Source organism: Tursiops truncatus, chromosome 2 (genome assembly GCF_011762595.2).
Source record: "Tursiops truncatus isolate mTurTru1 chromosome 2, mTurTru1.mat.Y, whole genome shotgun sequence".
Lineage (NCBI taxonomy): Eukaryota > Metazoa > Chordata > Mammalia > Artiodactyla > Delphinidae > Tursiops > Tursiops truncatus.
Window position 1 is genome coordinate 159,580,991 of NC_047035.1, and position 285,517 is coordinate 159,866,507.

A 285,517-nucleotide genomic window follows, 5' to 3' on the forward strand; every position below is an offset into this window, starting at 1 on the left:
CTACATTTTCTATACATATCTCCAGCCCTATCCTCAGCTTCTCTCTCATCGTTCCTTCAGGCTTCAGGAAGGATCCGTAAGCATAATGTCTGTTCTGTCCCCACTTTTCTCTGCAGGGTTATGGGAAGCGTATTCCTGGGTTTGTTACACAGCTCCCCCTCATCCTCTTGGACCACTCAGATCCAAGCCACTTCTGCTATGGGAATCAGAGTTAGCTCCTGAGATAAACATAGCTCTTGGATTTGCACAGTTTTTCTGAAAGTAGGGGCGGATTGTCAAAGCAGGGGTGGATTGTCTCATCTCCTGGGAAATAAGACTGCTGGTGTACTCTCATTTTCTGAGTAACTAAAAATGCATTTTTGTGATCTATCAGGACATGATTTAACTATAACTGATCTTCAGTTATAGTTTTGATATCTAGAAATTATGCATACTTGGTCATACCTTTTTTGAGATTGAACTGAATTCATAAATTGACTTGGGAAAACATTACATTCTTATGATATTGAATCATACATTCAACAAAGAGAGGATTTAAAAAAATATACCCTTGTACTTTATTTACTTTATACACAGTAGTTTGTACCTCTTAATCCCTTACTCCTCTCTTACCTCTCCCTTCTTTCCTCTCCCTAGTGGTAACCACTTGTTTGTTTCTGTTTTGTTATATTCATTCATTTGTTGTATTTTTTAGATTCCACATATAAGTTACAGCATACAGTATTTGTCTTTCTCTGTCTTATTTCACTAAGTATAATACCCTCCAGGTCTATCCATGTTGTTGCAAAGGGCAGAATTTCATTCTTTTTATGGCTGAGTAATATTCCATTGTATATATACACCACATCTTCTTTATCCATTCATCTGTTGATGGACATCTAGGTTGCTTCCATATCTTGGCTATTGTAAATAGTGGTGCTATGAACACTGGGGCGCATGTATCTTTTCAAATTAGTGTATGGTCATACATTTTCATAATCTTTGCCATGATGTGCACTGTTTAGAATTTGGCAATCCTGAGGAAGGAAGGCTAAATCTCAGAAAGATACTTTTCATTGTTTCTCCTGTCTCTGGTTCCTTCCTCACAGGCCTATCCTTTACTGACTATGAGCCACAGAAGCAAATGCAGCTTTCCCTGCCACGTGAGGTCACAAAGCACCACTTCCACTGGGCCCGGGCTCATATGTGAGTCTGAGAAAATTATTAATGAGAAAATGGTCTCTGAAGACCCGCAGTGTGGGTGTGCAGCTACACAGCCTACCTACAGATATTTCTCACTCCTTCCCAGAGAAGGGCTTCAGAACAAAGCAAAACTCCCTCTTCACTCTGGCGTGCACTCCCATGATTCCACCCCAGGTCAGGTCAGGCGTCTACGACAGACCCTTGCTTCTGTCCATCCAGCTGTGTCCCCTCTAGTAAACGTGATCAAATAACATGCTTTGTCCTTGGTCTACTTATCAGTATGGCTGCCAAGTCAATGCCCATCTCAGCTCCAGAATAAGTCAGAAACTGCCCCGTGGCTAAAGGTTACTTTATACTCTATACGCTCTCAACTCTGGAATCTGAATCATGACTGAAATGTGAGTGAGTCAAGGCCAGTGTTTGAATAATGAAAGTTCCCAGGATGGATGCCCCAGCGTGGACAGTCACTGACTTCTCTTTCCAACCTCGTCCTGATGATGAATCAGCTTTTGTCCGTCTCGTGATTTGCCCTCTTCCTCCTGGTTGACCCTTCACAGATCTGCTCTCTTCACTGTCAGCCAGTTGTTGCCTTCTGAAACTTTAGAGGAATTAACTGAGTAATTCTACCCACGCCAGAAACATCAACTTTTTAAACCAAGCATTTTCCCATCCTTATTATTTCTCCTTCCTTCTTTTTCCTTCAAACAGCAATTTCCCTCATGAGGTCATCTGTACATCTCTTTCCCGGCTTTTACTAGACACCCATTCTGTAGGCATCTGCCATCTTCCAGGACATTCCGTTCAGGCCCTGATCTTCTCCTAGGCTCTCACATCGTCTCCTCCCTCCCCACACCATCACCCTCTGTGGTTGCTGTGGAAGCGGTCCTCCCCTCACCCCACTTTGCATTAAAGTGCCCATCCAGGCTGAGCTCGTGCATCTCTCAGACTTTCAGGAACTTGCACAGAAGTATAAAACCTCAATTTCATGACTGTACTTTGGGGGGAGTGTTTCTCATCCATCCAAAACTATCACTTCCAGAATGGACAGAGAAACTAAATAAATAGTAAATCTGGGTAACAAAAATATTCAGAACAAAACCCCCAAATCTTATAACTATGTTTTAAATGACAGTGAGAGGTAGAGTAGCAGTGAACTGAAGCGAGCAACCCTCTTTCTTCAGGTCAATAGGCCAACAGGCGCTGTGGTCAGCTTCCTCCCTTCACCCTCCCAGATGCTAGAATTTCTGCAGTAAAAAGCCACAGGCTGTTGGAATTCCTGTCCTAACCCCACTTTTTTCCTAACCCATCTTTGCTGCTAATTCTTTAAGTGAAGGTGGATGAGAATTTCTGCCTCTCCAGAGCATCAGGGGACACCCTACAGACATGAGGCGACGGCAGCAAAGGAACAACCAGCTTGGCTTTCTCACTGTGGTGGCTTCTCTTGTTGGGAGCACGGGCTCTAGGCGTGCAGCCTTCAGTAGTTGTGGCTCACGGGCTTAGTAGCTCTGCGGCATGTGGGATCTTCCCGGACCAGGGCTCGAACCCGTGTCCCCTGCATTGGCAGGCGGATTCTTAACCACTGCACCACCAGGGAAGTCCGTCCCACTTATTTTTATATCTCCCTTAGTGTCTGATGTGGTAACACCTACCTACCTAGAAGGTCAACAGATTCTTGTTGCATGAATGCCTCGTTCCCAGACTCCTATATGGTGTATTTGAGGGCTCAAATAGCTCCCCAGAGAAGTCAGTGTAAAATGGGATTGGGGAAAGTCTGGCATCTGTGTAAGGTGATAATTTATTATCAGGTGTTGGACTCTGAGATGTGCTACTTTTGCCAGTTGGATCAGCTGTGTGTCAAACTCCTTTCCAGTGTTAATATTAAATTCTCTATCTGTATGTGCCTCCCTCCCCTGGTCCCCTAGGTCTGAGGGCTTGACAGTTTCGGTTAATGCAAAACAATGGTAGTGCTCGGTTTTTGCCTGATTTGTGATTAGTTTTTCTTGGTTATTTTTGTACTTTAGTATTTCATCTGCCTCCAGAGACTTTGATGCTGGGCACATATTTTATTTATCTGAATTTTAAAATGCTGTCATCCTTTGTGAGAAAAGATAAGTCAGAGTGCTTTTCGTTTGGTCCCCTGTGGAGCTGTTCTTTGTTTTATCAGCAATGCATGTGCTAGAGAACAACTTTAAAGGGATCTGTCCTGAGTGTCTGTAGGATGTATACGAATTGGAATTCATTCCTTCAGAGAAGATTTCACCATCTTCACTGTGTCCATGTGTTAGCCTGTTCGGGCTGCAATAGGCTGGATAATAGCCTCCCAGAGATGTTCGTGTCCTAATTCCCACAACCCGTGAATGTTAGTTACCTTATGTGACAAAGGGGCACTTACTTGCAGATGTGATCAAGTGAAGGATCTTGAGATGGGAAGATTATTCTGAATTAACCGGGTGGGCCCAATGAAATCACAAGAGTCCTTATAAGAGGAAAGCAGAGGGAAATGTGACTACAGAAGAGGAAGAGGGGTTGTGAGGATGCAAGGAGAGATTAGAGTGATACCCTTTGCAGATGGAAGAAGAAACCACAAGCCAAGGAATACTGGCGGCCACTAGAAGTGGATAAAGGCAAGGAGACAGAGCTCAGAGTTGCCAGAAGGAGCCAGTCCCACCAACACCTTGACTTTAGCCCAGTGAAGGTGGGCTCTGAGTTCCAGAACTGTAAGAGGAAAAACATTTGCTGTTTTAAGCCACTGATTTTATGGCAATTTGCTACAGCAGCAACAGGAAACTAATACCCATGTCATATAGTGTAAGTATCCAACTTGCTTACAAAATGGCACAGAATCCTAGAAGCTCTCATTTAAACAGGGCTTTAAAGCCCACATAGTCCAACAGCCCAAGGGATGTTTGAATCCCCATTACAATATCCATGGCAGTGATCACTGGGTGGATTGGAAACTATCTACCTGGCACGTGGTCCATTTCACCTCAGATAGCTCCACTCAGGGGGGAATAACACATTACAGATTAGCTCTTCCTAAGAGAATCTTGAAGTATCAGAAAAAGAGAGTCAGACAGATAGGTTTGCGTCTCGAATTCACCTGAGGCCCCTCAGCTGCACAAGGAGGAAGAAAACATTTATCTTACAAGGTCGTTGAAAGGATTGGAGATCCTAGCATAATATCTGGTGTGTATTAGTCACTCACCAAATGATAAGCATCATAATTTTTATTGTGCACTAAATCATGTTTTCCTTTAGCTTCATCCAATTGTACAACCTACAGCTGTACAGCAAAAGTCAAATCCCTCCTCCTACATGGAAAACACTTTTAGTACTTAAAAATAGCAATGTCTCCTGTGAGACTTCATCTATCCCAATAAAACCTTCCCGTATACTTCAGCTGTGGCTCCTATGTCATGATTTAAATCTCCTTCATAATTTTCCAATCTCAAACTCTATCCCACCCCTAGTGGAGAAATAACACACATCGATGAGGACAGGATTCATCTGAGGGGTTCCCAGCACCTGTGAATGGGGAGGACAAGATATCAGCACCCATCATCTCCATCAGCTTCCCCACCCAGTTGTGATGAGTCAGTGTTCAGACCTATGTACAGACCCTGCCAGGTGATAATCTCTGTCCACTGACATTTAAAGGATAGTCTCTTTGTAGCCCAGTGTCCAGAGAATAGGCTGGGCTCTGGAGGAGCAATTTGATGGTAAAATATATATATTAACACTCTGAACCACAAGGTATTGGCTTCCTGATTTCACTTTCTCTGGGCAGCTAGCAAATGCTCTGAGCATGCAGCAAAACTATCCCCTAGTTATGCATTCTCTTCGTGTCATTGGCCTACATCAAACCCTTCAATAACTGTCTGTCCTTGGCTTTTTCCCACCTTTGCAGCCCTCATCCCTTCCCCCTTCCAGACACCCCACCATAGCAAACTACCAGCAGTTGGGCAGAGAGTCTCTTGTTCTCCCCCCACACTTCCATCTGCCTGGCACAATCTTCTCTCCCCACTATGTCTGCTGAGCACATTCTTATTTCACCCTCAAGACTAATCTCAGTGCTCAACTCCTCCAGGACATCGTCCCTTACCCATCCTACCCCATCACCACCACAGGGATGAATCAGAGCTCCTCTGTCTGTCACTAATACCACGTGCTTGCTGCCATCCTAACACTTATTATATCCCTTTCTATTAGATGATCATTCGCCTCTCTCCCATGTGAGTTTCTGAACTTTTTGAGAGCTGGGATTTTTTTATTTGTGGATTGCAGGTACTTAGCACGGAACTAGACTATGGAAGGAGCTTGATGTATACATGCTGGATGCAAAGATAAATGCTCCGGAGTTCTCTGGTCCTATGTGCGCACCTCTACCTAACCTCTCGCGCTCTGGTATTGTCATTATGCCACCAGTAGGGCCTGCCACACATCCACCCACGTGGAGAGATGGCGTGTTAGAGTACCATCCTGCTGCAGATGCCTGGATCTGTTCCAGGATGGCTTCTCCAAAGAACAAATGCTTAATAGAGCCAGCAATCCCAGAACTTCCAAAATGGAAATGATTATTCTTCCATGTATTTTTTTTATTATTTTTGTTTCATTAAATTGTAAGGTCTTACAGAATTCTTTTGGTTTTTTTCTGTGCTAGAGAGAAAACCTGTACAAATGGATATGCGTGTAAGTTTGTGGGAGAAGGTGGAGAAAATTTTCACTTACACTTTCCAGCAAGAGTCTTTGATAATTCTCCCTATTCCTCTAAATTACCTACTTACATATGCTTGATCTTAATTTTGTTTAGAAAATTTTTATAAATACTGATCCAGCAGTTATGACTTATTTAAGAGAGATAAAAGGTATGTCCGTCTTCTTGAACTCATTGGGTAAAAAACACAAATAGTAAATCTAGGACACGTTTCACAGGATACACCAAAGGAGGGGAAGTGCATCAGGTGCTGAAAGGTGGTCCTTTCTATCAATAAGTGAGAACATTTTTCCAGTTTCCAATCAAACACAGACCACTGTACAATGATCTTCTGCTCCTTACCTGGCGCACCACCTGAGTGCCTGGCCAACAGTATCCTTTAGAGATGCACAAATAACAAGCTTTAGCTGGGCCTCAAGCCAGACTTTTTTGCTTCAACACAAGTCCCATAGTACCAGTCTAAGTAATGAGTCACCCTTCAGCAGCTGTGTGCAACACAGGATACTAGGAAACATCCAGTGGCTTCGAGGGAAAACTAGACTTCGGGACCAGTTCCCATTTGTTTCAACAATAAAATGACTTATACTAAGTAAGCCATCTAAATAGAATGGTTGGAGATTTAATGGGACTTTTGATTCTTTCCCATGGAAAATCTCTTTAGTGAAAACATAAAGATAAAATTCAGACTACTGGGGCTTCCCTGGTGGCGCAGCGGTTGAGAGTCCGCCTGCCGATGCAGGGGACACGGGTTCGTGTCCGGTCCGGGAAGATCCCACATGCCGCGGAGCGGCTGGGCCCATGAGCCCTGGCCGCTGAGCCTGCGCGTCCGGAACCTGTGCTCTGCAACGGGAGAGGCCACAACAGTGAGAGGCCTGCGTATCACACACACAAAAAAAATTCAGACTATTTTCTGGTTAGACAAATGCACAAGAGGCTAATAGTAAAAAAAAAAAAAAAAAAAAAAAGACATAAACAGACACTTCACTGGAGAGGATATACAGATGGCAAATAAGCACATGAAAGAATATTCCACATCAGTAGCCATTAGGGAAATGCAAATTAAAACCACAGCAAGACATCACCACACAACTGTTAAAATGACTAAAATTAAAAATACCAAATGCTTGCAAGGACGCTGAGAAACTGGATTCCTCAGGCATTACTGATGGGAAGATAAAATGGTATAGCCACTCTGGAAAAGAATATGGCTGTTTCTTATAAAACTAAACCCATGCTTTACCATAAGACCAAAAAATTGTATTACTACAAGTTCATTACAGAGAAGTCAAAACTTATGTTCACATAAAAATCTGTACACAAATAGCTGTGGCAGCTTTATTCCTAAGAGCCAAAGCCTGAAAACAACCCACAGTCTTTCTGTGGGTGAAATAATTAATAAACTGTGGTCCATCTGTGTCGTGGAATACCACTCAGCAATAAAAAGGAACTTGGAACAATTGATACACAGATCTCAAGGAAATTATGCAAATTTTAAAGTCAACATTGAAAAGTTCGATACTATATGATTCATTTACATAACATTCTTGAAATAACAAAATTACAGAAATGAGGAACGTATTAGTAGTTGCCAGAGACCAAGGATCAGGAAAGAGAGGGAAGTAGCTGGGCTATAAAGGGTAACGGGGGTAAACCTGGGATGAACTGTTCTGTATCTTGACTGTGGTGGTGGTCACAAATCTACACATGGGATGAAACTGTATAAAACTAAATACATACACAGATAAATAAATGCATGTAACCGGTGAAATCCGAATATGGCTGGCAGAGGGCATCAGTGCGGTCTAGTTACCATGAGGGGGACACTGGATAAAAAGTACACAGGAGCTCTTGTGTTATTTCTTACAACTGCCTGTGAATCTACAGTTATCTCAAAACAAAAAGCATTAACATTGCTAATGTCTGAAGAATATCTGTAGGCTATTGATTGATAGGACTGAGGTTTTAGGTTGATGAGTTGCTCCTCTGAAAGATCACCTTAGGGCCACGTGGCCGGTGAGTAAGAAGTTGGAGCCTTAATTCCGGGTACCAAGGCAATGGATAATAGACCTGGATATCATTCTCACTTTTTCCTTTTCTTCATCCTCCTCCACACTAAATCATCAAGTCCTGCTTCCTACGCCTCCCTTAAATCTTATCTCCTCCTTTGTTTCCACCACCATTGTCTTGGTACATCTTTGTTCCCTCAATGGACCGGACTATTCCAATAGCCTTTTGACTAGCCTCTACTCTTCTCTGCAGTCCATTCGTTATCAAAAGTACCAAAAGCTAGGTGCCTTTCTTAAGAGAAATGTTGCCACTCATCTGCTTCACCAGCTCCCAGTTACATCCAGGATAATAAATAACTCTTAAGCATTAGAGAGAAGCCCCAGCAGCTCACACCATTACCTCATCATCTACCTCCATCACTTATCTCCTTCTTCCTCCTTCCCACAACCCGATACTTCAAGGATTCTGAACTACTTGGAATCCCTATTCTCACCACAAGCACTTATGCCTCTAAACCTTTGTCCATACTCTTCCCTCTCCTTGACTGATCCATGTCACCCCCTTGTCTCCCAGGAAACCTCCTGTTCTCCTGCAAAGACCCAAGTTAGTTACGATCTTCTCTAGGATACTCCCTTATCCCCCAGTGGAATGTATCACTTCATTTTCTTTCTTGAACGTACTGCGGAATTTATAACATTGTCTTGTACATGCTGGTTCACATGTCCAGTTCCCTTTTTAGACTATGAACTCCTTGAGGACAGATTCCAAGTCCTTTCACCTTTGTCTCCTCAAGATCACACATAGTGTTTATCAAATGACAGGCACTTGATAAATATTTGCTGAGTTGAATTGGGGAAAAACTATGGAACTCCAGCTGTCCGACTGAACTGGCTGTGGTTATTTGGTGTCCGTGATGAAATAACAGCTGGAATTGATGGCAATGATGGCCTCAATTAACAGTCTCCCTTTATGATGTAACTTTTCAGCCCCTCCCATCAAGAGGGGGAGTCTATTTCCCGACCCCTTGATTCTGAGCTGGCCTTGTGATTTGCTTTTTCAAATAGAACACAACAGAAGTGTCTGTGTGCCAGTTCTGAGCCCAGACTTTCAGAGACCTCATGTGATTCTGCTCTTTCCTGGAACTTTGCCCAGTCACTATGTGAAGGAGCCAGGCCGGCCTGCTGGAGGACAAGAGCCCACATGAAAGAGAGCCCATTGGCCCTAGCCAGGCCATGCCAGACAAGCCTATAGTGAGCCAGCCCCCAAGAGAGACCAACAGAGCTCTCTGACCTACAGCTGACAGCAGGTACATAAGTGAGCCAGCTGAGACCAGAAGGACCATCCAACTGACCTGCAGATTCATGAACAAAACTAAATGATTTGGGCTTCCCTGGTGGCGCAGTGGTTGAGAGTCCGCCTGCCGATGCAGGGGACACGGGTTCGGGCCCCAGTCTGGGAAGATCCCACATGCCGCGGAGCGGCTGGGCCTGTGAGCCATGGCCACTGAGCCTGCGCGTCCAGAGCCTGTGCTCCACAACGGGAGAGGCCACAACAGTGAGAGGCCCGCGTACAGAAAAAAAAAAACAACTAAATGATTATTATTGCATGCCCCTGGTGTTTGATGTCTTTGATACAACATTATTTTGGTAATAAATAATGATGTGGAAATTGGTACCAGAAGTAGGATGTTGATGTAACCAAAATCTAACATGTGCAGCATTGATTTTGGAACCAATGGGTGAGTGGAAGATGGAAAAGCAGGAAGCACACTGTTAGCAAAGGCTGGAGAAGTGGTGAGGAAATTGTTTTCAAAGCTAGGAAAAGTGGTGACCTGTGTTAGGTAGTAAGGGGCAAAACTATTACTTGTAAAAGTAGAGCCCATGATGATTATGCCCAGAGAAAGAAGCCGGTCTCAGAAAGCCCCCTGTTGTATAACTCCATTAGCGTGGAGTGGCCTGAATAAACTAATCAATAGAAGTAGAAATTAGATTAATGTTTGAAATTAGAAAACGGAAATATTAGAAATAGAATGAGAATAACGTGCAGGGGCTGAGGTAGGAGAGTAATGGGGGGTGACTCCTGATGGATACAGGGTTTCTTTTCGGAATGACAAAAATGTTCTAAAATTAGACACTGTACAGTTGTAGCATTCAAAAGAGTGAAGTTTAGAGTATGTGAATTTCTTAATAAAGTTATTATTGAAAAAACTGTCACCTGCAGCAAAATCAAAGATACTCGATTGATCAACTGATCGATACAGTTATTTTCTATCATATAGATACCTGTATTTATAGATATGTGTTTATCACTGTATATGTATATAAACTGACCCTTGAACAACACGGGTTTGAACTTCATGGATCCACTTTGGATCCATGGATCAGGGCAGCAGGCAGATGCTCTCGGCATGCGGAAAAACTTTCCCCTAGTTCTGCTGTTCTCCTCAGGTCATTGGCCTACAACAGACCCTTCAAGAACTGTCTTTCCTTGGCCCTTGCCCACCTCTGCCCCTCCCCGTCCCCTTCCACACATCCCGCTGCAGCAACCTACCAGCAGCTGGACAGAGGGTCCCTTGTGCTCTCCCGCCCCTCCACCTGCCTGGCACAATCTTCTCTGCCACCTATGTCGGCAACTAGAAGTGTCCAAATGCAGCTCCAAACCTCGACTGTCTGCCTCCAAAACCTCTTTCACACTGTCCGTCCCAGACTGGACTCGGCCCCAGAATGTCCTGATTCGCATGGGTGATTCCTATTCACTCCATAAACCAGTTAATTGTGCCACTGAAATTATATCTTTGGGAATTATAAAGAAGAATTATTTTTTGTCCTGTTCTCCAAGATTTTCTGGGTTGATTCCTTCGGCTTTCTTCTGAAAATTCCCTCCTCTCTCGGCATCACGTTGGAGTCCCCTCTTTGCTCGCCCTCTCTCTCCCCTTTAATGGCAGCCATCCCACAAGCACACTCTCTGACGTGTGCTGGCCCCTCCTGGACCGTCCCCCCACCGAGACTCCACCGAGAGCCTTCCAGGAAGCCCCGCTCTGGGCAAGTTCCTCCTGAACCTTCCTCTGAGCCCCACCTTGTCCCCAGCTCGCCTGGTGGGTGGCCACCTGCCTGTGGACACTTCGTCCCAGGAACCTGCTCTCAGCCTCAGGCTGTGATGTCCGAAATGATACCTCTTACCTTTGCCGCCCCTCACCCAAAACTAAAAAGAAAACTTAAATAAACTGACTCTGGCTTATTTTCCTTTTTATAGCAGAGTGTCATTATCTTCTGTATTACCCAAGCTCTAAACCCGATAGCTGCCCTGACTTTTATTCTCCTTGGTCCGCAGTCCCCTCCCCGCTTTCTCCCTCTATTGTTATCCCTGTGTCAGACCCCAGCCTCCCCCGTCAGGGCACTGGCCTCTCCAGGCCTCACCGTGTGCAAGCAGCGTGCCCTGGGACTTGGAGCCTATATCCCTGCAGCTTTCTGTCTCCCTCATGGGTTCCCAGAGCCCTGCACGCTGGCTCCCTGGGGCCCACCCGGGACTTAGATTCAGGGCAGGATCCTAGAGTGGACCATGGCCGTGGCCCTCTCTGCCCCGGGCTGGCAGCACCTCTGCAGAGGCGAGCCTCTCACCCAGCTGCATCCAGGATCCCAGCACATCCAGGGGTGATGCGTGCGGTCACCCACCTGCCCTGGGCTGGAGTCGTGGGCCGTGCACCACGGGAAGGGACGATGCCTGGTTCCACTTCGTCACTAAGGCACACTGATCCAGCGGCTGGCAGGAGGGAAAACTTGGTCGCTAGAGGATACCACCCCTCACCACACCCCGAGTCGTGGGCTGGGCTTCTCAGGCCCCCAGGGAGCACTGCACTTTCCCTGAGAGTATCCTGTGCCTAGGGAAGCATGATATTAAACAGCAAACCAAACACCCATAAAAGGTAAAGACCACAGGGGGAAAAAATTAGCTTTCGATTTTAGGAATTCAAAGGAACTCTCCCCCCACCCACGTTTTTAACAAGGGACCTCGTGTTTTCATTGTGCACTGGGTCCTGCATATTATCCCTGAAACTTCCCGTCACTCTAATATCTTCATCTCACTTACTGGGTAACCTAGCCAAATGCAAACCTGTACAAGCTTCGGCCTCGCACGTTAAGTGGCTCCCTGCTCTGGACACCTGACCCTGTCCATCTCCACCCCTCCCCGTCTCTCTCCTTCATCCTGCTTGCTGGCCTTTACTGTTGCTGAGCCCCGGTGGGAATTGCCAGTCCACGCCCCAGCCCATCGAAGTCTACCTATCTGAATATTGCTTGTCCTCCAGGGCTCAGTTAAACGGTTAAGTGCCCTCCGCGATGTCTCATGACTTCCCAGGGGATGAGCGCTCTCTGCATTTCTACACCACTCCCACGCACTGGGCTATTTTATTGCCTTATGTTTCTAGTTATCTGTTATACATTTGTTTCTTTTCATTCTGAGGAGATTTTAAACCCCTTGAGGGAAGTGCCTGGGTCTTAAAAATCTGAATTCCATACACTTCAAGCAGAGCAAAGACTCCCACACAGCCGGGCTGCAGTGAATCCGGGTTGCTTGTTAGGAGACACACAAAAGCCTGTGGAGCAGGCAATCTGGGTAGAGCAAAGGCAGGGAGGTGGGAAGGGGAGTAAGGGACAGGAGGGACCCGGGAAGGGTGTGGAAGCTTCAGGAGGTGGCTTCCTGACAAGAGCTGGGGCTCCTGGTGGAGGTGTGGCAGCATTAGGAAAGAGTCCCCTTTCACCGTATCTAACAACTGTGTCAGAAGAGTTGTTGAATCCTCAGCACAGTTTTGCATTCCCACCTCAGTAGCCCCAGGTGCTGTTTTCATACACTGATCTCCCTAATTGTTTCTCACTGCTCGTTTGAAACGTGATTTGCAAATCCAGCCCACTGTTTCGGAGCCCAAGCCCTGGCCGCTGCCTGTCACCCGATTCAGACGTTCTGCCCCGACCTCGCCCAAGTTTGCTGCAGGACTTGTCTCTTGGAAAGAGCCTTTGTGCCACTGTTTTACAATAATATTTTGGGTAAAATGTTCAGTTTCCTCTTTGTGATTCCAGGCAGAAAGAGAAGATCCATGAGCTCCGCGTGCAAGAAAGGGTAGAGGATCTGTAATTTTCCTTAAAACGGTTCTTGGCCAGAGCTCTGGTCTAATTTGTATGATGCATAGCTCGACAATGTTATGAAACACCATGCTAGCCTGCAAGGCTAATTTATGGAAATTACAAACATGCATGGATTGGATTCTTTTTTATATTAGAAAATGGTTTGAACGGTTTGAATTTTTGTTAGGTTTTTAGTCTCCCAGGGATGAGCGGACCCAGAACTTCCTAATGTTCTCCTCTGCACGTCAGAATCTTGCTGACCTTTGGGTGGTCTGTGAGTCCAAAGGCAGAAAAGCTTTTGAAAACGGCTCCCGCATTCTGTTTGGCGTTACATTTCTAAGTTTCTCTGAGATGATTTTATTTTCGTGAGACCTGCAGAATACTGCATGTGAGCTGCCTGTTTTGTTCACCTTGCTTGATATTTCACTAGCATCTCAACCGACAGGAGTTCAGCCCAAAGGACCATAGGCTCATACATCAATGAAATCCTTAATGAAAGTACATTAAAATCAGCCTTCAGGGTCTGACTTAAATCACTAGAAACACATTTACACTGTAGAAAAAGATTTAATTGAAAGGATTTTCTTTTTCCCAAAAATATGTGTAGTCATCTGATCCTGAGTATATGCAACACCATCAAATCCAAGGTTATCTTTATAATGTAGCAAATAGCTACTGATTTGTTTAGCTTTGATGATAAATTCCATTTTTTTCTAGGTGCAATATAAACTACCAAGGATTTGTTTTTTAGGAACTAAGGATGATGCAGTGGGTTTGTCTCAATTTAATATGTAATTGCTATTTGAGATAATGTTTAAATAGGTCCTAGATACTCCTTTTATACCAAGAAAGGTAGCCTAGCATCAGTTTTTGTCTAAATGAAGAAGGTTACTAAATAATAAAAATACAGTTTTTACCTCTTTAATCCCATCTTCAATCCTATAGACCAAAACAAAAGCAAAACTGTTTCTTAAAGTCATAAATTGCTCTCTTATCTTCTTAAAAACCTCAATTTCTTTGCTAAAATCTTCCTGTAATTAGGTGTGGAATATCTCACTTTTGATTCATTCATTCATACAACAGACATTTTCCCCAAGAATTCTCATTTCTCCATTCCAATTTTAGCTTTGCAAGCAAGCCTGCTATTTATTTCTGGAACTGATCGATGTCTTTCAGTTTAATCCTCAAATAATTGTATTCAAACACCCAGAGAGCACAAGTGTAGCAACCTAACTCTAATTCTAAATCACTAGTTATTCATGTTAATGGTTATAATGAGTTTTTCAAGCATATATTATCATTAACATGCCAGAAAAGGAGTTTAGTGTTTCTTTCCCTTGATAAATTTCAAAAATCTCTGGGATTAAAATAAGGCCAAACCCCTTTGGTTGTGTGTATCACAGGGCAGCTGTCATCCTTTTCCATGCCTTTTTACCTCCTTTTGTTACTGAGTCCAAGCTCATACTGCTAGCCGCACGACAGGCTGATAAATCGAGAGATGAGGTATTGGGACAAGGAAGAGTGACTTTATTCAGAAACCCAGCAGACCGAGAAGATGGTGGACTAGTGTCCTAAAGAACCATCTCACCCAAGTTAGGATTCAGCCTTCTTTTAGACTGAAAGGGGAGGGGCTGTGGCTGGTTGTTGCCAACTTCTTGGTTTTGAAATCCTTTGTTCTTGCAGCTGTCCACACAGGTCTGGCCACAATGTTTCTGTAAACCTCCAGCAAGACAAAGTGTATTCTCTATTCTGCAACTTTTTATCTCTATATGAATGGAAAAGGGTTACACCTTTAAAGATCAGAGCCTTGAGAATGGGCACCCTGTGTACCAGCGGTCCCCAACTTTTCTGGCACCAGGGACAGGTTTTGTAGAAGACAATATATCCATGGACGGGGTCGAGGTCGGGGTCAGGATGGTTCAGGCACTAATGTGAGCAATGCGGGGGCAGCAGATGAAGCTTTGCTCGCTCGCCCACCACGCACCTCATGCTGTCCGGCCTGGTTCCTACCAGGCCGTGGACCACTACTGGTCTACGGCCCGGGGATTGGGGACCCCCGCTGTATATTTCAGGCTATAGACAACATTCTTTTAGAAAAGGTGCAGAGCCAGCATGACTAAGCTCAGGCAACAGAGCACAGGGTTAGAGCTAAAGGAATAGATCCGATATGGAGTCAGGTTTGTTCTCCGTAACACTTTCTCCTTCTACAGGTAGACAGTGAACAGCAACAGGGCATCAAATGAACTGTATCTTTTCTGTATTTCCATATCTCGACCACACACTTACACAGGTCTAATTGGCAAGATAATAAACATGATGGTGGTTTTCTGACAGGAGAGTTTGTGACACCATGGGTTCCCCCCATGCCCCCTTCACACACACACACACGCGCGCGCACACACACACACACACACACACAGAGGCACTCTTACTGCTCCCTGATCTCAAGCCCTTGGGAAACTGCTCCAGCTGTTTGTGCTGGGAAACTCGGCATATCTGTGGGTTTACTCTGCAGCAAGTCAGCTCGTTCAGACAACGAGAGCCTAGAAGCTAGAGCTTCGTGTTTGGCTTTGAGCTCCTCCACAAAAGGAGGCAAATGCCAGCGCTGTCACCAGGCTCTGTACCGTCCCCACTATTCTCTCCCACTTTCCCTGCCTCATCCAGGTCACTGCCAAACCAAGCCATGGGGACGGAGTAGGACCACAGACACCGGGGGACAGGCTTAGACCAGTGGGGAAGCGGCAGGTGTAAAGAACCCAAGTCTCAATTCCAGAAGGACTCCATGCCTTGACACTGCTCTCCCCTTTTCTCTCCTGTTTCCAGCCACATTCAGCCTTCTAGGGCCAAACTTCTGATTTTCTTTAACCTCTCTTACTCAAGCCTTCCTCGACCTGACATCTCTCCCCACCTACTGCTCCAAGAATCTCTCTCACTTCCTTCCCAGAAGAAAGCCCGGAATATGCTACTGAAGTCTACCCTGCAGATTCACCCTAATTCAGTATCCTGTCCTGAATTGTTGGTCTGCAGGGTGGTAACTATACCTATGACTCTGGAAAGAATCTCCTTGTCAAGTGGCTCATCAACCCTCAGGGGAGACAATAGCAGTGAAGGCTAGTTAGTCTATGGATGGGCTTTTGTGGGGTTCATCTAGCTGTGATGCTTTACACCCCACCTATCTGGCCTTGTGGATGTCCCCTGCTGTCTGAATCTAGCCCAACATTGGAAGTAATTCAAAAAGGTAATCTTCTTAATACCGATTCTTCCATCAAAGGCTGCCTGAGTAACAGGCAAACATTCAGGCCTTGATCATAGCGAGGCTTTCCTTTTCACTTAGGTTGTCTTCCAAAACATACTGTCTAAGCCAAACACGACAATAGCTGCCCTGCCTGCCTGCCTAACCACCAATGACACCGTGGGAAGTTCTCTCCGTCAACATCAGAATGTCTTCACGATGTTCTTTTGGCTGTCTCCAATGTCATTCCAAAAAGCATTCCTCCGGCTCTGTAATAGAGGCCAACTTTGGTATTCAACAGCACAAAGACTTCCCTTCCCTTCCTGCCAACTTGAGGCATCTCTATAGCTGCAAAGGACAAGAAAACTTCAGTAAGTGCCAAGACTAAATGAATCGGTCCCCAAAAGCCATAGTGAAGATTATGTAGGAAATAACAGGCCAAGGACACCCAGTGCAAAACAATGGTCATTTTGAGTGTAAATTTCATGGCCTTTATGTTACAGAAGAAACAAACAAATTAGTCAAGATCTTAGCCTCAAAGAAATTAGTCTGGAATTGCGAAAGAAAGTGTGACAAATAAATTTAAGGATTTTAAGAGAAATTGGCATTTTTATCCAAAGCACGCGTCTTGTATTTCTTCAAACTTCTCCTTAGAAGATCATAAAATGCTCCATTATGAGTGTAGTGGAAACTTGATGAACTATTGTTTTTGGCTCGTTTGCAAGAAAGCAATAAAGTTGCCTTCTCTTGGCTGTTACTAGATTGCTGTCATTACCCAGGACATAGCATGAACCTATGTTATCTTCAATTTTGTTTTTGCAAGCTAACAGTCACAAGAAAAATACCCTCTTTCCCACTTGGTAAATTACTTTATTTTCAGTCTCTCTTTTGGTATGATCTCAACTCAGAGGGAAAAGAAGTGGAGAAATTCATAGAAGACCTCAGTCGGCAGATAGAGCTGTGATAGAGCCCTGGAGAATCGATAAACATTTTTGGTTCAGTATCTTAAGCACCACTGTCATGCCAAATTGGCCCCAATATAATGCTAGTAAGGAAATGATTCCAAACTGTGAGACACTTTAGTGGATATTCTCCTTTCTCTGGTCACCCAGCGCTGCAGGACAGCCATGCTTTGGAAGCTGAGCTATTGTATCTGTGAGACACTTTAGTGGATATTCTCCTTTCTCTGGTCACCCAGCGCTGCAGGGCAGCCATGCTTTGGAAGCTGAGCTATTGTATCTGACTGATGTGTGAAGGGCAGGTCTGTCGTCTGGAGAGAAAGGTATGGTCAAGTGGTTAACTTTGTCCTCATTAAGATGGAAAGGTTAGGTAGTTAGCTAGAAATGAGCAGCTTGGGAATGGAAGGGTGAAAAACTCAAGGCCAGGGGCCTGCCTCAGCCAGTCTTGACAAGGAGGGGCTGAGGTACAGGCTGTGGTCAGCACATCCTGAGAAGACAGGAAGAACCCAACCAAAGAGGAACTCCCCGAGGTGTGCAGGCGCAGCAGACACCTGGCAATAACTTGAAATAACCTGACCCTCATTATGTCATCATTATAATAAATTTACATTGCGGCTTAGCCGTCCCACCTCCACCCAGTGGGCTTTTCGAATGGATTAGGGGTGATAAGAAGGAAGTTACAACTGGGGCACGTGCAATGTCACCCGTCACTCAAATGACGAAGCCTGACCACCAGACCTCAACCCAACCCCTCCCCTCCTTATAAACTTCGCACAACCTGTGCAGCAGGGCTGCTTTCACTTCACAGAAGCCACTCCGCTCTCCCTCCGAGAGTGTACCTATGCTTTAAATAAACTTTGCTTTGAGCTTATACCTGAAGTGTTAGTCTGCTGTTCTTCCCTTACTATCACAAGGACCGAGACTGCTGGTCCGGATTCGTCCGTTGACCTCCTCGGTTGAAACTCTCCAACCAGAACACATGCCAGCCCGGTAACAGAAGCATAGATTATGAGACAAACCCTCCAGTGTCCAAATTTTTACCTTGGAGTCCCAGGGCCGGCCCCTCCAGAGTCTTGATTTACTGCTCAGGGATGTCATTCACAGAACAAGGTGGGGATTGTGATGGCAACTAAAAGAAAAAAATGATTATTAAAAACATTTCAACATTGGAATGTGAAGCAAGCAGAAGGAGAAAGCTTCATGTGTGTCAAACAAAGGCATCCTGGTCTAGAAGAAACATGGAACGCTTAGCATCTGGTAAGGCAAAAACAACCAGGGCCAGTGATGGTGGCAGTCAAGGACACAGGGGAAAAAAATGTGGGCAAACACTAACAGCACACAGAGGGGGAGCTGAGTGCTTGAGACCTTCCAGGTCAAAGAGCTGTGCTCCCCACACCCCATCTTCCCTCTGTCTGTTGGGAGCCTCTTTTCTTTAAAAAGCTCATTTAGTTGAAATGTTAAAACATCTACAAAGAACGGACAGACCCATAGTGAGAAAAGCCGCCTACAAACAAGACCCCACACCTTCAGGTCCTGGAGGATGCCTGGGGAGGGAGTGAGAGGAACGTGGAAAGAGACACTAGTATAGGCGGAGAGGTGGGAGCATCCCAGAAATCACACAATTGGCTCTAATCTTATGAATAAGGAAGGATTGAGGTTTGCTCAAGATCATGGTCACCAGTAGGACCCGAGTCTTCTGGCTTCATCCATTTTGTAGCACTGCCTATCCAGGACTCAGATTTCTGAGGAATAACGAGGCTAATGGAATTAGATAACTCATAACCCAATTACTCATTTCTCAGTGAGATCAGGAAGGGAAATACAAAGTCAGGATGTGTGTGACAACAAGATAGGGCAGCTCAGAGGAGACCACGGGCAGACACGGGCTTGCGCTGATGTTATCAGGGAGGTGACTCTTGTCCAGGGTCTGGGACGTCCGCAGTGGTGGGCAGGAAGGGCTGAAAATTACAGGCAGGTGTGCGGGGATGACCACAAAGGTCAACAGCAGCCGGCAAGACCAACCTGTTCAGAGGTGGGGCTGAGAATGGATTATTTACTCATCCCAGGTCAAAGGCTCTTCATCTCCCAGTTTATGGGGTCCCTGCTGTGTAGAACACAAAAGATTGTCCCAGAGACAGTCGGTGAGTCAAGGTGCAGATAAATGTTGCTCATAGCAGACAATGGGCACTAGTTTCTCTGAATGAGGATTCAATGAATCTAGTCAACGTCCAATTAAACGAACTTTCATTATTGAGAAGAATGTATGTGTATATTTAGCTGGGCCTCTGAATACAACTAACAAACTAATTAGAGCTACTTTTCATCCTAAAAAGGGGGAAAGGGGAAATTGACTATCAGTACCCAAGCCAACCTAAGGCACCCGCAGTTAGAAGGCTGTAGGCTTCAGGGAGAAATTGGGAATTGCCGGAACTCTCCGCTTGGCAAGCCTGCTCTGCTCTGTAGACTTCTTTTTCTTCTCGCTGCCTTCTGACTCTGCCTGTCTGTCCACGCTGGGCAGGAGGTGGCCATTCCAAAGTCCCCAAATCCACAGGTCACAGCACAGCCAAAAGCAGACTCTGGTTGGCAGGTGTCCAGGCCTAAAGCCACATACCTAGAGAAGAGAATGGGATCGTCCCAGCTGGGTTCCAGATCCATCCCTGGACTGATGGCTACATCCAGGGAAGGTAGTGCAGCAGGTGAGAGGTAGCTGGGGGCTGAGCCAATGGTTCCCAGAGAAAGAGGTGATGGCAGGGCCCTGAGGCATCCACCACGGATTCATTTAAGGAATTTAAGGCTGGGGACCTTGGAGAACTTCCTGGCCGAACGAGCCACTTTATAAATAAAGAACCTGAGGCTCTTAGAATTGAAATGCTTGCCCAAATTTACAACTTATAAATTTCAGAGCCAGCATTAATCTGATTCCATCATTCATTCATTCATCAACTCTTGTCAACTTACTATATGTCCGGCTCTTCTTGACCTGGGACTGTTAATAAGACTGGGTACAAACCAAACAGGATGTCCAGCTTCCTGGAGAGTACAGACATATGGAGAAAAGATCATACAGATAAATAAAATTATAACCCTGATCAGTGCTAAAAAAAGCTAGACAGTGCCAACTCCCATTTTGCTGTGTGGGGTCATCAGCCAGGTCAAAGGAGTAGGTCTCAGCATGGGAACTCAGAAGAGGAGTTACATCTAAAATAAACTTTGACATGAGTGACATCACCAAGATGGTGACATAGGAGGCTCCTGACTTTTCCTCCTGCCACAGATACACTGAATATACAGCTGCACGTGGACCATTCCTTCTGGAAGAGATCCAGAAGTAGTTGAGTGACTCCTACACATTGGATGACAGAGAAATTATCCACATCAAACTGAGGAGGAAACGCTGAGACATGCCCTTGCCACAAACCACTCCCTAGTCTCAGTGACATACAATCCGAAGAAACCCCCAAATCCCAGCTTCTCCCTGATGAGCAAAGGGCTAGGACCACACGTACAGTACTCCAACTTTAAAGCATCCAACCAAGGGGCAGACCCCCAAATCACGTACTCCGAGAGCCTACAGGGCTTGCATTCAAAGCCCCACAGAACTATTCACAGCGCAGAGGGAGATGGCAAAATGCCCATCTCCCAGTTTCTCTCTGGAAGAGGATTGACTGCATACTTTTCTGGCTGCTGCCTGAGGGTCCAGCTTCTAATCAGCCTGCATTGAGGTGCTGAGTGCGATCCTCCCAGCATCCCAAAAGACCTGCCCTACCTCCTCCCTGCAGCTCACTCCATCAGAAAAAGCAAGACTTCAGCTTCTCCCTGGAAGGAACTTGCCCTCACATCTAGCACTCCATCTTTTGTGGCCTGCACCCAAGGAATGGGCCCTCAAATCACTTAGCGATGATAGCCAATCCAGGTGGGCATTTACAGAACCATACTAAACAAAACAAACAAACAAAAAAGCAGTTTTCAAAGGAGTATGCAAACACTTCCCACAGCTATGCCCCCTGGGCTCAGTGCAAATCCCAAACAGAAATAAAGAAAACAATCTCATTTACAATAGCATCAAAAGAATAAAAATTAAGAATAAATTTAACCAAGGAGATGAAAGATCTGTACATGGAAAACTCCAAAACGTTGTTGAAAGAAACTGAAGAGGACATAAATAGAAAGATATTCCACATTCATGGATCAGAAGAGTTCATGTTTTTAAAATGTCCATACTACCCAAATGATCTACAGATTCAATGCAAGCGCTACCAAAATTCCAGTGGCATTTTTCATAGAAATAGAAAAAATAACCTTAAAATTTGTATGAAATCACAATAGACCCTGAATAGTCAAAGAAATCTTGAGAAAAAAGAACAAAGTTGAAGGCATCATGCTTCCTGATTTCAAACTATATTACAAAGCCATAGTAATCAAAACAGTATGATACTGACATAAAAACAGACACAGAATGGATGGAAAAGAATAAAGAGCTCAGAAATAAACCCATACATATATGGTCACTTAATTTGCATAAGTGTGCCAAGAATATACTGTACAGAAAAGATAGTCTCTTCAATAAATGGTGTTGGGAAAATTGGATATCCACATGCAAAAATATGAACTTGAACCCCTCTTTTACTTCATACACAAAAAATCAGCTCAAAATGGATTAAACACTTGAACATAAGACCTGAAAATGTAAAACTCTTAGAAGAAAACATAGGTGATAAGTTCCTTGACTTTGTCTTGGCAATGATTTTTTGGAATTGACACCAAAAGCAAAGGCAGCAAAAGCAAAAATTTTAAATGGGACCAAATCAAATGGGACTAGAAAACTTCTACACAGAAAAGGAAATCATTAACAAAATGAAAAGGCAAGCTACTGAATGGGAGAAAATATTTGCAAACTACATATCCAATAAGGGGTAATATCCAAAATATATAACAAACTCATACAACTCAATAGCAAAAAACAAACAACAATTAAACAACAACAATTAAGAAATGGGCAAAGAAATAGAAAGGGCATTTTTCCAAAGAAGCATACAAGTGGCCAACAAGCACATGAAAATACAAATCAAAGCCACAATGAGATATCACCTCACTCCTGTTAGGATGTCTGTCATCAAAAAGATAAGAGCTATCAAATGCTGGTGAGGACACAGAGAAAAGGAATCTTCGTGCATTGTTGGTGGGAATGTCAAATGGTGCAGCCACTGTGCAAAACAGTATGGCAGTTCCTCAAGAAGTTAAAAATAGAACTCCTATGTGATCTAGCAATCCCACTTCTGGGTGTATACCCAAAGGAAACAAAACCATTATCTCAAGACGATTATCTGCACATTGTAGCATTATTCACAGTACCCAATGTATAGAGACAACCAAAGTGTCTGTCAGTGGATGAATAGGTAAAGAAAATGTGGTATATATATATGTATACAATGGAATATTATTCAGCCTTAAGAAGGAAATCCTGAGAATATAGATGAACCTGGAGAACATTCAGTATTTGGAGACAAATACTGCATGGTATCACTTATATAAACAGAGAATAGAATAGTGGTTGCCGGGGGCTGGGGGTAGGGAAATGAGGAGAGGTTGGTTAAATTGTACAAATCTTTGGTTATAAGGTAGATGAGATCTGAGGATCTAATGTAGAACATGGTGACCATGGTTGATAGCATGGTATTGTATAACTGAAATTTGCTAAGAGAGTAGAACTTAAGGGTTCTCACCAAAAAATAAAAATTGAAAGGTAAATATGTGAGGTGATGGGTGGGTTAATTAACTCAATTTTTGGAATTCTTTTACAATGTATACATATACCAAATCATCACATTTTATGCACTAAATATCTTACCATTTTACTTGTCAGTCATACCCCAATAAAGCTAAAGAAATAAATATTATAAACGTTGACACTTTATACTTTTGTCAATCAATATCACTTATATAGATACCATATGCTGTTTTAGAATCTTGAGAAGCAGTTTAAAAGCACCTGTAACTGTGGCCCAGTCCTCACACTGTGTGATCGTTCACCAGCAAACAGCATTTTCTCAAAAAATCTTTATTTTGTTTAATTGGTACTGGCTGAACATTTGGAACTAATGGAGCTATTTTGTCAATTCAAAACATACTGTCTTTTTCAAAGATTCTTACAGTACAACCATCCTAAATATTTCCTTTTCAGACATTTGTGACTCCTCCACTTAGACGTTGTCATCAAAAATGTAAAGGCCTATGAAAAATTAAAATGACTTTGTCTTGGCTAAGGCCCTCAGCTAGGATAATACAATCACATGTCTTCACTCGTATTTATGAAATTGTACTTGGGGGGATTTTTTTCTTTTCGTTTCTTTTCTTTCTTTTTCTTTGTAACTAAAACCAAGTCCATTTTAAAGTAGCTAGCTGCCTTTCTTCTTAAGGAAGTACGCTTGATTTTCGTGTATTTGTTCTGTCCTATTATAACGCAGCTGACCCCATTCTCTGAAAAAGTGACATTCCTAATCTTTTCTTCCATTCCATAAAACACAAACTGAGTTGGAAAAAAATAACTCCAAAATAGCATCCTTCTATATCTGCAGTTTTATATGATCATAGCATGCTAGAAATGTCACTATAATTATAGTAACAAATTATTTCAACAATCCTCACAAGTGATGCTATTTATAGACAATCAGAAGAGTTTATACAGGATGAATCCATCCTGGTAGGAGAGCTGGTAATGGCTGTGCTTGAGCGTCAGGCTGCGACTACCTGGAACCAGGTGACTCTAGGTGTCCTGTGAAACCAAGAGGTTCTATTCCAATGCAGACCATGAGAAATGGGATAAATAAAAGAGGATTTTAAATGATTATAGCTTGGCACTTACTCTGCATTCCTAGTGCCTTAGGTACTATTTTTAAAATTACAATCACTGCTTAACTCTCTTTCAAGACTTAAAACTGATTGCTCTATCAGAGAGACCTCAGGTTCAGAAGAGGTAAATGACAAGAGATCAACGCAAACAAACAAACAACAACAACAACAAAACCCCAGGATATCCACATGTTCTTTATCTATGCTCATTTATAGACTATTAAAGTTGGAAGAAATTACAAATAGTTATTTGTGCCACGCTTACTTTCTTCATTTCATCTTGGGCAAGGGAAAAGAGCTGGCTGGATTTGCTTGTTTGTTATTGGTTTTTCCCTTTTTATTTTTAGTCTCTTTCGTTTCATGGTTTTTATATAGTTTTGCTTAACAAAGCTGTAAATTCAGGGATGCAATACATTTCGCAGTGGCTCTTTAACCTCCACTGCTCGGATGCATTTACAGAAACTTCCATTTAGCTCAGAGATTCGGCTTGGGATAGGGTTTAGAGAGGAGGGAAAACCACTTAACCAAAAGTAATCCCTCAGTAAATCACAATTTGCTCCAAATTATCTGTGTTTTGGCATATTGGGTAATGCAGCTCTCTCCCTGGGGCTCTGAGTAGAGCTGACAGTGAGGCCATTCTGAGGGTGTTGGGTAAGGAGATTCCCACCTCTACCCCCAAACCTGACCGTGGGACTCTGGGATGTCTCCCGCGTAGGTGAGTACCAGCAGGAGAAGCTGATGATGCAATCCTGTGTTTGACCTGTTTTAGCTGACATAAACAATGTCCCTAGTTTTCCTAACCTCTTTGAGAATGGCTGCCTTTGTGTCATTAAATGTTCACCTACCATATTTTAGACTCTATCAAAGACTGCTTTTTTCCCCATCTCTACTTCTCTGCTGTGCGTCATTGCCTAGAGACTGTGAGGGTAAATTTGCCACTAGTTGGCTGTCATTACGCTGTGGGAGCACATGTCCAGAGTGAAGCTTAATGCAGGAGGTTGAACTTCAGTGACTATTGCATGGCATCCGGAAGGTGATCTGGGGATGCACCTTACAGGTAAGTGCAAGTGCAAAAAGGTGCCTCAGAGACAAAGGACAAAGATTTCTGGAGTTAATTGCTGGTTGCTTCTTCTAATCCTTGGGCGGAATCAACCTAGGGAGGAAAAATAATAACAACAACAAAACAAACCTAGTAACATGTGTGCAGCAGGGACTGTAGCCATAACTCCATTTGGAATGAATAAACACGTGTTAATCATTAGAGTTTGAAACTGATCCCAGAGTATGTTGCATTATAGGTACAGGCATGAAAAAAATGAATCTCTGCACAGACACTAGCCATGAAGGCTTAGATGGCAACCAAGCCACTCCTCAGAGTGTGGAGCTCAGGATGGGGTGGGGGAGACTGCATGATGTCACTGGGTCACCCTTAAGGAAGAAGGAGATGAATTTTCTTCGGATGCAGCAGGATGTCCTCTGGCACGCAACCTACCAGCTTTGTAAAAGAGCTCCAGATGGATGCTGAGTGTAAGATACCAAACACAGCAACACCATGCTAGTTGGACAGCTACCTGACAGCACTGGAAGGAGTCTGCAGAAAGGGGCCCTTCATTAAGCTAATAATACACCAGCTTATGTGGTTAACTGAAGCCAAGGGCTGGGGATAATTTTACAAAAAGGAAAAAATTTAGCTGCCATGGTAACCTGGACAACGACAGATCTTCTGGATGTGACAAGATTCCAGTCTGAATTACACAAAGTCACCATAAGCCCAGAAAGCAAAATGGATTTAATTAGTTGGTTAAATCTGCAGCACAGATAGAATGGTAACATTTGTCCTTTATTTTCTTTCCAAACTAACAATGCATTGCGAGTATGTACGTTCCTGGCAAAGGAGCAGTTTTAGCTAAGCACGTGATGGCAGAACGAGGCTTCACATGGGAAATCCCCACATTTAAATTCCCTCAAACCTCCAAATCCAAATTAGCTGTGACTGCTTGAAGGAGGCTCAGAGAACAGGCTTCACTATATGTCATTTCTAAACATGGAGTCCTCAGCGGCCCCTTCCCATGGCCACAGTTGCCAAGATTACCACTTTCTAATTTTAAGTCCATAAAGATAACTTTAGCACAGGAACCTTCTTCATCTTATTAATCAAAATATATTTGGTAAGTACATATGGCATTGTATTGAGCATTAGATAAAGCGACTTTCAACAGAGCAGAACTCGGATTTTACTACACAAAATTACATCTGTGTTATCATAGAGAGATCTGTGGAGGGACATTAAAAGGCACTGAAAACTTTTCTAAAATGGAACGATTTATAGGACTGTTTTGCCTTTCTATAATCCTCATTTCCTTGCTGTCTTGGCTGTGTTTCATAGACTACTACCATTAAACTATTAATTACGGTTACTACTTTTGGTAGCAATTACTATTACTATTATATTCGCTTTTTAAAACTTTCTCCTTTGGTTTCCATGACCCCCATCTTTGGCCACTCTTGTTCTCACCCGGAGCCTCTCTCATGTTAATGAAGGACCTGATCTCTCCTTTCTCAAATTTACCATTTGATATTTATATCTAGTTTCCCCAAGTCTCCTCACATACCTAAAGTTGAATTCTTCTCCCTTTTTCCTTTATTTCCCTTGCTTTATATCAATGTTGCCATCATTCTTCTGGAACTTCAGAATTGGTGATCTGTGTGTCCCATGTGTACTCAGACACCAAGTCCTGCAGGTGCTTCCTTTAGATTTTCCTTCAACCCACATATTTTACACTCAGAATAGCAAGCGAGTTAAAGCTTTGTAAGCAGATTATGGTCTCTTAGGTCTGCATGCCTTGGAGCACATGCTTTAAGCAAACATCACTTAGAAACTCAAAGTTGTTCATCATAAGGGAATCTTGACTGTGAAGATTCCGAAGAGACCTCACACCACTCGAGGTAGGAAGCAAAGTCAAACTTGGAGACCTGGAGCTGAGGATGGAAAACTGCTGGGAAGCAAGGTGGCATTTCTGTCCACCCAAGAGGGGCACCATTCCCTCATTTGCTGAAGCCCACTCTCTTTGTTTATTCATCAACATGCAAGTGACAACCAGGCAACAAGACCTACCAGCTCCCTTTTCTATCACCACCTGGCGACATGCCTGGCTTTCTTAGGTCAAATGTCAAGGGAAAGAATAGACTGGACCAAATTAGCCATTTAACCAAGACCACACATGGCTGGTTGCTGGACCATGGGTAGGTTTCCTGTGTGTCCAGTACCAAGTACCCACCCCTTAGACAAGCAGTCCTGGCTCAGGAAGTGGGAGAGGTAAACACCGCTGCTGTTCGGAGAGCCTGTGGGTGGAGGATGGTCTTTGGAAGGGGCCATGGGGGAGGGCAGGCAATGAAACAACTCTTTTCAAAAGTGCTGTTTCGTAGAATACGCTTTCCCCACCCATCCACTCAGAACACTCCTCTTCCTCATTCTTTGAAACCTAGGAAGGGTCACTGTTTTGTTCCACATTTCACTCATTTTGTGCCGAGCTCTGAGCAGAAACAATCACACCCTGCTCTTTCTTGAGCTCATATCTATTTCTGCACATAATTCACTAAACTGTAATTATCTATTTGCGTGATTGGGTCCCCTACTGGACCAGGCATCTCTCAAGGATAGCTTCAGAATTTTATTCGTCTCGGTATTCCCAATGTACTACCAGCACAGTGTCTGGTAGTAAGTGCTCAACAAATGTTTTTTCAACTGAACTGCTTTTAATATGTTAATTAATATTTATGAATGTTGTCTCCCAAGTCTGCCCCTTGCTTTAGGGAATTAATTGTATGTAATTGAAAGGGCAGAAGCTGCAGTTAGAAGCAATGAATTAGAAGCATCCATAGAAATATGGATGAATCTTTAAAAATATGTATATAGTCCTTAGTGGAAAAAACGAAGGGAAGCTATATAATTAATATCATTTCTATAAATTAAAAATATATGCACACAAAATAATACTGCTCATTTTTCAAGAACACATAAAGAATGCATATCAAACACACTGAAATTTTTGATTATGGAAATAGAGTAATGGAAACAGGGTATAGGGATTTTAAAAGGGAGAAAAATAACATAAGAATGAGGCCTTGCTCAGATGGAAGAGGATGATGTGCCTTGAACCGAGGAGAAGGGTTAACTCAACCACCCACTTCCACTTCAAAATAAAGAATAACAAACGGGATCAGCCACCAGTTTGATTGAACAGTGGTGGTAAAGTCAAGGTATTAGAAATGACTTAGACCTTGTTATCCGTGAGTGTGATACAGTGGGGGATTGAGGTGACTGGCAGCGATGGCATGAGAGGACAGAGAAGAACTGCCCCATATCCATGGAGTTGTCCCTGGACACCCATCCCTCTTCTGTAAGATAAGGAGTGGCCTCAGCTGCCACCCACTGACCCACAACTCAATGCTTGGCCACTCAAGGCTGTTCTATCAACTTCCTTTCATAAACCTTCATCTCTTGGTAAACTGATGTTGTTACCATCTTCAATGCAGGAGCCATGAGATTTCCTAGATCTATGACTTTACTGAAGATATTCCACACTTGGAATGTCTTGTCTTCTGTCCCTTATTTCAATATTATCCATTCTTTAGGGACAAGCAAAAAGCCCCAACTTCTGTAAAAAAGATACTTCCCTATATCACCTCAACGTTTGAGTCATTTCTTCTCTCGAGATGTTCACACTTATTTGGCACTATCTCCTACTTTCTCAGAAGTTTAAGTCATCTACTCAATCTGAATTATAGCTGTATTGAGTGTATAGACATTTATTTTTATGGTATCTTTGATTGTGCCTTGTATATAGTAAACCATCAAAGAATACTGTTTAATGAAGAAGCCGCTTCAATAGTTTAAATTGGGAGATGCAAGAGGGAAGACATATGGGAACATATGTTTATGTATGACTGATTCACTTTGTTATAAAGCAGAAACTAACACACCATTGTAAAGCAATTATACCCCAATAAAGATGTTAAAAAAAATAGTTTAAATTGATGTCATGTTCAGGTGAGTTAATTAAGGATTAAAATCGCAACTTATTCAATCACTCAGGAGAGGGTTGGCAGAGAAAATAACTATCCAATCTGTGAGTCAATGGGCAAATCTGTCCATTTAAAATTTGAGTTTCCCTCTCTTTTTTCTAATCCATAGAGGTTTATGATGATCTTGGGATAAAAGTCACAACTACAGTGGGCCTTAGTTTGGCCACTCGTAAAATGAAAGCGTTTGATTCGAACTTTCTTCAGTTGAAATCTTACATGGAAACACAATCAATAATACATTGAAAATACATAACTGCCGAGACTGAAGTTGGGCAGGGGCTTGGACGCCCATCTTCTTGTCCTTGTTCCACTTCCCAGTCTCTTTGAAGATGAGCTTGAAAAGCCCAGGATGAAACCATTCCAAAGGCTCTCAGACACCTACCAGTTGCTGACTCTGTGAATGTAGAAACCAAACAGTCTCTTGCTTCTTTCCTGCCATTTACCATTAAGCTGGCTTTCAGGTGATACAAATCACTCAGCAAACTGTTCTAACTGGTAGGACCCTCACTGCCTTCCCAAGGTCCTATGAAGATTGGGTGGAATAGCACAGGTCAAAGTGTTTGCCAGTACTAAGCCTTAGCATAAAGGTATAGTGACATTATTTATGTTTAGGCAGCAATTATTTTTACTGTTTTTATTACTACTTTGCAACGCTACTTAGATATATATTAGTTTTACTTAAAGAAGAGGAAATGGGAGCTTAAAGAAGTTAAATAAGTATCTCAGATCAGGCTAATCGTAATTAACAGAACAGTGATTCCAACTGCAGGTTTTTCTTACACCAATATCCATGATATTTTCACAATGCCATGCTGCCTCCAGCTGAATTAAGAAAGGCTTCCTTAAAGGAAAGATGACTTTAGAAGAAAGTGTTTAAAACTAACACAACTTATAGTGTCCATCCTAATGACAACCCTGACTAACACCTCAGAAGAGCTTGGGGTCCATCTCGTTGGATCCTTGATATGCCCTGGAACATGGGCAGTGCTGGGATAAGAGCCTTGCATGAGCTTGGGCTGCAATAAAAGATGTCAGAGGGAGCAAAGACCGACAGGTGGAATTTACACGGAGCCAAGGACTACAGCTTCTAACATGAGTAGACTGGATTTCTGGGCTATTTCTCTGGTTCCTCTTTGTTAGCTCCCACTCTTGGTAATGGGTTGACCCATTTCTATGTTTAGTTTCTAGGCGCCAAGCACATGGTAGTTAATTCAATCTTTGCTTCCCGAAGACCTCAGTCTAATACCTCTCATAGCCCGGATAAGACCTGCACACATTCACACGCTTACTCTTTGCTTTCTGGTGTCAGACTTGTGTTCTTGTTTATGCTTCTGTCCGCTCAGGGCCCATTAATCACGACAGGAAGGACATTGATGTTGCCTAGATTACGAGATGAAGCGACTTGACCAAGATCATGCAGACAGTAACAAATTCAGTTTCCAAACCCTAAATCTGGCTGTCCCTCCACGGCATAGCTTTTGGACAAAACACTAAAAATTGGCCTGCATATTACTCTATTGGCTTCTGATCCCATTAGTGACATACAAACTGTGTGAAATACTGTGTTTTCCTCCTCAGGAAGCCAGTTGATTTGTGTATAATCAGACACTGCAAATGTTGTGTTTCACGATCTCTATGGATGGTGATAGGAATGCAGCATGTCAACCTGTTTCATTCTAAGAAATCTCTACTCAAGTGTGAAAGGGAGCAAGTATTGGCGTTTACTCATTTCTTTGACCTTTCAGTTTCTTTTCTTTTGCAAGTTCTTGTTTAAATAATTAATCAGCCCCAATGAATGAGGCTTTCTTTTCTCTTTCCTAATGTCTTCTCCTTCCATAACCCCGTCTAGATCCCAAAGACTTCTATTCAGAGAAGAGAACCTCGGAGGGAGCCATGCTTTGGAGAAGGCCCTCAATACAGGCCACCTCTTAGGGTTCCACATAGCTCAGTAGCTTTACTTCCAGGAAGCACTGACATAAGAATTCAAACCCAGGACAGAGAATCCAAAGCCTCTGCTTTCAACCTCTGCTCTACTATTGTCAGTGTCTGAGTCTTCCACCCAAGGGTTCATTGTTGGCCTCAATACTTCAAAAATAGATGTGTTTTTGATATAATTCACAAAAGCCAGTTACATTTGGTACATTATTAGTAAAACCAAAAAGCTAAACCAAAATAGTTCAACAAAATTTGAAACTAATATCACTGAGGCAATTTCCATTTAGAATTTCTATTACATGTTCTGATTTAGTCTAAAATTCATACAAAATATACTTACAATTCACCAAATCTTAAATCTCATATTTCAATGAGGTAAGAGAAACAGGGAATGAAGAAATAAGATTATTACAGTCCTAAATTTCTAAAAACATTCAACACTAGTTTTGGGGTTTTTTTACTTGGTTTTCGTCTCATTCAAATTAGTGTAGGCACTGCAAATAAAACTTTAGAATGTAGACAGAAGGTCTGTGAAGCATAAATTATAGGTGTTTTCCCAACTGGTTTTCATGAAGGATTTGCTAAGATCATAAAAGTTTAATTCACTAAAACTCAATTCTTCTGAAAAATAAACTAACTTGGCTTAAAAAATCACATTCAGTCCCTTAAGGGATTTATACCGGGTGCCTAGGATTTGCCAAACATTGTGCTTAGCACCATAGGAGACACAGAAATACATATATATGTATACAGTGTGTGTGTGTATAAAATAAGCTCGAACATTAATTGGTACACAATCTAGAAGTTTGGTTGGAGTTATTTGAAAAAGAGGAGAAGGACAGAAAGTACATCTGTTATACTGGAAATGTCTGGAAATCCAGTTGTTATAAACACGATATGTGTTGAATTTCCTCTGCTCCACTTTGGTTTCATATACCTTATTTACAAAACATATATTTATCTAGTATTTAAGCACTAATAAAGATACAGTGATGAATAATCTGTAATCCCTGCCCTCAAGGAGTTGACAGTCTTGTAGTCATTTTGATAACTAGGTGGTTTTAAGGAAGAGAGGGAGATCTCTCTGTCCTCCCAAAGCAGGAATAGATAGCTCTGAATAGAGGAATTAGCAGACAAAAGAACCAGGCAACTTCTGGGTTGGATTTTGCAGAAAGAGGATAATGTTAAAAACGAAAAATTGACCATTGACTTCCGAGAGACAAGCCCAACACAGAAGAAAAATAGACTTTAGGGAGCCAGCTGGGTCAAGAATTGACTGTGCCTTGGACAGATTATCCAAGCCCAGGGGAAACTGTAAGAATGGTCTCCTTATCTGGACAAAGCTAGATACTTACATATACTCTATGCCTACGTGTTCTTATCAGTAAGAAACTGGTACTCCTATCTGACTAGAAGAAGCGGTGACTCCTGCCCCCAGCCCCGCAAAAGTGGTTCAGAGATGGAAGACTGAATCTCAGAAGCTGGAGGATACACATGCATGCTGCCTCTGCACCCCTGCTGCCCGCCCCCCCACCTCGAGCAGAGCCCAGCAGCCCTAGTCCCCCCTCTCATCATCGAGAGGCAAAGCGAGGTCACTGAAAGGACTGTGTCATCATTGGCAGTAACTGCAACAACCAATTTAGACCTTTAATGACTGTCCTCCTGCACTTTCTCCCTCTGAAGAATAGAGACGAAATAACAAGCACATCAGAGATGAGGTAAGTGAGAAATTGAAGTCGTAACTTGGACTTTAAGACTGTACCTTGTGGGCTTCCCTGGTGGCTCAGTGGTTGAGAGTCCGCCTGCCGATGCAGGGGGCGCGGGTTTGTGCCCCAGTCCGGGGGCATCCCGCGTGCCGCAGAGCGGCTGGGCCCGTGAGCCATGGCCGCTGAGCCTCCGCGTCCGGAGCCTGCGCGTCCAGAGCCTGTGCTCCCCGGCGAGAGAGGCCACAGCGGTGAGAGGCCCCCGTACCGCAAAAAAAAGACTGTACGTTGTATAACATTTAAGCTTTATTATTAGAGATTGTGTATCTATTCATATTGTAAAGAATAGGACACCAGTAAACCTTTTAAAAATGTGGATCAGAAACTTTTTCATGAATTAGCAGATTTGAAATAGAATCTATGACAAAGAGCTCTCCTGAAAACCCATGAATCACGTAGACAAGAATCTCATAGAACCATAGAAACTCAAGGTATGGATAGTACCTGAGGATGTAATAGCCATAATTAACTATGGATTCTCCTGGGAATTCTCTATTTGGGAATACCCGCGGTATTGGTGATTCTGCCCTGGGGCTAAGGGTTACCTGTGCTTCAATATTCCCCCCAACATCACACTTGACAATATCTCCCTGTGTGAGAGGCTTAAACTAATTTGCAAACGGGATTCTATGCTTGCCTCCAAGAGACAGGATAAGGTAATATTAAACAAGAAAAAAAAAATTGAACTTCAACAAGGAAACACATGAAGGAGTCTAGGCATTCAAAACAGAAAAAGGAATGATGGAAAAGGAAGCTTCTCTTCTCCCTCACTTTTCTCAAAAACTTGAATTCCTGGCATATCTTGTTCATTCTTTCAATTCTCAAGCCCCACGTTCTCTGTTCCCAGCTTCTACATTTTTCCTTAATGTCCTAGTCTCCTCATTTAAAGCCAAATGTGGAATTACCCAAAAAGTCATGTTTTTTAAAGAGAAATAAAATATGGAGGGTATGCAAAAAACCCTACATATTATAAATTATACATCTGAGGCATAAGAAATTTAGGACTTGCTTGAAGTCATACAGCCAACAAAACAAAAAAAACAGGGACCCAACTTCTAGGAAGATTATGGTCAGATAGACCTTGACTCTGGGGGCAGAATAATAATGAGATAATTCTTATATAGTAAATAACTAATAAAAATCATCATCACATTTCCATCCTCAAAGATCTCAGGGTGATAAGTGCTACGGAGAAAATAAAATAAGATGGATGAGGAAAGTGCTGGGTCAAGGAGAGCTGCTCATTTCATAGAGGGGGGGGGTCTTGATCAATTCACAGTATGCCTGCCTCCTGCCCCTTAACACAGCCCCTTTTTCATCCTGGCTCTTCGCTTTCTTTTTTTTTTTTTTTTTTAAATTTTGCCTAGTCACGTGGTGTGTGGGATCTTAGTTCCCCAACTAGGGATCGAACCCATGCCCCCTGCAGTGGAAGCACAGAGTCTTAACCACTGGACCGCCGGGCGAGTCCTGGCTCTTTGCTTTAAGACAGTCTGTGGCCTTATATCTTTGGTTTCCTCTACTTCTCTGATCAGTAAACTTTGAACTCCCATCAACATCAAAAATAGCAGCTTTGTGGGCTTCCCTGGTGGCGCAGTGGTTGAGAGTCCGCCTGCCGATGCAGGGGACACGGGTTCGTGCCCCGGTCCAGGAAGATCCCACATGCCGCGGAGCGGCTGGGCCCGTGAGCCATGGCCGCCGAGCCTGCGCGTCCGGAGCCTGTGCTCCGCAATGGGACAGGCTACAACAGTGAGAGGCCCGCGTACCACAAAAAAAAAAAAAAAAAATAGCAGCTTTGCACTCAGTAAAGGAGGACATAAATGCCATGGATACGAAAAGTTTCTTCAGCAGACTGCATAGGAATTAGCTTGACTTTTTGTCAAGTGCAAAAAAGAATGTGTTCAAGCTTTACACTTTACACAAAACTAGTAAGCATTGGCCTATTCGTATTCTCTTGAGTGTCCATCAAATGTGATTCTCCAAACACTAATAAGAAAAGGGAATTACAGGCAGGGTATTCAGATAACGTACTGAGAATTTCTACATTTGACATCTGTTAAACTAATTCACCTGTAGGATAACACTAAAATATTTCATGGGCATCTACCATCTTAAAAAACCTTAATTTCCTTTTTAAAATCGCAGAGTAAATGTTTTCCTTACCACAGTCTACAAAGGCCTCCATGGTTTGGTCCTGGCTGTCTCACCGACTATGCCCATACTCTCCCTTTGCTCAATCCCTCCAGCCATACTGACCCCCTCGTGGCTCCCGCTCAGGGCCTTTGCACATGCTGCCCATGTGGCTGGAACCCTCTCCCCTCCCATCCACCTGGCCTCTACCCTCCTGCACAGGATCTACTGTCTGCCCTTCGCAGAGAATCATGCGGACCTTCACACCTGAAATAACCACGCTGTCACTCTCTATGGATTCCCTACCACCTGCCCTATTTTTCTTAGTACCTCTTATCACCAACGTGTTAGATTGTATCCATAATGGTCCACAATGCCTCATGGCGCCTGGCAGCCATCCCATATGTATCTGTCCCTCTGACCTTGGCTCTGAGCCCATAAAACGTTAGCATATACGATGCACAGGGTAAATGCTTTCTCTTTGGTGCTTGTTCCCATGGAACCCTAAGTCCACATGGACAGAGGGGCCTGGCCAGCCCAGCTCTGCCAACTGAGCCCAGCCTCAGCGGACCCTCCAGTTCAAGGCAGCCCCACAAGTGAGCCCCGGGGAGGCCAGCAGGAGAACCCGCAGCTCCTCCACAGAATCGTGGGGATAATCAACCATTGTGCTTTTAAGCCATTCAGTTTGGGGTGGTTTTTTTGGGGTTTTTTATATTGGAGCATAGTTGATTAACAATGTTGTGTTAGTTTCAGGTGTACAGCAAAGTGATTCAGTTATACATATACATGTATCTATTCTTTTTCAAATTCTTTTCCCATTTAGGTTATTACAGAATATTGGGCAGAGTTCCCTGTGCTATACAGTAGGTCCTTGTTGGTTATCTATTTGAAATATAGCAGCGTGTACATGTCAATCCCAAACTCCCCATCTGTCCCTCCCCCGCACTGTTCCCCCGGTAACCATAAGTTCGTTCTCTAAGTCTGTGAGTCTGTTTTGTAAATAAGTACATTTGTATCATTTTTTTTTAGATTCCATTTTTTATGCACCAAAATATAACCAGTACAGCTCAGGTGGCATATTATTTCTCCCACTGTGAACTTCCCATTGGGATGTACATTCCGTGTACAGGGAGGGGCTTGGAGACAGAGCAAGCCATGATGCAGAAGTACCAGTAAGGGGGCTTCCCTGGTGGCGCAGTGGCTCAGAGTCCACCTGCCGATGCAGGGGACACGGGTTCGTGCCCCGGTCCGGGAAGATCCCACGTGCCGCGGAGCGGCTGGGCCCGTGAGCCATGGCCGCTGAGCCTGCGCGTCCGGAGCCTGTGCTCCGCAACGGGAGAGGCCACAACAGTGAGAGGCCCGCGTACCGCAAAAAAAAAAAAAAAAGAAGTACCAGTAAGGACAGGAAGAGCATCTGAGAAGGGGACCCAGCCAGAAGGAGCTCAGGACAGTCAGAAATGCCATACAATGTTTCAGTTCATTTATAGCCTGCGACCGTGACCCAAAGCACCAGTGTCTTCCCATCCTGTCTTCCCACTAGATCAGAATTTCTTTGAGCCAAAAGCTTGGCTCACTGCATTACTGATTTCTAAACAGAGCCGTCGCTGAGCTTCTAATCCCAAGTACAAGGAACAATACACCTTTTAAGTAACAATTATCATCTGTGGGATATAATTACAGTTACAAACCCGCCATTCCTCCCAATGCATTCGAAAGACGACTTCCCTCCCCCTTCGAAAGACGACTTCCCTCCCACCTCGTAGCCTCGGGCCCCGAGGAGTGAAAAAGGCCACGTCCACAGAAGAGCTCAGTCTGCCTACTGAGGACGTGCATACAGATTAAGAAGCCAGACCTAACACCCTGTCCCCTGCAGAGTGGGCTGGGGAACCGAGACTCGGGGAACCAACAGGCACAGAAGCTTTAAATAGAGCGTTAAATTGAGCCTGCAAGTGAGCTGAATCGGAGCAGACAGGAGAAGGCGGATGTCCCTTGCTTTCTGCAGCTGCTCTCGGTGGGGATAGGTGTCAGGGAAGCCAGATCTGGGCACTGGGATGGGCTTGCTTGGGCGCTCCTCTGAGTCTGTCACACAGGCTGCATGGTCTGGAGCAAGTTCATCCAGCCGTCTGGGCGGCAGTTTTCTTACCTGCAGGAGGAGGACATTGCTCTAGATGAGCTCTCAGGCCTTTTTAAGCTTAGACCGTTGTGAGCATAAATCAGTAACGCCAGAAGCACGCTGTTTTACCCTAGCTGAAGAGGTGAACCATGAAATCACTATTTTCACCAATTGTTAAGCACAGATCAATAGTCCTGTGTAGCAAAATCATTTTTATGAAACTGCTTCCTAGAGGTTGTGTTACGTTGCTTCTAAGGTAACATCATGCATTGGTTCACCCCACACGTATGCACTGAACACCATGCATGTCAGTCTGTGCACCAGAGCCGGGGTTGGGGGTGGGGGAGGGATGAAGACCAGCCTCATGGAAGGAGTGGCCCTGTAGTAAAGGATGTTGAGTTCCTGACGGCTTCAAAGTAGAGAGTTACCATCAGGGTGGTGCAGAGGACGCTTCTGGGGTCAGGGCTATGGGAAGGGGAAGAAGCAGGTGGCAGGAGGCCAGCAAGGGGGCGGCTACAATAGTGTGAGCATCCTCTGTGATGCAGGCTGACGGCTGTAACAAAGCGACCACACGGACCACAGCCCAACATGAGAAGCATTGCTCTGGGCAGTGGGTCAGTTCCACACAGTCATTCGGAGACCCAGGCTCGGCATCTGTGGCCCCTCCACCCCCCTGGGCCTCGCTGTCAGCAGGACTCAACCAGCAGATGACGAAGAGCACAGAGGTTCTTGGTGACCAAGGCTGGAAGGGACATGTGCCATTTCTGTTCTCTGTCCATTGTCGTGGCCACGCCTGGAGCGTGGGAAAACTGTGTGCTCCTAATGTGCCCAAGGAGAAAAAAGAAAGTATTTTGGAGAACAGTTGGAAGTTTCTGCTAAGAGAGCTCTGAAAGTAACAGTGATGATAAAAATGGGGGCATAGAATTAGGACAGTTCAGAAGAATCATCACAGAATGTGGTGTCAGTTTGGAAGGAGGCTAAAAAATGAAGGGAAGAAGTTGGATGATGACCCTGATGTTCTAGCTTGGAAAACTGAAATTTAAAATACTGGCAATAAAAATATTGGCAATTTTAAAAGTTGGCAATCTTGGAGAATAGAATGGTAGTTGCCAGGGTCTGGGTGGAGGGGGAAGTTATTATTCTTCAATGAGTGTAAGGTTTCTGCTATGCCAGATGAAGTTCTAGAGATCTGCTGTACCATCTGTAGAGGTAACACAGTACCTGTAGTTAGTGATGCGGAATTGCGTTTTTAAAAATATTTTTATTTTGGTCGTACCACATGGCTTGTGGGATCTCAGTTCCCTGACCAGGGATTGAACCTGGGCCACTGCAGTGAAAGCAAGGAATCCTAACCACTAGACCACCAGGGAACCCCCTGGAATTGCATATTTTTAAATGGTAAGAGGATAGATCTCATGTTAAGTGTTCTTACCAAATACACACACACATATACAAAAAAGAACACAAGGGAAACTTGAAGGTGATGGGTATGTTTAGTACCTTGTTAGTGATTGTATCATGGGTGTATGCCTATGTCCAAACCCACCGAGATATATACACCAGACGTGTGCATCTTTTGTCTATCAATTATCCTTTGATAAGGCTAAGTATAAAGGGAAAAAAATCTGCAGTCTTTTTAGAGGGAAGCTGGTGTTATCAAAACCTCAAATGCACCATTCCTGTCACACAAACATTCTACTCTAGGACCTAGCCTACAGAAAAATTGATATTTTATATCTCTATCTATCTATATATATATGCAAAAACATCAAGAAAATTCACTATAATAAATTATAACGTAGCCATGTAAGTGACAACCGTTAAAATTTGCAAGATTGATCTAGTATATGTATTGACATGAAAAGGAGTCTGAATTGTACTGTCACCTTCAAGAAGCAAGTTGCAGAATGATATCTACATCTGTGTTTGGGAATAAAAATACATGTATGCATATTCATTGAAGAAAAACTCCAAAAGAATATACCAGAATAAGGCAGTAAGTGACTATTTTGAGAGTTATATATTATTTAAATTTCTCTCTACAGAGTGTCTTGTCTTCACTTGGGTAATCAAAAAATATATGATTCGGGGAGGTTTATTATTTATTTATGTGTTTATTTTTTAGACTCTATAAGGCCACGCCTGTTTAGTTTTAGGGGAAGGGCAGGATGTGAGTGTGTGCATGTGTGGACATGTGTGTTATTTTTGTTGTTCCTCTGAAACGGTTTCTAACATCAGCAGTTTTCCCATTTTAGAAACAAGAAAACAAGCTCAGAGAAGCTAATGTGCTTCCCCAAGATCACAAACATCTGAAGGATCTTTACTTGGGTGTCATGGAAACCGTGGGGAGGCCCCCTGCCACCCTTCCTCTGGGCACAGGTACCCACAGGCAGATGCTGGGGTCATGGTGGGCCAGGACGGGGCAGAGTGGGCAGGGCAAGAAAGGCAGTGAGCAGAATAAGGAGGGCCCCGTCTTTTCCAAAGAGCATGTGTAGTGGCAGCTAAAACAACCCCTTTGTCTGTTTTCACTTTGCCCAGTTCCTCTTACTGCCCCTTCAAGTCTTTTTGCTCCTTCCTTCTCTTCTTTTTTTTTGCGGTACGCGGGCCTCTCACCGCTGTGGTCTCTCCCGTTGCGGAGCACAGGCTCCGGACGCACAGGTTCAGCGGCCATGGCTCACGGGCCTAGCCACTCCGCGGCATGTGGGATCTTCCCGGACCGGGGCACGAACCCGTGTCCCCTGCATCAGCAGGTGGACTCTCAACCACTGCGCCACCAGGGAAGCCCTTTCCTTCTCTTTTTGATTCTCCCACTTTTTTTTCTTCCTCTGCTTCCCAACAAAAGAAATAAGAGTAGGCATCAGATGACAAAGATGTAAAAATCAAGCCCTTCTGTCATTTTCTATAATTTTCAAATGTTGCCATGGGATTTTTTTGGTTTGGTTTGACTTGGTTTGGTTTTGTTTTTTGTTTCTAATCACAAGCCCTTGAGAGACATGGGCAATGCAGTTTTGAGTATTTGGTACCCTGCTTCCCGTCGGGACACAGTCATGCCCATAAAACTGTATTATTAAGCTCTTGATCACAGGGACCATTGGAGAAATAAATGCAATTGTTGAGTTTTTTAATTACATATCAGTGCTACCAATTAATTTATGTTTTTTTCTCCTTTCTTATCAATCCAATAACCTTTTTCAAATGTGTTGAGTGAAATAAATTACAAGGGTGTGTGTTTTGTTGTAAATTTTTGGTCTTGTTTTTGATGAATCATAAAAGGATTCATATGAAAGAATATAAAATATATTTTATGTGTTAAGATATTTCATACAGAGTGAAACTAAAACATAAAATATCACATATATTTGTATAAGCTCACAGAAGCCTGTTAGTCTGACATTCCATGAGCTACACCTGAAAGCGGTTTCTTTTATAGTCACTACAGAGAGAGAGAGAGAGATGGCTTAGCAAATAACCAGTAATGTTGCAACTGCGTCCCTGTTGCTTTACTTGTAAAAATACATTTAAATATATATTTAAGTAAGTAAGAGGATGCTGTTTTGCATTTAATGTAACAATGAGTTTGTTATAATCATTAGCATGCAGCTGGTGACACTTTGTTTCTAAATAAAGTTAGCGATAATTACTGAAAATGGTTTATTAGGTTCTTTATTTAACAGAAGAATATAATAAGAATGTAATAAGGCTCAGTGTGTGTAGGATGTGTCTGCATCATGCAGGCTTACTTAAAGCATAGGAATGCAAACTGCTTCAAAGTTATTGCAGTGTATTTGATAAGAAGAAAGAAGGTACAATATTTTAATTTGTAATCCATGTAATAGGCTTTTCAAAAATATTATCATGTTTGAATACCTTAAATGGCTATCATTTCTAGGAATTTTCTTCGGCTTTCTCTGTCCTCAAGAAAATCAAATAAATTAGACTAGACCAACCATTAATTGGTTGCCAAGATTCATTTTTGTAAAAATCATTTTGGAGTTGTAGGCGTTCATGAAAAGACTAATTGCTAAGTGGTTTAAATTCTTATTATTATGATTTAATTGTTCAAAACAATTTTCCTTTGGGAGTATTTTTTTTTTCCAAGTCATTTCTTTTACTTTACCAAATGACCTTTTAAGAAGTTCTATAATCAAGCCAAGATAGGCAATATTCAGATACATTGGCACTACTAGCTTTCTTTTCTTCTCTCTGTCTCTTCCTTTCTTTATGAAAGTCATGCATCTTATTATTAAAATAATTCAAGTAAGGTAGAAACCTATGAAGTTAAAAATGAAAGTTCCACTTTAATTCCATCAGGCTAGTTTAGAAAAACAAAAACAATATTTTAAAATAGCATACTGAGCATTTAATATGAAAAATAACATGAAAAGATTTAAATATATATTATAGAATATTAACATATAAAATATAATATGTAATATATAAATATAATAAGAATATATGTATGTTTCTTCTGCACAGATCTTAATTTGCAATGAAGTATAGTATTTTGATTTAAAGTCTCCCTTATGGGAAATCTTTGAAAGCCCTGAAAGATGTTCCTTTCCACAGAGTACAATTTAGTAACATTTCCTTGCTGTGCACTGACTAGTGGTACTCAGGTCTTTCAATCATCAAAATATATACAGAGGGCTTCCCTGGTGGCGCAGTGGTTGGGAGTCCGCCTGCCAATGCAGGGGACACGGGTTCATGCCCTGGTCCGGGAAGATCCCACATGCCGCGGAGCGGCTGGGCCCGTGAGCCATGGCCGCTGAGCCTGCGCGTCCGGAGCCTGTGCTCCGCAACTGAAGAGGCCACAACAGTGAGAGGCCCGCGTACCGCAAAAAAAAAAAGGATGGAGATGAGCCACACAAGGAAGGGAGGTCAGTGGATTTCAGAGGCAGATAACACTGAAGAATCGCTGGTGTGAGTTAGAGGGACAGGTTATGGTGTCTCAAGAGAGAGGTGCTTAAAATCAAGATAGTTTCTCCTGCATTTCAGGTCTTAATCAGTAATTCAAAGCCCCTTTAGCTAGAGTTCAGAGTTTTTCAAATTTCACAAAGCAGATCTGGTCCAAATGTCATATCCTAACGGGATCCATACAGGTGGTACCCTCGAATCAATCACATTAATATTTCTGTAGCAAAACCATGAATTGTCACACTAAGTGGGACAAATAAAGACCATTAAGAGCCTAGCAACAAGGCAGATCAGGTCATCTTGCCAAGTGAGTTGTCCAATCTGGTCAGTTTTGGCCTCCAGATGAATAGTCAACAAATAAATAAATAAGTAAACAAACAAAGGCATCAGAGCTATTTGGTTTGGATTGGGATTTCAGATAAGAGATTGTAAATATAACAATCCTCCGTGCTCCAAGTCGTTTGACTTTTTATTTTCTCTTTTTCTCCAAGAGACTTTACACACTCCTTGAGGAAGAGGGCCATAATGCTCAAACAATAGGGTAATAATTGATGTGCTGTTTCTCTGAATATCACATACGTCTATCACTGCTCATCTAGAGGAATAAAGTTTTACACACGACCCATGAAAAACTTAACCTCCTATAAAACTATAGGAACAAAAGTAGGCTCACTTCTGTAGGGTCAGAGAGGGGTGGAGGGAAATTATCCTGGAGTGAGCCAGCTCTGAGGTCAGCCCCCTCCTCTGGTTTACATTTGTGGGGAGGATCCGCCCAACAGCTGTGCTTCGATCATCTTTAGAGACACTGTCTCCCACCCCCTACCCTAAGTTAGTGAATTGTAATTAGGAAACACAGCATTGAATGTGCCGGAAAATATACATTATGCTCCATTGTGTAACTGTGTAATTACTGTACTATACATGCCGGACCAGAGACTGACTGAAAACTGGAGAACTGAACAAAGTTTGGCTACTCCTGAACCAAATCCAACAGGCAGATGAATGGGGCCATCGGATCTTTCACCAAGGCTGGAGCTATACATAAGGGAACTGGGCATGGGGTAGGTGAAAGAACTGGTTGAGGGAAAGTTTAGATTAGGAGGTTAACAGATGTGGTAAGTTCGTTCAGAATGGTTGTTAAAACAACAACAACAACAACATTCTATATCCTTCAGTTTCAATCATCTTTCCATGTTTCAAGCAATGTTTCTGGCAATGTTTCATCATGTTGATGGAAGTACCAATTTCTTTTCTTCTTTTGTAATGTACCAAAGTGAATCGGTTTTTCTTTAGGGTATTTTTGCAGCAGGACATTCCTGAACTGCCATAGAGTTTGCAATGGTGGCCCATTAAGAATTTCATTTTTCCAAAAGCTTACGAAAACCATATATTTAATTATGATAAGGCTAAGTAAGCTAATTAGCACTGCAAGTATCTTTCTGACAAAGTGCATTCCAGGGGGGAGGAAGAGTGAGCAAAAGTCGGAAGGTAGAAGGCTGCATAAGTCCTCGGAGTTCATTCCACCAGGACAGAGCGTGTAGGTAGAATTCATGGCCGTGAGGAACGGAAATGAATGTCGCCATCCAGCTTTTTGCTCCTAAACGCTAGGCTGAAGAATTGGAATTAGTTAGTTTGTCTGCAAAAACAATGCAATTGAAAGGGTTTGGAATAAGAAAATGTCATTATCATATTTATATAGCTTTTTTCCCTAGAACTCAGACCACTTCTCGTTTCTTCTGAGTCATTTAATGTGTCTATGGCTTTAGGGGAACTCAAGTTAATTTGAGTCCTTGTCGTAGTTTTTACTGACTTCCAAGACCTGGAATCTATAAATTAGAGTCTGCCAGTGACTCAAACTCTCTGAACTTCATTTTACTTAAATGTAAGTGGGGATAATAATACTAATTTTATCACATCCCTAAGAGGATCAAATGAGCGAAGATGGAAACCACATTGTGTAGCGCACAGCACAAAGTAGATGCTCATTACAAGTTAGTTCTCCTCCCAGGCCTCCCATGTCTTCTAATAATTAGGATGCTAACATCAGAAAGAAAATATCCCCTATGTCAACCTTTTTATTATTTCTCTATTCAATTTAACAGACTTTTATATGACACACTGCGAGGCCCTGGGAAAAAGATGAATCAAATAGAATCTCTCTTATCAAGGATTCTGTAGTCCAGTAAAGGAAGCGAAGACCACATTAGTAACCAGAACACACCATGTAAGCAGGAGAATTAACAAAATACCACGGAGCATAGAGGGTAGGGAGTCTTGTAGCGGGTGGTTCTGGGAAGACATCACAAGAGAGCTGATACCTTAGGTCAGCTTTGAAGAATGAGGAGACAGATAGATGAGCAAATCAGAGACATCAGACTGGGAGTTCCTAAACCAAGAGAGTGAACAGGGCAGACCAGCAGAACATGATTCCGGAAGGAATATGAGACCAGCTTATTAAGGAATATATTTATCCTACTATGAGTGTGAATTTTATCCTATACACACGAGAAACCGTAAAAGGTGTTCAAGCAGACTTGATATTTTTGAGAGGGGTATAAGAGGGTGGATTGGAACATCAGAGCTGGGAGACCCGCAAGAGCCACAGAAACCTCCAAGCTCGCAGCTTTGGTATCTTGATGGATGGTGTAACCAAGATGAAGAGTCCAAGAAGAAAAGTTGGGGGAATGGATCGAGGAGAGACATGAAATTATTTGGGACCCTTTGGATTTGCATTGACTGTGGCTCATCCACATGGAAATCTGGGTTTGAAGTGCAGTAGAGAGATCACAGCGGATTCGAGGAATCACAGATTATAGGTGAGAGCTGAAGCCAAGGATGGGACCGGGTTCAACCAGGAAAATTTGGAGTGTGAGGGAAAGAGGGCTAAAGGTGGAATGATAGGAATCATGGTGTGGGACATAGTATGGGAAAAAGAAAGGAGCAATATCAATTATACAGATGGAAAAAGAACCAGGGAAAAGAACATCTAGAAAGTCAATGGAGAAAGCCAGAAAAGGCTAATTGTGCTTAAAGGAGAAAGAAGTCAAAACATATTTAGGGATATATATATATATATACATATATATATATATATACACACTAGCCATTCAAACACCAGGTGAAATGTTCATCTGAATTTTTCCTTCTCCGTATCTTATTACAGAATGGCTCTAGGAAGAGATTATTAGTTCTCTTCATTCTCGGATGATCTCTGTCAGATGATTTTCATTCTTAGATGGCAGTTTGGTCTTCCTGTGTCCACTCTCTTTACAATACGATCAATCCCATTTAATGACACAAGACACATTTTCCTGAGACTCTACCAAACATGCTACTTTCCTATCCAAACAGCTTTAGTTGCTTCTAACTGCTTACAGAATCAAGTACGAAATCCTTCTCTTTGGCATTAGCGACCCTTCACGTGCAAGCAACAACCTCGTGTTCTGTTGCCGTATTACGTCTATCTTCTCCCTCTTGCCTACTTACTGTCCTCAGACAAATCTTATTCACTTATGCCTCTAACAGTGTTTAAATATTTGACATAATTCCCTCTACCCTCCACTTAGATGGGAACAGAGACGCCATGTCATCCTTACACGTCCTTGAAGGCTCAGCTCAAGTTCCTTTCCTACTGAAGTCCACTCTGCCTTTCTAACCTTCCATGGTTTTTACTTGGTATTTATCAGGCCAGAGACCTGTAGACCTGAGCCAGGCCCCTAAATGACTGTGTGACCTTTGGAAACATCTCTGGGTCTTGGTTTTCTCACCTGTAAAATGAGATCATTTTTAAGCTCCTTAAGCTCCAAGCTCCAAAGCTCCAAAGTCATTTGATCCTATGTGCTACAGTGTGTATGCAGCTGAAAAGATAGGAGTCTCTAAAGCAGAGCAGAACAAAACCAAACCATGATACTGGGCATGTGCATGCACATACCACACACACACACACACACACACACACACACACACACACACACACACTATTCCAGCAAGGAATGAATATTTTCCAAGAAATGAATGTGCTAACACTAGGACTTCACCAATGGAATGACAGTGACACAGTCATGGACTTTATTAAGGACCTCACAAAATTGGAAGCTAAGTCCAGAACAAACTTTAGCTTTTGATCTTTTTTAAACTTTTTATTTTATATTGGAGTATAGTTGATTAACAATGTTGTGTTAGTTTCAGGTATACAACAAAGTGATTCAGTTGTACATATACATGTATCTATTCTTTTTCAAATTCTTTTCCCAATTAGGTTGTTATGGAATATTGAGCAGAGTTCCCTGTGCTATAGAGTTGGTTCTTGTTGGTTATCCATCTTAATAGCAGCGTGTACATGCCAATCCCACACTCTCTAACTATCCCTCCCCCCCTCCCACCCTTCCCCCCTGGTAACCATTAGTTCCTTCTCCGTGTCTGTGAGTCTGTTTCTGTTTTGTAAATAAGTTCATTTGTATCATTTTTTTAAGATTCTGCATATAAGCAATATCACACGATATTTCTCTTTCTCTGTCTGACTTACTTCACTCAGTATGACAATCTCTAGGTCCATCCATGTTGCTGAAAAACACTATCAACAAAGTGGAGTTAAGGCCCCTGTTACCTGGCTTCGGTGACTCACCTCATGTTCCCCTCTCACGAATGTCGCCCCATCTTTTCAAGTTCCTCTGAGTATCCTAGTCATAGTTTCTGAGTATTTTTTAAGTTCTTTTTTCCTCCCTGAATTATTTCTCTTTCCTTTGGGGTCGGTTTTCTTTTCTGGTGTTTTACTATTGTGCTGCAGGCTTTTCTCAAATGCTTGGTGACCCATGGTTGGCCCTTCAGACTTAAGAATGAGAGAATAAGAAAGTTATTTATGTATCTGCCTTTCTTACTGGACAGTAAAATCTTTGAGGGAAAGCCTTATGTTTTGTTCACCTTTTTTGCTACAGTACCTTTGCAAACTTGGGATGCAATATTACAAGGATAGTATTTGGAACATAGTAATTGACCCTCTCTTTTCTATTCATAGTTATTTGGAGTAAGGGTGGCATTAATAATCAACAAGGAAGACTGAGTCAGTTATGATTACAGCCTATTCTGTGATCAACAGTTGAATCCTTATACCATTAATCACACAAATGGAGGGGTTTCACCTGGAAAAGATCAGGCAGAAGGAGGAAGAGGAAATGAGACATTAAAGGTACAACGAAATATTTGAATGTTGAACAAATACCATTTGATATGATGGTCACTTACCCCATATCAGACACTATTCTGAAAGTCAAACATGGAACTCTCCCAAGCCTATGAGTAGGTATATTTTCCCCCGTTTTACATATGTGAAATCGAAAGGCAAAGACATTAAGTAGTATTGCCAAGGCCACAAGGTTAATAATTGATAAAGCCAAAATTTGTCTCCCAGCTGACGATTCCTAAAATAGTCATTTAACCTCTATAAACCTAATTATCATACATTAAAGGCTTTAGAATTGAGAAGTGGGTAAAGTTTATTAGCAATTGGAATTTCCCAGTGACGAACTGATAGGATCAAAAGCAGGGAAGTCAAGAGGAGATATTTGCAGCAATCAATAAGTTAGATCTTCAAGATCTACACCAAATTCAGGAGTCTCTGATGGTAGTTTTATGAACATAAATGTATCTACCCTCTCCCAATGAAATATAACGTCTTGGGGGTAAGGATAACACCATATTCCTCTCTCCATATTGTTCTATCTACATATTAAGCACAGATATTTGTCAGTTAATTTTGAAATACTTTCCACTGCCTAGCCTTTTAGAACAGGCTAGGTTATCTCTTCTCTGTGATGTTTAGCACGAAGGCAACGGCACAGACCAATGACTTCTAAAGCTCCCTTCCCAGGCTATGCTATGGTAGGGGACAAAAATAGACAGGAAAAAGCACCAGCGTCCTGTGGCCTTCTGTGGCACAGTTGGAGAGTGCTATGTCGGGGCTCTGATTTTTAAAAGTTGTTTAAAAAAAAAAAAGATAAAATGGAGTTCTGAGCAATTCTCAAAATGGCTTATTGATCATGTCACCCAGGTTTTCTAAACTCCACCCTGGATATATAAAAAATACCAAATTGGTGTTGGGAAAATGAGCTAACCTTTCTGATGGCCTCAAGGATACGTCTGACATAACGGCAAACCATCTAAATATTTCTAGACTACAACATTAAACAGAAGAAGAGCAGTCAAACGATTTTACAAAACAATCTTCAGCTACAAAGAGTACATCTGAAAACGTATAGCAGGATTGGGGATAATATTTCTTAAATGCCGCTCTAGATTGTTGAAATCATTTTGAAATGATTTTTTGCCTCCAAACAATGGCAATTTGATATTAAAAATAGCAGTTTTGAAGCAAAATCTCCTGGGGTCACTCTGAAATTGACTTCATCCTTGGATCCATTAATCTAGTTTTTTAAAGGCTAAATGAAGTGCAAAAATTATTTTTGAGTCATGAAAGGAAGAGTAAAGGATAATGATAATAATCCTTCAAATCTACTCTGGAAAATTTAAAAATAGTGCATTGTATATAACCATTTTCATCCAATAGCAAAAACATAAAGGCGTGACTCAAGGAAAGAGAACTAGATGGCCTTGCTTTAGGAGAAAAATGATGAGTGTTCCTCAAATCTTTGAAAACATCAAGTGATCCTATAATAGAGAAATATGGCTGACTTTTAAAGTTGTAACGACATTGTCTAAGACAGCCCCTAACTTCCAAATAAACCATTTACCAGTAGGAGCAACCTGCTTACCTGCTGCTCCACCCTAGGTGACAAAGCCATCCCTGGCCTCACTGATAACACCCGTTCCCTCTGACCATCTTCTTCAAATTGATGTCCTCGGTTGTGAGGGCCCTCCTTCCTGGAGCTGCGAATCCCGTTAGGACCCCAAGCTACCACAGCGTTAGGGGCCTACTACCAAGACATTCCCCTTGCCATCCCAAGAGAGGAGCCCTGCTAGCTCTTGCTAGCCTGTCCTTATTAGTACCCTATTGACTTAGTGCCCTGACCCCTCTTAAAAATAACCAGGGCTCAGGTCATCAAGGGTCCCACAGCTCGGAGCTACCAAGACTAGAAGTCCAGCCATGTGTGAGTCTAGAATGTCTTGGTGGACTGGCCTGTGGTTTATCTTTCATGACATTGTTTCTGTGGGGAACCCTGTAGAACTTTAACAAACTAATTTTTTTTAAAAAAACATACTTGAGGGCTTCCCTGGTGGTGCAGTGGTTAAGAATTCGCCTGCCAATGCAGGGGACATGGGTTCAAGCCCTGGTCTGGGAAGATCCCACATGCCGCAGAGCAACTAAGCCCGTGAGCCACAACTACTGAGCCTGCACTCTAGAGCCTGCACGCCACAACTGCTGAAGCCCATGCGCCAAAACTACTGAAGCCCACACGCCACAACTACTGAAGCCCACATGCCTAGAGCTCGTGCTCCGCAACAAGAGAAGCCACCGCAATAAGAAGCCAGTGCACCACAATGAAGAGTAGCCCCCACTCGCCGCAACTAAAGAAAGCCCGCGTGCAGCAACGAAGACCCAACACAGCCAAAAATAAAAAATAAATTAATAAAATAAATTAATTAAAAAAATACTTGAAATATCTTCTGAGTTTCTTTTATATGTATATATTTATTTATGGCTGCGTTGGGTCTTCGTTGCTGCGTGCGGGCTTTTCTCTAGTTGCAACTAGCAGGGGCTACTTTTCGTTGTCGTGTGCGGGCTCCTCGTTGCGGTGGCTTCTCTCGTTGTGGTGCACGGGCTCTAGGCTCACAGGCTTCAGTAGTTGTGGTTCGTGGGCTCTAGGCGCGTGGGCTTTAGTAGTTGTGGCACACGGGCTTAGTTGCTCTGCAGCATGTGGCATCTTCCGGGACCAGGGCTCTAATCCATGTCCCCTGCGTTGGCGGGTGGATTCTTAACCACTGCGCCACCAGGGAAGTCCCTCTAGCAAACTAATTTTGAAACAGATACCTAGAGCATAACCCATACCTAAGCTAGGGACCACACACAATAATAATGACCCAAAATAAGCAGCAGGAGCTGAAATTACAGAATTGAAAATATTCCACCAGGGAAAGAAGAGGAACTAAGATATTGGGAATGTATATTTAATAGTTGTAGCTATAGAAAGGGAAAGTAAATTGGCCAAAAAAAAAAAAAAGAGAGAGAGAAGAAGAAGAAGGACATTACGAAGGCTATTTAGGTAAAACTGCTAGCTAATAATGCTGTCATGGGAACCCCTATAAAATGCTTACACTGCAGTCTCACAGATCCCAGAATCCTCCAATGGTTTAGGAAATGGAGTTGTTGAAAGTACAGTAGCTTTTGTGTTTAGAATGGCCTCCCTGCTTTAGGCTAAGTGTGTCAACCCTAGATGCTAACAATAACCAAAGATAAAAGAAAGCAAAAATACCACTCTCTTGGTTCTTCTTTTAAAAGAAAGACACTAGAAGAAACAGAAAAATAACAAGGCCATGGCACCAATCTAGGCAGAAGGGAAAGGTCACAGTTGTGTAGAAGGCACGAACACAACACCAACAGGATACAGAGTCATTCAGCTTTGACATAGGACTGTGAGAGTGTTTGTGTTTAATTATGAAGCCCTTGGGGGCTCTTCCTTTTCCCCTTCAAATGAGGGGAGTCATCAGGAATGGAAACTACCCGATTGTGAGATTAAGAAGACAAGGTGTTGGAGTCCAATCAAGGGCCACCACAGTTCAGACAAATTGCAACCCGGCTTCTCTTTCAGGGAGGCAGGATACCACCCTGGGGGATTTTTCCATCATCCAGAGCACACCTACCTAGATCTTTGTAGACCTGACCTTCAATTAAGGCATTGATTTCCTCATTACCCACAGGTTAATTTTATAGGGAAACTCCCAGGGAGCACGAAATGGGAAAACTCAGAAGGAACAAGACAGGGGATTTTAAAGTCAGGATTGTCATTACAGCCTCAGGGGAACAGGTGGAATCTTCGGGGGCCTTTATAAAACTTTATTTTATTTATATTGTTTTCCAAGGACAGCTTTTATTAAGGGACGTGGTTGTTAAAACCACAGCCAATGTAGGCTTTGTTAGGTGGATGGAGAAGTTTCTCTTTGACCCCCTCAAGCTTTGGGCCAGCACATCACTGAGGAACATTTTTATGTTAGCAACAGACCCTACATCCTGGATTTCACAATACTGAGAATATTTGCTGCAGCTAGCCACAGCTTCAGCAGTATGAGCCCACCTAAGATCTCCGTGAAGACCCCCATATTGGCCAGAAAACTTCTTGGTCAAAAGCACAGTATGTGGTAGGTAGAGCTTGCAACCTTATATGCAAATCTGCAATTAAGCTCAAGACTGGTCTGAAAAATACTCTAAAAATAATACTGCTGGTATAGAAGAAGCTAGATGCAATGTAAAAGGAGACCTACAACCAAAATGTGTTATCATTTGTCTTCAACTTGACCTGCCACTAGGGATGCTCCATTACTGCTTCTGATTGGAACTGGAAATGGAGAGCAGAAACCCAGTTTGGTGTTGATCTGTTTCCATTGACAAGGGTGTCTAGAAGGGCAGACATTTTCCAGTAGCACAACCGCACATGATCAGAGAAATTAAAGAACAGCCATGCTTTAACCCGTATTTTCTCAAAAAATCATTTCCTTAATTTTTAAATTTAGTTAACTCCCAAATATCCTTCATGAAACAAGCACACTCCTGATCCCACTGGATGGGAATATTGATTTGCCCTATACTTAAGAGACAACAGGCAGAGAAGAGTTTTGATGAGGGGTGTCTGTGTCCGTGTGTTTTGTGGTTTCTTTGTTTGACTTTCTCATGAGTTTGATCATCCCCTGCCATCCCTCTGATAGTACGTTATTTTATTATCAGATTTCTCATGCGAGCTCACAGTATATACAGATAGACATAGGACACGCACTCCATGTCACCGTCCATGTTAGGAACACAAACAATTCAGAAAGAAAATATACTGAGAAGGTTTCAAATATCAGAAGCACAAAGGAGCCCTGTTGGTATGAGTTACTCCATGTGATGTCCTGGTACAGCCATACCCCCATTCCAGGTTTCACGTGACTTTGGGTGATAATCCACCCACTCTTAACAACTTTTAAAAAACTGCTCACAAGATTGTAGAATCACTCAGTTTTGCAACTGATAAGGTATTAAAGGATGACTTAATTCAATATCTGTCTTTTACAGATGTAAACCTTGGCAGTCCAGCAGGATTAAACAATGTGTTCAGAATTGCATACAATCACGGTGGAGCTGGGTCTGGACTCCCAGCCTCTGAAACTAAGTTGTGCTTTCTGTCATGTGCTTGCATGGGTGAGGTTTTCCCCCGCCATTGGTCCCATCCCCTTTTAGGCATGTATATTCTTTTTTTTTTCTATGTTGTGGTTGAATGTTTTTTGGGTTTTTTTAAACATCTTTATTGGAGTACAATTGCTTTACAATGGTGTGTTAGTTTCTGCTTTATAACAAAGTGAATCAGTTATACATATACATATGTTCCCATATCTCTTCCCTCTTGCGTATCCCTCCCTCCAACCCTCCCTATCCCACCCCTCTAGGTGGTCACAAAGCACCGAGCTGATCTCCCTCTGCTATGAGGCTGCTTCCCACTAGATATCTATCTTACGTTTGGTAGTGTATATATGTCCATGCCTCTCTCTCACTTTGTCACAGCTTACCCTTCCCCCTCCCCATATCCTCAAGTCCATTCTCTAGTAGGTCTGTGTCTTTATCCCTGTCTTACCCCTAGGTTCTTCATGACATTTTTTTTTTCTTAAATTCCACATATATGTGTTAGCATACGGTATTTGTCTTTCTCTTTCTGACTTACTTCACTCTGTATGACAGACTCTAGGTCTATCCACCTCATTACAAATAGCTCAATTTTGTTTCTTTTTATGGCTGAGTAATATTCCATTGTATATATGTGTCACATCTTCTTTATCCATTCATCCGATGATGGACACTTAGGTTGTTTCCATCTCCAGGCTATTGTAAATAGAGCTGCAATGAATATTTTGGTACCTGATTCTTTTTGAATTATGGTTTTCTCAGGGTATATGCCCAGTAGTGGGATTGCTGGGTCATATGGTAGTTCTATTTGTAGTTTTTGAAGGAACCTCTATACTGTTCTCCACAGTGGCTGTATCAATTTACATTCCCACCAACAGTGCAAGAGGGTTCCCTTTTCTCTACACCCTCTTCAGCATTTATTGTTTCTAGAGTTTTTGATGATGGCCATTCTGACTGGTGTGAGATGATATCTCATTGTAGTTTTGATTTGCATTTCTCTAATGATTAATGATGTTGAGCATTCTTTCATGTATTTGTTGGCAGTCTGTATATCTTCTTTGGAGAAATGTCTGTTTAGGTCTTCTGCCCATTTTTGTATTGGGTTGTTTGTTTTTTTTGTTATTGAGCTGCATGAGCTGCTTATAAATTTTGGAGATTAATCCTTTGTCAACTGCTTCACTTGCAAATATTTTCTCCCATTCTGAGGGCTGTCTTTTGGTCTTGTTTATGGTTTCCTTTGCTGTGCAAAAGCTTTGAAGTTTCCTTAGGTCCCATTTGTTTATTTTTGTTTTTATTTCCTTTTCTCTAGGAGATGGGTCAGAAAGGATCTTGCTGTGATTTATGTCATAGAGTGTTCTGCCTATGTTTTCCTCTAAGAGTCTGATAGTTTCTGGCCTTACATTTAGGTCTTTAATCCATTTTGAGCTTATTTTTGTATATGGTGTTAGGGAGTGATCTAATCTCATACTTTTACATGCACCTGTCCAGTTATCCCAGCACCACTTATTGAAGAGGCTGTCCTTTCTCCACTGTACATTCCTGCTTCCTTTATCAAAGATAAGGTGACCATATGTGCATGGGTTTATCTCTGGGCTTTCCATCCTGTTTCATTGATCTATCTTTCTATTTTTGTGCCAGTACCATACTGTCTTGATTACTATAGCTTTGTAGTATAGTCTGAAGTCAGGGAGCCTGATTCCTCCAGCTCCATTTTTCGTTCTCAAGATTGCTTTGGCTATTCGGGGTCTTTTGTGTTTCCATACAAATTGTGAAATTTTTTGTTCTAATTCTGTGAAAAATACCAGTGGTAGTTTGATAGGTATTGCATTGAATCTGTAGATTGCTTTGGGTAGTAGAGTCATTTTTACAATGTTGATTCTTCCAATCCAAGAACATGGTATATCTCTCCACCTATTTGTATCATCTTTAATTTCTTTCATCAGGGTCTTATAATTTTCTGCATACAGGTCTTTTGTCTCCTTAGGTAAGTTTATTCCTAGATATTTTATTCTTTTTGTTGCAGCGGTAAATGGGAGTGTTTTCTTGATTTCACTTTCAGATTTTTCATCATTAGTGTATAGGAATGCAAGAGATTTCTGTGCATTAATTTTGTATCCTGCTACTTTACCAAATTCATTGATTAGCTCTAGTAGTTTTCTGGTAGCATCTTTACGATTCTCTATGTATAGTATCATGTCATCTGCAAACAGTGACAGCTTTACTTCTTCTTTTCCCATTTGGATTCCTTTAATTTCCTTTTCTTCTCTGATTGCTGTGGCTAAAACTTCCAAAACTATGTTGAATAAGAGTGGTGAGAGTGGGCAACCTTGTCTTGTTCCTGATCTTAGTGGAAATGCTTTCAGTTTTTCACCAGTGAGGACGATGTTGGCTGTGGGTTTGTCATATATGGCCTTTATTACGTTGAGGAAATTTCCCTCTATGCCTACTTTCTGCAGGGTTTTTATCATAAATGGGTGTTGAATTTTGTCAAAAGCTTTCTCTGCATCTATTGAGATGATCCTATGGTTTTTCTCCTTCAATTTGTTAGTATGGTTTATCACATTGATTGTTTTGCATACATTGAAGAATCCTTGCATTCCTGGAATAAACCCCACTTGATCATAGTGTATGATCCTTTTAATGTGCTGTTGGATTCTGTTTGCTAGTATTTTGTTGAAGATTTTTGCATCTATGTTCATCAGTGATATTGGCCTGTAGTTTTCTTTCTTTGTGACATCCTTGTCTGGTTTTCATATCAAGGTGATGGTGGCCTCATAGAATGAGTTTGGGAGTGTTCCTCCCTCTGCTATATTTTGGAAGAGTTTGGGAAGGATAGGTGTTAGCTCTTCTCTAAATGTTTGATAGAATTTGCTTGTAAAGCCATCTGGTCCTGGCCTTTTGTTTGTTGGAAGATTTTTAATCACAGTTTCAAATTCAGTGCTTGTGATTGGTCTGTTCATATTTTCTATTTCTTCCTGATTCAGTCTTGGCAGGTTGTGCATTTCTAAGAATTTGTCCATTTCTTCCAGGTTGCCCATTTTATTGGCATAGAGTTGCTTGTAGTAATCTCTCATGATCTTTTGTATTTCTGCAGTGTCAGTTGTTACTTCTCCTTTTTCATTTCTAATTCTATTGATTTGAGTCTTCTCCCTTATTTTTCTTGATGAGTCTGGCTAATGGCTTATCAATTTTGTTTATCTTCTCAAAGAACCAGCTTTTAGTTTTATTGATATTTGCTATCATTTCCTTCATTTCTTTTTCATTTATTTCTGATCTGACTTTTATGATTTCTTTCCTTCTGCTAACTTTGGGGTTTTTTTGTTCTTCTTTCTCTAATTGCTTTAGGTGCAAGGTTAGGTTGTTTATTCGAGATGTTTCCTATTTCTTAAGGTAGGATTGTATTGCTATAAACTTCCCTCTTAGAACTGCTTTTGCTGCATCCCATAGGTTTTGGGTTGTCGTGTCTCCATTGTCATTTGTTTCTAGGTATTTTTTTTTATTTCCTCTTTGATTTCTTCAGTGATCACTTCGTTATTAAGTAGTGTATTGTTTAGCCTCCATGTGTTTTTTATTTTTTACAGATCTTTTCCTGTAATTGATATCTAGTCTCATAGTGTTGTGGTTGGAAAAGATACTTGATATGATTTCAATTTTCTTAAATATACCAAGGCTTGATTTGTGACCCAAGATATTATCTATCCTGGAGAATGTTCCATGAGCACTTGAGAAAAATGTGTATTCTGTTGTTTTTGGATGGAACGTCCTATAAATATCAATTAAGTCCATCTTGCTTAATGTATCATTTAAAGCTTGTGTTTCCTTATTTATTTTCATTTTGGATGATCTGGCCATTGGTGAAAGTGGGGTGTTAAGGTCCCCCACTATGAATGTGTTACTGTCGATTTCCCCTTTTATGGCTGTTAGTATTTGCCTTATGTATTGAGTTGCTCCGATGTTGGGTGTATAAATATTTACAATTGTTATATCTTCTTCTTGGATCGATCCCTTGATCATTATTTTGTGTCCTTCTTTGTCTCTTCTAATAGTCTTTATTTTAAAGTCTATTTTGTCTGATATGAGAATTGCTACTCCAGCTTTCTTTCAGTTTCCATTTGCATGAAATATCTTTTTCCATCCCCTTACTTTCAGTCTGTATGTGTCTCTAGGTCTGAAGTGGGTCTCTTGTAGACAGCAAATATATGGGTCTTGTTTTTGTATCCATTCAGCCAATCTGTGTCTTTTGGTGGGAGCATTTAGTCCATTTACATTTAAGGTAATTATCGATATGTACGTTCCTATTCCCATTTTCTTAATTGTTTTGGGTTTGTTGTTGTAGGTCTTTTCCTTCTCTTGTGTTTCTTGCCTAGAGAAGTTCCTTTAGCAGTTGTTGTAAAGCTGGGTTTGTGGTGCTGAACTCTCTCAGCTTTTGCTGGTCTGTAAAGGTTTTAATTTCTCCATCAAATCTGAATGAGATCCTTGCTGGATAGAGTAATCTCGGTTGCAGGTTTTTCTCCTTCATCACTTTAAATATGTCCTGCCTCTCCCTTCTGGCTTGCAAAGTTTCTGCTGAAGGATCAGCTGTTAACCTTATGGGGATTCCCTTGTGTGTTATTTGTTGTTTTTCCCTTGCTGCTTTTAATATGTTTTCTTTGTATTTAATTTTTGACAGTTTGATTAATATGTGTCTTGGCGTGTTTCTCCTTGGATTTATCCTGTATGGGACTCTCTGTGCTTCCTGGACTTGGTTAACTATTTCCTTTCCCATATTAGGGACATTTTCAACTATAATCTCTTCAAATACTTTCTCAGTTCCTTTCTTTTCCTCTTCTTCTTCTGGAACCCCTATAATTCGAATGTTGGTGCGTTTAATGTTGTCCCAGAGGTCTCTGAGACTGTCCTCAGTTCTTTTCATTCTTTTTTCTTTATTCTGCTCTGCAGTAGTTATTTCCACTATTTTATCTTCCAGGTCACTTATCCGTTCTTCTGCCTCAGTTATTCTGCTATTGATCCCATCTAGAGTATTTTTAATTTCATTTATTGTGTTGTTCATCGTTGTTTGTTTCATCTTTAGTTCTTCTAGGTCCTTGTTAAATGTTTCTTGCATTTTGTCCATTGTATTTCCAAGATTTTGGATCATCTTTACTATCATTATTCTGAATTCTTTCTCACGTAAACTGCCTATTTCCTCTTCATTTGTTAGGTCTGGTGGGTTTTTATCTTGCTCCTTCATCTGCTGTGTGTTTTTCTGTCTTCTCATTTTGCTTATCTTACTGTGTTTGGGGTCTCCTTTTCGCAGGCTGCAGGTTCGTAGTTCCCGTTGTTTTTGGTGTCTGTCCCCAGTGGCTAAGGTTGGTTCAGTGGGTTGTGTAGGCTTCCTGGTGGAGGGGACTAGTGCCTGTGTCCTGGTGGATAAGCCTGGATCTTGTCTTTCTGGTGGGCAGGTCCACGTCTGGTGGTGTGTTTTGGGGTGTCTATGGACTTATTATGATTTTAGGCAGCCTCTCTGCTAATGGGTGGGGTTGTGTTCCTGTCTTGCTAGTTGTTTGGCATAGGATGTCCAGCACTGTAGCTTGCTGGTTGTTGAGTGAAGCTGGGTGCTGGTGTTGAGATGGAGATCTCTGGGAGATTTTTGCCATTTGATATTATGTGGAGCTGGGAGGTCTCTTGTGGACCAGTGTCCTGAAGTTGGCTCTCCTATCTCAGAAACACAGCACTGACTCCTGGCTGCAGCACCAAGAGCCTTTCATCCACATGGTTCAGAATAAAAGGCAGAAAAAGTAGAAAGAAAGAATTAGTAGAAGTAGAAAGAAAGAAAGAAAGAAAGAAGGGAGGGAGGGAGGGAGGGAGGGAGGAAGGAAGGAGGAAAGGAAGGAAAAAAAGAAAGAAGATAAAGTAAAATAAAATAAAGTAAGATAAAATATAATAAAGTTATTAAAATAAAAAAATAATTATTAAGAAAAAAACAAAACAAACAAAAAATAACGGACGGATAGAACCCTAGGACAAATGCTGGAAGCAAAGCTATACAGACAAAATCACGCAGAAGCATACACATACACACTCACAAAAAGAGGAAGAGGGGAAAAAATTATAAATCTTGCTCTGAAAGTCCCCCTCCTCAATTTGGGATGATTCGTTTTCTATTCATGTATTCCACAGATGCAGGTACATCAAGTTGATTGTGGAGCTTTAATCCGCTGCTCCTGAGGCTGCTGAGAGAGATTTCCCTTTCTCTTCTTTGTTCTCACATCTGCCGGGGCTCAGCTTTGGATTTGGCCCCGCCTCTGCGTGTAGGTCGCCGGAGGGCGTCTGTTCTTCGCTCAGACAGGACGGGGTTAAAGGAGCCGCTGATTCAGGGCCTCCGGCTCACTCAGGCCGGGGAGAGGGAGGGGCACGGAGGCGGGGCCTGCGGCGGCAGAGGCCGGCGTGACGTTGCAGCAGCCTGAGGCGCGCCGGGCGTTCTCCCGGGTGAGTTGTCCTTGGATCCCGGGACCCTGGCAGTGGCGGGCAGCACAGGCTCCCGGAAGGGGGTTGTGGACAGTGACCTGTGCTCGCACACAGGCTTCTTGGTGGCGGCAGCAGCAGCCTTAGCATCTCATGCCCGTCTCTGGGGTCTGCGCTTTTAGCCGCGGCTCGCGCCCGTCTCTGGAGCTCCTTCAAGCAGCGCTCTTAATCCCCTCTCCTCGTGCTCCAGGAAACAAAGAGGGAAGAAAAAGTCTCTTGCCTCCTCGGCAGCTCCAGACTTTTTCCCGGACTATCTCCCGGCTAGCTGTGGCGCACTAGCCCCTTCAGAATGTGTTCACGCCGCCAACCCCAGTCCTCTCCCTGCGCTCTGACTGAAGCCTGGGCCTCAGCTCGCAGCCCCGCCCGCCCCGGCGGGTGAGCAGACAAGCCTCTCGGACTGGTGAGTGCCGGTCGGCCCTGATCCTCTGTGTGGGAATCTCTCCGCTTTGCCCTCCTCACCCCTGTTGCTGTGCTCTCCTCCGCGGCTCCGAAGCTTCCCCCCTCCGCCACCTGCAGTCTCCACCCGCGAAGGGGCTTCCTGGTGTGTGGAAACTTTTCCTCCTTCACAGCTCCCTCCCGCTGGTGCAGGTACCGTCCGTATCCTTTTGTCTCTGTTTATTCTTTTTTCTTTTCCCTACCCAGGTACGTGGGGAGTTTCTTGCCTTTTGGGAGGTCTGAGGTCTTCTGCCAGCGTTCAGTAGGTGTTCTGTAGGAGTTGTTCTACGTGTAGATGTATTTCTGGTGTATCTGTGGGGAGGAAGGTGATCTCCGCGTCTTACTCTTCCGCCATCTTCCCGGAAGCTCCGTGGTTGAGTTTAAGCATGTATCTTTTAAAAAGTTTTAATGGGTAACATTTTGTAAAAGAAAATAAACTGGCACTGCAGAGGCTTGTTTCCAATATATCTCAATATAGTCACCTGGTTTTGATTCTTCATTTTGTTAATATGGTGTATCACAGTGATCAATTTGCAGATACTGAAAACTCCTTGCATCCCTGGGATAAATCCCACTTGATCATGGTGTATGATTCTTTCGATATATTGTTGGATTCAGTGTGCTAATATTTTGTTGAGGATTTTTGCATCTATGGTCATCAGTCATATTGGTCTGTCATTTTCTTATTTTGTGGTATCATTGTCTGGTTTCCGTAACAGGGTGATGCTGGCCTCGTAGAATGAATGCAATTTTTTGTAATAGTTTGAGAAGGACAGCTGTTAACTCTTCTCTAAATGCTTGGTAGAATTCACCTGGGAAGGCATCTGGTCCTGGACTTTTGTTTGCTGGGAGTTTTTTTTTTATTACTGATTCAGTTTCATTACTGGTAATTGGTCTGTTCATATTCTCTATTTCTTCATGTTCTGTGGAGCTTAACATAACTCAAGAAAACATACTACACAAGATTTGAAGAAGAACATAGTGTTCCAAGCCTTTCCTTTTATGATGTGATTGCTGTTTATTACAAACTTCATTCCTAGAGTCCACCAATCATGTTAACCTAAAAACTTTTCGTTTGTTAAAGAAAACGTATTATTTTATTGGGAAGTCTTAGGCCATGTCTTCATGGCAATCTCTCCAGAGTAAATATGTCTTCATTTTCCCCTCAAAGGCAGCTTAGAATTTATGAACCCCCAGTGATATACCCTGACACCAGTGCACACAGGTGCCTTATTCAGTATCCTTATGAGGGTATCCTGGAAGATTCCTCACCTCTAAAACCTTCCCTGAATCTCACCATTCTGTGGGTTAAGTATTGTGCTCTTAAAGTGATCTATTTATTTCAAGGTCTTTGTGAGGGAACCGGGAAGAGAGAATAAAATACGGGACATTCACCAAAAAGAAGATGAAGTTAAAACTGAACTCCTTCACCTGCTTTATAATTTTGACTGACAGTCAACCCTGAATGAACTACTACCCTCAGATCGTGAAATAAAAGCTATGGATTCATGCTGTCTGCTATGAGTGGATATTTAGGTGAAAAACTAAAAACAAAGAACAAAATAACATCAACTCTAATCAAAATGAAGAACTAAAAGTTTCAAACGCTCTCACTTGAAAACAGCTAAGTAACAAAGAGAGGGTTCTTCTGAAGAGCAGACAACTATGGCTTCGGTGGTCTGGCATTCCTTCCCCTTTCTTCAGAGTCCAGAGACCCTCTTTTTCTCTGGGAGAATTCCACTCTGCATTTTGTCCTCATGGCCACAGGTAGGGTGGGCAAGTGACCCAGGTTGGCTAAAAAGAGTAACCCATCTCCCTTGTGCACATGATCCAAGTGGAGCCAATCAGAATTTTATTAAGATAATCACATTCTTCTGGGGGAGGAAGCACCCTGCCCCTGAATCCTTCTTCTGTGATCACAACCTGGAAGGAAGGCTCACTTAGCCCGGAACAGCCATGACCACCTGGTAACTCTACCTGGAGAGCTCTTGCTTGAGTAGGAAGCCAGCTCAGATGAAACACAGAAGATGTCCTGCTGATTGGCACAAACTGAACCTTTGGCTACACTTCTGCGGGAAGCCAAGTCCACTCCTTCACTTCCCTCAGATATGACCATTAAATTACTTTTTTGTTTAATTAATCCAGATTTGTTTCTTGCTATGCAACGGACAACCCTGATTACCACACACTCATGTATCCTGGAATTGACGAGGTGCTTCCTCTTATATGTTACAGGAAAGTTGCGATCTTATATCTACATAATAAAAGATGTTTGCTTGATATGATCAAGGGTAACATCAACTTCATAGATGGCAGAGTTGGTCTGTCTAGGAGAGATAAGACAGACTGTTTAAAAGATAAGACTTGGGCTGTTTAAAAGCCCAAGGCAGACATTTTCAAATCAAGGCCCAAAGAACCCTAAAAATCAAAGAGATGGGAGTCTGCTTTGGCAGACAGCATTAGATCTGAGTATTTTTGAGTCAATTTGAGTCTGAGTTAAATTTGAGTATGTTTGACAGCATCCTGTCTGTGCCTCAATATAATCCCAAAGTCTGTAAAATCACAAAGGGGTTTTGAAAAAGAAAAAACTATAGTGGAGAAATGTGCCTTGGCACACCAGACTAGAGACAAGAGCACAGTATGAATTTAAGAAGCCGTTTGATGTCATAAAACACAAGCTATTGAATATTACTATGAATTTTCAAAAGAATAAACCCACTGTGTTAGTTAATTTTATTAGAAGGCCTTACTTCCAGCTTTTATAAGATACAAACCTAAATTCAAAACATCAATTTCCTATATTTTATTCCATCACAGAATTGCTGCATAACCTTGCTAAATTCGAACTCACCATGTATCCTGGTTCTCCCATCTGTGGCATGAGAGAGAGAAGCAGTGCCTCTAGAGGCTGGTAAGACCCAGGTCTACTCTGAACTCTGTGAATGCAAATTATAATTAGAAAGGCCTGATGTGCACTTGCTTTTTGGCCTTACATTTCAAAAGGCAAACCTATACATATATTTTCTTATTCCCTGTCACTTTACAATTTTGCTGTCTAAACTTTTACGGTTCTATTATTTCCAGCTTCTGCAACTAAAACTTACACTGAAAAAATGAAGGAGAGAAAGTGCAGGAGTGACTCTTGACAAATATTTTTCCTTCCTGTCTACACTGCTATTTATTGTCCCTGCTGGGTTGTTTACAGCTTTTGAGCAGAAGGAAAATGTGCCTGAAAAAGGTAACCAGCTGTACTAATAAGCTGAAAACTTTTTAAAATATAAAACTTCCAAGAAAATCTGCCTTGTTCTGCATGACTTTCTCACCTCATGCAAACTTTTGTATGGCATTAGGGCAAGTCCATCCAGGCAGTGAATTTTGTAGCTGAAAATCAACAAGTATTAATGTATCACCTCTTACATAGGAGACAAAGCACTTTAACAATCTGATGGTTTAACATAATACATTGAAGAAAGATGCCCACTGACAAATAGTCTACCCAATACATTTGTCCAAACTATCAAGGCAGGAAATTATACAATTCAAAGCAAGCAAAAAATTCACATAAATATCTGTGAAAAACTTGTGCAACATCGATGTTGATTCTGGAACTTACAAAACTAAAGAAATATTTTGGTGGTATTTCACATGAATTATACAAATATGCCAGTCTGTGGATGTCTGGTATAGGGTGTAAATATGCATTCTAAATTCTCCTTTGGCCATCTCTAGGAGATTAAAGGACAAAGAAGGGAATGGGTAGGGGCAGAGGTTGTTGCAAAGAGATATTTGGGGTACTTCCCTGAACATCAATAGATACAGTCACTGATTTGTTGTAAATAATGGTTAGAAAAATCCCCCTCTTCTATGGGGATTCCCCTTTTTGAATGCCTTCAAAAAGCATTTATTGAGCACCTACTTTAAATCACTAAAGCTGAAACAATACCATTCATATGCTATTACTAGTTCAGTAGGAGTTAAGCAGATTTTTGTGAGTTTCAGGAAAGACTAGCCAGTTTTTCTAGGAAAATGTGTTTTTCAGTCAAATTCCCAACCTAAAAAATTATCAAAACCACAGCAACAGCAATAATAGCTCCTCTGGTGAGTCAGGTCTTCACACCAATTTCACTGCTTTCTGTTGACTTTCAGTACCTCTCTATCTCTTGTTATAGGAGAAAGGAGATATGAAAGAGAGAAACTGCTGTCCACTCATTCGACAGAATAACAAACCTACTTGCAATTATACTGATCAGCTCCTCTTTCCCTACAGTTATAACGGAGGACCTGTCCCTCTTTCAATCTAGGGTAAATCTGTCCTTCCATAATCCAGATTATATCCCCTCCTGCCTTCTCAGGCAATTTACACTCTGATTATCTTTTCTGTGGCTTATTTTCAACATCTCCCCCAATACTAGATTCTACCCAACAGCATTTAAGAATGATCAAGACCAAAACAAGACAAGGATGCCACAGGAAAAGAAAATTACAGGCCAATATCCTTGATGAACAGAGATACAAAAATTCTCAACAAAATATTACTAAAACTGAATTCAACAATACATTAAAAGAATCATACGCCATGATCAAATGGGATTTATTCTAGGGATGCAAGTATGGTTCAACATCTGCAAGCTACACAGTGTGATACACCACATTAACAAAATGAAGGATAAAAACCACATGATCATCTCAATAGATGCAGAAAAAGCATTTAACAAAATTCAATATCCATTTACAGTAAAAACTCTCAACAAATTGGGTATAGAGGGAATGTACCTCAACATGATAAAGACCATATATGACAAGTCCAGAGCTAACATCATACCTAACAGTGACAGGCTGAAAGGTTTTCCTCTAGGATCAGGAACAAGACAAGGATGCCCACCCTTTCCATTTTTATTCAACATTGTATTGGAAGGCCTAGACTGAACAATTAGGCACGGAAAAATAAATAAATAAATAGAAGACATCCAAATAGAAAAGAAGAAGTAAAACTGTCAGTATTTGCAGGTGACATGATAGAAAATCCTAAAGACTCCATCAAAAAACTTAGAACTAATAAAAGAATTCAGTTAAGTTCAAACTACAAAATCAATACACAAAAATCTGTTGTGTTTCTGTATGCTAATAATGAACTATCAGACAGAGAAATTAAGAAAACAAGTCCAGACTCCCCTGGTGGTCCAGTGGCTAAGACTCTGCGCTCCCAATGCAAGGGACCTGGGTTTGATCCCCAGTCAGGGATCTAGATCCCACATGACACAACGAAGACCCAACACAGCCAAATAAATAAATAGACATTTAAAAAAGAAAGAAAAAAATTCCATTTACAATTGCATCAAAAAATAAATAAATAGAACATCTAGGAATAAATTTAACCAAGGAGGTGAAAGACCTGTATATTGGAAACTATACGACATTAATTTAAAAAATGAAAAATACACAAATAAGTGGAAAGATATTCTATTTTCATGGAATGGAAGAATTCATATTGTTAAAATGTCCACACTACTCAAAGCAATATACAGATTCAATGCAGTCCCTATCAAGATTTCAATGGCATTTGTCACAGAAATAAAACAATCTTAAAATTTGTAAAGAACCACAAAAGACCCCAAATAGCCAACACAATCTTGAGAAAGAAGAACAAACCTGGAGGCATCACATTCCTTAATTTCATACTATAATACAAAGCTACAATAACCCAAACAGTATGGTATTGGCATAAAAGCTGACATATATATTAATGGAATAGAATAGAGAACCCAGAAATAAACCCACACTTATATGGTCAGTTAATCTATGATAAAGGAACCAAGAAAATACAATGGGGAAAGGATAATTTCTTCAATAAATGATGTTGGGAAAATTGGACAGCCACATGCAAAAGAATGAAACTAGACCACTGTCTTGCACAATACATGAAAATTAACTCAAAATGGATTAAAGACATGAATGTAAGACCTGAAACCATAAAACCAACTGGTACATGAAAAGGTGCTCTATATAATTAATCTTCAGGAAAATGCAAGTCAGAACCACAGTGAGATATCAGCCCATATCTGTTAGAATGCTTATTATTGAAAAGACTAGAAATAAGTGTTGGTGAGGATGTAGAGAAAAGGGAGCCCTTGCACACTGTTGGTGGGAATGTAAACTTGTGTAGTCACTATGAAAAACAGTAGGGAGGTTCCTCAAAAAATTAAAAATAGAACTACCATATGATCCAGCAGTTCCACCTCAAGGTATTTATCTGAAGAGAACAAAAACATTAGCTTGAAAAGATATATGCATCCACATACTAATTGTAACATTAATTGCAATATCCAAGGTATGGAAACAACCTAAGTGTCCATTGATGGTTGAATGGATAAATTGTGGTATATGCATATATGTATATAAGATGGAATAATAGCCATTAAAAAAGAATGAAATCTTGCCATGTGTGACAACAAGGAAGGAGGGTATTATGTGAAGCGAAATAAGTCGGACAGAGAAATACAGATAAGTGTCTGATCTCTCTTATATGTGAAATCTGAAAATAAATAACCTAATAGCTAAACCAAGCTCATAGATACAGAGAACAGACTGGTGGTTGCCAGAGGAAGTGGGGGTGGGAGAAATAGGCGAACTGGTTTTTTTTGGTTTTGTTTTGTTTTTGTAGTTTAAAAAAATTGAGGAAAAAAACATGTTCAAGAGTACCCCAGCAAACAAAAAAGAAAAAAAAAAATCAACCTCCTTCCACACCATTTCCTTCCAGAACTACTGTCTGTCTCCTTCCCTTCAGTAGGAACCTTCAGAGAGAGTGACCTTTACTCCTTGTCCCTATTTCCTTACCTCCATTCACTTCACTTCCACTTCCACTAGTCCACTCCAACCTGGCCTCTAGTCCTATCTCTCCCTTACTCCTCTGAAATGACTCTTGTTCAAGTTAATCCTCAGTAACCATCAAGCCACTACATTCAAGTGTATTTCAGTCCTCATCCAACTAGAACTGTCAACAGTATCCAACTCCTTTGCTTAGCACTTCCTTTTAGAAATCCCTCTTCTACCTGACTTTTATGACACTATGTTCTACTGGTTTTCCTCTACCTCTCCAGATGCTCATTCTCAATATACATCAGCGACCCACAAATACGTATCTCCAATCCAAACCATTCCTCCATATTCCTGACTCATCTGATTATCTCAAAGAGACTAAAAACTGAACCAAATCAAACTCATGATCTTCCTTCCACACTAGTCTAGTGTTCCATGCCTAAGTGAAGGCTATCACTACCACCCATCCAGTTATGGAAGCTGGAATCTTAACAGTCATCCTTGAGAACACCCTCTCCTTTGCTGGACTATCCATCTCATCATCTGTCTTGTTGATTACACCTTCTAAATATGTCAGGAATCCAACCTTTTCCAATCTCCACCTCATGATCCTTGTTCAGGGTCTTCTCTTACTTCCTTCCTAACTAGTCTTTTCACTTCTTCCCTTGCTCCACTCATACCGCATTCTCATGTAAATAGCTAGAGCCATCTACTAAGAATACAAAATAAAGTTCTGTTAGGATAAATTCAGCTCATCTTAACTGTGGGTTTTGTGATTTCTTTTTTTTTTTTCGCCTTTGGTTGATAGTTTTTAAATTTTTTTTTACTGATTTTTAAAATTTTTTAGAATTTTTTTTGGCCATTGGTTGTTGATGGTTTTAATTTAGTTTTTGCCGATTTTTTAAATTCTTTAGAATTTTAGTTTTCTATGATTAAATTTTGAGATAGCCTTCCCTTATTTGATTGCTCAAATTATATTTTATAGATTGTCCTACTTAAAAATAGTCCTTTTGAGATGTTGAATAGGTTCTCTCTAATGATGTTTTTATTGGTTTTATGAGTGTTTCTACTGGTTATTATTATTTTAATTTTTATAATTAAAAAGTAATTCAATGGAGGCAGAATAATCTAAGATTATTCTTTCAGACAAATAATAGTTTTCAAATTCTAGCCCTAATGTCTAACACCAACAAATACTGTGAATCTGCTCACATGATTCAAAATTTAACATTGTCTTCCTGCATCTGCATGTACTTGTATTATAGAAACTTTACAGTGTAACTTTGTTTTAAAACTTTGATGGCAGGCTTTTCTCCAATATTTAAAGAATTTTCAGTGTAACTTTTAAAAGGCCCAAAGTGAAGGATCAGAAAGTAAAAGCTAATTTGTTTATCTTCATCCTTCCTCTGCGAATCCAAATGAAGGAGACAGCTCTACATGAGGTCCAAAAGACACCCCTTGAATGATAGTCATTTAACAGCAGTGCTATTTTTAATAGAATTATTTTAAATAATAGGAAATTAAATTCCAATTTTTAATCTTTTCTGTTTCACTTCTTCCATTCTTACATTTCAAATGTAGGTTAGCTCCTACTAAAAATATGTTGTGTCCTTGCTTTTCTGAAATATGTGGACTTGATGCTTTAAAAAACTTGACTAGACTTGATACAGATCTGAAATACCAGTCTCCATATGCACCAACCTGAAATACTTTGAGGACGTTAGCGGCTCAAATGGCCTTATGGGAGCAATGGCTCTCACCTTATTTTTGACAAATTGATGAGCGCTTGATGAAAGAAACCATACATTTACCACCCAGTCTATTTTTTTAACATCTTATTGGAGTATAATTGCTCCCATAAGCAATTATGTGTGTTAGTTTCTGCTGTATAACAAAGTGAATCAGCTATACATATACATACATCCCCATATCCCCTCCCTCTCACATCTCCCTCCCACCCTCCCTATCCCACCCCTCTAGGTGGTCACAAGGCACCGAGCTGATCTCCCTGTGCTGTGCAGCTGCTTCCCACTAGCTATCTATTTTACATTTGGTAGTGTATATGTCGATGCTACTCTCTCATTTTGTCCCAGCTTACCCTTCCCCTTTCCCCTCCCCGTGTCATCAAGTCCATTCTCTATGTGTCTTTGTCTTTATTCCTGTCCTGCCCCCAGGTTCATCAGAACCATTTTTTTTAATTCCATATATACGTGTTAGCATAAGGTATTTGTTTTTCTCTTTCTGACTCACTTCACTCTGTATGCACCCAGTCTGTTCTTAATGATGGGCCTCGGTTCCAGCCCCGCTCAGGAGGCAGAAGCGAAGGGCCTTCTTCCCGCAGCAACCCCTCCATGGGAGTCCATTGCGCTGGGCACTGCCCATCCAGGGCCTCTGACTGGCTCTCGGGTGCGATGAATCTTCCCTTCAGTGGAATTGGGTCCTACCTAGTCTGGGGATTTGTGGTGTCCGGAAGAATGATGTGTTCACAAGACCAAAATAAAATCAACCTAGGAATACTGCCAAACTCTTCCTGCGTCTATCACTTACGTCAAGTAAAGGTCGGTCTGTCTCCCTTTGCAGGGGAATTGCAGAAGTCTAAAACTGACCCTTTTCTGCGCTTAGTAGAATCCAACAGCAGAGGAAAGAGGTTGTTAGCGAGAACAATTTGCTCTGCACCAACCCACTAGCGGGCAATTATCAATTAGTGCGGTAGGGCTCCCATTACCCAGTACTGCGTGTGGAAACTCCGGAGTCCAGAAAAGCCTCAGATCAGCTGAGACCAGAAAAATCAGAGGCAGAACTTAAATATGATATTTCCCCCAGAGTACCTTCTGCGTGTCTTATTAGTTGGTTGGAGAGAGACTGGCAAAATGCTCAGCTGGGGAGCAAGAAAGAGACAGACGTTTTCTGCGCCTCGACCCGCGGGAGGTGCCCTTCCCCGGGAAAGGCGGGAGGGAGCCCGGGGGCGAGGTTGCGGAGTGAGGGCAGTGCCTTTCTGAGTGTAGGATCTGGTGGCTTTATTTGTTAGCTGGTGGCTCCAACCTGGGAAATGCACACTCAGCAGGGAAAGGGAAGAGAGATTGGCGGCAGTTTTCTAAAAACAACACAGATCAAGTCTCCGCTTGTGCCCCTTCGCTCACCCCGCGGAGGCACAGAGACGGGTCAAAACCGCTTCCCGGACCGAGCGCGGCCGCGCAGTTCCCACTAAGAAGGAGGAGGGCAGCCTTGACTCCAGGACTCCAGGACTCCAGGACGCCCAGGCGCTGCGCCGCCCGGTTCGCCTTCTCTGTCAACCGGCCAGGTTCAGAGAGGCGCCTCTCCCTACGAGCCTCGGGCTAAGGTCGCCCGGGGTCACCCCAAATCTGACGATGCCGCTCGCCCCGCGCAGCCGGGGACTGGGACTGGCGGGGGTGCGCCGGGGACCGAGAGGAAGGCGGGGAGGAGGCGTCGCACGTTCGCGGTAGCCAAGCGCCCGGGCTTCCCTCCGCGGCGCTTACTCCCCGGGGTCTGCGCAGGGCGCGGCTGGCGCCCTGTCTCGCCCCGCCACTGCCCCTTCCGCTCCACCCAGGCGTTTGACTCCCGGCCTCGTAGTGCCCCCTTCCAACCCCGCGTCCGGGGTGGGATAGCCGAGAAGCAGGAAACCAGTGAGGGCGAACAGGCGCTCTCGGGCAGGGCGACTCGCGGCGCCCTGGGTGCTGGTCTCCAGCTTGGAGGCGGGGACTTCCCGGGCGCGGGCGGGCGAGCCCGGGGTGCAGCTTTGCACCGCGCGGGGCTCGCCTACACCCCAACCGGCGCGCGCCACCGCGCCCAGCCGCCACCCGCGAGCGCTGAGCCGTCGCCCGGGGCCCGCACGCCCTGGGCCTCCTCTCTCCCGTCCCGCCCCTAGTTCTTCCGCCAAAACCTTTGACCAGAGTCTTCCTGCCAACATTCCTAAATCTCTTTTGCCAGCTCTTTGCGCCAGGTAGGAATAAGGCTCTGCTTTCGGGTGTGTGCAGAAACGCCGTTCCCAGGAGGCGTCTGACCTTTTCACCTTCCCCACGAACTCCTTCGGAGGGGGTCCGCGGGCATTTACCCCTCTCAAGGGCCTGATCCGCTGCCAAAACCTGTCTGTTCCCTGAAATGTCCTTGCTGTTCCTATCCGCAGAGGCTTTCTGCAGCAGTTCCCGGAAAGCCCTCGGGGATGGAACTGGGGGGCATCCAGCCCACAGTGAGGACGCGCCACCGTGGGAGGCGGGGGGGGGGGGGGGGGAGGAGCTGGAGGGCCGGCGTGACCTTGGCCTGTGGTCTGAACTGGTACCGTGAGAGCCCTGCCAGGAGCAAACCCCGCCCCCGCCACTGTTCCCCTCCCCCCGGACTGCACAGGAACCCGGGGCACTGGACCCCTAATTTCCAAACCCCGAGCACCTGGGCTCCGAGTCAGGATGCTGGGCGGGGTCGGGCGACGACTGCCCCCTAGCTGGAAGGCACACCAGCTCCCACCCTCCAGGGTCCCCTCTGACCCAGAGGAGAGGACACCAGATCTCGGGTAACAATGGAGCCCGCGGCGCGCGGCGGGCACCCGAGCACGCCAGGCGCCCAGCAGCGCGCCCCTTTACCGGGCAGGGAGGCCGGGTGGGGCCGCAACACAGCCTCGCCCGCGCCAATCTACTGACTCGGCTCTACGTGGCAGCGACACTATCGACCCTCGCCCGGCTCCGGGGTGCGTCCCCCACCCCTGCCGCGCTTTCCTCAGCCCCTCCGGGCCTGTCCCGCAGCGTCCAGGGGCACCCTGCTGCTCCTGCCCTAGGTCACTACCCGGCTGCCCCGGACGCCTGCCGGGCGTCCGGAGTTGGGAGCAGCAGCCGCTACCTCCCGAGCGCCCCGCACGCCTCCGCGGCGGATCCCCAAGATCCTGGGCTGGGACCCCCCGGGGTACCGAGCGAGCACGCTGAGGTGGGCCAGCTCGACCCTGGCGCTGCCACCGACCTCGACGCCCAGTCCCCCAGACACACCCGCCAGCCCGCCCTGGGCGCGGACCCCCGGCGCCTCCCTTCCCGGGAAGGTCCCAACAGGGCCTGCGGGAGAGACGGACAGACGCACGGGGAACGCACACGGAGGGAAACTTGTTCCTCCCCGTCTCCTGTCAGGCAATTGCTGGCGAGCCCGTGCGGGGAGAGGGGCGGGAGGAAGCGAGGGAAGGGCTCCAGAAGGGGAGGGGAGGAGGAGGTGGGGGAAGCAGGGGTGCAGTTGGTGAAACAACTACGTCTCCCGCTCATCTTTTCATTGCTTGCTCCTCTCCTTCGCGCAGACACCTCGGACCTCCCCTGGGCGCCAGCTCCTCGGCTCCAACGCGTCCAGAAACAAGCCGGATTTTTTTTTTTCTTTCTTTCTGGAAATTGGCGTTGGTGTGCGTTTCTCTACGTCTCTCCTCCTCCCACCACCACCCTCCCCCCTTTTTTTTTTTCTGAGACATGGCCCGGGCAGTGGCTCCTGGAAGAGGAACAAGTGTGGGAAAAGAGAGAGGAAACTGGAGCTAAATGACAGGATGCAGGCGACTTGAGACACAAAAAGAGGAGGGTTTCTCTCGGATCACGGCATTGCCTCGCCGCTTTCCTTTCTCCAAGACGGACTGAGGATTTTACAGCTCTGGGAGGAGTGGAAGCGCTCCGGATTGTTGAGATCGCCCCGGTGCTCTGTTTTCCCTGCACGTTCGGTTCTCCCGCGTCTGCCCGGGAACCCAGCGAAGGGAGGATGGAGAGGGGGCTACCGCTCCTGTGCGCCGCGCTCGCCCTGGTCCTCTCGGCGGCCGGCGCTTTTCGCAACGGTAAGTGACAGGCGGAGACGCGCGGCCACGGGGGTGAACCCGGCTCCAGGCTGCCCGCGTCCGGACCCCGGACCCGCGCCCAGCTGCCGGGATCCACCGCGGAGAGCCGCCTCCTGGGCGAAGGAAACTTTTATCCAGGCGGAGAAATCAAGCAATAAGATCAGTCGGTGTAGGGCAGGGAGATTTCAAGTGCTCTGACTCCCTCCTGAAGTTGGTTGTTTGGCCGTGGAGGTTCTCCTACCTCTGCTACAAGGCAGAACTGCTTACCTTCCCGGAGCAGCACACCAATTATCTTAATAATGTTTCCTCCCAAAGGCAAATTAGATGAGACTCCCTTTCAAAAATCTGATGGCTGTTGAAAGTTAATGAACACTTTACCAGGAGAACTTCCTGGTTCTCGAGCAGCTCCCCCGAACTGTTTCCTCTGGTGGGTGCCTGCAGGAGATAGCGGTTTGCTGGTGGATGTAACTCCCTCCTCCGCTTTTGTAAATGGCCCTGATCTGTCTGGAGTATGAATGAAAGTTACATCGTGTCAATAAAGGAATCTGATATATACGGTGTAAGGCACCAGGATATCTGAAAATCCCCAACCTAGTTGCAGCTTCCACTTAGCTTTTAAAACCACTCACTGTTAAGTAAATGGAAGACCGTGCTGGGTTATAAACAGTATCCTGTAACCTAAATAATGTGTTTTAAAATGGGATCTGGTTGTAGGCACGTTTGACTTACACTGTAAAGTAGGTGGGAGCAAGGGGACGGCATTATCTTTACAGTAAGTCTTCAGCAATTATTATTAACTAATTATCAAATATTTACTTTTGTCTGGCTTAGATTTCAATCAGAGTAATTAGAAGGAAAGACCATCCGCTACTTACGGTGGTATATTGTTTTAATAAGAGACCACAAGTGGAGGAGTTCATACCGAGAGGAATGTAAATCACATCTTTACGATGGAAGTTAATCTTTCTAATATGCTTTCTGGAGGTTTCGTGATTGAAGCAATCGATTTCCCCAACAGCTACCAAGCAGTGTTCTAAAAGATACACTTGGAAGCAAAACACACACACACACAATTGTGAATGTGGAGTTCAATTTATTAATGAACCTCGGGTGATGGCATCTTTCTATAGTCCGGCAGGGAACGAAATAACATTCACTCCAATTGAAAGAGCTCAAGTGGTTAGACTTTAGAAATTACAGTAACCCAACCTCTGCCTCCACAACTCTGGAGATTAAATCGGTGGTGGTGTTCATAGGATGGATTTGAAATCCAATGCAAATAGCTTTCAGACTTTAGGTTGTGAGCTCCATATGTCTGTGTGTGTGGGTGTATGTGTATGTACATACATGAGAAATATATATACTTCTTAGTTTTCTTCACAGACATCTGGGGAAGGCTGAGACCCTGAGCTTCAATCGGTGACTTGACTAGTTAAACCCATGTTGCTGTGCTTGCAGGGCCCAGAGCCAGTTAATGCCTCTGTAGCTCAACAGACCTCTTCCAGCCATGTCCACCTCCTCCAAGTACCAGGGTCTGCTAAATTAATTCATTAACCTTATTTAGGACTAATGGTCCAGAATCGTTAGAAACTGCTCTTTCTTAATCAACTGTTGGAGAGATTTAACAGAGCCAGGGAGTCTAGGAGTCCGCATTATCTTATTACACTGTCACTTTCTCAGAAGTCACAGATTAAAGAGCTCTGGTGTGGTACTGAATCCACCTAAATGTCTTCTGAAGTGACTCTGTCGAGTGGCTACAAGCAGTGCTGTTTTATTTCACTCGTCTAACAGATGCCAGACACTGCCATGATGTTTGTACAGAGCTGGAGGAGACTTAATGAGATGGGGTCGCTTTCCAAGTTTTCTGCACATTTAAAATAATGCAAGAGCCTCGGCAGAATCACATAACAGAGTCCAATATGATCATTAGCTGAGATTCTGAACTCCGGTTACAACATCATTTCTTCTTGGCGAACCTTAAGCTTCTAAAAGCCAAGGCAAAGGAAACCCATATAAGGCTACCCCCAGTCTAAGAAACAAAGTCAAAAACATCTAGCAATCGAGAAAAACAATGTAATTTATATTGTCTTCTTTTTAATTTATGGGAAATGATTTCTGTAATGCATGTAGCTTTATGCATTTTTGATGTGCGCTTCATCTTTCGTTTCCATTTGACCTGGTTTTCCTGTAATAAAATTCTGTAGATTTATAAATTCATGCTGAGAGCAAAGAATGCCATTCGCTTTCCACAGGGAATCTATTAGATGCAATATTAAAATCTATAGATACCATTACTGAAAGTTTGTGATTGATAGGCTTATATATTTCACTGCTTTCATACCTGTTCCTCTCACATAGTTTATGCACCAAATTTTTATTGCTCGAGATTAAGCATCAGTAAATGTGGCAGCATTGCAGGCTGAGGCTCTCCAATATGAAATCCATCATTAAAAGTGACAATGAGGGTCCACACTGAACAATAAAGCAGCCCAGAGACTGGTTTCTTTGGCTCTCAGTGAATCACTTTGGCCTTTGGGTTTTTTGAAAGGAGGGCTCAAAACTTGTTAGCTCGCCTTTCCTAAACTGTGACAGTGTAGCTCATCATATGTGATACCCAGACCTCCCTGTGGTGGAGCTTTTTTCCAACTTGTAGGTAATTAGAATTAATGCTGTGTAGCTATTTATTTTTCTTTCTGCCCAGTTACTTTGATCTGGTCTCCAAGACTGAGCAACTTGGAGCAGTAGAGCAGAATTATTTCTGCTTCACCACATGTACTTTGTTCTCTGATGATCTGGATCTCAAAAGCAGAGATAACTCAAAATCACTTAGGTTTACAGGCAGATAAAACAACAACAACAAAAGGTCTGGCTTTAAGCCAATTGAAATCCTGGATGACAATCCCCACTGATCAATGACACAGACCAGGCTTATCATCAAAAAGCAACACAAAGGGTCAAATAGCATCTTTTAGTCGCCTTCACTTAGAACTTGCTCCTTAATGCAATTACACTTCTGGGGGGATAATTAAGTCTAGCAGAGGCTCCCTGGGGACCATGTTAACATCCATTGAGGGGACTTAATGTTTTTAATGCTAGAAGACCTTTTTCTTGGGAGGGAACTTTGTGTGGGGTGGGGGTGGAGTCCTATCAGATCTCAGTCTGCTCTCCTCCTGAACCGACTTCCTGAGATCAAAGAGTGTCCTTTGGTGGCGTGTTGGTATTGGCGCCACCTGAAGGACCTGCAAGCGCCTCTTGGAGCTCCCCTTAAAAAGTTATGGAATGTTTAATAACTGGTCATTTATATGTAAATTTAGAATACCTAACTGGTTGTCAGGAAAAGGTCTACTAAAATATTATTTTTATTGCAGATAAATGTGGAGATACTATAAAAATTGAAAGCCCCGGGTACCTTACATCTCCTGGTTATCCTCATTCTTATCACCCAAGTGAAAAATGTGAATGGCTGATTCAGGCTCCTGACCCATATCAGAGAATTATGATTAACTTCAACCCTCACTTCGATTTGGAAGACAGAGACTGCAAGTAAGTGAGAATGTTTGAACAGGGCGCCACAGCACCATCTAGTGGGCGCAGGTGTCTATGGGGGGGAAGTCTGTGAACCACCTAGAATGTAAATGGATCCAGGAGGGATTCTGATCTAGGCCAGATCATGTGTCAATGGTATGGAAATTAAATTATGTTAAGTGATTTCTGAGTTCCCTAAACCAGGGAAATTATATTTAAATGTGTAATTTCTCATACTCTTTTTTCCTGTTAACACTTTTGGTTTTGGAACTCTTTTGTTAAGAAATGTGTATATATGTGTCTTTTTTTCCTGGAAAGGTGAAGAATTAGAAACCCAAACTCTCACTTGAGTTCTTACTAAATATCGTAGGTCACTCTCATATAGTGCATTGGCAGACGGTGAGGTCGGGTATTTTTTTTAAACAAATCTGGGGCATGTTTTGTGATCTAAGAACTCTGTTTATCTTACTGAGTTTGACATGACCAAAGCAAATTGTCATTGAAAAAAAAAATGAGGACTATAGGGTAAGTCTAATGAGGGATTTTTATAGTAGATTAATAACTGCAAATCTCTTATGGAACATGCTAAAAGAACTGTTAATTCACGATGAATATAATGTTTGTTCATGTGCTTTAGCATTCCTATCTCCTGCTATGGTTAAGTTACTAAGCATCAATTTATACCAGGTTTCATTATTATGAAAACATTCTCACTAGAGGGACAGTCTAAATTATATTTCCTCACTTCGTATGAAAGAACTGTGTGTAGGTTTTGCTTTCCACAGTTGGAAAGTATGTTTGAACATTGCAAGCGGCAGTCCACTCAGATCCAGATTTGCTTTTCTCACTGGACATCCATGCAACAGACCACCTGTCTCTGTCTTATCTGTGTCATCCTATTCTGGCACACTGCACATGATGTATTCTCCAGAGACTTGAACCTGAATAACAACCTTCAGTGATGTTTAGATATATAGTTTTAGCAAAGGAAAGTAATCTATTTAAATCTCACTTCTAAAGTGTTTCTCAAAGACTGATACGTTTTCCCAAGTTTTAAAATGAGTTTCATTATTTAAAATATTTTCTTTGCCAACACATAACCTTTTTAGAGAAGAAAAGAATAGTATGAAAATATTCCCACCTGCAAGAAGTCCTCAAGAACCTGTTGGTTTGGTGGGGTAAACTAGTTTTTCATGGTCAGGGAGATGAGGTCATCTGGTTAATTCAACATCTGGTGCCTGGAGAATTAGCATACATTCATGTCCTGTTGGTCAATTTCCAAATAATCAGTGGAACACTACAGCAGGTAAAATTATGCCAATTTCAATTGAATCTTTGTTCTGTGATTCAGAAGTGCTTCAGGGCATTATATTGACTTTTTAATCTTGTGTGAAAGTTGACATTAATAGAGTGTTCCAGTAACTTCTTGGAAACAGGGAATTCTTTTTTTTTTTTTGGCCAGTATTCTGTATGGTGGTTTTTACAATGTCAGTCACCTAGACAAATTGGAGACTTGTTTTCCATTTCATTTTATTTTGTTTTGTTTTATGTTTTGCATTTTACCAATACTTAAACTGCTATAGGAGATATTTTTAAGAAACTCTGGTAAAACATACTCAAGTAATAACATTATTCCTCAAAATAAGGTGCTGTTAGATTTCAGTAAACTCATGCTTACTAATTCCTGATCTGAGAGTTTTGACCATGTATATATGTAATATAATAGTTAAGGAATTCAGAATAGTAATTAGCAGTGGTGTGCTGGTCAGTGTTAACAACTGGATCTAGGGAGGGGATAGGTCAAGTCCTGATCTGTGATATTTGCCGATTTCTGTAGTGTAAATATTCCTACCATGGCCAGTTTCAAACTACAGTGATGTCACTGTGCACAGACTTGCAAAGAACTGTGTACATCTGGTTCTCGTGAGCTGGTGTGAGTCAGCTCCAGCACCCAACTGCATAGGAGTGTAAGAAGGGGAAGCCAGTTGAATGAGATAATGTGTGTAAAGTGTTTACAAGTGTCTGGCACGCAGCAAGCCTTAAATAATTCTCTGCCATATCATGATGTGAGGTAGAGTATGGTAGGATGGGGGGAGCAAACTTTTTTGTTAGTTTTGTTATTTAAACATGATAAGAAAAGGGATAATTATAACTCAGAGTAAGGGACCATTTAAGTGATATCAGCAAGAAGCTGACAAGGCCAAGAAGATTGTTTCTGTAATTACGATGGTGAGTTTTGTTTTTGTTTTTTAATGCTACAGAATAAGGTGGTTTTTAAATTGTAGCAAGTGAGTATTTGTTCTCTGTGAAGGAGCCATCTCCTGCCCAGTCTTGAAGGCTGATACCTTTAGCTTGATATGGTCAATGGAGATTATGGCCCTGGAAAATACCTTTGTGCCATGTTTCCAAGTGGTGCTCCCTGATTGTTTTATCAATGAAAATTCCAAAAATGATATAGGAAGACTAACTTAAGACATTTGCCATCACTATCTTTCCTGACTGGTCCACATGACTCCTGGTTATTGTTGAAGGTTGCAGCTGAAAATTCTACACATGTGGCACAATTATCTCCTTTTGGTTGTGAGAAGAATCCACAGCTTTAAAATCTACAGGGGGTTAGAATTCCCTAGCAAAATGGAAAGCACCAGAAACTCCTGTAGGAATAAATTCATAGACTTCCAAAGTTTATGTTGGATGTGCAAAAGTATAGATTTTGGGGGTTTGGTGGATTGTGGGGTTTTTTCGTTTATATTAAGCCACTTCCAAAAATGTATTTGAGATGACACATCACGTTCAGAGAACTGGGAAGCTTTTACTTATCATTTCTGTTAAGAACAAGCCGTTTGTCTTATTTGAGATATTTAATGTCTTTCCTTGTCTCAGCTATATTATATGTCTAATAGCAGTAAAAAGTACTTGCTGTTCCCGTTTTATAGTAAGATAAAATAGGGTAGTGGATATGAAAGCCCTTTGAAAAGCTAGAAGCTCCCCTCAGAAGCCGTTATCATCATTCTTAGGGTATCTTTAACAACTTGGTGATTGTTAGAACATTTGGACATAGGAAACTAAGCAAACTAAATGTGTTAATCCAATAATGGGGATGATCCGCATACAATAAATCCTGCATTTCTCTTGAAACTGTCGGTATTCGAATAGTGAGCTTTCATAATGGGAACGCTCAAGAAATTGATTCCTTCACAATTTGCTTATTGCAAAACATCCTGGAGACCCAAGTAAACAATTGTTTCTTAGAGTGTAGGAATAAATAAGTAATTAAATAGCCAAGCTCTGGTAGGAAAAATACCTTTATTTCTATTTTATTGTTTTCTTTATCATGAAATTAAAATATGCTCTCATAATTTTAACCATACAGTGAAATGCACACAATCACATATTTTCATGTGAAGAGTACCAGGACTGGCCCAGTACATAGTTAACCTGTGCTAACCTTACAGAAAGGTTTTTACAGTGGATGTCGGGGGTGGGGGGGGGAGGGGGGGAGGATATTTCCTTAAGGAAACTGAATGTCCAAGTTGTGCCTGGTAGCTTTAAAAATTCAACCATCTATGTGTATGCCACCCCTGAATCAGGTTTCATTACAAATAAGCATCAAAGACATAATATGAGGACTCCCTGAATTCTTTCATTGAACAAGGTGTGGTATCAATCAGTCAATCCATGGAGCCATAGAGCATCTGTCTGCAGGCTAATCTTGGGCTGGGATTTCTAGCTAGCTAGTCTGTGCCTGGTTTTATTGTGATGTTGATACCAGAGGTGGCTATAGAATGTTCTGAATGGAGAAGAAAAGGAGGAATCTGATTTCTCTCTTTTGCACCAGCAAACTCCTCCATGCTTGTGAAGTGTCAAAGCAGAGTTAAAAGCAGGAAAGAAAGAAAAACGCACCTGCAGAGTGTTGGTCAGAAGGCAGTGTTCATGGTGCGTTGAAAATGGTTTTCAGAACTTACACTGAGCTGGTTGGGTTTTACTCCACTGGAGTTTCCTTCGGTGGTAAAGCGGCCATCTTGACTCTCATAAAACTTTATATCTGCATAATAAACAAGAATGTCATTGATACAGTAGTTAGAATTTATGGAGCTTTTCCGGTTTCCCAGCAATGCAAACTATCAGCATGATAATTTATAATGGTTTGTGACAAATACTGCTGAGCAAAGAGGTGTGTGGTTACATTCAGATCAGATGTCATCTGGGGAGCAATAAAAATTTCACAGACATTGGGTTAAAAACATTAGGAAAATGAATGTGAAGCTCCAGAAAGAGAGTCTAAAAACGTGGTGGTGATGGGGGAGAAGGGAGGTTTTCTGAGTGACAACTTCCTGACTTCACTGCCTGATTTGTCAGGGCTGTTTCGTAGGATTTCACCAAGACGCAAGGCTAACATCCCATAAATGCTTTTCTGTCATTACGATTTGTAGCCTTTTCTTTGTGTAACCAATAAATTGGTGTCTTTTTCTTAATTCAGTGCAATCAAAGGAAGATTTCACTCTTGTAACTTCATATGAAGTTTAAACACATAAAACTGTAATTAAGTAGAGACGATACTCAAGTCTAGGGATTTTGTTGGAATAAATCACACATTGTCTTTAATGCTACTTTTAAAATTTCCTAAGCTGTTATAAACTTGGAAACACCATTTATTTTCATAGACTATAAACTCACTGAATGAAAATTAATCTTCCCTTAGCTCCTCAAATCTGATTTTTCCTGAAAATGTAATTATACAATGGTAACTTTGTTGTTATAGGGAATTTGGGGACTAAAAGTTCCATTTTTGCTTTCCCTAAGTTATATTTTTTGTTTTGATCTTTGTTCAGCATGGATTTTTGCATTAATTTTATTTTTTTTAAATTGCGTTAAAGTATTATCTATCCTGATTAGTGAGTTTTTTTGTATCTGAGGCATGGGCGTACCGCTAGTCCTAGACTTGGGTTTTAGAGCATCACTTAGACCAAAGCAAACAAGGACTTTGTTTTATGGAAAACAGTGGGTGTTTTTTGCCAAAGTAATTCTCTTTTTTCTATACTAAATATAAAAGTATATTAAATTATAATCTATATCTAGAAAAATATACAAAGTAAGTGTAACATTTGATACAATTTTACAAAGTGAGCACACCCATATCACCGAACCAGAGCAAACGTTTCCAGCTTCCTAGGAAGAGGCCACCTCCTGTCCACTTTAAGTCTCTGACCTTTGGCCTCAAGGGCAGCTGCCATCCTGACTTCTGTGATTCCATTTTTATAAATTTCAAAAGCAGACAAAACTCATCTATAGTCTTGAAGTCTGGATGTACTATCCTTTGAAGATCACCAAACTCTTTGGAATGGGGATAGAAAAAAATGTTCTAATCCAAAAACAGTCTTACTGAAGCATTTTTTCTAATTGTTTTTCGTTGACTCCTATAGAAATATATTTCTTGCTTATACTACAGTTACGTTAAAATAAACACAAAGTTTTTGGTCCAAGAGCCTGCTTTTTATGCCAGGCAAATTCAGAACGATCTTCCTTTGCTTTATTTTTCCTCATCTTTTCATTGCTGATTTTGATCTCAAGTAACTTCCCAACATGGGCAGCGTGAGAGGCACCACCACCAAGCTAAATTCAATTAAAAAACTATTGAATGGGTAAAAATGAACTCTTCTCAGAACAGCGGATGTCAGTGTGGTTGCTACCACCTGCAGCATCCTTTGTTGCTGCTCAAGCAGATAATCATCTACTTTCTTCCTTTTGATTTCTTTCCGCATTAGCACTGATTTAATTTGAAAAGAACTCCGTGTGTTTAATAAAATTAATTTCCTTTATTATTTCTTCCTATAAGCAATCACATTGGATCATAATGAATTTTGAGTATTACAAGGTTGTTGTGTGTTGGGCATTTCCGTAATTTGAAAGAAGCAACCTTTATGAGAAGATTAGTTGAAATCTTATCCAATTGAATCAACATGTGCATGGCATTTCCAACCAGATTTCATTTTGGGGAGGCGGCCCTTCAAAATTGATCCAAGGGAGACATATGCCTGCAGCCGGCATGCGTATTATCAGCTCCTTTCCTTCCAGCGTAAAACGTGATACTTGTATGCGTGCTGACATCCTTCGGAGAAGCACATACACAAACACACATGTGCGTGTGTGTGCTTGTGAGGGAGACTATAAAATAAACTTAACTAATGGTCGTAGTATTCATCAAGGCTGATCGTTAAGCCTGAAGAAAAACAAGAGACAAGATTAGTGTTCAGATCAGGTTCCAAATGCCTCTTAATTGGGTGTTTGTAATCAATCCTGACTGTAGGAGTCAGTGACCTGGCAGAACATAGCACCTCCGAAGAAGATATTTCCTGCTCTTCTCTGGTTGATTGAACTGTGTCCAGTATCCAGGTCAGTTAGGATGACACAAGGTCGGGACAACCCTCAGATTGGCTGTGAAGCACACCAAACACATTATGATGGCTTATGGCTGAAGTCATTTAGTCTTCACAGATAGCACAGAAGGTGAACTGCTTGCATTCAGAATTCTACTAAATGCTGCAGAAGCACGGAGAGGAAAAAAAAAAATCTTTTGGCTTCTGTCCATTCAATTGCTTGTAACGTAGTTTTTCTCCTCATCAAGCCCAGGTCTGTATTGTACATATCTTATATCTTATTTATTAGGTCAGCGTGTTTTTTCTCCTTTAATTTAAATCATCAATAGAATATTTATTTATTTATTAATTTTTAAACTTTTTTATTTTAATTTTTTAAACTTTTTATTTGATATTGGAGTATAGCCGATTAACAATGTTGTGATAGTTTCAGGCCCACAGCAAAGCGACTCAGCCATACATATACATGTATCCATTCTCCCCCAAACTCCCCTCCCATCCAGGCTGCCACATAACATTGATAGAAAGGAGTCGTCGTGGCTGGTTCTTGCTGCTTAGTCCTCTGTGGCTGCCATGTGCTCACTAAACACTCTGTGCTTCATCGGACTTCATTTCACTTAATCTTTTTATCATCCTATTTTGCAGATGATAGCACTGAGGCTTAGAAAAGTGCAATTAACTGACCCCAAATGCTCAGCTGCTGCACCAAATACCTTTCCATCTTTGTGATTGAAGGGGCTTGGGATATACTTTTTGAATGCAAAAATTCGAATGAAATATTACTAGACTACTTTTTATTCAGCAACCATTTTCTTCTATGAAACACACAAAAATTTAAATACAAACCAGCTGATTCTGAGGAAGGACTTAAATTTTAAACTCTTAGTTTGGATTAAGTGAAGCCTTGTGCACAGAAACTTCCAACAAATTGATGATTTTCCACTGAGTCAAAACTTGTCTTAGCAGTGAAATTTGTGGTGGATGCGGCAGGGGGTGTATCTGAATTCTGGTTCCTTCGGTTGATGGAGTTTGAAAACACAAAACACACATAAATACAATATTTATCTGAAGGCCTGGTAACCAGGCAGCACAAAGTTTCCATTTATACAGTTAGTTCAAGGGACATATGAGATACCAGCTGTACCAGCTGTATACCAGATCCTCACAAGCCCAGGAGTAAGAAGACTGGGTTCTCTTCCAAACACCCCTCCTTCACTTAATTTCAGGCAAATAGCAGGAAAGTTTTGCTTTCCCACAGCTCCCCTATTTGTAAGATTTCGATACTTGTGTTGGCCACAGTGACTCTGTAAGGGTTAAAGAGAGAATGTTTGCTCAAGGCACTGGGTCCCTATGAGAAACAGAAGAGTGTTTTTTGAGAAGAAACCAATGCTCCAGAGTATTTTGTTTCTATCTGTTCAGACACTTGTACAAGCAGCCGGACAGGTTGGAGGTGATGGCTTGTTGCTTCTGTGATAGATTGGCATGTCACGGAGAGCACAGCCAAGTCCCGTCTGAAAGAGGATGCTGAATGTCTCCCCATTCGAGTTCTTACATTTCTTTAGAACAGCCAGAGGAGGCAAAGGCCAGTCAGTGTAGTCACGATTTCAAGTCCTCATCTGACTCTGTAACCACCAGATGCTGTGAGCAGGCCTGCTACTGTGTAAGATACCCTTGGTCACTGAAATGGCACGGAAAAAGTTAAGATGTGGTCAAAATCTTAGTCCTGGCTAGATAACTTTACAAAAGTAGAAAGCACTAAATTTCCAAATTTAAAGAAGAAAGAACACACTCTTGACTCAAAGACAATGAAGGACACGGATACCCACAAAGTTGGTGGCCCTGGGTTGACTTGGTCTGATTCAGGATTATGTTGTTTTTTAGGTGTAGTAGCACCTACAAGGGATAGCCCATAACTTGATTTTTCATCGAAGGTTGTTGACATTAAGCTGAGGGAAGGGGCAGGGGGGGTGGGGGGAGTTAGCACTGATTGGAAGCTTCCTTTTTTTTTTTCCCAAGGAAAAAAATTTGCATTTTCCTTACCTTTTATTCCAGTGCCAATTTCTTTGTCCCTGGCTGAGGCCCCTACTGAGTAACCGTTAGGCTACACTGGTTCAGTCCTTCAAGGCACATCCTCATTTCCCTCTGTAGCTGTGCTAGCATCGTGCCTGATGTGTGTGTTAGCTCATTAACACGAACTGGGGATTTCTGATTGTCAGGGGATCATGTTAGCAGCTCCCTGTGAAAAAGTGTTCTGGTGAGAATTAGGGACGTGGGTTATAATTGCCCCTCTGCTGTGCATGCCCATCTATGAGACAGGACACAGGTCATATGGGCAGGGTTGCAATCTACGAATGGCTTGGTTATGCCACCATTGATACTGTGGTTTGATGGTGTTAACAGCATGGCTGAGGAAGACTGAACGACATCAAGGTCTGTGTCTACCTAGACACGGCTTCAGTTAATCTTTTTCCTTCTCTTTCTGAAGAAAACAAAATGCTTTCCTTTCTCTCCCAATCTTAATAACACAACGTGGATGAGATAATGTAGGTGGAAATATCTTAGGAATACAAGATAAATATGTTAAATAAAGCCTAGGTATTACTCTAACAGGAACTGCATCCGCAGGTTTTCTTCCTTAAAATAAGTTCAGACGGTAAACAATGAAGTCTGCATCCTTGGGAGGAGACACATAAGTATTTCAAGAGCGCGGCACACACCACAATAGAGATGGTATCTCAGGCTCAGCGTGTATGCAGCCAGCAAGAATTTCTGAATGTTCTTATAATAAATTGGCCGGTTAAGAGTGTCATAATTGCAGTCTTCTAAAAATCTACGCTACTGTATATAAAATAGATAACTAATAAGGACCTAATGTATAGCACAGGGGACTCTTCTCAATACTCTGTAATGACCTATATTGGAAAAGAATTTTGAAAAGAGTAGGTGTGTGTACATGTATAACTGATTCACTTTGCTGTACAGCAGAAACTGACACAACATTTAAAATGAACTAGACTCCAAAAAAAGTTTTTTAAATAAAAAATAAAAATCTGGATGGGTGGAGTTTCTGGAAAATTCAAGGAAGATGCTATCTCAGTGTCACAAACTTGATAATAGCATTAATGGCCTTTAAAGAGCCATTATTTGCCAAGGTGTGCCTTCGGACTTATAAATATATTCAGTACAATCCAATGGGAAACCAACCCATCCTTTAAGGCAGGAGCCAGTGTCATGGTGGTTATTACAACAGGGATGTCCGTTCTTCCCAATCAGTGAAACCAAATAGTGCCGTTATAGTTGTGTCCAAGAGAGAGGAAACTACATGGATTTTGTATTATAAATTCATAGTGAAAAGCAGCTGGGAAAATCAATGTTTTAAAACTGATGGTCCCTTCCATCCTCCCCGCTTTCCCTCAGTTCCTAGCAGCCTCAGCCCCTTTCACCTTGCCATCTCCTTCCCCCCATTTCTGGTTAGGACAGATTTCCCAATAGTGGGGCCGGGCGGAGGGAGTGATTCTCGGTGGCCTCGAAGAAAAGCACGTCCGCAGGAAGGCTCTTAGGATAGTGGCTGAGAAGAGATTACTATTTTAGACTCTTCTCGTCACATCACCCTCAGGAATGGTCGTATGTGATAAAAATGATGTCTGCAGCCTCTCAGAGTTCCCCCAGCACTGTTTTCCTTTGAAATGACCACAGCTGTGTATGGCTGGGGGTCCATCAGAAGGGCTTTTCTTTCTTTCTTGTGGGACCTCATGGGCCTCCCCGGTCCAACAGATTCTGTAGGACTTTCCACTCGTGAGTAAAAGAAACCCTCCTTGGACCTGTTACTCTTCAGACTAATCTCTCACCTCTCTCTCCCTTTCCTATGACTGCCAAGGGCTTTGAACGTGGTGTCTACACCCCAGAACTCCACTTTCTCCCTTAACCCTTCTCAGCCTAAGTCCTCTCCCCTCCAGTTGACTGAATTGTTTGCGCACATGTTATGTTAGATTCCAGTGACTATTCTCATGCCCCAAACCACTGGCCTTTCCTCGGCCTGAATTTCTTTAACCTTGCACAGCACGGTCCAGAACGCTTGAGACTCTGGGGCATCTCTTGATTCCTATTTGTCCCGCACATCAGTTTAAAGCCTCTAACTCATGTAACTACAATATCCATCGCATCTATCTTTTCTGTTATGTTTCTCCTGTTAGCACTCAAATTCCAACACTTGTTAACCAGTCCCTGGTGCTGACACAGTCTCAGGAATGGGGCTTTCCTCCTTCTCCCCCCACCCCGCCACTTAGAAACATGGAGAGTTCCCCGTTCCCCCCTTGCTTTATCTGTGTTTCTCAGCCTTGAATTACGAGTTCAATGCAACTAGAAATGAAATCATGTCGCTCCCACCTGCCTCTCTGGCCTTTCTCCTGTGGTTCTCTTTTATATTCAGCCAAAGTGGCCGCCTTGGAGTTCTTCATCATCACTCCTGCTTTCCTATCCCATGCCTCTTCACGGGCTGTTTCCTTCCCAGACGGACGAGGGGTCAGTGCCTTACACAGACCTGCGTCTCCCTGTCAACGTGTGGCCCATCATCCGGCCCTACCCGCAGCGATGCTTCCTTCTGAAAGCCATTTCTGATTAAACGTGGTCTCTTTCTCTGTCCTCAGACACACCCCCAAGAACTATGTTTATGCATCACTCATGTTCCTTCTAGTATTCTGTGTCTGGTCATAATCATTAATATTCTACTACTGTTCACCCAGCTAGTTTGGAAGATGCTCCAGAGCAGGGGCTGAGAGTGTTTCCCAGCCCTGCAGAGCCTCCCACAGTGCTTTGCCTGTAGCAGCTGCTCAATTAATATTTGCCGAATTGAATTGGCTGACTGACATCCTTCTCAGCGTGTTCATCTAGCGCCAAAGAACCGAGTCAGCTGCCCGGGAAAAGCTCTAACTTAATTAGACTACGAACATGCACACTTACACTTCTCATTTATAAGGTAAACCCTTCATTTTCCTGGGTAGTGGAGTCAAACTTACATGTTTCCTCTAAAAACCTCTACTTTGGAAAGCCTAGAATTTCTACATGTGAGTAGCTTTAGCTAAATCTCAAAAAAGATGCAGAGATACTGCTTGACAGAAATCTCTTCTTTCTGTTTCACAGTCATCTCCACAATCTGTTTTGGGGTTAGAGGCATCAAATGTATTAACCTTGTAGCAACAGTCCAGGTTGCTGAGCATGTTCTGACATCCCCAAACTCTTGGGACTTTGTATCACAACTCTGTAAACTTTGTCTATTGTATATTACTATCTGGGCTCACATCCAAACCACCTTTACCTAAATTTCACACAAATAATTTAGAGCCTTCTTCCATTCCAGCTGGCAACCCCAATAAATGCACATGTTAACTTCACAGCAGGCTTGCTGGGGAAGATGTAGAACGTGAACCTCCCCCTTAGAAAGAGCAACACGGAATGCATCCTGTGCTGAGTGTTGTAAATATGTTTGTCCACGTCACCAGGTAAAAACCAAGCCCTGTGTCCTAGAGCAGCCATGTCAAGATGCTGTCCTGGAGAGCAGACAGACCGAGTCAGCCCAAGGCGTTTGCTGACGTGGATAGTGAGGGGTTTCATTTGCTCCCCCGGCTCTCACCTTTCTCACCATAACAGTATTTGCTAAGCATTTCTTAAAGCTGTGTGTCACAATAGGCAAGTGTCAACCCAAGAGGGAGGGACAAAGAAGTAGCAGGTGCATGGCCATGTCCACAACAGCAAGCACTTCAGCCACCATGGCTAGTTTCCACATTCCTGCTGCCTCCCCGACGCCATGACCTTACACGAGTTCTCGGGGGTATTTCTGGATGTTTGTGTGACATCTTTGGTCGGGAAACCCATAGCCCTTCACTCTCCCATCTCAGGTTTGTCTGCATCCAGAGAACAGAACGACTCGTATGATAAGCTCTTCCATTTCCCTGCGGGGGAAAGGTGAGCTGGGGCCGAGGCAGAGGGCCAGCTGATCATGCCCTCAGCTTGTTCTCCTTTGGGTCCGTCCTGTGTTTTCACGTTCACAGTTCCCTCCGGAGACTGGCTTAGTGGTCAGTGTGATGCCTCTAGGAGCCCAGCGTGGTCCTGAGTTCTAGAAGTGACAGCCTCCAAATAGCTGTGGGCTCGCGTGTTTCATCTTTCTGCGCCTGCATTTCCTCGTCTGTAAGGTGGGAGGGATGGGTCCTGCGCAATGAGCCCCTTTTGCCTCTAACATAGCAGGACTCAGCTTGTGCAGGGGAACCCTGGTGCCACAAGAGCAAATTCCAAACATGCCTTTTCTGCCCGTTCAGCCTGGCCCTGATTCCCGTTCCTTTCTTTGGTTTTTAACAAGACCCCTCATCCCTCCCACTTCTCTCTCCAAGCTACCCCAGCTCAGCCCAGACCCTCCCTGCCTTTTGCAACACAGCCTCTGCCTGCTGCTTTTTTTTCTCCAAAACACAGATTTCATGTCCGTTTTCTACCCCCCAATTGTGTCAGGCATTTTAAACTCTATTTTGGCCGCATTTATTCCAAGGAATCATTCACGTTTTCACCTAGACCTTAATCTTACCCACAAACAGCCCTGTTTTAGCGAATCATTTATTTAAAAGAACTAGGCATGTGGCCTCAGAAATACTCATTTATTGTTCTGCTGTTGCCGAATGTAACATTTGCAGGCTACGGAAATTCTCTGTGGGAATGAGTTGTTTGTTCTTGAAACTAGATGAGCCACAGGCCCAGTTCGAAGGGTAATTTAACTGCAGTTGATAACCTGACTATTAACCTAAACTCGGGTTTGATCACTAACACAGAAGTAGCTTTTACCTTATCTTTTTGTTCAACATAGCTTGTTAAAATTAGATGGTGAAGAACGAGATTACATTGGCAGAAGTACAAAGGAATGACAACAGCGATTTTGTTCATGAATCCCACCTCACTCTTTATGTCTCCGTGGCCGTGTAAGCTACGTATCTGTTTGTAAAACAGCCTTGAGTTAAGGCGCTTACTCAGACGCCGTTGTAAAAAATCATTTTCTGAAATTGCGGTCTATCAACAGGAGAGAAGACAGCACTTCGCTGTCGCCTGCTGAGGCCCATTATGAATATTCTATTTCAGAAGCACATCACACTGTAAATACAATGTTCAGGTTCATTTATTCCCGCAATAGCATTTTTTGCAAAGGTGTGATTTCATAATTTGACTTGGCCTTGATAGCACGTCATCATTTCAAAACTCTTTATAACCACAGGTTAATTCACCCATCCTTGGGACATCCTTTATTTGTACCAGACCCATTTTAGAATGAAATCACCCAAATGTTCAGAGACTAAGCAGCTTGCCAAAGGCTGAACAGGGGCAGAGATGTGGATACAATCTGCTGTCCTTCTATGTTTGTCCTTTCCTGAGCACATCTGACTAGGTGCTTCTGAAGAATTTAAACGCAGATGCGTTACCAATAAAGATGAATGTTAATGATTCTATTACAGGCAGGAAACTTAGTTTAAAAAAATAAGCCCAAGTCGTTCAAGATGCAGATGTAAACAGGACCTGAAATGAATGAACGTACTAATTGTACTTTTCTCCTCTGTTTGGTCCTCCTGAGCCATATTTTTGTTAAAGCGAATGATCAGTCGTGGACTAACGTCTAAAGTTATTTAGCTAATTCCCAGCATTAATTGAAAAATGTCTAGTATTTCTAAACACCGTCCTAAAAAAAGAACTCGAACTGTCAACCCCCATTATTTTTGTCATTACAGTTTTCCTGGGCCTGACCTTGAGATTTTAAACTATTCATGTTTCTTATCAGTGTTGTCTGAGGGTTTGGTTTCTGTATTGATTGCACAGGCCCTGAGATGGATGATGAACACGAGCTCACTGTTAAACATTCATCATGACATGGACTTAGAAAAAAAATACACATGGTAATAAATTCAGAACTCACAAACTTGAAAGTTGGGATACATGCAGGCACTTTGTAAAGCATTGTTTATTTGGACACCAGGATTCCCCCTCTAATAGCTCAGCTGTTGCCTGCTACCTCATTCATTCACTCATTCAGCACGCATTTACTGACTACCTAGTATGTGCCGATCACTGTTTGGGTTTAGGGCATCATGCCCTGCCCTCGTGGCGCTTACATTCCAGGAAGACAAAGGAGAGCTGCTGCAGCAGGAGTGTCCTTTGTGCCCTCTGTGCCCTTTCAGCTGGTAGATCCTCATTAGCTTCCCCTGCTGTTCCAAGACAGGCCCCCTGGGGACCTGGCTCTTGCACCAAACAAGATGCATATAGAAGATGTCTGGCCGAGGCAACGGTTGGCTGAGAATCGAGTGTGTTCCTGGCTGTGATGCTCTTGACTTGTAACCCTCTGCTGGGGCTCCAGACCTGCTTTGATTCAGCCCTCAGCTGGGCTGCTCTTGTTCCCCAAATTCGCTTCATCTCCAGCCCCGAATACTTGACCGGTGATGCCTACTCTCCACGCCTGGCACTGACTGGCTCTTCTAACTTCAGGTCATGTCTTCTTTGCCTGACATTATTGGTCCCAGTCCATCCCCGTTTCACCCTCCAGCAGGCCCTGAGTGACGGGCCTCAGGAAGCACCAGACGTGGCAGAGCGAGCATGTGGCTTCCAAAGCGTCCCAGGATGGTTTGGGGTTGCTGCAAAGTATACGTTGCCAAGAGCCAGCTCAGCAGGGCTGCTGGGGATACGGCCTCTGGGTGATTCACATACAGGAATCTCAGTGGGGACTGAACACAGTCAGCTATGACTTTTTGGAGTTGGTTTATAGCCCCACCAGCCATTTTACTGGCTCTTCAAGTGGAACACATTCAACAGAAAGGGAAGAAAGAAGCTTTATGAGATCTTTTCTACCTCATATCCCTAGCCAGGGCATAAAAGTAATAATTCTTTGATAAAAATATTAGTGACTGGGCTTCCCTGGTGGCACAGTGGTTGGGAGTCCACCTGCCGATGCAGGGGACGCGGGTTCGTGCCCCGGTCTGGGAGGATCCCACATGCCGCGGAGCGGCTGGGCCCGTAAGCTGTGGCTGCTGAGCCTGTGCGTCCGGAGCCTGTGCTCCGCGGCGGGAGAGGCCACAGCGGTGAGAGGCCCGCGTGCCGCAAAAAAAATAAATAAATTTTTTTAAAAAATTAGTGACTAAGTAAATGGGTTGATGTTTCATCTTACCATTGCATCTTCATCTCTTCCCCCAAGATGTCCCCATCACTCCCTGAATGTTAAGTAATGGCAATGGAAATAGAAAGAAAGAGGTATCCTCAAGGAGACGTGGTCAGAACTTGACCAGTGATAGGATTTGAGTGGAGTTGAAGACTGGGACTTCAATGATTAAATGTCTCCATCCTCGGGTCTGAAAAAACAGTAGTACCGGTAATGTCAATAGTCAAAGAAAAGAGACAGTGGGTCCCATTTCAGACATTTTGAGATGCTGTTGAAATATACACACAAAATTCTATTGCTTTCGAAGTAAGATGATCAGGTTCAATGCTGATCAAAAAGGGTTTGACCATTTAGTCTTTTTTTTAAAATTAATTAATTAATTTATTTTTGGCTGTGTTGGGTCTTTATTGCTGCACGCGGGCTTTCTTTAGCTGCTGCGAGCGGGGGCTACTCTTCTTTGCGGTGCGTGGGCTTCTCATTGCGGTGGCTTCTCTTGTTGTGGAGCATGGGCTCTAGGAGTGTGGCTTCAGTAGTTGAGGCACGCGGGCTCAGTAGTTGTGGCTCACAGGCTCTAGAGCGCAGGCTTAGTAGTTGTGGCGCATAGGCTTTGTTGCACTGTGGCATGTGGGATCTTCCCGGACCAGGGATTGAACCCGTGTCCCCTGCATTGATTTGCAGGCGGATTCTTAACCACTGCGCCACCAGGGAAGTCCCCCATTTAGTCTTAAAAGAAGGAGGGCGATGAGAATTAACTTGCCAAACCTGTTATGTCGCCATGTGGAGGGTGGCAGATATGTTCACTATCGCGATACCGCTGATTGATTAGTAGTTGCCACTTGGAGTGCATTCGAGAAAAAAGTAGCAGAATGGACTGCAGTGCCTGCCATGGACTTGAGGAAAAAGTGGTATCACAAGGCTTACCAATCTGCTATCTTTAATCCATACGAAGAAATGGCCTCTTTGGGAAATGGGCCAACCACAGAATGGCGGAGAAGAGTTTTATTTGGGACAAACGTTTTTGTTAATTAAATAAAAAGGCATGCATATTTATTTTTCTTGAGCACAGAGTTATCAGAAATAAATTTCAAAACCTAATTGTTATGTAAGTCCATTGACAATATTTGGATTAATTTCTCTGTTTTAAATGAAGTATAATGTATGTGTTCCATAGAATCACTTTTTAAAACTCAAGGTTTGCAGATTCTCTTTTCTAAAAAAAATACAATTTTTATAGTTCTAAATAAAAATGTTCTGTGTGGCTTGGCAAACCTCATCTTCTGTTTTGCACAATAGGCCTTTTATGGAGACATGTACACACACTGAGTTTGCATATGTATGAGGGAGCCATGCTGCATATTTTTCCCTTAAATAAATATTTGAAAAACACAAGAAAATAAGTCACCCATAATCCTGGCACTCAAAGACAACACTGTCTGTATTTTTCATATGCCTTTTTTCAGCCTTTTTTCTTTGCATTTAGAAATATACATATGTTTAAAAGATTGAGACGGTTCCTTATAGACACCTTTTACCCTACCATTTTCTCTAAAAATTACATTTTAAGCATTTTATGTTAGGTCCTTAAATAGTTTTTAAAACATATCTTTTATGTCACGTGACTTTGCAAAATAATAATTTTAACCCAAACTGCTTAGGATATTTAGATTGTTTTCAGTTACTCAAAATTACAGGCAGATGTGAACGACGCTCAGTTGTACATCCGTATTCACGTCTTTATGTATCTTTGAGAATTTCTTTAGAAGAGATTCCTAGATGTATGGTTCCTGAACTGAACAATGATAGTAATAAGACTCCTGATACAAATTACCAACTTGCTTGAGAGGATTATTCTCAGGGATGAAGGAGATTGGTGATGTTTACTTTAAAATTACATTTACATTTTTAAAGAAATTGATATCTTTACGACATAAATTGATATTTTAAATTAGGAATTGGCACACTTTCTGCAAAGGACCAGGGAGTAAATATTTTAGGCTTCTCTGACAAAACAATCTCAATTTCAATGACTTAACTCCTCCGTTATAATGAGAAAGCAGCCGTAGACAATAGGTAAAGGAATGGGCATGGCCGTGTTCCAGTAAAACTTTATTTATAAAGACAGACCAACAGGGGTTGGTCAGATTTGGTCTGCAGGCCATAGTTTGCCAACCCCTGTCTTAATTGAAAATTTGGCTCTTCTGTGAAAACATCTGAATTTGTGGCTATCAAAAATTGGGAGCCATGCTTTGCAGTGTTTCCTTTCTGAAGATGGGAGCTTGTAGGATTGTGAATCCCAGTTACAGACCAGGGAAGGGAGTCAATCTGCTTCTGTTGCAAGGCAACTTGGAAACTAAGCAAGGAAACTATGAATCAGCCTGTTGTTTCAACATATGTGGAGTATGGAAAGGTCTATAAAGTTAGGCTTCTGTCTGCCTCTGTCAGGCAGCTGTGTCCGCCCTGCATCTTCTCTTGGTACTTTTTTGAGAAATTCACTCTGACTCCCACAGAAAGAGTCACATCTATGTATACAAATGACTTTCACTCAATATTGATTCAATCAAGGGCTCCGTCACTCATTAATTCCAGCGTTACTGCACTATTCCTAGGAAAACAAAGCTGAAGCCGGAAGGGAAAAATCTGAGAAATAACTTTGTTCTCATGGAACCTACCCAACAGGCAGTATTTTTCCCAGATGTTAAGCATACAATTGCTTTTCCTTAGGTGACCCTTTGTAGAGCAGCTAAAAGACATCATTGACTACCTTTAAAAAGGTGTAAAACACTAAGGAAATACACCAAGTGTAACTGCCTAAGTAATGCTACTATGACAGAGATCATTAGCATTTATCTGTCAAAGAAACTTGTAAATTGACCAGGGGGATAAAATATGTTCTATCATGTTATTTCCCTGGTTGTCTACCTCTCTTGTGAAGGTGCTTTGAATGAAGAATCCTTCTGGCACAGTGAGGATGAAGGGATGTTGCTTTCAAGGGCTGTTGGCTCTTACGTAGATGCACGCACTCACGCACACATCCTTCTGACCCCAAGAATGCAAAAGCAGCTGCCTTCGTAAACACCACATCTGAGTCCAGCGGTGGTTATATGCTCATTGCTTCTGTCTCTCTTATTTATGCTAGAGAAACACTGTGAGCTTGATGTAGACAGCCCTCTGCCAATAATAGAAGTGTGTGCCCAGTCAGCCCAAGTAAGTAACCAAGATCTGGGGAAAAAATGGATTTGACCCTAGCAGATTAGTGTAAACAATAACCTTCCTGCACACACACACACATACACACACAAACCCCATATATGTATAACAGCTGTAAGTTAAAATTTTGTTTAGAAATAACTCTTTTTTACTAAAAGACCCCAAATTGTGTTCCCGTCATAATACACATTTTTCAAAATGTGTAGAAAGTGATAAACACACATCTACCGCTCGGCAGCTAGGCAGGAAGATGACCCCAGATTTACATTCTGACCCTTCTGTTGGATGGATGAAGAAACAGGCATTTCAACTGTGAGAGACTTGCCCAGTGAGTGGGTCCCTGGTGCAAACCTGGTTCCCCTGGTCCCCAGAACAGTGGTTCCCTTACCTGTCCACCCTTCCTTTTCAGCTCTGGTGTGTCTCCTCTTTGTGGTTTGTTGCAGGTTGTGCCCATTCGTGATGTGGTGCTTTGGGATGCTTGCACCCCCTTCTGCAGTGAGTCCTCCAGGGGGTTTAGAACTTATTCTGTGTCATCTCGAAGGGTAGAACAGGGACCAATAGGTAGAAATTATCATCCTAATACGCCATAACAAACCTCCTAACTCATAAAATATGATTTCTCAGGGATGTCCAGGTTTAATCTTGAGTTATTTTAACTTAAGAGTTTCACATATTTTTTAAGTGGTCTTAGTACATTACATATGTTTATACAAATGCAATTCAGCACATTGGAAGAGTTGTTATCCACCTCAGTATGTGACAGCACATCTTAGAAGGGAATTACCAGCGAGGTCACCCAAACCATTGATTCCCGCTGCTGTCCCTGTGTGCTGTGGATTGGGCCTTTGTAATGTCACAGGCGCTCACCTGGGACCTGGCAGGACACACCGTCATGGTGTGCATGGTTCTATAGCAGATCACTCTTCAGTTACAAAGAACTGATTCAACTGTTTACGTTGCCTTAAGTCGTCGGGTGGTATGGATGCTTTTGCTTTTGGGGGTTTCATTGCTTAGACTCAAGACATGGTTTTCTATTCTCTCTCTGCCCTGATGAGAGACCATTTCATAACGTGGTGAGCTTCTCTCCCCGCAGAAGCTTTCAAGCAGTGGCCTGATGCCATCTTTGAGGGGTGCCGTGCATTTTTGTAAAAATTTGGACCTCGACCGAATGGGTCCACAAATAAAAGGAGATGAGCAGACTGAATGCCAATCACTATGGCTATTGGTTTATGGAGTCGTTTCATTTCGTTCCCCAGAGCACGTAATGAAAGACACAGCTTATCTCGAAGCTAAGTTTCAATTGGATAATGGCACTGGGATGGCCGCTAAGGGACAGTCATTGTGTACCAGCCTTCTGGTGCCCTGGGTGCTAAAGAGCAAAGGGACCAGTGAGGCAATAATTTGGGGCCTTTGGGGGTGGGGGGAGATAAATTAGGAGTGTGGGATTAACATATACACACTACTTTATATAAAATAGGTAAACAGACCTGTGGTATAGCACAGGGAACTATACTCAATATCTTGTAATAACCTATAATGGAAAAGAATCTGAAAAAGAATACATGTATATATGTATAAAAGAATCATCTTGCTGTACACTTGAAACTAACACAACATTGTAAATTAATTATACTTCAGTAAAAAATAAAATAAAAATAATTGGGGGCTTGTGGATTAGGACAGAGATGGCTGACGGGGAACCTCAGAGAAGGAAAAGATTGTTGCCAAGGTCTCTTATGCAGTGTTTGTTTTCTTCCCCATTCTCCTAGCTTTCTCAACTTTTTTCAGTGATGATACAGTTCTTCTGGGGGTAGGGATTCCATTCAAATAAGGAAAAGCAAATCAGTGAAAGAAGAGGGAATGGAGGCCAAAAATGGAAAGTATTTTACTGAAAATGTCTTGGGTCACCTCCTAAACTAATTATTATAATGTGTTTCAGTTCTTTTCAACTGTTTGACCTCTGTTTATGTGTTAACCAAATTTCATCTAGTTATTTCCCAAGAACAGCTAAGTATTACACAGGAAATGCTTGTTTCCTCATGTGATTTGGTTAAATCCCCCATTTATGTCTTGACCGGAAAACAGATTCTCAAAGTTTGAAAAAATCAGAATCTTCATTTCTTCTTTCTCAATCCCATGCCAATATTATTTGATCTTATTCAGTAAAAAAAAAAAAAAAAATTGTGTGTGTGTATATCATATGCCAGTATCACTAGTGGGTACCGGATACAGAAAGATCAGTAACGCTTTGTTTGTTGTTCTTGAAGGGGTTACGGTGAATGGGGAAAGCAGGACTTGTAAATAGATATTTTACAGTTTAGGATGGTAAATCCTATGGCTGAAGGGTAAGTAAGATGTTTTCTAAGTCGCCGTCCAGTGTGGTTTTGTGGACAGTTTCACTTTCCTCTCGTCACCTGCATCACATTTAACATTTACTTTCTTCTTATTAACCATCAACCTCTGATCTAGAGATTAAAACTAAAATCTGACTTAGAGATTGTGAAACCCTTTCACACTGACAAAGTTTGTCCCCATCACTGTTCCCATATGATAATGAAATAAGGTCCTGATCATTGTCAGTTGGAAAGGAACTGATTGTTGTTACTGATCTGTTAGTACCTATGGAATATGGAAGGGAGAGACGAACAATTTTACTACCCACCCCCCTGGGATTTAAAAGCGTGTAATCTATTTCAGAAGGTGGAGATTATCTGAATAAGGAGATAGCAAATGAAACCAGGCAGTCTGTAAGGGCCAGCTGAGAGTCACAGAGAAGTGTGTGATAAGAATTCAAAGCACCCCTTTTCCTTGTCAGGTAATTAAAAAGAAGAACGGGTTCTGTAGATAAGACCGATACAGGAAAGCAGGTCTTTTTAAAATGTTTGTTTGTTTGTTTTGGTACAGACTTCGATCTGTTTGCCCAACTTAGAAAGAAGATAACGGATGGCGTGATTGCTCCCCCTCTCACTTTACTCTTACTCTTAGGTTCACAGCCGGGTGTGATTAACTAGAAAAGAATGCAAAATATGGTGACTGGTGAGGGACAGATTTTGCCTGAATTTGATAGATTCTGATGAGATGATGGGGGTGGGGGGGAAGATGGGATGCCTTGGATAAAGATGTCCTCAACTTTGAAAACAGGAACTGTGGCTATAAAGTAATAAAGTCGACTCTAAAACAAACATAACCGGAGCTTTTTCATGGAAGGATATCTCCAACTAATGCCATCAGCTATGCTTCCATTGCTCAAAAACAGTTTTGAAGTGGCCTCTGGTTAACCATGGGGATAAAAGCAGCCTTTCTGTGTAGAGTCATTACTTCCAAACTCTGGGGTCCCTAGGGTTGCCAGAGCGCCTCATGCAGCTTCCCCGTCCCGCTTTCGTGCTCTGAACTGAAGTCTGATTAGCTTGCCCTCCCTCCACGGCTGTTCACCAGCCGGGACTGTTGCTCAGAGGAAATCTTTATGTCTCTCCAGCCCCTACCTCCTCATTAACAGACAGAGCAGCTGCAACTGATTCCTCCTGCAATTTCTGTGTGGCCCTTGGACCCCTGGCAGGATGCCCAGCGCCTCTGCCACGGATGGCTAGTAATGTGCCCTCCAAGAGAACATCTGATCTCAAAGTGCTAATGGCTGAAAATTGGGGGGAAGTCCTTATCCAAGGGCCATCTTTTGATCAAGGAGGGGCCCTCCGCCTCAGAGGAAATCTTTCCTGTTTACAGACTGCCGGGGCTTTGAAAGCCCTGGCAGGCTGTGGGCCAGGCTCCTTAGCTTTTACGCAAAGGGGCCAAACAGGATGAGACCAGGATGGAAACTGAATATCATAGGAACTCAGAAGGGCAGGAAGTAACAACATAAGAGGGAATTCTTGATTAAAAGTATAATTGGAAAGGTTTGTGCTGGGAGGGTAGGAGATAATGGTATTAAAATATGTCTGGATTGTGTACATGTTTATAGTTAAGAAAGCCATTAGCCCACCTTTTCTTCGGTTCTGTTTCCCTTGTCACGCATGTTATTCTCCGGAGAAATCTGAAATAGTTTTTCTACCTCAAAACGCTGTGCTAAGTGCGTTTGGGAGAAAAGACAAACTTCATTCTTTCTAATATTATTTTATATGTGAAATAGAACCTGGGAAAGACCTTATTATCCTTCGTAGAATTAATTATTCTAGAACTAATTATTAGGAAATTGAAAATTGTGTGTAAAGGTTAAAGATGCTATTCACAATGCTTTTTCCACACGCCGTTCTCTGAGAGTGACAGATGTTTGTGAACCTTTAAGAAAATGGCTCAAAAGTCGGGCATTACTATGCGTTGCTTCGAAAACTGTGTGTGGTGGTGACTGGTGAAATCCCGCTTGTGGAATCAAGATCCCCACCAAACGCCCCGCTCATTTTCCAATCCGGCTCCTAGCACCACCCGGCCCCCAAGAGACCCCTGAGCCCCACCCACCGGGTCTATCTCCACACCCAGGTTGAGCCGCCCACGGTCCACGGTTCCAGACATAAGTCAGTAGTAACAGGTTTTATCATTGTCGTCCTGTGACAACCAGAGAATAAATTGTCCTTACCAGACGCTCTGTGTTGCAGAAAATGTGCTCGTGCAGAATTCAGTATCAGCCTCCTTGCTTCACACCCAACAGGTGATATTTATGGGCTGTTTACAAGTTGCTCGCATTCTAAGGAGGTTAGTAACTTTCATATGCTGTCATCCAGTTTATTTATTTTATGAAAACCTCCCTCCAAAGGTCAGCCCTCTTTGCCTACCTCCCTAACTTCAGGCTGAAGGAAAGATCCTGAATGTATCTCAAGGCAGAAGAGTTAAATAGGCTTTCCTGCTCTCCCCATGTAGGGCTCCCGCGCATGCGTCTCTAACTTGACGCTCCAGACGGAACCCAAGCGGGAACCCGGTAGCGGCTCTTTTGATGCCGGTGATGCTACAGTCGTGTTCCTTTGCGTGGAAACGTCTGCCTGCTTTGGACTTGGCTCAGCTCACATGGAGGAGAGACAGGGCAACAGCCCTGTGGGAAGGAGTGTGGTCAGCACGGGCGGTCAAGCCAGCGCACCTCCCAGAAGCTGCCCGCAGCATTCCTGCTCCTGCTTCTGTGGGTCCAGGACAGCAGGTAGCAGCGCTTCCGAAATCCTCTCCCCGCTACCGGCCAGAGTGGGGCTTCAGGCCTCCGGCACAGCAGAGGCAGTGACAGAGCTGTCCCCGAGAACAGTCCAGACTTTACAATCCTCCTGCCACGGGGACACGCAGAATGTGTAGAGATTTTTATCACTGCCAATGAAACAGGAGGAAGGTGTCTTCTTGTCCTTTTGAAAGCTAAGCTAAATGGGTCATTGGAAACATTTCATTAGCACTGGTTTGAAGAGAAGTCCAGGCGGATTCCCATGGCCGTGAAGAGGACACAGGTGGGCAGGCACCTGAGGACTGTGAAAAGGCAAGTGTCTGGAAGGTCAACAACGTTGTTCATCCTGATTTGGTAGGAAGTAGGAGAGAGCAGCAAGCTCAGAGCATGAACTTTTTCAAGTGACTTTTCCAGATCACAAAGGTCATCTTTTCCCTTTTCACGGATGCTCTTTATGTAAGTAGAGAGCATTTAGCAACCTGGAGTTCAGGTAGGGAAACCGGGAGGAGGCCCAGGGATCCCCCCAAAGTGCAACATCTGCTCTCAAGGCCACCAGGACCTATTCGTGATTCTCAACCAAGCACATCCCTCAGAATCAACCGCCTGCAGCAATTAAAAAAAAATACTCGGAACTGGTTCCTGCCTCAGCCGTCTGGAACTACAGTTCTAGGGATGGCGCTCACGAAGGACCAGAGACAGTTCTGTGAGCAGGACAGAATGAGGGGGATTCCCCGGTGGCACAGTAGTTAAGAATCCACCTGCCAATGCAGGGACACGGGTTTGAGCCCTGGTCCGGGAAGATCCCACATGCCGTGGAGCAACTAAGCCCGTGTGCCGCATCTACTGAGCCTGCGCTCTAGAGCCCACGAGCCACAACTACTGAGCCCGTGAGCCACAACTACTGAAGCCCATGTGCCTAGAGCCCCTGCTCCGCAACAAGAGAAGCCACCGCAATGAGAAGCCCACGCACCGCAAGGAAGAGTAGCCCCCGCTCACCGCAACTAGAGAAAGCCCACGCGCAGCAACGAAGACCCAACGCAGCCAAAAATAAATAAATAAAATAAATAAATTTATTTTAAAATAAATAAATAAAAGAACAGAATGAGGCCCCATCTCAGCACTCAGGCCTCTGACCCAAAGGCTGCTGTTCTGGGCAAGCCTGTGGGCCTGGTGGACCCCTGCTTGGAGAGCTAGTGGACAGAAGGAAGAGCAGTCCGAGGGGGGAAAGGGGGGTTTCTGTGGTGGTGAGGGGGGCAGAGTTGGCTTATCCTGCAGAAGGAATAAGGCATGGCTTCCTCAGCCCTAACCCAGGGTCAGCCACTTACTCTGTGACCTTGGGCTTACTCAATGGAACCTTATTAAACCTCCTTGCTCTCAACTACAAAGTGGACCTAAAATCAGTACCTTGTGGAGTTATTGGGTATAAAATGAGATTATGCAGGGAAAAATACCTAGTTAAGGTCCTGTCACAAGTCAGTGTTCATGAAGAGTAGGTAGTAGAAGGTATAGTAGTGGTGCTGGTGGAGGAATATTCTGATTAGTGGGAAGAATATGGAGTTTACTTTCTAGCAACGTGCCAGCCTAGACCTATCATGGTAACAGCTGCAATTCATATCGCGTCTCTGTGTGTCTGGTGGTGGGTGGGGATGATGTTTAATCCCCACAGGCACGCTGCAAGACATTCGCATTCTCATTTTACTAAAGAGGAAGCCAAGTATAAAAAGGTTATAAGATCAGCCTAAGAAGAAGACCTAAATAGACATTTCTCCAAAGAAGACATACAGATGGCCAAGAAGCACATGAAAAGCTGCTCAACATCACTGATTATTAGAGAAATGCAAATCAAAACTACAATGAGGTATCACCTCACACCGGTTAGAATGGGCATCATCAGAAAATCTACAAACAACAAATGCTGGAGAGGATGTGGAGAAAAGGGAACCCTCTTGCACTGTTGGTGGGAATGTAAACTGATACAGCCACTATGGAGAACAGTATGGAGGTTCCTTAAAAAACTAAAAATAGAATTACCGTATGATCCAGCCGTCCCACTACTGGGCATATACCCAGAGAAAACCGTAATTCAAAAAGACACATGCACCCCAACGTTCATTGCAGCACTCTTTACAATAGCTAGGTCATGGAAGCAACCTAAATGCCCATTGACAGACGAATGGATAAAGAAGATGTGGTACATATATACAATGGAATATTACTCAGCTATAAAAAGGAACGAAACTGGGTCATTTGTAGAGACGTGGGTGGACCTAGAGACTGTCATAGAGAGTGAAGTAAGTAGAAAGAGAAAAACAAATATTGTATATTAGCACATGTATGTGGAATCTAGAAAAATGGTCCAGATGAACCGGTTTGTAAGGTAGAAATAGAGACACAGATGTAGGGAACAAACGTATGGACACCAAAGGGGGAAAGCAGGGGGGGGAGATTGGGATTGACATATATACACTAATATGTATAAAATAGATAACTAATAAGAACCTGCTGTATAAAAAATAAAATAAAAAATTTTAAATAAATAAATAAGTAGCTGAAAAAAAAGAAAAATCTGCCGAAGAGTACAGAACTTGAGGTGGCAAATGAGGGTTTGAAGCCAGATCCTTCTGATGCCAAAACCACAGCCAGATGCTTGGCTAGGGGACCTTGTGTTCCCCAACCAGGGAAACAGAGATTATGGAGTCCCCGTCAGCCTGACTAGTTACAAGTGTGGTTATTTCCTGAGCAGTAGGTGAAAAACACTTGGGATCTTGGGAACTCGGATTAGAACATGAAGGGGGCCCTTCTACTTCAAGGTTGAAAATTCACGAGACATTTCTTGGGGTTAAGAATGGCTGTGTACACACAGAAACAGCTCTTTCAGATCCGTGAGACTCTCAGCCTGGGCGGTCAGGGCACACCTGCATCTCTAAGTGCCCAGCAGGTGAGTCCTGGTCACCCAGGGTAGACATAAACTGACCGTGACTTTTACACGCTACTCCTGGCACCTGTGCTGAAAACAGGCTTTCTGGCAAGATCCCTTTCACCAAATGAAAAAATGTTTCAGGAGATCCCAATATCTTGAAAACCTCGCTTGTCTCCATAAAAATATGTATATTTTATGCCTGCCAAAATGAGTGAGATTAACAGGAAAATGAATTTCAACTGTGAACTGAAGTTGATAAGTATATTATTAACAGGAAAATATGGTACTTGTTTTCAAGGATAATGTAACGCTTAGGAATTTTTTCTTAGCGCAGCTGATTTTCTCCCAGAATCTCATTTTCTAGGGCCATGAGGCCCTAGGATTCCAGTCAGTCACCAAGAGGGTCAATCTCTGTTTTCCCCTCCCCTCCCTGTACCCTTGGGGACTGTCCAATTTAGGACAGTTAATCCTGCTTTTAAGCCCCAAAGCGTTTGAAGGAAAAGTAGTTTCCTTAGAACAAGATGTACTTTGACTACATGAGATGTAAGGTAGGAAATACAATATGCAGAGGCCCCAGCAGTATTCCAGAATCCTTACTTATATTCAATCTAAATCTAAAGAAACAGAAATTCATAACAAACAGCTTCTAAAAACATCCTTGGAAAAAACTGTTAACTCAGATTACGGATGAACTAGTCTCCCCTTAAAAGTGCGCTGCTGCTTATAATAAGACACAGCCCGTGGCCTTAACTAAATTTGCCGTAAATTGTATGGCATCACTGTAGACAACAGTGTTTGGTGTTTGTTTTGTATTAGTTTGTGTTGACCTCCAGTTTGTGATTTGTAATCAATATGTAGAGTGTTTGAAGTTGTGCTGAATGACTTTTCTTTGTTTAAATTGGATTATTAGAACTGAGATGCTAATCCCATCTGGGCTCTGGTGACCCTGTCCCCTCCAGGGAACCCACTGCCTGGCCTGAACCAGCCTTGGTGTGCAGCCTCGGGCCTGCTCCCATCCCCCCCCCCCCCCCCCCCCCCGCAAACTCTAGAGTAAGGATGGCCCCTTGTGCCTCCCCTGGGTCAGGGGGGCAGTTACTGCCCGAGATCAACCCTCCCCAGCTCTCCTGTCTACATCCAGGCCCTCCCTGAGGGTCCAGAGACATCTTGTCCTCCTCCTTCAAGCCGATTTGGAGATTTCCGGCTGGCTTGGGTATAAGTAGCATTAAAATGAAAAGAACCTTTTTTCATGAGTCTACTTAGAGTCACTAAAAGGAAAAGGAGACTGAGAGTTCCAGAACAATCGAACTTAGGTCAGTGGACCAAGAGGCAGCCTGGCTTCAAACAGACCTTCCTGTCTGGCTGCGGGCTCCTGCCTGAGGATATGACTGAAAGAAAAGTGTTTCTCAAACTTTCGAATATACTGACCCCCTTTGATAGAAAAGATGTCCATAGACCTTTCACATTGAAAACTATTTTTTATTATAATCTTACTTATTATACATATCCCCAAAATTTATTCATCTTTTATTTATGCTTAAATTCCCCCTAGAATAAATAAAGCAATGCAAGTTTACACACTCATCCCAACCAAACTGCAAAACCCAGACACTCAGATAACAACCTCGATTTGATGTAATGAATGATGGCATTTGGTAGAAACAAAATCCTTCTTATTGGGTAACGTAATAATGGTAGGATGTGTTTGCAATTTTATGCTTTACTTGTTATTAACTTATTTTCCTTGAGTTTCAGCATGATGGACAACCCTTTTAGCCATTTTCATGGTCTTGTTTTCAATTTTTGTTTTGTTTAATTTGTTTTAGCCACTGATGGCTTAAATTCATAGTCTGTTAATGGTGGATTAATTTAATGGTGTACCCCAAAATATCATGTTGGATAAAACCCTTTTAATGAGAAGTTCTACACTGCCCACTTATGCCTAGAGTTGCTATGGGTGAGCTACGGCTTATTGGTTTCCCAGTGAGTAGACCATGGTGCCAGCAGCCAGGATGCTGGTTTTCTTAAGAGTTCAGTTCTCTGTTACTTCTGGTTCCCAAGAGATGAGTCATTCTCCCTCCACTGGGTCTTTGTCCACACGGGGAGCTTTCTTGTGGCCTGCACGTGACGTGCATTTAATCATAAACACAAATACTCATGTGCCCGCAAAAACACACGGCAGTGTTCCTTATATGGTGGTGACCGAGGTTTTGTTTGGGTTGAGCTTTTTAAAAGATAATCATCAAAATGAAAACCTACAGTTTCTAAATTCTTTTATAACTGTCTGACACTTGAAGAATGACCAGCTGAGATCCACCGCCCACATCTGACATATTAGAGATGGTATCAGAGCAAGTCAGAGGCTCTGGGCTGTGACCAGAGGCTATGATGGAACCAGAGCACAACGTGACTATTTTGAATCCCAGTGTGTTTTTATGCAAAGGGCCTTGGAGATCTTCTAGAGCAAACCCCTTAGGGTGTAGATGAGGAAACAAAGGCCCAGAGAGGTAAGGTGAGTCACCCAGCATCACCCAGCTGTTCAGCAGCAGAGTTTGACTTCCAATTCTGCCCTCCTGGTTTCTTGGCCAAGGCCATCCCCATCACAGCTGCCTGCTACAACTCGGGCAGCTTAGTGGATGGGTAGCTATGACGCTGAGGAAATAGTCCTTGTTTAATGTTATTATTATTGCGCAGGTGTAATACAGATGTTGGTTCTCTCCCAGGTTCCCGTATATAGGGTGAACCCTTCAGGATTTTACAAGAAGGGCATATTCTTTTCTTCCTCATTAACTTTCAGACACTTACTCTTCTGGCCTGTTGTATCTCTCAGCATAGTTACTAGAAATGGGTTTTGCTGAAGCATTATTCTGCAAAGAGACTAAGCCCCCAAAGAGGAGTGATGCCATGAGGAAGAAGTTAGATGTGGAATTAGCCTTCTGCTACATTGTCACATTCTGAGAGCTTACTCCCAAATTCAAATCCTGCATCTGAGAGATGCAGGAATCTTGCCACTACATAAAACGTCACGTATACATAAAAATCAGTATGTGATCAATGCCTTATGTTGATAGAAATGCACTGATTTTAACTTGAGGCTGTAACCCCTCCTCTGATTTTATATAAACAAGTCCTGCTTAGTTGAATTTGCTCACACCTACCTGGCATTGTTCAATGGTAACAGGAAATAAAGAATATATTTAATTGGTATTAGGGATTTCTTCAGGTTGCCTGATTAAAGAACATTATCCACATTACACCTGTGATGGATGAAAGAATACACATTGGATGTGGATGAGTGAAATTCATTCATTTACATGGGCATGCAAAAATTGCTAAGTCCACAGTATAGCAATAGTGCCATCACCCTATTATGCAAATCAGCTGTGTTTTAAGGGATTTTTGTGGATTTTGAGTGTGTGTGTGTGTTTGTGTGTGCGCCCGCTATTAGTAGATATCAAGCATTCTTTCAAAGATAATGAATATGTTTTCTGTTTTCTTCCCTTTGCTGAATGCTGACTGAGTGTGTTTTAATAGGAGAAGTACTGGATTTGCAAGAGAGAATCCAGAATTCAACACTAACTCTGCTGCAGACTGTTGGTCGTATGACCTGTGGTCCACATCACTTACTAGGGTCTCTGCTTCCTTATTTGTTACATTTAGGGGTCAGAGAAGATGCCCTCCAAATTCCCTTCTGTAATTCTGGTTCCTGATAGTTTTCTTTGTTTCTAGCACAATGAAATGAATTGTATTTGGTTAAATACACCATCACCATTGTAAAGACATAATAGTGCAAACAGGTTGTAAAATTCTAAGGAAGCACTTTGTTTCTGTTTTCCTCTGCACTGGATGCCAAGATATCTACTAAAGATGTTACAATTAAAGTTTACTGGGCCAAAAACATTCCAGGGAAGGAAAAGTCTGGAAAAAGTCCCTGTCCGGATTAGTGTGTTGAAGTTAATATTTTATAAACATTTCTTAACTCGTCTGAAAAGAAATAGAGAATTTGAGTATAGTGGGATAAAAATAGCTTGTTATTTAAGTACATGTGCATATGTACATTTAAATAAATTCGGAAAAAGAAAAAATGGTATGAAAATAAAATAAGACAGATTGGAACAGTCTGGTAAAATTTGTTTTAAAGTCAGGGTCATGGAATATAGGAAAAAGTTAGCAGGGAAGCTGTGGACTTTCTTCCTTTGGACAGGCACAAATCTGCTCACTTGCCTGAGTGGGATTAGGTTATCCAAATGAACCCAGAGCCTTTTCAAGCCCTTTGATGTTATGATTCCCACCAAAATGTTCAGACACTTGGCCTCTGGAGGTTCAGTGTGAATGTCAGCATAGTGGCACAGACATAAAAACTTACTTTCCTCTTGACCTTATTACAGTTAAGCATTAACTAAGTCCATCAGAACCCTCGAAAATGTATATTTTTTGAGTGAAGATATTTAAAATCACTTTGCTTATTGTTCAAAAATATGCTAGAGAGACAAAAGAGTCCATAAACAAGCGTTGGTAGAATTCTGTTCTTCGTGAAAAATTAGGAAAGAAGTAAATCGTAGAGAAGATTTGCATTCTTAACCAGCAGAAGTGGGAAAACATGTTTGAAACGTCTGTGGAAAAGTACTAGCTAGGCAGTCAGAAGTCCTGAGTCTTTTGACACTAAAACTAACTCTGTGATCTTGGGCGATTCAGCCTCCCTGCGTCTCCGTTTCCGTATTTAACATAAAGAGATGGAACCAGTTCATTTCATTTCAGCTTGAGGATTGATGTAGATAACCCTCTCTGTACGGTGTATATAATTATAATATTTACCTCTTCTAAATTGTATCCCCATTTCATTAATTCTCTGCTTCCAGGAAAAACTTTGTAACCCATGTTTTGAATGGTTATGGTCAACAAATCTGCAGCCTCTTTGAGTTTTTTTCTAGAATTCTTGCCAACACTTTCTCTTTGGAAAACTGCATATTTGGTCCCCTTTCTGTGCTCCCATTAATTTCTCACCGCGCCCCAGGTCTCCACAACACACTTCTGTTCAGTGACTCGCTATGGTTGCTGTCGTTCGCAGCTGTCTGGAAAAGTCTTGTCTCCAAATTACAGTGGCTTTCTTTTCTCTTGCCCTGAAGCAACAGATGATGGGAGAGATATGTGTATGTTTCTGTTCTTCAGGGTCAGAGCTGGCTGGCACGTAAAATTCTTAACCCTCCAGTTTAATCCAAATGCAATGAATCACAAAGTAAATGCAAGCCAAGGGCTGCATATCCCAGAGGGATTATGTAAGTGAAATTAATTTTTAAAACCAGATTGCATTAGTTAAGCCTGGGATCTTAATGTGTGCTAACAACAATGTCCCATCAGCCTACCAAGGTACCCGAGACTTACTGCCCAGATAGTAGCTGAAAATTTGAACTTGGCAGTTTTATGGATTGGTTTGTATCTAAAAAGCAGGCAGCTTTTAAGAACCCTGAGTAAAGGTTGCTTTCTGCGGACACCTATGGTGTGACTATCTGTAAAAAGTACCCAGTCATTTGTCCCCTCCTCAAAGTGCTATTGGCAGAAAAAGACTTGGTGTTTAATCCATAACCTGCTATGCACTGCACCCCACAGTGGCAAAGCACACACAGAGCCAGAAGAAAGAGATCAAGAAAGCATTAAAAATGTCAGGCCACAAGACCATGTTTAAATGATTAGGTGAGACACCGTCTTGGTTTAACGATGGCCAGGAACACCTCGGGGCCTGACCTCCCCACTGGCTCTGTTTTGATGGGTTATTGCAATCTGTTCCGAAATTGAATTTCAGTTTGTTTCGATAGCATTTTGCAGTAAATAGGAGTGCCTGTGGTATCTCGTTTGTGAATCTTGTTGTAATAATCAGAGGTAATTGAAGCATGCACAAGCCACAGACTTATGACATGTTTTTAAACAAGTATTGACTGATATGAAACTAATTTAACAAAAACTGGAAATCAGACTCCACCGAGAAGGTGTGCACAGAATACAGAGTCCGTTGCAAATGCACCAAGTTTGGCTTTAAAAATGGCATGTTCCGATTTCCTTACCTTTCCTGAAGGCGTTTGGGTGCAACGTACTGACAGGCAAGGTTGTGACCCTACGACTTGGGCTAATCACCTGACGACTAGAGTTCATCGTTTCTCAGTCCTGGGGTTTGGGTTAACCTGTCCGTCATCTGTCATCTCCACCTGCCTCAGTGGCTTCCATGGATAAGAAAATCTCTTGGTAAGGGAAGCCCACAAAATTAACTCCAAATGGCAATGTTTTGTGTAGACTAGCATAGATTTGGAATCTTTTTATTTATAAATTCATCTTCCTTAGATAAGATTGTAATCTTCTGTATTTATGCTCATGCATACACCAATATATGTGCATACAGGCATATCCCATGTAGGCATCACATATATCCTCACTTACGAAGTGCCTGCTGGACTTATATTCATTGTAATGTAAGTTCAGTACTAAAAAGGAGAAATGAAAGAACAAAACCTGTAATTCACATCTCCAAAAGCCATACAACAGACAAATTATTAGAGCAGGGCGTGCAATTCTCCTTAGACTCTGGATTTCAAGAGGGGTGAAAAGCATTTGAGGATAAGAATTTGAAATTCAGATGATGAAAAAAATAGTCGAAAATGTTGGCTTCTACAGATACTGACCTTAAATACAAACGGTGGTGAATTTATGCGTTCAGGCACTAAAGAAAGGAGAATGGGGGCTTCCCTGCTGGCGCAGTGGTTGAGAGTCCGCCTGCCGATGCAGGGGACATGGGTTCGTGCCGCGGAGCGGCTGGGCCCGTGAGCCATGGCCGCTGAGCCTGCGCGTCCGGAGCCTGTGCTCCGCAACGGGAGGGGCCACAACAGTGAGAGGCCCGCATACCATAAAAAAAAAAAAAAAAAAGGAGAATGAATTGTGTGTAGTGCACTCAGAAGGTCAGTATAAAAATAAAGCCTGTGAAACCTTATGATGCTTGTCCGCTGACTGAAGGAAGCAGCGGACAGTGATAATGCAGAGGCAGGAACATAACAGGGAGAAAATAATGAACAGCTTCATTAGGCAAAACTCACCGTTTGTATGTGTTTCGAACACATACTAATGTCCATTGGATTGAGACTTTATGTGGAGCAAACTACTTTAAAAGGTCATGAATTACAGCTTCTTAACATACGATTCAAAATGCATAAATGTCACCCTTATCCGTAACACGACCAGGGATGGCTGAAAAGTTGAAGTCTAAACGTGGTATTTTTCTAAATAGAAATCTTGAGGACATGGACCTCATTAGAACCATCATTCCACCTGTGGAAACTGAAACAGGTAGGCTTGACATAAGTGTCTAGGGATTTATAGACATAGAGCTTATTATCACTAATAGGAATTGGGCTCTTGAATCCAACAACATCTAGATGAGGCTATGCCCCTAAGTATTTGGTGTTCTCTTCCAAAGAGACGTTGTTGTCATGATGGCTGTTTTCATAAGGTTTAATGTAATTGGAACAAAAGCAGAACACAGTTCCTTGAGTTTTCCCAAAAGCAATTTATGTGATTTGTAGAAAAAAATTTTGAAAGTGTAAGATGTTTTCTTTCAGAACTATTTACTAAACAGTTTACAAGATCCCGATTAAATGATGTTAAAATATGAATACATAGTTATGCCATGTTTGTTCTCATTTTTCTTGTTTATTTATTTTCTCAACAAGCATGAACTCGTTTCCCAGGAAACTGTTTTTGTTTCTGACTCTCAGAAAAATCCAAGATAAATAGACATATTTTCTATCCACAAGAAGTACAATCTTATCAGGGAAATAAATAAGTCATGGTAACACCTAAGAAAATAATTCCAGGTCGGCATTGGGCAAATGTATGATTACTCAGTCCATACTGGCTCAGGGCTCCATAAATTCAAGTGGAGGAAACATTTACAGGCGATTGAGTCTAAGAAAATCTTCACAGAACAAGTGAACCTTGAGTTGGGCTTTGAAAGTATGGAATTTGGATCGGCAGAAAAAGGGAAAGAGAAACTCCTAGGGAAGAGATGCCAGAATAATTCTGTGCAGTTATCCTTAGATGGGGGACATCAGGGCAGTTGTCCCTGACCTTCAGAAGAGTTAACACTATCCCAGGGTGGTAACTGGTCAGAGACGTCACGGAGTCCCCAGGACTAGCCAGGGCATGGCTCCTTCAGTTTGTGCTTTAAAATGAAAACCCTGCAACTAGTACCTGGACATGCATTTGACCTCCAAATCACCCTTTCTAATTTCCTTTTTACTCTGCCATTTATCTTCTAGGATTCATGTTTTATCTTTTGACTTTTTTTAGGGCCATTATCAAAAGTCATATTAACCAGGTTTAAACACTGTTTTTAAAAGTTCAGTTTAGAGCAAGAAGGAAATGCTGCGTTTTGTTTGCAGCCCTAGCAAAGCCTGGGCTTACAGCCTTCCTGAGACAGCCCTGCAGCTGTGAAATAGGAGAGCACAGTCTGGAGGCCGTGGAAGATGCGCTGCTATAGAAGTGTCCTCGGATTACCTTCCCCTGGCACAGCTTCCGTTTCTTTTACCTCCCCCCAGCCCCCAGCACCAGTGCTACCTCTAGTCCCTGAGAGCGAGGTCCAGACCCAGGGGCGAGGAGTCAGCTCTCTGTCTGGACCACCACTCAGACCCTGGACTCCATTCCAGGTGCTCTGGGTGACTCTGGGCAAACCATTCAGGAGTTAATTCAGTTGATTCACTAGTGAATTCAGTAATGAGTTGCCTGTGAAGCCAGTGGTTTGACAAAATTGACCGGCTGGTCTAGGAGTGATGTGGACACAACTGCAGAAAAGACTTCCTCACATGTCATAGGATGCTACCGGTTCACTCTCTCTTTTCAAGCCTGTACCCCAAGGACAAGCATAAAAGCCTTCTCAGCTATTCAGAAAAGAGTGCTACATATATATAAGCTATTACTACTTTTTTCACCGAAAATTTTATATATATAATTATAAGCTATTGCCATTTTTTCACCAAAAATTCTGTATATATAATTATAAGCAATTATAAGCTTGTATATAAATATAAGCTATTACTACTTTTTTACCACAAATTATATATATGTGTGTGTGTGTATGTATTTCACATATGCTAAGAATACTTTCTTCATTAATTGCAAAGCATAATGGGAGTAAAAAATAAAAGCTTTTGCTAATGGTCTTCTACCATTTGTATGGAAGATTTCCATTGAAGAGATCAATATTATTACTGTTCAAACATTTACCCAGCCAGTGTTTGACATGTCTGTCACACATTAAGGGGAAAGTATGTTTGAAGACATTGGATTTTAACGAAGAAAAATTAGAGAAACCTCCAGTTGAAGTTATTATATGTAAAGACTGCCAAACCCAACATTACTTCTGCTTCGGTAGTATTTGAACTGTTGTTAACCTGTGTTTCTGAGTGTACATTCATCAGTGAATAATTAGGGAGGAATTCAGTGGTAAGTCATTGATAGAAAGCCCATTTGACTTCCAAATTTACAAAAGCCTATTTTAAGGTTTAAAAGATTATGGAGGCTGTGTGTGTGTTTAACTAGTGAAAATGGGTATTTTGTCTCTGTCTGGGAAAGAGAATAATTACAATCTGAGTCATTCAGGGAAGTGTCCTAGATCAGTGACATTTTTGCAAGGCAGCAATAATCTTACTATATTACACACATAGAAAGGTGTTAAAGGGACTATCAGTTGGTATGGAATTACATAGTAGTATGAAGAGGAAAGCAGTAAGAGAAAATTCAACATCGAAAGTTAACAGTTACAAAAAGAGGAATGTTCTCTGTCCAGAATTTGGAGATTTTGGCTGGCATACTTAGTTTGTAAAAGAAAAATCATCAGGATAAATTAAATTTTATCTTTAGTATCAGAAAGCCAACACTTAAAGTCGATGTGGAAATTGTGTTAAATTGTCACCCAGGCATCTTTTGACCTCTGGCTCCATCCACGGGGGGTCCTGGATCAGCCCTTCCTTCTGCTTCACACCTTCCTGGATCCTTGCTCCCCAGAGCTGGTTTTTTGTTCCCAGGACAAGACCCTAACTCTAGATCACCTAGTCCCAAATCAGTAAGAAGGGCAGAGTCTGGAGCATGTGGGATGGAGGAGAAGGAAGGCAGAGAAGGTTCTGGAAAGAGAGGAGAATAGAAGTCTGGCCCTCTACCCTGCCCTTGGTGGCACAGATACCACCCCAAGTCCCCAAAACTCAGTTATAGAGCCTTTGAAATGGATACATGCTTTCAAAGTTCTCAGCATCCCTGGGTTGCTAAAATAATGATGTCACATCAGCCTTCAAGCAATTAGAGAAGTTTCTATAGTTATCTGTGTTTTGCCTGTTTTTTTTTGTGTGTCGATCTAATAAACGAATTCTTGGAATTTTTCTCTTCTTACAGTACTAACAAAGTGAGGGATGAGGGGCGTGATGGCTATGCTTAAAGAGCTGCAAGGCTCTCGTGTGCAAGAGGAACTAAATGTGGTCTTAGGATCAATGGGTGGAAACTGCATTAAATAATGAAGAAACATTTATTGAGGGAACAGATCTGAGGCAAAGTCAGGAAGGCTTGGGATCATTGCCAGGCAATGAAGATGGGCCAAACTCCCTGCCTGGACTCAGTGTGTTTCCTCTTCCTGGAGGTTTTTGAAGAAGGCTGAGAAATCCCTTGGTGGAAATCTCAAATTAGAAGTAGACCCTGATGATCATAGAGACCCTTTTCATCATCTCCTAAAAATGAGATGCAATGGTTCATCTTTCATCATAATACTGTAGAAAGTTCTGATTCTTGTGTTAACTGGATTTGAAATATGCAGTTCCTTCAGTGTTCTGGGCTTCAGTTTTCTCATCTATAAAATGTATCCCTTAGATCTCTTCCCACGGTAAACTTTTGCTAGTTCTATTCATCGTGTTCACCTTAACATTAACTAGGTAGTAAAACCAGTGTGTTCCTGATTCCTTTGCTCAGAGAGACTCCGGATTCAGCCATGCCCAGTGCATTTGTCAGCGTCAGTTGAGTCCCTTTTACTGAGTATAGGCACAGTCTTACATATCGGCACCGTATTTACGTATCTTATATGTATCGGCACCGACTGTCAGAAACAGTCACTAAAACAGTTTTTCAAAGCACTGATTCAAATTAAATTTCTAACATGTAAGGCAGAATAGGAGAAGGATTAGGTTGCCAAATTTATCTCCATCTTCCCAAATTTATGTCATCATTTACGAAGTTGATTCCCTTCCTCCCTGGATTTTTTATTATTTCTGACCTGTGGCTAGTGCAAAGTAAGTGACTTTTCAAAATAGCATGTAGAAAATACTTTCTGGCCAACACGAGTTCCACCTCTATTGTGTAATAAAAGGGTCTTATGATCAATGAAATTGGTATATGTTGGGTTAAACCAAGTTAAATCAAGGTTTCATACCCATGGGACTTCTCAGAGCCTTATACTGACACAAATTATGGATATTCACAGAAGGAACATTATGATGTGCAGTGTTCCCAAATGATTTTGGGGAAAAAACATTCTTTTCAGAAGCATTTCATAAGACTAGTATTCTGAGGGACACATTTTAGGGCCAGTTTCCTACGATTTCTGCTTCCTACTTAAAAAAAAAAAAAAAAACAGCAAACAAGATCGGAAAGTGATGAAAACAATAATAATGTAATCTAGGTAATTTGCCATTATAAGAGGGAAATGCAATCAGAATTAATGAAATATCTGAAATATGGGGTATTTTTAAAGTAATACAACTTCAAGAGCTGCAATGTTTTAAATGTTTCCCCTAAAAAGATTCTCAAAGGATCTGTTTTGTCATGTATTTGTAAATGAGCACTTATTTGCCCTCAAATCAAGAACCAAAATGCGGAAGACTGCCTTATTCCTATCTCTCCCTGTGACTGTACACTGTCAGTTCTCTTAATAATCTTTATAGATATAAAGCGCAGTGAACTTTAGCCCTCTACATTAAGACCGTTCAAAGAACTTAGGCTGTGAAATGTTAAATTGTTTTATGTATTCTGGTTTTCGGTGAAAAAAAACCATCTCCTTTCCTTATGAAATAATTAGTCAAAGTAAGGAAGGTGGAGTACAGCTTTCTCCTATGCCTACCTGTCTTGTTTTTACAGCTGAGTCTTTAGTATTATCAAGGGGAACTTTTTATACCTTTCTCTAGCTTGTGCTGTGCTTAGGAGAAGCATGTGTTTGAAAATGCTCCCTTTATGCAATGTTTTATTTTAGCTAACTTGACCCTTTTCCCTTTTCCTTTCTGTTAAGCTTACCATAAAGATGTTTTGGGGCTGGGGAGTGCTTTAGATGGTAGGATGAGGGCTATATGATCTCCTGGTTGGGTTAAATCCATGCTCCAAGCACAGAGCCATCTCTGCAAGCTGACCCTTTATGTGGCAAGAGGGTACTTCTGGTCTTAGGCTACCAGTAAAGTTTATGGCCACTGCTTTCCTTTCTTCTAAACACACAATTACTCCTCAAGACCCATATAAATCATGAGGCCACCTAGGTCATTAAAATCTTTTCTTGTCTCCATGAGCTTGTTCCTAACACAGAGATAATTAAAGGCTTGCTTTATACCAATTAATTAGTCTGTAAAGCAAGTCAGCAATAAGAAAAAAATCATGCAAACTAATGTTTAGGCCAATAACCAATGATTCTCTGCATATTTTGTTTTTTAACTAATTTCCATGTTGTAACATAAAAAAAAGCCCTGGTTGACACTTGAAGTATTTTATGTCCATGATATATTTCTCATTATTTAAATTATTCCCTGTATCACAAATTGACTTGGGGTTACAGAATATATCCTAGGTTAGTTAGTAAGACTACTAGTAACCCAGTCATCTGCAGTTGAAACACCTGCTTTATGACTTAATAGAATTCTAAATAGTGAAAAATTCAAAAAAGAACAAATACCCTAAGCATGAATGCTTCGGACTCTAAACATGACTTACGGTAAACAGAACGCCGCTTTCAATAAACACGAGGGATTAAGAAACTCTCTCTACGCCATGATCTATTTTTCTCTTGTGCATTTCTTTCTAGCTCCATACATGAATCAGGCCCGTATCTAAAAGCTTCATATGTCTTGGCTGTGGTTAGCTCAGGGGTTTATACTCTTAAGTAAACCTTAAGGGTCTACTGAACAGAATAGCACCATTTTGACTTGGATTGGTGCCAACTGGCCATCATAAAAGTCAGCTCAACCTTTCTCTCACCATCGGTGTCACTAAAAGGAAGAGACATCTGTCTGTCACTAGACCCATTTTTCTTCAGCATTTTTTGCTTTCCACTTTTTCAGAAAAAAAATGAGTTGTCATTACAGACTAAGGAACTTCCCCACTCCAGGATGAATAATCTCACCTACCTGATGCTGAAAAGGTTCTACTGTAATTACTGCAAAGAAAGAAAGGAAAAAAGCCTTTTAAAAAATGAGTATTTGCCAGCGTTAGTTCCTGCAGCTCTGATTAGCAAACTACCTAGATCCCCACTGAATAATCACTAATTAATCAGGAGGATTTTTTTTTAACTCTTAAAATTAGCACATTAGGTCCTATAGTCTAAAACGGAATTATGCCTTTATTTCTTTTTCCAAATAATTGAAAAGGAAACTTGCAGATTATGATCCTGCTATGCCTTAAGGCAGAGTCACTGCTTTTCCAGAACTGGAAGTTGTCCCCTGGTGCGTCCACCATACCAACTGAGGGGGCTTTCTGAGCAAATTCAGCACTGCATGCTGATAGCACTAATCCAGTCGCAGATCATTAAATCAGTTGGGTACATCAGTGGGAACACTTAACGGATTTAGTGATTTCTTTAAAAAAAAAAAAAGTCTTGTAGTATATATATTTTCTTTAACTCCATTTCTGACTATGGGTTTAATTGACTGGTTTTTGGTGGTAGTACTAGGACAAGACGTGCTGTCATTCCAAATAGTATTTTTCAGAGTATCAGGTTATGTCATCTTCTGAGAGTTAGTCATCTTCTGACTGATAGATCCCCCAGGGAGATAACAATAGCCAAACTTCCTGTACTACCTAAACTACAGTCTGTCTTGAACTGTGTAATATATACCTTTGGGAAAGTAAAGCTGTGCTCATTGGGTTCTCTGTGCATTTGTCTCTTTGCTTCTCCTGCATTCCAGCCCCACTTGGAAGGGGACATCACCGTGTAGTATTTCACTGAGTCCTCCCTGTTATCTTGTAAGTTTAATTATCATTTTGTCCATTTTGCAGGTGAGCAACTGAGGCCCACAGACGTTCGTTAGTGACACTCAGCTAGTCAGTGACTGAGTGTGAGGACTTAACCACAGCTGTGTCCCAGTTTGGCTAATTTGATGGTTGGCCAGGCAGGTGGCACCTCCTACCCCACTGTTCCCTTTGAGACTTTGTGGGAGGTCAAAAATGGTGGCGCTTCTTGATAGATAAAAGGTGCAGGAGTGAGTCCTGAAGCTCAGAGCCCACATCAGAACCCAGTTTTTAACACCTGAGCTCTCTCTCCACTTTATCCCCCTGAGAAGCCTGAGAGAAGAGGAACAGAGAGGAGAGAACAGCCTTTATTTAAAACAAAAACCAAAAACTTAAAGATATAAGTATTTAGGGCTTCCCTGGTGGTGCAGTGGTTGAGAGTCCGCCTGCCGATGCAGGGGACGCGGGTTCGTGCCCCGGTCCGGGAGGATCCCACATGCTGCGGAGCGGCTGGGCCCGTGAGCCATGGTCGCTGAGCCTGCACGTCCGGAGCCTGTGCTCCGCAGCGGGAGAGGCCACGACAGTGAGAGGCCCGCGTACCGCAAAAAAAAAAAAAAAAAAAAAAAAAAAAAAAAAATATATATAAGTATTTAAAGTAAATAAGAAGGAAGTAAACGTGTCCAAGACTTCCCCTCTGTCACTTTTTGATGGTTTGACTAGCTATATAAACTCATCTTGAGACAATCCATGAAAGTAATTCTTTTTTTTTTCCCTGAGAACAGTGGAAAGTTGGCAAGAAGTAAAACTTTTCTATGAAATAGGGAGGCGAACAAGTTGTAAATGATGTTAATATCTTCCAGACGGCACCGTTTTACTTGGGAACCAAATTTATGGTAATTAAAGGCATGTGAATTTTTCTATAAATACTGAACTTTGCAAGTTTGACACTGGAAGACTCCATTACCTCGGAGTGTAGTTGTTTTAAAGGAGGCGTCCCTGGTCTTCCGTTTGAAATGCATCTTTGGATTTCATAATCGGAGTTAAACCCTAAAGATATTTCCCCATGTGAAGGATTTTTTATCTTCCATGCCAGTAAATCTTAATTATAAAGTGAGATTCCTCAGAAATGAGAAATTCAAACTCGAAGCACTTTCCGTGAAAATTATATATATTTTGACCATTATTTTACACCACATGTCTTGAGTTCTTTTATATATTTATTTTTGAATTAAGCTATTATCACTCTTCTGTCTCTAGACATATGTGTTGGACAATCTCGGAGTGTCTGTTTTGCTTCAATCAGGAGAGCGTGACTCTCTCCAGAACCCTGCTTTCCTTTCTGCAGGCGAGGACCATGGTTGGCTGAGGGCTTTCAAACCAACAGCCGATGATGGGAGCTGAGAACATTGAAATAGCTTCCAGCCTTGTGCAGTTTCCCACCCCTGCCCTTCATCTTACCCTGGATCCTTCTAGGCTTTGCCCTGCCAGGGGATGTAAGTGGACAATCCCTGCTGCTTGGGTCTGTACTGCAGCTTCCAAGCTCCATGCGTCCATCCAGAGCTGGGTCTGAGCGATAGGCAGAATCCCAAGATCCTCGGCCCCTGGTTACACACATCTTCTCCCAGTCACTCAATCACCTATTATTAATCTAGGTGCTGCTGTACAGGGATTTTGCAGATTTAATTAAGTTGCCAAATCAGTTGGCCTCGAGAAAGGGAGGTTATCCTGGGTGAGCCTGGCCTAATCAGGTGAACCCTCACTAGGGACTCAGCTTTTCCTGAGGAGTTTTGAAGCAGAGGAAGAATCCAATGGGAGGGAAAGTCTCTGTTGCTGGCTTTGAAGCTGGAGAGGGCCAGCTCCCTTGTGTGGCAAGGAAGGTGGGTGGCCCCGGGGATCTGAGAGCAGCCCCCAGTTGGTAGCCAGCAAGGAAATGAGGACTGCAGTCCCACAGCTGCAGGAAACTGCATTCTGGCACAGCAGTGTGAGCTGTGACAAAGACACAGAACTCAGATAAGAACACGGCCCTGCAGACACTTGATTTCCATCTTGTGATACATTGAGCAGGGACCCCAGCCAGGCCAGACCAGACTTCTGACCTACAGACTATGAGCTAATAAGTGTGTGCTGTTTTAAGCCCCTACGTTTGGGGTGACTTGTTATGCAGCAGCTGGAAGCTGTCCACTACCTGCTGAATGTTTATTATCTCAGTTTCTTTCTTTCCAGTTGGTCTTGACCAGCTGTGACCCACTGCCTTTGATTATCCCTTTGTATTACTACAGTGAAAACCGTTTAATATTTCTTTTCACTCCAGTAAAAGTTTTTCCTTAAATATTTCTTTCTTTACTTTTGTAATACCTCATTTCCTGGGACTGTTTGCTCTTATACATATTATGTTATTATCTAACCTATTCATGATCCATTTTTCTATGGCTGCAGTAAAATTATTGATATTCATTATTATGGCCCTGAGGCATTACACAAGCTTAAAAATGAAAATTTTAATGTGTGAGCTCAGCTTTATGAGTTTTACTGTACTCTGATTATTTGAGAAGGGGTTATCTGACCATCATACATATAGAAATCTTTCTTGAGCTTTAATCAGAGGAGCCACACAGCAGAGGTGTCAGGTGGACTCTATGGCAGTGGAACTTCCTGGAGGAGAACGATCTGGAAGCCTGTGCACGAGTAACAAGAGTAACACCATGTGGGCCTTTGAGGAGGCCAGTGGCATTAAACGAAAGACAGTGTTGGCAGCAACTTTTTGTTCCAAGAAAGGTGAGATGTTTGACGTCCCATTTCCCATCAGTGGAGTAGGTTGCTGGAGAGATGGTTTGGCTGAAGTACATCCAGCAGCCACTGAGCAAAGCTGCCTGGTCGTCTAGCACCAGGCTCCCCTGGGCTCTGTGGCGTGGCCCAGGCCAGCCAGCGGTTGTACCTGCACCCTGGCACTTGTGCTCATCTTGAAGTTCAGTAGACGCTAGACCCTCCTCGGTCTCCTCATAGCTGGAGCCTGAGTTTGGGTGATAAGATCAGTGAAGGAACTGGATGGTGGGGCAGTGGAAATGCCACTCAGATGCTAACCTGCTACCCCAATGTCTCACGGGCAGACACCCCCAACTGGAAAAACGTGCAGACAGTGTCAAGAGCGTTTTACTTCGTGCAAATACGCATAAACACACGACAGGTAGAGAAGTGATAATGCTGTGGATTAGAAGTTAGACTCACGGGGTGTATGGAAAGTACCACTAGAATAGAAGTAAGAAAAACTGAATTTTAGAAAGTGTTCTAACAAATGCAGATGAGCCCCAGGTCGAGGCTAATGTCCTACAGCCCTGCTCATAATCCGCAGAGTGTGCATATAGGAAGAAAAAGATAATATATATATGAACAAATATATCTCTAGGAAAAATATATGCCATTATTTTAATGAAGCAACAATTACTTTATAAACCTAGAAACAAACTTGAAAGGGGACTATACCAATGTAATAAACAAAGAAATATCAGTTCACGGTACAAATTTTAAAATTTTGTAGGGATTTAGAATGACTTTCATAGAAATTGGTATTTGACCCTAGGCCCGGGGGCTGGAGGGACAGCAGCCAGGTCACAGCCCAGCCTCTCTGTTCCTCTGAAAGTGCTGCGGGGTTCTCCGCCGTTCCGCCAACTCAGGCCCTCTCCCCAGCTCTGAATCTCGGCTTTGCCAGCTCCATCCTGGGGGTGCTGCGCCAGGCTGGCTCCAGACTTGGGGGTCGTCAGGAGGTCCTGCCCTTCCCACCTACCCACCCTGGGGATGCAGGCTCTACCTCCGCCCCGTCTTTAGTGGAGCCATCTGTGTTCAGGCCCAGGTGCTGGCACCAGGGAGAGAACGAAATCACAGCTACCTTTCAGCCCCACTCCCATTTCTGTTGTCCAGACTGGGTTTGGGTTCTAGCCACGTGGTCCCTGAACATTAGCCTGAGCTGGAGGGCCAGGACAGCTCCAGGAGGAATCCCACGCAGTGGCCACCATCAACTCCACTGAAACTTTCAACTCATGTGACTCCTGAAAGGCCAGGGCTGCCGCTGTCTCTGTCTCTATCTGTCACATGCACACCTGCACATATACCTTTGCAAACACCAGGATTCTTGTTTGTACAGCTCTAAGCACACTGTTAAGAAGACCACCAATGAAGTGTTCATTGATGTGGCATTTTCTAGCAACATTGACCAGTTGACCAGTTGTTCATGACTAATTCTAAAATAATAAGCCATACCCATCTCCCACCCTCAAAAAATACATATGAAAGGGAGTAACAAGAGCAGATACTAGAATCAAACTTGTCCCAGACTGGGCAATGTGGAAAAGATACTAATTATTTCATTCATGTATCTCTTACCCGGTGCTTCTACTGCTCTGGGCTCCTTCTGAGATGGTACCACCTAATAATCTCCCTCCTGGGATTACTGTAAAGACCGTGTTAGACAGTGATCTGAGAGTATATTGTAACAGGGAAGTTACTGTACAAATGGCAGGTATTACTGCTAGCATTTCAGAAAGTATGAGATCAAATCAGATTCACTTTAACTTTCTAGTACTCCCCAAAAATGTATCACACAAGGAGCCTCATTGATCCCATGGTTTTAAAAACAAAAGGCAAAGCCTTTGATTTATTTCCAAATAAAACATCAAAAAAGATAGTGTTTTCTGAGCAAGAAATATAAAATTGTTAGCTGGGCAATAAGGTATTGATTTGCTACTTCATATATAAGTAGTTAATGCTTTCAAAATAAATTTGATTAAGAAAGAGTACTTGTCCATTGTAAACATCTTGAAAAATACAGAAATAATAATACAGAAATAATCTCCCTACCCAGAGAAAAACACTTGTTAATAGCTTGCATATTTCCCTCCTGTTCTTTTACTTCATATGAATGAAAATTGAGGAGATACCGTGTAAAGTTTTTTTCACTTACTTACCATAAGCATTTTTCCTTTGTTATAAAAAATCTTTTGTTGAACATGCTTTTTAATGGCTGAATAATATTCCTCAATATGAATGTACGTAAATTCCTTCTTCTTCCTGTAGGCCTTATTTCCATTTTTCCCATTATAAAGCTTCAGGCAATACTCTTTGCATACATATTTGACATTATTCCAGATTATTTCTTTTGAATAGATTTCTAAAAATGCTTTTACTACATGAGTCTGTGAACCTTATAAAAGGCTTTTCATATATTTATCTTGATTAGAACCTTGCAAAGAAACCAGAGTGGTTAGGGAGTGGGTCATATAAAACTGCTCAGAAACACCGATGCGAGCTAATTGGCCCCTCCATACTCCATCATCGTATATTTTTATATCCAACTCCTCTTTCTAATACTCTGAGGAAAAAAAAACTGTTTTCTTCTGGGGAAGAAGGAAGGTAATTCTTGGACAACAATACAGTAATCGTTTACAGCTTGTTCAGTTGGGATAGCTATTAATGCCTTCTGTAAAATAAACCAAAGATCCAAAGAAACACATTTTTGTAGGTGAAAATTATGTTAGCCAACATCATTTCTCACTCTGGTTTATGATGTCAGGTATCGAATTTCTCCATTATTAACGTACGTATGCGTGTGAGGGGAGAGCCTCTTGGAAGGAGATTAAAAAGACACCATTACCTAAAATCCCCCTTCCTAACAACTCGAGAATGTCCAGAAGCTGTGAGGGGGTTGGTACGGTAGCTCCCCGTACAGACAACACCCTGTAGAGGATTCAGGGTTTTTTTCCCATTAACAGACCCCACCATAGAGTCGGGGGTCATTTGTACTCACAGGAGAAAACCCGACTTAAGTATAAGTGTGCTGTTCGTCTATTCAGCACCGCATACCTAGAAAGCCTCCCAAAGCACTCTTTAGTGACTGAAGACATTTCTCATTTTCCCATCACTTTTCCCTTTCCTTGGCCATTTTCCTAAAACCATAATTCAAACTTTCCAGAAGAAGAAGAAAAAAAAATCTCTGAGTAATCCTTTCAAGAATTCTTAGAAGGAAATCTTTATTCTTTTATCACTCTTATGGGAAACTAAACTCGTGATTAGTCTTAGGATTCAAAATGTTTTCACCACCCACATATACCTGGGTAGTGTGAGAGCGGGGGTTATGGAAGCAGGAAGGCGTGGGGCCTGAGAAGCACGAGCTTAAAGCCAGGGATACTCATGGAAGAGCCACCCAGGGCCGCACACCCGAAAACTGAAACCTTGAGAAAGTGTCTTTAATTGTAAGAAGCTTAGGTAGAGAGATCTATGCCTTATTCCCACTAAAGGTGGGCTGCTTTACCATTATTAGTGCAGAAAGGGAAAGGTTTAAGGTAGAAGATTGATGAAGAGAGATGGGGAGTGAGGGGGAATTCCCTGGCGGTCCAGTGGGTAGGACTCCATGCTTCCAATGCAGTGGGCCCGGGTTTGATCTCGGGAACTAAGATCTCACAGGCTGCGCGGCACGGCCAAAAATAATTTTTTTTTTAATTATAAAAAAGAGAGGGATGAGAAGATGGCTAAATCCACTTGATGTTGGTGTTCCTGTGATGAAATGTGGGGAGGTGAGGTCTGAGGAAGGCTTTCCTGCACAGGTGGGCGGTGCACTTTGGACCCAGACGCAGCCTCTTGGTCACCTGGAAACATTCTTTTTCCAGAGCCGGGCTCCAAAGGGACAGACGGGTTAACTTTGTGATCCCTCCTCTAGCTTTTATGAATTAGATTCCCAGGATTCCCCAGATCTCCTCCCGCAGCCTGTGCTTGTCGGTTCGGGATGCGAGTCGGATAGGTACCTCCAGGCTCACCTGCTCAGGTCTTTGGTTCCAGGACTGAGGATCTTAACATCCCAAGGAACGTGGTGCTTGCCGCGCCGGCAGCAGTAACAGAGCAGTGCAGCCGTCTGGGGGATCGAAATTTGCAAACTCAGGATCCTGGGCCTCAGGCCAGTGCAGGCGGGGTGCGTCGCTGTGGCGACACATTTAGTCTCCGGGGAGGGATGCTGGCACACCAGCTGCATTCCTGGCACCATGTTTGCCAGCGAGAAACTTATGGGGTGGAACTGGTCTCAACTCCAGAGGGAGAAGCAAGCTGCTTTCTTAACTTCCTTGGCAGTATCACCCTTTGCAATTTTTACGCATACACCCTCTTGAATATTTACATGAACTGCTATCTGTGATACATTTGGGGGCCCTGGTGGATGGTAGAAAGTGCTAAAGTGATAGCAGCATCCCAGTTTATAAATGTAACTATTGTATCCCCGAATAATCCCATTGCCTAAAATTGGCACTTAAGATGCGACGATTTATCTCTTGCTGGGTAGAGCATCCAGTCCCTCTGCCCCTTTTCAAAATAGCTTTTACTGTTGCCAAGGGGAGAGTCTAGTATTTACGACTAGAAGATAATGTGAATTAAAAGACTGGCTTCATCCACTGTTGTAATTCCCCAGCAGTGTAATAGCTGAGTTCTGTCATACCTGGGAGAAAGGTCTCCTCACAGAAATGCCCTTACTTCTTCAGAATGCCTGACCCACCTCTCTTATTTGTGTCTGGAAGGCAAAATGCACTAGGATGCGGCCACTTAGTATTCAGACCATGTCGAGATGCAAGTAAAAAGCCTATAGAGCAGAGCCGGACGCACAGTCACCAGGCCAAATGCAGTCAACGGCTCAAATCACAGTTAAATTATAAGCAAGCGTGGGGCAAACCATGCAGACCTGTCTGGTCAATGAAGCAGCAGAGATAAAAGGAATTACTGCATAAATGCCAACTTGTGAGGCTTTCATGAGTACAGAGATGGGGTTCTTTCCAGCTGCCCTCAGTTGACTATAAAAAGTCCCTGAGGATTTTGAAGGTAACGCTGTCTTCATCCTCCTCCTTTGTCTTGTCTTAACATGCAAAGCATCTCCCAGTGTCTAGAGAAACAAACAATTCCTCTGTGTAGCTCCATAGTTTTGCAAAGGGACAGCGATGCTAGCCGGCCAGTGATTTGACTCCTGGAATCAGCAGATGCAGCAGAGGAAATTCAGTTACTACAATAATTCACATACACTAGTGCTTCTTCATTCAGTGTCAGCTTTATTTTCTTCTTGATATACACAAAGCTGGCACAATTTTGACTGATGAGGTAATGTCATTTTTAATTTAGAGAGCCTTAAGCTATCCACTTTAACTCTTGATAGCATCTTTGCAGTTGTCTCATGAGACTTTACATAAACATAAGTCATGTGTCCTGGACAGTTTGCAAAGGATTGCTAAGGATGACATTGGTCATCATGAAGATTTCCCACACTTTGATCTCTTTTAAATCGCCAGATACAGTTTATGTTACTGCCATATTTTAGCCGTTCCTGAAATTAATATATCCCAGGACTTTTGAACCAAGTTAAACACAGAAATAATGTTTTGCAATGAGTGGATTGTAATGTCTTCACGTCAGTTCTAGAAGAAGTATGGAAGACAGATCAGATTATCTGGCTCCTAGGTGACTTGGCAAATAAAACGAAAAGAAAGAGCAAGACACTAAGAAATAGATAATGCCGAACAAAAGAAGTCTTCCTGTTTTCCTGGGGGAATGCTAGTTTATTGGAGATGGATTTCCACCTTTTAGTGAAAAAAATGGTCCAGACACATGCATTATCTCAGTGCAATCTTTAGGGTAATATTTTATTGCTACTTCCTTCATCATTTGTCTGCTTAGTGTATCATTAAGCCTGAATTTTTAAAAATCATATCACTTTGATGATTTCAAGTGTGTCATATTTCCATTTCAAATGACAATATTCCTTTAAAGGTAATAAGGCTGGTAGTAAATAAAGTTACTTTCCATTTTTAAATAAACTTTTTTCTTTGAAGAGATTATGTTCTGCAATTCAAGTTGTAGTTTGGGGAAAAGATGATCTGTGTTTTGACCACAGTGGATACTGAGAGAGTTTTTTTCTTCTTCTAAGAAGCCTGGAGCTTAGTGGAATTGAGTTAAATAGTAAAGAATCTGTTTATTATTCTGTGGCCATATGTTTAGAGGGTCGCTCACAGAAATCAAAGTATTATTTATGGAGAGCTCCAGCCAAGGAGACATTTTGAATTCCTAAAAGAACTTCACAGTTTGAAAAGAATGCATAGCATTATGTATTGACAACCCCCCAACCCCAGACAAAGGAACACAATTTAATAAAAGAGAATTGTGCTCATGAGATTTTCCTTTTTCTTGTTAATTGGTTACTTTAACTGACATTGTCTGCAAGTATAATGGACACCATTATTCTTAATAGTTCTGTGTTGCCAGATGATGTATATGGACATGATGTAGTCCATTTTAATGATTTCATTTTGCTAGACTTCTTTCCCTCTCCATGAAATCCAGCAGTGAATGCAGATAGCAGTTTTGCTCCTGACAGATGGTGGTGGAGAATGCTGGTTTCTAAGTTACTGAAATTAAAAGGACTTTTCTCGTTAACCTGATGTTTTCTTCCATCTTTGTGTCTTAGGTATGACTACGTGGAAGTCATCGATGGAGAGAATGAAAATGGGCGTTTATGGGGAAAGTTCTGTGGAAAGATTGCCCCTTCTCCTGTCGTGTCTTCAGGGCCATTTCTCTTTATCAAGTTTGTCTCTGATTATGAGACACACGGGGCAGGATTTTCCATACGTTATGAAATTTTCAAGAGAGGTGAGTAACCTACAGGAGAACAAGTGTGACTAAGTGGTCATTAACATTGCTTGAGCGCGCAAGAGACAAAGTGAAAAGAGAGACAAGGAGTAACGTTTTTAAACTTTTGGTAAAAAGTCGTATGTTCCCATTACAAACATGTTGGAAAATACTTTAAACAAAGGAAAATTACCCAGTGTATGGAGGAAGCATGTTTAAAAAAACTTTTAAAATGTATTTTAAGCATCACAATTTCATCATTCTAATATGCTGACCAGTGTTTATAAGGTATATACTCTGTAAAACTCCTTGAAGAACATTTATTCTTATCTTTCCTATTCAAAAATAAGTTTGATCTACTCTTGAAGTTTCATTTCTTTAGTTAAAAATGCATGAGTCCCTCTTACCTTAAAGTCACGTACATCTTCTTCCCTTTTTTTTTTTAACACCTCATTTAAGTTTATTCTTTTTTTTAACATCTTTATTGGGGTATAATTGCTTTCCAATGGTGTGTTAGTTTCTGCTGTATACCAAAGTGAATCAGTTATACGTATACATATATCCCCATATCCCCTCCCTCTTGCCTCTTCGCTTTATTTTATTGCAAAATTCAAAACTGGTATTTCCCAGGAAAAGCAAAGCGCTAGTCCACTAGCCTTAGAGTTTCGAAAGCTATTGGAAGAAGAAGAGGCTTTCTGTTGATGGGAGGCATGGTTGGGGAAAGAACTTCCTGGAGGAAGCAAAATCGTCCTGCATTTAAATGGCATTCCCCTTCCAAATTAATTATCACTTGCCCTCTGCAGAATAATCACTTACTGATCTTCAGTCACAATGGTGTATATTGGGATGGGATAGAATCTGAGAATGCACAGTCTCCCAGCTTTGAGGAATTCAACACACATATCAATTGATACGAATCGTAGCTTTACCTGGATGTCACTGTTTTTCACAACAGCCTGTAGGTTCCTGCTGTGTGCTCAATCCAGCCTCCCCTTTTAAGTGGACATTAATGTGCGGGAGACCTTCCAGGGACAGAGGCTCAAGATTTAAATGTATTGTCCTGGAATATAGGAGAAAGAGCTTTATTTAATAGAAAAGAAATCCAGCCACACCAAATACAAAAGCCTAAGATCCTCTGGGTCGGTGGCCACCGAGAATAACCAAAAAGAGAGTTTTAAGTGTTTCTGGGAGCATTGGCACAACTTCTTTAAATGTCAAAGAAATCTGGTACTGTCCCATATAAATATGGATAGATGGAGAGAACTTTCTTCAGAAATTCATCTGGGCACGTGCTCAGAAAACCTTTAGTAGAAATAACAGCAGACATAGGACCTCAGTGTGTTCACATGATTACATATGGACATATTTCCTTGTGTTGAGAGCTGTTTGACCTATCTAAATCCATGTATGTGTATGTACACACATGCACAAACACACGCATTTGCTTGCTGACCTGCATGTGACAGCATCAAAGAAAGTGTCAGAAAAGGAGGCAAGAATAACTTTTCATTGTCAGTGTTTCTCAAAGATCTGAAGATGGTGGATGGAGAAAGAGCGAGATCCTTCCTAAGTCATTAACAGTTCTTCAGCTTCCTTCCAGATGAACTCATCCCCACACTTCTGTTAGTCTCAGATGCACCGTGATTTCCGCCCTTTTTTCCCCTCAATGCCGTCCTTGAGACTCGCAGCCTTATTTTCTTCTTTCTCTTCTTGCCTCCCTACATCCAATATGGCTGCCAGTTCTTTTGGATTTTCGTCCCAAAGTCTCAAAGAGTCATGGCTTCAGAAATCTTGAATCACCTTGCTGTACACCTGAACCTGTTATAATCTTGTAAATCAACTATACCTCAATTAAAAAGAGAGAGAGTCACAGCTTCCTTTCCACGTCCACTGCCGTTGGCCAGACAAGCCTGCCTTGTGGTTAATCCCCATGTTATCGTATCCTAGCACAGCTTCTCAAATAGTCATCAAACTACTGTCCGCAAAACACCTATGGCGGGTGTCTGTCACCTGTCGGGTCAAGTCCTCCAAGGTCAAGCTCAAGCCTTGACATCAGCTGCTCCCAACCTTCCCAGCTTCACTCTTACAAACCCACAACCTGGCTTCCTGCCCCAGGCTGGTGTGCTGAGTGAGGTGCAGCAGACCTGCATGTGAATTTTGATTTGGCTACTGACCGTCTGCGTGGAGGTTCAGAGCTTTGGATTCCTCATCTGAACAATGGATGACAGTATCTAGCACAGGCTCTTTGTGAAGATCAGCTGAAATGAAAACATGTAGCCAGTGCCTGTCCCAGAAGATGCATCCCATGCACACTAGCTGTTACAGTGATTATAGATGAAGGGGGTGCTTTATCCAGATTTCACAGCCCTCCCGCTCTTCTGGTTTAAGCCTTTTAACCTCATGGAAACCAGGCTCTAAGCTTATTCCTCTTCATTAATGTACTTTTTATTTTCCTACGCTTGTACCCAGCTTGTCCCTTATAGACACACACATAAATATACACATATACAAACTGTATATATATATATATATATATACACACACACACACACAACTGTGTTTCACTAACTAAATGTTTTTCCTAAGTAATCCCAAATTTCTTCATGTGTGTATGTATCATTTCCCAACTAAATTGGTACCACCTAAAAAATGCAAAGAAAACATCTTTCTTTCTCACTCATTGCACATATTGTAGTCCTTATAGATACTCCATAAAATCACGAACTAGGAGAATACATTCACGAACACATAGACAGGTTCACGGGCGTTCTTTCCTAAAGCCATTTAATGATGTTACAGAACCTCCATTCTTTTGAAAACATAGCACTTCTTCCAGGCTGCAGCAATTTCAGGTTTCCTCAAAACACATAAACTAGACTAATCATAGTTGAACCAATACATTAAATTTTCACTTGTTGACCTTGAGGTTTTCTGACAGTAGATCACAGGGCCATTTCTGCATCCCTGGGGCTGCATTTCTAGAGGACCACCTTTGCCTGACAGTGGTGGCCAGTCCTTACCTCTTCCCCATGCCTCCTGGATCCCCCTGGACACCCTAGTCCTCTCCTCAGGTACCACATTCCCCTTCTGCAGGTCTCTTCCCAGATGCTAAAACCTTGGGCTACCAGCCCTAAAATGATTTCCATTCACTGGAAGAAATTTCTCTAGGAAACCCCAGCCTGCACACCTCCCACTCTGCCCCTGTCCTTCCCTGGGTCTGGGTCATCCAGGCCCAGATGCTGGAAGAAGCCATATCCATTTCCCGTGGGTCTCAGTGGCGGGGGCGGGGGCAGCATTTATTGAGAGCGGGATTGGTCACTTCATACATTATTTGACTAAAAGTCTGTACATTTAATAATAATTCCAAAGAGAATATTTTAGCTTTTATCATTATCCATCCTTATGGTCCTTAACAACGAAATGTGGGGTGCCTATGGCTACACAGGATGCTCTCAGTCTTACAAGTAGCGGGGAAAGCATGGTGTCACTGGCTGCCAATGCTGTGTGTGCCCCCCTCACCCCAGTAGCTCACTCACTCCTGGGCACACCAGCTGCTCGCCCTTAGTCTTATTTACGGCTTGTGTATTCACCATGGGATCCCTCAACCCACTCCCGCCATCATCGTTTTTGGGGAAGTGCTCCCTCAACTGTGGCAAACTTACACAACAGGGATTAAGGAACTGAATAAGACAAATTTTGATGTATAATGGAGGAAGTAGGAAATTACAGAAGCTTTGAGTTTGAAAGGAATTTTTTTCAAATCCTAAAGCCCACCTCCCATTTGTGATGCACAGAATCTGAGGACCAGGAAGGTTAAGAGGCCACGGAGGCTACACAGCAGGTCAGTGATAAAGGCAGGCCTAGAGCTCAGAGTTCCTGGTGATCCGTCCAGCCGTCTTCCGCTTCCCCATGGAATGTCCCCAGCCTTTGTCAAAATACGTTAGAAAACCTGGGCTAGCTTCTAAAGGGATCTGGGGCTTCCCTGGTGGCGCAGTGGTTGAGAGTCCACCTGCCGATGCAGGGGACACGGGTTCGTGCCCCGGTCCAGGAAGATCCCACATGCCGCGGAGCGGCTGTGCCCGTGAGCCGTGGCCGCTGAGCCTGCGCGTCCGGAGCCTGTGGTCCGCAACGGGAGAGGCCGCAACAGTGAGAGGCCCGCGTACCAAAAAAAGATAAATAAATAAAATAAAATAAAGGGATCTGACATGACAAGGATATACAGTGAAAGCATGGGAATTTATTTGATTTTGAAATTATGCCCTTAATTCCTGTCATTTTTTTTCTCTCATTAAATCTTAACCTCACCTGGGTGATTTTATTTTTTTAAGAAGGAGAAAATATTGGAACCTGCGTTAAACTCTCCTGTTTGCTTTGCCAGCCAAATCCCCAGGGAGGAGGTTGGAGGTCTCCAGAGTCACTGTTCCTACATCTTGGAAATCAAATTCTGAAGGGTTCCCAATTACCTACATATAAATGACTTTGTCAATTAATGACAAATCGGCCTAGTCATCTCAGAAGCCACCAAACAGCTTAGAAGCATATTATAAATCAGACGCACATTTCACAATCTCGTTACCTGAAATTGACATGGCAAAATGCCACATGGTAATAACTTTTTAACCAGAATCAAATAGATAAGCATTGGAGACCATCATGCTAAAGGGTGAGCCCCATCGTAGAAGGCTTGGGAAGGTATTCAAGCCAGAATTCTACCAACCAGGTTTATTGTGCCGTCTACTAAGTAGTCTTCGTCTCCAGGGCCATGGCTGTCTAATACGTGCGTGGGGAGAAAGCGATTGATTTGTTTTTTCAACAGGCTGCCAGATGCGCTGCGGAGGAGATTCAGCTTACTAGCCCTCGCCACTAAAAATAGAGATCTGCTAGTTAAATTTAATGTGTATTAATGCCTAATATGTTGCCTTTAGTACTTGGCACTTTGGAAGAATATTTAGTTAAGAACAAGCCCAACAAGCCTCCTTATTTAGAGTTGAATCCTTACACTTCCTCGCAGGGTCCCCATCAGTGAGGCAACAGTCCAGGAAAAGAATTGTTGAACTGAACATCCCCGCATTGGATCCTGAGATTCAAAAGGGTCAGGTCATCTCTGTTTCCCAGGGAGCCCTAAGAGCTCTTTGACAATCAGGGCAGCAGTGGTGGTGATAAGGGGCAGAAGCTGACAGGCTGATGTCCCTGTCCATGTAGATGGGCGGTTTTCAATTGTGTGGTGAATAGCACCCTGTTCAGTGCTGATTCCATGAACTGAAATTGTGGTAATTCATGTAGTCATAAGGATGACTTGCAATATATGTAATTTAAATTACAGATCACTGTAATTTGTTGTCGTGATAACACTGAACCGTCATTTAAATTACACGTTATAAACATATACATTAACATTTTAGAATGACCTCCTGTACTGTATCTGATACTTTGGAGAAGGTTAGGATGTCAACATTGGTATCAGGTGACTTGTAGCCACAGGACCTGCATCCCAGTTTACCATGCCCCCACCAACACCCACAGTTTACTGGCACACCTGTGTCAACACCGTTCCAAATGAGTCACTCACCCTGCGTACATGTACGAATTACCTTTCACATTTGGTTTGTCAAAGAGGCAGAGGTCACATCTGGTAGAGTTACTGAGTCACTGGTGTAGGAATCTGAAACCCAAACTCCCTCCACTGAATTCTCTCCCTCGCCTTTGTAAATGTTCTATTTCACCAGTAAAGGGCTGTCAGCCTCAAGATTTAAAGATTTAAGCTTGAAGGGGCTGTAATTATTTCTCTAGGGCTCTGTCGAGATTTCTGTAGCTTACTCATTCAATGTTCCCACATGATTTTGTATTTGTCATTTTTTTTCCTCTGCAAGAGCAGAAGTTTTAAAATTGCTCCACACAAATGGAAAACTAAGGTGAACACAATAAATCTGAACTTGACTTTCCGTACCTATCACCACTGCGAAAAGGCTGAGTAAGGAGTGATTAGGGCTGTGATTATAATGGTGGGCTTTTATTAGAAAGATAAACCGTCTTTGCCCAGGTTATTTCTTGGGAAGGTCGTTTAAGTGGAATTTTCACTTTGCTCCTTTTTTCTTTTACTTATAGGTCCTGAATGTTCCCAGAACTACACAACACCTAGTGGGGTGATAAAGTCCCCAGGATTCCCTGAAAAATATCCCAACAGCCTAGAATGCACCTATATTATCTTTGCACCAAAGATGTCGGAGATTATCCTGGAATTTGAAAGCTTTGACCTGGAGGCTGACTCAAATCCTCCTGGGGGGATGTTTTGCCGCTATGACCGGCTAGAAATCTGGGATGGATTCCCTGACGGTAAGAATGGCAGGAAGCACCCCCAAAAGGGAAGGATCTGGGGGAAGGGTCCTGGGATCCTTTTACAAGCATCATGACACATGCGTCACTTTAAAAAGTAGCTCAAAAGGAGGAGGCGAAACAAAGCAAAACAGTAACTTTCTTTATGCAGAGCCATGACGAAATATTTGAGCCCAAAAAGACTTGGTAACTTTCTAATCTAATGCCTTCATTTTATAGATGAGGAAACGGAGGCCATAAAAGTCTATGCAAGGTCTCATAACTATTTTGCTGACAAAATTGGGACCAATCCATGGTTTTCCTGACTTAAGTATTTTGCTCATTTCAATGACTTGCCTGTAGGTCATTAATTCATAAACTCATCAGAGGGTGAGCTCTTAAGACATCAGTTAAATCAAACCATTCATTTTGTAAATGCAGAGACTAAGGGCCAGAGAGGTTAAGTACCTGCTAAAATTTTAACAGTGAAATATGTGTCTATTATGCTACCAAAACATTTAGAAATTTAGGAAAGGAAGGAGGAGAACATTTGGACATTCCTCATTTAGATGGATTCCTTGTCTGCTCTCTAGGGAATTTTTATCTTTGGGGATTCAAATTGCCTCAGTACATCCTTGGTACACCTTGTTCCTATCGTCTGAATTCATCATCCATTCAAAAAATATATTTATTGAGCACCTGCCATGGACCAGGCACTGTTCTAGCCTCTTGGCAAACAAAGCAAAGATGGCTGCCCTGTTTAGATTCTACCAGGGGGAATGAGGTAATAAACAGGGCACATTACAGACAAATGAAGTATGTGTATGGAATGTTAGAAGATGAGAAGTGCTATAAACAAAGAAAAAGAAAAGAAAAAGTAGAGTAAAGGCATGAGAAGAACTAAGGTTAGGGGAGAGGGATGGGGGGAATTTTTAAATAGGGCAGTCAGGTCAGACCTTATTAAGAAAGTGAGAGAGATTTGAAGGAGGCAGGGGAGGTAGCCATGTGGCCAGCTAAATGAAAGTTCTCCATTTCAACCCCTGTGAACTAGAAGGTGAATGGCAAAAATACACACCCAAGTTCTGAACAGAGGGAGATAATATCAAATAATTTGTTGCAGCTGCATTGCTTGTCTTGTGTTTAGTCTGGTTTAATAGTAAGATTTCTCTGGAGAACACACTCTGCACAGATCAGAAAGGGTGGCTTGGAAGTTCTTACAAATCATGCAATGAGAACTTTGGAGCCATCTATGAAATAGTCAGATATTATTATCAAGATGGAGGAAAGAATATTTAAGTAAACTGTAAACGAAGAGCTAGTATAATGTGAAAGAAATTGCCTTTGTCTTTGAAATGAGATGAAAATGATCAGTGTAATTCAGTTTAGGTATGTTCCTCAATAGTAAAAAACACTGGAGAAAATCTGGGTTTAGAGAAAGCTTATGTTGTCATTGGAGCACATGGCTGAGTTATCATTACTTTAGCCTCTTCTTTGCTTTTTTACCATATAAATAGGGTTATGATGATCTTATCGGAACTCCTTCATTAAGTAGTGAGATTTGCCCAAACAGAGCACTGATTGATTTCCAAGTATTCAATCCGATAATTAGGAAAACAGTATTATAATAGTATTGTAATAATAGTTGGAACATTTAATAATGGGTTTATTTGTTCACAATCCAAATTTGCAGCCTTCTTTTCTAGAACTTATATTTAAATTGACATCTGAAAAGAAGGTCCAATCAACCAACTTATGTAGAAAGAAGCACATTGTTATTAGTGTCAAGGGTTTTCCAAAGTAGTAATTTTCTGGCTCTAGAAAATCACGGAGTTGAAGCGAAGAACAATTAACAATACAGGTTGTCAGCCTTGCAGTTCACCCATGTTTTAAACTATGCTGTGTTTGACTTATTCCCAGAGAAAACTGGCTTTGGAATATGAAAAATGTGATCGTGTATTTGTTACTATCTATCTGGTCTCGTCCAGTGTACAACAGCATCACAGCTCACTCTTTTTTAGGCAGAATGAAAGACTGTGTCCTCTTGGGTTTTTTATCAGTGGCACTAGGAACATTTTTGTCATGTAGTTCAACACATAGAGTTCCTTGCCAGCAAAAGCGCTTTTAGTCTTTGATAGCCTTTCCAAAAACAACAACCAGAAGGTGCTGAAGGCTTGTAACCATCAAGTGATTTTATGTTGCATTTTATCATAAGCAGTGAATTAGACGACTGAGTAATTGAAAGTGACCCATTGATTCAGATTGACTTTGAAGAGAAGCAGTTTACTCCAAAACTTGAGATCCCAGGCATGCACGTGGCAAACCCCACTCCTCCAGCTAGCACTCTCTTTGAAGCAACATAGATTCCCAAGTAGCGGCTCTGGAGTCATTGGTGGAAGTGTACGTATGGTTTGAGAGCCATGAGCTAAGCATGCCTGCAAATGCTTGTGCTGAATCATGGAAGCAAACATGAATGCCTAGCTCACAAAACCTGGGCGCAGATGAAGCCAGCTATCCATCCAGGCTGGGCAAAGAGTTGGAACTGAGGCTGTGACCTACGTTCCCCAAATTATCAATGATTTTAGGAATAAGCATCGTGAAAGCTGGATTGAGTTCTGTTTGGTTTTTATTTACTTTCATATTAAAATTAACCTTCTAAAATATCAATTATATAAATATAAACTATCAATGATATCAACCTTCCAAAATATAAATGACATAAATGTTGCAAATTCTTTTCTCTGGGGAAAAGTTGCAAAATCCAGATATTCTCCGCCAGAAGGTTTATGCTAAGAAAAGTAGATGGAGCCTATCTTGTACCTTCTCAAAATGATCCCCTTTCTTGTTTATTTATTCAAAATACCTCGTTTTAAAAGTACCTCCTTATAGTAGACTGTTGCCTTTTTTTCTGATAAAAAAGTGGCAGAAAGCCAAACTGTCTGATTCTGAGGTAGGGTTATAATTAATGGAGGGATTAGTGGGAAAATACAAAGAATGGGCTTTTGCCATTTCCTGTTGCAGGTGTATCTTTCAAACAGCACAAATCCTGTGTTGCCTTCACACCTGAGAAGCTATGATCATCGCAGGCCTGCTCTCCCCCAAGAGAGAGCTTAGTACCTGTTGCTTAAATTCTCCAGTCGTTCTTTTTTTGAATCATACTTCTGTTTTTGTGACAGTTTGAATTCATCTCCTAGGCCTTTGGCTCCACAATAACCAGAAGTAGGGAACCCAAGAGCTGTGGTCATGTAAATCCACAAATGAGCGCATACACAAGACAGATGAGGGTCTTGCAGCCGCTCTGGCTCAGATCAATATTGCATTAGCTTGCTAGGCTAAGGTCTCGCTGTTGTTCAGGAAAATTCAATACTTCTTTGTATTATAGTCGAAAAAGCCTTTCACTCTCCTATCTTGAGGGCTCCTAAAGAGAGTTGCATGCTGCTTGCTGTCCCGGGGCAATATTCAAAAGGACAGAAGGCAGATTTACCCGGCATGTCTTCAACATTATAAACCAGTGAGTCATGGAGACTCTCTAAATTCTGAGTCTGCACTAGACAAGTTCTCTTCTGTTTGCTCTTTCAAAGAGACTCCACCTCCCGCCCTCCCCAGAGGAACTGGTGACAGCAGAGGGGAGGGGAGGGAAGGCAGCCGGAGGAGCGCGGGGTGGTGAGGGCGTGACTGCAGCTTTCCTTGTGTGCTTGTATTCTTGGTAAGGTCAGTGGCTGTGGCGATCTGAGAAAGACCTCCAGGAGTAAGGCTGTAAAAGTTTGCCCACACACTCAAGAAAAAGAAAGTTATGAAACCACAATAATGGAATTTAAATGAGGGAAAAGACTGAGGGAGGATGAATAGACTCTAAGCGTCCCATTAAGATTACAGACCAGAAATGGGATTCTTTTTGAGGAAAGGAAAGACCTGAGTTTATGACTCCAGCAAGATATTTTCATGCATATGTTGCTGGCAACTTTGCGCTCTTAGGGGAAGGGGAAAGTGTTGAATTGGTGATAGGGCCACATTCAGAATGAAGAAAACTTGGCGAAGAGCTAGTACTTGTTGTGGGAGAATCTGTGGCCAGGATTAAAGCCAGAGAGAAACAAAAAGCAGTGAGAGTTTCATCTGAGATGCTGTCTTTTGCCAACTGGGAAACCTGATATCATGACCTTTCCCCTCATTCTGCAGAGCCACTGTCCACGACCACGTGGTACCTATGTATCCGTCCTCTAAATGGGCAGACACCTTGTCCTCTTCGTAATAAAGCAGTTGACACACACAGACATTTGGGTGCTAGAGAGTGAGGGGTGACAGTAGAGAGAGAAATTGGTCACATCCATTACTTTGAGCACGTGGAGAAGTTATCAGCTATTCAAACTCATCATTTTACGCTAACTCAAATAGTAAACCACTTTAGCTTAGTTTCTTTCTTTTCTTTCCTTTTATTTTTTGAAGAGGGTTGGCCAAGAACTGAAAACCTGTTAGCCCAGGATCCAAGCACTCTAAAAAGCAGGGCGCTCAGATAGCCACCTGCCAGGAACTCAGCTAGCATGTGGGGCTCCAGGGAGGCCAGTTCGCATGGGGTTCACTTTCTCGATCACACCTGAAGCTTCACCCAGCTCTCACCAGCTGCCTTCGCCTTCTGCATCCAAGCAGCACACACCGGCCTGGGAACCCCACCTCCCTGCCGAAGGCCCATCCCTCCAGAGAAAGGTCCACCTACTGTGCCTCCTTGAACACAGCAATAACTCTTAGTTGAAAGGCACAGAACCACGGATTTCTTGGAGGGGAAAATGGTCCACACCAGATTGTCCTTCAAAGCCCAAACCATCTGGTGTGTTTTTACCATATGTGCAATAAAAAAAAATCTAGAGAAAAGGGGTTTTTTTTTTTTTTTTTTTTTGTCTTGCTGCTGATCTGGACAGGGAAATGGAAAGATTTTCCAAGCCCAGGGGGCTTCCACACTGTCTATAATGCAACTTACAGTTGCTAATTGCCACGGTTGGTCTAAAAGCACTTCAACAAAGGGACGGCCAGTATAAGCCAAATAACGACTTGACTTGATCGCCAGTCAGTGTTCCCAGCCTTCTTCTGCCTCAGTTACTACCTGTTTCCTGGTGTGCAGTCAAATGGCTGCTTTGCGTCATCTCTTCGTCCCTGGACACAAGTGCAATGCAGTCACCTCTCTAAGGTTTGGGAGATAAAAAACTGAGAAGTCAGAAAGACTCATTTTCTTTTGTTTTGATTACAATTTGCTATTATGTGTAAGTTATTGGTATCTATAATTTCTAAATTTTTTAATTGTTACAATTATGAATTAGTCTTCAGATACAGCCCTGATTAGGACATAATCTACTCTCCTTTGTCTAATTCTGTGGTGTTTGTCATAACGAGGCTCCAGGACTGAAAGATGGAAAGAGGAAGGGGGTGGGGGTCACCCAGGGCTGGGTCGGACCTTGGTACTGCTCTGGTGCCAGGACTGGTTTCCAGAACATTCCCCAGGATCCCCTCCTAGGGCGGGGGCATTGAGGACAGATGACTCCAAGAGCCCCCTGTGGGTGATCACAAGCTGGCTAGAGTTCCTGGGCGCCGGACCGTGTGCACCGTGCGGTCCTGGAGATGAATGCCAGGGTGCACTTGACAGCCCAAATCTCCTTTGCAATCGAAGCAAGATTTTCGATTTTGTTCCTGAAAACAGTCCTGCTCACTGGGGAATGTGGTTATGCCTGTAATTGCCCTTCAGAGCACACTTGAAAACCCTCTCCGCAAACCCGATCCAATATGTTCACTGCAAAACAATTAGCTAGCGAAGACTTGCTTGGAGAAAGAAAACACTTCCGGGTTCCACTGGGACCCATGTTCACAAATGGTTCTGCTGGCATCTGCTGCAGAAGAAAAGGTATTTTTACGGTCTCTGCGTTTCCTCCTCTGCAGTTGGTCCCCACATTGGGCGTTACTGTGGGCAGAAAACACCAGGTCGAATCCACTCCTCATCCGGCATCCTGTCCATGGTTTTCTACACGGACAGCGCCATAGCCAAAGAAGGCTTCTCGGCAAACTACACCGTCTCGCAAAGCAGTGTTTCAGAAGGTCAGTATTTACGCCTCTTGCAAAGCCCTGCGGTAAATAGTCGCTATTATTCCTCCTCACACACCTGTGGCCCTGTGAACACTACAGATGTGTTCCGTGAGTTGGAGTGCCCCATGTTTCTTTTTCTCTTTTAAATGGTTTATATGAATATCAATGGGAAGAGCTCTTTGGGGTGCTTTCTTAAAACTATGTGCGAGAAGGCTGCGTGTAAGCTTCTGAAATTATGGGAGAAAAAGTGGGAAACGGCAAAACTGTGGCTGGAAACAATGAAATATGGCCAGACCGCCTACCTGGTACCCTCCAGTGTGTATTGGGCTGAGAGCCAGGAAAGGACAGGCATCGATCCTGGATGAGAAAACCAGTCAGCATCAGTGGAGTTCATCGACAGGCAGGCAGGTGGAATGGATGGTGCGTGGTGGTTTGATTTGGGGAGACCCTGGTGGAAGCTGTTTTTGTTTTTCTTATGTGAATGAAAGCGGATATTCACATAAAAGAAGCATGTTTTAACTTCTGCTATAACTTTCCATAAAAGAAAAAAAAGTAATATGTTTTTTGTATCTTCTTAAAATACACGACTAGGGCTTCCCTGGTGGCGCAGTGGTTGAGAGTCTGCCTGCCGATGCAGGGGACGTGGGTTTGTGCCCCGGTCCGGGAAGATCCCACATGCCGTGGAGCGGCTGGGCCCGTGAGCCATGGCCACTGAGCCTGCGCGTCCGGAGCCTGTGCTTTGCAACGGGAGAGGCCACAACAGTGAGAGGCCCGCGTACCGCAAAAAAAGAAAAAAAATACACGACTAAGTTGATGTGGTCTCCAGCTCTTTTAAGAGCCCGAGGGAAAAAAACCTGAAAAAACAATGAATAATTTTGTGTTTTATCAGTTTTAGCTGCCAGGTTGTAACGTAGCACAGGGAAAAGGCAGGGGAGTTAGGAGACCTGTTCTACAGATATGCTTGTATCTTTTCTACCAGATCTTACTGGAAAACAAAAAGGCCAATTAAACTTCAAAATCTTATCTTTACTTAATTTATTTGGTTAATCCATTCATGTATTTTGGTGCCATTTTATATTCCAAATAACAAACCTAAGCTTAAAAGTAGAAAACCAGTGAAAGAAAACCTTTTATGCCACAAAACCTTATTAATTATGATAGAAAATTCAGAAAATGTGGAAATTGGGTTAGTTGAAGTTTTTCTGGATGGTTGAGAATCTTCTTTTTAATCTCTAAAGTTTTTTTTGCACTTTGGTACTTTACATTTTCCTAAAATTGATTATTCACTTCCCAGTATCATAGTTCACATTTCATTGTTTGCTGAGTATATGAGGCCCAATGGAATATATGTTTTCATGATTCATGGTCATCGTTGTGAATATTACTATTTATGCTGTAAAACTGTGGTGCTCTTTGGGACCCTATGATACTGCACTTTACCCTGATGGATACTGTTGTGTTTTAATAAAATAAACCAACGGTGTTAACAACTATGGCCAGTCCAGGGCAGGGACATAACAAAGGCGGAGGCCTGGGTGCCAATTGCAAGGACTCTGAAAGATGGAGAGTTAAAGTCTACTTAGCCCACCAAATACGGGCTATAAATGGACAAAGGGTCTTTTTCACTTTTATTAGATCTTAGAGGAAATAGTACAGTTTTATTTAAATGTAACTCTTGATGTGTATGCATATGACATATCTGCATACATTCAACTTTGAAAATAAATCTGAATTTCCATCATTTCCTAAAAACTTTCTAATAGTATTTATATCAACCTAAGCCCTGTTGGAAAAATAATCAACTGTGAGATCTTCATAGCCTTGCTTTTCAGAATTCTTGCCATGAAAATGCACGTATCGGTGCTACAATCCAATAAGTCCCTCGTTGTCATCTTTTGTAAGACTGTGTGAACATCGAAAAGACCGTTTTAGTTTTCCAGATCAAAAAAGGAAATATGCATCCTAGGTCCCCTTCGTTTTGATGACTTAGGGTCATTTTTTTTTTTTTTTTTTTCCCCTTCAGACTTCAAGTGTATGGAAGCTCTGGGCATGGAATCCGGAGAGATTCACTCTGACCAGATCACAGCTTCTTCCCAGTACAGCACCAACTGGTCTGCCGAACGTTCCCGCCTCCACTATCCTGAGAATGGGTGGACCCCTGGAGAGGATTCCTACAAAGAGTGGATCCAGGTATGTGGCTTATACTTGGCACACTCAGGGTGGAAGATTTGGGTCATCTAAAATGGTTGTTGGAAAAAAAAGCAACGCCATGACTAATGCCTTCCAACGAGAAGGACAGGGACCACCACCGAGTGTAATCACTTTGCAGAATTCACAGGATCAGAGAAAAGCAGGCCTAGATGACCTCCCTGAAAACCCCTTATCTTCTCAGATACTTACATATGACTCTTACAGAATCTGAGCACAGATGTCTCACTTGGGTAACAACTGAAAGATCTGAGGGTTTTTTTTTTCCACAGTAGCCATACATTTTCCATGGATGTGCGTCCTTCGTTAACAGATTTTTATTTCCTTAATGAAATATATTACCTGTACTTCGAGGTGTGCCTGAAGTCGTTGTTTTGTAAGGTGTGTTGTTGGTTTGTTTGCTCAGGGTAGGAGAAGAGCAGAACGGGCTTGAGGTTCCCTTCCCCACGCTGGTCCAAGTAGCGCGTGCCCGAGAAGTGGTTTAGTTGAAGGTATTGGTCTCTGTGGATTACGCACAGGTGCAGACGTATGAAATGTACACGTCTCTGTCCTTAAGAGTGATGTCGGTTCTGCTCTCCCCACTTTGCTCTAATATTCCCCTCCCTGCCTTCACCCTTCCGCTCCCCGCAGGCTCCCCTCCTCTGCACCTCCGCCCGGACTCATCTCCAGCTCATCCCTGGCACCACTCCCAAAGCCTAAACTTGCCCAGCCTTGATGTCTGGATACTCCCACCCAAGGCCTGATGTTCATGTTCTTGACTTTTTCACCCACTGTCAAATGAAACATCATATCTGGCCGTGTGGGTTAAACTGTGGGCAGATTATCCAATGTTATTTGCTGAAGGATCCAGATTTCCTCTTCAGGAGAGTAGGCAGAGCCTGTCCTGCACTAATTGCGAGATATATAAAAATGACTAATTCCCAGGGAGAGTTTCTAAGCAAGAAAATATACCAGGATGATTAATCCCCTACTTTCTACATCTATGCCTGTTTCAGTCTGTTGAGCACAAATACCAGATTTTGTTTTACTTTGGAAAGGTCAATATTAGTTTAACATACACTTAAAGTGAAATGGCCTATTTCAGAAGGCTGAACTCACACTAACCTCGAAATGATAACACTGAGAAATGTGTAGAGGGTGAGAAAAGAAGAGGCTTTTACCTTGGGTGGGATTGCTGAATCCAGCTCTAGATTAAGTCAGAAATGAAATGAACTTGTCTGCGTCAAAATAGCTCTTGGAGACTTGTGTTTCCACATCCCCACACCAACCAGCAGTTCCATGTGATTGACAGACGTGCCTCTAGAGAGAAGCTTATGTTTTGCAGTGCTAAGCATGTTTGCATGGTAATGTCGTTGTATTCTCGGCAGGGTGGAGAACACTCAATAATTTAGGGATGTTAGTCTTGCAAGAGTTCAGAAAATGCAACGGTAGCAATTCTTCTGGGCAAGGAATTCTGTGTCAGTAGATGCGTGGAGACAACAGGCTCTCACAAAGCATTTGTCAGCGGGACAGGGTTTACATCACTCTCAGGAGTTGGGCACCATTTGAGATGGCCCCAGAAGAAAAATCTCAAATAGTCCAACTCTTTCTATCAAAGTATGGTCGGAATAAGCTAAGTAACCCAAACCCCCCAGACAAGAAGGTTTCCTTTTTGCTCATGCCACCCCCTATCTCTGGCCGGCAGGGGGTCTGTCCCACGTTTTCTCACACCAGGACCTAGTTGGAGGGAGCGGCCGTCATCCGAAACCTGTCACCAAGGCAGAGGGAGGAAGGGAGTGTGGCCAGGCATGCTGACCCATGAGGCTCCGTTGAGGAGCATGACACCAAGTTCATTGGCAAAGCACATCCCACGGCTGTCCACGCTTAACTTCCAAGGGGCAGCAATTCCACACATGCTGGAGGGAGGACAGCACAAATGGCACTTGTGCCATTCATGGGATAGTCGCCATGTATCGAGTATTTCTTGTGTGTCCCAACTCTGCTGAGTACTTGACTCATGTTTATTCAATCCTCAGAGCAGTCCTGTGACAGAGGTTCAGTTATCCTTTTTTGCTTTTTTTTTTTTTTTTTTGCGGTATGCGGGCCTCTCACTGTTGTGGCCTCTCCCGTTGCGGAGCACAGGCTCCGGACACGCAGGCTCAGCAGCCATGGCTCACGGGCCCAGCCGCTCCGCGGCATATGGGATCTTCCCGGACCGGGGCATGAACCCGTGTCCCCTGCATCGCCAGGCGGACTCTCAACCACTGCGCCACCAGGGAAGCCCTATCCTTATTTTTAAAATGAGGACCCTGAGGTTTGGAGATATGAGTAAATGCCCAAGGTCACAGGCTTGGAAGCAAGTCTGTTGGACTCCAACACCTGCTTCTTTACTCTTCGATGTGCTTTATCTTTATCACTAATTCCTATATATTCAGGTGTATCTTGTGAAGTATCCGTCCGCAACCCTTTATGCTTTTCCTCGTGCTGAGAGGCCTCACACCAGGATGAGCGGGGGCTTCCTGCTTCTAAACCAAGAATGGGGAGCCCTTACTCCTCGGCCCCTCTGGGAGGTGGATGTCAGAGGAGCTCAGCGTCAGTTCACCTTGAGGGAAAATGATCTTTTTCTTCTGCGGGATCTCAGCGGGCTCATTTCCACGCTAGTTGCATCTGTGTACTTGGTGGGAGGTCTTAACATCCACCCATCACCTAATTATGAATAATTTCATGTGCTTCCAGCTTTTCTGAAACTCCTTGGACGTGGCGGGCTTGTTTTCATTGGATAGATGTTTTATAAGTTAACCCATAAGCACAGCATAAGGGAGGCTGAGGGCGGGAGGTACATACCTCCCATCACAGGACCATTTATTTGTACTTGACAGTCCTATTTGTATGCACATCAGAATGCGGATGGCATTTGTTTTCTTTTTCGGCTTTGTCACATTTTGCATGAAATATACCCCACCAAACATGGTGCTGTAGCAACAAGGACAAACACTTGCATGTGTTAAATTAATAAGGCAGCCCTGGAAACTGACTCTCCCTCAAGACAGGAACAGTCTTTGGTTCAATTGTTTTCTCTAGGAAATTACCGAGTGACATAAAAAACAATGCATCGTTAACCGCCGGTGTGGATGTCCTCCATGGTGCTTCCTGTGGGATCTGTTGTCTGGCAAAAAGCTTAAGAACCAGGGCAAGAAGCCCTTTAGTGAGGAGAAGCATGAAGGGAAGTCCCGGCTTGGACATTTCCACGTGGTCACATCCTGTTCTAAAGGCCACTTCATATCCTGACAAGCGAAAACCTCCTACTTGTCAATTGCAGAGTTAGTCACCCTGTGAGATTTGCCCACATTCTTCAGAGTATTCCATTCTGTTCCGTGTCCTAGAACTGCTGATCTTATTACTCATTTCATCTTTATCTTCTTTTTGTTTCTGGTTAAATAATCAAGGATTCTAAGGAAAGACTCAGTGTATCGTTGGCGCTATAAAAATTCTTAATTTTCAAGCACATTATTAGATCCCAAGCCATTAACATCATTGACACTGAATTTCTTTTCCTATAAAATGAAGGTGACGTAGCCTTCTCCATTCAAGCTCTGGCAGTCTACGAGACTGTGGATCTCAGAAAAGAGCAGGCTCGGATTTTTCTTTTCAGATCTGCAAACTAAGTGTGTAGAATGTGTCTGATCAGAAAACGTGTTCTCCTAAATCCTGGTGTAGCCATTCACACACAAAGCAGAATTTAATTCGTTAATTATTTCAATGTTTTATTAATGATAGTGTTCACTGCACTGTAAACAGATTTATCCTTCTAGCCTTAATTAAAGCTCTTGGGAGTGCTTTCCTCAAAACAACTGTGACTTTGCCCTGATTAGAATGCCAGGAGACAAGAGAAAAAAAAAGTCAAAAGACATAATGCCTGGATGGGATATGAACTTTGTTGATCCAAAGAAATAAAAATGGCACTAGGGACTAATCGATTACTACAGCCTCTAGTGACTTTAGAAATAGAATTACTTGACAAACCAACTCAGGCTGAAACTCTGCTCATCTCCAAATTTGGTAATATTGTCTTTTGTGGGAAAAATTAAAAATTGGTGCTAGATTATTCATGCCTTCTCTTATTCCAGAGGAGCAGAAAGCAGTTGGCTTCTAAACCACATCCTGTTTGGTTTGGTCCATCAGCCCTATGATGGATTAATCCCACAGAAGAGAGTAATCTCCAAGAAGACCCTCTGTAGCTGTAAGAATACATCAGCAAGCCCCTTCTCTGTTCACTACATTTTCTGGTAGAAATATTCATTTTGAGGGATGAGAAGAAGGAAAGTTCCAGAAGAGAGGAGCTCACGCTAACCTTCTGCGGAGGCTTGTTTCAGTGTTTTCCTTTTGCTTTACATGCATTTCCCTTTGATAATATTGCACATTTCCTAACTGAAGGAACTTTGAAAGCAGACACCAGTAACCAAAGGCCTTGGTGTAAGGAGTTGGGCTGAACTGAGTCAAAACACAGCCCCCCCCCCCCCCACATACACACTCTCTCTCTCTCTCTCTCTCTCTCTCTCTCTCTCTCAGGGTTCACTTACTCACAGCCACAGCTGCAGGGTTGAAGAAAGTAGGTGCCCTCATTCAAACTGCTCAAATCCAAGTGGCCCTGGGTTGATTTGAGGATTTTAAAATTCATTGTAAGACATGTTCTAACAACAAAACCTTATGTTTCTATAGCATTTTCCCTTTATAAAAGCCCCTTTTCATACACATCCCATTTTAGTCTTAGAGTGTAGGTAGGTTAAGTGGACCAGAGGTTCTTTATCTGCATCTTCCTATGAGAAGGCTAAAGCCCAGAGAGGTTAGATAGTTCATCAAGTCCTGATTTGGGGAAAAGCTGCAACTTGTGGGGAAAGTCAGCCTCACAGGGCCTAAGGGGACTTCTTTCCTCAGACTTGGGACCTGAGTCACTGGGCACTGGGAGAACCGGAGGGCGGGAGGCGAGTCACAGCTCGGGGTCAGATCTGAACCAGGCCCGAGCAGCTGGCCTTTGCAGAGCTCTTTGGCCATTGGAATTGTGAGTTTTTCACCTCCTGCTCTGTCAAATGCAGTAAGCCGGGCAGATACTCTCACGCCAGCTAAACTGGGCAAAGCGAAAATCCTGGCGAGGTCTTAAGACCTCATGAGTCACAGAGGAAACGGTCCTTCCTCTCGCCAGGTTCCCAGCCCCCAAGCCCCAAGGTCTGCCCTGTAGTCCAGGGGGTCCTTCAAGGTTTACTACCCACAGGTGCCTGCACATCCACCCAGGGGTGTGAGCTGTTGCTACCAGCAACCTCCGAATCTCACTTGCAGCTTGCGGAGAATGGAGACAAAAGATCATTTAAAGGCATGGACCTGATTTCAAGAGCTAAGAAGGGGGGCTTCCCTGGTGGCGCAGTGGTTGAGAGTCCGCCTGCCGATGCAGGGGACACGGGTTCGTGCCCCGGGCCAGGAAGATCCCACATGCCGCGAAGCAGCTGGGCCCGTGAGCTATGGCCACTGAGCCTGCGGGTCCGGAGTCTGTGCTCCGCAACGGGAGGGGCCATGACAGTGAGAGGCCCACGTACCAAAAAAAAAAGAGCTAAGAAGGGGCTAGCTGGACATCATTTACGTGCCAAATGGGATGAAATAACTCATGAATTGGAAATGTTCCGTCTGACACACAGTATTGTTACACATTTTTATCGCATGGGAGAAGTGAGTGTTTCTTACTCGATTAGAAGAATTTGTTATCTGAAACCCTACTTTTTTTCTTCAAAGTGAGGGTTTCCCCAAATTGAAAGTAGAAGCTGATGTAATTTATCTTAAAACTTTTAAATGTCATTTATTTTCACAAATTTCGTATCTCATTTTCTTTCCTTCTCAACTCTCTTGGACAAATCTTTCATTCTCTTATATGAATGTGTTGAGTGTGGAACAGGGATCTCCTATGAAATAGGTTGTGATTTTTCATACAGTTTCTAGTTTCTAGTAGGTTTATAATCTGTGTTCAAAATCGGTTCTATCTGATGAATTGAAGTAATCCAGAACATGTATGGAGGCAAGTTATCCTGACCGTAAACACTCTGTGCTTACAGACCAGACACTTCGAGGATGGGGGGGCATTTTCTCATTCAGATCATTAGCAAATTACTGAAATTGCAATAAAATGCTTTATAAATGTGTGACGAGAGAACGGACGAAAATAGCTCACTGGGTTACCCAAATGTGGAATGATGCATGTAAAATATAATGTTGGCAAATTTAGGGAAAATACAGCTGTTCCAATGAATGTTTATTCCCCAGGTGTGCTCTGTGTGTGTTTTGCAATTAACATTAACTTGCTACTTTAGCTGAAACATTGATCTGGAAGGGAGATAATTTGCTTTTTTTTTCCTTTTTAAAAATTTTATTATTTATTTATTTTTGGCTGTGTTGGGTCTTCGTTGCTGCACGCGGGCTTTCTCTAGTTGCTGCGAGCGGGGGCTACTCTTGGTTGTGGTGCGCAGGCTTCTCATTGTGGTGGCTTCTCTTGTTGCGGAGCACGGGCTCTAGACGCGCAGGCTTCAGCAGTTGTGGCACACGGGCTCAGTAGTTGTGGCACACGGGCTTAGTTGCTCCGTGGCACGTGGGAATCTTCCTGGACCAGGGCTCGAACCCGTGTCCCCTGCATTGGCAGGCGGATTCCCAACCACTGCGCCACCAGGGAAGTCCCGACAATTTGCTTTTTAAAAAAGTAGCCCAGGTGAGACTTTGGTTATCTTACCCTAGTTCTGCATTGACTTACACTTCATGCACAAAATAAATGCTTTACCTCTGACCCTTCATGTATCACAGGACTGTTATCTCTAACTAGGTTTCCACCCAGGAAGCCCATGTTCCAAAATTTACTGTCTCCTGAGGAACTTTGCCTAATGCTTTCTCTGGTACCTTACCTTGGTGTTTCACATTAGAGGAAGTCATTTGAAGGAAATATGTGTTTATAGGGACAGATGAAATTCAGAGCTTTTTGTTGTTTTTGAAGGAAGATGTGATTGGGGGAAACAGAATGTACATGTGACATAATTATTTAGACATTTTTAGCTGTTGTTTTGTCAGATAGAACATAGCAAGATAATTTTAACCATTTTGGTCAAGTTGAACACTTAATTCAATTTTAAAAATCAGTCAAAGGATTTTACTAGTTAGTATTTCATGTCAACACACTTTAAAGAAAATGTATGACATTTAAAGAAGCCTCTGATTTTTATGATGAAGCGTCACTGGGAAGAGAGTGTTGAAAGAACGACAGGTGTTTGGGTAGAATTACACTTAAAATAAGTTAGTTTGTAGAGCATGAAATTTCCTTTTTTTTTTTTTTGTGGTACGCAGGCCTCTCACTGCTGTGGCCTCTCCCGTTGCAGAGCACAGGCTCCGGATGCGCAGGCTCAGCGGCCATGGCTCACGGGCCCAGCCGCTCCGCGGCATGTGGGATCTTCCCGGACCGGGGCACGAACCCGCATCCCCTGCATCGGCAGGCGGACTCTCAACCACTGTGCCACCAGGGAAGCCCCAGAGCATGAACATTTCTTTTTGCTGTTGTGGTTTCTTATTGTTTTATGGCAGTGTCTATTTGGAACCAACATTCATAGTTAAATTCTAGAGGAGAGGTTTTTATATTTCTTTCCAGAATATCTTGACTTTAAGAGTAAGATTAAACATAGGTACAAACATCCTTTTGTCTAAATTCCTTATTGTTCATGTGTTCAGAGGGATTAAGTTATTTGCAAGACCACAGGGCCAGTTACTGACAGACCCGGGCTGGAATCTCAGTATCCTGGCCACCACTTCTTTGCTCCCACTCAGTTGTAACAGTATGAGGACGTGAATTTGGATCCTCTCAGAAGATTGTGTCTGAAGACCAAGCAGGCACGTTTAAATCCCAGTATATCCTGCTTAGCTGCTGATTGGTAAATGATGTCTAGTAAATTGAACAGTCGCTGCAGAAGCTTTAATTTAAACAAATGATTGGACTTTGTCTGGAGCAGGGGTTCTGCGTCTGGACACTCCTGACATTTTAGATTGGATAATTCTTTGTTGTGGGGCTGTCTTGTGTGTTGTAGGATGTTTAGCAGCATTCTTGACCTCCAGCTACTAGAAGCCAGTAACATACACACACACACACACACACACACACACACACACACACACCCTCAATCAAAACGACAACCAAAAACGACGTCCCCAGGAGTTGCCAAATGTCCTGTTTGGGGGCAAAATCATCCCCAGTTGTAAACCACTGGTATAGAAGATGCGCAAAATCCTAATCAAGTCATTTTCAAAATAATCAGACTGATCAGAATTTTGAAAGAAAAAGTAGCTGGTTGCTTGGCTGGTTTCTGTCACTTTTCCACCGTTTACTGTAGATATTTGAACAGAGTCGTAGTTCTTTTGTTTTCGAAAAATACAGATGCATCTGTTTACCTGATGCAGGAAAACAGCATCATAAACCTGCCTGCTTATTTATCTTAAGCTTCACTACTTTTAGCTGTTAAAAGTGGACGGGGGCTTCCCTGGTGGCGCAGTGGTTGAGAGTCCGCCTGCCGATGCAGGGGATGCGGGTTCGTGCCCCGGTCCGGGAAGGTCCCACATGCCGCGGAGCGGCTGGGCCCGTGAGCCATGGCCGCTGAGCCTGCGCGTCCGGAGCCTGTGCTCCGCAACGGGAGAGGCCACACACACAAAAAAAAGTGGACTGTTTTTAGCTAAATAAATACAGATGTTATTTTAGAGTACTGCACGATTGGGTCTCAAAATGCACTGATAAGAATGGGATTAAGAAAAGGAAACACAAGGATAAAATCACCAGTCATCACTGACAAGATTTAGGAAACATAAGACTGAAATGAGCTCTTCCACAACTGTATGTTGTGTGTCCCTGACCTTGACTTACCTGTTTTAGTTTTTCTGCAGTATGTAAATAAACAGTTCTTTTTTTTTTTTAACTTCAGATGCAATCAAGAGTAAGGAACTGTGTTTGAAAACCTGTCTATTGCTTTATTAACTTATCTTTTCATGGGAAACATACTATTAAGTTTCCAATTCTGTAACCTAAACAACAACACATTAGAAGCCATCAATTACCATCCAGTTTCATATCTGTGGACCAATAGGAAGGCAAGGTTGATGGTTTCACATCTGTTTTAGGTGAAAGGCTGTTCCTGTCTGTGGTATTTAAAATTTAAAGAACTTCTGTTATTATACAATTGGGAATCCTTGGGGAGTAAAATGTTAATGAAATCCATAACGGGCACAGACTTTATGATAGCAGTTTTAAGAAATTCCTTTGGTGGGGTTTGTTGATTTCTGCCCTGGCGGTAATAACTATGTTTTACAGAGTGCGTTAATGTTCACGTCTAGGGGCGATGGCTACGTCTATGCAGCATGTAATGTAGCACACAAACTCCTAAGCTCTAAATAACTTTCATATCAGAATTTGAAAGCCCCAGAGCAAAACAATGTGTGTTCTTCAGAAGTGGCAGAACCCACAGTTGGAAACTTTTCAAGCACCTCCACAGCAAACTTCTCCAAAAGAAAGGCCCACCCTGGAAATCTCAAAGCCGGGATGCAAATGGATATTCTGTGCCCTCGTATATTTCTCATTTAATGCACCATTTGAAAGGTCCACATCCAAATGGCAATTTTGATCCACATGAAAATCGCAGTTTTGGATGCTGACCCGAAACAGAGACACGCACAAACACGCATACGTATTTCCTTTCTCCACCGCAAGCCCCCAGCCTTCATATTTCATTCAATTCTACGTTCAAATAACGAGAGGAAAGTAGATTAAATTAAAAATGCTCTATAAATCCCAATAGTAATAAACTGCATTACGCTTTTATATTTCCAACTATCGAACAGAGTAAGCAGTTGAGACTAATTGCACATGTTATGACTAATGTGCAATTAGAATAATCACATATGAACTTGTACAAGTGACTTGTACATTTTTTTTTCCAGCTCTTTTTGCCTCCACGGGTTAAAAACACATTCATGGCCTTCCTTTAATTGCCTTCCTTCAGAAGAATGAAGTCTTAATTTTACCAAGGTTTTATTTTTCTTACAATCCCAGCGCTTTAAACTTCTAACTACATTTTCTGGATTTAGCAGAAAAATAAATAAGCTTCTTTATTCTTCTAGCAAGCCTGAGACGGCAATAGATAGAATTCTTCAGGGGATGGGTGATTGGACCTGACAGCTTCTGAAATCCTTTCAAGCATTTAAGATTCTGTGATTCTATTAAAAATAAATTTACTCTATCAGCTGGTACCATGGGCTTGCTTAAAAGAAAATATAAATATGTGAAGCATAGCTCGAATTCGTTTTAAATAGTACTGATAATCATATCAGGCAACACATAGCAAAAAAAAATTTTTTTTTTTTAATTAAAAAGATTTTCTTTCCTTAGATCAAGTAATTGTTTAGGTCGGCTTCACCCTGAAGCTTATCTGAGGATTTCACATAGAAACCTCTCTAGCGGGGCTGTTTTGCTTGATTCTTTTGTGCTAGTTCAGGGGGAAGTGCAGCTCACTAGGGGAGATAAGATGAAGTCTGGGCAGTTCATCTTTCATGTCTCTCTAATCTTTGACGGAAGTATCTGAAAGGCAAAGGCTTACCCACCATTCCAGGCTGTTCACACCTTAAAGTCTAGCCAATACTCCGTCTTTTTTCTTTCCTTAAGAAGACAAATACCACATGCAATTCGGAGCATGTTATAGGCCATCATACTAATGCAGAAAAGTGGAGGGGAAAAAAGCAGCACCAGGGATACAGCTTAAGAAGAAAGTCATCACGGCGATCTTCATGCGTGTCTGACTCGATGTGTTTACTTAGGGCTAAAGCTGACAAAGACAGACCCCCATCTCCAAAGAGAAAGACCGAGACCCAGGTAGATGCACAGGCTGATGGCTAGAGGTGCAAGAACTTTGACAGAGCCTTAAGTTTGAAGATCCGGAAATTAAAGATAAAATTTCCAGTGGGAAATACTCATGATAATAAACGAAGTTAGCAAATTAAATGAAATATGAAACACTGAACAAATTGTTTTTGATAGTTCAGGAGGCACACAGAGTTCACGGGGAAAAGAGAAAAGAACTTTTTTTTTTTTTAAGTTCCCAGTCTTAAAAAATGAAGACAGAGTATGCAGAGTTTTCCTGGCCTAGTTTTTTAAACATTATTCTGAAAATCCAGACTAGTCACTGCTGTTGTCAACCAGCAACATTTTGTAGCACACACATTATCCTATTTCTGAAGTTTTAACTTATGTTTCCAAATACTGCATTCGTTTATAAGGATACCTTTATTTACAAAGCTCTAATACCAAGATGGTAAGAATTCATTTATTTAACAATCATGTACCACGTGAAGAAAAATCAGTCAATACATTTGTTCATTTAACATATTTCCTCTCAATCAACCACTCGTAAATAAAAGAATCTCATTTACTAAGACAAATGTAGAAGGCATCTTACATGATCTACATCTGGACATTCCTGTCTCTTCTGGAGAGTAGGACAAAAAGGAAAAGCAGACAGGAATAGGTAATTTGGGGTTCAATCTGTAATAGGCTGAAACTGAACTCTTAACAACTTCTGTAATATAATAAATTAGTTCCATTAGTGTAAGAACTTTGCTGTTTTCCAGAAGAGTTTATGGGAACATCTGTTTATCTACCTATCTTTTTTTAAAGTGTCTAGATTTAGAATATTCATGTGTCTCATATAAAATTCATCTCAATTAAAATCTTTTTATCAAAAGATTTTAATTCCATGTAAAATTTATTTATTCCATTTCTTCTTATATACCAGCAGCTTTATTAAAACCACGCAGAGTAATGTGTTCTCAGGCCTGACTTTGCATCTTAAAGTGTAGTGACAAAATGATAGGATTCTTACTGTCCTGGAAACCTGCAAGGTAGCATAAAGAAATGCTTTTTTCCACATTTCCAAATATGGGCCTTAGCTCTATTTTTTCTGCCAGGAAGCCCACCCCGCTACCCCCAACACCACACACACCACAGTATGGCCATGTTCACCAAGAAAACATTTCACCTTGTGTCACCTCCAAGGATGTGGTGAAATAGACGTGTCTGTCCATGTGTTAAGAATGGTTCCAGTGGATAAATGCGAATCACAGCTTCTTCCATTATGTTAAGGACTCCGGGCAGGGATAGGGGAGGAAGAGCATGATCTGTTTCGTGGAACATCTGTGCTTGTTCTCCTGTGCTTTGAAAGTAGACGTGCAGATGCATTTTTCCCATTGTGTGACCTGGACTGAAATGCATGAAATTACTATAGACAGATTTTTTCTTTCAGAGCATTAAAAGAATTTGCAGTTCTGTTCCCTGACAACATTTGGATGGCAAAACAGTGTGTCTTCAGAGCACAAAACATTTCCCCCTCCCTCACCTTGGTTACCCACCTCCATCCATGCAGTTTCCAACTTTCCAGCCCTTTTCCTGCCACGGGCTGGCCTCTGCTTAGTCCGAAACTATAGAACATCCATTGTGAATGGTAATTACAGATGACTCTTTTAGAGAGTAATTCTTTGAAAATGCATTATTTCAAGCGCTTTTCCACCTCCTTTATAAGTCATCTTCAAAAAACAAAAAAATCAGTATACACTTCCTGACTGAATGGTAAGCTTCCAAACAGGGAAAATGCACTTGACCAGATATATTAAATCATGATGTTCATCTCATCTGTTCTCAGGAATGATTGGCATCCCTTCAGAGACCCACTGTTTACACACAATTTCTGACAACCAACTGTACCTAGGTAGCCTGTTCTTTGTCTTCTCCCTTGTCTCCGGGGCAGTGTTTGTTATAACTTTTGGTGGGTGACCGACTTTAATCTCAGTAATCCCGTCAGCTCCTTGCAGGATTTTTAACGCCAAGTAGAGGGGTTTTGTTGGACACCTGCACGTCCAGATTCCCCATCAACACATGAAACTCTCATTAACCTGAGAGGCCCATGTAGATCCCTGAGAAATACATGGAAAGTCAGTGTAAAAGGATGCTGTCAAAGTTTATAGGCCAAGAGCCTGATTTAGACCATTGCCCCCATCTGCAAGTCTTTAGTTTCTAGAAACTCATCCTTGTGTTTGTTTTTGAAACCAAGCTTTTAGAAGGAGGGAGAAAAATTAAAGGCGTGACTTACTGCAAAACTAATAATAAACAAGCCATTTTGTTGGTGCTGAAATAGACAGATGCTGTCTGAGTACAGATGTGTGTTGATCTTGAGTCATTTAGAAATCTCCCCAGTACTGCAGATAATAAAACTTTATGGGGAGCATAGAACAACAGCTTTTGAAACAGAAATAGACCTTACCTGTACCTGTTTAATATTTTCTTGGTCTTTCAGGTTTAAAAATCTCTTTAAACTGCTGATAGATGGAAAGATGTATGTGTCCATAACTGAGGTTCTTGCACCTTGGAAAGGTGTTATGTTGCCTGGCCTCAATGCAGAATTAGTATTACTGCTTCTCCTACTGGGCTGCTTCTCAGAGACCATGAGACAAACACAAAGATCACAAAAGGCCTGAAACCTGCACTCAATTCCCAGCCACACAAAGCTACAGTTCCAACATCGTATGAGGATCATATGTTAATTAGGTGAAAACTTGGAGACCTATAGTTAGACAGTGAAATATTGATGTTGCTAATTTTTCAAAAATACAGAAGTGGTCTGAGAAAAGTCTAAGATACCAGATACAGCCAATCCATAAATACCCTGTGGACGTCATGATCCCAAATAAGTTGGCTGTAAAACAAAAAGATTGAGAAGAGGTTGGAGAGCATGATAGATACGGCAAAAAAGTGATTTAAGCCTTGCTGCCCTTTGAGGTAACTTCTGGGAGGAGGGACGCTTCGTAAGTTAGTGAGAGGTCTTTTGAGAAATAAATAAAAAAGAATCCTTCACGTGGCATGGACCTGGCCAACAAAACTCATCATCCAGCAGACCTTCCCTGTAAGTGGTGAACTTTTCAAAGGACTGGAAATTTTGAGTAGTTTTAATATTTGCAGTTTAAACACCAAGATAAGAATAGTCATATTCCTCAATTAAGAGTACAAGTTTGGGGCTTCCCTGGTGGCGCAGCGGTTGAGAGTCCGCCTGCCGATGCAGGCGACACGGGTTCGTGCCCCGGACCGAGAGGATCCCACATGCCGCGGAGCGGCTGGGCCCGTGAGCCATGGCCGCTGAGCCTGTGCGTCCAGAGCCTGTGCTCCGCAACGGGAGAGGCCATAGCAGTGAGAGGCCCGCGTACCGCAAAAAAATAAAAATAAAAAAAAGAGTACAAGTTTGTTGCTCAAATGCTAACATTGGCTTAACAATGGGTAGCTGGCTTTATCTGGAAGAAAGGAGTTTCAGGTCTTGCCAGCAACGCTGAACTGACAGAGTGTTGAATTTAAACTCGGCAAATGTGTATTGAGCGTTTGCTAAGGATGAGATGCTGCAGGTCGGGCTAGGTGAATTTAAAGTTAAAGAGGGCTCTGTCCCTCTTTCAAACAAGTTACAACAATCTAGCTACTACAGGCAAAACCACACACACACACACACACACACACACACTCCAATTATCCAAATGACTAAGGGAAAAAATATTAGGGTCACATTCTTATGTTTAATGTGTGTACCAATGCATCATTATGACTCTCATAAAACCAGGAAAAATAACTAAATGGGCTATGCATTGGTATTTTTGTTGGAGAGAAGAGGAGACCACGGCTTGGAATGGCTAATTAATTTGCTAAACATACTCCAGGTCGTTCTTTAATATCAAAGCCACAGAGGTGCTCCTGGGGCCTGTGCTTTTTTGCCACCGTGTGCTGCCTGCATCACCCAGGTATCTTTCCCTGTAGCCCTAGAGTTCATTGAGGATATTTAATGCAGCCAGTTCCCTCTATATTGAGATTTATCGTTTACTCGACTTTTTCCCTCACTGACGAGAGGGCAGGAATCTGGTAGCCTTCCCTCTCTTGCACCCAAGTATCTAGCACTTATTTGTGTGATAAAAGAAGAATCTCCAGCCACCAGCTTCCCTCCACAGTGCAAGGGATATTAGACACGGAAATACCCACCACCGGAAGCTCATGATCTCAACTCATGGCCCTCTCTTTAATTGTTTGAGGAGCAAACAGTGTGATTTCGACAGCAGTGTGGACTCCTCAAGAAAACATGCAGTTTTGATGCCATTTCATTGAGATGTTTTCTTTCAAACGTTGATATAAATCGAGGGTAGGGCTGGACAGTGTGCCCTGAGAGTCAGGAGAGAGGTATCTGGCTCACGCAGACTGAGGGTTAGGTCTTATTCCCAGGAATGCTTGGATTCTCAGAGGCAGTGAAAGCACACATTTTAGCAGAATTAGCTCAGCAGTGCAGTGCATGGTCATGAGCTGAAAGTTTAATTACAAATAAGATTGCATGGTCTCTCTGTCACCAGCCCAGCACTTCCTGGCCTGGACCCATGGATCCCATGAAGGCCTCTGCAAAGGGGGATGTGTGCTGGGGGCTAGGGGTGGGGAGGACACTTTTCCCTGCTCTCTAAAGGACTTTTGCCAAGAGATACTAGACAGAAGGAGAATGTTCATCATATCAGATATTTTGAAATGCAGGAAATTGGCTGGGATTTTTTTTTCCTGTTCCTTCTGCCTTTAACTCATCAACCCTGACCCCTTCCACAGCCAAAATCTTATCCTATCCTATGAGGTCCAGTTTGAATGATTCAAATGACCTCTTTTCCATAAAGCCTGAACTTTCCCCTTGTGCATGTAATCGTCTTCTGGACCTCACAGCGCCTCATCTGTGGGCACGGTGGCCCTTCTTCTTTTCAGTCTGGTATTATCATTTTTCTCTGCATAGGCCTGCTTCCTTCCCGAGCCTGGCATACCATATATATCTATTGAATTTAATGGATTAAATGGTTTTATCTGAACCCTTGGCATCCTTCGGTTTACTTTAATTTCACACTTTCAGTTTAAGCGTCTACAATGCGTGAAGCACCATTATTGGGCTTTAAGACACATCCGTGTGGGCATGCACCCTGGCTCCGTGCATCGGTTTACAGTTTGCCCGAAATGTTTTTAATCATAAAAGCAAGAATAATAAATGCTTTATCTGCATGATACAGTCCTACTGAAATTATGTGTGGAGGTCATAAATTCTTCTGTTACGTTTTAAAATGGTTGTCATCCAGACCACCCTTTAGTCATTCTTCCATTACTGCGCCCCCTTTGTTTTAGCAGAGACAGACATCAGAAGCAGAGATCCGTTCACACAGTCTGCTTGATCTCACAGGATGTTGATCAATGCAGAGCAATTCCTGCCCATTAAGCCTTCTAACTAGGAGAATGCTCCCCTAGTTTTCATGAGTATTACAATAAACAGTTAATGGATGGAACCGAGAGTTACAGCAGAAGAGCCTAAGCCAGCCTGTGTCCTCCATGCAGGAGATGCTTGCTAAATCTTTGCTGACTGAATCTTCTAGCAAGAGCCCATGGTACAATGGTCCTATAGGCATTTGACTAGTTCTACATCATGTTTATGCATATCTGAGGCTGGTTACAATTTTTTTTAAAACTGTAGCATATTTATTTTTCTTTCTTAAGACATTTCCACTATGCGATTTTTACTACAGAGTTTGTAGGTTAAATTCTTAACCAGGTTTCTAGGGATTACATTTGTTCTGTTCTGAGTACTTATCCTCTTTCCAGATCAAAGTATTAGGCTCAGGTTTTCAATTTAGTGTAACTTACAAATAAGTATTCAAAAAATTTTAATAAAAATATTAAGTCCCTGAATCTTTTACCGCCCAGTAAGAACTCCTACGTATCTAAGTTGGAAGAGGGGACCATCTAAGTGTCATCCTCCTGACTGAGCTGTTAAAGTTTCTGAGGTCCCCATCTGCCAGTGAACATGGTGTTGAAGTAATGAAGGTTCTTCATTTTAAAGAAAAACAGAGTTTTCAGGTTGGCGTATGTCTTAAAAATGTACAACAATCTTTGCCAAAGCCTAGGCATTCGGTCAGCCTTTCTCTTTAACTCTACATAGAACTTTCCAATTGTCTTTGATGCTGATTACTTGTATCGCAGAGTCTATAGGAACCCCCATACGATCTCATTTTCTCCTCCTTTGTTATCAGAATACATTGTGTCCTGGTGTCCAGATTTTACAGGTTTATTGAGTAAGAGAGGAACTCAAATGGAATATTTGTTTTCTCTGAACACAATTATATCTGTTCTAGAAAATATAGAAGGGAAAAAGAAGCCCTCAGATTTTGCATGGAATATGTGAAGACCCCTCCCATATTTCTCTTAAATTGATGTCATCAGTGAAGCTGAGCGTTTTCCGGTGGGTGTCACAGTCCTGTTGCCCTGCTCTCAAAGGTCTTTGAAATGCTGCATCAGACACCCTGAGGAGATGTGGACCCGCCGTGCTCTCCTCCCAGAACAGTGTCCTCCTCTTCAAGTTCCATCTTCGTGGTTTCCACGTGGGAGTGATTTGGGTAGCTGGGTTCTGGAAATGTCTCTAGTTGAGATGCTGATATTAACCTGCAGTACGGAGTCCCTTTCCTTTCCTCCTGCTGATGCCACTTGCCCGTTCTAACAACTTCAAGAGATCTTACTCTTCAGAAAGAACCACATGGCACTCCAGTTCCAAGAACATATCAGAATTAAATATTTCTTCTTTAATTTGTTGCTCCTGGTTTATGCCAAAAAATATTAATGTGAGAATGAAAGGATATGCCAACATCCAAAGGCAGTGGAGCCCCACAGCATAATCTCCTTTATCAGCCAAAGGAGACAGAGGTCAGCCCTTGTTTGAGGACTTCATTTGTCTTGTGCTTTCCTTGTTCTTTTGCGCGAAGTACAGTGGCATCAGGGAAGCCAGGCTTTGCGCTGCATCTGGGCTGCACAGCCTTATCTAGTGTTATTCTAGCTGGTTGACTCAGGTCTTCGGAAAGGAAAATTCATCAGTTCATTCACTTGGGATTGTTTTACTATCAGCACAGGCTTTGTTGCAACCAGTAGTTTGCTTCCACCCAGGAAAATGCTTTCCTTTATGGAAAAAAAAATTAATTCAAGCAATTAAGACGAGAAGAGAAAATTGGTGAGGTTCTCCCTGCACTGCACTTTTCTTGCTCTTGGATATTTGTATTCTTTACCAGAATTTTTAAATCTTTTCTCATTATTTTTTGCTAAAAATGATCTGTCACCACTGTCTTGTTTTTCAACAGCATGAGTGACTCATTTGCAAAATTTGGCTTTCCAGTAGTCAATGTAAACGTTAAACGGCGTGAAAGTAATCATAAATGGTTTCATATTCTCGATAATTATACAAATATGTAATTTCCAGAAAGAATAACTCTAAGATTTAATTTTTGTTCACTAAGAAATTCTAAATTACCTTTTGATAATTGTGCTTTTTAAGATAGGAATTGAGGAAGAGCATGGGTGTAGTGGCATATACATGGGCCACCAGTCTGATCGGGGGTAAGTCCTGGCTTAATCACTGACAAGTTACGTGACTCTGAGCAAGGTTCACACATCACTTTGTTCCTCAGTTCCTTGTATGATTGTTAAGAGTTGAAAAGGTAATGTATATAAATTTAGCCCTTAATAAAATGTCTGACACATAGGGGTTGCCTTATGAATTTTCTATATATAATAGTAATTTTAGCCATCCATGTTTTTTCTATGTAATACAGTAATCATGAAAAATACATAAAGAGAGAATTATGTCACCAACTATAAAATGGTTGTATTCCTACTGGCAACTATAAGAAGTCCAAGATCCTAAGTCAAGGAACATGATGATCAGGTGCTGTGAATTAAGCCCCCAGATCCTGGAACAGCACGATGTTCAGATGCTTAGGCGTTATCAGAAAGCACGTGTGTTATCTAAGGAAATGAGACAATTGCTTAAAAATATTTTCTTTAGCTTGTAGTGTCTAGTGATGAATTAAACAGCTCTTTGAGTCATCAGAGATGCTCTAAAAAGAATCCGACACACTCCACCTCCCCCCACCAAGAAAGTATTTTTCCTGTTTTTAATCAGACTCCAGTTCTTTGTCCTTTATTTTTTCAGGCTCTTGTACTGACCTGTCTTGGGAATGTTAAAAGCCTGGAAACACTCCCTTGTCAATGCTTGCTCCATGGGCAGTATTTTATTGAGCAAGACAGATTTTTCATTTTAGAAATGAGACTTTGCACATTACGACGTTACCAATAGCTAGTTGTGTATTATTATAGGAAGCGATGATGTCTATTTCATGGCTGGCAGGCTGCATGCTGGTATTTAACCAGCCGTTTGCAGAGGTTTGCTTCACGATGTACCGCATGATGCTAAAACGTGCCCTTTGTCCTCCAGTGATTCCCAGTAAAATGTGTATCTCTCCTGGCTTCTGTTTATCTGGGGATTGTGTTTCCTGTCATTACTAAGACAATGCCATGGCCGTAAAGTGCATGTAGGTTAATACCTGTAGACATCTTACAACGAAGAGGGAGTTGGAGGTGGACAGTTCACCCCACAGGAGCTGTAGGACACCATCCCCTGCCCCCCAGAAGGGGATGAAGACAGCTGTTTTCTTCTACTGGTGTGCCTCTCCCCACCCGGGATGAAAGTTGCGCTTTCCTCCTCTGTGCCTGATGTCTAGCTATGTCTTCTCTTTGTGTGGGGAGCACAGTGAAGATAAGATGTAGGTAGACATTCTACCAGCAGTGTTAGGCTTTTATATTTATATTGGAAACAGGATGTCGTATGGGGTCACTTCTGCTAACAGTGATAAGCTAACTCAGAGTGGCCACTTGAACTCAAAAGGAGTTTGGTAAACTTCCGTCAAATTGCCTACAGACCATCAGATAAGTACCAGATGTTTATGTTTGTCACACACACGGAGTGAAACGTTCCACAGTTTCAGTGAATGCAGTTGACGTTCAGCTCTGTGCTACCCGCCCCCCCCCGCCGCATCCTCCCACCCCATCGCCATCACCCTTAATGTTAAACAGAAAGTACATCAAACTCAGATGTGAAATCACACCCATCTTCCAATTAAAAATAAAGCAGCTGTGAAATAATGAATGACATTCTTTCAAAATAAGAAAATAGTGATGGGAGCAGAGCTGATTGGATTTAGGGAAAGCATGTGGCCTCTACCGCTGCGGAGCACAGGCTCCGGATGCGCAGGCTCAGCGGCCATGGCTCACGGGCCCAGCCGCTCCGTGGCATGTGGGATCTTCCCGGACCGGGGCACGAACCCGCGTCGCCTGCATCGGCAGGCGGACTCTCAACCACTGCACCACCAGCGAAGCCCCACGTGTGTCTGAATTTTTAGGAGAAGAAGGGAAATATTGTTTAGGATGATGAACCCTCCAAAATACAGAGGGCTACCATTATGTAGAACTGCTCGGGGTTGTGTCTTTGTCTCTCCAGCTGCCTGTCTTGGGTCGCCAATCTTGTCTACTGGATGTGAGGTTGGTGAGAGCTCATCAGATTCAGAAAGCTAGCCCACCGAGAGGATGGCCGGATTTTGAATGGTGGTCGTGACAACTGATTCTTTTGGCCTCCGAATGAGCAGAGCACAGTAGTCTTTAGAGATCAATCCATTTCTTGACAAATAGTGTCTCTAGCGGTGAGGGAAACATGGTAGGTTGTCTAGTGATGTTATTTCATTCATTCATTTCCTCCCCATTGCCTCTGCCCTTCCTGTTCCCCCTTCTCCCTAGAACAGCCTTTCCCTTTTTATCCACTTGTGAGCTCCTACTGTGCATCTTTCAGTAGGTGTCTTAGACATCAAAGTCAGCTGTGAGATGTGTCCAATCCCCCTACCTCTCCTTCCCCCGTGCATTGCCCCGTCCTGTAATCTTGTGTTTGTGTCTCCCATTCTTGCTGCTCTTTGTATCCTCACCACTTAATACAGAACTTAGTGGAAACGCAGTACTAAGTGTCCACTGGATGACTGTCAGTCAAGGTGAGTAGAAGTGTTCACAGGCGGCCGACTGATTAAATAGATGACGCTACGGTCAGGCCATAGAATACCATGCAGCCATTGAAATTGATGATGTAGAAAAATACTTTTGGCATGGAAATATATCCATAAAACTAAACGAAAAGCAGGATATCGAACATAGAGGTAATACGACCTCATTTTTACAATAACAAAACATACACATGATGGTTACATATATTTTGCATAAGGAAATAGAACTCTGGAAGGCTATTATCAGCCTTTATTTCCTATTGGTGGTCTTATGAAGATTTTAATTTCTCCTTTAATCTCTTCTGCATCTTACGAATTTTCAATAGACATCTATCACTTTTCTATATAGAAAAGCAGATATTCCTTAAAAGAAATCGTAAAAGTCTGGATGGAAGTAGAGGAAAAACACAGTATGATGAATTGACAGATGGAGACCTGAGCTTTGCACTAAACATCTTGGAGTCAGAAGTGCCTTATTCTGCCCATCAGACCAAAAAGAGGAAATAGTCATTTGCAGTCAAAAAAAAGAGGAAAATGTTCTTTTAAGTTGACAAAACTTTACATGTCAAGGCACAAAGACAGAAAAGGCATATCTTGTGTTAGGAAGCATAAATACTTTATGCGGCTGGAAGATACGGTTGGAGGGAGGTAGAGGCAGCAGGTGAGACTAAAACAGCAGGTAGATCGAGGCCAATGTCATGATTAGCAGAGATGGCTTCAGCCCTGGGAAAGGTATAAACACCCAGGTGTTAAGTCCCTCTGGGTCTCCTGACAGATACCTGTGGTGTGAGCAGTTGGGCTTCTGAGGCTGAGAGTTATCTATCTCCTCCGAAACTCTCTCAGGCGCTGAGGGTCTCTGTTAGGGCATTCCACAAAGGTCCCCAGGGAGAAAGGACTTAAAAGAACCTCTGTGGTGTTGCCAGTGAGCGTCTCCACAGTGCTGGTCTGTGTCTTGGTAGAGTTCTGGGTACCATTCAGTTTTTTGTATTGTTTTTCTTTGCGGTACGTGGGCCTCTCACTGTTGTGGCCTCTCCCGTTGCGGAGCACAGGCTCCGGACGCGCAGGCTCAGCGGCCATGGCTCACGGGCCCAGCCGCTCCGCGGCATGTGGGATCTTCCCGGACCGGGATACGAACCCGCGTTCCCCTGCATCAGCAGGCGGACTCTCAACCACTGTGCCACCAGGGAAGCCCGCCATTCACTTTTAATTGCAGTCGTTCAAGTCCCAGTCCTAATCATTTGGTGAGGTTGTCATTCATCCTTTCTAAACCCAGTAGTAGTAATGTTAGGAAGAAAAATGAAATGAAATTTCAGGTATCCCAGCACAGTGAGCAAGAGAATCTGCAGAGTTTTAAAGCACAACAGGAAACCTTATGCAATTACAAGGGGAGGTTGTGAATGCATTTCATTGCTGTTGAGAAAAGAAAATACCTTTTCTTCTTTACGAGTGATTCATACGTATGCTTTGGGGCCTTTCAGTCTGGGACTTTCATGTGTTTTCATGTCGTTTCATGTGTTGGCACCCGGTTAATTTCAGTCAATGGCTCCTTCCTTTCAAGTTAGTTGTTTCTAGTGCCTAGGATTCTTCTAGTTGACCACCAGTTAACTTCTTTCTTACCTAGTAACTAAATCTTACCCTGAGAACAAAATTTTAAAAATAGAAGTACAGCCAGGGAATGAAGTTCTGGAGTTATTTCCAGTCAGCCTAAGCTGCATATACACTCATGGGAATTTAAGCGTTTCCAAACTGAAGAGCCATTTGTAGGTTTGACAGCAAGAGTTTATTTGCACAGCTCTACTTCATGCCCCCTTGGATGTCAAGGTTTTAAGGACCCTTCAGGTTGAAAGTGGATTCGGTATTAGGCATGAGGGCATGACTCAGTGGACAGTCAGCAAAGCACTAAGTGTCTGAGATCATCTGAAAACAGTTGAAAAAGTTCCCTGCAGCCATGTCTAGAGTACCCATTAACTTTTAGAGTACCCTGCAACTTTCAAGTTGCAGCAGTAGGAAATCAGAGTTTTTGCAGCAACCTGAAATCATCTGGTTATTTGTCCAGAATAGAGTTAGGTTTGGGCTTGCCAGATAACATCGAGAAAAGAACACCCAGTTAAATTTGAATTTCAAGTAAGCAATGAACCTGTTGTTAGTATGTCCCAAATATTGCATGGGACATACTTATACTAAAAACATTTGTTGTTTATCTGAAATTCAAATTTAACTGAATAGCTTGCATTTTTGTTGGCGAAATCTGGGAAACGTGGACTGCCTCCGTTTTTTGAAATTTGTACACAAATTCATACAAAGTACTAGTATTCACTTTTGGAATAAATGCAAATTCCAGTTAACAAGTATAGGCACTTGATAAAATACATTGGACAAATACTTATTTGTAAAATTAAGATTTAGAACAGCCACCATTATTATCTTAAAATATTTATTGCTATTAAAGGCTTGCTCTTTTTTCTTTTAAATCTGGTGAAAGCATTTATAGCCTAGACTTTACATCTTAAAATTCAGGAAAATGAAATAAAGATTGTTTTACATTGAATGGTATCCCCTTCCTTTCTAGATGAAATCTCCTATTGTTGAATTGTGTTAAGTTCAAGTTGGCTTCTCTGTGGCAGGGACATTGCTGTTTTTCCTGGATGTAAGTCTTGGTTCAGTTTTGAAGGAATTGGCAACCTGTTGATTTAACTACTCCAAGGGCCTTCAGGAAAAGCAATTCGTGGAAGACAATAGCCGTTCTTCACAAGGCAGGCTGTACATAAAATGGAAATTCTTTAGCTGTTCATGACCCATGGGCACTAGAGGGTTAATTGAAATATTGTTTTCAGAAAATTGGGTTGTCATCTAGCAACTGGAAAGCAGGATTCAGAAGTTGTGGTTGGGGGGTGTGTGCTTAGGGCTTTTGGGGGGTTTTGTTTTTTGGCTTTTGTCGCCGTTTTCAGGGAAAACAGCCTCTTACTAGTGAATATAATATACGGTTGAAATATCTTGTTACTCTTTTTTTTTTTTTTTTTTTTTTGCGGTACGCGGGCCTCTCACTGTTGTGGCCTCTCCCGTTGCGGAGCACAGGCTCCGGACGCACAGGCTCAGTGGCCATGGCTCACGGGCCCAGCCGCTCCGCGGCATGTGGGATCCTCCCGGACCAGGGCACGAACCCGTGTCCCCTGCATTGGCAGGCGGACTCTCAACCACTGCGCCACCAGGGAAGCCCCTCTTGTTACTCTTAATCAGTTGTAACGTGCAATTACTTTTTGTGTCCTTTACAAAATATTTGCCAAATATTTATGCTTCATTTCTTTAAAATCTCTTTATTATACAGAAATCCAATAAATAGAGGACATAGTAGAGGAAAACAATTTTATAGGAATAATCAAATGTATTCATAAAAGGAAAATATTTCTAATATAGAGAAACTGGTAATGATTTTTGTTTTAAGATGATTCTTGGTTATTAACAATGGAAATAAGGCAAGTTAAAGAAAAAATACCTATTTCACTTTTCTGAAAGCATGGAGTCCTAGGAAGTCGGAGAGGGAAGGGGTCTTCCAGGTTATCTGGTCCAACTTGTTCATTTTACAAATGAAGAACTAGAAGCCTAAAGATGAAGTGACTTGTCAGAGGCCCTATAGAGCAAACTCAAGGCAGAGCCGGTACTGGAAACTTGAGGGCCTGATCTCTGTCCTTCCCATTCACATCACAGGGCCATGGGAACAACTCAAGCCACTGCAGACCTCTGGGATGCAATCAGGGACCTCGGGCTTTGGTCACCCTCTGGTCATCACTACTGTGGTGCCCTCCAGGTGGCCCAGCCGTCAGGGGTGTGAGAAAGTCTAGTGAGGGATGAAGGTAAGGCCATTGCGCTGAGGAACATCTCCCCTGGAAACTCACCAGAGGAAGCTTGTTAAGTCCTAGCTGTTGTCCCACAGAGGCATCGTTCCTTCCCAGATTGATGCCTGGGAATCCTTCTGCCTCTCAAGCTGAACTACAAGGAGAGATACGGAAAAGGAAGAAATTTAGATGGATCAAAAATCCTAACTTTGCCCTCCTTCCCTCGACTCCATTCCAGATTATAAATCTATGGCCCATTTCTCAACCCGCAGTACACACAGTGCTTTCAGAGTCAGGATCGTTCTGATCCACATTCTGTTTGGAAAGGGGTAGGATGCTGCAGAGGGATGGGAAGTGGGATCATGTTAGACTCAAGTTCTAGTCCAGGCCTCTCTGTATCCAGTATGTGAGCTTATCTTGTTTGTCTTGATTTTCTATTTGTAAAATGACATCTATTAACGTGCTGTTTAGAAAGTATTGTGAATCTCTTAGAAAATACAGTAACACGATATTGAACCCAGTTTTCTCTTTTGTACCAAGGATCAAGCAATCTTGGTGGCAACGATGAGAAAGGTCTCTTTTTTGGCCATTGCCAACCTAGGGCAGCTGCTGTCTTATCATATTGGAGGCTTTCTTGGGGGTGTTGATGCCGATGGAATTAGGGTTTGTTGATCCCAGGTGGATGAAAACTACACCATGGTACCCACAGGAAAAGATGCTCACATTCCGGACGTACAAGGATGGGCAACTGACAAGGCTGGTATTGTCTTGTAGGTAGACCTGGGCCTTCTGCGCTTTGTCACTGCTGTCGGGACACAGGGAGCTATTTCAAAGGAAACCAAGAAGAAATACTATGTCAAGACATACAGAATAGACATTAGCTCCAACGGGGAAGACTGGATCACCATAAAAGAAGGAAATAAACCTGTTGTAAGTTTCCCTCCACCTCCCCCAGCAATCGGGTCTTTGAAGTGGATGATCAATTTTCACTTGTTTGTTTGGGAGCTTGCTGTCTTGCCTGGTTTATTTTCGCATTGATTTAAAATGAAAAGTGCAATTAGAGGTTTAAATCTGACCAAGGGGTCTCATGTTCCCAGATCCAGAAGCCAAAAGGAAATTATATGGATGTTTCCAAGAAAAGTCAATACCGGCCAAATTAAGTCAAACTCAAGAATCACTTTAAACCTCCCTCGGGGACACAGACTATGCACAGGATAAACACTGTCCTCTTAGAACCTCTGGAGTTGTTTTGTTTTGTCTTTCTGCCTGCATTTCCTCATTCTCTTTCCTAGATTGATCCTTTCTTCCTCTCTGTAATGGGCTGGTTTTAGAAGACTCCTTTTTATCTACCCTCTGTGGCTCACAAACTAATTTACAAGTGTGTTTGGCTGCTTCTGTGCACATGAGCAGAACTACAGGTGTCCCCTCAGATCCCACGAGCCACACACCACCTCCTCACTACTTTGCTGTGGAGGAGGCCGCACCATGCCCTGCGCCCCGGGCACTCTGCTCTGAATATTTGGAACTGAGATGTTTTTCTCAGCCTGCTGTTTATTTGAAGTTGTACTTGCTCCGATTTACTAATCAAAAGATTTTGGAGAACTCATGCTTGCTGTCTCCCCAAAATTAAAAGCTTGCCCTGGAGGCCGAGTGAAATGCACAGAATTGGTGAGGATAGTAGCAAAGATCCAGGTAGCCTGGAATCCTGGGTTTGGGAAGAGACCAATTACCATGTCCTTGTCTCCATCTGGGGCATCCCTGGCCTTGATTTTCTCCTTCTGGGTCTGAAACTGAGAAAAGCCTCCTGGGTGTGAAGTGAAAGGCCTATAAGTACGCTTTGATTAGCTGCAAAGCCCTCGCTGTCCCTTAGGGCAGGCGGGAAGGCCGAAGACAGGGATGCAGCTGCTCTGTGAACAGACCAGCGCAAGGCCGCTGTCTAGCCCCAGAGGATGTGGAATAGATCCTCCATCTGGGGAAGAAAAACCCTCATAGTCATCATTGGTGGAGATCTAGTGAGTAAATTTTGACCCTGAGTGTAATGACTTATTCTTGTTTTGGAGTCGTTTTTTGAAGGCATGCTTTAGTTTCAAACAAATGAAAAAACACTAATGCCAAGGACACAGCAACATACAGAAGAACCCGGAGAGAGTAGGGAGGGCTGACCCCAGCTTTCAGGCCATCTCTTTAATCAATGAGCACTGTCTCTCCAAGACACGCTTCTCAGCAGTGGTCCGCGTGGCCCGGATGTGGGTGTGGGGAGCACACGAGGGCCATAGGGGCATCTGACATGCACACAGCTCACTCCTGGTCCATGATCTGGGTCACCTTGGCACACAGAGGGCCTTCCAGAGTAGGAGGCAGAAAGAATAAAGGGTCAGCAAAGACCTGGCATGTGTCTGCACCCTTTCACTGAACCCGAATGAAATCCCCACATCCACCCGGAGTCCAGCTCTCGTTGCCCACCTGCCTTTCACTACTTTGGGGCCTTTCAGGCACACCCCCTGCCGTGCTTTCCTCAGAGAGAGTTGGCTTACGTACCTCAGCAACAGCGGCCTTCGACCACCAGCATTCCAGCAGCCCTCTTTCTGTTGGTGGCATGTGTGTCCTTACCTGGTTTTCAGCAAATATAAAATGCCTTCAGGGTGAACCAGACTGTGGTCCCTCCCTGAGGTGGATCCACTGGCCCTTGAAACACTGATTTGGGAAGCTCTGCTCCTTCAGGCATGTCCCCATTATTCATCGTCACACAAAAATGCTTCCACACAGATTGTTTCCGAGAGAGATTTGCTGAAGTAAGACAGAAATCTAAAGGCTATCACAGGCTGGGATAAATTCGATATTAAATCATCTCAGGAGAGGGATCCGGCTAACAGCCAACTGAGTAAAGCATTTGACCACCTCCCATGGAGCAGGCCTCATGGGCTAAATGGAGTAAGAACTCCAGGCTGACTCTCCTAAGCGCCTTCTCCCAGGGGAACGGTGGTCCTCCTCCTCCTCCTCCTCCTCCTAGGACTCATCTGGGAAGGTGGGTGGGAGTCTGTGCACCTCTGATGGCCCAGGGATGCTCTAGCTACACAAGGCCTGTGACTGAGACATGGTTCTTTTACACAGCTCTCCCCACCCAGAGCTGGAGTAAAATCCAGGGGAGTGGAGGCTTTCAGTCCCATCTGAGACTGGTCGAGTGCCGGAGGGTTCCACGTGGCAGACAGTCCCCATTCCTCAGAGATCTCACTGGAGGACACTGCCGTGGCCCCGTGCCCAGGCTGAGTGCCTCCGACAGACACTTGTGGGAAACCGGTTCGTGACTGGCACTCATTACATCTGCAGCTACATGCCTCATCTTTCTTAGAATAAAATGACTCATTTTTGAAACCAGAAACAGAAGCCCTGGGAAAACTGATTCTCCATTACATATCATTTATAACTCAGTTTTGATTTTGACCACTAACACATAATTTTACCAATAACTGAAAAAGATTAAAGTCTTTCATAAACGTCAGGGATAAGGTCTTCCATCAAGAAATGAAGTTAAAAGGGAGGAAGCTCCCTGACCTCCTGCTGAACATAACCTAGAATTTTCAAAAAGTCAGACCCTACGTTGAACTCAAAAAGCACTCCTTTGAGGGGTTCCTGGGAAAGTACAATAGTGAGAGTTCCCAAGAATTGTCTACAGTATTCTGTAAGTCCTTCTGATCATGTTAATAATTTTCCCACTTTTTTAGATAATAGCATAGTATTCTATAACAAATGCTATCCTTATAATAGTACCTTTGGAGGCTCTGTCCTTTCAGAAAATTGAATAGATGATTAGGACAACATTCTATATTAGACACAATTCTTTCTGATTGCCATTATTTGGAAAAATAACATGACAAATTATTAACACTACCTCAACCACGGTAAACAGTGAGGAAATTGTAAATAATTTGACAAGCACTGGTGAAAACATATTTCTGGATTTGTTTTCAGACAATCCAAAATGTCTGCTATTAAAGGGCCCTTCCTTTTTCCATCTAGATCTTTCAGGGAAACACCAACCCCACAGATGTTGTGATTGGAGTTTTCCCCAAACCCCTGATAACTCGATTTGTCCGAATGAAACCTATGACTTGGGAAACTGGTATATCTATGAGATTTGAAGTCTATGGCTGCAAGATAACAGGTAAGATTGAAGATCACCTGGGTTTGATTTATGTAAACTTTTAAATATTGGGAGAGTCATTTGGTGTAAATGGGGTTGGTCATTTTCATTTGATAGTTAAGAGCATACGCTTTGGATTTAGACAAAAGTGAGTTCAAAGCCTCCTTGTACTACTCGCTGGCTTATTTCTTTGGGCAGTTTATGACCTTTCAAAGCCTTAGTTATCTCACCTGGAAAACAGGGTTGTTGTGATAACGGATCAGCTAGTGGATACGAAGCATTTACACAGCCTGATGAGTGGTGGGTATTTACTAAGTGGTGCTTTTCCGCTAGACGGCAAGCTCCAGGAAGGCAGGTAAAGCTCCAAGAAGGCAGATACCTTCCCCGTCATCCTCTGTCTCCTCGGTACTCGGCACACTGACTGCTACTTAGTAGATTTACAATAAATAACTGTTGCGTGAAGTGTTCTTCACCTGCTTTGTCTTTTTACTTTTGCTTCTAATTTACATATATATTTTTTAATTGAAACATAGTTGATTTACAATGTTATATTAGTTTGAGGTGTACATCATAGTGATTTGATATTTTTGTAGATTATACTCCATTTAAAGTTATTACAAAAGATTGGTTATATTCCTGTGCTATATATTATATCCCTGCATCTTACTTGTTTTTGTTTTGTTTTTTAACTTTTTATTTTACACTGGAGTATATCCAGTTAACAATGTTGTGATAGTTTCAGCCAAAGCAACTCAACCATACATATACATGTATCCATTCTCCCCCAGACTCCCCTCCCATCCAGCCTGCCACTTAACAGTGAGGAGAGTTCCCTGTGCTATACAGTAGGTCCTTGTTGCTTATCCTTTTTAAATATAGCAGCGTGTACATGTCAATTCCAAACTCCCTAACTTTCTCTTCCCTCCACCCTTCCCCGCCAGTAACCATAGTTCATTCTCTAAGTCTGTGAGTCCATTTCTGTTTTGTAAATACGTTCATTTGTATCATTTCTTTTTAGATCCTACATATAAGCAATATCATACAATATTTCCCTTTCTCTGTCTGACTTACCTGTCTTTTTAATTTTGAGGTCTGGAGGTGGCCTCATCAGCTGTAGCTGTTCAGGAGGAGTTTAATTTACCAGAATTTCTCCTTTTACTCACTTAACTGCCCTGACAACTTTCTCCTAGGCTTTGGCTCAATATATGTCTATCTTTTGTTGAATGAATATGCTAACATTAGAAATCAATTTGTCAGTATTTCTCGTTTTTGAGTTTGTTTCTTCTGACATTAAAAGAACTTTAAAAGTCTCTGTTAAATTTGGAACAAGTAGGTGGATTATATCCACTTGAGAGGCGAAGATGAGGTACTGGGCGATTAAGTGGCGAAAAAGATAGGCAGGTACCGAGCAGGGAGTAAAAGAAGGTCCTGTTATTCTCACTGTGTTTCTATGGCGACCAGTACTGCTCTTACTTGTCCATTGATCTTCTTGTACAACCACTCTGTATTCTGAAGTAAGTAGCAGTCACATTAGAATTCCTTTCCATTTAAGTAAATACACTGCAAATTTTTCATTAAAAAAAAAAAGTACAGTGTAACCTCCATAGTAAGCTTAAAACTTCAAAGACAGAATCGGTAACTGATTCACCAAAAAGTAATTAAAAGTGAACAATGTTTAAAGATCTGAGAACTGGGACTTCCCTGGTGGTGCAGTGGTTAAGAATCCGCCTGCCAATGCAGGGGACAGGGGTTCGAGCCCTGGTCTGGGAAGATCCCATATCTAGCAGCTAGAGAAAGCCCGAGCACAGCAACGAAGACCCAACGCAGCCAAAAATAAATAAATAAATTTATTTTTTAAAAAATCTGCGAACTATCTTTCATATAACGTTAGTATACATATTAAGGGCGTTTAACTTCTCATTGCATGAATGCCAACACTATTGTTTTTATTTTTATCCTCTTAAGTATAATTATTTTTAGAGAAGGAAACTATTGACTTTTGAAGGAAAAAAAAGATCACCTGGGCAGTTTTCCATGAAATTACAAGCAATTTGAAAAAGAGCTAATGAAGGAGGAAAAAAAAAAACATTTGTTTACAGTACAGTTCGTTTTGGAAAGTGAAAACTGACTTTTGATTTCTTCCCCAAATTTTATTTATTTCCATCCTAGAGACAGACTTGTTTATTGTTTTAGGATCTAAGCATTTAGAAAGTTCAAGTCCTTAGAGGCAGGAATTGGGTGGAGAAGGGCTTGGAGGGACAAAAGGGCTTTATTCCTTTTTTTTTAATTTATTTTTTATTTATTTATTTTTGGCTGCGTTGGGTCTTCGTTGCTGTGCGCTGGCTTTCTCTAGCTGTGGCGAGCGGGGGCTGCTCTTCATTGTGGTGCACAGAATTCTCATTGCAGTGGCTTCTCTTGTTACGGAGCACAGGCTCTAGGCACACGGGCTTCAGTAGTTGCGGCACGCAGGCTCAGTAGTTGTGGCTCGCAGGCTCTAGAGCGCAGGCTCAGTAGTTGTAGCACATGGGCTTAGCTACTCTGTGGCATGTGGGATCTTCCTGGACCAGGTGTCCCCTGCGTTGGCAGGCAGATTCTTAACCACTGCGCCACCAGGGGAGTCCCACCTTGGCTTTATTCTTGATCAGCAGTTGCATGAAAGTTCTAGGTCATTTTCAGAGCATTACAAATGTGAGAGACTACCCATAAATTCATAGAAACAAGGCCATCTGAGGGCAGGGTGGAAATTTCTGGTCCATTCCTCCCACCTAATTTCACGTCACTGTACCAGAAAAAAAGAAGTAAACTTCATAAAGACTCCAAATGCGTTAGTGTGAATTCTGAATTTCTGGCTCTCCTTTTAATTAAACAAAATCCTGTTTAAGCCTGAACTGCCCTTTCTCATTTTCACAAGGATTTTCCTGAAAGGTAATTCTAGGCGTATGAGTCTTTACAGGTAAACAAGGCAAATAATTTACTGGATTTTTAAAAATAGTTAAATGACCTAGTTATCTAAACAGAGGTCTAAAATACCATGTTTTGATATTTTCACATCTATTCTATTTTACAGTTACTTTAAGTAGCTATCTTTTTTCAAATTGCATACTGCTGCTGTCTTAATCACGACCCCTAATATATTTTAGACACTTCCTAGTAAGATCTTTTTAGTAAGATCGCTACAACTGCCAAATAACTGATCAAAGCAGGTTTTGGGAGAGGCCAGTGTGTCATAACGATGGTCACACAGAAAGAAGGTGTGCAGACATATCCAGGCTTTGCTCTGGGCTGTCCATTTAGTGAATGAGTGACCATGGACAAGACCCTCAGTCCCTCTTATCTCCATCTCCTTGTCAGTCAGTAGATCTCCATCTCCTTGATTCAGCTGTAATGAAGATTTAAGTGAAAGGATTTTATAACGCTTGGCTTAGAGTAAATGCTCACTAAATGGTACCCAGTAAATTAAACAGTTCATGGTACTCAGTAAATTGAACCTAGAATAGGCCCCAGCAAACAGAGCCCCTAATGAGACAATGGTATCAGTGTTTTCTTCTTTTTTTTTTTGTTTTTTGGGGCTTTTGTTTGTTTGTTTGTTTGTTTGCGGTACGCGGGCCTCTCACTGTTTCGGCCTCTCACGTTGTGGAGCACAGGCTCCGGACACGCAGGCTCAGCGGCCATGGCTCACGGACCTAGCCGCTCCGTGGCATGTGGGATCTTCCCGGACTGGGACATGAACCCGTGTCCCCTGCATCGGCAGGCGGACTCTCAACCACTGCGCCACCAGGGAAGCCCTCCGTGTTTTCTTAATTACCAGAGTAGATAATTTTCATCTTTTAGAGGCCATGGTCCCCTCCGTGGAGACCAATGAAAGAAATACAAGACTGCAGGTTCACTGGGGGTCTGGAAAATGCATGAAAGCAGGAGCCATGTTTATCTTCTTTTCCTTGCGTCCTGTGTGCCTGGAACAAGATACGTGCCCAGTACACTTATTTTTTTAATGAATGAATGAACTGCAGTTTTATCCATTTCTTACGATAAACAAGTGACTGGATTGCAAAATTTTACCCTTTCCGCTTGAGTGGGCAAGCCCCAACTCAATCTGGATTTTTTTAAAAGAAACTGTTGAATTAAAAGTTACCATGAGAACACATCACTTGAATCCAAAGTCTCCAGAGCCCACAAGTTTTAAACCAATTTTTCCATTCAGAAATTATTTTTTAGAAATACAGCAATCCTGGAATTACCAGAGGATACAATGGTGGGTCACCATATAGAGAGATAAGGAAAACAAAATTGGAGCAAACCGTTCTACTTTGTAGGTAATTGACAAAGGAGCATTTTCATTATTTTGACAAGGTAGGCTTCATCATTTTGGCAAAGCTGGAAACTGGTGAAAATGCCCTTGCTGTCTGAGAACACACCACAAACGCTGTTAACTTTTTCGTTAACCAGAAGTTAATTAACTGCGGCTTCTGCACAGGTCAGCGTGTTCCTGTGTTGATCAGAGTTTGCAGGGATGATCTCAGGCCCTACAACATCCAGAGGTACCTTCTGAGTCATCGAGGGAAGATTAAATTATGCTCATTCAGCTTCACCCATCAAATGCAGTTATTACCTCCTCATTCCTTGAAAACTGGTTAACTATTTGGTTTACCAGTATATCTGTTTTCACGTTAAAGCTCAGTTCAGAGATTTTACTGGAAAATAACATCAATGAGAATAACCACTGCCAGAGGGGAAAGGAGTTGCGGGGGTGGGGGGTTGAAAAGGGTGAAGGAAATTCAGAGGTACAAACCTCCAGGTGTAAAATGAATAAGCCACAGCGATGTAAAGTACGGTATAAGGAATATGGCTAATAATATGGTAAAAACTTTGTACGGGGACAGACGGTTACTGGACTTATGGTGATCGTTTCATAATATATGCAGATGTCAAATCACTATGTAGTATACCTGAAATTAATGTAATGTTGTACATCAGCTATATTTCAATAAAAAAAGAAAAGAACCACCTAATTCCCCATCACAGAACTCATTTCTCCCTCCCATCTAGGATTGGTTTTAAGGTTTCTAAACAGGGTTGCCAAGTGAAATACAGAATGTCTAGTTCAATTTGATGCAGATAAATGCATAACTTTTTAGTATAAGTTAGGTCCCATGCAATATTGGGGACAAACTTATACTAAAAAATTATTTGCTGTTTATTTGAAATTCTGATTTAGTTTGGCAGCCTGTTTCTTGTGTTGTTGTTTTTGTTAGATTATTTGTTCGTTAAATCTAGCAACACTATTTCCAAAGGATCTGAGATGGAGCCAGGCTAATCAGGGCACATCTGAGCTAGCCTACCGTGGACGAACAGAGCTAGATCCTGGCAGCTTATGCAAACCTTGAATTGTTAGTGGAACCTTTCTCCTAATCGTGGCTAAAAGTGAGTCACTGGTTTTCAGTCAAAGGCAAATCAAGGTGCCTCTTCCTTGATCTTGGATGAGGCCGACTTGCAGAAGGAATGCCCTTCTGACTGCACGAGGGCCATGTTGGCAGGATGTGGGCTGGCATCACGAGGCTTGTGGATGCGAGGACTGTGCCCCAGCCAGCTCTGCACTAGAGAAGGGACATTCTTCCGGTAAAGGTTCTGCCCTCCTTACAATATTCAAGTTAATTGTGTTTTTCTCCAAATGGTAACATCTGGTATATATTACCAGCTAAACATTTTCTTTGCAAAAGCTGGTTTTGAACCGGACAGGTGTGACCACAGTGACCGAAAATGTGACTTCTATTTTTAACACTATAACTTCCAGAGACCCTCAGTAAAATCTTTTTTGTCAATCTTTTTATAATCTCCATTGAATTTATTCTTGGTTTCCAGATCCCAGCTTGCAGCAAACACTGCAGCTGAATTACAGGAAAGGGTGCTTGGGGAAAACGACAACTGCCTTTTATTGTGTTAATAAGCTGATTCATTCAACAAATATTTGCAGAGTAAATACCAAGAATAAAGGGCACAAGGAGTCATAGAAAAGTTTTTAATATGACTTGGTTCACTCCCTCAGAGAACTTAAAACCTGGGGAGGCAAGTAGCAACCCAAAGGACTGAATATGGCCAGTATATATGAGACATGCAGGTGGAGAGCTAGGAAGAGTCCCAGAAAAGGAAAACCATGTTTAGTTGGAGAGATCAGAAAAATTGAATATATAAGGTAAAATTTGAAAACAGGTCAAGATTTTAAGATAGTGGGAAGGACAAAATGATGGGGAATTCTTTAGTGGAGGGAACAGAATGAGAGAAAGCCCCCAACTACTACCACCACCGAGGTGAGGGAGCCTTCATTGAGGAGGGGCCTTGCTAGGCCATGGTATGGAAGACCTGGCACACTGGGTTGAAAGTACGTGCATAATTTGTAGGTGAGCAGGCACTGAATTTTTTTTTTTTTTTTTTTTTGTGGTACGGGGGCCTCTCACTGTCGTGGCCTCTCCTGTTGCGGAGCACAGGCTCCGGACACGCAGGCTCAGCGGCCATGGCTCACGGGCCCAGCCGCTCCGCGGCATGTCGGATCTTCCCGGACCGGGGCACGAACCCGTGTCCCCTGCATTGGCAGGCGGACTCTCAACCACTGTGCCACCAGGGAAACCCTGCACCAAATTTTTGAGTAAAGAAATGGCATGATCTGAACTGCACAACTCAGGTGGAAAGTATCTGAGTAATTCATTCTTAAGGGTCAGCTGGTAACATGGACACAGCCTAATAGTATGAGAAACATGCCTCTCACGATGGTTACATTTTAGGCTGAATTTTGATTTATGCAGAATAGAGTTTTTTCAAAGAAAAACAGATTCTCCTTCCTGGCATGTCCTCAACGGAGATGTACAATTTTGAAAAGAGAATAATTGAAGTGTTGAACGTTTTGTTATTAACCCACCAATCAATTAATCAGTGATGGGTACTCTCCTGCTCAGAAGCTCCTTGGGCTGCTATAGAAGATATAGAAAGATCTATGATGCCATTCATTGCCTTTGAGGAATTTCTAATCTGGTTCTGAACACAGGACTCCCAATCTTAAAACATGGAGAGAACGGCTTAATGCTAAACTCTGTGCTGCTTCCTGTATGGTAGTCATATTTCTGAGAAGGGAGGGTTCGGGATAAAGGATAGAGTCATTTGAGAAGTTTTCAGGAAGAGCCTTAAGCTGGGTTTGAAAGTCTGGGCAGAACTCACCTCTGTCAACAGGAGGATGAGGGGGCAGCAGGAACATTGTGAACAAAGGCAATGATGAGAATTCTCTCTATGGTATGTGGGAAGAAAATGGAATACTGTCAGTAATAGGAAATAAAATTAGATACCTAGGAGGAAGCCAAAATGAGGGTGTTGAAAAACCAGATCGAGACTTTTTATAGTATCCCATAAATAATGGAGAGCCATGGAAATTTTTCAAAGATCTCTCTTTTTTTTATTGTGGTCAAATGTACATAACATAGTTTACCATTCTAACCATTTTTAAGGATACAATTTAGTTGCTTCAGTAGTCACATTATTGTGTAACCATCACCACAATCCATCTTCAGAACTTTTCATTATCCCAAACTGAAACGCTACACCCATGAAACACTAACGCTCCACTCCCCTCCCCCCAGCTTCTGGAACCCACCATTCTACTTTATGTCCTTTTGAATTTGACTCTTCTAGGTACCTCATATCAGTGGAATCATGCAGTATTTGTCCTTTTGTGTCTGGCTTATTTTCCTTAGCAATGGAAGATTTTTGAACGTAAGAGTGACATCACAAAAAAAAAATTATGAAAAGCGACGTGGGTGTTGTTGATTCAAAACTGGGGTTTGAGAGGGTAGTCAGGAGACCACTTGGCATGTAGCCATGGTATCAAGTCGATGCCAAAAGAAATGAAGATCGCAACACTTTTTTTTTTTTAACAAAAATATGACAGGATTTGGTAGCAGAACAGGAATGGAAAATGGAAGACGGAAAGACAAGATGACTAGGCAGGAGCTAGCTGATTGGTGGTGATTCCACCCATTAAAGTGCAGAGTTGGATAAAGGGATTTGGTGTCGAGGGGAAAGGACTGTTTCTGTTTGGACTTGGGACATCTGAGTTGACAGTGGGATCGTGCAAAGTTCTCGTGCAGTTTAGAAACGGGGGTGGGGAGGACACCTGGGGGAGGATGGGCCCCTCCTTCAACGCTCAATCCAAAGGTTTCCCCCACCCCCGGGAGGGGGCCCTCCTACCTCTTCAAGCTGAGCCGAGCACTTTCTTTCTCTTCACCACCTCATCATCTTCTTTTTGCTTTTGTCTTGGCAACTTTCCTGCTGTTGGAATTATTGGTTTACACATCTCCAGCCCCGCATAAACTGAACCTCCATTGGGCAGGGCCTGTACTTGATCCAGAGATAACTTCCGGATACCAAAGGGACCAAACGTCAATACTTTGACCTTAAACTTAGAAGAACTCAAAAAGGGAAGAAATGAATGTTCTTATCAAAGATTTTCTTTACCGGACTGTGAGTGTAGGGCAGGGAGTGTAGAAAGAGGAACGGGGAAGCTCTGGTTTAATGTCAGATGATCCAGACATTTGCAAATCTACATGAATGCGTACAGACCATGTTTTTATTCAATATGTTGGATTCTCTTTCTAAGCATGGAGACTTCTAGAAAATCATTTTACATCGCCTATTCCGTTCCCCTCTCTAGATTATCCTTGCTCTGGAATGTTGGGTATGGTGTCCGGACTTATTTCCGACTCCCAGATCACAGCATCCAACCAAGGGGACAGGAACTGGATGCCTGAAAATATCCGCCTGGTGACCAGCCGCTCGGGCTGGGCACTGCCGCCCGCCCCGCACCCGTACGTGAACGAGTGGCTTCAGGTGGACCTGGCGGAGGAGAAGATTGTGCGGGGCGTCATCATTCAGGGGGGCAAACACCGGGAGAACAAGGTGTTCATGAGGAAATTCAAGATCGGGTACAGCAACAACGGCTCGGACTGGAAGATGGTCATGGACGACAGCAAGCGCAAGGCCAAGGTGAGGCCCGGGCGGGGGCGGCGCCGGGAGGGGGCGGGGCGGCGCCGGGAGTGGGGGGCGGTGCCGGGAGGGGGCCCTGCCTCACGGCCTTGACTTGAATCAAGGACCCCGGCTTCTTCCTGTGGAAGAGCTGCTTCTCATTTCCTGAAAGCCGTGGGATCTGCGGGGGCGAGTGATGGAGACAGTAAGATTCTAGGGGAGACAGGAATTCCACGGCTGAGAATCGCGTCGCCGGTCACCTTTCTCTCCCATAGGGAACAGCAGGTGGCTCAGGGGACCGGGAGGTCGTGAGGGTGGGTCCAGGGGGCCACTGCGGTAGGAATTCAGAATCTCTCTGCAGACTCTAATCTTTCCATGAGCACCCGCCCCCAGGGCCCTTCTGTCACGCATCCCTTAAGTGTATTTTTACATTTAAAAAAATTTTTTTTTATTGAATGAAAAACTCTTTAAATTCTGTAGTGCTTTACAATTTTCAAAAGTTTCATAATTGTGCTGAAATACACATAACAGAAAATTTGCCATCTTAGCCTTTTTAAGTGTACAGTTCAGTAGGGTTAAGTACATTCACGCTGGTGTGCAAGCCCACCTCCAGAACTTCCTCATCTTGCAAAACAAACCCCACCCCCCATTAAACAATATTTTCACCCCCTCTCCCCCAGCCCCTGACAACCACCATTCCACTTTCTGTTTCTATGCATTTGACCTACTCCGGGAGCCTCATGTAAGTGGAATCAGACAATATTTAGCCTTATTTTACTTGGGATGATGTCCTCAAGGGTCATCCATGTCGTAACCTGGGTCCGAATTTCATTCCTTTTTAAAGCTGAATAATATTCTATCGTATGTACAGACCACATGTTGGGTATCTATCCATCCACTGACGGACACTTTCATTGCTTCTCACTCTTGGCCATCATGAATAATGCTTATGTCTATTTCTTATACGTTGGAACCTTTCAAAAAGCAGTTGGCCCTTGAGGATCTAGTGAAAAAGAAATATTCCAACCTTCACCAGAACACGTGGCATGATTTTTTTTTTTTTTAACGCAACAGGTATTCTTTAGTGATTATGTTTTTCTAAGGCTCTTGGTTAAATATATGTGCATTTCCTGAGCACAGAACACCAACTAGGAAAGGACACCCTGAGTATGCTGCATGGCCTAGAAACTGATTTCAGATTAAAATAAGGAAGAGCCCCCAGAAGTTCAGTTCTGCATGCAGAACTATATGTGGGTTCTGTATTCAACTGATGATACTTCTCACGCCTAGCACAATTGGCCTTTCGGTCCCAGTCTTTCCGTCCCTGCTTTGCCAAGGACCTACTCCTTTTATGAAAAGATTTTAGCTCATTAGAGGGAATGGGAGTGTGGGAATATGGCTTCATACAGTCACTGGGGCCAAAGGCTTTGCAGACAATAAACAAAGCCGGGCCACGCAGCCAGCTCCCACTCGGCCCAGATGTGGAGGCTCTGCAGAGACTGTCCCTACGGCTGCACTCCGCACCAGTGGGCGGGCCACCAAGAGGGATGATGCTGTTGGAAATGTAAGAATTCCTCTCCCATCTCATCCCCAGTTAACTTGTGGTTTCTAAAACATTTCCAGTGTCGTGGGTTTTTTTTAATCTATGTGCAGCTACTCTCTTGCTTGTGTCCATTTCATTTTCCCCTTTTATGTCTACCCCTCTTGTTTTGGTAGAAGAAAAAGTAAAATAAACATCAGAAACTGGAGTTCCCCTAAGAGGCGATCTTTTCTGAGGAGTTGTGAGCCCTGTGGCTTTAGCACCAAGTGTGAATATGCTGCAAATCAACAACTTCCCGGAGCCACTGTCGCACGGCAGTGTGAGCTGTTGTGACACTTTCTTCAACATTCGGTTTCTAAGAGGGAAAGGAGACAAATTGCCATAGGCTCTGGATGGGATGCGTCTTATGCTTCCTGGCCTTTAGTATCCAATCCACTCGTCTGCGATCAAGTCTAAAGCTATCACTCCCTTTGTAGGACATCGCATATAGCATTCACAAGAAGCCAGCACACAGCTTTCAATTTTAACGAAAAACTCCATTCAAGATTGGTTGAATGTGTTAGATTTTTTTCCTAAAACATTTCATCCATCATTATCATGTTCTTATGTATTTAAACCATGAAAGTTTCTAAATTGTTTACATGGCATCTGGTCTCTGATTCCTAACATGTCCTTCCCCTGGAATAAAATCTTCAAGATGAAAAAGGAAACTGGTTAAACCTTCCATTTAGGAGCAGTATTTATTTCTAAATTGCACAAAGATAGTTAAAACATACTATATTTTAACTTGCAAATGAAGATTACCTGCTTAGGATGCCAAGTACCTTTTACATACGGTAAAGGGAGCACACTGTTTTGTGTTCTAAAACAGCACTTTGATGGATTTAAAATCCTCTACGCCCTCACCTTACTTCCTACCCTTAAATAGTGCATGATGGACAAGGGACCCCAGAGTCTTTGAATCAACTAGACTTTTCAGGGGCAAATAGATCTAAATACTCCAAGCCCTCTTCTTCTAAAGCATGATTAGTGAAAGGACACAAAGACATTTTGTAAACCATCCTATGTTAGCAAACTTAGCCCAATTCCATACAGCCCTTCCTTGCTAATATTCTGCCCAGTTCATCACTGACAACGTTTATAATGTATTTACATTGTGCTAATTCTTTGCTCAAGGTAAAAGTAGGAGAAAAGCCTGGGACTCCGTAGATATAAGTGCTTTTCTCCTGAGAATGTTGGAGCTATGTTAACGTACACAGAACTTGCATGTGTAGTAATACTATTTTTACTATAATTAGTATCTTACTGAGAACACTTCATTGGGCCTGACGTTATACGTCAGATTCTCCACTAATGGCAGCAACTGCAGTTCTATCAAGAATGCAGAGGCCCCCGGTAGTGAATTTACTCTTGAAAATGATAAAAGGAAACTTTAATTGAGAGAGGTGGGTCTGTATTAGCCCTGTGCTTCTAGATTCCTGGAAGATTTTCTGAGTTGGAAAAGGTCAATTAATTTACTTCTAGAACTCAGAAAAAACCTCTAGTTATGTCACAACCTTCCCAATCTAGCTTCTCTTACTTGGGTCACCCATTTGGCCTAGATATTTCCACCACCGAATGATGGCATCTTTGGCTGGTTTGTGATGTTTTGACCCAGGTATTGGGCAGGGTTCCCACTCCTGTTGGATATGGCCACCCACTCAATATGATCTACCAGATTTGGAAGCCCAAATCACAATCCGTTGAAAGAAAAAGCAATGAAACTGAATGTGTGGCCATGGGAATAGACCTCAGTGTCCTAGACTTCAGTGTTGTCATCTATTAAAATGCGGAAATCAGACTAGATTGTTTCTAAGGGCAGTGTGGTGAAGGGCGCCAGATAAGACTGGTAGGTCTGAATCCCAAGGTCATGGCAAATTACTTGACCCCTCTGTGCCTTGCCTGTAAAAGAAGGGCAATAATAGAACCTACCTCTTGGAGTTGTCTTGAGGATTAACTGAGTGAATACATTTTAAGCACATGGAACATCACATGATGCTTGATATATAAAAGGATACTCCCAGTGATAAGGCAGTTTGATTTTTCTAATCCCCTCCCCTCTTCCCATTCTGGACAGAGTGAGGAATGATGTTGGGAGAAGAGGATACAGAGAAGCTTATCCATTTCTTAAAAAAGAAAACAAACCTAGCCATTGCTCTATTTTCTTATGATTCCACTCAAGGATTTTGACCTTCCTGTCACTGTAAAAAGGAAAACAGAATAATCCAGTGGCAGCAGGGCAATAACGGCCGGGCTCCTGAACGTGTCACAGTGATGTCGAGTTAGGAATGCTCTTCACCAAGAGATGCCAACTCACTGCAGTGCAACCAGGCATCAGAACATCGCTTAGCGGTCAGGACCCTGTCACTTTCCTGAGATGAGAAAGTCTTTTATCTACAAATGCCTCCAGCTGGTGGTACTGCTTAAGCCAACAGCAGTTCCAATGGATTGGAATAACCCAAGTTCTTGGTTACAGAGAGCTTGAAGTACGTGAAATTTACTATCTCCTCCTCCAGGAATGGAATTCCTCGCTCTTCTAGAGGACGGAGTTTTAGCAAAACCAGGACCCATTCATTTAAGAGAATGTGACAGGAGTCGTTATTGGAAATGTGGTGTCTGTTACAAGCTCTGAAAAACGGCAGGCCCCCTTTCTGAGTTTTCTTCCTCCACTTTTTCAAGGAAGTGGTAAAAGTGTCACTTCTCCCAGGCACATCAGACTGTCATTTAAAAATGTGTCTCATTAAATCCTCAGCTTCTGGTCTAGCCTCAGTGTATCCTCCAGAGTTTCTAAGAAACGACATCTGTCACTTCTTAGAGAAGGTTTGATTGTTTTTTCCCTCCTCATTTAGGAAAGGAATGTCAGCCGTTTACGAAGTAGTAGAATGAGGCCCATTTCTCTGCCCTGCTAAGAGTCGTAAAGGAAGGACTTTTCTGCTGAAAGGGAGGTTTTGTTAATACCTGGTGTTCTTCATACTTCACAGTCTTTTGAAGGCAACAACAACTATGACACACCTGAGCTACGGACATTTCCACCCCTTTCCACGCGATTCATCAGGATCTACCCCGAGAGAGCCACTCACGGTGGACTAGGGCTACGGATGGAGCTGCTGGGCTGTGAGGTGGAAGGTAAGCACGATTTCCTGAGCCCCCCTGGTTCCCCAGATGTTTTATTTCCTTCATCATGCACTTATGCCCCTGACGGTGCTGCTGCAAATTGCCCCATTTCTCCTGGGCGATCCTGTGTCTCTTGTGCCTGCTGGTCCGTAAGGCTCATCACCTGACGCCCTGCACGACTTATTCAGCAAATACGCTACTGACCCTCATTTCTCCCTGTTTCAACAGGAAGACTTGTAGACAAGCAGCCTTCTCCTGTCCCTAAGTGCACACTGCATCATTCCCAGATCTTCCCCTAGTCCTTTGTCTACCCCCTTGAGATTAGTTTATCTTCTCATTTGACAATGTTTACTGAGTACAAGTTCTTTCCCAGACACAAAGGAGGCACCAGAAACACAAAGGTCTATAGGACGTGGACCTTACACTCAAGTAGTTCAGCACGGATGGAGGTGGTAGACCAACACACCAGCACTTGCTGCCCCTGGGCTTTGCCCCTAGAAACCGTGCCCATCCTTCAGGACTTGGCCCCGTGCCCTGTCTTCCATAACAGTGCCTTCACATCCTAATTTTTTGTAGGTTGTTTCCATAACGCTCCTCAGATTCTGTGGGGTTGTCTTCTTTGACTTTTTTTGGAAAATGATGTATTGTGAAATTCACATAACATAAAATCCTCCATTTTGTTTTTTTAATTATTTTATTTTTATTTTATTTATTTATTTATTTATTTTTTTGCGGTACGAGGGCCTCTCACTGCTGTGGCCTCTCCCACTGCGGAGCACAGGCTCTGGACGCGCAGGCTCAGCGGCCATGGCTCACAGGCCCAGCCACTCCGCGGCATGTGGGATCTTCCCGGACCGGGGCATGAACCCGCATCCCCTGCATCGGCAGGCGGACTCTCAACCACTGCGCCACCAGGGAAGCCCTTAATTATTTTATTTTATTTTGTTGTTGTTGTTGTATTTTGGCCACACCTCGTGGCATGTAGGATGGTCCCTGACCAGGGATCAAACCCAGGCCCCCCGCAGTGAAAGCTCCGAATCCTAACCACTAGGCCACCAGGGAATTCCCTAAAATCCACCACTTTAAAGTAAACAATTCAGTGGCATTTAGTACATTGACAATTATTTATGCAACCAACACCTCTATCTAGTTTCAAAACGTTTCCATCGCTCCGAAGTGAAACCCCCTACCCATTAAGCAGTCCCCCTCCCTCAACCCCGGCGACCACAGATTCCATGACCTTCTTAGTGTTGTTCAGAGGTCCGTGTCTGGTCCAAGTTGGCATCTGCAGTGTTGACTACCATCCCATACTAGCAGGAAGCAGCATTTGACAGGCTGAAACATCAAGACATTATCTTGGATGAATTTTTGTTGGTTTTTTTGTTTTGTTTTGTTTTGGCTTGGTTTTGGGGTTTTTTTGGCCACGCTGTGAGGCTTTAGGGATCTTAGTTCCCCGACCAGGGATTGAATCTGCACCCCCTGCAGTGGAAGCACAGAGCCCTAACCATTAAACCACCAGGGAAGTCCCCTGCCTGAATTTCTTAGGCTGCTGCAGAGAAACAAAACTTTACATGAGATAATATATATAATGTACAGTGAGGTCTGTTTAAAGATAGACTTAGGTTATCATAGGAAGGTCATATCAAGGACAAATTCACTTCTCACACTGACCTCAGAACTGCACTCTCCTCTGCATTTTTTCACATAATGAATGAGATGCATGTTTGAAAAAATATGATGGTTGCGTAGTGTACTATTTAATGCTTTTGTGCCTTGGAATTCCCATCTGCCTTCAATTTGGGCATAAACGAGTAACCTTATACCAACTTTTTCATCCCCAGAAAGGTCCTTCTCTAGGTTAGTGCAAAGAATGGCTATTGTTGGTACCCAGATGTTAATCCGTTGAGCATATGCTCAGAGTTGTTTGGAAGGATGCCTCTTAAATATCACCTTCTTGGGATTTCATAATTATTTGTGTTTTGAGCTACCCCAATATAATTACATTCCTGAGCACATTAAATATCATAAAACATTCCTTACACACTAAAGAATCTTAAGCTATAAATCACCATCCTAGTGAATAATTCATAGCTGCTTTCCTATGTGTTTATTGAAAAGCAGGCCATTATCTCCGATTCTTTATTAGGTAGTTGTTTCCATATCTGTAGTTATGTCCCAGGACCTCTGAATCATCTAGTCACTGTCAACACAGACCAAGAATGACCACGTGCCAGGACTTTGGCAAAGATGCCAAGAAAAAGAAGGGATGGGCAGACTGAACCACCTGCAGACACATTCATTCAGTGTGCTGAGCAATGTGGTTGCCTGGAAAAGGGCGTCTGCTGCTCCGATGCAGGACTTTAGCCCCGATTCTGGGAAGCGACATTGATTTAGAAGGTGGAATGAATGGATGGTTGAAAAGACTGAGCCTGGTGGCAGTTTGCCAGTGTCAACTCTGTGGTGAGGTAGCAATGGTGGTGAAGGGGTTTGCTGCAGATGTTTGCAGGCACTCACCGAGGTGGGGAAGTTGTCCTGAGCCACACGAGGAGCCAGCACCCAGGGAAAGTGTTGTCAAAGCTGTTTAACACAGTTGGTGAAAGGGAGTGTTTTTCTTCTCCCTTAAAACGATTAACAGGCCCTTATTAAATACTGACTTTGTACCTTGTGCTACAGGAGATACCCAAAGATAGAGAAAGAGGGTGATGTGCAGCCCAGCCATCTCGGAGTCTCCATCTTATTTGGGGCTAGCACTTATGTTTAAGAAACAGTTAGAGAACCACAGAAGATAAAAGATTTTCAAGTAGTAAAATTGGGACATCACTTTTTACTTTTTTCAATTTAATCCCCGTACTACCCTGGTCCGCTTCCAGTGCAAAACTCCTCCTTTTTAAATACCATAAGGAATGTGGAAAAACCAGCAAGATGAATAGAGAGTTTGAAAGTGGCACGTTACCAAGAGCAAAGGCAGCTTAGCAAAGGCAAGCATCTGGATTGCCAAAGAGGATTCTATTGATTCAGTGTTAGCAATAAGCAGAACCCAGAATACGTGTGTATGCATTTTACAGAGTCTAGTTTGTACCCCTAAACGGTGTGAACGTTACCTGTACGTGGCGATTTCCTAATTATTACTGGTGTGTGTTTGGGGCAGTTGAGGAAGTTGAAACTAGCTTTGTTTCTACATTTATTATAACTCTGCTCAGGCCTTTAGCACAATAACAAACAGGGTCAAATTTTTATTGAGAAAGCAGCAGTTACCAGCACATTCCAATTGGCCAGAAGCTGTTAGAGAACAGGCCCCCACTCCCAGCATCTTGTCTGGTTTTCAGACATCAAGAGAACTGTCCATTATCTCAAGTCATGTAAAGTGAAATGTAATGCCGAAAACTGTAAGATATTAAACAGATTGCAAAAATGAGTAACAGGCTGGAAAAGAAAAATAGACGGAACTAAATTTAAAGAACTTCAAAAGCAGTCTTTGATTAATGTTGGCTACTTTTCAACTACAAACTCAAAGCTATGGGAATACCTGCCAGCAGTGGAATGTAGTCCTCTGGGAGTTAAGGTAAAATGACCCCAGGGAACTCCCAGACACCTGCCTGGGCTCACAATCTTGAGAAGCTTACTTAGAGGGAAATGGAGTTGCTCTTTAAAAAATAAAGAAGTAAAGAACAATATTGTACTAAAAATGAATGCTGAGACTCCCTTTTGGGGAAAATTTTACAAGATAAACTTAGTAAATACCAAGAATATAAAAGAATTCTTGACAAGTGAGTCCTCTAGCACCTTGAAAATGAAAGGAAAAACAGTTCAAGCCAAATCTCTATCATCAAAGTTCCCAACTTCAGGGTCATGAATAAATAACCAGTGAGAATACAAGAACTTTTCAGAAAAAGGATGTGTATGTAGATAACAATGTATAAAATGCTAAGGCAGCCAATTCTACAAAGGAGATACAGATCAAATACCAAAACGAAGCAGTCCCCAATGCATTCTGCAAAATCTGAGTATATTTCGCTCCTGAAAGAGAGGCAAACCACGCTCCTGGTCTTCTAACCACAGATTAGAGTTTTCTGCAAAAGCATTAGCAGGATCAACAGCCAGGGGCTGGAGAATACATTTCAGAGGTGTGAGAAAATAATCTTTGGATCTTGTTTCAGCACCTACAGCTGGACCGACCACTCCCAATGGGAACCTGGTGGATGAATGTGATGACGACCAGGCCAACTGCCACAGCGGAACAGGTGATGACTTCCAGCTCACAGGTGCAGAAACCATCCTCATCCCATTGCTGTACCATCTCAGTTCATGTTGTAGTCGAGACCCGCTAATTAACGTCTGTTTGTGTTTGCGGAAATCCTCACGGCGGCAGGCGGGAGGAAGCCTTGCCAAAACACGTGCATCTTCATTTCCTCATGTTGTCGTGTAAACAAATTGTCCTTCACAGCCACAGCCATTCGAGCGATAATATTAGCCATTTTCAGAGCCAAAGGCTAGGATTGTCTTCATTGGATAAGAATTCCTCCATGGCTAAATGGAACATAAACTGATTCTCATCTTTGACCTTCCACCCCCTTCCGAGATAACATGTGCACCACCCGTACATAACCACACGCTGGAGAACGTTTCTTTTCAGTTTCTAACCGGGATCAAACTTTTTGAGTGGATCCTTTAACCAACTAATTAATGAAATCAAGCTTATATTTGAAATGCAGCTTTGAAGCTAGGATTTTGCGAATCATTTTACATTAGAATTTACAAGGGCAGAATTTGTTGTTATTTGACATCACCACTAGCAGATAGATCAGGGATGGTGTGTGCCACGTGCCTCACCAACTTATTTAGAGGATTACTCCATGATATTCTAAAACTCTAAAAGCTAGAAAGTGACCTTCTCTTCTACTTGGACTGGCAGAGGAAACATTAAGCAAGTGGGGAAATGGGAGGCCACCATTTGGAAACTGGCCAAAGCACTAGAATTATCACCCTATTGCTGCCAAAGGTACCGTGGGGCCTTTACTGCTACCCAGATCAAAACACAGTTTCTTACAGCATCTGACTCTCATTTTACATTAAACACGAGCCCGTGGATGCAGGTCTGTATTTTTACCCAAAAGGGATTCAGGAGAGCCCACGTAATTCATTTTCATGGGCGAAACTGAAGGCGTTACCATGTAACTCCACAATAGTGCCACGTTATTAGCTAACGCATTAATGTAAAATGTGGAAGGAAATGTCCCAGATTTCCAATTACTTCAAAAGCTCTCTTCTGAAGGAGGAAGACTGCTCTGCACCCTGAGATGGAATAAGGGGTAAAGTCTAGCTCAGAAGTTTAGTACCATGAAGGGAGTTTACGTTTAAATCCTACCTCCTAAGGTTCTCTGCCTCCAAATTTCCAGGATAATTGCTTACAGTCGAATGGCCAATAAATGTCACGTGGCTATGGGCTTTTGAAAACAAATCTTGTATATAAGTAGTTGCAAGCCACAAAAATTACTCTAATTAATGCAGAGGGGTTTTCTTTGTAAGATGTCAAGCTCCAGCTAAAAAGCTTATACAGCTGATGTTAAAACAGAGTACCAGTCTGGTGAAACAGGTCCTGCAGAACCTTCCCAAGGTCGCCTGTGAACACTCTGCAAACCTCAGGCTTTTTGCAAACCCGGTCACACGTCCCATCCGTAGTGAAAATCCTCATATAAAGGAACGTCTGCAGTCATCAGAGACTCCCCTGTTCAATTACCCTCTTGAGGAGAGGTTCTTTCCTTTATAAACCCTAAAGTGGTCAGTTAATATTGATTAGAGACAAAGCCTCAGATTTATTCCTTGTGTCAGAACAACCAACCTTCTCATTTGTGCATCGGCTCATGACTGAATCAATTGAAACCTAAGCCTTTGAATGAAGTAGGGTGAGTCTGTTAGCCTGGAGCAAATTGTGTATGGCCCCGAGTTGCAAACCACAGAAAATGGGTCATTTTGACTGGAAACACTGACAGTCCTTTATAAGTACAAGGCGATAGTTTATCTACAGCATTTAAAATCATTTATCGGGTAGATAGAAAAAAATCCATTCTAGTTTTTTGGTTTTTTTTTTTTTACATATTACCCTGGCGAAAAAAGTCATTTTCTCAGGCCAGCACGTTTGTTTCAATAATTTGATCTCTACGTGCATATATTAAGAACTTCCGGGGGTGCTGCAAAGGCTCACTCTATTGCCCCAACAAGAAGAGGTGATCTAAGAAGACATCCTCATGCTTTGTATTCATTTACTGCATGACGGCCCATTTGTCCTTTTTTAAAAGCTTATTTTGCTCTATGAAGCTCTGTGTTAGTCTTTTCTGAAGAAGGGCGGGCTGACATTTGCCGGTGTTTGCAAGCAGCCCAGCCTGCCCCTACCTAACCCACTATCTTTTCACAGGTGAGCATCTCACCTCCTGGGCTCACACACAAGTCTGTACACTCCTTGCTCTTTCTGTCACAGCTGCAAACTTTGAACGTTCAGTGTCCAAAACCAAACGAAAAGTAGTCTCCCTTTCACCCTGGTGGTTGGCAGCATGGAAATTGGGATCAATGCCCTCTTAAGGTTCGGTTCCTTAACAGAGATGATGTCACTTTAATGTCTTCTCCCGGGGGGTGGCCTATTTGAATATAGGGGGAAATAAGTATTTAGCAAAATGCTCATTACCTATAAACAACACTGAATTCCAGGTGAACTGTACCAAATGCCTGGAAATGAGGAGAGGTTTTGCTCTCCCTTGCTTGCTTGTCAGGGTGAAAATTCACCCTTGAAGTTACTCATTTGCAAATGCCTTTGATGTCATTAGATAATACAGTTGGCTTCAAAGGCACCAGGAGGCCAAATTTCACATTGGATCTGTGTGTCCCCAACAGCGGAATTTGGCTCCCAACCTCTAACACAACTGACAGTGCATATCTGTTTTTAAAAGTGAAGTTTCACCTTGAGTCTTTCTCCTTTAAGACCACTGGGAACGGAATGCTAATGCGTCTGGCCTCCCTCCAATTCTGCCATTATAGATTCACCTTCCTAACCCATAATATATGTAATGGCTTCTCCTAGCGCCTGCCTCATTGAGGCCGTGCACACGTGAGACCACTTATCCAGCATATTTACTGGGCCAGCAGGGGTACCACGACTTGGTGCTACAGTGGACTAGCTCAGAAATCTTCAGGCCATTTCAAGAGCTCAGTTTTACGGCTCTCTGATTCATGATCCGGGTGATTTCTCACCCATGGGAGCTGCAGGATAGGACTAGGCCTCGGCCAGAATAGAGATGACTACAGTCTCTATTGAATGACACTACTGGAAGGTGTACAATGGCACCTCAGAGCCACCTCCAAACTTTCCACGATGGGCATGAGCCCCCCATGCCCTTACCCTGAGTCTGCCCAGGACTTTATCTCTCGGGAAAGCAAATAGATGCTCTCGACCATGATCTGCAAGGCAGGCACACATATGGAGAAATGGCTTTCGCAAGCACCAAAGTAATAAACAGCAACCCAGTTTTTCAAGAAGCGTTCAGGTGATGCTTGTGGGTTGGGCAACTTGAAGAACGGGACTTTAAAACAGAAGTCTCATGACGAAGGGCGGAAAATGGCTGAGCTAAGATACCCAAGCTAAGAGGGTAAATCTAAGTTTCCACTGGTCCCCAGACCACGAATTCCAAGTCGACCCGGGCTGACTGAAGTTGATGGCATTCAGGGTGTTGTTTGTGCAGCCTTCCAGCTCCTCGGGACTGTGAAGAAATGTGTCCCTCCGCCCCTTCCCCTTTTCCTGCAGCTTCTCCGAACTGCATACTGGGCGGAATTATTTGTCCTTGGGAAAAACAAACAACCGCAGCCGCAAAAGAAAGGAGGAATTACTGCCATCTGCTTTAAAACTTCAGTTTTTAAAATAGATTGTGGGGACCAGCCTTGCAACTCCCCCCAAGACACACATCTGAAACCTTGGGAAACTATTTGAAGCTTAGAGGTCTAGGTCAAGTTTAATACTTAAGTCACTAAGGACCTTGGGCGGCCTTTGCTTTTCACTCTTGCAATTGTGAGCGTCGTCGATTAGTCTGGGAGTCAGGGAATGCCCTTGGAAGGAAGTCTGGAACTCTCCATACTGCCTAGATGCTTTATGAATAAATGTATTGTGGTGAACAAAATTTAAGACATTTGCTATAGCTGGAATTAAAGGAAGAATTATCTGAGGGAACTGCTAGCCTCTAACAGATGTATGTAAGCATACAGCATTCTCTACTAAATATTACCTACAATGCTGCCTTTTTCTCATCTCATATGTTACTGTTTCTGTGTTTCAGGTGGTACCACTGTGCTGACCACAGAAAAGCCAACCGTGATAGACAGCACTATACAATCAGGTATCAAATACCAAAGAGAAAATGTGGTAGATTTCACATATGCCTGTTCTTTCCCACAAAATAGCACATCGCTACGGTTCTCAGTTTCCGTTTCCCTCAAAGTCCTAGCAGAGATGCCACCAGCATCTGGTCCCCAAGCATGAGCCATAAACACTGCTTTCCTTTCATCCACATGTATATGCAGCAGGGAGCAACATTTCTTTCCCCATCAGTCATTGCCAAATGGTGACAATCCCCGCTCTCAGCGGAAGGAACTGAGGAACATACTTTGTTTAAACGCAGCACATCTAGGACACGGACTGTGTTTGCAAACTCAGGAGAAGGAAGTCTCCCAGGCAGCAGCCTGACTATTTATTTTCATCGCCACTCAGCAAATCGGAGACAGGCGAAGTTTGTCAGTTTTGTCTGCCACAGAGTTGGCAGGTTTGCAGCCGCATTTCCAGTGGGTGCGCCGCGAGATGGGGTGCAGGAAACCAGGGCTAGCAGTGCGCCCGGAGAGGAGCGCCCTCGGGAAGGGCACCTCTGCATCCTTTTATTAATAGAGGCCCTGTGATGACTTTTAGAGCCTCTGGTTTGCTGTTGATCAGGGCCCAGCCACAGGGATAAGGTGGTCTCCCCCTCACTCTCTTTTGTATTCTGTTAGTATTTTTTGAAAATCTTCCCCACAGACACACACCAGGGGAAACTGTCCGTATAAGCAATCAGAAGTTTTACATACTTTAAAGTTAATCATTAGAGTGAGGTGAACAGGTCAGCTCACCAGCTTCTCCCATTTCCTCTGCTGAAGCCCGCAGCCTTGGCCTCCACGGTCACTTCTTAATGGGGCATGTGGTGTGCATCACTGTTTCCTCAACAGCAGACCCTCCGCAGCCAGCAGAAAACAGAAAGGACTGCTCTGATTAGCATGCTTCCTTAAAGGGTGCTGTCACTCTTGACCCAATTAACCAGCAAAACAAACTTCCCTTTAGCTGAACTTAACCCCAGGTTTTCCCATGGTGGGCTCAGGGTGACAGACTCCCTGCTACCACTCAGCTCAGACACCCCCAAATACCAAAGATGAAACTGAAGAATAGTGTTCAGCTAAATTCCAACAGCCAGCTGGGAGTCCCATCCACACCTTTTCAGGTTATAAAACGTAGCCTTGGGGGATTGGCTGGCTGCCCCTGCCTCCCGGATGGGGCTCTTGCTCTCTTCCCATCTTCCCTGATAGGAAATTCCTGGTTTCCCACTCAGCCCCATCAGGGCGGTTTTTATGGGGTAACTTCCTTGCGGGTTCTTTATGACCCTCTGTCACAGGGAAGAGGGGTAAGGTGAACAAGTGATGTTCTAATAATGTAACAAACATTTTAACTGTCTCTCTAGTTTTTCCTCTTACCAGAGAGTTAATTACAATCACGAGGGAGTTAACAGCTAGCTTGTTAGATCTCATCTCTTTTCCTGCCTGTCCAAAGAACTAGGGGTCATCAAAAAACCAAATATGAACAGCAGCCTTGGAGAAAATGGAAAGGTACATCAGATCCCCAAATGGGATGACTCTCCCTCAGTGCTGGAAGTCTTTGTTATCAGACTAGGAATGGCTCTGTGAACTTTTGATTTGTGCATGAACTCAAGGCCTTTGTCTTGATAGCTTCACAGAGGAGATCCAGAGCAGACAGTCATCTCATAGGGTCTCCTGTGGTCAGAGGGCAGAGGTACAAATCGTGAACCAGTAAGACCCCTTGCTACCACCACCTGAACAAGTTCACGTCAAACTGTTACCGAGCTCAAGCTCATACTGCTCACCCCACGGCAGGTCAATAAATCGAGAGACGAAGTATTGGGACAAGGAATAGCAACTTTATTCAGAAAGCCAGCAGGCCGAGAAGGTGGTGGACTAGTGTCCCAAAGAACCATCTTACCCGAGTTAGGATTCAAGCTTCTTTTAGACTAAAAGGGGAGGGGATGTGGCTAGTTGTTGTAAACTTCTTAGTGCTGGAATCCTTTGTTCTTGCAGCTGTTCGTGGATGTGTGGTCACAATGTTCCTATAAACCTCCAACAAGACAATTGTTATTTTATATTCTGCAACTTTTTGTTTCTATATGAATGGAAAAGTGTAATACCTTTAAAGGTCAGCCTTGAGAATGGGCTTTCCTGTGTATTTCAGGCTATAGGCAACATTCTTTTACAAAAGTGCAGAGCCAACAAGACTAAGCACCTGCAAGAGAGCACAGGGTTAGAGCTAAAGGAATAGATCCAATATGCAGTCAGGTTTGTTCTTCTTTTTTTTTTATAATATGGTTGTGTTCTTTTTTTTTTAATGTATTTATTTGTTTGTTTGTTTGTTTTTGGCTATGTTGGGTCTTCGTTGTTGCGCATAGGCTTTCTCTAGTTGCGGTGAGCGGGGGCTTCACTTCATTGCAGTGTGCAGGCTTCTCATTGCGGTGGCTTCTGTTGCAGAGCACAGGATCTAGGCACTCAGGCTTCAGTAGTTGTGCCACGTGGGCTCAGTAGTTGTGGCTCGCAGGCTCAGTAGTTGTGGCGCACAGGCTTAGTTGCTCCATGGCATGTGAGATCTTCCCAGACCAGGGCTCGAACCCATGTCCCCTGCATTGGCAGGCAGATTCTTAACCACTGCGCCACCAGGGAAGTCCCCAAGGTTTGTTCTTTTCTGTTACAGGACCACAGGGCTTATTGATGGGGTTGTCTGTTCTACAGTCAGCCCAGAGTCCTTTACAACTTGCCTTGGTTTCCTGTTTTTCCATTGTCTGAGTCATGAATCTGGCTCTCTAGATCTTCGTTTATGGATAGTGAACTGTCTGAGCTTCTTTGAGGAGTTCCGTTCATTGTCACCTCCTGGCTAAGCCAATGCTCAGAGATCAGGTCTAACTGTGGTGTTCACCCTATGGTCAGATGAACCGACTGATACCTGGATCCCCACTGTCCTGCAGGCACCTTGACAAGCAGCAGCAAGTCAGACCCTAAACTTGCATCATCATCTGATTTTGCTGAAGCCACTAGAGATTCAAGCAGAGTCTGAAGTCTTCATGTTGAGGATTCTTCTCAATATAATACATTCACTGGGCATATAATATTCATATACTGTCTGGGTTGTAATCGGATGCATAAAAGCCTGTTTAAATGCTCTGCCAGGAACTGATGAGAAACCCTGCATTTTAAATCCAGCTCCCCCTGGTGAAGCCTCTTACCCTCCAGGGATCCCCAAACATCCACTAGAGCAGTTCAGAGTATGTTCATGACCCATGGTTGCGTTGACCCAGGCACCTCCACTTATTTCCACTGCAAGACCAGCCTATGAGTAAGCAAGCTTGCATACCCAATAGAAGTTTTGAAGACCAGATTTAAAAATTAAATCCTTGTACGTATATGGTGCTAACGAGGATCTAACTCTGGGCAAACTGGGTTCACCAGGCGCAGCTGGTGCTGGCTCACAGGGGCTATAAATTTAAGTGCAGAATATTGTTTCCTGCTATTTTGAAGCGTCAAGGAGGGATTTAGCCAGATTATTCCCAATGAATTTAATGAGAATTGTGCAGCCACAGGGCCTGGGTAATATTTTGAAGATTGAAAGGTCACACGTACTTAGTCCTATATACACATTTCATTCGTCCATTTGCTTTTTTTCTCTTTCTTTCTCTGCCCTTTTCTCCTCTGCTCCTGTCCTTCTCTCTTCCTCTTTCTTTCTCTCTCTTTTTTTTTTTTCCTTTCTGGAAATGTTTTTGTGTGTTGTGTGTGTTTAATAGCCTTTCTAGCCAGGCTTGAATCTTCAACATTGAACTATTCTGACTCCATACCCATCCCCCACAAAAGGTACTGATTAAAAAAAAAAACATTTATTTTAATTTAACAAGATTGCCGTAAATTATATGATCGGGACAAGCAGATAAAAGAGTAGTTAGAGCAGATAGCCATGTTAAATTCGTAGATTGGGAAGAACAGTGGAAGATAAAGGCTGACTTCCATTCACTGGAGCAGAAGTGCCTGAATTACTCCTTCAGGCAAAGCCATCCTCTGTCCTGGCCATGACAAAAATGCCCGAATTCTTCTTATATTTTATGACATCACCAGAATAGTAATAGCCAAGTTACGGATAGTATGGTTTTCTGTAAATTATACAATAAATTTAATGTATTTACAAGGCAAATATAACCAGAAATGTGTATGCTGTCATGGCTTACTGCCCTTCTCTTTGTGCGCGTCTTATAAATAACATTTAAGTAGAGACCCCCAGAACCACACACATATTAACATTTTCCCATATTAACATTTTCTAACACGAGATTACACAACAGTACCTTTCGGGGCTGTGGGCGTTGACATCCAAGGTTGTTCAACCATTCTGTCACTGTTCAGCTGACCACTACTTCTGCAAAATTCAATCTTGCTGTACAGAAGCGGGGCAGATTTTGGAGAGCGTTTCTCATGCTTTAAGAAGCCCTATTTCATGGTTATGATGGACTAGGCATGAAATCTGTCTCTCCAATGACACTACCGCTGTGAAATACAGCCCTTTGCCCGAACTGAAAGCGCTCACGTTATACACATCACGTGACTTACTAGGTTTACTTTCCCAGCTGTCCCTGTGAATCCTTTGGCAGGTCACACTGTCATCGGATGGGAGAATCCATCCTGCTCAGTTTTGACAATGCGTGTGGTGCCTTCCTTCCAAATTTCACATTAGCATTTGAAAAGAGTTCCTTGGAAACTGAAAATGCAAAGTAACTCATTCTTATCTATTCAATAAACCGTTCCATTACAGTCCCTCCTGCCATTGTTGAAGTGGGGGAGGGGCAAGGGAGCCCAGTCTCGGAGAAGAAAGCAAGATATTTGTGTTAAATGCTTAGACCAAGTTAAAGAAAAGATCCAAATGAGATAGGCTCTCGGCCTGACCCTAACACAGCATATAATACCATACTTCCCTTATTGTACAGAGAAGTTGTTTTGAGGCTTTATTTTTTAGATCAGTTGGCTAGCTGCCCTAGGCACCTTCCTCCTCGTCTCAATGCTGCCATCTTGTGGACACCTGAACTCAGTGAGAAGCAATAACCCTCATTAGAGAAACCAGCCCCTATTGTGTGCTTAATTTTATTGTGTATTCGGGGGATGAGTGGACTGGCAGAAGCCAAGAGAATTTTATCTTTAGGATTATTTTTTATTGTTAGCTCAAGTTTACCCCCCCCCCCAAAATTCCAAGCATCAAAGACTTCATTTTCCCCATTCTTAAAAAGTTAACCAATTTCCCAAAAAAAAGGATTGAGTAAAAAAATAAGGCTGTGGAGGTTTAAAAAACCCCATAGCCAAAGAGCACCTTGTAGAACACACGCATCATTCCTGAGAATCCCTTCATACTTTCCTTTTAGATTCCAAAGGAAGCATTTTGAACGTTACAAAATATACAAGTGGGTACCTATTCCAGTATGCTTTGTCTTTACGTGACTTTACATTGAGGTTTTAAGGGGGGCAAACAATTTATAGGCAAATCTGAAAATTCACTAAAACAGCAGAGGCTTCCAGTTAAAATTACCTGACCTGATATAAAGCACAGAAGTAAAAAATAATCTTATGCAGTGCTTCAGAGATCTGCTGGTAAAAACCTGAAGCATGAGCTGGTGTGGTGAGAATACAAATAACCTCCAGAGTGAGATATTCAGCCAAGTCACGTTGCTAGACTTTTGAGGTTCATGGGTCAATCTCTAATTAAGATTCTTTTCATTGGTGGATATCAATTTATATGACTCATCCTCAAGAGCAGAGTATCTTTCATATTAAGTGTTGCGGAAATAGGGAGAATGCTAACATAATATACATGTAATATACATGCTTTGGAAAGTAACCTTCCTGGAAATTTTATGTAGCAATTTGACAGGCAGTCCATAATCTTTTTGAGCTGGATTAAAAAAAAATTTTTTTAAATGTTACTAAATATGATGTTGTAAGCATTTGGACTTCTCCATGCATCTTTTGAGTTTCGTGGTAATCCTGGATTTTGTGGCTTTCCTGGAATTTTCAAACAGACATGAAGTTATGTAAATCATGCTTTCCATGAACGAATTAAGGACCTCTCTGACCTAAATGATTAAATGTGTCTTTCTCTGCTTGTCTCTGTTTTTTTCCTTTCCACCCACTGAAGAGTTTCCAACATATGGTTTTAACTGTGAGTTTGGCTGGGGTTCTCATAAGACGTTCTGTCACTGGGAGCATGACAATCACGTGCAGCTCAGATGGAGCGTGTTGACCAGCAAGACGGGACCGATTCAGGATCACACAGGTAACGGAGGGTTCACTGTGGCCTCATTTCTTTGAATTAGAGAAAGTGTTACTGCGGAGGGTTGTTGGGTCTCTGAGTTTAGGGAGTTTAGAAAATACTACAGAGCATTCACTTTTGCTTTTCTTTTCTGGAATTAACATCATGTCCTTCCCTAGTAGAGATTCCCTTAGGCCACTTTGTAGAGAATACTGATTAAATGTGGCAACTCATTGACCCCTCTGAAAAAATAGCAAACTTGGCAAACCAGTGTGTGTGAATTAATACCTGTTTTCTACTTTTTCTGAACATATTTCATGGGAAATTTCAAATGTATTCAAAAGTAGAAAAGAAATAGCAAAATGAACCCTCTCTGTACATAACCCAACTTCAACCACCATCAAATCCTACGAGTCTTATTTTATCTCTAGCATCCTGACTCTGGATGGGTTGGAAGCAAGTCCAAACACCACCATAGATGGTGTCATCTCAGTTATTTCGCAGCTGCAGAAACCATAAGTGAGTTTAACGCTTACTCTCTTGACCCATGAAGTGGAAATGGATTGGGGTAAGGGTAGAAATCTTGTTCTTTTGAGGAAGATTGTAAATGTAGCCCGTTCCCTCCGAGCAGATAGAAACCTCGCCACACGTCAACCCACCTCACCTCCTGTCTTACTTTCCTTCTAAGATTAATTAGGGTTGGGGTACATAGGGAGCCGTCAGCCACTTTCCTCCTAGTCATTTTATCACCCAACTTGAAATATGGAATAAAGAACCATCAGTGTCCTGCAGAAAAATGCACATGCATACCCTCACACACACACACACACACCCACACAGGCACAGACACACACACACACACACACAAACACCCAACCCACAAACTTCTGCCCTAATCAGTGATACCGACAGGACTGCTTCCTCAAGTCATGTTTCCCAAAAGAGACCCCAGAGGGGCATTTGCTGATGCTGAGAAATCTCATTAAGCCGAGTCTCCCCATGCCTGTGCTTGGGGTGAGTGGGCCAGTGGGCCGATGGACAGGCACAGGGTACTTCATGCCTTTCCCACTTTGTTGTTCACTTTTTCCCCTGTGAATACAACCATTAAGTAGGTTGAATAGGCCTCTTTCCATCACAGCTACTTCCTTTCCTAATAAGAATGACAAGGAAATTGGATAAAATTGGACTCCTTCAATTCTGAGACACTTTCAATTGAATCTTAAGACAAGCAGTTTTAGAAAACTTAAAATACTTTGACTGTAAATGGCACTGTACATAGAAATGGCATCAAATTAACCAAATGCAATTAGCTGAAATGAAGGCAGTAATGGTGGAAAAATTGATGCAAAGTGAAGCAAAATGGCTCAGTAGGATCTGACATTCAAAGGAGGTTAAAAGCTATGTTAGCCAGAGAGAAAAGCTAAAAGGCTTGCAGAAGTACAGTGCTAATTGAGAAAACGGAGAGAGAGTTCCCGACCCAGAGCTGTGATAAAATCCCTGAAAGGAGAAACATCAGCACTTTATGTGTTGGAGTGTCAGAAAAGGCGGGCTTGTCTTAGATTAGCGGCTGAGAAGTGCGATTCCTTCAGAAGGATTGGTCTCTTTTGTCCTCCCAGACGCCCCATTTACTTGGCAGTGGTGCCAGGTCTGCCCAAACCAGGAGGAACCCCCGCAGCACTAGACACACAATCACTTGCCAAGAGAGATGGGTGAGCCCGACATCTGAAAGGCAGGAACTTGTTAACATGAAAAAGTCTGAATGCAAAGAGCCCCCCACACAGGACACACGCACACAGCCTGCCACAGATCACGTGCGGCACTTTGCAAATCTAACGTGGAGATTTCAGAAAATGAACACTAGGTACAATAGCCTGCGGCCCAATTTTGGATTTATCAAAGGAATCCCACATGCTTTTCTGCATTTGACCTCTAACAATGAAGGTACGTTCCTCCTTTCAGAGGATTCCCGAAACCCGCATCTTCCTCTGCTTCATTGCACATATGCTATCGAGCCGCCCACATACGTGGCAGATGCAGTGAGGGGCACTGGAGATCCAGGTGTAAGGGAGGGAACCCAACCCTGGAGGTGCTCACAGTCTGGTTCTGGGTGGGAAACGGCTCCAGCGCAGTGGGATGAGGGTGTCCAATGGCCGGGGGAGCAACAGTGGCAGAAGACAGCACAGGAGGGGGCAGAGAAGCGGCCTGACTCGGGGACCATCTAAGCTAAGCCTCCTCAACGTCATTCTTCTCCATAAGATCGGGAACGGGGGGCAGCAGCAAGATGGGGGCGTGTCTTACCAGCCCGTCTTGGTGGGCTGAGTGAAGGGGCACCGTAGACAGGTGAGCTCACAGACAGGCGAGCATCATTTGATAAATCAGTGGGAGGAAACAGACCCCAGGGGTGACTTGAGTCTGCGTGGTCCAGAGCATCCCACGTGACTGCCGGGGCCGTGGTTTTTATTTCCGCCCTCCTTTCATTTTCCCCGCCCACCGGTTGTACTAAGCGTGCTTGAGAGCCATCTCAGACAAGCAGCCAGGTGAGGGAGGAAAGCAACTGAGGACACATCCACTTCACCTGGACGCTGCTGACTCAGGATGCGCCCACGTACACGCAGGGAAAGAGTATCTCCCAAGCACACCAGCCTCGGGGGCAGCACACCGGACATCCCGCTGCCCGCCGAGGCTCAGCATCAGATGCGTATTTTCAGCAGGTGCGGCGTTATAGTAGCATTGCTATTTGCAGAGCAAACAGTGAAACACGAGTTGTGTGTTTAGACCAGGTGGTGGCAGAAGGCAGTGCTCCCACGGGGGGTCATTGACAGCAGAGCCAGGAGTTAGTCCTCCAAGCTCGGCAAGCACCTCCGTTGCCAAAATGGCAGGTTCTAATAAGCCTCAGAAATGCAGCCTCACCTCTCCTGGAACCAGAAGCCTACATCAAACAGAAGCGGGGCTCACAGCTGAGTTTCAGGCTCTCAGGTGTATTTAAGGAATTTATAAGCCATTAAAACGAACTAGGGGAAAAGCATCGAAGTTTGGCGGAAAAAAAAAAAGATTGCCAGATTATTTGGACAAACTGCAGCTTCCTTATCAAGCAGTTACAGTGACCAAAGCACCATCAACCAGAAGCCTACCTGTTCCAATGGTAAATAGATAAGAATACATCTAAATGTTTCCATTTAGTGTCTGTGTTCACGTGCATGCTGCTGAAGCAATCCTAAAGTTGCATGAAAATAGGTCTTCCTGTACATCCGATCTGCTTGCAATGGTGCAGAGACCAACACAAGTCATAGCCCGTGTCCGTGTGACAGTGCGTTCCAGATACGTGGTATCAGACGAGCGCTGTTTACAGCCTCTGTCACAAACGTGCTTTCACAGAAGCTGAGAGCAGAGCCTCCAGTGTCAATGAGGTTTCCATCTATTGCCCACTTTCCCTTCCCCTGCGCAATTGGGTTCTGGTGCTCAGCCCAGGAGAGAAGGTTTGAGTAGCAGAACTTAACAGAAAAGAGACAAAGGTTCATCCATTTGGCCACTCCGTTTAACACAGCTTTTTGTCACAGCAGGAGATGGCAACTTCATCTACTCCCAAGCTGATGAAAACCAGAAAGGCAAAGTGGCTCGCCTGGTGAGCCCTGTGGTTTATTCCCAGAACTCTGCCCACTGCATGACCTTCTGGTATCACATGTCTGGTTCACACGTGGGCACGCTGAGGGTCAAACTGCGCTACCAGAAGCCAGAGGAATATGACCAGTTGGTCTGGATGGCCATCGGACACCAAGGGGACCACTGGAAAGAGGGGCGTGTCCTGCTGCACAAATCTCTGAAACTTTACCAGGTGGGCCCTTCTCTAGGATGGGGCGGATAGCTGTTTTGGGGTCTCTGGGGTAATATTTGAAAGTTATGCAAATGAGATGCAGAAAAAATTCCAAATTTTATTTCAAGTGTTTCGTGAACCTGAGATACTGCTGCAATGATGATAATCTCAGTAGCATGTTTCACAGTCCCCTAGATTACAGACGTAGGACCGACTGCTGAGAAAGAAGGGAAAATGCTACTCAATAATTATTTGGGGCTGTCACAATGAACATTCCTTTAATTTGCTGCTTTTTTCCAGTTTTAAATTCTGTATCATACAAAGATACAGTGAGGAGCAGTTTTATGCCATCCCCAAGCAGTTAATATGGATTGAAGAGCAAATCGTGGGATCATTCGAAACCTCACGAATTTCATTTACGTTCCGTGACTTGAGCTGAACAAGCATTTGTAAGCACTGTTATCTGGGACCCAACATTTAAATACTGTGAAAACGATCTCATTTTCTTAGGTGATTTTTGAGGGTGAAATCGGAAAAGGCAACCTTGGCGGGATTGCAGTGGATGACATTAGTATCAATAACCACATCCCTCAAGAGGACTGCACAAGTGAGTATGGGTTGCTGTAGAAACCAAAGCAGTGCTTGCTCAGGGCACGTGTCTTTCCACTGAATGGTCTTTGTCGTGCTCATTTGGACCTCGAATTTTAATGTGGGCTATAAGCACATCCTATAGAACGCATGGTCTGGTGCAACAGGGCATAAGGCCAGGTCAGTCTACCTTTAGCTACCCCATTATCTAACCTGGTTCCCTTAGAATGTCTGGTTGGTACCCACAAAACTACACAAATAATATGCAATCCAAAGATCATAGCAAAGAAGAAACTCACAGTTTCCAGGCTGTGTACGCCATGCCTAAACATTGTGATGAGAAGCGGAAAACTCAGACAGCTGGATAATTCCAAATATCTGAGTGTGTCCACAAGCAGCAGGCCTTTGAAATTTTTTATCGCAGTGGATTTAATGAAGATTACAATGTGAATGAATCATAGACACCATCATTCTTCGCTTTATTACAAATAAGTAGATGTTTCTGACTCTAAAAACAGTTGAGTTGACTCAAAAGAATAAAGGAAATTTAGAGACTTTGCCTAGTATTTCAGAGTTTATGGATTTCATCGGTCTGGTGTATATGAGTAAGAGTCTGACGTAGGAAACCAATTCATTCTCCCAGTTCTTGATATATAATTATAAATAGCACCACTAATGGCAATGTAATAGCACAGTAATTAGTCTTAAGCTCCATTTGCTACACTTAAACTTTTGTTATATATCATTATATAATAGGATGTTAATTATAACAAAATGGAATAATCCTATTGGGCAAATTTAAGACAAAGGAGGCCTGTTGGCTATAATGGGTTTTTGGTCATTTCGGCAATTTACAAAGCTTTTATTATATAATGTATTGGATATACGTAATCCCTAAAGTGGCAATAATTTGATAGGGTTGATTGAAGAAATTGGGGGAAAAAGAGGACAGTCTTACCCAAAGACTGCTTCCTGCCACAGTACTTTGCAGATCTTCACAGAAGATAAGGCTTAATATTTAAGTTGCACTACTTCACAAATTCCCCACATCCAGATCTACACAGTTGTTAAAATGTATGTTTCATGCAGTTACCCAGGGCACGTACTGCTTGCTTTCCTGTTCCAAGATGAGAAGGTTGATGGTGATGTTTTTGGAATGGGAGAGCAAGCTCTGCCAGCTGAAACCAAGAAATACATTCAATCTGGTTCAACAGGTTTTCACTGACGACCTTCTATGTGCAAAGCAGCATCCCAGTGCTACAGTGAATATATAGAAGCTAAGACAAGTCCGTGAGCCTTTCTGTGTTCATGTGACTCATCTGCTTAGCTGTGCTTACTGCTGGGCATTATACTCACAGCTAAAGTCACAGCTAAAGCACCATTAAAACTTGGTGTTGCTGTAACAATGAAAAGGCGTCTAAGATAATTCTACAATTATTCGACAAATATATTTCCTTGAATATTTAGCCATGGATGCTGGGAGATTATCAGCTCTTTGTTAATTATTCATGCATTAATAAATATTTATTGAGTCACCGCGTATGTTCTGAACACTGTTCTAAATGCTGGGGACATAGAAGTGAACCAGGTCCCTGTGTTCTACTCAGAACCATAAGGGATACCAGAACTCCACTCCCTCCAGATGCTTTCTTTTTTTGGTAAGACACAGGACACAATCTCTGGCCTTAATGAGCTGACATACCATATGAGAAACTGACTAACACTTACGAAGCAGTTATCTACAAAAGCACAGGATGGTAGCCATATGTGCAACTCCACTTCTGTTTTCTATTTTCACCAGATTTCCCCACACTCCAAATGCCAAACCCATTTCCCTCCTCCCTGCTCTTCTCCTAAGACAACACACTCTGCTCCAGCAGTGCTTCCTGGATTTAGACCTGACACCAATTCCCTAGTCATTTAACACTGCCTCTCTATAGCTCTCCAGTTACTTGGTGGGGTCAGATTGTACTAAAAACTCCAAAGGAAACCCAGCAGAGCCATTAGTGGGGTGTGTGTGTGTGTGCGTGTGTGTGTGTGCGCGTGTGTGCGTGCATGTGTGTGTGTGTAAAGGTTTATGTGTACTGTATTTGGTTGGCAGTTCAAATATCTCTTTCAATTTTGTTTGACTTGTCAGAACCAGCAGACCTGGATAAAAAGAACCCAGAAAGTAAAATCGACGAAACAGGTAAATTTGTCTTGCTGACCGATTTTTAAAATATTTTACTGTGGCTTTCAGTATATTTATGAAGAAGCTTTCTGGAACTTTGGTGCACTGGTGTATCAAAGCAGCTCACATGAAATAAACACCCGCGTCCGTGGTACTGTGCCTGGACTGTCGTCAGAGTGCCCTCTCCTACCTGCTCTGCAGACTTGGGAGCCTCAGGCCGTAAGAGGCGCAGCCTGTGTAGGGGGGTGAGCCCTGGGGACGTGTGCTACCCTGGCCATTCCCTGCCTGAGCTGCAAGAGGGGACCCAGAGGGCAATGATGTGAAACACTCTCATTTTGTAACTATGGGCACAGGAAACTAGTGAAGATTGTTTCTTACCCAAAGACCTGCAATAATTTTCATATAATAATTTGAAACCAGCCCAAATTCTTGTTCCTGGTTTATATCCAGCTATAATCTTTAGAGACCGGGAGCCCAATTTCTGTGATAATCTGTTTTGTTTGGGCCATCTGTTCCCAGCCTCCTCTCCTGAAACCCTCGTTTTGCGATAATGATCACAGTATTGATGACAATGATGCTGACGATGCTGATGGGGGTTTATTGAGTAGCTAGTATGTTCCAATCGCTTTACATAAGTTATCTTATTTAATCCTCACAGCCGCTCTCTGAGTGTATTTATCCCTATTTTACAGATGAGGAGATTGAAGCTCAGAGCAGTGGCTTGGCCTTAAGTAACACAGCAAATTACATGGTAGCCTCGGACTTCAGACTGATTAACTCAAAAATGCATGTTTTCGTTGAACACTGCTTTGTGATCCAACGCAAGACATGTGGTCGGAGTTAGGCCTTGCCTGATATTATTTTATTCCCAGAAGTCTCTGCGCCTCCTGCCAGCAGTGGTGGTGTTGGACACTTGCCCCAGCGTCACTCACAGCTGCTGCCGGCAGTTCTGTGCCCTACCCATCAACAGCAGCACCTGTTGCCATTAGAAATGTGGACCTACTATAGCCAGACTTGGACTTGATGGAGACAAATAAAGATGGCCCCATGTCTGCGGTTGGTCATATTAACACGTGACTCGTTTAGCTTAGTTATGTAGTCCACGCTGGGTTGTAAACTTTATTAGAGGTTGTTTCAAAACAATGTTGCATCAAGGGAGAGAATATTAATATGTCCCCATGGCTTGTTTCCCCCTATTTAGGGACTTGCGTCTCATATTTTTAGTTTTCTTTGATTGGAATCCTTGTTGATCAGAACACCATTAAGTAAACACCAGGCCTGTTGCACATTACATTTTAGTCTCATTTCTAGTCCCAGGTAATGAGACTCAAAGCTCCCATGTTAGTAATGTGTCGTGTTCCACTCTAAAGAAAACATTTCCCCAGTGCCTGAGTGCAGAGCTGTGTGACCGTCTGCAGCGAAACCACCAGGGCAGCACAGATGCTGATTATTCAATGTGTTCTGTTCAGCACAGCACTGACCCAGCTTCTAGACTGGAGCCATAAGCCACCTGAAATGTCAGCAGCGGGCATGCCCTCCTTCTTTCTGAAAGCCCTCTCCTTCCTGAGTGGAACCACCATTGACTCAAGGAGGAAACGTGAAGCTCTGATATGTGGTAGCACTACCACACAGAAGGACAGCTTGGGCGGGTTCCTCGTGCCGGGTTTTGGGATCAGGCAAAGGTGCCGGGAATGGTTAAATCCCCCTCTAGACAAGTGTGTGACGAAGTATTTTGCAAAGTTTACAGACCTCTTATCTGGCCAAGGACGATAAATACAGATTACAATCTCACAGATGGCGGGCTGCATGAAATCGGAATTAGATTAGAACCGAACCCTCATCGTTTACCCAGAGTCAGTGGTTTCCATGCGCTAAGCTTCCTGTCAGAATCACAGCACCAACACCCAATACCCTTCCCTCCCACCTTCAATTCCCAGCGATGAGTCAAACCTAAACGTTGGTGTTTCTTGGCGATGGGGGAGCCAAACCCCCGCTGCAGAAATCCCCCGCAGGCTCCTGGGGAGGACAGCCCAGTCCGGATGTGTGCTTCACTCCTTTCTCTTTCCTTCTTCTCCATTTCTCTGTCTGCTGTCATCTGGTACGTTGGCGGCTCATGGAGCCAATTTCGTTTTTCTCCCCAGGGAGCACCCCAGGATACCAAGGCACGGGAGACGGTGATGAGAACATCTCCAGGAAGCCGGGCAACGTGTTGAAGACCCTGGACCCTATCCTCATCACCATCATCGCCATGAGCGCCCTGGGCGTCCTCCTGGGCGCCGTCTGCGGGGTCGTGCTGTACTGTGCCTGCTGGCACAACGGGATGTCGGAAAGAAACTTATCTGCCCTGGAGAACTATAACTTCGAACTTGTGGATGGCGTGAAGTTGAAAAAAGACAAACTGAATCCACAGAGTACTTACTCGGAGGCATGAAGGCAGACAGAGGTGACCAGGTGAGCAGGAGAGTGGAGCGGAGGACAGAGCTTGAGCTGGGGACCGGCTGATCTTTCACTGTTCAGGCTGGGAAGTGCGTTAATGATGCCAAGCCAGGTTTTCTCAGGAGCTTCGATGAGTTCGGCCGACAGACATGAACGACTTAGCTGTGTTAACAATCGAAATGCTGTACAGTCAGCTTCCTTCTGTTGGTTTCTTTTGAATAATCAAATGCTGGTGTTGAGACCAAGTATGATTGACTTAATAATTCATTTGGACTCCCCTTTCCCTTCTCTCTCTCCCTCTTCTGGATCCTCTTCGGAAACTGCAAAATCCAAGATGCTGGTACCAGGTGTATTCAGTGGGGCCCTTTCGACGGACATGCTACCTGCAGCCCAGTGCCCAGAATATATTCGCGTAACCACATTTCAGTGGACTCCTGAAGCTGGCCTTGTGTATCATCGCCCGCGTTGTGCATAGGCAAAGAAGGAGTAGGATGCTTTCTGTTAAAGTACCGTAGCCTCAGTACCAGTCTAGCGTGTCAGCTCTGTTTACGAAGCAATACCGTCAGATTTCCTCGATGTTTTCCAGTGTTGTACTCAACCTTGTGCTGTGAACTCCATACAGAAAACTGTGCGATCACCAGACACTGCTGGCAACTGGGTGTGATGCCGACAACCACAACGAAGAATCCTTGGCACTGGCTGGTCTACGTCCTCTCAAGTGCCTTTTTGTTTGTACTGGTTCTCATTGTGTTACATTAACCCGCCCTGTTTCTCGCTGGTGAAAGCCCTCCTCTTGAATCAAACCCTGGTGGCCCACTGACTAAGAAGAAAGTATATTTTAGTGTGAGATGTCAGCCTCCGGGTAGGCAAGGGCTCTGAAGATTTGGCAACGTGGCTTAATTGTTCTGCTTTTTCCGTAGTTCAATTTCATGTCTCTTGACCCTTTTGTATAAAGCTGCAATATTCTCTCTTACTGTTCTTTCATATGGAATGTATTTTCAAATGTAAACTCTTTCTCTCCTATCTCTCTGTCTTTTTCCTCTCTTAGGATTTAAGCATTTGCCATTATCCAGAAAAGAAACTTGCAGCTTTAACCTGCTGGTAATGGCGAACACTTTTACTAGACTTTATGTTAGAAAGTAAATAAATAAGGGAAATTCCTAACTTTGCCCTCCAAAGTCTAACTTTGGTTTCCTTGTTAACTGGTTAAAGTGACAGTATCTCTTTTCCTAAGCCATTTGTCTGTCTATTCCAATCGAAATGATCTTCAATAGAAATGTTTGCATTTAATAAAAATAGCGATAAGTTGAGAGAAGAAATAATACTAATTGGCTTTCAAGTGAGACCCAAAGGAATAGAGTTCTCCCCATATCCAAAAACAGGAGATTTTTACATCCAAATACACAAAAATGACCCGTGAGAGCCTTCTTGTTTTGGTATTGAGTCAGATAAGGGAAGTGGAAGAAAGAACAGTTAATTTAAGAAAGCGACAATAAATCATGGTGCCTGGGGATGAAGTATTTTAAGATGACAGAGGGGAAGAAAATGAGTAAAGTCAAAACAAATGTTTTTAAAAATTCAGTCTGCAGCAACCCTGAAATAACAGAGACTTGAATGAATGCTTCTAGAAACTTCCAGTGCCTCACAAACAAAAAGCCTGCCTTGGGGCTGTTAAGACCTAAGCCTCCAATGGCACAGAGAAGTAAATATCCTATCAGGCAGCATTGAATTAACCCAAAGAAGCTTTGGTTGTTTTCCGTGTATTTGTGCCATGCCGTGTTGTAGGTAAGAACTTCCTCCCTTCCGGCACTGCTGTAGGTCTCACTCGAATACATTTGTGGGAGTCACATTGCATCATGGAGGGGAAAGTCCATTCATCCTGGTCTAATTGAATTGAGAATGCCTTTCGTTTCCAGGAAAGTATTGATCACTATGAAAGAAGAATAGATTCTTATCCCCAGAGGCATCCATTCAGCCATTATAATCGTACCAGGATGAAAGCACTAAGACTTGATTTACCTTTAAGGCAACAGACTTACAGTTGTCTTCAGCCAAGGAAAAATGATACTGCAACTTTAAATTTGAAAGTATCTTGCACTGATAAATATATTTAAAAATTATATGTTTATAAAGTTATTAATTTGTAAAGGCAGTGTTACAAAATGTTCAGTTTATATTGTTTTAGATTGTTTCGTAATTTTAAAAGGTGTAAAATAACATATTTTTTTCTTTATTGAGATCTATAAAACTTTCTGTAGTAAAATGTTTTCATTTTACTGGTATATTATTGCTTCATGTTTTGTACCATCATAAAATTTTGTGCAAATTTTTTTTACAGAAATTTTTATTTTCTATGACAATATGACACTTGTAAATTGTTGATTCAAAATGAACAGCGAAGCCTTAACTTTAAATGACATTTGTATTCTCAGATACTGAGTTGCATAAAAAACCACACAGAACTGAACTGTAACTTAAATTCCAAACTATGACTACTACATTCCAAAGAAACAGTTGAATTAAACATTTTCCTAAAATATCCCAAACCTGATGGCTTTTATTATATTAGCTTTGTTATTGTTAAAGAAATTGGTATTATTCCAGCATCAAATAACTTTCAAGATTTTTTAAAGTTCTCTTTTAAAAATAATATCCTAATAAGGAGAGAAGATTAAGAAGACATTTCCTGAAAGAATATCAACCCAAACTGGATACTTGTCAAGATAAGGCATAAAGAATTTGGCATTATAAATGGAAAATTTTCAACTCCAAATCTTGTGTCAAATGTTTCTATATTCCATTTAGTAAAGTTTTTTTTTTAAATGAAATTCCCAAATATCTGTTGGTAAGTTTTGTTCTTGTAGTAAATAGATAATAAATCTGACAGTGTTTAGGCATGCAGCTATGCTAAATTTTGAGAAAGGGCAAAGTTGAGCTACTTGGTAATTCTTAGGAAAATTTCTTTTCCATCTGGGATTAAAATAATAGTAGTGGTAATAATAATAAACAAAGACAAGAGGGTAGGGTAGAGTAGAGTAAACCCTTAAGAAAGCTTGTTGTGGGCTTCCGTGGTGGCGCAGTGGTTGAGAGTCCACCTGCCGATGCAGGGGACACGGGTTCGTGCCCCGGTCCGGGAAGATCCCACATGCCGCGGAGCAGCTGGGCCCGTGAGCCATGGCCGCTGAGCCTGCGCGTCCGGAGCCTGTGCTCCGCAACGGGAGAGGCCACGACAGTGAGAGGCCCGCGTACCGCAAACAAACAAACAAACAAAAAAGCTTGTTGCAACACAACTGGCCTCCCCTTATCCCCACCATGTGCTAACGGTTCTTTCTTCACCTTTCTCTGATTATAGGAAAACTAAATTCTGAAGCACAGGGGTGGACTGCTCTGCACAGCTCTTCCCAGTGAATCAATATTCCTACTTCTCTCTGGACACTGACACCTTTGGCATCTTCCAAGATTTAACTAAGAAGAGGACATTTTCCCTATTCAGTGGAGTTTTAGGTCTCTCTGCTTAGAGAAAAGATCCAGAGTTGGGTAATCACTTTACTGAACTTAAATTCTATTTATGCTCATGGGTGTTTCCAGAAAACATGATGACTTACAAGGAGTCTATCAGAATTAATCCGGAGATACTTTCTGAAGAACGCTAAGGGCCATATAGATTAATGTTTTCTATTTCATTGTTTGAGAAACCTTAAACATACATGCTTTTCACGCATTTCTTATCCCTAGTTAGCTGCTAAGCTAGGCTTTTCTTCCTGGGTTTAATGAGCTAAATCACTGTAGAATTCTTCCCAAAGTCAAGAATTAAATAGGTCACGAGGATTGAAACATTTAACTTCAAACATGAAAATCATTTATTGTTCCATCTCCTGTCTTCCCTCCTAACATATTAATCACCACTTGGGCTGGATTGCACTTTATCTTTTTGCAAATCAGATGGATTTTGTAGCATTCTGTAATGTTTCTGCTTCCCAGTGATAGAGCTGTTCTGTTGCATTGAAAAGCAGTTCTGCCAAGAATTAGCTCTATTTCCCTAAACTCTATCCACGAAGGGGTCTTAAGCAGCTTTTCAGCTCAGGGGTTGAGAAGCCAGAGGGAAGGGAGCTTCAAACTGAGTACAACTTAGCACCAAGAAGCAAGTGAGACCAGGATGATCTCTGGCATTTCTTTTTTTAATATTCCAAAGAAACATTGCAAGATGATACAGATAAGAGCATCACGTTATCACACGTATGCCACTTCTTAGTAGCAGTAAAGTTCCCATTGACCAATTCTATCATTTTAGGAGAGAAGGAGTAAACTCTATGGGAATCTTGTATGGTGATAACACTATACTTCTTAATACTGAGAGCATTCTATTTTCACAGCAGCTCTGGGAGCTTAGCTTTCTCATTATTCCACTTTATAAATGAGGACTCCAAAGTTTAGGCAGGTTGAGGAATGAGTCCAGCACATATCTGGTCTCATCTCCCCCTCCATTCCTCCTACCATGCCATAGTACTGCATGATCTCGACAGGTGCCCACAGAGGGACTGGCTACTCAAGAACCAGGAGCAACAGCACCACCTGGAGGCCTGTTAGAAATGCAGAGTATCAGGCCACACCCCAGACCTGCTGAGTCACTTTAACAAGATTCCCCAGATGACCCATACGCCCATCCATTCAGGTCTGAGAAGCACCGACCCCGCCTGCAGGTACACTAAGCTAGTGTTTCCAGAATTTGCCTGGTGGTTTTGAGACACTCCAAGACAGAGAACACATCACTGCAGGTTTCTCAGAGCACAATACAGAAGAGCCTGAGCACAATGCAGCCTGGAAAACAAAGTAAAATTAGGAAATTGGAAATCCCACTCACTTAGCCCAGAAGCACGTTGCAGCCATCCTGCCTCATTGATGGTGAGAGCCCTACATGTGGACTTTTCTGAGAGGAAGAGAGTGTTCACAAAGTATGTTGCTTGGTGGAAAACTTAAAGTGCTATAGACCAAAGCGAATACTCTGTTACTCATCACAGTGTGGTCAGGAGTCAAGGGGGAGGACCAATTTGTGAAAAGCCAAATCTTCCTGTTCAAAAGAAGTTGCCTCATTCATCTCACACAGTTTACTACTTTCCAATGGCTTTAAAATCCTGAATGGTAAAAGTAGGGTGAACCCAATTTAATCTTTCTTCAATAATTTCTACTCTTGTTCCTTAGGGTCCTTATTACAAATAAGTGAGAAACTATCAGACAGTAGAGTTTCGTTGTCCAACGGTGACTCCCAAGAGAAGGCTTTTCTTTATAGAAAGATTGTCTCTCATCTCCGCGTCTAACTAGAATGGTACCTATTATGATGTAGGAGTTCCATAAACGTGAAACATTCATAGCCAATACAAATTTTATCACTGCCCTATTAATAGACTTGGAAAGTCACTTGCTCTGGCAGAATGTTGGATTGAAATGGACCTGCTGTCTGGGGATGGTACAATTGAGTCTCACCCTTCGGCAGCTTGATTGAGATGACTTCTCGGGATGGAGAGCAGGTTCTAGTCTTTGTAATGCTCCTTTCAGTGATTTGGGCATCTCCCCCGACCATCACTTTTGACATGAGTTAACTTAGCACCCTTCTTCACGGCCCCATCATCATCTTGCAGAGACGTGATGCTGGCAAAACTAACGATCTTGATGTAATCCTGTCTGGAAACCATTCCATGGCTTCTTAGGCTGTCACTGCTCTACTTTTGTCCAATTTCTGAAGATTTTCAATGTTGATTAAAATGCTTCTTGACTTTGAATATGCGATATATATTTTTTAACATCTTTATTGGAGTATAATTGCTTTACAATGGTGTGTTAGTTTCTGATTTATAACAAAGTGAATCAGTTATACATATACATATGTTCCCATATCTCTTCCTTCTTGCATCTCCCTCCCTCCCACTCTCCCAATCCCACCCCTCTAGGTGGTCACAAAGCACTGAGCTGATCTCCCTGTGCTATGCAGCTGCTTCCCACTAGCTATCTATTTTACGTTTGGTAGTGTATATATGTCCATGCCACTCTCTCACTTTGTCCCAGCTTACCCTTCCCCCTCCCCATATCCTCAACTCCATTCTCTAGTAGGTCTGTGTCTTTATTCCCGTCTTGCCCCTAGGTTCTTCATGACCTTTTTTTTTGTTAGTTTTTTTAGATTCCATGTATATGTGTTAGCATACGGTATTTGTTTTTCTCTTTCTGACTTACTTCACTCTGTATGACAGACTCTAGGTCCATCCACCTTGCTACAAATAACTCAATTTTGTTTCTTTTTATGGCTGAGTAATATTCCATTGTACATATGAGCCACATCTTTATCCATTCATCTGTTGATGGACACTTAGGTTGCTTCCATGTCCTGGCTATTGTAAATACAGCTGCAGTGAACATTTTGGTACATGACTCTTTTTGAATTATGGTTTTCTCAGGGTATATGCCCAGTAGTGGGATTGCTGGGTCGTATGGTAGTTCTATTTTTAGCTTTTTAAGGAACCTCCATACTGTTCTCCATAGAGGCTGTATCAATTTACATTCCCACCAACAGTGCAAGAGGGTTGGTTCCCTTTTCTCCACACCCTCTCCAGCATTTATTGTTTGTAGATTTTTTGATTATGGCCATTCTGACCGGTGTGGGATGATATCTCATTGTAGTTTCGATTTGCATTTCGCTAATGATTAATGATGTTGAGCATTCTTTCATGTGTTTATTGGCAATCTGTATATCTTCTTTGGAGAAATGTCGATTTAGTTCTTCTGCCCATTTTTGGATTGGCTTGTTTGTTTTTTTGATATTGAGCTGCACGAGCTGCTTGTAAATTTTGGAGATTAATCCTTTGTCAGTTGCTTCATTTGCAAATATTTTCTCCCATTCTGAGGGTTGTCTTTTCGTCTTGTTTATGGTTTCCTTTGCTGTGCAAAAGCTTTTAAGTTTCATTAGGTCCCATTTGTTTATTTTTGTTTTTATTTCCATTTCTCTAGGAGGTGGGTCAAAAAGGATCTTGCTGTGATGTATGTCATAGAGTGTTCTGCCTATATTTTCCTCGAAGAGTTTTATAGTGTCTGACCTTACATTTAGGTCTTTAATCCATTTTGAGCTTATTTTTGTGTATGGTGTTAGGGAATGTTCTAATTTCATACTTTTACATGTACCTGTCCAATTTCCCAGCACCACTTATTGAAGAGGCTGTCTTTTCTCCATTGTATATTCTTGCCTCCTTTATCAAAGATAAGGTAACCATATGTGTGTGGGTTTATTTCTGAGCTTTCTATCCTGTTCCATTGATCTATATTTCTGTTTTTGTGCCAGTACCACACTGTCTTGATTAGTGTAACTTTGTAGTATAGTCTGAAGACAGGGAGCCTGATTCCTCCAGCTCTGTTTTTCTTTCTCAAGATTGCTTTGGCTATTCGGGATCTTTTGTGTTTCCATACAAATTGTGAAATTTTTTGTTCTAGTTCTGTGAAAAGTGCCATTGGTCATTTAACAGGGATTGCATTGAATCTGTAGATTGTTTTGGGTAGTATAGTCATTTTCACAATGTTGATTCTTCCAATCCAAGAACATGGTATATCATTCCATCCATTTGTATCATCTTTAATTTCTTTTATCAGTGTCTTATAATTTTCTGCATACAGGTCTTTTGTCTCCTTAGGTAGGTTTATTCCTAGGTATTTTATTCTTTCTGTTGCAATGGTAGATGCGAGTGTTTTCTTAATTTCACTTTCAGATTTTTCATCATTAGTGTATAGGAATGCCAGAGATTTCTGTGCATTAATTTTGTATCCTGCTACTTTACCAAATTCATTGATTAGCTCTAGTAGTTTTCTGGTAGCATCTTTAGGATCCTCTATGTATAGTATCATGTCATCTGCAAACAGTGACAGCTTTACTTCTTCTTTTCCAATTTGGATTCCTTTTATTTCTTTTTCTTCTCTGATTGCTTTGGCTAAAACTACCAAAACTATGTTGAATAATAGTGGTGAGAGTGGACAACCTTGTCCTGTTCCTCATCTTAGTGGAAATGGTTTCAGTTTTTCACCATTGAGGACGATGTTGGCTGTGGGTTTTTCATATATGGCCTTTATTATGTTGAGGAAAGTTCCCTCTATGCCTATTTTCTAGAGGGTTTTAATCATAAATGTGTGTTGAATTTTGTCAAAAGCTTTCTCTGCATCTAATGAGATCATGATTTTTCTCCTTCAATCTGTTAATATGGTGTATCACATTGATTGATTTGCATATATTGAAGAATCTTTGCATTCCTGGGATAAACCCCACTTGGTCATGGTGTACGATCCTTTTAATGTGCTATTGGATTCTGTTTGCTAGTATTTTGTTGAGGATTTTTGCATCTATGTTCATCAGTGATATTGGCCTGTAGTTTTCTTTCTTTGTGACATCTTTGTCTGGTTTTGGTATCAAGGTGATGGTGGCCTCATAGAATGAGTTTGGGAGTGTTTCTCCCTCTGCTATATTTTGGAAGAGTTTGAGAAGGATAGGTGTTAGCTCTTCTCTAAATGTTTGATAGAATTCTCCTGTGAAGTCATCTGGTCCTGGGCTATTGTTTGTTGGAAGATTTTTAATCACAGTTTCAATTTCAGTGCTTGTGACTGGTCTGTTTATATTTTCTATTTCTTCCTGGTTCAGTCTTGGAAGGTTGTGCATTTCTAAGAATTTTTCCATTACTTCCAGGTTGTCCATTTTATTGGCATAGAGCTTTTGTAGTAATCTGTCATGATCCTTTGTATTTCTGCAGTGTCAGTTGTTACTTCTCCTTTTCCATTTCTAAATCTATTGATTTGAGTCTTCTCCATTTTTTTCTTGATAAGTCTGGCTAATGGTTTATCAATTTTGTTTATCTTCTCAAAGAACCAGCTTTTAGTTTTACTGATCTTTGCTACCATTTCCTTAACTTCCTTTTCATTTATTTCTGATCTGATCTTCATGATTTTATTCCTTCTGCTAACTTTGGGGTTTTTTTGTTCTTCTAATTTGTTTCTCTAATTGCTTTAGGTGTAAGTTTAGGTTGTTTATTTGAGATGTTTCTTGTTTCTAAAGGTAGGATTTTATTGCTATAAACTTCCCTCTTAGAACTGCTTTTGCTACATCTCATAGGTTTTGGGTGGTCGTGTTTTCATTGTCATTTGTTTCTGGGTATTTTTTGATTTCCTCTTTGATTTCTTCAGTGATCTCTTGGTTATTAAGTAGTGTATTGTTTAGCCTCTTTGTGTTTGTATTTTTTACAGATTTTTTCCTATAATTGATATCTAGTCTCATAGTGTTGTGGTCGGAAAAGATACTTCATACGATTTCAATTTTCTTATATTTACCAAGGCTTGATTTGTGACCCAGGATATGATCTATCCTGGAGAATGTTCCATGAGCACTTGAGAAGAATATGTATTCTGTTGTTTTTGGATGGAACGTCCTATAAATATCAGTTAAGTCCACCTTGTTTAATGTATCATTTAAAGCTTGTGTTTCCTTATTTATTTTCATTTTGGATGATCTGTCCATTGGTGAAAGTGGGGTGTTAGAGTCCCCTACTATGATTGTGTTACTGTCAATTTCCCCTTTTATGGCTGTTAGTATTTGCCTTATGTATTGAGTTGCTCCGATGTTGGGTGCATAAATATTTACAATTGTTATATCTTCTTCTTGAATCAATCCCTTGATCATTATTTAGTGTCCTTCTTTGTCTCTTGTAATAGTCTTTATTTTAAAGTCTATTTTTTCTGATATGAGAATTGCTACTCCAGCTTTCTTTTGATTTCCATTTGCATGGAATATCTTTTTCAATCCCCTCACTTTCAGTCTGTATGTGTCCCTAGGTCTGAAGTGGATCTCTTGTAGACAGCATATATATGGGTCTTGTTTTTGTATCCATTCAGCCAGTCTATGTCTTTTGGTTGGAGCATTTAATCCATTTACATTTAAGGTAATTATCGATATGTATGCTCCTATTACCATTTTCTTAATTGTTTTGGGTTTGTTATTGTAGGTGTTTTCCTTCTCTTGTGTTTCCTGCCTAGAGAAGTTCCTTTAGCATTTATTGTAAAGCTGGTTTGGTGGTGCTGAATTCTTTTAGCTTTTGCTTGTCTGTAAAGGTTTTAATTTCTCCATCAAATCTGAATGAGATCCTTGCTGGGTAGAGTAATCTTGGTTGCAGGTTTTTCTCCTTCATCACTTTAAATATGTCCTGCCTCTCCCTTCTGGCTTGCAGAGTTTCTGCTGAAGGATCAGCTGTTAACCTTATGGGGATTCCCTTGTATGTTATTTGTTGTTTTTCCCTTGCTGCTTTTAATATGTTTTCTTTGTATTTAATTTTTGATAGTTTGATTAATATGTGTCTTGGCATGTTTCTCCTTGGATTTATCCTGTATGGGACTCTGTGCTTCCTGGACTTGATTAACTATTTCCTTGCCCATATTAGGGAAGTTTTCAACTATAATCTCTTCAAATATTTTCTCAGTCCCTTTCTTTTTCTCTTCTTCTTCTGGGACCCCTAAAATTCGAATGTTGGTGCATTTAGTGTTGTCCCAGAGGTCTCTGAGACTGTCCTCAATTCTTTTCATTCTTTTTTCTTTATTCTGCTCTGCAGTAGTTATTTCCACTATTTTATCTTCCAGGTCACTTATCCGTTCTTCTGCCTCAGTTATTCTGCTATTGATCCCTTCTAGAGAATTTTTAATTTCATTTATTGTGTTGTTCATCACTGTTTGTTTGCTCTTTAGTTCTTCTAGGTCCTTGTTAAACGTTTCTTGTATTTTCTCTATTCTATTTACAAGATTTTGGATCATCTTTACTATCATTATTCTGAATTCTTTTTCAGGTAGACTGCCTATTTCCTCTTCATTTGTTAGGTCTGGTGGGTTTTTGCCTTGCTCCTTCATCTCCTGTGTGTTTCTCTGTCTTTGCATTTTGCTTAACTTACTGTGTTTGGGGTCTCCTTTTCGCAGGCTGCAGGTTCGTAGTTCCCATTGTTTTTTGTGTCTGTCCACAGTGGCTAAGATTGGTTCAGTGGGTTGTGTAGGCTTCCTGGTGGAGGGGAGTAGTGCCTGTGTTCTGGTGGATGAGGCTGGATCTTGTCTTTCTGGTGGGCAGGTCCACGTCTGGTGGTGTGTTTTGGGGTGTTTGTGGCCTTATTATGATTTTAGGCAGCCTCTCTGCTAATGGATGGGTTTGTGTTCCTGTTTTGGTAGTTGTTTGGCATAGAGTGTCCAGCACCGTAGCTTGCTGGTCGTTGAGTGGAGCTGGGTCTTGGCGTTTAGATGGAGATCTCTGAGAGATTTTCACCGTTTGATATTACATGGAGCTGGGAGGTCTTTGTGGACTAGTGTCCTGAACTTGGCTCTCCCACCTCAGAGGCACAGCCCTGATGCCTGGCTGGAGCACCAAGAGCCTATCCTCCACATGGCACAGAATAAAAGGGAGAAAAATTAGAAAGAAAGAAAGAAAGAAGATAAAATAAAATAAAATAAAGTAAAATGAAATAAAGTTACTAAAATAAATAATAATTATTAAGAAAAATTTTTAAATAGTAAAAAAAACCTCCAAAACGGACAGACAGAACTCTAGGACAAATGGTAAACGTAAAGCTATACAGACAAAATCACACACAGAAGCATACAAGTACACACTCACAAAAAGAGGAAAAGGGAAAAATATATATATATATCTTTGCTCCCAAAGTCCCCCTCCTCAATTTGGAATGATTCGTTTGATTCGTTGTCTATTCAGGTATTCGACAGATGCAGGGTGCATCAAGTTGACTGTGGAGATTTAATCTGCTACTCCTGAGGCTGCTGGGAGAGATTTCCCTTTCTCTTCTTTGTTCGCACAGCTCCCGGGGCTCAGCTTTGAATTTGGCCCCGCCTCTGCGTGTAGGTCGCCGGAGGGCGTCTGTTCTTCGCTCAGACAGGACGGGCTTAAAGGAGCCGCTGATTCAGGGTCTGTGGCTCACTCAGGCCAGGGGGAGGGAGGGGCACGGAGCGCGGGGCGGGCCTGCGGCGGCAGAGGCCGGCGTGTCGTTGGCGCGCCGTGCGTTCTCCCGGGAAAGTTGTCCCTGGATCCCGGGACCCTGGCAGTGGCGGGCTGCACAGGCTCCCCGGAAGTGGGGTGTGGAGAGTGACCTGTGCTGGCACACAGGCTTCTTGGTGGCGGCAGCAGCAGCCTTAGCGTCTCCTGCCCGTCTTTGGGGTCCACGCTGTTAGCCGTCGCTCGCGCCCGTCTCTGGAGCTCCTTTAAGCAGCGCTCTTAATCCCCTCTCCTCGCGCACCAGAAAACAAAGAAGCAAGAAAATGTCTCTTGCCTCCTCGGCAGCTCCAGACTTTTACCCGGAATCCCTCCCGGCTAGCCGTGGTGCACTAACCCCCTGCAGGCTGTGTTCACGCCGCCAACCCCAGTCCTCTCCCTGCGCTCCGACTGAACCCCGAGCCTCAGCTCGCAGCCCCGCCCGCCCCGGCGGGGGAGCAGACAAGCCTCTCGGACTGGTGAGTGCCGGTCGGCCCTGATCCTCTGTGAGGGAATCTCTCGGCTTTTCCCTCCGCACCCCTGTTGCTGCGCTCTCCTCCGCGGCTCCGAAGCTTCTCCCCTCCGCCACCCGCAGTCTCCGCCCGCGAAGGGGCTCCTAGTGTGTGGAAACATTTCCTCCTTCACAGCTCCCTCCCACTGGTGCAGGTCCCGTCCCTATTCTTTTGTCTCTGTTTTTTCTTTTTTCTTTTCCCTACCCAGGTACGTGGGGAGTTTCTTGCCCTTTGGGAGGTCTGAGGTCTTCTGCCAGCGTTCAGTAGGTGTTCTGTAGGAGTTGTTCCACGTGTAGATGTATTTCTGGTGTATCTGTGGGGAGGAAGGTGATCTCCACATCTTACTCCGCTGCCATCTTGAAGCTACTCCTCGCGATGTATTTAAAGCAGATTCAATCATTACCCTCAGATCATTTTCAAAATTTCTGATGTGATTCATGTCCTATATCTAAAAAGACATTATATCTGGAGTCTTAAACATAATTTTTCTTGGGTCAACTTTTAATTTTATATATATTTAAGTTACCTAAGTTCCTATGAGTTGTAAGAAGAAATACCAAATAATGTTATTCGGTCATCCAAATAACAAATCATCCCTTTGATTTATTTTCATGTATTTATTAGAAAGTTTGGGTGGTTGGAGAGGTCCAGGCAGTGACACCAGTTTGGTTTTGTTCTCTGTTCCCTTAGCACCCAGAGCTCGGACATCAGATGTGTGTGGTTCGGCTAATCGGCGAGCACATTATTGAATCTACTCTACGTAAACTTCTGAACTCCTTATCATCATGACTGCTACGATTTTCTGTGTGCTTATTGTGTACCAAACCTTACTAGATGTTTCCATCAACCTTAAAACAACCTGATGAATTGAGGTTACAAAAACTGAGGTTCAGAAAGGCTGAGCAATATGACTCATGTCTCACAACCAGTTAGTATGTAGCATCTGCAAGATTCAAACCCAGTTCTGTCTAACCCAAAGTTTGTAATCTGAGATGCTGCCCCACACGGCCTCCTCCGTGTGAAGGAATGGTCTCCTTGTTGCCAAATGTCAAGTGTTATCGGAATGCTTTGGAATGCCCAGTGCTGTGATCTCACTTGACTATTATAGGCTGGGTATTAGTTTAACTAAGCTGTGGTAGGAAAGAAACTTCCAGTTGTAGTGGCTCAACACATAAAGGTGTATGTTTTACCCACACGGAGTCTACTATGGGTTTGGTAGCTCTGCATGTCAGCTCTGTTCAAGGATCTGGGCTGTTTCCACCTCTTGCTGTAATGCCAGTCAGAGCATGGGCTTCTAGCCTTTGTGCCAGAGAAGACGAGAAAGTTTGTTCACTGTTTCTTCAATGCTGCCTGAGACCGACCTATGGCCCCACCAAACTGTGAAGGCTCTGAGCAAAGTGGGGAGCGCATGTATATCCCATAAGGAGTGGGTGTCGCTGCCACAACCCACAAGGGCAGTCCTGCTGGAGAAGGCGGATGAGATCATCCATGACCCCCACCACCTGGGGCAGTGAGGTGCCTCTCGGGCTGGAAACCAATCACAGCTCAGGGAGAGGAGTAACTTAGGGGGAGCGGGCAAATAAAATGAGACATCTCGTGTCAAAGATGAGACTCCTGAATGTTGGCTTGCGAGGGGCCTCCTGCATGTGGGGACAGGTCAGCAGAGAAGATGTGCAGCACCTGGGCTACGGGCCTGTGGAATTATTGCAGCCCTTCTGTCCAGAGACTAGGGAGGTCAGGAAGCAGTGTGTAAAAGGAGACAGGCTCCGTGAGTCCTGGGAGCACACTTTTTTATACTTCAAGTATGTTCTGTGTATTTCTACTTGAATCTCCCTTAACAACTAGCCACTTAGTATTAATTCATTTTAGTACTATTTAGTCATTTGTAAAGTCCTCGTGCATCTCAGCTGTCCAGATGGGAGACTGGGAAAAGTTTGTGTCCAAAACATAAGAAAGGAGGTCAAATTATATCCAGAGTCCTATCCCATCTCTGTTCCCTATTTTCTTTCTTTCCATAGAAATTATCACCTTTTTGTTTACTGTATACTTTACTCATTTATTTTATTATCCATCTACACTAATAGAATGCAAATTCCACGAGGGCAGTGACTTTCATCTGTTTAGTTCACTGCAGTTTCCACAGCATACAGAATAGTGTCTGGCACACGGTAAGTGCTAAATAAATATTTGCTGAATAAAGGAGCCATGGTGATTGGTTGGAATAAGAGAACTTTCATGGAAATGGGAAATGAGGGGAAAATTTAGGGGCAGGTTTAACCTACCAGGAGTTCGTTATGGAGCAAGAACCTGGAGGGTTCACATATCAAGATTTTTTTCTTAAAAGACATTTCTTTCACACCCTACTGAAACGGACCAGGACCCTATGGTCCTTGCCCACCATGTCCTCAGACTGCCTTATGTCGGTGGAAAAATTTTAGCCAAACAATAAGTTTAATCAGAGAAGTGAGAAATTACAGAAACAAAGGAAAACAGCTCCCGTGAGCTGTCTTATAGATGTTGAAAGCCCCACCAGGTGGGTGAAGTTAACTGCGTGATGTCCAGACTGTAGCCATGACATAGCTTCCACAGTTCTGAGAACTGGACTCAAAGAAATGGGAAAAAAGTAACCCTGGAACTGAAGATTAACTGTACTTAAAACAATCAAGATGATGCCGATCAGACCTCCGATGACCAACGTCAAGATGACTGTCAGAGCTGACTGTGCTGTTTCTGCGTGTAGCCCCCTCCCCACATCTATAAAAGCTCTTGCCCACTGATTGTCAGCGCGGGGAGTCGGCCTTTGGACAGGCCTCTGCCCCCTCCCCCGCCAGGCTGCCGGCCTCTGAAATAAAGTAAACTTTCCTTCCCACCAACCTGGCCTCTTTATTGGCTTTACAGCGGCGAGCAGCCCTACCCCACTTCCGGTTACAGTCTCTGGCTCCCAACCTGGGGCTGCTGCACTCTCGCGACATCTGCTCCCGGGGTTTTCCCGAGCTGAGCCGCCATGATGACGCGCCGGGATGGCTGTGAGGAGCCGCGGCTCGAGGCTCGCTGGCCCCGGCAGTGGGGTTTGGGGGGACGCTCCTAGCAGCTGCCGAAACCATGTGTTTGGGGGATCCTCCCTGTTTCTCCCCTGCTCGGCACTGGCTGTCAACGTACGCTTTTCCTTGGTGGAACGGAAGCATGCATCTGGACTTACTGACGAGCTCCAAGACCAAGTAAGTCCACTGGTGTTTCCCGGGCAAACTTGTCTTTTGAGCACGAAGCGCTCTTGGCCATTTTGCCAGTTGGTTCTGACGTGTGTCTGACGTCGAGGACCATTTGTGAGCATGAAGTGCTGTTGGGCATTTTGCCAGTTGGTTCTGACGTGTGTCTGACGTCGAGGACCATTTGTGAGCACGAAGTGCTGTTGGGCATTTTGCCAGTTGGTTCTGACGTCGAGGACTATTTGTGAGCACGAAGTGCTGTTGGGCATTTTGCCAGTTGGTTCTGAGGTGTGTCTGACGTCGAGGACCATTTGTGAGCACGAAGCGCTGTTGGGCATTTTGCCAGTTGGTTCTGACGTGTGTCTGACGTCGAGGACCATTTGTGAACATGAGGCACTGTTGGGCATTTTGCCAGTTGGTTCTGACGTCGAGGACCATTTGTGAGCATGAAGCGCTGTTGGGCATTTTACCAGTTGGTTCTGAGGTGTGTCTGACGTCGAGGACCATTTGTGAGCACGAAGCGCTGTTGGGCATTTTACCAGTTGGTTCTGAGGTGTGTCTGACGTCGAGGACCATTTGTGAGCACGAAGCGCTGTTGGGCATTTTACCAGTTGGTTCTGAGGTGTGTCTGACGTCGAGGACCATTTGTGAGCACGAAGCGCTGTTGGGCATTTTGCCAATTGGTTCTGACGTGTGTCTGACGTCGAGGACCATTTATGTTGGGGACGTGTTTGTTTGGGACACCGTATCGGTCGTCTTGGAGGATTGTGACAGTTCTGTCTTGTGGTGTGTGAATGTATATTCGATTTGTGTGATTGGTATCTTTGTTGTCTTTGGTAAAATGAGAAATTCAGGTTCAATTTATTAGAAAAATTTTAGCTATGAGATTATGACTAAAGAAAAAGACAGATAAAATTTTTAACAATGTATGGTAACAGTATTCTTTAGACTCTGGAGAAAATTGGTTAAGATGAAACTCTTTTGAAATTCCAAAACTGGTTCTTTTCACGTATGCAGTTAGAGAAAGCTGGCTTGATTAAAAAAAAAAAAATTTCAGAATTCTGAATCCATGAGAACAAAAGTTCCTAGTAAAAAACTTGAAGTTAACTCATATCATGTCCTTGAAATACAAAAACAGCCCACTTTGCCTGAGACTTCAGCCTTGGGTTAATTAGTAGAACTTCAAGCCAGGAAAAAAAAAAGGAGGAAAGATATTTTAAACTGAAGTTTGTAAACTTAACTTACTCCAACTGTTATTAATAGACTAATGAGCTCTGTATTAAAATATTTGATTCATGAATAAGTTTTAAGATAAAGCTATGAGGTCTCTGTCTGGAGGCACATATGTCTATGTGTGATATTGCCATAAATAATAAAATAGAGATAAATTGGATAAAAGCTTTTGGATAAACACTTTCAGAGTACTTATGTTTCAGGGATGTTTACTTAAAGATAGTTTTTACAGATGCTGGTATAACAGACAGTTCAATTACTTGTTTCTTGGTTTTGTTAAGATTTTAAGGGTTAAAAATTGTAATATGTAATTAAATCTACTGAAATGATAAGGGAAGCATTTCAGTGTGTGAAGCAAGTAAGATATGTGCTGTCAGCAAGAGAAGGTATAAAGAATGGAGATATTTTTTTGAAGAAAAAAAGAAGTATTTTGTCCTAGAGCTGTTTTGCTTATATATGGGGAAAATAAGTGAAAAATTAATATGGGTCCAGAAAGTGATAAAAGGTTTGTGAAAAAGGAACTTTGAGAAAAGAATTTTGTATATTGTCAAGTTTGATTTAGATTGAATTTAATTAGATAAATGAATTTTGTTATATATAGTAAGCTAGCATAAGACTGGAATTTGGTTTTCTCTCTCTGTTGAGAGAACAAAGTTTTTCTGGAATATTGAACTGCTTTTGATAACAGATTATAAGTTTCTTTCTCTAGCTAACTTTGAGTATTCCAAAGGGCCCCTAGGCATCTCAGAAATTAATTAAAGTTGAGAATTCCCTGGTGGTCCAGGGTTGGGACTTATCGCTGTCACTGCCAAGGGCACATGTTCGGTCCCTGGTCAGGGAGCTAGGATCCTGCAAGCATACCGCATGGCCAAAAAAGAAACAAAAGAATATTAAAGTAACTAGGATTATTTGGTACGATATTATATGGAAAACATTTGGTAACTTTCAGATCATACTGCTGAACTGGGTAAGAAATTTAAAGAATTCTAATGGAAAGTTATTGTTTTGCTTCAAACCATATTTTTGACCCCAGTGTTCAGGACTGAAAAAAATTGTCTTATGAAGTTATCACAGAGCATAATTACTTATGATGTGTATCACTGCTGGCTTTAAGTTTACTGCTAAAAGCACATGTACAATGCTTGTGTGACAATTGGGTGTAAGTGCTAAAATGTATAGCCTATAAAATGTTTCCCCTTCAGCAAACCTCTGTACTTGTTTGTTATGCCTGATTAGTTTCCCCCCAACATGGACAACTAGGCCAATATATAAACAAAAAGCAGGCCTAGCAACAAGGGGACATGAATGGACCCAGAGCAGGCCTCTGAGCTACTCTGGCAATGCTGGAAAAAATATTGATTATCAGTGCTTTCTATGGAAAGATTTGCAATTAAAAGGGGAAAATGATGGAAGAAATTTTCACATATTGAGGTATGGGGAAGTCATTCTGGCTTATACATGATTTAATTTGAACTTTAGGCTAACCAAAACAGTCTGTTTGTGGCCTATTAGACATACATTGTATGTCTGCTTTAACCATTAAGAAAAAAAAAAACATTCAGAGAATAATACAGAGATGCATTTTGATTATTATCCTCATTATAATATGTCTACTAATTTTCAAATGTTTGTCCAGGTGGTATGACAAAGCAATCAAAGAGAGAGGTAATGTTTTCATAATATGAAATATCGATGCTAAACTTAGAACTTATCCTCACCTTATAGGATTTATTAAGTGATAAATCATCTGTGGTCTCATAGAAGCCTATCTCCCAGCAATTGTGGGAAGACAAACTTTCTAGATACCTGGTTGAAAATGGCATATATGTTTAGCCTGTGGGATGCCAACAGCAGTGATAAAGTTTTGCAACACAGCTGGGCTACCACAGGATTAGTTAGCAAAGCAGACCTCTTCCTGAGTGGTATTGCTTGAGGATGACTGAAGGTTCTCCAAAAACCTAGCTTTGACCCTTCTGTTCAAAAAGATAAAGTATAAATGTTTTCCCTTCTCCTAAAATTTCATTTTATATAAAAACATGATACTTTTAAAGTAATAAAATAGGAGTATGGCTAGAAAAACAAGTAAAATAGCAAAATGCAAAAGCTGACGAAATACAGGAACATAGCCAATGAATGAGATAGACTATGGGGCTTTTTAGCTAAAATGGTGAATAGTGCTTTGTCTGCATTACATAAGTGCAATGAAGAAAATTAAGCAAAGATGGAGATAGGGAATGCTGGGAGGAGATTTATAAATAGTAAAAGAGAAAACAGAGAAAAACAGTAATTTGAAAAAAGCCCCTTATGTCACTAACTTTCCCTCTTCTGATAACTGTGAAAATGAGATTAATATAGCAAAAAAATCAATTAAACATGGTAATGACTACAACCTACTTCACTAAACTTCAAAACCTAAAACCAAACTAACAGAAAACTCTAGAGCAGCCAGGAGCAACAAGGAGGTACAGCACAGCCTGGCTTCTCACCTAATTCTGCTCCTCACCCCCACCCAGGAGGGAGGACACCCATGGGTGGCTCAAAGGAATCCCAAGGATGCTCACTAACAACACCAAACCTTGAGTTATTCAAACTGAGAGGATGTTCCCATCTTTTTCTTTTTTTGAGTGAGGAGAAGTGGAAACTTGAAAACTATTTTGTTTCCCAAAATAAAGGGGAAATTGGTGGGATGGGGAGAGGAGGTTTCCATGAAGCTCTTTGAATTGGGGAGCCATCTGAAGCCTAAGGGCACCCCCATCCTGGGAAGGAGCTACATCCCCCCATTAGGTGATGGGATATCTGGTGTGGCAAAGCCAACTCATTCACCAGTTTCTTCCTTTAGTGATAGAATCCCCAAATTTCACCTGCCCATCTGACTTCCCAGGAGAAAGACTGCATTTCCCAGCCCCCCTTGCTACTCTGTGGCCATGTGACTATGTTCTTGCCAATCATATGGGAGAGAAAGTGATGCTTCAAACCTCAGGTTCCTGTCTTTTAAAAAAGTAATTATGCCCTTTCCTTGCTCTTTTTCCCTTCAACTGACTGCATGTGGATGTGCCAATAAGAGCCGAGTGCCACTGTAATGCATAGAAAGCTTGACAACAAAATAGAAGAATTCAGGATCCCTGATGTGTCTGTGCCACCAAACCAGATGGCTTACATTCAATTAGTTACATAAGAGAAATACAAATTTTATGTTATTTAAATCACTGTTTTGGCCTTTGTAGTTAAACTAGTATCACATCTAGTACCTGATTAGATGTCTAACTTAGGATGTTTAACAAAATCTTAAAACTGAGCCCAGATATGCTAACAAAGACTGCACACCAACCAAGATGATCTTGCCTCTTTCCTTTCTCATTTTCTCACACTATAGGTCAGATATAGTGGGAAGAAAGTCAAGAATTAGCCATTCTATATCAGAGCAAAGAGAAGGTCCAGGCTGAGTGATCTAAGCATAAACAAGATAAAAAGAAGCATCTTGGCACCAGGCAAACAAATAACAGAAAACACAAAAACAGCACAGAAAAAAAAAAAAGTAACACAATCTGGAAAAAAACATAAATCAAGAAACAAAAGAGATGTACTCACAATTACTTGATGTTATATATAGAATGTGAATAAACAAAAACATATAATTAGAAAATAAAATAACAGGATATGACAGAAATAGGGCTTTCAAACTTAAGCCAAATTGCTGAACAAACTAGCATCATTACAGGTTTAATAAATTACTTAATAAAGAGGAAAATACTTTTGAAAATAGAATTACTGGCAGAATTCATCCAGATCCGTAGTGGCCAAGGTAGGAATGAAACACAGCTCCTTCTAGAGAAACCTGACCCCAGAAATTCTCTCCCATTTGTTTTAATCTCTTGGTGCATGAATCCCTGTCTCAAGGACCGTGCTTCCCTGTTTCTGTGCAGCTCCTGGAGAAGTTGTTAGTGAGACTCAGAATGGAGTAGAGAAAAAAATCTCAGAGGGAGCTAAGAGAAAATTCAGAGATCTTGTAATATTAAATCATGGAGATGTGATCATCTGAGTTCCTGGCATCCTAGAGGTTCACATTTCATTAGCTCTTAGAGAAATGATATCAGAATATGATGCTGTCCCAGTGGGATTGAAATTTGTCATTTCCTATTGAGGAAAAATGTTTTTTTAATTTATTAGGTGCCGAAGTGTCTGCATGTTATTCTAACTTCTAAAGATAAAGTACATTCACGGGCTCACTACTCTGGGGAAGGCTCTGGAGTGTGCAGTCACCTTGCACACTGGAGAGTGGGGTCTCCAGATGATGCCTCAGGCATTTTCACTCCTGGTACAAAGATCCTCAGAAAATCAGCTGGTGGCCATCTCACCCCAAACATGAAGGAAAGAGGAACGAAGGTTGTAGAGGGAACAGGGTAACTGAAATTGGTCGGCTTATTGAGGAAGACAAACAGGAGAGAAAAGTCCTTCACCGAAAGTCTTCCATGGAATCTTGGGTATTTAAGATACTTCCAAAAAAGTATTCTTCAGGACTAATGTTTCCTGGAAATGCTATATACAACTACATCCCTCTATAAGAATCACGGCTGCTTTGATATGCTAATGCACACTTTAATCTTTAATTCAGAAGGCCCCACACTTATTTACCCGTGAAAAATATTTTGTGTACAATACTTTGACAATATCCTCATTCTGAGAAGTGGTTAGAGAGTAATAAACTAAGAAATAGATTTGGTTGCATGAACACAAGACAGGAACATTAGGCTAAGTTATGGTTGGAAGCGTTGCCCCAAGATGTGAAGTGTTCCTTAAGATCCTTTGTCCTAGTTGAGTAAATAAAGGACCAAGAAAACCTAAGAGAATTATTGATGAGGGAGACACAAACATATAAGAGTTGTAGGGAAGAACTCTAGACCAGAATTTACAGCATGTTCTCTATTCCTTTCTCTCAACAAATTCTTTATGCTAATGAGCCTAGAATTATCTCACATCATCATCCCCCAGCTTAATCACCTTTGATTACCTCTGTTGGGCGTCCATAACCTTGGGTTAAACAATGCAGACAGCCCCTTCCTCTTCCCTGACTGTGACAGTGTATTATAATTGAGCCATTTCTGTGTCTCTGGTCACCCTTGTATTCTCCAAAGTGCATCCTCTGTACATTAATTTGCTAGTTAAATATTGATAGCAAGCCTCTGCCTTAATATTTACTTTGTTGCTCCATTATTGCTACGCACAGGGTGATTATTTGTTTCTGTCTTCCCAGCCTGTTTAATCAGGACTGAGTCAACCTTCCCTATGTTTAACCTTGTCGTCCCATCATAGCAGGAGAGTGTTTAGGAGAGTATTCTGATATCAGCTCGGAAATGATTCTCTATGCTTGCTCAACGTGTGTGCCACCACAGCCAGTAGGGGTCAGAAGGGCATTTCTCTTGGGGTCAGGTGGTTGGTAGTGAGAAAGGAAAGCCCTTTCCTTGAGGGCTTGAACATCTTTCTTTGAACGTTGCCTCCTAAATGTAGCCTAAGGGAAAACCAGGGCCAAGCAGGTAGCTTCTGTGTTTTTTATGGAATGTTGACCCTGGACCTCCTACAGCACAGAAACTTGCTGTGACAGCGGGCACCCCATCCGCACAAGGACTGGGGAAAGTGTTCCTGCCAAAAACAGAGACCTGGGTGCCATCTCTGCTCTTGACAGGAGTCTATTAAAAGCTCTTGGGCAAGTAACTGCACTCTATTTGCCTCACCGAGTTGTATGGAAGGATTTAGTCATAAGTGAACGGGAAGCATCTTTGAAAATTTGCTGTGCTGGGAAGGAAAGATGCATTATGGCATAGAAGTGTAAATATCATCCTTGAAGGCAAGCGGATCCTTCTGCTTTAATCCGGGTGGTGTCAGTGGCAGGCTTCAACATTTGTTTCCCAAACTGGAAGCTGTGACTGCCCCCAGCAGAAAGGCCACGGTTGCCTTTGGCATGTGCATATTTGGGGAGGGAGTAAAAACTAAATTTTAGACATATTTGTGTTGTTATCAAAGGAAAAAGGCTTAACAGATGTGCTCTGGGCTGTTTGCAAGCAGTGACTTAGGAATTTTCTTTCTGCCTCTCCACCCCCCAATAGAACGGAGGCAAGCAAGTGAATCTTCCAGAAGGTCACTATCAGATTTTCAGTGAGAGTGCCTTGCAGCTTAGAGACTTTAGGTAACATAGGTATCACATTAAGCACACAGTTTAAAGTTCCCCCAGTGGGTGCCGACTTGGCAAATGGTCCTTTGTGTTGGTAGAATGAATAGAGTATTGATGTTTCCATCTATTTCCCAGGTGGTTTCTCCCATCCCGAGTCCTGGGGAATTGAAGGCTTCTGTGGCCAGAGTGACATCTCCAGTCATAGAAACTGGAATCCAAATAGCCACCCTCCAAGTAGGCTACTCGTTTTGTGCTTGACCCATTCATCAGTGGTTTTTGATTATTTGACATCCCTCTAAAACTCCATCTTCTGTCACCCTACCATGCTTTCTGCAGACAATTGGAACACTCTCTTTCCTCCTGCTTCCTCCTCTTCGATTGATTGCCTTGGAACTTCCAACTCATTTTTGGAACTGCAACTCAAATTTCCCACTTAGTATAAGCCTTCCTGGTCCCCACAAGTGAGAGAGAGCCACCATCTAGGTCCCCATAGCACTATGCACAGACCGTTTCTAGCAACATCACATGAACTTTATAACTATTTGTTTACTTTCTTTATTGGTCAGCCTGCAGACAAGAAAATCAAGGTCATTCCAGGAAGTTCAACAGGAGGAATTCAATGCAATAAACTAGTGACAGAGGTGCTGAGAAGGTTGACAAGCCCAAGAGGGGACAGTGAGGCAATGCAGATTTTAATTACACTGGACAGCTGCTAGCTACCTCCTGGGGCTGAAAGAACAAAGGGAAAAGGAGCTGCTATCAGAGCCCAGAAGCCAAGGCTACTTGGCCAGATCTGGTTCATGGGAGCTGGCACCCCTGGATCACCACCCAAAGCAGTGAGAGAGGGGGATGGCTATCCTGGCATCTCCTTAACACCCATCGTCCACTCTCCTGCTGGTGCTCTTACTACCTTGAACATGACCTGAAGCTTTCAGGGAAAGGTCTAAGATTGGATCTGAGAGCAAAGAAGCAAGTGGCTAGCTCAAATACTTTTCTCCTTCAGTTGACAGTGAACTTCATTTTGGTATCCTCAGCACAAGATACTACATAGATCTGCTGAGCAAAGTACTGACTTAAAGCGAGATCTATTTTCTTTTTTTTTTCTTTTTTTTTTTTTTTGCGGTACGCGGGCCTCTCATTGTTGTGGCCTCTCTCGTTGCGGAGCACAGGCTCAGGACGTGCCGGCTCAGCGGCCATGGCTCATGGGCCCAGCCGCTCCGTGGCATGTGGGATCCTCCCGGACTGGGGCACGAACCTGTGTCCCCTGCATTGGCAGGCGGACTCTCAACCACTGCGCCACCAGGGAAGCCCGAGATCTGTTTTCTTTGTAGTCTTGACAAAAGGGCTTATGCCTTTTTAGAAAAATAATATCAATCTTCTCAGCCTACCTTAAAACATTTTCTTTCTTTTCATCAAATTGAAAAGTTCTCTTTTTTTCCCCTTTAACTATGGTATTTCCATCTTTTGCAGGCTTTTCACAGTTCCCACATTCCCAGCATTCCAAGGGGATGATAAGAAGCTGCTGGTAATCTTGTTTGAAATTTGCATTGAGTTCCCTAGGGCCCTTCTCTGGAGGCCAGTCAGGCTAAGAAAGGAGCTTCTTTTGGATCAGACACTTTTTAAGTCTTTTCATTATCAATTCACCAGTACAGCACATAATGAGGTCTTATAGTAGCAGATAGGGAATTCATTTCTCAGGCAAGTGGCTGAACTTGTGAGCTGCCAGATCGTGGACCATTATCTATAATTACCTCATGGGTATTCCACAAAGATCGTTTTCTTTGTAGGATTTAAAAAAAAAAAAAAAGGCAGGTCTCACTATAGGTTTGGTAGATTAAGCCCAGACCAAAGAAAGATAAACTAGTGTTGCTGTCTAAGAGGGGGTGTTTTTCTCCACCAGGACGAAATCATTTGCCCTCTGCCTTCACCAGGAAATCACCTTCAGTGAAGCAACTGACCATGACAAACGATTGTACATTTACTGGTCTCTGAAACTCTGGGTTCTTTGCTATTTGCCCACTTTTATATGCAAGTTCTCTGTCAGTGAGTTTCTATTTCAGCCATGACATTCCTCGGGACTTGCTTACAAATCAGCCAGCCAGGTGTCAGATTCCTCACACAAATGCAGGGAAAGAAAAAATCATAAGCTATTCTACGGAGAACAAGTTCTACAAAACTCAATGAGCGAAAAAAAGGTTGTTGCTTGAGGAAGACGGGTGAGAAGGTGGCAGAGACGTGCTGGAGCCCACTGGTACAGACCCCCGGAAAGCTGATTATGTACGCCTCTTCCCAACTAAGTGTTCAGTGAAGTCATACTAGTAGCTTGAAATTGACCAGAGTGGGAATATTTACATCACAGAAATGAGCAAACACTACAAATCAGTGCTTTTTCCTTTTCCTTTCTTTTACTGAAATCCTGTAAAACATTTACCAGTGCACCATGGAGAGGGAAAGAATCTCATTTTTGCCAATCCTTACCCTTTGATAAAGCCCATCAGATAAAGACCACCAGGGACACACCTGCAACCAAACAAATATAGGTTCATAACTTGCTACACCAAGGGGGATGGAACACCACAGGAGACGTGGGGCTGCTCATCAAGAAGGAGTTGGGGCGACAGAGGATGATTTTTAAGAGGGACTGGGAAAGAGGGAGCATCTTTGCACTGGAGGCTGCCATGCTGCAGGCAGTTTAGAAACCGGGACTCACGGGGAGGAAGGATGAAGTGAGGCTGCGGGAGTCATTGGGAACATTGTCATTAGGTAAGAAAAGCAGTGATCGCTCCAAGGAGGGAGGTCCCCATCATTTCCCAGCTGTGGTTTTGCCCTGGGAGGCACCCTGTGTAGCCTCAGCCAGATGCCATCAGAAACTTGTTTTATTTAGGTTGTGTTGGAACATCACAGTCTGATTACCAGCAGTGCTAAGAAGTAGACTCAGGGTCCTGTTTCCTTGGAAACTGCCAAGTTGAGATAACTGTGGAATGTTGTCTTCAAATGGAAGCAGCACCAAGGCTGCTTCCTTGTGTCAAAGTGACCCACAGACTCGGAGCCTCCAGGCAAGAGCGGCCGTGCATTCCCACTGAAGTGAATCAAACAGCAAAGCTTCTCGCTGTCTAGGATGTGAAAAACTGTCATCAGTGAACAAAAGTGTTTTGCCGAGGTTCACACGTTAGCAGCCTTTACCTGCTCACCGTTGCTTATTTCACCGGTCTGGCCACTAAATTCTCAGGGAACATGGTTGCATTTTTACCCAAAGGAAGTGCAGACGCAGGGGAGGCTTTTAAGACTTGAACAGTTTTATGTCTTAAACACCTTTTGTCTCCAGAACCGAGCACGGCCTGATACAACATCAGTGCCTAATGAATGCTTATGAAATTCAGTCCTAGGGAATGCGGTTATTAGGCAGAGAAATAGGACTCTCGGCACTGCTTGAGCCACACTGTTTAGACAGTTCTACACTCTGCAGGTTTACAAGTTGTTTGTTACCATCACAATCAAGTTCCTTTTTCTGTAGAAAATGCCACTCCAACCTCTCACGGATAGGAAGGAAAATGTGGTGTCTGCAGGTGTGCCCTCTAGGTGTGGCCCTTGCTGCAAGTAAACATGAAATGTGATCTTTTTCTATAGGTCTCATCCACACAGCCACAAATCCCCAGAAAGTTTCAGCAGTGTTGCTCTTATTTTGGTCCACAAACCACCTGCAGCTGGATCACCTTGAGAACTTGCTTTAAAAAATGCAAATTTCCATCTTGGGGGCACTAAGGTTTGAGAACAGGTGATCCAGATGGTATGATTTTTTTTTTTTCCTGTAAGTTCTGTTCATCTAATAAATCAACGGGAATGTATGGATTCACTTGTTCACTCAACCAACATTTCCTGAGTGCCATGGCTACAGGAAAAAGACACTCAGGGATCTTACAGTCTTCCAGTAAACTCATATGCCAAGACTATTTACCCTGATCTGAGAGAGATTTTGTTTTCCTTTATTTAGACCAAAAAGAAAAAAATGACATCACGCTTCCTGACCAACAATCAGAATTGCTAATATTTACAAGCTAGGCTGTTTACAGCAGTTACTTCTCAGAGGATGGGATTGCTTGGGAGTGGGAAAAGAAATATACTTTATTGCACTGACCCAGGTTTTCTTTCCTCCTGCACCCCAGTCCACCCTCCATGACCCGACCCTCAGCTGATAGCTCAATGCAGAGTCTGGTGCCCAGTCGTTGGCCCCACCTGAGCAGCCCCCCATGGAGGGCCTGCTTCTCCCATCCCTTCCAGACTCTGAAGGTTGGATCTCACCTGCTCGAAAGCTGGCAGGGCAGGTGGTGTCCCACCTAGAGCAAACTTTGACTAATGAGAAGCAAGACAAGCAAGAGCCATCAGAGAAATATCTTGCCAACCCACTCCAAACACACACACCCATGGACTGTTCCAGGCACAGGCCTCCCTGGGAGAACACCCCTAGGTACTGGCACATAAGCTTTGCCTCAGGCTCTGTTTTGCAAAGAATCCAGGCTAAGACATTGTCCCTATAGTACTTTCTAAAAATTAACTTTCTCCCCAAATTGTCTATTAAAATATTTTAAATGTCTAGCTTTGGTTTTATGAGTAACCATGTCCATGTCTCCCTTGACATCAGGGATGGTATTTTGCTCGTATTTGTTTATCTAGCCCAAGGATCATGCCTTCAATAGAGTAGGAATTCAATAAGCATGCATTTAATTGAATAATTTGGAGGCTTGCAGTCAGAATTACCAGGTACCTGGTGCTATCTTTGAAATGGGCTTGATCCCCTTAACCATCAGGTACCTGAGCTACCCTATGTCATCATGCAACATTAGAGGTAAAAAGTGAGTGAGAAGAGAATAACAGAGCTTATCAATTATAAATTTCAAATATCCAAAATGAACTGCCGAGGGCACTGTGATTTCCCAGGCTGTGCCAGTCACCTGTGCACCATGGGCCCCCGGGAATCACCTCCATACAAGAGCAGTCAGTTGAAGTCGTTAGGAGGCTCAACCCATACAAGCGTGTCTCGGATTTTAATATGCAAATCACCACAACCTTATCTTTCAAAGGACTTTTCTATTTCGTAAATTTTCGTAAATTGAGAATACTCTGGTTAATTTATATCAAACAGATATTTGCAAAAATCCAGTCAAATGATCTAGGCATGGTCCCCAGAGTTAACTATAATCAACTCTTTTGATTTCCCTCAAGTATTTACAGTTATATTTCTAAATAATATATTGCTATTTCTAATTCTTGATTTGTCAATTTGGACATTAACTTTAAATCCCACCATGCTATATAAGAACTTACCTCTCATGCCCCGTATCCCTGCTGCCTTCCCCCACCCTCCCAGTGCAGGTTTATCACAGTATTGAGTTATATCAGTAGTCAGTTAGGTATCATTATACAATTACCATTCACTACTGAGCCCATTAGCACACAGGTCAATACTCCTTTCCTACACAATTCTCTTCCTGTTGTTAATGATTATTCCATTCAGTTCATTTGCCCGGTTTTCTTTGTATGGATCCCAGTTTCTCTCCAGATATTCCAGTAATTCTGTCACATGTGTATATGTGCTCCTGTCATACACTTATCCATCTCTCCCCCCAACCACAGTTCTGTTAGGACATGGCCTGGGCTTCCTGGGAGATGCCTAACTGAGCACCTGTCCTCCTGGGACTGCTCCACTTTGGGGTCCTCTGTTTCTTAGATTATTTACTATCCAATAAGTTTCACTGTAGAACAAAGACTTTGCTAGTATGTAGGGCCTCAGATTTTCCATTTCCCTAGGAAGCTGTTGGAGGATGTGCTCCTGCCAAAGGAGAGAGTAAACCAAGAAACAGGAAGTCAGAGGCCAAGGACACAGGGTCTCAAAACCAGGAGAATAAAGAAAGGAAGCTGAGTCACTTGTCACTTCTCTGGACTCCTTCCCTGCTGTGACAGACTCTCATGCTGTCCTAGGAGCAGATGACACCAGGTACCCACACGTCGAATCCCCATGATGTACACTTAAATATCTTACATTCTATATGCCAGTTATCTCCATAAAGCTGAAATTTAAGAAAAGGGAACAGAGGAACTGAAAACGTTTTTTATAAAGTGTTTGATGGCAAAGACCGTTTCTTAGTCTGACAGGCCTACAGAGCAGAGCCTTAGGGAACAAATAATCTTACAAGAATTCAATTCAGCCTGCAAAAATGTTATCCTCACATTCTTGTCGAACTTGGCTGAGCCTTGAATTTTAGGCTGGAAATCATTTTCCCCGGCGCATGGAAGGCACTGATCCACGTCTCCAGGCTCTCCGTGTCACTGTGGAGACACCAGTGCTGTCCCCATCCCCCATTCCAGTCCTTTGTGTGTGACCTGTTTTCTGGAATCTTTTAGGGTCATTTTATTACCCAGGTTTCATGATGCTGTCCTCTGTGTGAGTCTTTCTTCAGCCTTCAGTGTGTTGCTCTGAGCACATCATGGGCCCTATTGATCTAGACAACATCATGCCCTTTAGTTCTGGGAAATTTTCTTGTATTAATCCTTTCATAATCTATGCATTCCATTCACTCTATTTTCTGTTTCTGGAACTCCTGTGAAGTAGATGCAGAACTTCCTGATTCAATCTATAATTTTCTAGTTCTTCATTTCCTTTTCTCCATTTGTCCTTTTATTTTTTTTTCTGGGATAGTTCCTGTCTTCTAATTTTTCTAATAAAATGTTAGAAGAACATTAGTTAGTTTTAATTTCCACGGTCTCTTTCTTGTCCTTATATTTTCCCTTTTTCTTTTTTTTTAAATTATGGTAAAATACATGTAACAAACATTTTCCATTTTAGCCATTTTAAAATGCAATGCAGTGGCATCAAGTGCATTCACAATATTGTACAACCACCACCACTATCCATTTCTGGAACTTTTATATCATCCCACACTAAAGCTCTGTCCCCATTAAACAATAACTCCACATTCATCCCCCCACCCTGCCACCCAACAGCCCTCGGCAACCACCATTCTACTTTCTGGTGCCTCATATAAGTGGAATCATACAATATTTATTCCTTTGTGCCTGGCTTACATCACCTAACATAATAGTTTCCATGTTGTAGCATGTATCAGAATGTCATTCCTTTGTAAGGCTGAGTAATGCTCCATTGTACGTATATCCACATTTTGTTTATCCATTCATCCGTCAATGAACATTTGGGTTGTTTCTGCCTTTGGCTATTGTGAGTAATGCTGCTATGAACATTGGTGTACAAATATCTTTGTACACATTGTTGTACAAACATGTTCAGGTCTCTGCTGTCAGTTGTCAGGAGTCTATATCCCAAAGTGAATGCTGGATCATATGACAATTCTGTTTAATTTGGGGAACTGCCATAATATTCTCCACAGTGGCAGCACCATTTTACCTTTCTAAATGCACAAGATGTCCAGCTTCTCCACATCCTCACCAACACTCGTTATTTTCTGATTTTTTAAAAAATAAGAGTCCTCCTAACAGGCGTGAAATAGTATCACATTGTGGGTTTTTTTTTTTTAATATTTATTTATTTTGGCTGTGCCAGGTCTTAGTTGCGGCACTCGGGATCTTTAGTTGCAGCATGTGGACTTAGTTGCGGCATGTGAACTCATAGTTATGGCATGCATGTGGGATCTAGTTCCCCGACCAGGGATCGAACCTGGGCCCCCTGCACTGGGGGAGCAGAGTCTTATCCTCTGGACCACCAGGGAAGTCCCCACATTGTGGTTTTGATTTGCAATGTTAGGTAACTTTTCATGTGCTCATTGGCCATTTGTATATCTTCTTTGGAGAAATGCCTGTTGAAGAACTTTACCCATTTTTACACTGGGTTGTTTGGTTTTTTTCTTGTTGAGTTTTAAGAGTTCTTTACATATTCTGGATATTAATCCTTATCAGGTATGTGATTTGCAAATATTTCCCCTGTTCTATGGGTTGTCTTTTCACTGATAGTGTCCTTTGATACACAAAACTTTCGATGAAGTCCAATTTATCTATATTTCTCCCTTTTGCTGCCTGTGCTTTGTGAGTGTGTGAGTCTCATTCTCTTTTTTATAGTAATGTGTTCTAGTTTCATGGATGCAAAAGCATCTCTTATCTTGCAAGTATATTGATGGCAAGTTTGTTTGTTTGATTTTTACATTTTCTTCTGTTCCCTACGTTATCTCTTGTTTTCATCAGTGTCACTATTTCTGGGCTTTGTTGTTTTTGTTTATTTTGTCCGTCATGATGGAGGTTTTCCTTAAATGCTCGCCAAGCTTTAGTAGTTTTTCAGATTTAAAGGTGAGGTACTAAAAGCTTGATGGGGCCTCACTTGGCATGAGTGACGATGGCCAGAACAAAATAGTGGGATTTACTCTAAGATGATGAAACAGCAATCCAGCCTTTTTACGGGAAGGATTCCCAAATGTCAATACATGCAGGCATTTCTCTGGGGCCCTCAAATTCCTCCATGGAGAAATTTTTTCATCTGACCTGCTTTTGGGACATCTGGCTAGCAGTCCTATAGAAGCTGGGTGGGGGAAGGGGATATTTGAGGCCATCATACATTATAAATGCATTTACTTAACCTCCTTGTTTTCAGGTGTGTCCTTCTCCATTGCCCACCCTCTGTCTCTTTGTCTGATGTCTTGGAGTTCAGAGCCTCTCAGCTTCAGTTTCCCCAAAGAAGAATGAACATCTAGTTCTCAATGGGAGGGGGGCATGAGAGAAGGGAATGTGCCTGGGGAACCTTTCTTCACATAGATGTTCTACCTGCTTTCCTATTTTAGCACCTTTCTCAGTCTGCTTAGGCTGCTAAAACAGGATACCATAGACCGAGTGGCTTATAAACAACAGAAATTTCTCATGGTTCTGGAGGCTGGACATCTGAGATCAGGGTGCCTGGATGGTCAGGTTCTGGTGAGAATGCTGACTTCTTGTTGAGTCCTCACCTGGCAGAGAGCAGAGGAGAAAACAGCTCCTTTGTTACTCTTGTAAGGGCACTAATCCCATTGGGGAGGGCTCTACCCTCATGACCTTCCCAAAGGCTCCTCCTCCTAATACCATCACATCAGGGGGTTAGAGTTTCAACATATGAATTTGGGGAGAACACAAACATTCAATCTATAACAGCATCTCATCCACAAACTATGTCTCAAAGCAGTATCCTGTACCTCCCGGTTCTGAGCCTCTCTGGGTACAAATCAGCTCACCTTTCTATAATATCTCATCTCAGGAATCTAGGTTTTAGCTCCCTCCGCTTTCCTAAGTCTTTGCTATCTCTGTGGGCTTCTCATTCCCAGGAATGTATTGCAGTCCTTCGCCCACTGTCATCTTCTACCGCCTTTGAGAATTTATCTTTTGTATTCCTTCGCTGGCATATTGGGAGAGAAAAAAGAGATATATGAGGTCAATCTACCTTGTCTCACCAGAAGTCCCTTCTGTCTTCCTGAGCATTCCTGTGTGTCCTTTTCCTTGTAATTGCTGTAGTCAGCATTTCCCAAAGGACGTTTTGAGGAACAGTGGTTACATGGGCTGTTAATAAAGATATATAAAGAAAGGCCCCCACAGCCAAATAAGCATGGGAGATGTTAGGCCATAGACATCTTCCAGCCATGCCAGTATCTTTCAAACAAGTGGCGTAGCACTCCTCAAGAAAGGCTTCAGCATTTCCACATAAGAAAACCATTCTCACTGCATACAGCGCATGCACGCACGCACACACACACACACACACACACACACACACACACACACATCTACATTAAATGTAACACAGCTTGCATGTCTATCTTACTCCCCAGATTTGGCTCTAAATTATTTTAGAGCTAAAGTATTCAAGGAGAATATGCTTCAGCCTCTGAAGAGGAATTACAATAATGTTTTGAGTAATGACACAGTCAGTTTAAGTCTAGAGCCACCCATGATAAGTATTTAGAAAGGGACAGCACGCAACTGAATGCAGACGCCCTGCTTTTGAATATTGCTTAAGTGTTTTGATTTTATGACCACTTCTTATATACTCAAATGAGGCACATCCTGTACTGTGGCTTCCAACTTCCTAGAAAAACAATTAATCTTCCTCAATGACCAATGAAGTCTTCCCTGACAGGCATCGAAACCAACAAGGGCTTGGGCTCTTGTCTTTATTTTTCCTGCTAAGCCCTTCCTATGAAGTTGTCCCACATTTGATGTGTTCTTTGTTAAATACCACTCATTCTCTGCCAATTTGGCAAAATATGCTTTAGCTCCACAGCTACAGCTGAAAGGGTGGGTAAAAGATCTGGGATTTTTTTTTAAGAGTGGGTGGGAAGACTTTCCAGAGGCACTCAGCAGTTTTCTCCATTCCAGATTTTGACATTTCTTTCATGGTTTGTCTCATTTCTGAGGAAGGACGCTTCTTGGATGCCAAAATGCCACTTGTTACAAATGCAGTCAACATCCCTGAAACACTCAAGGGGGAAACTTCATGATCCGCTGAGGTGTCTGGCTGACACGCAGTGTGGCTCAGCTGCCAGGACCCTAAATGAATTCTGATTACAATTAAATGCAAATTAGTTGCAGCAGTACATACAGAATTTCTTCAGCTGCCTCTGTATTTCAAGGCACAAATGCCATTCCAGACTGTTACAATTAATTGCCTCCAGATAAGTGTACGGCAAGGATAGCCCTATCATGTCATCTGTCAGCATTGATTTACACATCTGACATAGGGAGCGTGTAGTTTACCAGTTAGGCGGTTAAATTAGGTTAACTGACCCACCACCAGTCTGCTGCAGAAGTCACTAGATGCTTTGTGACCCACCCACCTGTCTTTCTGAGCACAACACACACACACCAGACTCCAGCTGAAACCAGGCACGAAGCCTGCCGGGGGGTCCCTTGCCTCCTGTCAGTCTAGTTCACAGTGTTTCTCCAGGGCTCAGCCCAGAGCCTGGCACATAGTAGGTGCTCATTAAATTTGTCAAATACAAGGAGGAATGAATGTTCTAGAGCCTTCCTTGCATCACTGTGATGCTTTACTTCCACAGGAAATCAGAGCAGCTCTATGAATAAGGGGGCCAGAGGATGAGCAGGGAGAACAGCAGGAGAGGGCAGAACCTGTGACCGAGTGTCCCACTTGCCATGTTTCTGCAGCTGCTCAGCTGAGCCCAGGTCCGTCTAGCCTGGCTGATTCCACTAGACTGTGTTAAAGATGGAAAGTGTCAGGATGCCGCCTGGGCAGCATGTGGTCACACTTTCTCCTTAAGCAGAACCTCAAAGGCTCACAGCATGGCTCTGCTTTCTCTGCCAACACCCCACAAAGTGTCTCTACAGATGTCTCCGTTTGACTGGACCCGTGAGCATTACAGGGGGCCCACTGATGACATGGAGAAGCTCCTTATTGCATGTGGCCTGCTAGCTACAACCCAAATGGGCTTTCCTGCCATCACTGTCACTTTAAAGTGGCTGCCCAACTACGGCTATATTTCCTAAGCTCATCTTGCATCTAGATGGCCTCACGAGACTGGTTCTCACTGATGGAATTGTGGCCACTTGTGTTATCTGAAGACAGCCACACCAAGAGGGCTTGTGTCACACGTCCTACAATGTGATGCTGCACTCCTGTATCAAGTGGTGGGGTCTGTGTCCTCACCCTTCCATCTGGGTAGACTCGTGAGGCTTAGGAAGCCAAGTCATAAAAGGCGATACAGCTTCTGTCCAGTCATCTTGGGACACTCACCCTGGGAATGCAGGCACCAGGTTTTGAGGTAGCCCAGCAGCCGCAAGGCAAGTTCAAGTGTAGATGTTCCGGCTACAGCCACAGTTGACGTACCCGCAGATGCTAGCCTTCAATAGAGGGGGGTGAGTTGGCCAACTACTCCAGCCCTCAGCCTTCAAGCCATCCCAGGAGACACCAAATGGAGCAGAAACAAGCGGTCCCCACTGAGCCCTGTCCAAATTGCCAGTTCATGGGCAAAAAGAACCTTGTCATTGTTGTAAGCCACTAAGTTTGGGGTGATTAGTTATGCATCAGTAAAGAACTGGAACAGGAATGCGAGTGGAGATGATGTGTGTCACTTCCAATATGAGGCATTCAGGAACTCAGGATGCCTTGTGCATACACTGTCTGCCTCGGGCCCTGGAGAGAGCTGGACCACAAGGTGGGAGGAGCCACGTGCCCTGACTGCCACACTGTGACTGCTCAGATACCTTCATCTAGCTGGTCAGGAGATAGAGATAAATTTCTGAAGACATTAAAATTTGAGTTTATCTTTGTTTTAATTTAATTAAAACAATTAAATTAATTTAAATCTGGAATTACCCCAACTCACTCATATCATTTTTTCTAGTCTGTCCCAAATCTTCTACTCCTCTATTTCCCCAACTGAGTAACACTAACTGTTGTAACTTGGGTTTCTGTTCAATTTTCTGCATACCAATACACATTTCTGTGTATTATCAGAAGGACAATACTGACAAACTTCAAATCTCTTGGGTGATGTTTAGGCAGAGGATGAAGGAAAGGTAGGAAGTCACCATTCTTATTCCTCTTCCTCAACCCCTCAGTGACAAAGGCAGCACTAGTCCGGGACACAGAGGGAAGGAACCGCCATGCTTCATAGAAGGAAACCAATGCAGGTCAACAGAGCGGCTCTCCAAGCTCTGTTCCAGAGGCAGCCTTGTGTGGTAAAACTGAGACCATCACCTGTGGACCTTTAGGAGTAGACCATATTGGTGTCTTTCCACATTTCAGTTTGAGGGGAGCAGATTTTGGTTCCCATGGGCTTTGGTGTCAGATAAAGGGCTAAGAAAATCAGAGGTTCAGAGCATCACCTGCCCCACCAGTGTCCAGCCCCTTCCCCACGGGCTCAGGGATCCGAGTCTAGTGCTCATTTTTAAGCTCTCCATTGATAAGAGTCTTCCTACTTCCCTGGTTCTGAAGGGTCATAGGCCACCAGATCCTCCCAAATAATAATGCAATGTCCTATAGCATTGTTCCCGATACTTTGGGAACACAAAAGCAGAGAATACTGGCTCGTGTTTATATATGAACAGAGGTCGGTGCTACAGGGGGTGGAGGATGGGCCTCACAAGGTCTCTCTCAGCATCTCTGGATTCCGAGAGAGCCCCAAAGATCTGGCCCTCTGCCTAGTATTAAAATTCACTTCCTCACCTGAAATACATTTGGAAAAATTGGAGAAATTCTGCTGGGGACCTCAGATTGTGTCCCTGACACCCTGGGTGGGGAGTCTTGGTGTGAAACGTGGTGTTCCAGGAAGTAACTTTTTGAATGTTCAGCATAAAATATCAGTGCCCCTGACCTGATACGTGACCCATGCATCCTCCAGGCACCCAGGGACCTGCCCCACTTCCCCCCGCAGCTTCCTTCCTAATGGTATCTTCACCTCTATTACTTGTAGCTGCCTGAAGACTTCTCTGCTTCATTTTTATTTTTATTTTTTCAAAACTGCCCAGGGAGCAATTGGAATCCAATCCAAGATGAAAAAGCTTTACCATTAGATGGAAAAGTACAATAAAAATACCCCTGGCTCATGTTTACTTTTTGAATTCCAGTAAGAACTCACTTTATCAGTGAATTTCGAATCCCCTAACCTGACAACACCCTGGCATTTTGGGGTGTGACCACAAACAAAGGAATGTGGGATTCTCTCTGTGTTGCCAGCCCTAGAACAGAAGAAATGTGACCACATGCCATTTCCCCAAATGGCCAATGGGAGAATTTTGGGTTTTTTATGCTTCAACGGGGACCTGCAGTGTGGAATTCTGCTTTTAACAGCTCATTCCTAAGTTGAACAAACCTCTTCCTATGGGACCTCAAGAATGTTAGAGATTCCCTCACCTTAACTTGGTTCCAAGCTTGGTTTAATCCCTTATCTCTTCATGAGCTGTTTTGGCTCAAGCTTTTCTGATTTCACAGAACGGCTGAGCCTTTGAGATACCTGCTCCAACCTCCTCTCTTCAGTGGGTCGCTTTGGGCCTCTGGGCTTAATGTCTTCAATGGAGATCTTGTGGGATAGTGTTTCCAAATTTGTTTTCCAGAGCCTTGTCCCCTGGGAGCCGACTTGCCTGGGTTTTGTCAGTCTCTGCCCTGCTCCTCCCCGCTCCTTTCCACCCCCCTCCCCCCTCCTCCCCCTCCCACCTCCTCCATCAGCAGCTCCCTCCCGGTTGGCTGCATCCTCACTGCTGACCTTGGAGAAACCATAAAGGCCTTTGCTGCCTGTGCTCACTCGGGAAACTCAAAGGTGTCAAAAGCCAATTGCTGGTTCTCAGCCTCCTCCTTCTTTCACCAGCTCCTAACAGATTTGGGGGTTTCAAAGGCTTTGTCAATCCTCGAAACCTCTTTTCACCCATCCCTGTCCTTTAATGTCCTTGCTAAAGGTGACCCCTGTTGACAAGCCCCTCTGTCTTCTTAGTGCAGGAGCCGGGCCTGGTCTGCTTTCCTGCTGCACAGAGCTGGGAGTGGAGGGTAGCTTCACTGAGACCCCAGGGCTAGGGAAGGCTGTTCCCCCACTTCCTATGACCTAGTCAGCCTGGAAAATAGGTGGGGATGGAGCAGGGGTCTTCCTAGGTAGCCCATCCACCAGTGCTGCCCCCTCTGCTCCTGCAGACCCAGCTCCTGCTTCCACTCCCTCGACTGCTAGGCAAATAGGACCATCAGCCGGAAGCAAACGGGCTGAGAGCTTTGACAAATGCAGATTCTCTAGCAAATCAGATGAGGAATGTAGCTCAGGGATGAAGCGCATCATGATCCAGGCCCAGTGCCGCCCAGGCACACAGCTGGGTGATGCTCTTATGACTTCAAGTTGCTACCAGATTTCACATGTGACCCTTCACACCCTGACTGGCACGCTTCACGTGTAGAAGAGATGGTCTTGAAGTCACATGGGAAAGGAAGGATGGAGCCTTCTAGCAGCATGTTTCCCAGAGGCAGACACTCACTCCAGGGCACAGGATTGGGTGTCACTCCTGCACTCCATATTAGAAGCACTTACAAAACAGGGCTCGCAGCCAGGGGATGTGAACATCCACAGACACAGACCCTGGGCTCAAGGAAGCCTCACTCTAATAAGAAAGACCAGCTGGGGAGCCTGTGCTGCTCCCACACCCAGCCCCTAACCCCTTCCTCACTAAGACTCTCTGGGCTGGGCCCACGGGGTGCGCATTCTTTTTATTTATTTATTTATTTATTATTTATTTATTTTGCGGTACGTGGGCCTCTCACTGTTGCGGCCTCTCCCATTGCGGAGCACAGGCTCTGGACGCGCAGGCTCAGTGGCCATGGCTCACGGGCCCAGCCGCTCCGCGGCATGCGGTATCCTCCCAGACCGGGGCACGAACCCGTGTCCCCCGCATCGGCAGGTGGACTCTTAACCACTGTGCCACCAGGGAAGCACGGGATGCGCATTCTTTACACACCAGGGTTCATCCTGATGTTTACTCAGGGTGGGGGAGTCCTGGGAGTGAACACAGAACATGGTGGGAGGACCAAGGGGGAACAGCTTGCCCACCCAGAGGGGAGAAGAAAAGAATGCAGAGAACCAGGGGAGTTAAGTCATTCATTCATTCATTCATCCAAGAAATTCTCATGGAGGGCCTATGATGTGCCAGCCACTCTTCTGGATGCTGGGACTGTGGTGGTGCACAAAACAGATAAGCAATCCCTGTTCTCGTAGAGATGATAGAGCTTGATCTCCTTGAATAGGATCCAGCCTGGTGAAGTGAGAGAGGGAAAGGGTGTTCTAAAGACAGAACCACAGTGCAAGATGAGGGAGGCTTAGGTGATGGATGAGGAATCTCTCTCCTGAGCAGGGATGAAGGGCAGGGTGACAGATGGAGGCAAAGGAGGCACCTAGAGGCTGGGGCTTCTGCTGAAGATGCGGAGGAGGAATACTGGGAGGAAGAGGAAGAAGAATGGAGGGGACAGGGAGGTTAGGATGCAGGCTGCAGGGCGCACTGTGGATGACGAGATTCAGGTTGTGAACATGGAAGCTGCCGTGAGCTGGAGTGAAGCTCGTGGGGGCTGAGTGATTGCCCAGCAGGTGTCAGGAGTGCCTGCCAGAGAAGAGAAATCCAGGGACCTACCCATCATGAGAAAGGAAATCCTACACCGCAGCCCTGTGTTTGCATCTTCTGCCTATGAAAGGACAAATTGTTATCAGCTGAATAAAACCAACCGACAGTTGTTACCACTTCAAGCATTTGGGGTTTGTTTTCTTGCTTTTCGAAAAGGAAGTAACCATGGGTAAGTATGTGTGTATCTCAGTTTCCCTCTGAAAACCAAGCTCTTGCTGAGTTTCCCTCACAAAGTGTATTCTTTCCTGTAACCAGTTTAGAATTGAAAAAAAGAAATTGCTGGAAAGTACCAGTTTATTCCCTGCTCCACTCCTTTAGCTGAGGATGGTGATTTTTTTGTTAATACAGGAATTTCAGTCTTGGTCTGAAATATCATACATATAAAATCCCCTGAAATATGCATGTTTGCTCTTAGAGTTGGTTCTGAAAATAATACAGTGATAAACTCTAGGCCCTTTCCTTGTATGTTTGTCAAATTCTGGTTCTTAATTGCAACTTTGCATAATAAAAAATGGTTACACACGTTTTGTTGGTTTTTTTGTTATGCTTTGCTTTGCCTTATTTTACAGATTTGATTGCTGTTTCTAAAATATATTAAATTCCTGAAGGCAGTTGTGTTATTTGTGTGGATGAATTATCTCTACTTGATAGGCCTGGAACTAATGCTAAGAGTGCTGACTGAAACGTGGGTGCGTTTGTCACCCTTGTCTCCCCAGAAACTTCTGTTAGGAAGGGAAAGGTAACGGAAGAACCAAACTTAGAGTCACAACATTTGGTGCCAGCGTCTCTGCCATTTCTGCCAGGGCCCAGGACTCCTCTTTCAGCTGGTCCCTTTGTGTAGCAGCACACAGTGGGGGCTGAAAGGCCAAGCTGTGCCTTGGGTCTGCCGCTTAGTAGATGGCAAAGCCTCAGGTTCCTCAATGTTATACTGAAAACAGAACACCCTTCCCCTCCCCGCCCCCAACCTCTCCACCAGGCTGGATCCTTTTCAAGGAGATCAAGGTCTATCATCTCTACGAGAACAGGGATTGCTTATCTGTTTTGTGCACCACCACAGTCCCAGCATCCAGAAGAGTGGCTGGCACATCATAGGCCCTCCATAAGAATTTCTTGGATGAGTGAATGAATGAATGACTTAACTCCCCTGGTTCTCTGCATTCTTTTCTTCTCCCCTCTGGGTGGGCAAGCTGTTCCCCCTTGGTCCTCCCACCATGTTCTGTGTTCACTCCCAGGACTCCCCCACCCTGAGTAAACATCAGGATGATTGATCCCTGGTGTGTAAAGAATGCGCATCCTGAAGACCCAGCCCAGAGATTCTTAGTGAGGAAGGGGTTAGGGGCCGGATGTGGGAGCAGCCCAGGCTCCCCAGCTGGTCTTCCTGATTAGAGTGGGGCTTCCCTGAGCCTAGCACCATGTCTATGGGCGTTCGCATTCCCCGGCCGCTGCCCCCGTTTCATGAGTGTTTATGTCTAAGTGTATGGCCCATAACAAATGCTTATCAAGTGAAGCTACGGGAGTATTCCGATACTGATGTCTACAGGTCTTCTCACCCCCCACCCAGTGGCCCAGGAGCCTGGCAATCTGTCCCCAAGTCCTGTTCACAACTTCCCCCAGACAGCAGGACTTCAAATTTTAGGGGAACTAACATTCTACCCTACAGACCATGAAGCAATATGGTAGCATGCACGTGGGGATCCAAATAATCTTGGAAAAGTCTTGTCCCCACAATCTGTGTAATTTTCTGAAGAAAGAGAGTATATTTCAGAGGAGAGAACATTGGCTTTGGAGCCTGGGACTGTGGTTTGAGATCCGTCTCCGTCTTCCCTAGTGTGTGATGTAGGGTGACCTCACATAGCTACTCTCAGTTGTCCCACATCTGCAAAGAGGATATTAGGAATAGCCATCTCCAGGGTTTTTATTAGACTCACATATGAATGTAAACACTGACCCCAAAAAGGATAAATCAGAGCATAGGTGAGGAGCCATTAATGGTTGCTAATCAAGCTGTGTATTCCTTCCCTTACCCCACCCCTGTCACCCCACCCCACCTCCCCCCACACACAGCCCCTTGGTCATTTCACTGCATCTTCCAACAAAAAGGAAATATAAGAGACAGGCACTCTTATTTTAAAATCTTAATAAATAGCTTAATGGAAGGCAGGGGACGCAGGGGAGGTTGTATCTGCTTGGGTTGAAAGGAGTTTGGGGAGCGCGCTGCAGATGGCTGAGTTCACCGTGCCCGCCCTGCAGTTTCCATGGAGATAGGCTGCCTGCAGAGCACACCTGTCTCCTGTCCTGTCACATCCGAGTCAACTCTTCATCTTACATTCGCAGGCTTTCTCTTCAAAACACTCCAATTTTGCTACTACACAATCCCCTCTCGTGCGGGGGAGTTTGCTGCACACACTCATATCGGCGTGGATCTGTGCTCATGACTGCGTGGTCTGTGTGGCTTGGCACATCAACGCAAATAACTTTGATTAGTTTCAGTCTCTCTGGATAGTAACGCTCGTATCTGCTGAGGCAGGCTAGACTGGAGCTGAAACTAAACCAATGAGCCGCAAGACTCCCACCCCCACCCCCACCTTTCTGTTCTCCTCCTTCATCAATGCTTGAATCTGCAGCTGTGCCATGTTTAACCCAGGACCCTCAGAGCCCCACCTGGCTGTTGCCTCCTCTGGGCACAGCCTCTGAGAGCCCTGGCCTGTGTGGGCTGAGCCTCCCATGTCTGCTGTTAACTACCTTCAATGTAAGATGCTCTTCCCATGGTTTCAAAGAGTCCATCACAGTTGAATGCTGGCCTCTAGTTTTAGCTTCACCCAGTACATCAAGGTCACCTGATTTTTAAGGTTTTTAAAAATATTATTTCAGTGCTTCCCTGGTGGCGCAGTGGTTGAGAGTCCGCCTGCCGATGCAGGGAACATGGGTTCCTGCCCCGGTCCGGGAAGATCCCACATGCCGCGGAGCGGCTGGGCCCGTGAGCCATGGCCGCTGAGCCTGCGCGTCCGGAGCCTGTGCTCCGCAACGGGAGAGGCCACAACAGTGAGAGGCCTGCATACCGCAAAAAAAAAAAAAAAATTATTTCAGTTATGTAATATTCTTTAAACTCTGAAACCCATTGAATATGTAAAAATCCCCAATTTCAGCTCAATGCCAAGAGGCTGTACCAGCCGTCTACACACCCTAGGGTGTGTGTAAGCTGGCAGACAGGCTGGAGGGAAGAGATTGCTTTGCCACCTCTGGTCCCTCTGAGCTGCCTGATCCTCAGACCTGGCACTCTGAGCACAATCTAGAGATGACTGGTTATCTCCTGTTTATAGTGATGGTTGAATGGAAAATATTACTGGGTGGTGAACTGGCACAGCTTCACCTTGAAATGACTAAGCCTGCATGAGTTGGATGAGTCACAGACACTGCCATGTTCCAGGCACAGGCCCCAGGTATGGGTTTTACCACTTTGTTTAGGGTACAGGCCTCATCCAGGTGGGACTCAAAGGCTGCCTATCCCCATGTCCTCCATTAGGAAGCAGGTGACCCGGCTGCACGCAGCAGAGCAGGGATGACAGTGATCCCTGGGGAAAGTGAGATTTTGCCTCCTGCTCATGATTTGTGGTAAAGATTTGGCATCTGATAAAGATGGGTGGCTTTGCCCCTTGCTCACAGCCAGACCTGAGTCCTGTGTGAGGATGGGAGAGTTTATTCCTTTCCTTATTCAGTCACTAGATCCCAATACTGAAACCTCAAGAGATTTGTGTTCAATCACCAGCACATCATCTTTCTCCTCCCTTTGTATTTTATTTCCAAGGGGGCAGGATGGTAGTGGTCTGGGGCATTTTTATTTAATTAGCTAAAAGGCTCTGTGTCGGCCTGTGTCACCTATAAATTCATGCCCATTGTAACAGGCCATGTAGAGAAATACTCAAGGTTAGGATTAGCATGTCAAGAACTAGAGCTGGATCTTTATCATTAGTCACTGTCCTGTCCAAGAAAATAGACCCAGAATAAGAATCTGTGCATCATGTAACATCAAGTAAGGAAAGCAAAGGAAACACACTGTCACAGCTAAGATGAGCTGCTTCTGCACTGAAGGCCCCACTTTCTCTGCTGGGGGTAAGCTCAGTGTGGTGCGATCCAGGGAGGGGCATCCCACCCAGCCTGGTGGAGGGAATCACGGAGGTGTCCTTGCGTTCAGTCCCACAGTTCAGTAAGAATTGGCCACGAGGAGGGTGTGAGCTGACTGTTCAGAGGGAGCAGGAAACATAACTCAGAGGAGACAGGAACTCTGAGCAGCTCAGAGGGAAAGCGGTGGACTAGGGTTCCAGAGAGGAAGGCTGGACTGGATAGAGAAGGGCTTGTGTGACTTGCAGGAAGGATGTGAAGCAGGGGAGCAACAGGATCAGAAGCACAGTTCATAAAGCTCACTCTGGTGGAGGAGTGGAAGGAGGCAAGAGGGCAGCAACACAGCCTGCAGGAGACCAGGAACGAACAGGGGTAACTTGGCATCTGGGTAGCGGAAGGAGATTGAACAGACGAATGGAGAAATGGCCAATGAGATGTGGGGGATTGGTGAGGTGACAGACAGGAAGGCGGTGCGCTTAGCCTCCAGGACTTCTGGCTTCAGCATCTGGAAGAATGTCAGAGCCATTCATTGAACAGGGCGCACGGAGGTGAGCAGTGGGCAGGGTGGGTTGGGGAGGGAGGATAGAGTGATGGTGAGTTCCATTGGAGGCCTGTTGCTCTGGAAGCTCCTGGTCCTTGATTTCCGGTCACGTGCAGCAGTCAGGCTTGTGGTCTAGTTCCACGTGTTATGGTAGTTGTGACACACTTTGTGCCCCATGGGTCCCCTCACCCCCCACCCCAGGGGGGACACAGCAGGACCTGGAAAACTGGTCAGCTCTTAGTGTTCTCTAAATCATGTCAACACAAAGGAAAATGCATTTGTGCACACCATGGAAATGCTATGTGGTTCATGAGATTAAGAAGGCAACAATCTTGGAGAAAGATATTCCATGCAAATTGAAATCAGAAGAAAGCTGGAGTAGCAATTCTCATATCAGGCAAAATAGACTTTAAAATAAAGACTATTACAAGAGACGAAGAAGGACACTACATGATGGTCAAGGGATCAATCCAAGAAGAAGATATAACAATTGTAAATATCTATGCACCCAACATAGGAGCACCTCAATACATAAGGCAAATACTAACAGCCATAAAAGGGGAAATTGACAGTAACACAATCATAGTAGGGGACTTTTAACACCCCACTTTCACCAATGGACAGATCATCCAAAATGAAAATAAATAAGGAAACACAAGCTTTAAATGATACATTAAACAAGATGGACTTAATTGATATTTATAGGACATTCCATCCAAAAACAACAGAATACAGTTTCTTCTCAAGTGCTCATGGAACATTCTCCAGGATAGATCATATCTTGGGTCACAAATCAAGCCTTGGTAAATTTAAGAAAATTGAAATCGTATCAAGTATCTTTTCTGACTACAACGCTATGGGACTAGATATCAATTACAGGAAAAAATCTGTAAAAAAAAAAATACAAACACATGGAGGCTAAACAATACACTACTTAATAACCAAGAGACAACTGGAGAAATCAAAAAATACCTAGAAACAAATGACAATGGAGACACGACAACCCAAAACCTATGGGATGCAGCAAAAGCAGTTCTAAGAGGGAAGTTTATAGCAATACAATCCTACCTTAAGAAACAAGAGACATCTCAAATAAACAACCAGACCTTACACCTAAAGCAGTTAGAGAAAGAAGAACAAAAAACCCCAAAGTTAGCAGAAGGAAAGAAATCATAAAGATCAGATCAGAAATAAATGAAAAAGAAATGAAGTGAACAATAGCAAAGATCAATAAAACTAAAAGCTGGTTCTTTGAAAGGATAAACAAAATTGATAAACCATTAGCCAGACTCATCAAGAAAAAAATGGAGAAGACTCAAATCAATAGAATTAGAAATGAAAAAGGAGAAGTAACAACTGACAGTGCAGAAATATAAAGGATCATGAGAGATTATTACAAGCAACGGTATGCCAATAAAATGGACAACCTGGAAGTAATGGACAAATTCTTAGAAAAGCACAACCTTCCGAGACTGAACCAGGAAGAAATAGAAAATATAAACAGACCAGTCACAAGCACTGAAATTGAAACTGTGATTAAAAATCTTCCAACAAACAATAGCCCAGGACCAGATGGCTTCACAGGCGAATTCTATCAAACATTTAGAGAAGAGCTAACACCTATCCTTCTCAAACTCTTCCAAAATATAGCAGAGGAAGGAACACTCCCAAACTCACTCTACAAGACCACCGTCACCGTGATACCAAAACCAAAGATGTTACAAAAAAAAAAAAACTACAGGCCAGTATCACTGATGAACATAGATGCAAAAATCCTCAACAAAATACTAGCAAACAGAATCCAACAGCACATTAAAAGGATCATACACCATGATCAAGTGGGGCTTATCCCAGGAATGCAAGGATTCTTCAATATACGCAAATCAATCAAAGTGATACACCGTATTAAAAAATTGAAGAATAAAAGCCACATCATCATCTCAATAGATGCAGAAAAAACTTTAGACAAAAGTCAACACCCATTTATGATAAAAACCCTCCAGAAAGTAGGCATAGAGGGAACTTTCCTCAACATAATAAAGGCCATATATGACAAACCCACAGCCAACATCATCCTCAATGGAGAAAAAACTGGAACCATTTCCACTAAGATCAGGAACAAGAGAAGGTTGGCCACTCTCACCACTATTATTCAACATTGTTTTGGAAGTTTTAGCCACAGCAATCAGAGAAGAAAAAGAAATGAATCCAAGTTCGAAAAGAAGAAGTAAAGCTGTCACTGTTTGTGGATGACATGATACTATACACAGAGGATCCTAAAGATGCTACCAGAAAACTACTAGAGTTAATCAATGAATTTGGTAAAGTAGCAGGATACAAAATTAATGCATAGAAATCTCTTGCATTCCTATACACTAACGACGAAAAATCTGAAAGTGAAATTAAGGAAATACTCCCATTTATCGTTACAACAAAAAGAATAAAATATCTAGCAATAAACCTACCTAAGGAGACAAAAGACTTGTATGCAGAAAATTATAAGACACTGATGAAAGAAATTAAAGATGATACAAATAGATGGAGAGATATACCATGTTCTTGGATTGAAAGAATCAACATTGTGAAAATGACTATACTACCCCAAACAAGCTACAGATTCAATGTAATCCCTATCAAACGACAAATGGCATTTTTCACAGAACCAGAACAAAAAATTTCACAATTTGTATGGAAACACAAAAGATCCCGAATAGCCAAAGCAATCTTGAGAAATGAAAATGGAGCTGGAGGAATCAAGCTCCTTGAGTTCAGACTATACTACAACGCTACAGTAATCAAGACAGTATGGTCCTAGCACAAAAACAGAATATAGATCAATGGAATAGGATAGAAAGCCCAGAGATAAACCCAGGCACATATGGTCACATTATCTTTGATAAAGGAGGCAAAGATATACAATGGAGAAAAGACAGCCTCTTCAATAAGTGGTGCTGGGAAAACTGGACAGCTACATGTAAAAGAATGAAATTAGAACACTCCCTAAGACCATACACAACAATAAACTCAAAATGGATTAAAGACCTAAATGTAAGGTCAGACACTATAAAACTCTTCGAGGAAGACATAGGCAAAACACTCTATGACATACATCACAGCAAGATCCTTTTTGACCCACCTCCTAGAGAAATGGAAATAAAAACAAAAATAAACAAATGGGACCTAATGAAACTTAAAAGCTTTTGCATAGCAAAGGAAACCATAAACAAGATAAAAAGACAACCCTCAGAATGGGAGAAAATATTTGCAAATGAAGCAACTGACAAAGGATTAATCTCCAAAATTTACAAGCAGCTCGTGCAGCTCAATATCAAAAAAACAAACAACCCAATCCGAAAATGGGCAGAAGACCTAAATCGACATTTCTCTAAAGAATATATACAGATTGCCAATAAACACATGAAAGAATGCTCAACGTCATTAATCATTAGAGAAATACAAATGAAAACTACAATGAGGTATCACCTCACACCAGTCAGAATGACTATCATCAAAAAATCTGCAGACAGTGAATGCTGGAGAGGGTGTGGAGAAAAGGAAACCCTCTTGCACTGTTGGTGGAATGTAAATTGATGCAGCCACTATGGAGAACAGTATGGAGGTTCCTTAAAAAACTAAAAATAGAACTACCATACGACCCAGCAATCCCACTACTGGGCATATACCCTGAGAAAACCATAATTCAGAAAGAGTCATGTACCACAGTGTTCATTGCAGCTCTATTTACAATAGCCAGGGCATGGAAGCAACCTAAGTGTCCATTGACAGATGAATGGATAAAGAAGATGTGGCACATATATACAATGGAACATTACTCAACCATAAAAAGAAATGAAATTGAGTTATTTGTAGCAAGGTAGTTGGACGTAGAGTCTGTCATACAGAGTGAAGTAAGTCAGAAAGAGAAAAACAAATACCGTATGCTAACACATATATATGGAATCTAAAAAAACAAAAAAAAGAGGTCATGAAGAATCTAGGGGCAGGATGGGAGTAAAGACGCAGACCTACTAGAGAATGGACTTGAGGACATGGGGAGGGGGAAGGGTAAGCTGGGATGAAGAGAGTGGCATGGACATATATACACTACCAAATGTAAAATAGATAGCTAGTGGGAAGCAGCTGCACAGCACAGGGAGATCAGCTCAGTGCTTTTTGACCACCTAGAGTGGTGGGATGGGGTGGGTGGGAGGGAGGGAGACGCAAGAGGGAAGACATATGGGGAATATGTATATGTATATCTGATTCACTTTGGGGTTTTTTTTTTGCGGTACGCGGGCCTCTCACTGTTGTGGCCTCTCCCGTCGCGGAGCACAGGCTCCGGACTCGCAGGCTCAGCGGCCATGGCTCACGGGCCCAGCCGCTGCACGGCATGTGGGATCTTCCCGAACCGGGGCACGAACCCGTGTCCCCTGCATCGGCAGGCGGACTCTCAACCACTGCACCACCAGGGAAGCCCCTGATTCAGTTTGTTATAAAGCAGAAACTAACCATGGTAAAGCAATTATACTCCAATAAAGATGTTAAAAAAAAAAGGCAACAATCTTTTTATTCCTAATATTAAAAGACTATAATCATTTTTGTTACATGAAGCAAAAACTATAGCCCTGTTATAAATTCTGAAAGAGCTGACTGGTAGTAATCAATTTTGTTACATTAGTAAAAGCTTCGAGATTCAGGTAGCCAACCAGTAAATAATTAATAATGCCTATGTGGAAAGGCATCTAAGAGATGCAAAGATGTTTATGATGGACCACATCCTAAAATAATTTGTCATTTTAATAGGCATTCATGAATACAAATAGCTATAGTTAGAGGTATATATTTTATAAGAACTATAGCCGACTATCAGCAAAATGCCAGGATGGAGAGGTTAGCTCTGATTGGGGTGGGGGGAAATCGTGAGGGGAATTTTCAGGACTAAGGTCACTTGGGTTGAGGATGCTTTATGAATCAGACTGGAGCTTTGAGCATGAGTACGATTTCATTCTAAATGCCACAGTGGGTATTTCGGCCACCATCAAAGAAGAAGGTCACATTCAAGTGTCAAGGGCACACATTAGGTCAAACCATATGACACTACCATTTTTATAAGTTAAAAAACTATTTGAATATTGGCAATCTTATGAAGCTCAACACAATAATCGTATTTGATCCGAGGCCCGAGTTCCAAGAGTCCCCAACACGTGCTCCGGATCCTGCAGCCTGCTGACGGGGCTTGGCTGGTGAGGTACCAGCATCCACACATCCTCCACATCCTGAGACATTCCAAGGAGCCCACACTTTTCACTGGAACAAATTCATGTCGTTGGAGGCCTGTGGACAATTTGGAAAATTCGCTGGTGACATCAACCTCATTCCCCAGATTCTTGTGGACAATAAAGCAAAAACAATGATTAAGTCACGGTCCTGATGACAGATGCCCTGGGCAGGTCTTGCATCTGAAATTCTCACTAAAACCAAGGCTCTTAAGCCTTGGCAGCTTCTAAGAAATCCAAGTTAACTTCCTGTTCAATCTTTCGTGTAGGAGATTAATCACAAGAGCATCACCATCGTCCCAACCTTACTTTGCTGAAACTTGCCCAGGGTTGAAAATACCAGTTTGAGTCCAAACCTGCGTCCCGCAGGAGCATCCTCTAAGGCCAGGCTGAGTCAGGCTTTTTGAAGCAGGAGTGCTTTTTGGAGCCAACTGATTTGATGCTGTCAGCTGATGGGGACACAGTGATTCCTGGAAGTTGGGACCATGAACTGGGGCATATTTTTAAAACCATATTAGAAAACCATTTCAACATATGGATGGAGATGAGAATGACAATTTTTCTGATAAATAATTGAAGTGATTACATTTTGGCCCTGCCCAGGATTGTGGATTCAACTACAGCATGACAATGGGATTATTGTGCACAGCTCTAAATTCACCCCCGCAAATGGCCTCGTTTTTTTTTTTTAAAGGGACAGTCTCCTTCTGGAATTAGAAAAATGCTTTGGGAAACCGAAAGATCCCACAAATGTTTTCAGACATTACTTCATTGGCCCTGCAGCCCTTTTATGGCTCCTGTTTGGCTCGGTTCAGATGCTGAGGCAAAGCAGGGAGCTGGGCCAAGGTCACCCCCCAGCACTGGCCCGAGGTGTGCCTAGCAGAGGATGGCATGCATTCTGGTTGTGACAGAGAGAAAACACTGCCTCAGCAGCTTGGATTGGTGACTGCTTTCCTTCTGTGAGCAGGAGAGGAAAAAAAAATTCAGTTAGAGCTGACTTTAGCAGTTTGGTGAATGGAGCCCGGGGTCCATGGGCACCCCCGGCAGCCACCCACGTAGGCTGGGAGGGCAGTTTGGAGAAGACTCATGGCCCTGGGTCAACATGTCCACGGGATCAGCCCTGAGGTTGTCTTCCCCAGCCATGGTCCAGCCTCCTGCTTTTACACACGAGGATGTGAATCCCAAGGGGGTGAAGGCCTTTTCTAAGGTCACAAAGAGATGGTGGCATGCCAGGTCTCTTAGTTCCAAAAAACTGGGTGAGGAGGGGAAATTGATTGGGCAGGGGAAGGGAGAGAAAAGAGAAGGGGAAGAATGAAGAAAAAGGGGCAGAAGGAGAAAATGAAGTGTTGGGAGAGGAGATGCTTTCATGTCCCTGGCCTACGGCCTGCCGACCACCTGTGGAAACGTGTTACCATGGGAGGTGGCTCAGGACCCCTGGGAAGCAGGGACCCCAGCGCTGCCCCTGTAGGATTGGAAATGGCCAGAACTGAGTGCCACCCCATCCAGGTGCTGTGCACACATGACCTCCTGCAAGAAAAGTGGGGCCCATTTTATAAATGAGTGAACTTCTCTGCCCCATTCTATTGCCGTGGCCAGGCCTGTGTGGGCCCAGCCCTCCCCGTGTCCATGCCCACCCTCCCACAGACACGTGTCATGAATGCCACGGGTCCCCTGGCACAGGAGCACTGGGCCGGCAGGTGGAAGACACTGGGGAAAAGCAGGGGAATGTTGATCCTGGCCAACATGGTGGTACGTTTCCTCTCTTCTTGTGGTTGTAACCAAGAATCTCCCATGTTGTTTAAAAAACAAACCGGAGGGCTTCCCTGGTGGCGCAGTGGTTGAGAGTCCACCTGCTGATGCACGGGACGCGGGTTCGTGCCCCGGTCCGGGAGGATCCCACATGCCGCGGAGCGGCTGGGCCCGTGAGCCATGGCCGCTGAGCCTGCGCGTCCGGAACCTGTGCTCCACAGCGGGAGAGGCCACAACAGTGAGAGGCTCGCGTACTGCAAAAAAAAAAAACAAAAAAACAAAAAAACAAAAAACCGGAACAAGGCAGTTGAGAGGGAGGTGACATCATCTCCAACAACCTAGCCCCACGTGTCCGTTGCTTCCTGGGATTGAGTGTGATTTTTCGTGTTTCATTTCATTCGTTTTTCAGTTGAGTGGAGGATGGTGAGGGTTTTCTGGGTTGACTGAACCTGAAGGAAAGGGCAGCCCTGTCCTGAGCTTTATGCCACAGGTGGCTGGCAGCACTGATGGAGGAGTCCCCATGGGTGACAAGGTGATGTCCAGGACCTGCAGGTGACATGAAGCACCAGAAGCTGCAGAGCCTCTGGCATCACACTGCCCACTCACAATAGCACTTCTCCTGCAGGTGAGAGGGACGTGAGGTTCACAGTGCGCATGACTGAAAAAGAGAACGTCCTCTGGGCAGGCAGGCATGGTAGTGCAGAGGGACCCTGGAAGGACATATTCGGTCTTGCTTTGCTCTCTAATTGTTTCTCCTAAGTGACTCCCAAATAGGCCATGCTTCCCCGAGGTCCAGGGTCACCTGATTGATGCTCCTCCTTTCTAGAGCTGCAGGGGGCAGTGCCAACAGCCCAGCTCCCCCATGGGCATGAGCACAGCAGGGAGCTGGGCACATGTTAGCATGATGAGGGCAAGAGACAAAATGGGAAGTCTTCACGTGCCTGGCAGGCAGGAAACGTGAGCTTATCTCCTATTCCTCATGCCGCCCAGGGCAGGACTGACACGCAGGATGTGACGACACAAGTCTGTGGATAGTTCATGGGAAGAAAGGGTGAGCAGAATGGGAGTGTTTCCTGGATGCCTGTCTTGTGTGCAGGGAAAACCCCTATGGTCACTACACCCTGTCGGCCTCCCTTTCACAAAGGGTGTGCTGATCCCACTCCTGCCCTGACTGTAAATTCTGAACTGACTTCCTAAGGATGTGTCAGATCTCAAAAGGAGAAAGAGGCATTGGCTAAAGGAAGCACTGCCACGTGCTCCTTTCATAGAAACTAGCAGGAAGTGGAGGCAGAGACACAGTGTTTGGAAATAGATCAAGCAAAGGGGTGGCCTGGAGAATCACCTTCCATTTGCCTTCAGAGGCTACTCAGCATGAAAGGAAATTCCCAAGGAAAGAGCGAGATATCTGTCCCTGCCTATCTCTGCGAACAGCCTAGATGCTTAGCGCTCCGGAATGATCCAGGCTGGTGGTCCCCACCGAGGGCAGGGGAGGAATGAGCCCATTGTGCATGCTTCCTCCACCAATTGGCACCTGCACTTCAGCCCTGGTTTTGTTTTGCCAGCCAAGCTCACCAGGACACAGACTCTATTGGAGCGTCATCATTCACATTATATAAGTAACTTCATAAGCGTTACCAGAATCTTCCTGGTGCTTTGAAAATAATGTCCCAGCTTCTCCACACTTTCTGGGAACATATTATATGAACGAAGAGGTGCCTGCCCGTCAGCCCACCTCGTGGCCTGTGGTGTTGGTGCCCAAACACCCCTTTGCAGCTCTGGATGTCCCAGCTCCATCTTCGTGCCTCAGCATCTTGGCTCTTTATCTTGCTTTGTCTCCAAGTTCTGATGACTGGGCAGTGCGCCTATTAATCTTAAATGAAATCAAGTCTCCGCCACTGCCATTTGAAAAAGAAATCACTTTGCGTTTCCCATTCGATTCCACAGTATAAAATATGTATGATTCCTCCAGCACCTCCAAGCCCCCTCGCTCCATCGATTCTCTTGGTCGCCACTGTGCTCTCACTGGAGGAAAGTACTTCCAGTCCATCAGGGACAAGCCCCAGATGACTACATTCCAAGGGCCCAGCTGCTCCATCCACTGTGTCCACAGCAAAGTTCCTGCCGCTCCCACAGGGGGCTCTTGTGGGTTTCCAGGCCACTCTGCAGAAGGTCGCTGCCCCCAGGGCTCTGGGGTCCTGCTTTTGCTTCTTATTTCTTCCACACAAATATTACAGACATCTTCTGTGACTTCAGGGGCTGAGTCAGGGAGACTGGGGGTGCAGCTGGTCTGGGAGGTCCAGTGTGGAGCCCCGAGGACTGGGATCTCTAAGTAGCTTGGTTGACCCCAAGGTGCTTAGGTCTTCCAGAGGAGAAAGCACCCACACTGTTGTTCTTGAGGCTGACGAAGGGTCTTCTTCCTGTCTCTCATAAGTGACTCCTGCTGGTCCCTGTACGCTCCTGACTTCACTGTGTACCTACACATAGTAGGTGTTCAATAAATGCTGAATATCTGGGTTTATGCTCAGCATCCCCCACATTCTATTTTTTCATCTTCTTGGTGTCCCTAGTGTGTCCCTAAGGAAGAACACCATGTTCTTTCTCCTACCCGAGACCACACCATCAACACATACCTGTCAGGTAGTATCCCAAACTCCCAAACTCCCACTCTTTGCCAGCTGTGTAACTGCTGTGCAGTGGTTATAAACAAGAGTTTTGGAGTAAGACAGACTTGGGTTCAACTCCTGGCTCTGATAGCATATCCACAGTACCTTTGGCAAACTATGTCACCTCCTGAGCCCCAGTGCTCTTATCTATGTAACAAGGATGACAAAAGTGACTGACTCATCAAGTTGTCACTCATACAGCAGGGATTTAATGAGGTATTGCAAGAAAAGACGTCAGCCAAGCGCCTACTGCGTGCTCAATACATGTTGGTTATTATGGCCACTGTTGTTCATGAGTTTATCCACGTAACCAGGGGGCATTTTACTTTTACCAAACCTTCCAGAGGCAACCGTGCCACAAGACTATGGGGACTGCACATTAGTTACTGATGAACATTTTGTTCAGCCAGAGGGAGAGATTTAGGGGTAAGTGATGCTTTGGACAGACACCTCTCACCACCAGCAATGGAGTGTTACTTCCTCCGGCCCTGACCGAGGAAAGCAAAAAACAGAAGCCCTGCACTGAGCTGGAAAGTGAACTGAGCTCATCCAGCCCTTCCCTGTCCCAAGAAGGCAGGATGGGGAAGAGACAGAACAAATCGAAATCTGATTCTGAGTCAGTGGGGCCCGTCTCAGTCACGAAGTTATTTTAAGTGGTGGCAGCAGGAGTTCGGTTTGAGGTAGCTTCATTGTATTATCTGCCCTGCGAAAAGCTGGAGAACATAAAAGAAATAATTAAAGGTCACTACGGCTAACCTGGTGTATTCCCCTGAAAGCTCACCAACGGGGCTCTTATCTGCTCTACAAATGTCTACTGAACTGAGCTGGAGCCACCCAGCCCTTCCTGGGTGGACCCTGTGAAAGCCATTAGCTGTGTGCCTCCCAAGTGTGAAACTTCTGAGTCCTATGGGAAAGAGCTCAGCAAACCGAGTTGTTTAATGCAGCTGCACTTGCCCAACCAGTGTCAGCATGTTCCAAGCTGGCACTTTCTCCATCTGTTTACATTTAGAATGGGACTCATTGCCAAAGATTAGGGATCCCTGGATTGTGAAACCCAGAAAGCACAAGCCAAAGGCTAGAAGTAAAAACAAATGGAAAAACTACTTGTAGCTTAGTTGGATTCAGAAGGACTAAGAATTTTCCCCTAGAGTGTTCAGTCCCAGAGAGAAGGGTCTTCGTGGTAGAAAACCTGGGTGGGCTTCACAGGGTCCCTCCCCAAGTTTATCACCTTGACTCTGCCCCCTTCTCCACCACCATCAGCCCAGAGACTCCTCCAGGCTGGCAGGGATGTGTTGAGCTCTTCTTAGCTCTCCCAGCCCAGAACCTGGTATCTGTGCTTGAGAAATGCTGGTTGGTTGAATGAATAAATGAATTACAGTCAGCTCTTTGTGGTGGTTTTCAAACATGGCTGCAAATTCTTCAACAGTCTGCCATTGAGAAGTAACATCAGCATTCCCTCCCCTTGAATCTGGATATGGTATTCTGACTACTTCCACCATCCTAGTTGAGCACAAGTGACACTTTGTGATTTCAAAGCCACGCAGCTTTTGTACTTGTTCTTGGAGCCCAGAGCCACATGTAAGATGTCCAGCCACCCCAAGTTTGCCATGTTGGAGAAGCCAATGCAATGACCACCTGGAGACATCTGAACTGGACATGGAGACAGATGCCCAACATGACCCCAGAACTTTGACATGTGAGTGAAGACACCTATGGATGATTCCGACCCATCGTGTAAGTTCCTCCCAGTCCTTTGAATCTTCCACACTGAGGCCCCAGCCAGTGTGGAGCAGACACAAACCATTCTGTGGCCTGTCTGAATCCCTTACCCACAGAATCCAGGAGCATCGTAAAATTGTGCTTGCTTGTTTCACACCATGAAGTTTGGGGGTATTTTGTATATGACAACAGACAAACGTAACATTCTTCAAGACACAAGGCAGGAGCCTCGTGCTATGCTAGCCCTTTCCAGTTGCTAAAAATCCCTACAGTCAGGAAGTTGATCTTAAGAAAACTTAAATACCCTCTTCAAAATGAAGCCCGTAACTTCTTTATTTGACCTCTGAAGAGATAGGTAACAGCTGGTTCCCACTCACACTTTATCATAGGACTTCACATCCTTGCAGATATTAAGTAGCTTTTCAGCTTTTTCCTCTTTGGGTCAAATACTCTGAAATTTTTACAGATCCTTTCATCTTTCTTCATTTTACCTTTGTCATCCTCTAAAAACAGATGCCAATAGCTTTTTAAAGAGATGGAGAACATCATCATGAAATGAGCCTTTGATCAAAATAACAATCCTTTTGACATTTAAGGCACTTTATAATATGCAAACCATTTTCACCTGTATGAGTCCCAGGTTCCCATAACCACCCCATGACATGAATGAGATGGACATTTATTTCTACTTATTAAAGTAGAAATAAGCTCCTTTCTCAGGATCATACTTGCTAATAGCTGAGCTGAGACTAGAAAACAAACTTTCTTGAATTGCAAGGCTATGAACAAGGACAGAAAGGAAACTGAAAAGAATACAATCATCTGACGTGCTTAAATAATGGATTATTTTCTCTTCAATTTTCCTTGATTGTAATTTTGTCTTTTCAATAAACAAAATCAGAACATTTTTAAAAAAGAAATTCTAGGTCTTTATAATGTGTTTAGACAGTGTTGAACTATTTTGAAGTACGTCATTTTAAACATAAATAACTCAAATTATAGGCAAAAGAGAAACTACATAGTGAATGATCTTCTAATTGTTGTCATTGACTTTAATCTTTCTAGTTCTAGAAGAATGGTAGAAAATTTGTTATGGTCAGAATCAGAGATAAAATATATTGAGTGCCACTGGGGTGGCCTAGAAAATGTACATGCGTTTGTCCTTAAATACCAATTAACAAGTGTGTTCTGTTATGTGGACAGTGTTAAGTGTTAGACCATGGAGAAGCACCAGGATTTTATGGGTACCATGTAACATCTTCATCAACAAGACACTTGAATGGAAGTCCCACTGTGTCTAGTCCTATGCTCGTGATGGAACATAGCAAGCAAGCCAGGACATAATGAATGGCCTATGCTCCATGAAGTTGGCATGGGTTCACACTTACTTGCAAGGTCAGACCTTCTGGCGGCCTTAATAAGGCAAGCAGCTAGACAGGCTGTGTATGTCTATATCCTGAATAGAGCAAAGGGAGGAGAGATGGAGATGGAATGGAAGGTGGATGAAGCCAACCATTATTCCTACTTAGTAAAGTGAGGCTACATTCTCGGGATCACACCTAGAAAACAGAGTGAAGAAACCCAACGGGATGCCATGCCACACTGAGACAGCAAAGATCATAACTGTCTTCACCATGCTCCTCAAAGACAGACCCGTGGAAACCTGACTCTGAACCTCTGCTGGAGGGTTGGCAGGGAGTCCAGAATCAGCATGTCTATCAAGTCTTCCGGGCAGTGCTGAGGCACACAGAAATAAGAGTGCTCATCCGTGTCATCTTCTCAACAGCTCAAAAGGTATCAAAGAGTAATGCAAGTGTCAGAGAGGTCTGTTCAAGGGCAACTGGAGGAGTCACACTTGAACCTCTGACTCCGGAAGCAGAGTCTGTTCTCTACCGCCCATCGCCTCAACCTGGGACAAGTCTGCACTTCCCTGAACCTCAGTGTCCTTGTGCATAAAGTGAGCTGAGCAGTTGGACTACATCAGCTTTGAGAGTTCTTTTGTGTCTGATGTTTGATGATGTCTTGAGATGAAACAGTTGGCTGCATCCAAGGCACCTGGATACAAGGTGCCATTTTGGATCAGAGAAACTTGTCCAGACTTCGGGCCAAATGGTTTTCTAGTGGTCTCAGAATGCCCCCAGCATATGGCCCATTTATATCGAGATCCAGTTGAGTACTGGCTGGCACTGCCTCTAACAGATCTTGCAAAATTGATTGCCACAAGCAACCCAGCTGTAGTGGAAAGGATGTGGGTACAAACTCTTCAGACTTGGGTGTGTCCCTTTAGACCAGGCCAGAGCCATCAAAGCACCATGTTTTCCTCCACCCTTTCCGACTGCCCCGAGACTGGCACAGCGCTTAGTAAGAGCGAAAGTAACACTTGATTATCTGGGGGCCAACAGTCTTTTTAGGTGGTTGAAGGAGGTGCCAGACAGAGCTACCACCAGAGAAAGAAATTTTTCACAGCCCCAAACCAGATACTTACGCTGCCTGGTGTGCCGGCATCCAGGCCTGACCCTGTGCTCCACTCGACCACTTTGCAACAAGCGACAAGTGTACGCTTACTGGCAGGGTTTGACTGCAAATCCTTATTTTAATCTGTCATTCCGAAATACACAACGGCACTTACTTAGGCCAGAAAGCCTTCTTTAGCCTAACGGTGTTTTAGAGATAAATTGGCAATGAGAGGAGCCTGAATGGTTACAGTGCTGTTTGTCAGCCGATTCCACTTATCAATTTATTATCAATGCCATTTTGCAAGAAAGTCTCCACCTTAGAGATGACACTTCATACATAACAGGGAAGTTTCGAGTCTTACTTGACTGCCAGCACATTACATAAGAGAATGTGTCATCAGGCCTCAAACAAAGCAGCAAGGCTCTGTGTGTAGGTGACACCAAAGCCAACATACGCTTAGCCAAAAAGTGATTCAACGCCTTGAGAATGTTGGATGCAAAAGGAGATTCTGTAGAAGTCAGGGGTTGATGGTGGGAGAGTGCAAGAGAGAGATCTGACAGCTCCTGAGCTCTGGACAAGCTGTTCTCAGTTATCTCATAGCAGGGAGGAAACACTGAAGGATGAAACTCTTGATACCCCTAATCACTTGAATCACTTACACTCTTTGGCTCCATTGTATGTGTCTGTTTCTCATCCCCCTCTAACCCCTTCCTTGTGCTGCAGAATGGGCTTAATTAGCTGGTTTGGTCACCAGTTATCAACCTTAACTGAGATAAATGGCAGTTAGGGTACAGTGGGGAAAGGGGTCCCATCTGTGAAGTCCCAGTGACTCGCTAAGCCAGACAACCATTCCCAATTAATCATGAGCAAAGGAAGGCCATGGGTGGTTTTCATTCCAAGACAGCATTTTGAGAACTCCCCAGCATAATGCAGAAACCCCGAGTGTTCTTTCTAGCTCTGTCTGGTTCTGGACTGAAAGACTCGCACCATGCAGTTAGCCTCTCTGGATCTGTCTTCTGAAAAGTGAGGCTAATGTGGCCTTCTGCAGAGAAATACTGGTGAGGAATAATGATGAATTATTATGAAGCCCTTTCCAGTATCAAAGTGGTGATGTAGCAATAATGAGCTTTGACCAGAAGCCATCTGTTTCGTGACGTAGTTGCTTTAATTGCTCCTGTTCGTTAATAAACTGGTGCTGGAGTTGCAGGAGGACCGGAGATAAGTGCTTAGGTGGTCTTGTTAGGTGGTGGAGCGTGGGCTTTTGCAGACGTACAACACTGCCCTCTATCGGCGCCCAGCGTATTAACACGCCGCAGAAGCTGACCAGCCTGACATCATCAGCCAGGCGTCTCTGTCCCTCGAAGCAGAGGCCGGGCTGGGGGTGGGGGTGGGGGAGGGCTGGAGGGCAATCCCCGCGACCAGACCACGCGGTGGAGGGCTCCTGCTTCACAGAGTGTGGTGCGTGTCCATTGGAAAGCTGCTGAGCGGAAGTCTTATTCCCTGGGATTTTAAACAGCCACGTTTCTCGGTATTTGACATCCATGGGACACTTAGCAAACGGAGTGCCAGATGGAGTTCCTGGCTCTATTTTCTGTAAGACACTTGAGAGTGAGAACTCTCCGGATGTTTGCATTTGTTGGGCTTGCTCCTGCTAGGGCTTGCCATGGCTCAGTGGATGCGGGGCACTGTGCAGAGGCCCAGTCAGGGGAGGGCTGGATGCCAGCAGTGCTGTGCATAAAAGCTTGCTTGGTCATTCACTCTAACACTCAGGCGCTCACTTCTCTTACATACGTGACTTTCTGACAAGCCATGGGGAAGCAGCAGATGATAATTGATTACCACCTTCACAAGCCTCCAAAAGAAGATAGGGCCTGCATGGGTGTCCCCATTTCACAGATCAGAAAACTGAGGCTCAGGATGGTGAGGGACTTGTCCTCAGTTTACCATACATGTGATCAGGACCACACAAATACAGGAAAGTGATTACATCTCAGGCTTCTCTTGAAGCTCAGCCGTGTGCCCACCACTTTCTGTGTGACCACATGTCCATATAGAAATTATTTTGGTTATTTGGTATTAATCATAATTCACAGTCATGTGGATCACTGCCCAGGATTATAATCATTTGAATGTGCTTTATTAATCACTGTATTCATGAAGGCGTAGAGACAAATCTCGGTGGTGATATTCTGAGAGCCTTTGATAAGCTCAACGTTGTCCTGTAATTATAGCGAAGATGGACAGAGATCAAGTCCATCAGCGATGATTCTCTGAGAATGAATATTTGGATTTTTTCTTGCCATGCAGTTGCCAGTGTCTTTGTGTTCAGGCTGGTAGATGTCACATAGCTTTATTATAATAAATTGGTGTGATATAGCACGGCTGTGGTTCTGTGTCCTATGCAGAGATTACCTAAAACTCTAGAACCATGATTCATCCCTGGAGGAGTTTTCACTCATATTGTACAATAACCAGAAAGTGTTTGGGACTCAAGGTGCCGTGAAGTGGGCCTTCTGAAGTCCCCATCTTTCTGAAGTTTGCAGGCTGCTGTTTTTACAGATGTTCTCCTCAGCTCCCACCTTAATTCACATCGGAGGAGTTACTGGGAAATGAAACTGCATTTCCTCGGTGTCCCTCCTCCCTGCACGGTTGACTTCAACTGTGAGCCCACAGATACGCTCTACCGGCCGATGCCTGAGTTGTTTACCACATCAACCCGAAGATGCAGTAGTTACCTGTTTATGCTGGCTCAAGAAAAGGGCTGCCTCATAAATATTTAGGGAGATGATCTGTATATCTGATGCACCTTACCTTTGCCTGGGCTTATACAGCGGTACCTCCTTCCTTAAGGAAACGCTAAGCCAGTCTTGACCTGCTCTTACAGAAGGATCTGTGACGTGTGTCCCAGTTTAAGATAATTTCCCATACGCCATACAAACTAAATTGCCCTTTTCTTGTTCCAAAACAAAAACCCTTATCCCACATGACTCAACAACAAAAACAAAAAAGAACATTTTTACTTTTTTGAGTAAAACTAATAATTATGGTAATAAAACAAAAACCTTCCATTTATATTTATTACTCTTCCCTGGGCTCCCCTACATTGAACTAAGTGAGTATAGTTTCAACAAATCTTAGCTTCAGAAGGAGTTCTAGAAAGTATCTATTTCAACCTTCAGGTTAACATGGATATCTGTTCTCTTTATAAATACTTCCACAACCAAGCGTCCTCTCTTTAAAAAGTTGTCCATTTCATTTCTGGAAAGCTCTAATAAGGTTAATCCACAGGAAAGGCCTTTCTTTTACTGGACTTATATCTTACAAGTGTTCTTTTCAGATATATTCACAAGGAAAAGGAAAATAAACTACGAGGCTCAGGAATAGGCCATTTCTGTGAAATAATAGCACAAGGGACAGAAGGTGATAGATTTGATCAATCTTATCAATTGCGAATAGACAAGTCTTGTAGAAGGAGCCTTGGCAAACCCCCAAGCCGATCCTTTTCCATGCTTGGTGATCATCTGGAGACAATTGTGGAATGTGACATTTTGGTCTAACACGAGCACAGGATAACGTGTAGCACACACCCAAATTAAGTGAGCCTCTAGTGAATAGGTCCGTACAGTCTCCAGAAACCAGCCACAGGACTGTAATGAAAGAAAGTGATGACAGACAAGTTATAACACACAGCCAGCCAATTTCTGAACACAGTATTTTGGCTGACTAGCCTTGGACATGGGAAGAATTATGTTACTCAATTTACAACTTATTAAAGAGGCAGAGAAGCCGTCAATACAGATGGCTGGTTCTATATCAAAGAAGACCAGGAGAGGTGATATTACAGAGCTTCTATTGAGCCAACCGTCAGGCAGTACTTAACTCACTTTTACCCATACCTAATCATTAGACAAGAATGAATTTTCGAAAGGTTAAAAAAAAAAACCTGCAGTATTCTTAGTAAGCCAAGCCGTTGCTGTCTTGTTATCTGCAAAAGCTTAGACATGCTGATGGAATCTGTTTCATTCCTTACGCAAGGCAGTAATGACTTTTTCACATGGTGCGTGTTTCTTGCGAGCAGTTGCCTACAACAGGCAGGATGGAATGCCTCTGTGTGGGGAGGGGGCCATATTGGACATTTGTGATAATGTGTCATGCTAGTAGATGCAATCTTCCCCCACATACAATGTAAAAATGACTTCTGATTTACCAGAAGAAACACGTGGTACCTTATGTACAGTCGAGGAGCGTTTTTAACAGTCAGCCCCAAAATAGGCACCAGCAGTGTTGAGCATGAGAAGAAAAGAGCCATCCTGGCCTAAATGGACTTTGAGTTTGTTTTGAGACTCCATGAACGAAATAAAGTTCACCGTTGCTTTCAGTTGGTGTAACAGGGGAGCCAGAAGACTCAGGCTGTAGACATGAATTACACCTGATTTTTAATAATCTTGCAGAGGCCTAATTTACCTTGTCTACAGAAAGGGGAGAGCTGAATTAAACTCTCCAAGATTTGTTCAGCCCTTACAGTCTGTGATTTTATCTTCTTGGTTGAATAACTTCAGCCCCTAGCAGTGGGAAACAAAAGACATTAAGCCTTTTGTCCATAAGACGGCTTCTGGATAATGTATTTTGGAAGACAAATAGGATGTTAGTCCCCTCACTGCCTAGTGGGTATGAATTAACACCCCACCACTGAGTCATCTGTGACCTTAGAGGGACTCTTAAATTTCTTTCACTTTTATCCATTTGAAGTGGTGATAATTTATCTAACCAACTCTGTACCGACCAGATCTCACTCATAAGAATTAATTAGATAACATCTTACATTTTCTATTCCATGGAAGTAAATGTTCTAAAAAGGTAACCAATGATTATTTTTTAACTTTAAAAAAATTTAAAAATTTTTTTGGCTGCACTGCATGGCTTGCAGGATCTTAGTTCCCCAACCAGGGATTGAACCCTGGCCATGGCAGTGAAAGTGCTGAGCCCTAACCACTGGACTGCCGGGGAACTCCCTATTTTTTAAAACAACATGTCAACAACCTATGTGCTATCATACATAAGTTAAACCTCCGAAGAGAATATTTAGAGTGCGCTCTGACTCATGAATTAATCGCCAATTTTCTTTACAACCAGGATCCTTCTGATTTTTTTCTGAATTTTCAAGCTATTTATCAGAATAAGTCACCAGCTTGGGTCATATTTCCTTTTCTCTGCAAGAGGATTTCACATCGTGAGCTGGAATTTCCTTTATTTACGATGCTTGGAAAATCTGGAATGGTCTCACTGGTTCATTTCTAGAGTGGGAGGATCCAACCAAGAGCTGAAACTGATACTAAGCCTAAAGGATGTCTTTGGCACGGCAGTAATTTATACTTTACATGTGACAAGTTAATGCCAAGCAGTTGTTCAGTCCACGCAAAAGCAGATTTCATAGAATATAAACTCCTGAGTCAGGAACACCCTGAGGTAATTCAGACCTGGATAAGGGGCCCGGCACTATGTATGTGGAACAGCTATGTATGTGGGCGACTGTTGAGCTTTAACTGGTGATTAATGAAAAACACTAACAGTTCCATGGAACTTCCCAAGACTCTTCAGCAACTATTTGGTTTCTTTCCTCCTGTTTAATTTGACTCATCCATCTATCTGGCCACCCATTTATGTCAAATTTTAACATTTCAGGATAATAAATTATGTCTTTCACATTAACATCACCAGAACAAGATACGAAGCTATGGATGAGTTTTTTTTATTTGATGCTAATTCCTCCATAACGATTCTTCACCTTCAAAAACCCAGCCATAGCTTATTTTTCAATTTTTTATTGGAAGTATAGTTGATTTACAATGTTGTGTTATTTTCAGCTGTACAGCAAAGTAATTCAGTTGTACATATATATATCCTTTTTCAGATTCTTTTCCATTTTAGGTTATTACAAGGTACTGAATATAGTTCCCTGTGCTATACAGTAGGTCCTTGTTGTTTATCTAGTTTATATATAGTGGTGTGTATTGGCTAATCCCAAATGCCTAATTTATCCCTCCCCCCGTTTCCTCTTTGGTAACCATAAGATTGTTTTCTACGTCTGTGAGTCTGTTTTGGATTTGTAAATAAATTCATTTGTATCTTTTTTTTTTTTTTACAAATAAGTGATATCATATGATATTTGTCTTTCTCTGTCTGACTTACTTCACTTAGTGTGATAATCTCTAGGTCCATCCATGTTGCTGCAAATGGCAATATTTCATTCTTTTTTACCCAACCAAAATTTAGAGCAGAAAATAGATGGTTCGGGCCTTCTGTTTATTTTTAACACATTCTATGGGGAACAGGGGGAATTTTTAGTTAATTTCCCATAGATACCTAAAATTGAGAAATACTTTTTCCCAGTACTATTTTTAGGAGCTAGTCAAAAAATTCCATTGTGACCCTGAGTTAACTGAGCTATTTCTGGACCCAAAATACAAATCCGAAAATTGGAGCGTGGGGGACCCCAGGGTGATCTTCCCATCATGGCAGCCTCTCTTCAGGAGAGGAAAAGTAGAATGTGGCAGAGTTCAGAGGTAAGCTGAAAACACAGCTGAGAAACTGGGACCCCAAAGGAAACGTTAAAGAACATTTTCTGGGTTTGGTCTGGAAAGGGAGGTGTGAGAAGTGATGGGCTCTGAGCTGTCAAGGTTGTGAAGGACCTTGACGCACAGGCAGTGGGAGAAAGCAGAGGCAAATTACTACATGGGGTGGGGGGGAGGTGGCCCCGGGAAGCATCTCCTGGCAGTGAGAGCTGTTAAGCACCAGAGCTAGGTGCCAGGGGAGGCTGGGCAATCTCCATTCTTGGCAAGTTTGGAAATTAGGTAACTGCTTATCTGCAGGGATCAAAGCTGTGGAGAAAGCACTGACCCAGCTCGGGAGACCCCTTTCAAGTGTAAGAATCTCTCAGCTATGGTGGGAGGAAAGTTGATCATGTAGAAACGAAGAGGACTCTCAACTGACTCTCTTTATCCATTTCCTTTTTCTGTCAAAACGAGAATTTTTATTTTTTTCTGAGAGGATGTATATCCTGAGGAAATTATTATTTTCTATTTGCCTTTGACAAAAATAGTGCTAACCACTTCTGGCTTTTTAGCAGAACCCTCTGGCAGTGAGGATGGCAAGCTTGGGGTGCCTGCCAAGGCTCAGCTATGAGTCCTTCTCCAAGGTGTCCATTAAAGAGCTGTGACAGGGCAGGGCCACTCTGTGCCAGTTTGCAGAAGCCCTGAGGATGTCGGCCTGTGTGGTTCTTACAGAAAAAAAGGGGCATTTGAGTTCTCACATATCAGCTACCTGAGGGATTGGGTAACAGCATATCTGAGTACTGGGAAAAGCAAGAGAAGCCTTTCCAGGCTACACTTGCTTACAGTCAGATGCTTCTAAGAAAGTGGCACGTGTTTCTTATAAGCTTCCGGATAAGAATTGTGTTGTATTGCATCGAAACGTGTGGTTTTCATACCTACTGCTGTGGCCATCACAGGATTTTTGCACTTACAAGAACATCTTGGGAGGAGGACCAAGAAAGAAATTTGAACCCCTCTGCAGACTTTTCTTCCCGCTCATGAATCTTCACCCAGATGTGATCTGCTCCACTCTGGCTGTTCCCGTGCCTTAGGCCACTTGCGCTATAGTTTGTTAAGTAAAAATGGAGACTCACCTGCAAAAAAGCAGTACAGTCATTCTAATAAGTAAGGACAGGAATCCATTGTGTCTCTTCTAAAATACAGAGTTAATAGTAACTTCAAGATTGCTTATACAGCCCTTTCTGAGGGAAGCTGAAGCGAGTGCCCTTGGGAAGTGATTTTTATCTACTCTCTCGGTTGTTATTTAGGGTACAATGTGTAGTTTTCCCCTGCCAGCTGGGAAGTTATGTTGGGGCAGGAAGGACATCATTCCGCCTGTTTTGAAAGGCTTTCCCCAAGGGATCTCAAGCTGAGGCTGTGCTGATAAAATGCACATATAGAGAAGAGAAATATCTTTCTTTCTTTCTTCCTCTCCTTCTTTATAATCTTTTGGTTACACATCTTTGGACGGGAATAAACTAAATATAGAAATAAAATAGAGAAGAAACATGAATATCTAATTTGATTAGATGTTTGATTAGGGCAGCTTCTTAATTGTGAATGGACTAAATTGTGGCAGTTTCTATATAACTGTTTCAGCTCCAAATGGAAATTGCCCCCTTTGTAGATTGGGCATCTTTCTACAAATAAGCCAACTGAACTTTTTCAAAAGTGTACATGCACACAGATCTGCAACCTCTCTACAACTGACTGTGCTGTAGCCACGAACGGCTGGCTGAAATCCCCAAGGGAACAAGTTATCCTACCTTCCTAGGCCTTCCTAACTCTCAAACATTATGTCTCAGAAGCTCTCTCTCTTCTCCTTACTAATGAACTTCACTGTTTTATTTACTGTGCTTACTAGTAACCACAAGCCCTTTCAAGTTCCATCCCTAAAGTTACCTACATTTCAGGTGGTTTTGAAGAGCTGCTCTAGTTATTCTCCATGCAGGAAGGTAGTACCCAGTTAACTGTGTTTGGAGTCCTCTGTGAACAGACTAGACTTTAGAAATGAGTGCAATAAAACATATTCTTAGACGCTTTTTGGAAAAATGAGTTCCTCTGACATAAACTGTTCCCCTTTCCTCCTCTGAGATCCTAGAATAAGTAGAGGAAAGTGTATAGGCATTGTACTCTGGTACAGCTGTGTTTGAATTTCAGCCTACCATGTCTGAGCTGTGTGACTTTAAACAAATTGCCTACCATCTCTGAGCCTCAGATTCCTCATCTGTAAAATGAATGTTCTCATCTCTTCCTTACAAGGCTACTGTGAAGATCAACTGAGAGGATATATATGAGACACATGATGCAGAGTAGGCACCTGGTACTACTGGTCCATCGGTAAGGACATGCCCCAACCCCAAACACACAGGAAGACTCCTGGAAGAAAATCGGAAAGAAAACTCGCAAGAATACTAAGGGAAGGACAGAGCCTAACACTGACACAATAGACTGCACCAAAATCCAGTCAATTGTTCCATCTTTCTTCCTGATTTCTTTCTCTTACTTCCTGGATCTTCTGCTTGGGTTCCCAGATGCAGAAACCGGTTGAACTTCTGAAACTTGCAACCCTCATTAAAATGATTCAATTCTTCTGCTCTCTCTTTCCAGAAGAATTCAGAACGGCAACGACCACATGCTTTCCTAAGCAGTTCCCACATTAGTGCCTTTCCTATTCTCTTAAAAAAATGACCTTCTGGCCCATCCAACTGGAAGGCTGTTGCGAACTTCCAGGGCCAGGGTCGCCTGGGGTCAGGTACATTTATAGCCATTCCCTCCTCTGAACCTTCCTGGGAATTTTAAAAACCTCCCTGATACATGATAATGAGCTGTAAGGACCCTATTTCCAAAGGACTGTGGAATTTGTGCTTTACCAACTATCCAGCAAGGCTGTGCTACCTCCCTACACGTTTTCTTCCAACTCCATCAATGTATCCTACAGCATTCAGTAATCTGGGGATATATTAAATCCCCTGTTTGTACAAAATGTTTCCCATTGATTAACTTGCTTGTTAAAAATAAAACTAAGTCCTTTTTCAGGAAGGGCTTTGCTAAGGCATTGATAGATCTTCTAGTAATTGGTATATTTATTGAACACATACTTCAAAGCACCATCTCAAGGAATCCTCCTAACAAGTACTTGTGGATAAGGGACACTGAGACCTGGAAGGTCACAGAGGCACCTAAAGGGAGGATGCAGAACAAGCTCAGGCCGTCTGATATCAGAGCCCAAACTCCCTCCACTGTCCTCCCCGCAGGTTCCAGTGCAAACCATTCATTATGCCGCTGTAGCGGGATCTGCACTGGTGTTTCAGAGAAACTAAAATAAATCATGAAACATACTGTTTTGGTTGCTGTCTTCTAAAGGATGAGGATGAGGTTACTTCACTTCTGAATCGCACCTCCATTTACTTAGAACGGATGCCAAACTGAAGAATATTCTAGAGTTCTCAGAAAGAAGGCTTATTTTTTTCTTTGAGCCAAATCACCATAGTATGTGCTTCCAAAGGTCAATAGGTCTTCCCCAGAGTTGAATGGGTCCTGTAGGAATTTGAAGCTGTTATTAGGAGCAAAGCCCAGGCGCATTTCCCTTTGCCGGGATGCTGTTCGATCGTGATGCACAGAATTCACCTCGATCTGGCATGGACAGTTTTCAGTGTCTTTCTACTTTGAGAAAACTAACATAGGAATTGTATAGAAAATGTTAAGTTTCTGTCCAGTGCAGGAAGCAGTTTCAAAGCCAGCTCCTAAACTCCTGTGCACTTCATCTCCACAGACCTTCTCTGTTTCTTGCTGGATGACCAGCTGTGGTTTGAGTGCCCTCCTCCTGGGCCACATAAGCTTTCTAACAGGTAGCAGTGTGGTGTTGGATTTAAAGAAGCAAGTTCTATACCAATTCACTTTCATCTTCTTCCTAAGCGGTTATTACCCCAGCCCCCAGTTCCCCAGTCCCCCGGCTGTCGCAGTGGTGGGAGGACGGCCAAACCCTCCACCTGGCATTTAGCTCATCCACAGCCCAAAGCCCGGCCACTTTTCCAGTCTCTTCTTTACGGTCTTTCTGATCTGCCTGCAACCCTGAGAATGAGCCTTTGTGTCTTCTTCCTTTCTACCTGTCTGAATCCTATCCATCCATCTAAGTTCAGCTCCGATTAAGACAAACCTTCTTCCTACAACAATCCCTACCATTGTCCCAGCAATCACCCGAGTCTGTGCTGTGGTCCAGAACTGAGACAGCTGAAAGAGTAAGATTCAAGGCAGGGAATGGAATAGCACAAACAGAACCTGTCTGCATCCACAGTTGCCATGTACGTAACATTGCTGCCAGTCCGAATACCTAACACTTTGAAGAGGCATTGAGCTAATAAAGGCCCTCATATGAAAAGCAGGAAGGACTGCATGAAACTCAAGAATTAGGAGAGCAAAAATCCAAGAACAAAATATTCAAGGCTAAGACCAAGATGTGGACCTGGAGAGAAACCTGATCGTTGAGAGCAGTGACCCGGGTCATAATGAAGAGGAACTGCCAGTTACAGAGGAAGACAGGTCTGAACATCACATATGTCATCCACCACATGTTTCTATGTAGTTTAACCAGCACATGATTGCCCCTTCCCAGCATGCTTCTTATCTAAACTAAGTGAAAAATCCCTGTTGAATCCCAAGGATGGGAAAACTCATCTGCTAGGAGCCCAGTTTCAGACGTGAGTCCAGAGCACCCCATCAGGTGATGGCGCCCACCTTCCCCTATCCGTTCCTCAGCAATGCGAAACCATCAACTGGAGGCACAGCTGACCATCCCCAATGAGAAGGAAGTACAGAAGGCAGCCTCTCCCTCCCTCTCTCACGTAGAAAAACAGCAACAACTCAAGTGCTGATTAGATGCGCTGTGTTGACAGTTCTTCAGTCCCTGGACCCATAAGACGATCAGGATCAGTCTGAGGACTGCAGGATTCCTGGAGCTATAGCCCCGCATCTGGACGGTCTTCTGCCTGAAGACCCTTTAGAAACAAACAGCTATGGGACAGAGTTCTCCATCCTGTGTGGTTTTTCTCAATTGCTTTCTCTTTTTATAGCAATTGGTTGGGTGCGGTGGGAAAAACAAAGACGGAGAGACCGTGGTCCGTTGTCCTCACAGTGCTTACAATCCCGCCGGTGAAACAAACCACATTCATCTTAAAGATAAAGTGGCATATGCCGCCAGGTATGATTAAGTACCAAACGAGTAGGTGATCAATCAATGGCGTGGCAGGGTGTCAGTCTGCGAGCTGACCTGCCAGCCACAGCTCAGCGCACAGCGACCTGAGTCAGGATGCAGGGAGGCTGCGGCTAAGAATGACTTGAGGCGTTTTGCATACAATCAGGCAGAAAAGCAGCTACAGCAGGGAGGGGCAGGGAGGCAAGGCACGAGGGGAGCCCCACACTCCCTTCCACCTCCCACCTACTGGACATTCGATCGCGCCTTGACTCTCCTCGCCGCAGCCCTTTGAGAAGGGTCCTCCTGTCTCTTCCCATCCCCCACCTCATTATAGGGAAGAGGTGCATTTAAGTTCTTGTAAAATTTTATCTCGGCGCTTTTCAGTTCTCCTTTTTGGCTTAGAAATCTCAAGCTCATTAAACATGATTTAAAATATTTTACCTTACCTCTTTATTTATTCAGCTCTTTAAAGTTTCCCTCCCCCACTTGTGTTTTATTATCACCTCTGCATTCTAATCATGTTCCCAGCTGCAAAGATCATCACACAGCCTTGTTTTAGCAATAGGTTTCTTTTTCTTTTATCTTCTAATTGGAATTTACCTTCAAAACCTTCCAAGACTCCTTCCTGCCAACTCCTGTTTTTATTACCATGCTTCCCTATGATTCACACCCTCTTATGTTAAAGCTCTCTCCCTTCAGGAAGCCAAACACTAGCTTTTTCTTTAAGTCTGTCTCTCTTCAGTTACTCATTGCTTAGAAAGGCCTCTCTTAGAAACTGAAATTCACCATAAAATGCACAGCTTAAGTTGTCAGGAAAACCAGCTAATTTCTATAGGATGAAACAAGACAGAGGTCAGCTTGATTCAACAGTGGAGTAGACATCCGTGGAAGGTTGGAAGCAGAAAGAACAGAGTTTCTGTTTTAAAAAAGAAACTACACTTGAGGGCTTCCTGGTGGCGCAGTGGTTGAGAGTCCACCTGCCGATGCAGGGGACATGGGTTCGTGCCCCGGTCCAGGATGATCCCACATGCCGCGGAGCGGCTGGTCCCGTGAGCCATGGCCGCTGAGCCTGAGCGTCCGGAGCCTGTGCTCCGCAACGGGAGAGGCCATAAGAGTGAGAGGCCCGCGTACCGCAAAAAGGAAAGAAAGAAACTACGCTTGATTATAATGCTGTCCTATGTGGGTTTTTTCAAAATAAGAAACTAAAAATAGAAATTTTGTAGGTTCCATGATTTTCCAGTAAGTGGCATCCAAATGGTGGAAACAATTGACTATTAACTCCACAGAGAAAGAAAGACGAATGTGAGCATGTCCATCCATGACTCAAGGTCTGGCCACAGATGACTGTCCCCAGCTGGAGACCATGTGGAAACAAGGGGGAACTTGTCCCCGCAGGACACACCCGGTGCCTTCCAGGCGTGGAGATTGCAGAACAGGCTGTAGGGCAACAAAGCAGGGGTTGGGCCTTCTCCGTTACTCTCTCAAATTTTCCCACCACTGAGAAGAAGCACCAAGGATCTGTCCTGAGGAGGCAACTGCTGCATTTTTTTTTCCTCCCAGTTTTATTGAGGTATAGTTGCCATACAGCACTGCATAAGTTTAAGGTGTGCAGCATAATGATTTGACTTACATGCATCGTGAAATGATTATCGCAGTAAGTTTAGTGAACATCCATCATCTCATAGAGGTACAAAATTAAAGAAATAGGAAAAAATATTTTCCTTGGATGAGAACTCTTAGGATTTCCTCTCTTAACAGCTTGCATATATAACCTACAGCAGCGTTAATTATATTTATCATGTTGTACATGGCATCCCGAGTACTTGTTTATCTTATGTAAGGAAGGTTGTATTTAGAATTAACACTCAGAAGGGCAGGGTGGGAGGACAAGCCTGGAAAGTGAATTCTGAGAAATTCCTGGACATAGGGAGTGGTTGGGCCTGAGGACTCATTGGATCTGCAGTTGCCCTTACCCAGAACTGACATCTGTTCTCACCATTTGAGATTCCATAGTCTACGCTCAGGATGCCTGAAATTCTGGCACAAAATAGTCAGCAGGTTGATATTCTTGAACTGTTATAAATGATTTCCCTTTAATAATTATGTCAAATCAGAAGGAAACTAGAGTACTGAAATGTGTATAAGTCATAGAAAGAAATTCAGATGTAGTATTCTCAATGGAGGAGCCCAAAGCCCCGGGTCTGTGGGAAATAGCTCATGTTGAATGGTGATGCCATCCACTTCAGAAAGATCTCCTGAACTAAATAGTGGGGCTTTCATATCTAAAAGCATCACTTGTATCTTTATTTAACCACACCACCCAGGCTCTGTGTAGGTCATGGAATTAGCATGCAGTGTCAGTCTTCAGAAATCTGTGGTCAGCTGTTTAGATTCTCTTTCTTGACCATTAGAATCATAGGGAAGGTCTGTACACACAGTGGCTAGTTGATAAATAAGAATGGCTACACTCTTCACCAACATCAGAAACTAGTTAACATTTTGTTTTGTCCCTAGATGGCTATATTTGGGCCGGGGCCTCAATTACTCCCCTGAAGTCTGTGACTCTGTGCAGGGAAAACTCCCAGAATGTGTCACTTATCTCAGCACCCAGTCAGGCCTGGCCTCTGTGCTTCCAGATGGACACAGGGCACTAAAGGGATCGAACAGCAAGGGCATGACTGCTGTGAAGGACTGGGAGAAGGTCCAGCCTGGGAGGCAGAGGTGGTGAACCAAAGGCTCAGCCATAGCCATGTCTAGACAAGCAGTGGGCAGTGAGATTGAGGGCAAAGAATGGGGTGTCCTAAGGTAAAAGAGCTCAGAGCGAAATTCCCATGCCTGCTGTCACGCAAATGAAAAGCAAGCCACGATCTGGGAGAACAATATTTGCAAAATATTCCCCCCACCGCAAAAGACTTGTATCTGGGCCATAGAAAGAAGTCTTGTAATTCAATAAGAAGACAAACAGCACAAGTTGAAAAAGAAGATAGACAGATGGCATTTAGGTACATGAAAGATACTCATCAGTCATTAGGGAAATGCAAGTTAAAACCACAGGGAGATGTTACTACCACCCACTAGCATGGCTAAAATTAAAGACTGACCTATGAAGTGTTGGCAAAAATGTGGAGAAACTGAAACTGTCGTCTCCTGCTGGTAGGAATGGAAAATGGTAAAACCACCTTGGAAAACAGTGTGGCAGTTTCTTGCATAGTTATACATATACCAACCCAGCCATATAACCTAGCCATTTGACTCCTAGAGGAGGAAATGTAATCATATAACCACACAAAGACTTGTAGACTAACATCCATAGTAGCTTTCTTTGTAGTAGCCCAAATGAGAAACATTTCAAATGTCCAACAATAGAACAATGGATAAAAGATTGCAGACATCCCTACGGGAGTAGGCTATAGGACAGTAAGAAAGAGTGGGCTATTGATGTGCGTGACAACAGGGGCGAATCTCAAAATAATTATGCTGAGTAAAGAAACCAGACCAAAAAAAGTAATATTGTATGATTCACATATAAAGTCCTAGAAACTACAAACTTACCTATGGTGATATCAAGCAGATCAGTTGTTGCCTGAAGATGGGGGAGGGGTGAGAGGAGGAAAAAGGAAAGTGTGACCCGGGAAACCCTGGGGGTGATGAAAATGTTCCTTATCTTAGCCGTGCTGATGGATTAATGTGTGTATAGGTACATGTACACCTTATACATGTACAGTTTATTGTGCTTTAATTGTCCATCAATGTAGCATTTTTAAAAAAGAAATGACCATGTCTTCAGACTCTCCATAATTAAATTACAAGACCTAAAGTTCTATTTTAACTCAGAAGTTCCAGTGTATACTCACGTGAAATGTGTAATTGAGACAGCAAAATATAGTGACATTAAGCTTCTACATCTCAGAAAATAGGAGCATATCCAAGTCCATTTATACTTAAAAGATGCGTTAGGTGAAAGAGTATTGCAGTGGAGCAGGAAACAAAAAATTGGTTGACAACAGTCCACGAAAATATCCTAAACTATGAATACCTGAGTTAAAACTCCTGTCCCACCAACTACTAGCCTGAGGGAGCTTAATCAATTATTTCAACGTCTGTGAGCTTAAAGATTTTTTATAAAATGTATGAACGAGTAATACTAAAAATGTCTAGAACATAGGCTGTAGTGTGGATCAAGTGAGAAAACAATATGTGAAAACAATATGTGAAAGTTTTTATAAAACTATAGAGCATATAAGGGTTAACAACCATATTCCGATTTTAACAATGACTGCACGCCAGGCAGCATCCTAAGAACTTTTCACTCGTGCACTCTTTCCAACAGCCCCTCTCTGTGGATGGGTGTACAGGTGTTTAGAGAGGATGGATCATTTGCTCCTAGACACATATCTAGGACACAGTGGGGCTGTGATTTTCACCCAGGTTTCTCAGACTCCACAACCATAATCATGAGCATTGTATGATAGTGTTTTCTATGATTTATGCATGAATGGATTCCAAATGCTTATGTAGATGCATTCACTTTTGGGGAGGGCAGATACCCCACTGCACTGGCTTTCCCAAGCTCTGTGGAATGTGATGTTGGCTAGAAGTTATTATGAAGTGCTTCTCTGTAGAGTAGATCTGATATAAAATGGGTCTTCAAATTCCCTGTCTATACATACAAGTAGGTAGAGACCATTTCCACTAACAGAATAGAGAATGATGCCAGTCTTATAAAAAAGTAATACAAAATATACAAAGAATTTGTACAACTTAACATCAAAACAAACAACCCAGTTTAAAAATGGGCAGAGGATCTGAATAGACATTTTTCCAAAGAAGGCATACAGATGGCACATGAAAAGATGCTCAATATCACTAATCATCAGGGAAATTCAAATCAAAACCACAATGAGATATCACCTCACATCTGTCAGAATGGTCATCATCAAAAAAGCAACAAATAACAAGTATTGGAGAGGATGTGGAGAAAAAGAAACCCTCGTGCACTGTCAGTGGGAATGTAAATTGGTGCAGTCACTGGAAAACAGTATAGAGGTTCCTCAAAAAATTTTTAAAAATAGAACTACCATATGATCCAGCAATTCCACTTCTGGGTATTTTTCCAAAGTAAACAAAAACACTAATTCAAAAAGATGTATATACCCCTATTATTTATTATAGCCAAGTTATGGAAGCAAAATAAGTGTCCATGGATAGATGAATGGGTAAAAAAGATGTGAGATATATATACACACACACACACACACACACACACACACACACACACACACACACACACATATACATACAATGGAATATTACTCAGCCACAAAAAAAGAATAAAATCTTGCCCTTTGCAACAACATGAATGGATCTGAGGGCATTATGCTAAGTGAAATAAGTTAGACAGAGAAAGACAAATACCACATGATTTCACTTATATGTGGAACCTAAAAAACAAAACAAATGAACTAACATAACAAAACAGAAACAGAGTCATATATACAGAGAACAAACAGAGGGAAGGGTGTTGGGGGGAGGAAAGAAATAGGTGAGGGAGATTAAGAGATGCAAAACTCCAGTTGCGAAATAAATAAGTCACACGTTTGAGAGAACCTGTGGAGTTCTCTCCACAGGTTCTCCACAGTTCTCTCCACAGTGTGGAGAATATAGTCAATGAAGAAAAAAATAATACTGTGTGAATGTTTATTCCTAGATCCACAATAGCCATGTTAACTATCAGAAGGAATATGCTCTCTTCTACTGTTCTTACTCTGACCACTCATTGATGGCTGAATTAAATGTATCTACCTAATGTCTTGAAATGGCCAGTGAAATAGTCTTATAAAAATAAAATGGGGAAATGAGAGTGAACAGCAGCTTAGAATACTATCCAGCCAACTTTCAATTTCCTCATTATACTGGCAGAAACAGAACGCAATAACAAAAAGAGACGCCAAATTGTTCAAAATATTACTTTAACCCTCTCTCTAATCACCTGTTTAACAAGTAATATTTACTCTATTAACTTAATGAATTTCAAAATGAGCAAACAAATAATAAGAGGTAAAGAGAGAAATTAAGCAAAAGGAGAAATAAGACAAACTACATGCTCTACTCTGCTGTGTAAGTTATGTATATTATACATAGTATATATTATGTTTAAAGTAGAATTATATGCTGTATATTATAGATGATTATTTTATATAGTATATATTAATATGTAACATATATTATGCTATAGAATAGATTGAATCATGTATCAAATATATAATGATAACTTACTTATATAATTTAATCTGAAGAGCAAAACTGCATTGTGAAGATCCTTACTGAATTTCAACGATTTCTTGAAGTCATGTATACAACTATATAAGCTCCAAAGTTCCTCTCTATTGATGTAATAGAAAAAATTCCTATTATCATAAAGAAGCTGTGCTGTGTGTACGTTTCAGTCCAAATCTTTACTTCACCCTATCTAGCATTATTTAATATTTTGCATGATATTCCAGAGGACAAATTTTAAATACAAGAATTTGATCTCTTTTTTAAAATTTATTTATTTTATTTACTTATTTTTGGCTGTGTTGGGTCTTTGTTGCTGCACGCGGGCTTTCTCTAGTTGAGGCAAGCAGAGGCTGCTCTTCCTTGCTGTGCACGGGCTTCTCATTGCAGTGGCTTCTCTTGTTGCGGAGCACAGGGTCTAGGCGCGTGGGCTTCAGTAGTTATGGCTTGTGGACTCTAGAGTGCAGGCTCAGTAGTTGTGGTGCACGGGCTTAGTTGCTCCATGGCATGTGGGATCTTCCCGGACCAGGGCTCAAACCCGTGTCCCCTGCACTGGCAGGCGGATTCTTAACCACTGCGCCACCAGGGAAGCCCACGAGTTTGATCTTATAGTCAAACCTCCTTACTGATCTGCTTATTCTTTCCCTGTGAATCCCATTTCACGTGTGCCCTGTATTTTATGGAACTTCCTCCCTTGCAAAAACAACCAGAATGTCCCCAAAGTATACAAGGTGGAGAGAGATAGTCAGGTTCATCTCCATAAAGGAAGTTGAAATCTGGGTTAATTAGTGAAACAACCCAATTTTGGCTGCACTTGCTTGAGAATTTTACCTTCAAGGGTGTTGAGTATTAGCTTTAGTTAGATTTAAGTTTCTGTTACTGTATTTTTAGATATCCAGGGGAATTCCCAAGTTAGGCGTTGGTGGGAAGTGGGCCCAGCTCCCACTACTGAAACTGGAAGGGACAACTTTCCCCTTTCCCCATCTCCTAGCCACAAGATACAAGCATGTGGCCTGGGATCAGCTAGTTGGGTTTTAAAACTGAAGTCAGTGACCAGAGCAGAGCATGGAAGCACTGACTCAGGCAGGCCCAGGGTCCACTGGTGAGGTTCTGCTGGGGTTCCAGGTCAGCCCCAGTGTTAGCGTGGCAGTGCTGGGACAGCAGAAGCATCCAGAAAGCCCACCCAGTTGTGCTGGGGTGTGGCCTTTGTGTGGCTCTTGCCACTCAGCTTCCCTTGGTTTCCCACCATTTAGTTCTTGAGTCCTTCCATTGATCACAGGAGCTCCCCAGCATCACCTAACCAGTTGCACTCCAGCTTAAATCAAGCTGAATTTGTTTCTCTTACATAAAACCAAAAACCCTGAAAGTATACTATGGATAGATCTTTTTCTCATATTTGTGTTTGGTCCCAATGCAACGTGTTTCCACAGTAACATTTATTCTATGTAGAGCAAATCGTAACTCAGAGGTGGGGGCAATATCTGAACTAATAAAAATACTGAATACTGCATATTTTCTAAATGCATTATTATTTCTTTTAAATGCATGAGATGATTGGAATGAGCTTATTCTAGTTCCTGGAGGAAAGTAATGTAAAAAAAATACATTAAAAATGAGCTCTGTTTAACAAACTACCTGTTAACAAAGAGCCACTCTTAGGGTTTTAAGAGTGTATTGGTACAGAGTCAATGCAATCCCTATCAAATTACCAATGGCTTTTTTTTTTTTTTTTTTTTTTTTTTGCGGTACGCGGGCCTCTCACTGTCGTGGCCTCTCCTGTTGTGGAGCACAGGCTCCGGACGCGTAGGCTCAGCGGCCATGGCTCATGGACCTAGCCGCTCCACGGCATGTGGGATCTTCCCAGACCAGGGCACGAACCTGTGTCCCCTGCATCGGCAGGCGGACTCTCAACCACTGTGCCACCAGGGAAGCCCACCAATGGCATTTTTTACAGAACTAGAACAAAAAATCTTAAAATTTGTACGGAGACACAAAAGACTCCAAATAGCCAAAGCAGTCTTGAGGGAAAAAAACGGAGCTGGAGAATCAGACTCCCTGACTTCAGACTATACTACAAAGCTACAGTAATCAAAACAATATGGTACTGGCCCCAAAACAGAAATATAGATCAATGGAACAGGATAGAAAGCCCAGAGATAAACCCACGCACCTATGCTCGACTAATCTGTGACAAAGGAGGCAAGGATATACAATGGAGAAAAGACAGTCTCTTCAGTAAGTGGTTCTGGGAAAACTGGACAGCTACATGTAAAAGAATGAAATTAGAACACTCTCTAACACCATACACAAAAATAAACTCAAAATGGATTAGAGACCTAAATGTAAGACCAGACACTATAAAACTCTTAGAGGAAAACATAGGAAGAACACTCTTTGACATAAATCACAGAAGGATCTTTTTTTGATCCACCTCCTAGAGTAATGGAATAAAAAACAAAAATAAACAAATGGGACCTAATGAAACTTAAAAGCTTTTGCAAAGCAAAGGAAACTACAAACAAGACGAAAAGACAACCCTCAGAATGGGAGAAAATATTTGCAAACAAATCAACGGACAAAGGATTAATCTCCAAAACATATAAACAGCTCATGCAGCTCAATATTTTTTTTTTTTTGCGGTACGCGGGCCTCTCACTGTTGTGGTCTCTCCCGTTGCGGAGCACAGGCTCTGGACGTGCAGGCTCAGCGGCCATGGCTCACGGGCCCAGCCACTCCGCAGCATGTGGGATC

The 285,517-nt window shown here is 42.9% G+C and overlaps 1 protein-coding gene across 6 annotated transcripts; it reads left to right on the top strand.

Annotated features, from left to right (window-relative positions):
* The first annotated feature begins 70,560 nt into the window (after positions 1 to 70,560).
* NRP1 (neuropilin 1) lies at positions 70,561 to 209,487 on the top strand. Of its 6 annotated transcripts, XM_033852406.2 has the most exons (19): positions 70,565 to 70,778; positions 71,367 to 71,882; positions 75,251 to 75,425; positions 125,916 to 126,097; positions 132,182 to 132,409; positions 138,308 to 138,463; positions 140,475 to 140,641; positions 166,261 to 166,416; positions 169,504 to 169,648; positions 178,320 to 178,651; positions 183,191 to 183,335; positions 187,481 to 187,585; positions 191,642 to 191,701; positions 197,830 to 197,967; positions 201,501 to 201,775; positions 202,265 to 202,361; positions 204,480 to 204,530; positions 206,654 to 206,963; positions 207,283 to 209,487. In XM_033852406.2, exons 2-18 carry the CDS (start codon positions 71,810 to 71,812, stop codon positions 206,941 to 206,943), a joined length of 2,775 nt encoding a protein of 924 aa, XP_033708297.1. In that variant the 5' UTR covers positions 70,565 to 70,778; positions 71,367 to 71,809; the 3' UTR covers positions 206,944 to 206,963; positions 207,283 to 209,487. The 6 variants fall into 6 exon arrangements, with proteins under 6 accessions (XP_073657708.1, XP_033708300.1, XP_033708297.1 ...); XM_033852409.2 differs by having other exon boundaries at positions 70,564 to 70,778; positions 187,481 to 187,564; positions 206,654 to 209,487; XM_033852410.2 differs by having other exon boundaries at positions 70,567 to 70,778; positions 187,481 to 187,564; positions 201,504 to 201,775; positions 206,654 to 209,487.
* The last annotated feature ends 76,030 nt before the right edge of the window (positions 209,488 to 285,517 follow it).

Coding starts and splice junctions, on each gene's coding strand:
- NRP1 (XM_033852406.2), top strand. CDS start 71,810: ATGGAGAGGGGGCTACCGCTCCTGTGCGCCGCGCTCGCCCTGGTCCTC. Junction 132,410..138,307: donor CTGGGATGGATTCCCTGACG/GTAAGAATGGCA, acceptor CCTCCTCTGCAG/TTGGTCCCCACATTGGGCGT. Junction 191,702..197,829: donor AGACAGCACTATACAATCAG/GTATCAAATACC, acceptor CACCCACTGAAG/AGTTTCCAACATATGGTTTT.